Source organism: Rhinolophus sinicus, chromosome 1, assembly GCF_057876585.1.
Source record: "Rhinolophus sinicus isolate RSI-liver-muscle chromosome 1, RSI-T2T, whole genome shotgun sequence".
In the NCBI taxonomy this organism is placed as follows: Eukaryota; Metazoa; Chordata; class Mammalia; order Chiroptera; family Rhinolophidae; genus Rhinolophus; species Rhinolophus sinicus.
This window is the reverse complement of record NC_142501.1, coordinates 164,994,556-165,271,715: the sequence shown is the minus strand read 5'-3', so window position 1 is coordinate 165,271,715 and position 277,160 is coordinate 164,994,556. Positions and strand designations below refer to the sequence as shown.

Genomic DNA, 277,160 nt, shown 5'->3' with positions numbered 1-277,160 from the left:
ATCAAAGACCTTAAAAAAGAGATACCATGTTCATGGATTGGAACATTCAATATCATTGAGATGTCATTGCTTCCCATATTAACCCATAGATTCAACATAATTCGTCAAAATCCCAGTAGGGAGTTTTGTAAGATTGAACAAGCTGATGATAAATTTATAAAATTCAACAAACTGATTACAAAATTTACATGGAAAGGTACAATTGAAATAGCCAAACATTACTGTGGTATTGGTGAAAGTTACACTCCTGGATCAATGGAACTGAATAGAGCCTAGAAATAGACCCATATATATGTGGTCAATTTTTGACAAGCGTTCAAAGATCAATGGAGAAAAAATGGTCTTTTTAACAAATGGTGCTGGAATATCCACATGTAAACATATGAACAATTTATATACCACACACCAAAATTAACTGAAAATGGATCTAAATGCAAAACCTAAAACTAAAAAGTATCTAGAAGAGAAAACAGGAAGAAAAAAATCTCTGATGTTGAGTTAGGCAAAGATTTCTTAGATATGAAACCAAGAAGTATATGATCTGTTAAAAAAAATCAAATTGGACTTATCAAAATTAATAATGTCTGCTCTTCAAGAAATAAAAGCCACAGAATAGGAGGAAATATTTGCAAAATGCATCTGATAATGCACTTATGTCCAGAATATATAACTAATAATAAAAAACGAACCTTCCCAAATATGGACAAACAACTTGAACAGATATTACACCTAAGATCATGTGGATGGCAAATAGGCTACGAAAAGATGTTCGTCATCACTAGCTATTAGTAAAATGAAAATGAAAGCCACAATGAAATACCACTGCACATCTATCAGAATGGCTAATTCAATACAAAACCCTGACAATACCAAGTACTGGAGAGGAGCGACTGGAACTTTCACATATTCCTGGTTGAAATGCAGAGTGGTACAGTCACTTGTCAAAAGCAGTTCTGGCAGTTTGTAAAACATGCTTACCACATGACCCATTGTATGGATACAGCACATTTTTATTTATCTCTTCATCAGTTGGACATTTAAACATTTTCACTTTTTAGCTATTATAATGCCACTATAAAATTTCTGTACAAGTTTTTATGTGGACATACTTCATTTCTCTTGGGTATATATGCCTGTGACTAGAATTACTGGATCATATGGTAACTGTTTTACTTACCTTATGAAGTGTCAGGCTGTTTTCCAACGTGTCTTCCTTCCCACTAACAGGTTATGAGGGTTCCAATTTCTCTACATTCTTGTCAACACTTGTTATTATCTTTTTTATTAGAGCCATCCTAGTGTGAAGTGCCATCTCATTGTAGTTTTGATTTGCATTTCCCAGAGGGCTAATGATGTTGAATACTATATTCATGTGTTTATAGGCCCTTTATATACCTCCTTTTAAGAATGTCTACTCACAGTCTTTACCCATATTTCAAACTGGGTTTATTATTGAGTTATAGAATTTCTTTGTATAGTCTAGATACAACTCCTTTATCAGATAATATGATTTATAAAAATTTTCTCCCGTTCTGTGGGTTGTCTTACTTTCTTGATGGTGTCCTTTGAAGCACAGGTTTTTAACTTTGATGACATCCAGTTTATTTTTTGTTGCGTGTGCTTTTGGTGTCACAGCTAAGAAACTATCACCTAATCTAAGTCTCAAAGATTTACTCTCTTCTAAAAGTTTTATACTTTTATTTAGGGTTTTGACGCATTAAAATTAATACTTTTGCATGTGGCTATCCAGTTTTTCCAGCACTATTTGTTGAAAAGTAAGAAGGACAAATTTCTGATGGGAATGTTAATTTTCTTAAAAAAAAAAAAAAAAAAAGGGACAAAGGCGCTGAATAGAATCTATAAACTAAATTACCCTAATCAAATAATATAAAAAAATTTTCACTGTAAAGCATATCATATCAAGTAAACCTGGTATCAGACTTGGAACACTTTCACTAGGGCAAGAACAATTAACTGTGCTGAAGGCAGTGATGCAAACATTATTTTCAATATTTGTCCAAATCATCCAGCACTTAAATAATTCAAAACACTAATTTCTTAAAATATAGAATATATTAGTATATGAGTCAAATGTAACAACAGAAAATAAGACACTACAGATATGAACCCAGTTTTAAGTAAAGATCAGGTACAAAACTTGGGTTTATATAAGCAATAAGCTAAAAGTGGTGATTTACAAACAGGCTTCCTTTAAATAAGATTTATCTTGGTGCATCTAAAATCCTACTACAAACAAAACAAAAACCACAATATTCAGACGTCTCAGCAATCGCTCTTGTGTAAAATACAGTACAACTCTGGTTACATTTCAAAACTTCAGCCTTTGAGGTAGAATAGAAATGTATAAAAATAGACTAAGGTGAATTTCAATTCATGAAACAACTTTTATGTAGTCATTAATCTTTAACAATTTTCAGTTTTCATATTAAGATTATACTTTGTGAATATTCACTCAATGGCAAAAAGAGATGCTTGACACACTTGGGTGAATAATGTGCTTGTTTCTTTTATCCATTAAAATACTCCCATTTGTAAAAGTACATGTACCTATGATTTTTTATTTATCTTTTCAAATCCGGGTGTGAGAATGGAGAAAATTGCCCGTATTGTTTCCACCTTTAGATTATTTAAGCTCCTAAATTTCTGAAAAACTCTACATTAAGACCAGTTTTTTCATAACTATTGTCTCAATTGACCACCTTTTTCCAATTTATTACTCAAATACTATGAAATTCGTTTATTCATTCAACATATGAAATATGTTTCATTATTTTAGCCACCCTGCAAACACAAGTAGACTTCAGAAGAAGTTGGAATAAAGGCTTCTCATTCGCTGATGAGCACTGGACTCTTCGAATAGGAGTCAAGTAAGTGTGCATTCCATTATTCAAAAGTAGTATTTTGGTCTAGAGACAATGGATTGTGAAAATGATGTCACCTGTGTACTTCCTAGACTACATTCCCCAGTTTGGTTGCAGCACAAGGAACCATTTCATGGCTCATGTGTTTACCTTCTGCCTGATAAAGCATGGTGTTTCTATTTTAGGGCACTGTAAGCAAAGGGATTTTTGTGGTATTTGATATCTTAATTTAGCTTTAATTTTCAAACCACACCTTAACTTCCAACTAAAAATTATATTCAAGGTTTTATAGGTATTCTGTCCACATTCTTAAGAGCTGTAAACCAAAGAGCTCTTTTAGGGAATGTAGTCTGTCTATAAGAGCAGTCGATGTTTTGGTGACTCCTACCTGTTGTAGTTCTCTTGTTTTTAAAGTAGACTGAACAAGTTAAAAGTACGTCCAGTCACATTATTCAGTCTTAGTAAATTGAAAGACAGCACCTCTTAGCTAGTCTGCTTGGGTAACTGAAATGCTGCGAGCCATACCGAAGTTCGAACAGACTATATGATACGCCAGTGACAAATTCTAGTAAGTCAGAAATGCCAACTGGTCCATTGAGCAGAATGGTCAATTTATAAAATATGGTAAGTTGACTTTAAAATAAGTGTTGACCAATTAGTCTTAAAGTAAGTTTTAATATGTTTTGATCCCTCATTTGAATGGATATCCATCATTACTTAGCAGATGCCTGAATTTATTGGTATTAGCAAAACCTGGATATCTGTAATCCTGTAAAGGTAGCCAGTGTTTCCTTGACAAAGTTTTCATTTCAGTTCTTTCTGAATGGTGTTTTAAAGGGAAATGAGCTACATCTTTAGCTCTGAACTTTAAGAAAACAGACTATTATATCCTTTCGTAACTTTACAAAGTGATTGACGGCACACACTTCTCCATCAAAGAGATGCTCATCTAACTCTACAAAAAGATAAATATGCCCAGAAAGCTCACATAGTATTTTCTGTTGAAGATAAAATTCCCTCCATTTAGGAAGTCGTTCATTAACTGGCATTCTTGAAGGGTTCTTACAACTTGCTCACAAATATTTATGACTCGACATAAACTTTCTGAAGGGATATGCAAACCATTCTTCTTTTTAACACACAACAGTGACCCAATTTTAGAAGCTTTAAGATCTGTTGCATACAGTGCGCTGATGCAGTCCTCACAAGTTAAAAGAGCTGATAATTTATCGGTACTATAACCAGCACAATAGGTGAGATTCCACCTGTGATCTGACAGGTCTAGTAATGCCTCACTTAGCAAACAATTAGACCAGTCTTGGCAAGTATCCTCCTTGTGAAAAAGAGTCTTTATAACGCTGACACCATACTGATGTTGAACTGTCCAAAGGGCCAAGTCTGTCCGTCGAGCAATTGAAATGTCAAGGATGCTTGGTTCATTTTGAAACACTTCACCTTGTACTCTATATGTGGTCTCCAATTTATGGTAAGCTTTCTGGAATGCCATGCAGGTAGGGTTAGAACTGGTTGCTAATAACTGTCTAAGCATCTTCAGAAATAATTCCAGATGGTCTTGACTGAATTTGTAAGTCAGAAGATATGGAAAAGGCATCGCCTTTGGGAAAACATAATTTTGGTAGAGCCATTTTAAGCTCTCAGCATTGAGTAACAATTCTAGGAATCCTAGTTTTCGCTTACCTTTAATTATTTGATTATTGTTAGTGTCAGCTAATGTAACAAAAATAGTCTTGGCTTCAATTAACATGTGATTAATTTTATTAAAAGTTTCTGGCATTAGAGGTCCTTTATGTCCCTTTCCATAATAGTTCCTACTATTAAAAATGTCAGATATTGTTAAGTAAGCATATAAAATGGATGGTGCCAGTACAGTTTTGAAAAGGAGGCAGGCCTAATGACAGCAAGCATTCCAACGCGCTGGCCACGCCTTCACTGAAGAGTTGGGCAGCACAATTCATTTTCAGTACATGGTTTTTCAAATTTGCAAGTTTTCTTGGGATTCTTTTCATGTTTGATAATTCCTGTTCCTCTAGTGCTACAAACTCCATAAGGTGTTGCCAATGTGCTGTGCCATTAACAAACCGAATGCTTTGAAAATTCTGAAATGCACTTCTTAATCTAAGCAAGTGGCAAGAATCAAAGAAGTAGGCAATCTCTTTTTTTTTTTTTTAATTGGGGAAGGGAAACAGGACTTTATTGGGGAACACTGTGTATTTCCAGGCCTTTTTTTTCCAAGTCAAGTTGTTGTCCTTTTAATCTCAGTTGTGGAGGGTGCTGTTCAGCTTCAAGTTGTTGTTCTTTCAGTCTTAGTTGTGGAGGGCACAGCTCAGCTCCAGGTCCAGTTGCCGTTGCTAGTTGCAGGGGGCACAGCCCACCATCCCTTGCGGGAGTCGAACCGGCAACCTTGTGGTTGAGAGGATGCGCTCCAACCAACTGAGCCATCTGGGAGCTCAGCGGCAGCTCAGCTCAAGGTGCCGTGTTCAACCTTAGTTGCAGGGGGCAGAGCCCACCATCCCTTGCGGGACTCGAGGAGTTGAACTGGCAACCTTGTGGTTGAGAGCCCACTGGCCCATGTGGGAATCGAACCGGCAGCCTTCGGCATTAGGAGCATGGAGCTCTAACCGCCTGAGCCACCGGGCCGGCCCCAGAAGTAGGCAATCTTGACCAGAAGATGAAGGATGCTGAAATGTACACTTCATATCGTCTCCATCAATATGTATCCCCAATGCTTTTGCCATCTGAACACTTAGAGCTGTAGCAGCAGACGTAACAGCCACAACTGTGATCCCTATGTCACGCAGTTTGCCAACAGTCAGATGAAGCAGCTGAGCTTGCAAATATCCAGACACTCTGTTTACAAAAAAATAACCAACAGGTGTTTTCCAATGACCAGAAATACCCATTGCCATTAACAAAATAGTTTCTGAGGCGAGCGGCATTTCATCAGCGTCAAGTTTGCCAAGACCAAAGTCCATAAACCCTTGCAATTGGTGACTGGTGGGGTCCCACTGAAGCTGTTGCTTGAGAGATACATATTTTATGATCAGCGAACAATACTGATATAGCTGGTCTCCATGCTCTACTCTTTGTTTAAGAAAAGAAAAAATGTTGCTGTTGAAACCTGGACTGGATTTGCATTTGGATAACCATCTAGAAAATGTAAAAAAATGAAGAAAAAAACTCAAATGAAGAAATGTGAGAAAGGGGAAATGCCTTAAATGGTACTAAAGTAGTCTCAAATCCCTGTGGAAATAAAGCCAAGTATAAATAGCCAAGTTCTACAGACATTTTCAAGTAAATATTCCGAGTTAACTTAATATAGTAAGATAATAGGAAACTTAGAAACACAGAGTAGTATTCTAAGATGCAAGCATAACACAAAATAAATTTTCATTTCTCCTTCACTTCTTTAAAAAATATACAAATCAATTACCCAGTTTGTTCTAATTGATGTGTTTATAATTTAGATAAGAAACCAGTCTCACCTGTAAATTCACTGAAATGAGAAAATTGACGAATGGGAAGGGCACTGTGAACATCTAGTACACCTACCTCACTGTACAGTTAGGAAGCGGGTACAGAGGGGGAGGCTAAGCCCCTTGGCCAGTTCTGTGCTGCTAATTCTGCACAGACGTGAAATCCAGCTGTGCTGCTGCCCTGACCAGAGCTTTTCTCACTGCTCCTCAGGGCCTGAAAAGGGTGTCTGCCTCTGTTTGCTCCTACACAAAGTACCTGCACACTGTCTCAGGAGTTCTTGTAGAGTATCCCTGACCTTCCCAGACTGCTGATTTTTTCCTGTTGCTACTGGTGTGTATCTTCGGACTCCTCCTCACTCAGTGAATTTGTTCTTTCTAGTTTACTGTAGATCAGGAAAGGAAACAGTGAGATTTAATAATTGCCTAAAATAAGACTAAATGGATTCTGAGGTAGAGACTGAGGTGCTCATCTTAACTGAAATTTACTTTTGTAATTCAAATGACTTGGGGATTAAATTTCTGATTTGGGGGCTGTATTCTAGGTTTCCTGGACAGCTGACTTCTACTTAATTGAGATTTTAATGTACTTCCCCCTAAGTATTTCAGGACAGGGCTTTCCAACTATTTTGCTGTAACCAGTTAGATGTTTCATAAACTGAATTTACCCTTACTACCTGCCATGCGTGCACACACATACACACATGAAATTTAATGCTGATTATGGCCCACTAAATTGATTTTAAGATGCACTAATGGGTTTGGAAAACACAGTTGTAAGATGCAAAAGACATAATTTGACTAAGTAGCTTACAATCTACTTAAGAGACGAAAGTATTAATCGGTTGTTATAGTTTAAAATAGGGCAAAAGAGTAAGACAATGAGAAAATAGTACAGTGGCTCTCCAACAGGGTGCTATAGCCACTAGTATGTTGAAAACCTTTTCAAGTGTGTCAACAAAATTTTAATTGCTTAGAATTTATCCTTTTGCATTAGGATTCTCAAATGAACACCAAAGATGTTAACTGTGTTGCAATATGCAGTGAGTATGTGATAAAGCCACGTAATGCCTCTATGTAAAACTTTTCTTTTAAATAGGTTAAAAAAAAAAAAAAAGCTTATGTTCTGGTGAGCTTGATTTTTAAATGAAAATGTAAATGGTATCTTAATGTCCATAGCTACTGGAATGATGTTCTGACTATCAGGCAAAAAGGGATGTGTACTTGTTGATTTGCTTATAAAAGTTTTTATAATTGAGAGTAGAAATACCCAAATCATATTTGTGAGTTAGAACTGTAGGGAAGCGACTGATGACCCTCTGAAATCTTTTCCCTCGCCTCAAAATGAAAAAAAAAAATTCTGGGGGGAAAAAAATTCTGATTGAAAAAAAGAATTGTCAATTTTTACAAAATGAAACAATATAGAAAGGTACAAAAATGAAAGTAAAAATTACCATTGATATTTCAGGAACATTCTTTTTGTACACATACCTAAATATAATTTGTAAAAATCATACTGAATCTATTTTTCTTTACTAATAGTAATGTTATACAAAAATTTTACATATCCTTAACTGTTGACCTACAACAGCTTAAATGTGTACACAGTATACCACAGTATAGTTAAAACATAAATAATTTCACCAACCTGTATTGAAGGACATTTAGGCTGTTTCTATTTTTTAGACAATATAAACAGCACCACAGTGTGTTTGTGTACACACATACACATATACATATTTATGTCATTTATGCAGTTCCTAGGAGTAGGATGCAGAGGTAAATTTACTTACACATGTATTGGAATAAATGGACTTCACTTATATAAGAAATTAAAAATAAATTTTGGACCTCAGGTGCACTTAATTGGGTGGGTCAATTGAAAATTAATTCACATTCCTAAACTGTCCTTCAGAAAGTTTATACCAATCATAATTTGCATTCTCATCAACATGATTTTTAAATTGAACAACAGCTTAATTACGGAATGATTATAGGGAGTCATTTGGGTGGCTTAAAACTATCTGTGAAAAATATAGTGCTAAAGAGCCATAACACTGAGCTTAGTGGTTTTGTTTAATATTAGAAAAAGATTAGACTATTAGCTCCTCCCACTGTTCTGTTCACTTTTCAAGTAAAAAGTAGGAAGCTATACCTCATCTATAGAGGGGAAGCTAATTTACTAAATTGCAATGAATAAAAAAAATTGAAAATTAGAAACAGAAAATCTAAGATCATGCAAAATATCAGTATTATAATAAGGAAGACTGACGATGTTAATGACATCATTTCAAAGGATTTGTGAAAACAAACTACCTTAAAGACCGAAAGTACTGTAATTACAAGAAGCACAGCTCTGGGAAAAGTGCGGACATAAGGAATTCAAGGGAGAACTGAAAAAGTAACGTCACTACAGATTAGAGAGATGACAGTAGCCAAGAATTAGAGAAAGATAGTATAACAATTAGAGATTAGTGAGTGAGTGAGGTACCTGGCTAACTAAACCAAGGGTTTTTTAAAATGTTGTCTGTCATCACCTAATTGTTTGCCATGTAATTGTTTCTCCATCATCACAGAGGGAAAAAACAACAACTATTCACATTTTCTCCTTTCTCCCCAAACTTCTAATGCCCCTGCCCCAACTCTCAGCTGTTAACTTCATGTCTCTGAGAAAATAGAAGCAATCAGATAGAAACTCATTTTCTTACCACCAAATCTGTTAACCTTTTGAATGTGTATCTGCCTTTTTCCTGTTTCAATGCATGAATTTCCCCTGCTAATTAAGGCCCGAGCTCCCTCCACAATGGTGTTGGATGTTATCCTCCTGCAGTTATCCTTTCTCTGTATATCACCAATTTTCTTCTGTGCACTAGATCATTCCAATGTGTACATACACATAGTGAAATCATATCTGCCATCTCAGCAAACACCCTCCCCTCCATCTATGTTCCCTTCTACCTACAAGTGCATTTTTCTGCTCCCGTCACAGCAAAACTCCTTGAAAGACTCCATAATCACTGTCTCTTCTCATTCCACTTCAGCCATACTTACCTCTCTACCACTCTCCTGCAACTACTTTTGTCACGGTCATCAGTGACCTCCATCTTGCAAAATCCAGTGGTCAATTCTCTGTCTTCATCTTACTTGATGTCCTAGCAGCATTTGATATAGTGGACTACTATCTCCTTGAAATATTTTCTACCCTTGGTTTCCAGGCCATCACAATCTCCTGGTTTTATTCCTGCCTCACTGGCTACTCCTGATCAATAAATATTCACTGAATAAATGAATATTAAATATAATGATTATAAAGAACTAATACTTAAGCAGATATGTATTAAAATAGATACAGCTTTTTAAATGGGAAAATGAATGGAAATGTAATCAAATATGAACATGTTTGACAGGTCAGATTTTTAAGGATAAAAATCTAGGTACTTCTAATATATTGGAATAAGAGATGGCCATTAAAACAAAATTGTATTGATAGATAAATGTGTTTTTAAAAAGTATGAGGGAATATATACCAAACTGCTAACAGTGGTTATCTTGTAGGATTAGGAGAATGGAAGTAGTATAAGTGTTTTTCACTTTCTGGTATTTATATAGTCACATATTGTTTGAATGTTTTATAACAAACGTGTATTACTATCACATTAAATAAGGTACCTTAGTTTCAGACAAAGTACTCAAAGAAATCAGCAACATTTTAAGTACTAAAATTATAAATCTAAATAGATAATGTCAGAGCAAAGGTTACAAAATGCAAATGACATGAAAAGAAAAAAGATCAGTGTGCGCTGGAATTACCAGAAAAGATTTAATCCAAGAGTTGATGCAAAACTATAGGAAATAAAGAAAATCATGAAGGAAAAAAAAAAGATAGATCACATGGAATATCTCGCATAAACCATAGCGTAAAACCAGTACAGAGGACTTGACTAAAAAGACGTAGGAGAAGGAGTTATCAACATAGTGTCTATAAAAAAGGCTCTTGCACTTGGAAGTCCACACTGTTCCCCAATAAACTCCTGTACCCCTTCCCCAATAAAATCTTAAAAAAAAAAAAAAAATGGCTCTTGCTTAGCAGAAAGTAGACATTTATAAATAAGTATAATATCTAGCCTAAATGGTAAAATCATACACAAATGTTCATCTCAATATAAGAAACAGCAATTACAACCAAGAAATGGAAGCAATGTAAGTGTCCAATAGTTGGAGAATGCCCAAGTTAATAGGTACGACTACCTGATATTATGCAAGTATTAAAGATCAAAAGTATATTAAAAAATGAGTAAATCTAACCACAGGAAAAAAAAGCCTGGAAGAAAATTTCCTAAATGTTAATAATAATTGTTTATATATGGAGGAACAATTAATAAATTTTCATTCCTTTTCTCTCATTTTTAAAATTTTTATTAGTAGTAGTATTTTAATAGTGTGTGTATGGGAAAATTTGCGTTCATTTTTTTAAAAGGGAATGTAATGTACAGCAGGGTGGCTATAGTTAATAATACTGTATTGTATATTTGAAAGTTGCTGAAAGAATACCTTAAAAGATCTCATCACAAGAAAAAAAAACAAAACAAAAAACTGTGATGGATATTAACTATACTTATTGTGATCATTTTACTATATATAAATATTGATTAAATGTACACCTAAAATTAATATTATATGTCAATTACATCTCAATTTAAAAAAATGTTTTCCCTAAAGTGGAAAAAAAATGTCATAATTAAGGTCCTTCCTTCTACCAGGCCTCAATTTCTCCCTTCTTTAAAATGAGGGGGTTGGACTACATGATTTCTAAGAGTTTTTCCAGCTCAGAGCCCCTGTGAGTCTGTTTCAAAGTTACAGCAATAAGAAACTAAGATGCACCTTCCAGGAGAGGTGGCTCCTGCCATTCCTGGCTGGTGTCTGCCCCAACTACAGTGAATGAAATGGAGTGCTACTTTTTAGACAGCAACTTGAGGTCTACCACATTTCCTCCTTATATCTGTTCAAAATCTTAAATGATCATCCAGGCATTATTTCAATTCCACAGATATTTATCAAGGGACCATTGTGTACCAGGCACCACTCGGTCAGGGTGTGTGTATATAACAAAGACCCAGACTCAGGCCTCATACTTGGGCAGCTCACAGTCTCGTGAGGAAGATAGTAAGCACTAAGATTCAAGTTCCATTTAGTATGTGCACAATGGGTGCCTAACCCAGAATTGGTGGAAGAATGGCAGGTCAGGCTTCTCAAAGGATGTGATATCTAATCTGAGCCTGAAGGGAGAAGACTAATCACCAGGACTAACAGGTAGAATGGGCAGTTTTAAGCAGATGGAAGGGTAAGTCCCTAAAGCAAAAACAGCAAGAAATGCCTTACAACCGGAGCATGGAATGCAGGAGGGCAGGGAGGGAGGCGAGAGATAAGCTGCAGAGCCCATATCATGGGAAGCAGTAAGCCACAGGAAGGAGTTGGCTTTTAGTCGGTGGGTAATGGGAGGCTTATGTAACAGGAAAGTGACTTGTATGGGTTGAATTGTGTCCCTCAAAAAAGATATGTCCTAGTCCTAATCCCCAGTACCTCAGAATGTGACCTCAAGTTAAAATGAGATCACTAGGGGGAATCCTAATCCCACATGACTGGTGTCCTCATAAAAGAGAGGAAATCTGGACACAGAAACACTCATGCATAACGTAAGACGATGTGAAGAGACACAGGGAGAAGATGACCATGTATAAGCCAAGGAGTCCTGAAACATGATTTTGGACTTCTAGTCTCCAGAAAGTGAGACAGTAAATTTTTGTTGTTTAAGCCAAACAAACAAAAAGTGAGTAAAAAGGAATCTGTAAAACCAGTGATAAAAAACAGTAAAAACTGAGTATTAAATTTATGACATTACTATGCATATTACTCAGCCATAAAAAAAGATGAAATCTTGCCATCTTGGACAACATGGATGGACCTAAAGGGTATTGTGCTGAGTGTAATAAGCCAGGCAGAGAAAGACAAATGTCATATATTTCACTTATAAGTGGACTCTAAAGAACAAAATAAACAAACGTAATAAAAACAAACTCGGATACATTTGTTTCATGGAAACAAACTCAGAGAACATTTTGATGGTTTCCAGATGGGAGGGGGTTTGGGAGTGGATAAAAAATGGGAAGGGATTAAAAATACAAATTGCTGGGCTGGCCGGTGGCTCAGGCGGTTAGAGCTCCATGCTCCTAACTCCGAAGGCTGCCGGTTCGATTCCCACATGTCAATTCAATTTACAGTGGGCTCTCAACCACAAGGTTGTCAGTTCAATTCTTCGACTCCCACAAGGGATGGTGGGCAGCGCCCCCTGCAACTAAAATTGAACATGGCACCTTGAGCTGAGCTGCCGCTGAGCTCCCAGATGGCTCAGTTGGTTGGAGCCTGTCCTCTCAACCACAAGGTTGACGGTTCGACTCCCGCAAGGGATGGTGTGCTGCGCCCCCTGCAACTAGCAACGGGCAACTGGACCTGGAGCTGAGCTGCGCCCTCCACAACTAAGACTGAAAGGACAATAACTTGACTTGGAAAAAAGTCCTGGAAGTACACACTGTTCGCCAATAAAGTCCTGTTCCCTTCCCCAATAAAAAAATCTAAAGAAAAAAAAATACAAATTGCTTGTTACACAGTAGTCAAGGATGTATAAGGAATTTAGTCAATAATATTACAATAACTATGTATGGTGTCAGATGGGTACTAGATTGATGGGAGGGGGGTTGGGGGAAGGGTGAAAAAGGTGAAGGGATTAAGAAATACAAATTGATATTTACAAAATAGTCATGGGGATGTAAAGTAAAGCATAGGGAATATAGTCAATGATATGGTAATAGCTATGTATAGTGCCAGGTGAATACTAGACCAATCAGGGGGGTCACTTCTTAAATTATATAAATGTTTAACCACTGTGCTATACATCTGAAATTAATATAAAATAATACTGAATGTAAAGGGGGGCAAAAGGAAAAGAAAATACTGATTTTGATAATATGCAAATACCACCTAGAAGTTTTTAAAGAGAAAATTGACTAATAGAATACAACTACTAATATCCTTAATGTCTAAAACGCAATAAAAGAACAAAATATTTGTTTTATTTAGCACTAAAAAGTAATTCACTTACGTTCTGAGGATGGAAGAATGAGGCAGCGTAAGAACCTTTCTTGCATAATCATAGACTCTGCTACCGCACAATACAGTGTCCATGCAAATTGCTTCATTTCTATGGAGTACTCAGATGTTTCTGTCCAGTCATACAATTCCCACTTAAAATCTGTTAAAATAAATTTATTTAATCTTTTCGATGAAAAAATGTGTACAGTAACATTTTCAGGTATAGATCATAACCACACTGGTCACCAAAATTCAAATACATTCGCATTTTAACTGAATTTGTTCAGAGATTAATATCCAGTCTTTGAGGCCGTTGACCAATTTATTGTGTTCACCTTGGTTCATATCACTAAAAAAAAAGGGAGAAAAGAGTTTCAACTTGAATTATTATGTTTTACTATTCAATGGCAGCCTGAGTGGAGATTTTTAGAGGAACAGAAAAGAAAATGAAATAATTGGATAAAATTAAGTCTCTTGGTTATGAGCACATTTATTTATTTTGTTTCCTGGTTACCATTTCATTTATCTGACAGTAAAAAATTAGACATGAAAAACATTTCTAGGGATAGGTCACTATTCAGAGTGAACAGACAGAGTGACTCTTGCCTACTACTGAGAGTAAAAAAATCCTGTGTTCCTGGTGGTGGGGACCCCTGTTTATCACCTCTATTCCCCTGTTGGAAAAACAAAATATCTCCTCCTTTGGAGATACCTACTTTTTCTAGAAATAGGACATGCTTTTTATCGACCAGAGTGTAAATCCAAATATCTCTGCTTCTTTCATCAAAGAGTAAGTTGGCAATTCTCATTCTGCCCCTCTTCAAACATCCTGGTTCACAAAGAAGACTCGGTTGTTTTTCAATGGATATACTGGGGGTGCCAAAAAAATGGATACAAGTTGACACTTTGGTCAACGTTGCTCAAACAGTAGTTCCCGTAATTAGAAGTGTCTGGACGCTGATGGTAACCACTTTGAGTACCTCTTATAATTGCAGAAGTCAAACATGACTTGTGTTCATCTTTTGTTATCAGTATATATTGAGTATTATAATACAATTTTAATAGTTTTCCTTTCTTAAAATGTGTATACATTTTCTTGGCACCCTCTGAATGTATGTGTGTGTGTGTGTATATATATATATATATATATATATATATATATATATATACACACTATATATATTACATATATAAATACAATATGTATACATTATATAATATATAATATAGATAGTAATATATATAATATGTATGCATATAATATATAACATAATATGTAATATATATAATATATGGTATATTACATATTATATATATGAAAATTATTAGAAAAAATTTGGAGACTTATAGTTTTGAAGCGCAGAAGGATTTTGCAAATTATCTAGTTCAATTACACTGCAAAAGGCCTTTAGTGATAAATTATGTAGCAGTTAAGATTGTTTATAAAGAATTTACAGTAACATGGGTAACTGCTATTATAAAAAGTAAAAAGTACAGTGTATGGTATAAACCATATTTTCTTATCTCTGGGTAGTAGGATTATGTTTTATAATGATCATTTATATATTTCTTTGCTTTTCCTATAATAAACATATTACTTTCAAATTGCAAAACCATAAAAAAGATTTTGGCAATTACTCTTCATTCTTCTTGTTTACGCTACTGAGACTTTTCACTTCTCAGCCATAAGCATGTTTTCATAGGCAATAGCAAAGTAAGTATTTAATGATATTTCAGAAAAATTATAGAGCTATTTTGTAAATATTACAGGTCATGGGAACATACATGAAAATTGTGCTCATAGCAGACACTCTGTTTCTTCAGAAAGTAGTTTCTCTTCCACCAGAGTATCAATTAATTGTAAGCCCTCTCTCTTCTTGATCGTCCTGTTGTTTCTGACAGCCACAGGTCTTGGTTTGGACACTGGTAGCATCTCTTTCTTGCACCTCAGCCAGTTTCTCTATACTTACTGTTAAAGGTCTCCTTAAACTGTAATTATGGTCCTCAATAGCGACCTCTTCAGAATGATCAGGAAGTGGCTCTTTTAGGATTTTAAGTCTTGCTTAACCTTTAAGGTGTACACCTTGGAGAACCTATGACAGAAGTAGAAAAGTAAGGTTATTTTAGAAATTATCACAGAAGAGTATCTATAAAAATACCACTGAATGCAAAATACTCCCCTGGTTGCTGTGTAGAGTTAGTTATGAAAGAAAGGTAATAATCTCTGGTTTTTTAGTATGTGGATAGTCTAAAGGACAATGTAAACAGGGTTGTTTTTTGTTTTGTTTTGTTTTTGAACCTATATAGAAATAGTAATGTGATGCTGGAAGTTTCTGAAATGATTAAAGTAACTAGAGAAAGGTGGTAATTTGGGAAGGTTTCATAGTTATAAGTTTTGAGTAGTTCTTTGAAGGAGCGATAGCATGCGTTAGTAGAGGGGATAGGGAAGTTACTTGTGCAAAATGGAAGGCATAGTGGACGTAGTTGAGCTTTTGGGATTAAGACCCACCTGGATTTGAATTCCAGCTCCTTCACTTGTTAGCTGTCACTTAACCTCTACAATTCTTTATCTTCTGATTTGTTTTGAGGATACAAGATAATTTATGTAAATCTCTTGGTACAATGCCTGAACCATTGTAGGTCTCAATAAATAGTACTATTGTTGATTTTACAAAAAAGCATGAATGCAAGTCAATTTACTACATATGCAGTTAAGATAGAGAGGTCAGACAATTAAGTTCGGGAACTTATCCTAGAAAAATGTGCTACATACCTCATTGCTGAATATCACTATTGTCACCTTGGAAGTACTCCCCTTGGGAAGCTATGCACCCACTCCAGTGCCTAGTCCACCCTTCAAAGCAATTTTGGAACTCTTTTTCTGGAATGGCCATCAGAGCAGTCGTCATATTACTCTTGATGTCCTGAATGTCATCAAAATGTCTTCCTTTCAATATTTCCTTTATCTTCGGGTAAAGAAAGAAGTCACTGGGGGCCAGATCAGGTGAATAGGGAGGGTGTTCCAATACGGTGATTTGTTTACTGGCTCAAAACTCCCTCACAGACAGGGCCATGTGAGCTGGTGCATTGTTGTGATGCAAGAGCCATGAATTGTTGGTGAAAAGTTCAGGTCATCTAACTGATCCACACAGCTTTTTCAGCACTTCCAAATAGTAGTAAACTTGGTTAACTGTTTTTCCAGTTGGTACAGATTCATAACAAATAATCCCTCTGGTATCAAAAAAAAAAAAAAAAAAAAAAAAAAAAAAAGGTTAGCAACAGCATTGCAACAAGTTTGCGAAGTTAATTGTCAGACCTCCTATGTGGTTTGAAAAGATAGTTCAAAGCAGTTAGAAATGCACACATCAGTTAAATAGGAAGCTCTTGGAATTTGAGATTGGATTTGACACTGAGTATATTCTTCTGACTAGGGGAATAAGATAAAGCAATACCAAAAGAAGGAGACTCCACTGAACACGAGGCAGGCAGGTCAGGGTAGTGGCGGGATAGAACAGTGGGATGACTATTGCAGACGGCAGATAGTGACTCAGCCATGTACAGGAGTGTGGCCAAGGGGCAAAGGATAAAATACAAACAATCAGAAGAAAGATAAGAATGTTAACACCAATACTGGTGACTGACTCATAGAAAGCCTTCTATTTCTGTATACGTCTCTCTGTATCAATGCTAATAATTAGGTACCTTTTGGGTCAAGATCAGTAACATTATTGGGAAGAAACAAAAAAGGGGTAAGTAATTTCAAAGTATTTTGAAAACTGTCTCATACTTAAAAGCCTGAGTTCTTAGTCCACTTATATCCAGTTGATTTTATGATCAATTTAGTAACCTTTATGTATAGGTAGACCTATGATTTGCATTTATATATCTTATTTTTTTAAAAAAAGCTCCAAAGCAGAATTACTGTTACATTATAGATTTAGAACTAAACAAATTTTCTAAGCATTTAAAATCTATTATTGCACTTATTTTAGGACCTAGGTGTTTTTTTTTTAATCTCTGCAAATTCTAGCTATAATGTGAACTATCTTGATTTTAAATGGCTCTGTAAAATTTACTTTTGTTTACACCTAGATGTAAGTACCTTGTATAGAGAAACAGAAGGCACAGCTCCTTTTTTCAGCTTTCTTCTTATGCCGTATGACTCTTTCTTGAAAATGTTTAGAACCTATCAAAGCACTTGGTCCTGGGATCCAAATCTTTTTGGTCCTGGGGTCCACACGAGTAACAGCCCTGATCCATTTTGAGTGCTGTATGCTATCAGTTGGAAATCTATAGCAATCATATTAAAGTTCCATTAACATGAAAATATTATAATAATGCTCCAGTAGACATAAACCCATTTATTATTTAAATGCTTTATATAAACATTAAGTACAGTTAACATTTAATTTACTTAATGATTTCATTTTTCGAATGTCAACTAATTTTTTTAAATCCAAAAGTTCAATATCTAAGTGATCTTTTCTATTTCAATTTGTATGGGGGCAATTCTTATATTAAATATCCTACTGCATTTTGTCTTTACTGCTTACACTTAACAGAATCTGATCAAATTTAATATGTGTGTCTTCTCCTTTCCTGTGGCGATTTTAAACTGTTCACAAATTTTTTGGTATTCCTCCTTCCAAGGGGTGGAGACTAACTCCTCTCCCGTGAATGTGAGCTGTAGTTAGTGATTCGCTACTAAGGAATAGAAAAAAAGCAGAAGTGACAGTGGGCGATGACACTAGATCATAAAAGACACTGAGGCTTCCCCCTTATTCTATTAAGGTTTTTTTCTGGGGGAAGTTATCTGCCACATCATAAGCAGCCCTATGGAGAGGTCCAGTTGGCAGACTCTGAGGCTTCTAGCCAAAGGACATGTGTCTGATTCTGTTTGAAAGAAGATCTGCCGCCATCAGTCAAGCCTTCAGATGATTGCAGTCTTGGCTAACATTTTGACTGAAATCTTATGAGACTCCCTGTAATGCCCAGTTAATCCACTTCTGAATCCCTGATCCTTAGAGATCATGTAAGATAATGTTTCCACTGAATTTTGAGCAAATTTGTTACATAGCAGTAGAAAACAAGTATATTACCTATACTCAATTTTCCTATTTTGTTTTGAAAGGCACCACTTTTTCTTAGCCTTGAATATAAAAATTATTGTGCATTTCTGTATTTTTCAATCCCAAATTATGTTTAGAAATGGTGAGGAAAAAAATTCATGAAATTCATATAATGAAATCATAAAACTACTCTTTCTGCACCCTCTTCGATTTATCTCAGAGATAGATCTCGGGTAATTGTATGACTTTTGTATATTTTAATTTAGGCTTTAAAGCATATAGTTGCTAGGAACTGAAACTAGTGAAAATTTTCATTTCCTCAGCTAACTGTTAGGGAAATATATAGATAGCCGTATGGGAAAACATAATTCTGAGCTACTCTCTCAATCACCTTGGGAAAAAACACTGAATTAGGAAACCTGTATATAAGCCTCAATTACCTTTTACCCAACCATATGGTATTAGATACATCTCTCAATCCTCGAGTCTCCTCATAGGGCTGCAAATGCGTTCAAAAGCACTTTGTAAATTGCAGTAAAGTACTATCCAAAGTCTGTTCTTTCCTACGAATAACTAATTCCACTTTTGGGACTTTCTTTTGATAGTTCCAGGAAGATGATGTTACTTGATCAGGAGAGTATATACAGGGAGTTGTTTTTCCAATAAAGGAGAGGCAAACCTATCCCTTTTTAACTAGGTTCTTTTTAACTAATGGCATGTGTTTGTGAGGCAGCTTTTCCACAGATTGAGTGTAGTCTCTAACCATGCATGGGACCATCAAAAGTTGGCTAGTCCACCAAGTTACATTATTAGCTTGATACTCTGATGCAAAGCTTCCCAACTGGCATGCCTGGTGACCACAGCTATCAACTTCCCTAGCCATGAGGTAGCCTGGGCCACCTGGTGCCCTTGAAAAGTAGTTACATCAAGCCAGTCCCAAACAGCTTTGTTGGTTTGCCCCAAAGTATTGACCAAATATTTCCTATGTGTAAAACGACATGAAAAGGTTTAGGAAATACTGTAGTCTAACCAGCATGACTAATTTGAATTCCGGACAAAATTATGTTGGCAATAATAATTGCTATTACTTTTAAAGCATTTTCCTTGTACTATATATGTATTTTAAAAACTTAGTTTTAGTCTTGCATAAACTCTGCAATACAGGTTTTTATCCTTTTACAGAAGATGAAAACAACACCAGAGCCAAGTATAGCCACTAGTAAATAGTTGCCATTGGAATTCACGTCTCCCTAGTCTGAAGTCACCTGTGGCAGATGAAAAATCCCAAACCAATCATCATCTCATACGTACAATAACGAACTGGTTTACACTGTAATACAGAATCCATTTTATTTCTCCTGTTGACTGTGTCTTCTTTACACTGTTGGCAGGAGTTTACAATTGGCTCCCTGCACATCAAGTCTTTTCCAGAAAAGTGGCTAACAAAACCCCTTCTACAGTGGTTATTTCTGCGGAGGGAGCAAAAGGGTTGAGGGTTAGGCTTTAACTACACCTATAACCTGATTATCTTCTAAAGAAAAATCTTAAACTCGGTAAAATGTTAATACTTGCTTAATCCTAGTGATGGGTACATACATGTTTGTTATATATTATTTTTTGTTTGCTATTGTATTTGAAATGTTTCATTAACTGAAAGTTTAAAAACAGAATTGCAATTCACGCAAAAACTCTTACAAATTACCAGACACATACTTCTTTGGTTATAAGTTAAATTTCTTAATCTCTTTCCACCAAGAAAAAGAGAATGAATCAAAGGATCACTTTAATTTTCAACCTGCCAGTCCCACTTCACATTTAGCTACGTATGCGTATGACAGAGCACCAATATTCTTAGAGTAAGTTTCCACACCTTTGAGTCATTTTGATTCATGCTTTTCAACCAGAGCCTTTTGCCTATGTCCTTGCAACCTCTTTCACAACTGTGGTGATGGTGTTGGGGCATGTTGGGAGAGGCTTCAGAGGAGAGAATATTGGAGCTAGGGCTGAAGTGTCAGTAGGAGTTTACCAGGAAGATAGTGGCCACTCAACGCAGATGCAAAAACATAGAAATATGAACTACTGTGTTTCCCTGAAAATAAGACCTAACCGGAAAATAAGCCCTAGCATGATTTTTCAGGATGACATCCCCTGAACATAAGCCCTAATGCATCTTTTGGAGCAAACCTTAATATAAGACCTGGTCTTATTTTCGGGGAAACACGGTACTTGGCTCTGATTGGCTGAGAAAACATTAACAAATAAGTTAATTTGGAGGCTTGAGAGTATAGGTAGCTGGGAGTGGTTCCAGATGGGGTGGAGAGGTATCTAGAGGCCAGATCACACAGGGTCTTGTATGCTAATAAGTTTTGGATCCATCCTTCAGGTCAGTGGTCACCATAGGAGTCTGTACTCATCTACTAAGATTTGAAGAAAATATCAGAATTTAATTTTTTTGCCATCCTTTAGTTTTTGTTTCATAATATATATTAGTATATCACTTCATATATGTAATTTATAAATCACTATGCATGTATCAGGAGTATGTACTGAAATTTTTTATGTAGAGAACTCCATGATCAAAAAATGTGACGATGGCAGCTTTAGGCAATGGCAAGTAGACTAATTCTCTCCTTCCCATAGTCGCTTTTTGTTGAGCCCTAAATTCAGACTGATACTACCTTGTTGCTGCTAGGACTAACACCATAGTACTTAGTACTCTCACTCCTTTCCCATCTCTGTTCTCTCCTGCCTTTCTTACAACTTCCTAATGGCAGGAAGACACGATGATTCCTTTCCATTTATACACAGACATGTGTTTGTTTAATTCAGCAGACATGTACAATAAGAGAAATAATGTAATTCAGGTTGGAAGAGAAGTGTATGAGGAAAGGCTTCACAGAGTAGCTTGGATTCTATTAGATGTTGAAGAGTGCAAGGGATTAAAATCCTTCCTTGGGGCTCTTTTCATCCTTGGCTGCTTCAGGGTCGGCTGCCATCATGAACAACACAGTAACTATCCAGACCAGGAAGTTCATGGCCAATAGACTACTTCAGCAGAAACAAATGGTCACCGATGTCGTTCAAGTGGGGAAGGCAACAGTACCTAAGACAGAAATTTGGGAAAAACTAGCCAAAATATACAAGACCACACCAGATGTCATCTTTGTATTTGGATCCAGAACCCATTTTGGTGGTGGCAAGACAACTGGCAATAGCATGATTTATGATCCCTTGGATTACGCAATGAAAAATGAACCCAAACATAGACCTGCAAGACATGGCCTGTATAAGAAGAAAAAACCCTCAAGAAAAGAGTGAAAGGAACGCAAGAATAGAATGAAGAAAGTCAAGGGGACGGCAAAGTCAGTTGGTACTGGAAAAAATAAGTTGTAAAGATTTGTCAGTGACTTTATCTGTGGTGATTGCGCACATTTATCATGAGAGGATTAATAAACTAAGAACTTTTATGTGGCAAATCCTTCCTTTGGGGAATCAGCATGATAAAATTTGCAGTTGTAGAAAATATATTGCCAGGAATCTGGAAAATGGAATGAATGGGTAAGAAATCAGGCTGGAAGAATCACAGCAGACTATTGTAATAATAATTATTGTAATGATACATCACTTTTTTATTTTTTTAAATAAGCAGGTCTTACTGTGGTCCTCAATGTAACAAATAAAAGCAATGAATGAGTTCTTCCCTATTTAAGGAACCTAAGAAGAAGGCACAGGAAAAGCAGGGCAGCAAAAAATTGAGGAAGAAATTAAAGAAAAGGAAGAGAACTAGGGACACTATGTCAATAAAGCCAAGGGCAGTGAGAGTTTCAAGTAGTATGATTTAAAGTTAAAAAGTGGTCAAGAGGGCCGGCCGTTGGCTCAGGCGGTTAGAGCTCCGTGCTCCTAACTCCGAAGGCTGCCGGTTTGATTCCCACATGGATCAGTGGGCTCTCAACCACAAGGTTGCCGGTTGGACTCCCACAGGGGATGTTGGGCTGTGCCCCCTGCAACTAGCAACGGCAACTGGACCTGGAGCTGAGCTACGCCCTCCACAGCTAAGACTGAAAGGACAACAACTTGAAGCTGAACGGCACCCTCCACAACTAAGATTGAAAGGACAACTTGACTTGGAAAAAAGTCCTGGGAAGTACACACTGCTCCCCAATAAAATCCTGTTCCCCTTCCCCAATAAAATCTTTAAAAATAAATTTTAAAAAAAGTGGTCAAGAGAAGGACTTAGAAGTGCTAAGATTTGGCAAGATTACCAGGGACCCTCTGTCATTAGAGCAGTGGTCATAGGTATCTGGCTCCAGTAGGTTGAAAAGTCAATGGGACTCGATTGCGCCTGTTTTGAGGAGACTGGTAGGGTAGAGGAGTACATAGGCTCAACAGTTTGTGTCTGTATTTAAAAATTCAGTACAGGTATCCCCCACATTCTGAAAGCTCAATTAAGCCACTTTATTTTATGAAAGACCTCAGTACAGTAAGGGCTTCTTTTCATAAAAGTGAAAATCCTCTGGATTTCTTTCGGTTAGTGAGAACAGGTAGTAACGTAGCTCTTTCGTAAAAATGACGTGGTGTAACGCCAACTTTCTGAAAGCAGGGCATACTGTTCACTATCTGCCATTTCAGCACATGAAACATTTCATAGGCATGCTCTACTTTCACATGAGGGGGAGGCTGTAATGTAAACACGCTCAGTGACTTTAGGCAAGTAATCTGTAGAGAGAGCGGTTTAAAATAGAAAAAGAACAGAAACTGATGAAAAAAGAAATCCCAGAGGAAAATGGAAAGGATATAATTATAGCAGCTTAGGTGGAGGAATCAGTCCTATTTAAAAAAATAATGACTACAAAAGGCCTACCCTACACAGTTGAAAGTCCTTAACCTGACATTCTGATTTTTCAAAAAAAATGTTTCCAAGCACTTTTTCCACTTCTGTACATGTATCTGCACTTACCATCCCTTTATATTTTTCCATGCTATTCCTATTTAACTGCTGTCCTCCTCCCTTTCCCACCCCCCAATCTAGGTAAGGTTCAAGGTCTAATTCAAATACCACCTATCCCATAAAGCTTTTTGATCGTCTCATAAAAGCACTTTGTCAATGGTTTAACTCTCTACATCTCATATTACCTTCATAGGCTACCCCGTTGTGAAGCACATTTTTTTTTTTTTGTCTTTGCGGATGTTTTACCCACGTTTCAATTCCCCACTGTGCCTTGAACACTGATTTGAATGAGCTAAGTACCAGTCTAAGCCAGATATGGATTCAAATTAGATCGGTCTGAAGATCTGCCCCCGTCTTGGGCCCAAAGAACCTTCCTTGCCATGACGAGTTCCCGCCAGAATAGGACCCTCCTTGCAGAGCTCGGCTAATGCTACTCAACAACCTGCCGTGGCAGGCAGTCCTGGTGAAAACTGATCTGCACTCATGCCCGCGAGCAACCTACACACACTAATGGGGGCGCACGCCTTCAACAGTCTCTCAAACTTCCCTCCCTTCCTGTTTCCTCACGTTAAATAAGACGACAGAAAGGAAGCAGAACTCCTTTTGAGTAACTGTCGCTAACGCCATTAGGCCTGCGACAGGCAAGAAGAACTAGTAATTTGGAGGTAAACTCTCAGCGGGAAACACAGAACGACATACGTCCTCAGAAGTTCCCCAGGTTCCTAACGCCGTCCCACGTTACGCACGTCAAGCACGTCACGTCGACGGCGCGACACACTGCCCGGTCCCGCCCCACCCTGGCCTACTGCCCGCCTGGCTGGGCGGGGCTTGACAGCTTGGAGGCTGCGCACACGCACTGGTGGGAAGCGTAGCCGCGCTTGCGGCTCTGCGCGGTGTCCCGGGTGCTGCAGTCCACTGCCGAGCAACTTCGGGTCATCGTCGTGCTACGTGGGGATCCACCTTCGGAGCTCCAGTGAACACATGAATCACGACAAATTTAGCTCCGCCCGCTCGGCGTCTGCGACCTTTATTTGTCGGGAAGGTGAGCTCTTAGGGCGCAGTGCACCCACTCTTCCTCTCGGTGCTTGACGCCGTGACCAGTCACAGGGCACGTTGTGTCGCAGCAGCCAATCGGAAAGGCCAGGGGCATTAAGACGAGCACTTGGTTGCTCCTCCCTTTCTTTTCATGGGTGGCTGGGGGATTTTTCTGTAATGTGGTCGTATTCCTGTTTTCACCCGGTCTGGTTAAATCCGGTGCCATCGTCCTATTGTGAGGCCGAGACTGGAAATACGACGCGGAGAAGTAGGACCAAGATTGAGACGAGTCCGGAGGTGTGCCGATGGGACTTCGGGTGCGAGCTCTGAAAGTGAATGGAGGATATATTGGGAAGGAGGCGGATAAACGCAAGGCCCTAGAAATATTGATGACAAAATTGGGCCAAAAGCACATTAGTTGCTGAGAGGCATGTCATTTACTAGACTTATATTTGGTAGTTCCCTGATGCGGAGATAATGTAGGAGTCGCTGGTGTGGTTGGCGATAGGTACCTTACCCCAGAGGACCTTGAATGAGTCTAATGTGAGAATACGTGGACTCCTAATTCAACGAGCCGTTTTCTGCAAGATCGTTTGCCATAATGTGGGGAATTAAGATGGAAAAAAGGATCTTGGGGCTCTTGGGAAAGAACCTAGTGGGGACTTGTCAACAGTACTAGGAAGTGCAAGAGACAAGGGGAAATAAGATGGTTTTGTTTAAGGTATGGGCCAGCTTTCAGGAATGAGATCTTAGGACAATGTCTGTATTTATGATATGAGATTTCAGTTTTCATAGAAAAAACAATGCCGCCAACGTAGGGCATAGTTTCTATTTTGTGTCTTTGAAGAGATCCTTAACATTTTAAGTGGCTTCTTTCCTAAACGTTGGAGGCCCATTATAAAAAACAGAAGTGTTTGTAACTTTTTCATTTCCCTTTCTAGCTTGCAGGAATGATTACATTTTCAAGCAAGATTGCTTCTTTCCCCCCATTTTGTTACTTTGTCCAGATTCCAGCCAAGAAGATTCAGCACAAGGTATTACTTACTCCTACTTTAAATTGTAATGTGCTTGTGCTTACATCTTATTTGAATGAAATTAACAGAGCTTTTGCTTATGTAGCTTTCTTAAAAGTCACATGGCCTAAGAATAGTCCACAAATTTGGGGAAAATTGGTCCATGGGGGATGTACTATCTTGGCTGTAAGATGTGCAAAGGGTAAGACCTGGATTTAAATCACTGTCAGTTGACTAGACTATTAGAAACTTTTCTAGTACTCAACCGGTTAAGACCTACCTGCATGAAGCTAAATAGGCATAAATAACAGTTTTCAATTATTTTTGAGGAAAAAAATTGTTTGCCTTATTTTTTGTTAACGGTTTTATGGAGATGTGATTCATATAAATACAAATTAACCCATTTAAAGTATACAATTCAGTGGTGTTTAGTATATCCATGAATGTGCAACCATCACCAGTCTTAGAACATTTTCGTCATCCCTATCCCCAAAAAACCCCATTCTCGTTTGCAGTCACTCCTTGTATCTTCCCTACCCTGAGCCCCTGGTGCCCACTAATCTTTTTGTCTGTGTAGATTTGCTTGTTGTGGACACTTCATATACTTGTAAATGGAATCAGAAACTAATATATGGTCTTTGTGACTGGCTTCTTTCACTTAGAATGCTCTTAAGGTAAATCTGTGTTGTAACATGTATAGGTACTGCTTTTTTTTTTTTTTTTAAACTGCCAAAAGATATTCTGTTGTATGGATATGCCACATTTTTTTTTTTATCCATTCATCAGTTCATGGACATTCAGGTTGTTTCTATTTTGGGGGGTAATTATGAATAATGCTGCTATGAATGTTAGTTGTACAAGTTGTGTGTGAACCTATGTTTTCTTTTCAGTATATACCTAAGGATGGAATTGCTGGGTCACATGCTAATTCTAAGGCTGCACCATCTTACATTGTCACTAGCAATGGATGAGGGTTCCAATTTCTCCACATTCTCATAGGTATGAAGTTGTATCTTGTAGTGTGTGGTTGTGCTATTTTTAAGGACTCAAAGTTTGTAAGGAACCTGCTGGAAGATGCTCTTTGAGTGCAGAGACAATGCCTGAGGTAAATTTGTCTTTTCCAGTCCCCGGCACACAAATAGGAATGTGTATTCCTACTCTAATGTCATGTGTCCCTGGGAAAAAACCTCATGTTCACCAAAGTTGCATTTGAAAGAAGCATGGCTTGTGGGGAAAAATAGGGTTGACTACTCAAAACCAGTGCAATTTGATAATCTCAAAAATAAGCAGTGATTTGTGAGAGGAAGTAAGTACTTTTATGCCCTCCCACCCCATTAAAGGTCACTTTAAATGGAAACTCCCATGGGATGTATTAAAGGAGCGAGTCTGGTGGGTGCTAGACTTTACAGATGGAAGTGGAGGTCTGGGTGAATGGGCTGTGGTTAAAATGGGTTCAGAAGTAGTAGAAAACCTAGGGGGAGGTGGGTGGGGCAGGGCTCCCCAGCTACAGGCACTCATTCTTCATATTCTTAAGATAGAGTTTATGCCAATTCAGCATCAGAGAAAAAGAGTGCTCTTTTTTTCTTTTCTGCTTAATTGGATTCTAGATATTGTGGTTCTACGAAAGATGAAACACTGTGGCTCTCACATTCTGACACATTCTTCTAATTATTAATTACAAATGAGTTACTGAAAACTGCTATGCTGTAGAACAGTTTTACTTAAATGTTGTGGACTGCTTAAATGAAAATAACCAACTTACTTTACAGAAGCCACAGGGCTCACTGCCCTAGGTGTTAGTGTACTTTTGGATAGGAAAGTATGCACTCCCTTATAAATGGAATTATTTTCTTTTGAGTTGTATTTATGTATGTATCTTTACCTTTGTTTATAACTTTTACATGCTTTTCTGTTGCTATTTTTTACTGTTTTACTGGTGACATTAAGGTTCTTATTTTGATCATTATATCTTTGCTTCCTCTAGTAACTTCATATCCAGTGATTAAACCTTTTCACTGCTGTTCACATAATGAACCATTGTGATTATTGACATGTTTATGAGGATATGTAAGCTGCACTAAAGATGTTATTTGCAAAAGGTGTTGACTGTTACATAACATAATTTAAAAGAAATATATCTCTTTTCAGGAATTACATTCTTGGAGATGCTGGAAAAAGATTCCTGGGTCTTAGAAGATGACTCGAAATATGCAAGGGAGGTAGTATATCTTTCTGTCTTAAATGTATTGGGTATTTATGGATCAGTAGCAGTGAGTTGGAAATGGAGGATTGTCCAAGTAAAAAAATGGATTTGTAAAGGCTTTGGTGAAATCAAATGGCCTGTTTTATGGCATAGAATCTCATTAATTGGTCACTTGGGGAAAAACTAACAGCTAATGCTTAGTGTATGGTTATACGCCAGGCATTGTGCTAAGCACTTTGTACACACACACACACACAGTTGGGTTTTTGTTTTGTTTTTTTAAACAATATTTATTTCGCACAACAACCCTATAAAAGAAAATAGACTTTTTGCTTTTGCTTTCTGGGACTGTTAGCTTCCTTGTTGAACACCTACCTTTTTGTTAGATTCTTAGCTAGTGCCACTAGAACCTTTATTTTGTTGTCCTGGTATAATAAAATCAATTTCTAGTACTGGTTTATATTCTTGGAGAATTTTTTATCCTTTTAGTTGTCTGGGGTTTTATTTTGGTTTTTTGCTTCAGAAAGCCTTGGGGTTTGAAACTATTGGTGACCAAATATAAAGATAATTCTGAATCTGATCCTGTCCCAAACATTTCAGACCTTTTCAACTAATTTACAAGTTGTACATTTTACTTTTTAGATACAGATTATGACCCTCTGTGTTACATGTTTATTGCTGTGTAACAAATTACCCAAAACTCAGTAGTTTAAAACAACAAACAGTGGGAGGACAGGGGAGACATCGGCTTCCAAACTTTCCACTTGGCATTCCTCAGTTTTTTGATGGCTGTTGTCCATATACAGCAGGGCATAGCCAGTTTTGGAGTGTATTAAGGTATCGTTACCCTTTCTATATTTGGCCTGAGGGTGAGAAGAAGACACCTGCAAATTAGCATAGGGTAATCTATGCAAAGTAGATAAACGATATACTTGAAATTGTCTTTGTTAAGGATTTTTTGGCAGTCTTAGTAAAGTTGCAGATCTTATCTGTTCTACATGAGAGAATTGACATGTATAGAAATATGCATATATGATGTGTTTTTTTAAAAGGACTAGGCTATGAAAACCTTATGACTCGAGCGTAAGTTGAAAATTAGAAGAAAATATAACTGTCCAATGATTAAACTTTTTCCACTGCTGTTCACATCATGATTTGTTGTGATTAATGTATGTGGATGAGGACATAATGGAAAAAAAATCGTGAGGCTTATAGATACTAGTTTTTGTACATTGATTTACCTGTAAATTTTTTTCCTTGTAGGAATAAAGCTGAAGGATATTTTTCTTAGAAAACATTTGTCTCATTTATCTGATCAAGAATTCAAAGATGTATGTAATAAGGTAAGAGGTTTATAAATTTACTAGCTTTGACAAAATACAAAAAAAAAATCTGAACAAAAAATTGACATTTGAGGATAATTTGGATATTGTACTTAAATTTTTTCCTTATTCTTTTAGCTTTCAAAGATAACATAAACATGATTTCAAAGAGTATAATTTTATGAATCAATAGATTAGATTAAGAAAAGGCAATTTATTGAGTGGGGTACAAGACTTTTAATTTTAATAGTCATCTTTTGTTAAAAATAATGACATAATCTTTTCAGTCCCTGAAATTCTTAGAGGTCATATGTTCTGGTGTTTAAATTTGCTGACATATTGGATATTCTATAAATATTCTTCGATATGCCAGTGGGTGACCATCCTATAATTTAATCTTTTTTTAAGAACAGTAGATAGGCAGGTGGTTGGAAGCTGGAAATCTCGATTCTAATACCAGGTTAATATGTCATTAATAAGTAGGCGTGTTGTCTTGGGGTGTTCTCCAATTTGAGGGAGTATAAAGGGAACACATTCTTGTGACTGCTCAACGTTGATTTAATTTTCTGTTTCTTAAATTTCTACACTTGATCTTAGCCAAAAGGCTGAGAAGTGATGTATTTCTTATCTTAAATTTCTACAAACACAAAAGTTCGTATAAACTTTAAGTCCCTTAATGAAAAGATTTACAAAATAAATGCATTCATAAACAAAACTAAAACATTAATGGGATGGATGCTACTGTTTTATAGCAGTAAACAGGGTCCTAGTTGTAAACACATATGGTCTTGTGACTTGTGATGACTGTGAAGTTGAACAATCTGGAAAACGGTAAAGTCCAGAACTTTTTTGCAGACATCAAGATTATTTAAATAAGGAGAGGGGGCCTAAGGTCTAAAAAGAATGACTTTAGACTGTCAGCATATCCTAATTTGAAGAATTCTGTATTATCTCCAAACATTCTTCTACCTCCAGTGAGTAATTCAGTCTTGGAATTAGCATTCCTTTGAAAAAAGTTTCAGTTATTATTTAATCTAGGATTAATCTTGGCTGATTGTTAACTGAATTGGATTAAAAATGGACTATTTATGAACTAATACAAGCTTTTCTTTTTAGATACAGGTAGTCCTTATTTTGTATCATTCCAACATGCTTGAATATCAGTTTTCACAGTTTAAATAACACCAGCTCAACAATATGGTTGAAATTTCAGTTACCACAGTATTAACTGAATTGTTGCATAAACTTTGTTGCTAGCTCTTTATTACACAAATCATTACGCAAATAAAAAATGTGCATCATCAATAACCAGTTACGTCACTTCTTTCAAAGTCTGTTGGTGATTGGCGGTCACTGAACATCTATTCACACACAGAAAGTAAAGAATAGTTTTGTTGCCTTCTTTTCTCCCAATAAGAAACCTATGCAACATTTACAAAAATGGATAATCAAAACAGAATTGGTCAACAAAGATGACAGCAGCAAAGAAACAAAATGTGATAACCGTGGAAGTGAATTGGACATGTTTAGATTTGAAAATGGTGACAGCAAAGAAAAGATACGACGAGACGTAGGCCTACATGAAGCTATGAGCCATATTTTAAAAACCTGATGAATATAAAATACAATGTAAAGTTGCTTCAACATCTTTTATATTAAGTTGCACTAGGAACAGAAAGCCGCTTAGGGTTGAAGTGGAGCATTTCTACTTTAGGTTGAGGGATATAATCAAAAACAAATCCCCGTCAGTTGGGCTAGCATTCAGGCCAAAGCGTTCAAGTTAGTTGCTGCATTGAAGGAAAGGGTAATTACAAGGTGACTGAAAAAAAGACTGCCAGTAAAGGCTGGTTTCATCGTTTCAGAAGTCTGCATGAATTGATTAATGTTAAGCCATCTCATGAAGCTGCAAACTCAGATAAGGATGCTATTGTGAAATTTGCACCCTGATTCCAAGAATTACAGGCAGTCCTGGCTTTGCACAATAGTGCAAGACTAAGACTGTCCTGTGCAAAACACTGCAGGATTTGGCTGGAATATAAATGAAGTTGTAAAAGATGTAGATGACCATGGGAATGTTGACACTGCCTCCATTCAAGAATTAGTTCTAGATATGCAGCCAGAGGAACTTAGTGAAGGCAAACATTTATAAGTGAGGACAGTGGTTGTGTTGTAAAGGATGAACACAACTCGGAAGAAGTGATACAGATGAAAAACTTCACATTAAAGGAACTCTCAGATATTTCACACCATTGAGAGCACAAAGGATAAAATTTCAGAAGCTGATCCAAATTTAGGAGTATGATGATTTGCCAAGGCATAGAAAAGTTGTTCACTCCATGTGATAAATTATATAATGAGAAGAAACCAAGCACTGTTCAAACTACTGTTAATACATTTTTATAAAGAAATAGAACACTATAATGTTCAGTGTTTCTAATGTTTTAAATATTTCACTATTTACGTTTATAACCAACATTAAGAGAATTTTTAACATTTTGACATTTTAAGGTCACAGAATAATCATAGATGGTTAACCCCATAAATTAAGATTGCTTTGCTATTTTAGCGTGCATAGTCAAAGTGAGAACTGCCTGCATTTAAAACAAGTTTGGGAGTCTTTATATTTTACCAAATATAAATCAAGTCTAGATAGAAATGGCTATATTTGGGCCTTGCAATAACCAGTAATAGTTTACATTTTCATATTGTCTTTTGCTACCATATCAAGGCTTTGAAATAATTTGTAATTTGAATGTCTTGTATTTTGACTTCTTGTAGTAATCCATTTGTAGGCTAAATCCTGTCTAATAGAACAGGGTTTGGCAAACTTCCTGTAAAGGGCCATATAGTAAATTCTTAAGGTTTTGCAGGCCGTATGGTCTGTCGTAACTACTCAAGTTTGCACTTCTAGCACAAAAACAGCCATAGACAATAAACCATTGAGTGTGGCTATGTTCTATTGATATTAAAGAGCCAAATGTTTCTCCAGCAAAAGGTTTATTTGGGAACAACAAAGAATTGCAGTTTGGGACATTTGGTTTAATGGCAAACCATACACAAGACCGGAAAGCACAGGAGGAATGTAGAGGAAGTCGGGGGTGGGTTGGGGGGGGCGGTGAGTGAGTTCAGAGGAGCTGTTGTAAACAAGAGTATTGGAAGGAAATGGAACTCGCAGTGTAGTGGCTTTTTTTTGGAGGAGGAGATCCTATTACCTGCTGGAGCAGTAGAGTAAAACATCTTCCTGTGGAAGATGGGAAGTACCTCTTACTGTTTGGGGTGATTGAGGATGAGTGGTAGGGAGAGAGCTCCCCCTATAGGCCCTCAACTCCAATATAAATGAAATTTATTAATCACCGTTAAAACTGGACACTGAAATTTGAATTTCATAATTTTCTCATGAAATATTTTTCCTTTGTTCACAAAATATTTTTTATTCACAAAATATTGTACTTAGTTCACAGGGCCTTATAAAAATGGGAGTGGGAGGTTTGTAGTTTGACTTATGCATAGGTAAATGTAGTTGTATTATGTAATTGTTTTTCCACTGCAAAGGCATCTACTTTAATAGGATTACCTTAGAACAAGGAAGAAAGATTACATTTTAAAAGTACAAAGTTCAGCTCCCTTGCCAGTTCTATTATCAGATAGTGGTTTTGATGATACAAAATAGTAAACTGGGATCACAGGAATCATACTTCTAAGAACTACTGTATTTTCCCGAACATAAGACCAGGTCTTATATTAATTTTTGCTCCAAAAGATGCATTAGGCGTATTTTCAGGGGCTGTCTTGTTTTTTCATGTTCAACAATCTACATTCATTCATGTACAAAAATCTACATTTATTCAAATACAGTCATATCATCATCTTGTGGAACATTGTCATAACTCTCCAAACCCCGAATTCCAGCTTGAATTTCTTGTGACTCCATTTCCTGTAGAATGATTGGCCCCAATCTCATGTCCAGCAATAGAGCTCTCCTGAAATGAACACTTCTTGTCCATGTAGCCTGCTCGTATTGCACTGGCAACATAGCTGTCAGTGAGTTTGTCCTATGAATTCTTCACCCAAGTCACGACATCTTGCAGGCTAGGGTTCACAAATTTCTCTCCATTCTATTTTCAATGTAGTCATTGATTTCCATGCACAAATGGTCCTTGAATGGCTTGTTTATTGCAATATCAAGAGGCTGGAAATAGGCAGTCATTCCTGCAGGAATCATTATTTGATCTATTCTCTCTGGGTATCTATTCTCTGCTTGGTATTTACAAATAGTTAATTATAATTTATATTATTTGTATTAGTGTCAATATTTATACTTAATATTTTTCAATACGTCCGTCGTGTGTTTCAACAGATGTACTAAATGTGTCAGTCTGGCTGATCTTATGATCTTCACTGGGGTTTATTTTTGGGGTAGGGCTTATATAATAGCATCCTGAAAAATCATGTTAGGCCTTATTTTCCAGTTAGGTCTTATTTTCGGGGAAATACAGTAACATTTGAAGGGCACTGACTTCCAATCACTTCGGAGCACTTAGGAGGCATTACTTTAGTCTGCCCTCACAAACCTACTGTCCCTAATTTGCAAACCTCAAAGGAGACTCCATTCACTCAAGGACCAAGAAGAGATGGAGAATGGGAGCAGCAAGCCTCCCAAATCCTAGGTCAGGGTGCGTCTCACCACCTGCCCTGACATACGGTTCTAAAGTGATGGCCTGAATGCCTTTGGCTAACTGCTGGTGGCAGAATGAGCCAGTGGTTACAAGTGTGGGCTTTGGATCTGGACCGTGTTGCTTCCCAGCCCTGCTCTTCCATTACTACCCTGATTTTCCTCCAGCTCCTTAACTCTGCTGGTTTCCTCACTTGTAGAATCATAACAGTAATAACTGCTAACTTACAGATGCAGTCTGTGTGTGGAACATGGTTCTAAAACTTCCTCCTGTAGGAACTTATCTAATGGGGACACCAGAATCTCCCTCACATGGAAATACCTGTACAGTGCCCAAAGCCCCGCCTGGCACAGTGCTCAGTAAATGCCAGCTTTGATTGAAAATCCAGTCAGGCTCTGCGAGTGCTGGGGTCCCTCATCTTGGCTCACTGCTAGGTATTCACAGCGCTGGCACGTGGAACGCTGTCACCCTCAGTTCAGCATGGTCACCCAAGTTCAGACTATAGATGCCCTTGGTGCCCTGGGGAAAGAGCTGGTGGATGGATCATAAGCAGGCTCCAGAGGGTGCTTCTGAGTCTTGACAGGCTCGGAGCTGCTACCACACTCATTCCCGATTTGGAGGGCCTGGGTCTGCTGATGATCCTTGATGAGGTCCGCCACCAAGTTCAGCCACCAGTCCTAGCATCCTTCTTCCCCTTGGTGTGCTTCCAGACTCAGCGACTCCTGCACCAGTTCTGCCATCTTACAGGATACTTCACCGCCATGGCAACGCTCTTGGTGGCAAGAGGCTAAGTCGAGCCAGTCTTCTCCAGTCCTTCCCCACGTGATAACGTACGTCTAATGCTGCATTCAGGTCGGGCTCCTATGGCGTGCGACCCAGCCGGCTGCTTCTGCCTGGAAGGCTGCTTCTGCCTGGAAGTCGTCCAGAAGCCACAGCAGGTCTTGGGGCTGGAGGGAGCAAGCAGTTCCCGCAGCAGCTCACTGTGCTCAGGATCCAGCTCCTTCAGCTCGAGCAGCGCAGAGAAGAGGTGGAGGCCACGCTGCAGGTGCTCCAGCTTCCTCTTGCCCACCTGCACAGGAGCTTGAGCTCCGTCACTTCGGCGCTCGACAGGCCTAAGGATACAGTGCAGCAGCACCAGGTTAGAGTCCATGGAGGTGGGCGACAGCGGCCTGTGGGCAGGCGAGGCGAGGCCAGACCCAGTCCTCCATTAGTCTCTGCTGCCCTGGCCCGCCACCCCTGATCTCAGCCCACCGCCTGCTTCCCACCCATCTCCCTTTTCATATACCCCACGCCCCAGCCTCCCCATAAGAAGTCAGCCTCCCAGGATTGTATTAAGTGATAATAAACGTAACTACTGCTTGAATCTTTGAGTTTTGGGAAAGTTGTTCTAATTAACCTTTTTTTTCTTACCAGTGCACACTTCCAGGTCGTAGGGAGTTCAGTGTTTTCTGTTGGCTCAAATGGCCCCACTTTTAAGTCCGGGGTTATTATTGGCACCTATCTAGGTAAACTAGTCCTTGCAGTTATTAAAAATGGAAGGCTTTTTAGAACACTGGAAATTAGCTATTGTAGCCTAAGTTATGCACATGATATGGTCTATTTCAATCCCACAGAAATAAACTTGCATTTTAAGTTGCACCACAAGCATAAGACACTAAACGGGTGTTGGAGAGTGCAATGAGAGTACAAAACTGTGCCTACTCTAGTTTAAAACCAAACTTAAATAGGGTTTGGTTTTAAAGAAGTTCTTAAAACAATATTGTAGAACCAAGTAATTTTAAGAACCAAGTCACAAATTACTGTTATTGCAGTAAGTCCCTCGCAGCCCTATTTTCACGTGGTTTGTCCGGCATTGGCAGTGTCCCGGGGGCTACTGACGTCTGAGGACTAGTGCTACGTGGCGTTCCTGCGAGCCACAGCCGTTCTTCGGCCGGACAGCTGCACCCAGCAGGACTTTTTCGCGTAGTCGTGGACACTGCACCGATGCCCTACGCGCCGCCCCTCAGAGCTGGTCCCTAACTTCACAAACGCTGGGGACGCCGGAGTTTAGCGCCCCGCCAGCCGCCCCAGGCTCCGCCCCGGACTGCCACCACTCCCGGAAGTGCCGCGGAGGGTCGCAAGCTGGATGGGCGGGGCGAAGCATCGCTCCCGGAAGCTGGCTGGTCGGCTGGGCGGGCCTGCGGCTGCCACGTTGAAGCGGAACGTGGAGGTGGCCCTGGACCGGGAGGAGGGGCGGCGGCGAATGCTGGAAGACTGACGGACGCCGGGCTAACGCAGGAACCGGTCGCCGACGGTCTCCGCCAGGTGTGTCCACCCTTTTCCCTCCTGTCTTCTTCGCCGGCGCGCAGGCCTTGAGATAGAGCACGGGCCAAAACTGTGACCCCAGCCTCGGTCTCCGCTGGTCCCCGTCTGCCTGCGGCCCGGTCTCCGGTAGCGGCGCGCCCCTGCTCTTGGTTTTGGGCCCAGCGGGACAACGCCTGGCGTCACGACTGCATTGGGGACCGCGCCGGTTCACTTCCGCCGTCGTTTCCACTGCTGAGCAGGACAGGGTGTCTTGCCAGGGTCGGTAACTGGGGTCTGAGGTTACGAGACCTTCACATCTTGTGCACAAAGAGGTGCCCCGTCCCCAAGGGCGAGGGAAGGAAACAAACCTCAGGATTACTTTGGCTGACTCTAGTTGGGTTAGGATTTTTGTATTTTAACTGTTGCCAGATTGAAAGGTTCGTAGGTTTTAACTGAAGGCTACTATCATTTAACCAGGATTGGATTATTTTAAAGACAGTTGTCGCCAATCGTAGCCTATACCTGGAAGGAAGTCTCATTAAGTGTTGTGTTTTTGCTAATTATAAGATGAATTATGGGGCAGGTGTAAAATAAAAGATTGCCTGGGCTTGTGGGCATTATAAACTTTTCTGTTTGCTCAAGAAACTTACTTTGCATCGCTCTCTGAAATTGCAGTGATGGTCTGTGGTAAAATTTTTCCTCCTAAACTGCCTTGTCTAAGTTTAGAAAACTGAAGTTTGATTGTCTTTGTTGGCAACTGTAATTGTGTTTAATCGATAATTAGAGCCTCATCCTTGTATCATGATATCGTACGTTTTCTGTACATACTAGTTCTAGAGTTGGTTAAACTTTACTCACCCTTTATTAGTAGTTCTTCTGTGCTACGTTGTCTCTTAATTACAGCTCTGGGAAAGGTTTGTAGACTATAAACAACGTGAGATTTGGAATGGATTTAGAATTATACTGCTTAATTTTATAGAAGCAGGGTCTTTTCTGAAACTAATAACCTAAAAATAGAAAGGAATTTGTAAGCTGTAAAGAGCATTGATTCTTAACCTTTTGGGTTTCCACTCCTTTTTGAAGATCTGATGAAAGCACTGGATCATCTTCCTAGAAAAATGCATATATAGGGTTTTCTATATAATTTATGAGGTTTACCAACCCTAAGTTAAAAACTCTTATAAGGTGATGCCATTAAATTTATTTTTACATTGTTTTTAGAAATGTTGTCATTCTTAGGTTAATTTCAGCTCAGAAAGTTTTATTTATTAGGTTCCAGATAAGTATGACACCATTTAGCCCAGTAACCAGTGTACAGTTGCTTCTTTGATTTGGTTTTGGTTTAGTGAGATGAGCCTAGAACATTGATGACACTAAATAAATCCTGTAGAACAAATGTGCCCATCTATTATGAGATACTTGGTACACACAAGATGGATTTTTTTTTTTTTTTTTACTAAAGGCAGTGCTAGCTGCCTTTATATTGTATTCCTGGTTCAGGAGTCAAAGTTTCCAATTCTGTTATCGCCTTCACTTTTTACTTTCTGAGGTATGGGTCAGCTCTATATGTAGCGTTGTAAGGTTTGCATTTGTTTAGAGTACTGCTGGGTTTTAGTATTGTTTCACAAAATTATTTAAAAAGTGAGCAGAAAGAAAAAAGTTTCCACTTAACTACACGCGGTTGTTGTGGAGAAAAAAGTTGGAAAAAATAAGAGTTCTAGTCTGGAACATAAATTTTCTTCAGTTAGATGTATTCTTGAGGCTTCACTGGGATAAACATTTTAAATTGTTACTTTTGTAATAGCTCACATTTATGAACATTGATTTACTACCTGCCAGGTACTATTCTCAGCACTCTGTATAATATTAATGCCTCATTTAATTTTCTCAACAACCCTATGGTATCCATGCTTTTATTATATTTAATTTACCAAGTGGGAGTCAAGACACACATTGGTAAAGTTACATGCCTAAGTCACAGGTAGGACATGGGGGAGCTGGGATTTAAACTGAGGCTATTGGCTCTAGACTCTTAACCACTGTGCTAGATATTATCTTGCAGATGGCATATGTGAACAAACCACTGTCCGTACAACTTTCTTTTCATATTTTCAGAATGATTAGGTTCTGTGTAAAATAGCCTTAAATGAAACAAGTCTGCATAGTGTGATTTCTAATCACATATAATACTGAAAAAAAATCACACAAAGCCTTTAAAGCAAGTCTCACTTGGGAAGTACACATGTTTTAATCTAAGCCTTTATATTTTCAAGAATATTAATTACAGCTAATGAACTACCATTTCTAACAGAAGGAAATACATATGCTTCCAGATGAAGCTGTATTTCTAAAGCATTCTTAGTAATTTTGAGAATGATTACAGTAGGTAGATTATGGTTCTCTTGTTTAATTAGATTCAGACCACGTAATGTAGTTACAGGCCATTGTTGTAGTATAGTGTTTTTTTATCCCCCTTAACGGATTATATTGAAGCCTTGTGTTCAGTTCAGGTTAATAAATGGAACTGCTTCTGGGGGAAGTACTAAGACAAAAAATAGACTTTTATAAATGCTTTGAATTCCCACTTAACTATTTTATGTTCTTGTGAGTTTATCTCTTTCTCTTTCAGTAAATGTTACACATTAACTAAATATTCATGAATTAGGTAGCCCTTGTACCTTTGCTCTTAGAGATACTGTAATTCTATTCAGTTTGGTTTAAATATATATATAGATACACATATATATGTATGTGTATCTATATATATATATATATATATATATATATATATATATATATAAATAGCTACTTTGTTTTCACTTTTAGAAATTATTCTTAAAGCATTTTATAAAACCTTTTTTCTCCCAAAAGTACTTTCACTCTTTTTTTTTTTTTTTTTTTTTTTTTTTTTTTTTAAGGAGGGTACAGCTTACAGTGGCCCATGAGGGGATCGAACCTGCAACCTTGCTGTTATTAGCACCACGCTCTAACCAACTGAGCTAACTGGCCACCCCTCCCCTATTTTTTAAATAAGATCTTTTAAACAGTTAAGAATTTAAAAATTAAATGTTTACCTGAAAATGGCCTTTCTAGCTCATCAATTTGAATTCCCCTAAATATAAATATTCAGAATCAATCAAACAAAATTTTTGTGTACCTCACCCTGTGCTAAGCAATTGTGTGTCTGAAAAGAGTAAAAGTTTAAAAACTTGATTGAAAAAAGACATTATTTGTCTAGTTTGTGAGACAAGATGACATATAAAACTATTGGTAAAAAGGCAGTGGGAAAATATGTAAACAATTTGTACTATAGAATGTTATAAAGTTTTGTTAAGATTAAATAAGACTTTATTATAAAATATGTAAAGTGTGGTGCAGACAGATAGAAACGGTTAAGAGTTTATTTATTATAAGTCAGTGTGGATTGGATCATTAGGGCAGTTTTCATGAAGGAGCTGGGACTTGAACTTGATAATTGGCTGAGAGGAAGAAAAGGGCATTTTATATAAAGAAAATAGGCTTCTTTTTCACTTCTTAGACAGTGGGGAATATATTTTTTTTTTTTTCAGAATAATCTTAGGAAACTAGATGTGTAGTTTTCTTGATTAATCTCATGATAGTAATAATTTTAAAAAGTAGTTAGCATATTAAAACACTTACTAACCTATGTGCTGGGTACTGTTTGGCCCCCTATAAAATACATTATCTCATTTAAACCTCACAGTATCCCATGAGGTAGTCACACTTATCCCCATTTTACAAATATAGAAACGGGGGCTCAGATAGGTTAAATAATGTGTCCAAATTATCATAAGTAACAGCCGATATTCAAATCAAGTATTGAATTTAGAGGCCCTGCTTTTAATCACATCAGTCATTCAATCTCCTAATCCACTTTTGCTTAACCTAGCATAGTTTCTAAAACATATTTCTTATTCTCTTAATCTTATAATGAATCACAGTTGCTTTGTCATTAATTATTTCTTCTAAATGTTAGTATTTCTTCTATGATTAAAATTGAATATCTGAACTTGTTGAAATAACAAAAGTTTGGACTCTGGAGCTAAACTTCTGAGTTCAAATCTTGGCTCTGCCTCTTGCTAGTATGTACAAATTATTTAATCTTTCTGCGCCTTAATTTTATCTTCAGTAAAATGTTCTTTAAGTATAAACATTTTGAACCTGTGTGTCTCAGGGTATATTGTTACTCTAAGGTTCTCTTAAGGAAACTAATAGAAGATGAACTTTATCCTTTAGAGATAAGTAAGAAAACTGGCAAAAGTACTGTCGATTATATTTAACTATAGACCTGAGACTAAAAAGTGGGAATAAAGAAGAATAAAATGTACATGTTAAAAGTATGACAATGTAGGAATTAGTTTTAAAACTTTAAAAAATTAAGAAAACTGGGAAGTAGGAAGAAAATTGGAGGTAGAATGAGTTTGTGGATTGCCTCATCTATAATGGCTGGAAGTCAAAGGACATCATTTAAAGCTGACAAATCAGTTAGTAGAAGTATAGGCATACTTAACAGTACAAAGGTAAACACTGAGAAAGATAATTCCTGTGACTATAACTAGTGCAAGAGGAGCAGTAACATTCTACAACCTAATTTCTTTAGTGCTCATACTTAACTGTGTAAAGAAATAGAAAGTTAATGGTATTAAACAAATTATTTAAAATTATGGTCATAAAGATACAAGCAGAAACACATATTAGAAAAAAATACAAATTATCCTAATTATCAGAAAAACTATAAAGACACAAACAGAAAATAGACAACAGTGAAAATATTTTTTAATTATAAAACCAAACAGCAAAGTAAGGTAAACTAACAGCAACTATTTGTCATATCAGTAAATTTTATTTTATTTTTGTTTGTTTTCTCTTTTCATATCGATAAATTTTAAATGACCGTATTAGTGAGTCTATTGAAAAGATTTTCATATTGGATTACCAAGCAAAGTCTGATTTTTGTTTGCTGTATTCAAGGTAGCCTGTGAAAACTAAATAGTTCAAAAGTTGAAAAGGGCAAAAGTATACACATAAAAACAAATAAAAAGAAAACTACCGTGTTTCCCCAAAAATAATAGCTAGCTGGACAATCGGCTCTAATGCGTTTTTTGGAGCAAAAATTAATATAAGACCCAGTCTTATTATATTATACTGTATTATATTATTATTATACCGGGTCTTACTGTAAAATAAGACCAGGTCTTATATTTTTTGCTCCAAAAGATGCATTAGACCTGATTTGCCAACTAGGTCTTATTTTTGGGGAAACATGATAGGCTGTTGATCGTTCTATGAGACAAAGGAGAATTCAGGCCCAAAGGCATTATTTAAGACTAAGAAAAATTTTTCGTAAAGCTAAAAGGTGTATTTTACAGTGAACATTTAATATTATGAATATCTGTCTACCAAATAATTATGTATTAAATAACAAAGTAACTTTCATAAAGCAAGTTTCAGGTGATACCAGGAGAAATAAACACATATACATTAGTGGTAGACTTATAACTTCCTGTTCCTGGTCAAAACAGATCAAATGGGAAAAAAAAAACAGGGATATGGAAGACCTACTAAAATAGGTAACAGAATAGATTTGCTTAATGTATATTGAACTCAACCCTGAAAACAGAGTACCTCTTTGTTTAAGTCTCATGGAACATTCACAGAAACACCTATGTATATATGCCTCAAAAAAAACTTAAATAAATTTCATAAAGGAGAAATAGTATAGGAAAATCACAATGCAGTAAAAATAAAGGCTCCTCCACTTGGATATTAAATTCAACAATTCTTGAATCAATGGAGAATACAAATGGAGATTGTATAATGTATAGATGACCATAGTAATGAAAACACTAGGAAATTATAACTTACCAAAAATTACCTTGAATAAAGAAAATTCAAATAGATCAATTTCCATAGAAGAAACGGGGAAAATTACTTAAGGACCCCCAAAAGTATAAGAACATAGAAAAACAAGGAAAACTCCCACACTTTTTGTGAAACAAGTAAAACATTGATATCAAAATCTGACGCACAAAAGAAGAAAACACAAAAGATATAAAAAAACTCATATAAGTCAACACCAAAAAAACAAACCATTCAATTGAAAAATGGGCAGACGACCTGAATAGACATTTCTCCAAAGAGGACATAAAGATGGCCAACAGACATATGAAAAGATGGTCAATGTCACTAATCATCAGAGAAATGCAAATTAAAACCACAATGAGATATCACCTCACACCTTCAGAATGGCTATCATCAAGAAATGAACAAACAACAAATGTTGGTGAGGATGTGGAGAAGAGGGAACCCTCCTGAACTGTTGGTGGGAATGCAAATTGGTGCGGCCACTGTGGAAAACAGTATGGAGGTTCCTCAAAAAATTAAAAATAGAGCTATCTTATGACCCAGCAATTCCACTCCTGGGTATTTATCCAAAGAAATCCAAAAACACTAATTTGAAAAGATACGTGCACCTCTATGTTTACTGCAGCATTAGTCACAATAGCGAAGATACGGAAACAATTGAAATGCCCATCAATAGACACTTGGATAAAGAAATTGTGGTACATTTATACAATAGAATATTCCTGTGCCAAAAAAGGAATGTAATCTTACCATTTGCAACAACATGGATGGACCTAGAGGGTATTATGCTAAGTGAAATAAGTCAGAGTGAGAAAGACAACCATAAGATCTTACTTATATGTGGAATCTAAATAACAGAATAAATGAACAAACAAAAACAGACTCATAGATACAGAGAACAAACTGATGGTTGCTGGATGGGAGTGGGGTTGGAGGGCTGGGTGAGGAAGGTGAAAGGATTAGGAAGTACAAATTGGTAATACAAAATAGTAATGGGAATGGGAAGTACATACAGTATGGGGAATATAGTCAATATTGTAAAAACTATAGTGTCAGATGGGTACTAAACTTATCAGATGGATTACTTCTGATATGGATTACTTCATAAATTATATAAATGCCTAACTACTATGCTGTACATCTGAAACTAATATAAAGTAATATAAATGTCAACTATAATTTTAAAAAACTATATATATATATTACAATATCATTGACTACATTCCCTATGCTGTACTTTACATCCCTTGACCGTGGATAGCTATGTCCAGTGTCAGATGGGTAGTAGACTTGTTGGGGTTATCACTTTTTGAGGGGTGTGAGTGTCTAATTACTGTGTTGTTTTGTGCACCTGAAACTAATAGAAAAAAAGCACACAAAAGAATAAATTTCAGTATGACCGTAGAAGCAAAACTCTTAAATAAATAGAATCTAGCAGCCCATTATAATAATATACCATGATCAAGAGAGGTTTATTCAGAATATGGGAAGATGGTTCATAATTAGTATAATTTGTTTTTATTGATAGGCCTAAGGTGAAAAATCATATGATCATCTCCAATTACCTAATGAAAAGCACTTGACAGAATTCAACACGCAATCTTTATAAATAGCAGTCAATAAAACAGTAATCAATGGCTATTTCTTCACATTGTATACACATATTTATATGTATGTATGTATATCTCAAATCCCCAAATCATGCTCAGTGGTGATACAGTATTCTTTTTCACTAAAGAAAGAAACAAGACAAGACATCATTGCTATCACTACTTTTTAATATGGTATTACAAATACTAGCCAACTCAGGCAAGAAAAAGAAATTTAGAGGTATAACACTTTGAAACAAAGAGGTGAGGTAACTGTTACTATAGACACATGATATGGGTGTATATATGGAAAACCCAACAGATTCTACTGAAAAACTACTCCAAAAAGAGAATTCAATAAGAGAACAGAATACAAAATTAATATTAAGAAATCATTTGCCTTCCTACAACAATAACAAGAAGATAGGCAATATATGAGAAGGAAAAAAAGCCACATTTACGAACAATCCAAAAGACAAGATATTTAGGAATACGCAAGCCCACTATGTCAAAAATTTTTTTTAAATACTGAAAGATAGAAAAAGACAAAAGACACCATGTTCTCAATAGGAAGATTCAACATTGTGTTAATTCTCCGTATGCAGATTCAATAAAAATACATTGATACATTTGATGCAGATTCAATAAAAATACATTGCCTTTTTTCTGCAATTGATAAAAACTATTCTAAAGTTTACGTAGTAAAATACACAGTAGTAAGACGGAAAACAAGGTAAGGGTTAAAGCAGTAGATAGAGGTTATTGGAATCATACTCATATAAAGTCTCAGTATTTAAAACAGTGGAGTGCTTAGCATGCAAGTAAACAAATGGACATAAAGGAATGGAAATCCAGAAATAAACCTAAGTATATATAGGAATGTAAACCGTAAGCTACATCCAATATCTACAGGAATATAAACCTAAATAGTAAATCTAGAATTAAACCTAAATACAGGAATTTAGTACACGATAAATGTGATATCTGAAATTAGTAGGAAAAAAACTTTTCAATAAATGGCTTTGGAGCAATAAGGGAAAAAAACACTTTGAATATACATTGTATACCAGGATATAGTCCATGTAAGTCAAAATTTAAATGTAAAGAATAAGCCATAGTTTTTACTCTAGTATTTATTCAGTAGCTAATACATATAGGTCAGAGTAAGCACAGTATGTTATGTTGATGTGTAAAACATAGTTTTGCATGTTACTGGAAAGATATTTAACAACACATTTTTTTCTAATTTCTATTTATTGTCACTTAATTTCTGGCTACTAATGATACACATAATACAGTGTTATCCAGGGTTATTGTGCTTATTTCTAGTTGATGATGAAGTGGCTGAAAACTTCCAGCTTTTTCTTGATGTTTTATTATATTCCTGGTAATACTTTTGGTCCTTCATTAATAATTCATTTAGTATTCATTGTGATAATACTGATCATAATAAATTTATTTCAAATTCATATAGATGTCATATTTCACTGCTATAGGATTTTCATTGTAATTTGGAACTAATTAACATACCATTAAAGTGTTACCCACATTTTTCATTTTAAATATAAAAAAAGGAGTAAGCCATAAATGAATTTGTTAGAAGAAAAATATAGGTGAATTTCTTCATAATCTTGGCATGCAGAAGGCCTTTCTAACAAATCAAAATTTAGAAAACATTTTTAAAAATGTTTTCTAAATTTTGATTAGATAGTAAAAATTAAAAAGTGATAATTTTGACTGTAAAAAAATAAAAATTATGGTACATCCATACAATGGATTATTTTTCAGTGCTAAAAAGAAAGAACCTATCAAATCACAAAAGACATGGAGGAATCTTAAATGCCTATTGCTAAGTGAAAGAAGCCAATTTGGAAAGGTTACATATGGTATGATTATAACTGACATTTTGGAAAAGGCAAAACTATAGAGACAGTAAAAAACCAGTGGTTGCCGGGAGGAAAGGAGAAAAGACAGAGGAAGAGAGGAATGAATAAGTAGGCGGAGCATAGAGAATTTTTAGGATGGAAACTTCTGAATGATACTGAAACTTCTGGTGGATACGTGTCATCATTATACATTTGTCAAAACCCATAGAATATACAACACAGAGTGAACCCCAATGTAAAATATGGATTTTGGAGGATAATGATGTGTCAGTGTTGATTCATCAGTCGTAACAAATATACCACTGTGGTGCGGGATTTTGATGGTAGGAGAGGCTGTGTTTGGAGGGGAAGTATGTGGGAATTTTATATACTTTTCACTCAGTTGTTCTGTGAACGTAAAACTATTCTAATAAATAAAATCTATTTTTTATAAAAACAAAAATCTTGTGAAAGGTACAAATATATATATAAGCAAAATTAAAAGATAGTCTGATGACCTAATAGAGAAATAGACAATTGATGTGGACAAAAATAGAAAAGGTGACAGAAGGAAATATGGAAGATTCAAAACCATATACGAAAGATGCTCAACATTTATATTATGTGAAATGCAAAGTATAACTATACAGAGCTAACATTTTTCACTTATCAATCATGTTGGTAAAATATCTTTAAGTTTTAGCAAAAAAACCCTTATTCTGGTAAGGCTATAGGGCAGCAGCTACTCATATATTGCTCTTGGAAATGTGAAAAGGTACAGTTGACATGAAGGGCAACGTGGCAATATCCATCAAAGTTAAAATTGCATTTGACCTTTAACCCAGCATTTTTGCCTCTGTAAAATTTATAGCTGTCCTTGCCCCTGAATTAAAGAATATGTACATATGGCCGTTTATTTCAGCATTGTTTGCAAAAGTAGCAAAAGATTAAACAACTCAGATGTTTCATAGTAGCAGACCAAGTAATTAAATTATGGAATGTCTTATAGTGGAATATTGTGCCATGTGAATACATTTATGTAAAATAACAAAGATTTTTTAAAAAGCTATAGCACAGTACTTCCTGAATTTTTCTACTCAAAGTAACTTTAACAGAAAGAATATATAAACTAGTGGTATGGGGGATTGTAGCTCGAAGTGACCAGTTTTTAAAAAATTCTGCTTTATATTTAAAAATCTGTGTGCTTACTATGTTCTTATTAGTTGTCTGTGTAATTTAAAACTAATTTTAAAAACTCTTATCATTGAGTGATCCTGCTGCAGGAAAATGCACCTTGTTGCTTATGTGCTTTCTCTTACCCCCATACACCGCCAGCCATCCTTGTCTGAGAAGGATGAAGGATATAGTGTAGCAGATTTTTTTCCAGACTGATTTTTCAGGACTATCATCTGTAAACAATTAAAATAGCCCTATATTTGTCTCAAAATAATTTACTAAGTTTCTCTTTCTAAGATTGAACATTCCCAGCACGTGATACCTAATTTAATTTATTGGCATTCAAACATTACTAATGATATAGTGGTTTGTCCAGTATATTTATGTTACATGTTCAGTGTATTTCTATCTCTTTAGCAGGATGAAGTTAAAGGAAATAGATCGTACAGCCATGCAGGCATGGAGCCCTGCCCAGAATCATCCCATTTACCTAGCTACAGGTAAGTTCAACAGACAGAAAATAGTATGAGTCACCAAATTTCTTGTCTTCCACATCTGACTTTATTTATACCTGTTCTTTAAGATTCTGTTTAAGCTTCATTTCTAGACAGCCTCTCCTTCCCAAATGAGATACCTCCCTCCTTCCTGTCATCTGAGTTCAGTGACCTTCCTCTGTGTTCCTGTGGCACCTTGTACATTATAGCATTAATCATGATACATTATATTTATAGTATCTTCCCCATTTCATAAATTTTATCTTTATTCCTCCAGTATTAAGCACAATAGGTAATGTAAAAAATAGTTAATAAATATCAATTTGAATGAACAGTTTTGATGCTAACATCTTTATATAGGAAGAGTTGGAATTTATGTAATTTGTGACTATAAGCAGATATAGTAAATCATGGGACTGTCTTTACAAATGGCTTTTAAAATATCTATAGGCTTAAAAAATTATCTGTACTACACACTCTTAACAAATATCATCTCTGAGCCCTATGTTAGGATCTCATGGCCGTAGTAATTTAAGCATCTGTCCAAAGGCATATGTGCTGAGATTTCAGCCACTAGTGTAGCACTCAGGAGTGAGATACTGAAAAACTTGCATTTAATTTCTGTTTTGTATGGTTTTCTCTGAGTCTTTTATTTTGCATGCATAGTTACTGTAAATGTATTTTCTATAGGAACATCTGCTCAACAATTGGATGCAACATTTAGTACCAATGCTTCCCTGGAGATATTTGAATTAGACCTATCTGATCCATCCTTGGATATGAAATCTTGTGCCATCTTCTCTTCTTCTCACAGGTATGAGATTCAAACTTAAATTCTCATAATGATATTTAATTATATGATGTGATTGATGCCTAGTTTGTCTATAAACATGCCATTTTTCGAAACTGCAAGAATACCAGCAATGATATGAAATATTTTGTGAAAAAAATATATGAGTGAATTTCTATGGAAGTAAAGGAGAGTCTGTGTCTAATGATTTTTTTTTTTATTGCTGACTGTGATGTGTAGGATAGGAAGGAAAGGATCTAGTTTCTACTGTTTTTTTCCTTATGATATATGACATAGTAGTATTGCTTTCTTTTATCTCCTTTATCTCACCTGTTTACAAAAAGGTAGGTATAACTAGAAAAAAGTAGTTCAGTGAATATTAAGATGTTAGTAGTGATTATTTTGGAATGATAGGTTATTTTAATTTTTTTCCTTGTACTTATCTACGAGGGTACCAAAAAAATGAATACACATTTTAAGAAAGGAAAACTGTATTAAAATTGTAATACTCAGTATATACCAGTAACAGAAAATGAATACAAGTCACGTTTGACTTCTGCAATTACAAGAGGTGCTCGGAGTGATTACCATCAGCGTCCAAACACTCCTGTTTATGGCAAACTACTTACTGCTTGAGCAACATTGACCAAAGTGTCTACTTGTATACATTTTTTTGGCTTTTTTGGCACCCCCAGTATATGTGAAAATGTAGTTCACAGAGAAGTTTATTCACATGATTTCTGATACAGTAGGTATTTGGATCACCTTTCCAAGTACTTACTCCTTGTTAAAATGCAGAGAAAGTACACTTTCATTTGAGTAGAAAAATTGCTTTATTGTCTCAATAGCTTGGCAGATTTTGGTGAAGAGATTGTACCTTAGCTAACAGAATCATGGAGTCTTAACGGGACCTCTCATATTCTTCAGAGACCTCCCACTGTGATGGGAGCCCCCAATGCTTTTTGTCTAGCACTTTTTCTTCTCACCACCAGCTCAGTTGTCTCATCGTATACCCCTCTGCCACCATCATATTTTATCTCCATGCCAAACCATAATCTTTTATTCTTCACCAGTAGGGTACTTGTCATAATAGACATAACTTTGATGTCACTTTTCTACTATCAGAATACATTATTTTTCTTTAAAAATTTCAGATGATTCCCTTAACACCTTACTGTTTAACAGATCACTTGTTGGTGAGTACCTCTGTGGTCAAATAGAATCAAGGCAAATGGTTGATTAGCTCTATTTTTCAGATGAACCAAAAGCAACTTGGAAAACTTAAGTAACTTGCCCAGGGTCTTATAGTTTCTAAATGGTAAAATCATTTGTAAGCCCATATCTTTTGACACACAAATTAAGTATACGTTTTCATACTATATTACCTCTACGAAAGAGTTTTATTACTCTTTAAGATTATAAAATCAAATATTCACATATGAATATAAATTAAAACTAAGATGCCATTTCACCAAGTCATGCATAGTTACCAGGAATAGAGGAGAAGCAGTGTTTCTGGAGTATTTATGAAGACATAAAGAATTAAATATATAATTTCAGATTCTTTTCTACATTTATTTGACTTCAAAAATGAGTTATTTTACTCATTTTCTCTTAAAGGTACCACAAGTTGATTTGGGGGCCTCATAAGATGGATTCCAAAGGAAATGTCTCTGGAGTTCTGATTGCTGGTGGTGAAAATGGAAATATTATTCTTTATGATCCTTCTAAAATTATAGCTGGAGACAAGGAAGTTGTGATTGCCCAGAATGACAAACATACTGGCCCAGTGAGAGCCTTGGATGTGAACATTTTCCAGGTTAGACTTTTGATATTTATTCATAATTCTTGAGATATGTGCTGTTACTTGAAATAAATATATGAATCTATTATGCCTCGGTCTTGGAATCAAAAGCCAAAAATGTGTGCCGGTGCAGGTTGATGAGTAAGGCTATTTGAAGAGTGGAGGATTCAGAGTTGGGTTCAGGGTACTAACTCCATGAAGGGAATACTAACTTTATGGAGGGGATCCGATTCGACTGATGGGTTTAATTCGGAGAAGTTTGGAGGTGTCGTACCATCTGATTGGACATTTTTTTAAACATTAGGGCCTCCAAAGTTTGGAAACCTTGCCTTTTAAAACTTTTTGCTAGTTCAGCATTAGGTTGGTGCTGTGGTGTCTGGGTTAATCTACTGATTTAGAAATTGAGAAATTTAGTCTTTATGTTGGAGATTACTCTATCAAATATTTAGAAGTATACACAAATATGGTGTGAATTTAATTAATAGACAATTAAAGAGTCTACTGTTGCCATCATAAACATTACTGAATATTAGTTATAAATGTGTAGGTTAATAAAGATCTTGCATTAATAGGATATTAGAGTATAACAACTAATAAATGAATGTTGTCTTTTTTTTTTTCCCCTTCTTCTACTCCCCCCCCAACTCCAGTTCAAGCCATTGTTTCTCAGTCTAGTCATGTAGGACACAGCTCCCTGGCCCATGCTGGTATTATGAGCCTTGCGCTGCCCCAGCCGAGGCAGTCGGTCAGCTGCTCACAGCAGCTCACTGCAGCTCTCGCCGGCTGCCGGCTGCTCATGATGGCTGCTGGCCACTGGCCGATCCTGGCAGCACATGGTAGCCCATGGCAGCATACAGCAGTCCACGTCAGCACACAGCAACCCATGGCAGCCCACAGCAACTCATGCCGACCTCTGGCTGCTCACGGCAGCCCAGCTCCAGGGAGAGCTGTTACTCACAATCTTAGCTGTAGAGGGCGCAGCTCACTGGCCCATGTGGGAATAGAACCAGTGATCTCGGCATTAGGAGCATGGCACTCCAACCACCTGAGCCACCAGGCTGGCCCAATGAATATTATCTTAAAGTTTAAATTCATTATTTTTTGTATTATAAATAGATACTTAGCGTATAGAAATGTAAAACCCAAACTTCTTCATTTCTACAGTGGCGTCCCCTCTTTAGATTAGAAAGATGTTTTTGTTGTTGTTGTTAATTGGATTAAATAGCTGCTAATTTTTGGTTAGTATCTCGTATTATAGATTATTGGGGCCTATTACCATAGAATTCCTCTATTTTCATTGTTATATGTCTGTTGATCAAAGAAGATTTTTTTATTTTATTTTATTAAATTTATTGGGGTGACAATTGTTAGTAAAATTACATAGATTTCAGGTGTACAATTCTTTTTTTTTTTTTTAATTTATTGGGGTGACAATTGTTAGTAAAATTACATAGATTTCAGGTGTACAATTCTGTATTACATCATCTATAAATCCCATTGTGTGTTCATCACCCGGAGTCAGTTCTCCTTCCATCACCATATATTTGATCCCCCTTACCCTCATCTCCCAACCCCCACCCCCAAAGAAGAATTTTTGAGTGAACAATAAAGGATGAAGAAGGTTAATGCACAAAGCTCATCATCTTGCTGTCCTTCATATCATAGTTTTAGGGTCTTTTTGACTAAAGGTGTACAATAGAGATAACCTAGAAATATAGCCACTTGAAACAAGGTTGAATGTAAATGAAGTAGAATTACATAAGGGTTTAAGATGGGAGATGTTACTAGCTCTGTCTTGGTCTGGCCAAGATAGGGCTAGTAAAATCCGAGATAAACGCCATTATTTTAGGATTCAGTTATTTATCTGAAAGCAATAATTGGTGACCTGTTTTTGTCTCCCACTATCAGATCCCCTTCCAGAGATGCAAAACCATAAATGATAATCCCTATATCGTTGCTTTATTATTTAAGAATTTATCTATGTGATTACTTTTTTAATGTCTTGTATTAAAATGTCAGTACACATAATATCTTTTTAAGTTAAATGGAATTTTGTAATGTTTCTCTAAAAAGCTACTTAAATTTTAGATTGTTATGCATAGTATTTAGGAATTCATGTTTTCTTTTTTAATTAAATAGAAAAATTGTATGCCCTAAAACTGATGGATCTTTTATAAGTGCTGTTTAATTATTAATTGTTTCTTACTGCAGACTAATCTGGTAGCCTCTGGTGCTAATGAATCTGAAATCTACATTTGGGATCTAAACAATTTTGCAACTCCAATGACACCAGGAGCCAAAACACAGGTAATTACATTGATTTTGATATAATCAAAAGAACCAAAATCAGTTCTTCAACATTTACTTATTTCAGGGTTTTTTTTCTCACACGAAATATATTTGTTTAAAATCAATGCTTAGAAGTCATTGATTTTCCTTCTGTGTAGTAAAGTATTAATAAATATGTTTTTTCAAAGTATCAGTAAGTCCATCAGCAAATATTTATTCATTGCGTGCCATCTGCCAGAGACTGTTTGATGTACAGTAGACATACAGCAGTGAATAAAATAAACAAATCCTTAATAATTTTCTTAGATATGGCATTTTACATAGTATACTTTTTATATCATACAGTATTTTAACAATATCCAATCTTAGAATAAAAATCATAGACTAGAAAGAAAACTTAGTTAAAAAAATAACTCAAGCCCTTTCCTATGTATTTTCAATAAGTTGAGAAAGAGCAGCCCTCTCGGGGCTTCTTTGAGTTTCTTTATGTTGCCTAGACCACTCAATTTGAGTAGCCATTATAATGGGCCCTAACATTTTGGCAATCTGCGAGGTAGCATAATGATAGCACATGGTCTACCGTTTATAAAGACATTTTTCTAATCGTGTAGGCTGTAATGTTTTGCTCTGCCTAGTTGTCTGTCATATTGACCCACGTCTACTTTGTGGTACGTCATCTACCTCATGGCACTTGCAAAATAAAGAAACAGTGCTTGATTTATAACAGGATCTTAATAAATGCCTGGTGAATGAGACAGTATGAAACAAGGTAAAATGCTTGAATTGGCATACGCATATACCTAAGCTTTAAACTGTACTGTATAAGTTGAGAATGTGAAGCAAATTTCTAGAATGAATTGATCAGATTTTTAAGTAATCTGTTTCTAAAAAAGAAGGATCAGATTTTGTAGTTAACTTTGATTATAATTGAGACATGGTTTTTAATAGTTTATTCCTTTTAGCCCCCAGAGGATATCAGCTGCATTGCGTGGAACAGACAAGTTCAGCATATTTTAGCATCAGCCAGTCCCAGTGGCCGGGCCACTGTATGGGATCTTAGGAAAAATGAGCCTATAATCAAAGTCAGTGATCATAGTAACAGGGTAAGTATATGCTTGATTTCGAATGAACGTGTTGTATTTCTGCTGTAGGTATTCCTATATTTGTCAGAGTTGGCAGCAAATCAAATTTCCACAAAGTCAGATTCTGTCTTTTCATGGACCAATCATGTTGGAATGAGAGGATTTTTCCTTGGGGAAAATAATAAAATTCCCAATAAACCATATTGGATAGTACTGATAATGAAGAGGGATCGGTTAGTCAAGGAGCTTATTCCATGATATACCGGTTGTTTTGCTTTGCTAGCTGTTTCAAAGCATTTACAGCAACTTTTGAATTCATCTTTAGCTTTCTCTAGACTACAGATTTTTCCTGCTAGTAATTTTATGACTGTGAACTTGTAGTTTCCAAACTGCTGGCTTCATCGCTTCTGATTCAGTACTGCTAAAGTGAGGTAATATTCTTCTCTCAGTTGCCCGTGGACACTAAATTTCGACCTTACGAATTCCATAATATTGTTTCATCATTTGCTGTAAGATAATTTAGACACAGTTAAGGCCTTGATTTGTTAGTTTGTTTTTAATTACATTGTATAGTTTGACATTTTCAAAAACAAGTTTGCCTAAATCAGAGAATACATATATAATTTTTAAATAACAACAATAAAAACAAAAAACTAGTTAGAAGAATATTTGTTCAGGGTATTGTTTTTCAATGAATTCATATTTTAAAATAAGTTTCAGTGGAATAAAGCATATAATAAGCATTTCAGTCATCTTCTGGAATACTTAATGGGATCTGAACTTCCAGGTAATTCTTTATAATGTTAATTTATCCCCACGTGAAAATTTAAATGGTAGTTGTTGCTTTAGACATTCTATCTTGATTTTTTCTGATAAACTGGAAGACAGGTGCGGATTTTCTTTGTTATTAAAATCTTTTCTCTTAATTTTCATTTTTCTCAAAGTATTAAATTTTAAATTTATGTAAAACTTCCCCCCTGAGTTACAATTTTGGCAGGAAAGCACATTTTTGGTATAGAATTATTCTGGCCCAGTATGGTTTTATGTATCAGATAGCTGGATGAATTAAAAACATTTAAGCTTTTTACTTTTAAAACTACTGTTTAAGACTGTTTAATAAAATTTAATAGTTTTAGGCTTTTGGTTTTTTAAAAATAAATTAAGCCTGCACTGATGTTTTTTACTGTTTGTTTCAACAAAGGCCCATTCCTCAAATTCATTTTGGCTTTTCATAAAGTAATACGATTGATAAAATGTGAGCCTTAACTATCTGCAGATGCATTGCTCTGGGTTGGCGTGGCATCCTGACGTTGCTACTCAGATGGTCCTTGCATCTGAAGATGATAGGTTACCAGTGGTCCAGATGTGGGATCTTCGCTTTGCCTCCTCTCCACTCCGTGTCCTGGAAAACCATGCCAGGTATCCTGCTACTCTTCCAAAGAACTTAGTTTATCTTTAAAAACATATGTACTTACTACTTTGAATTATCAGATACTTTTTATTAAGTTAGGAAATCTACTTTGTCTCTGTTTTGTAAAAGTTACTGTAAATGGTTTGTTTTTATTTAAAGCAGTAGTCTGATTTTCTATACCCCAAAATGGTAGCCAAATCATAGCATAACAACATGAAAATATGTAGAGGATTTTCCACTACTTATTTCAAGTCATAATTAATAGATCAAAATTTCAGTTTATCACAGCACTTCAGGGCAACTCTTGACATTATACAGTTTGCTGTTTATTAGGGTCATCATACTTTTGAAGAGGCTTCCATAACATTCAATGTCAAGCAACAATTGAAAAGTTTGTTTTATTTCTAAGTTTTTTTTTTAATTTAAAAGGAAACATTTTTGAGAAATTAGATGGTTCATTCTGCTTTCAATTTTAATAAATGTGAGGATGCTGTAAAAAGTTAGGAGAATTTTCTCATGTTAGTTTTAGTAGCATTAAATTTAAATGGTAATTTAACAAATTTCCCATCATTGTTATTTTGATACCCAGGGAGTTTATGCATATGTGTTCACTGATTTTAAACAAGAAACAAATCTCTCTTAATGCTATAGTATTTTGGACTTTTTTTCTTCTTTCCTGTTTAGGAATATAAGAACTAAAACTTGAAATCCCTTTTCCCCTGTGTAATGGATTTGTACAGTAAGATGTTTTACAGTTTATGACTTCTCCTTGAGCTTCTTATAAAGGAGAAAAGAGTCCAGTCAAAATGCAATCCTATTTAGATGTTATGCTTCATCAGCGTTTTAGTAAAGAAGTGATGATTCTGGGAAGTTTTGATATTTTTCTCATGTTAGATAAGGTTTTATTTTATTCATTCAACACATACTTATTGAACACTACACTGTACCAAGTACTATACTAGGATTTAGTTATAAAATAGACAAAAATCCATGCCCTGGGGGAGCTTACATTGTAATGGGAGGATGACTAACTCTTATATAACCTGTAAAGTGTGCACACACTTTAAATGTTAGCTTGATTAATCCTTGTAACAAACTTATGGTGTAGATACTATTATCCCCTTTTACAGATTGGAAATTGAAGCTCAGCAAGGTTAAACTTGGCCTGGGTCACATAACTAGTCAACTGCTGATCCAGACTTTCTGATTTCAGAGTCCATGCTTTTAACACTACATTCCACTGCCAGTTTTTAGGAATGGTTGTATCTTAGAAAGACAGAAAGCCATACTGGGTGCCAGGAGCAAATCAACCTATTTCTCAATTTTCTCCCTCTGATAAGTACAAGAGTTGGATTATATAATCTTTAAGGTCTCTTCCAGTTCTACAATTCCATGATTATTTTTTTAATACTTAGAACCTAAATGGTTTTAAAAATGTAATATTAAATATGATACGGATTTCTTTAAAAGGCATTCTTGACATGCTTTGAAATTCATGATATGCATGATTGGATTCTAAAGGGAAGAGGCAGTTATAAAGTACATTATTGTTGCAGTTGGAGGAAATTTGAATGTGGACTATGTATCTTAAAGTATTGCATATAAAAAGTATTTTCAGTATGTAATTGTATTGTGGTCATATAGGAGAACATTCTCATCCCCTGAGATGTGTGTAAGGATAATGTGTCATGATATGGGCAATTAACTTTCAAATGGTCAGTACTTCTGTGGGGTGGGGGGAGTAAATGTGGCCAAATAGGTGAATCTAGGTGGGTGGTATAAGGGTTTACATCATACTGTCCTTACAATTTTTATAAAGATTTTATCCTTTTAAAAATAAACTGTTGGAAACAGAAGTCATTCTTAAACAATTTGGGTCCTTTTCCTATACCACCACAATTTCCTGATTCTGAGATGACTGAGATTGTAAGAAATACCAAATTAAAACCAGCTTTTGGGAGAAAGAAAAACACCGTTAAATATACACATTGATAACGAGGTTTATATTTATTTTGGAAATTAAAAAAACTGTATCTTAGAACTACTGTAATGTTTTCAGAAGAATTGAGGGATATTCATTTGTTTTTGTTTTAAGAAATAGGCAAACATAATTCCAGTTTCTAGTATTCTTCTAGTATCTGTTATTTTCTAGTAGTATTTTTAATATTTCCCAGTAGAATTTCTAGTATTTTCTAGTAGCTGGTATTTAAATTCTAGTTTCTAGTATTTTTCTTCATGATATGGTAGTGTTAACTTGCCTTCTTCCATCTCTAAACAACAAAGGCATGAATATAGAAAAGACAAACTATTAATAGCGTGTGTTTTTTCTGGGTGGTAGGATACAGGCGATTTTTTTTTTCTTTATCCTAATGTGAATTTTCAGATTTACGAAAAATGTTATTTAAATTATACTTAGGATAAGAAAATCAAAAGTTATTAAAACACAAAAAAAAGCTATAAAATCAGATCTTTGCTATTTATATCTGCAATACTTCTTTATGATACATTTTAAATTTTTTCTTTTAATTAAAAATACTTTATATGCTAGGAGAACTTCTCTGATAACAAAAGCTGGAAAATGTAAATAAAAAGTGGAAAATATGATATAGTTACGCTTCCTACTCATCCATCAGTAAAACATTTTATTGTGCATGTCTTAATTTATATATACATAGCTCCATGTATGCAAACATTTAGTGTAATTATATATTTTTATACAAATTTATGTGCATAGTTGACCTTTTTTCCTCAATTGTGAACACCATATAATGAGAAATAGATTTCTACAACATGTTTTTTAAATTAAATTAAGTTTATTGGTATAATATTGGTTAATACATTAAGTTTCAAGTGTACAGTTTGGTAACACATCCTGTATATTGCATTGTGTGCTCACCTCCCAAGTCTAGTCTCCTTCCCTCACATGTATTTGGTCCCTTTTGCCCTCGTCATTCTCCCCGCATCCCCTTCCCTCTGGTAACCACCATCCTGTTGTCTGTGTGTGTGATTTTGTTTGTTTTTCTTGTTTGTTGGCAACATAATTTTAAACTATATATTTTCTCATTAAAAGATGATCTGTAATTTATTATTACATAGTCCATGTTGTTGGCCATTTGTTTTTAGTGTTTGTGATCATACACTGCATATTATACTGAGTAGCTTTGTAATGATCAAAGAGCATACACATTACTAAATTGCTTTCCAGAACGATTATATGAAATTATACTTCTGTTAGCAGTGTGTGTCTTTAAAGCTTAGACAGAAATAATTGGACATTTGGTTTTTTCAGGATTAAAAATTTCTTCATCTCTGTGTTTTTTATAAGGGGGATTTTGGCAATTGCTTGGAGCATGGCAGATCCTGAATTGTTGCTGAGCTGTGGAAAAGATGCTAAGATTCTCTGCTCCAACCCAAACACAGCAGAGGTATGAGATGGAAATGTTTCTCAAACTTACAGCTCTCATAATATTTTATCTCTAGCAGAATAAGAAATATTCCATATGGATTCTTTAGTGCATTATTACAATTAAGGACATATGAAAGTAGATGGAGGTATGTGTGAAATGTTAATCTAGCAAAGACTTTTATCAGGAACGTTATCTAAGCTAAGCTGTTTCATCCAGGAAAATCAACTTTTGAAATAGTATATTTGAAACTAGTAATCATCGCCCATATTTTATTTCTAATAAAAGGTGTTTACCAGGACTCAGAAATACAGAGGGTGCCAAAAAAATGTATTCACATTTTAAGAAAGGAAGAAACTGTATTAAAATTATGCTGATGGTAACCACTTTGAGCACCTCTTGTAATTGCAGAAGTCAAATGTAACTTGTATTCATCTTTTGTTATTGGTATATATTGAGTATTACAATTTTAATACAGTTTTCCTTTCTTAAAAGTGTATACATTTTTTGGCACCCTCTGTAGTTGGTTTGATTTATTTAACGTGGTTTCTGGAAATCAGTGCCTTCAAAATAGGAGTATTCAGGATTTGGATCTTTTTCCAGCTTTACCATTCCTGAAAATCCTTTTTTACTTTTGGTAATCAGTAAATACAGGTTTTTAATCTCTCTTCTGAACTATACAGCAAGAATATAATACTTTACAATATATTTATATGTTCTACACACACAAATTTGAATGTAGGAAATTTTATGTTACTACATATAAATGTTATATAAGCATAATTTTATTTGCTTTGATTTGTAGACAAAAATTTTCTTTTAAATACTGCTTCTATTATTCTTAATAGTTGAAATGGTTTTTCTCTCTTTCAGTGTTGGGCAAGAGACCACAGATTTTAATTATAGCTTTTAAACTTTTACCTTTTCTAAATTAAGACAGATTATTGCAAATGCTTTGCTAGTTACAATGATGGAATGCTAGTAAAAGTAAGAGTTATCTTCAGTAGGTTTTAATTTATAATATTAAAATAAAAACAAGCACTTTTGTTATTTAATTTGTGGTTTAAAGTCTTCAGATGCAGTGATGTCTATAAGAATGTAGAAACATTAAAGTTAGGGGAGACGAGGCAAAAAATACAATAATAATTTTTGCCTTATGTGATTTTTAGACCAAATAATAAAAATCTTGTGGTTTATTCTGTGCCTTCCCAGGTGGTTCAAAATTCATGGAAATTACTGTTCTAATTTTCTCAGTTATGTAATTGGATAGAAAAAATTTTTGCATATGATTAGTTTTGTGTGCTTGGACTTTGAAGTAGCAAACTTTTAGTGCCTGCTGCAACTAAAAACTTACTACATTTTTTATTCAAATGCAAATTAGGAATACACAAATGATTCAGATATTATGAAGCTTTGAATCGTACCAATCAAGCATCAAAGACAAGCAGGCTAAATAACTTTTCATTCAATTCTATTTTCTCATGAAATGAAACATTATTTTAAATGTCACATGAAACCAAAGTTAAGCTAATTTGGCTTATTTCTTGTTTTTAAATAGCTTTATTGAGGGATGATTCATATACTACAATTTAACTATCTAACATGTACAATTCAATGATTTTTAGTATATTCATAGATATATGCAGCCATTACCACAATTTTATTTGATTTATTTTTAACCATTTTTAATTTTTCAATTACAGTTGACATTTAATATTATTTTATTTAAGTTTCAGGTGTACAGCATAGTGATTAGACATTTGTATAATTTATAGAGTGATTCCCCAACATAATTTGACTTATTTCTTAAAGCCACAAAACCTATGCTCCTATGAGCATCAGTTACCATCACACTAACTTTGAATTAGCAATAATTATTACCTTGTAAAGGTTTTATATCAGCCATTTTTTATAGCTTTTTCATATTTTCCTTCTAAAGAAAACTGTTTTGCCAAATTCTGTTTCAGTTCTACAGTAATAAGAATGATGTGTACCTGTTTTCTTGCTTGACTAAAAGCCAGAGTTCTCCGTGAATTTTTCCTTCTCAAGATTATGTTTTTAAGTTTGGTCTTCAAATAATCTAAATATAGGTGTTTGGATTTTGGGAAGCAAAAACAGTTGGACAAGACACTATTGGTCTTTTATTAGAGTTTAATAAATTAACTCTAATAGCACATTCTAGTCTTTCAGCTGTGTCCATTAATACCATTTCAATAAAAACAGAAAATCCTCAGTTTTTAAGATGTGCTTATTCCAAATCTGATTGAAATTTTGAGTAGCATTTTTTTTAGTCATAATAGACCATCATAATGGACTTTTCTTGTACTTGCAAAAAAATTTTATAATTGTTTTTCCTGGTTAAAGACACTTTTTAATAATGGTTAATTAAACTGTGACTTGTTGGTCATACTAATTCAGGTGTTTTGGCTATAAAGTGGCTATATCATTTTCTGACTTTTTGTTTGTTTTTGTCTTAGGTGTTATATGAACTTCCCACCAACACACAGTGGTGCTTTGATATTCAGTGGTGTCCCAGAAATCCTGCTGTCCTGTCAGCTGCTTCCTTTGATGGGCGTATCAGTGTTTATTCTATCATGGGAGGGAATGCAGATGGTTTAAGGCAGAAACAAGTTGACAAGGTAATAGCAAATGTTAGTTTTTAATTATAACAACTGAAAAAACACCTTACTGTGTAATTATTTTGAAAGTAATGTTACTAATCAATAATACTGTGATTAATTGGATAATTGTGATAAAAAATTTATTGGATTTGACTTGAACACATGTAGTATATAGTCTGGTATAAGTTAGAAATCCTCACGTTATTTATTTATTTATTTTTTAGCTTTCATCATCTTTTGGGAATCTTGATCCTTTTGGCACAGGACAGCCCCTTCCTCCATTACAAATTCCTCAGCAGACTGCTCAGCATAGTATAGTGTTGCCTCTCAAGAAGCCACCGAAATGGATCCGAAGGCCTGTTGGTGCTTCCTTTTCAGTAGGTGCATTGTTTTTGTGGTCCATAATTGCAAAGGATTTACCACAGGAAAGTGTTATTATAGGATCACTCTGATGGAAGAAGATTGAGTTTGAGATGTGTCTGTGGCTTGTTCGTCATTTAAAATGGTTTCTCAAGAAAAGTAGGACGTACTCCCTTTTTTCTTTTTAATTGTCGCAAAATATACATAACATAAAATTTCCTGTTTTGACCATTTTAAAACATACAATTCAGTGGCATTAAGTACTTTCACATTGTGCAACCTTTACCCCCTTATCCCCCCCACTATCCTCCCAATCTTGTTAAACTCATCTTCTTTCTCCGTTTCTCCTTCCTTTGTTCCTTTTCTTTTTTGGAGATGGTTGTGTCCTTCCTTCTTTTCTTCCCTTCTAGTTTTTTTTAAATTGCCAATTTCTTTGCTTTTTTTATGGTAAAAACATGTAGCATGAAATTTACCATCTTAACCATTTTTAAGTGTACAGTATGTTAACTATATGCGTATTGTTGTACAACAAATCCCAAACTTTTAAATCTTGTAAAACTGAAACTCAATATCTATTGAAAAACTGCCTATTTCCCCTCCCCTAGTCCCTGGTAATCACATTCTGCCTTCTGTTTCAATGACTTTGACTATTTAAGGTAACTCATAGATGGAATCATAGAGTATTTATCTTTTTGTGATTGCCTTATTTCACTTAGCATAATGTCCATAATATAGTCCATCCACAATGGAATACATACAATTTTCTTTATCACATTTTCTTTATCCATTCCTCTATCAGTGCACTTTTAGGTTGCTTCTATCTCTTTGCTACTATGTATAATGCTGCAGTGAACATTTGTGTCCAATAATCTTGTAAAACTCAGTTTAGGTCTTTCTTGTGAGTTCAGTTTTCCCAAACTTCCCTAGAACTTGGAGAAACCCAGTGGTTTTGCCCTTCTGTGAAGTTCCATACCATGTGTGGTATTATCTGCACTTCATTTGGCACTTTCCTGTGTGTGTTGTATCCAGTCTTGTGTTCATGTTAACTTTCTTAAGGATAGTAGTTTTGTTTTCTTATGTCTCGGTATTTCTATAATACATGACATAACAAATGTTTTGAATGTATTAAACATTTAATAAGTTTATGCAAAGACTATAATAATACAAAATTACTGAGTAGAAAGAACCAAATTTGGTACTGTTTTTTTTTTTTTTTACCTATATTGATTTTTATGAATATATTAATCAGACATTAACTGTCTGCTTGCTATTAGAAGGCAGATATTGCATACTGTAGGAGATACAAGAATAAAGTACATGCAGAGCTTTCCTAAATGAAGGGGGTCAGAACTTTGCATCTATCCTCCTACTAAAGTTTCTGGCTGGGCCTGAGAGTTAAATTGACATAAGGCAGATTAACAGGAGAAAAGCCTTCAGATATTTACATGTGTGTGAGAGAGGGGCCCCATAAGAAAGTGAAAACCCAAAGAAGTGGCAAATCCTAAGTGTTTATATACTAGGTTGAACAAATGACAATTGTAGAAAAATAACTAAAATATATAGAAAAACTAAAGGGAGAAAATTGTTATTTAACCAGTTCTGTTTGCATAGAGTTCTCTCAGCCTTTACTCCCATCTCTGGTGATAAGAATGTTTCTTTCCTCCTGGTATAGGGAGAGCAGCTTTCACATGGGAGTTTCATCTCCTGCTTTCAGGAAGAAAAGAGATTAGCGTACCTTTCTTGCTCCTGCTCATTTTCAGGTAGTCTTTAAAAGCTCAAAATAGTCATTATGCCAAATGGAATATTTTGAAAGAGTGGCATATTCTGCCACCCTTTAAAACTTAGAAGGCGAAGCAAATACATGTAGCTAATAGTTGAATTGAAAGAGATATATTATGCACTGAGAGCATCTGGGATGGAAGAGGTGACATTTGCCTAGGACTTGTAGAGAAGTAGCATTGAGTGTGTGGAAGTTAGTAAAATCAAGGAGGTGAGAAATTGTGGGGCACAGTGAGTAGTACATTTTATCTAGAAGGTGGGTGGTGTGAAGAGGAATAATAATTGAAGGCTGCAGTCAAATTCGGGAGTATGGGAGGGTGTGTCAGCTAATTTTATCCAAAGTGATATATATTTAGGCCAGTTTTTACCATTAGCCGTTTACAATAAGCAGATTCTCTGACCACGTCTTTGTGATTCAAACTGATTTTTTAATTTGTTCTTTTATAGTTTGGAGGCAAACTGGTTACCTTTGAGTATGTCAAAATGCAGTCTCAGCAGGGAGCTGAACAGCAGCAGCAGCAGCCCCAGCACGTGTTCATCAGTCAGGTTGTAACAGAAAAGGAATTCCTCAGCCGATCGGACCAACTTCAGCAGGTCGTGCAGTCACAGGGATTTGTCAGTTATTGTCAGAAAAAAATTGATGCTTCTCAGACGGAGTTTGAAAAAAATGTGTGGTCCTTTTTGAAGGTAAAGTTGGTATTAAAACAATTCTATTTCATTATCTGCAAATTTAACTTCCCATTATATCCTAAATTTCTAAATTTGTCTTCCTATTGAAGAAACAATTGGAAGAATGTGATTTCAGGAACCTCAGGATGAAATTAAAGAAAACTTATGAAGAACACATGACCTAACTTTTTATGTCTGCTTTGAAAAGCCTTTTTTAATAAGTAAAAAACAATATAATGTATTTAAATGAGAGAGATATAATATTCACCAGGCTTATTTTAAAATTAAACATAGAGCTTAGTGTAATAAAAATGTAAGTATAATAAAAAATGCAATATTTGATTTCTGTAGTCGATCCAGTTACAGAAAATGAGGAAAGATGGAAGAGGTATAGGGGAGAGAGGTTGGAGCCATTTCTCATCCTTTTTACTGAGTTGTATTTATGACAGTAGAATAACAAATAGAATTTTCTGGTTGGCTTCCACTGGAATGTCTGTTTCTTGATACTGAATTTTCCAAAGAAAAGAGATCTTGAATACAATAAGGTTAAATTCTAAAATTATGGAGTTTATTTTTCTATTTTGTAATTAAGTATTAATTTTGGAAAAGAGTTTTAAGACTGAATGTTCCACATAGTGTGAGTTTTGCATTCATATAATCTTTGGACATGAGTTAGTTTATATTTACAAAAATTATAGTTTAAAAATAAGCTTTATTCAACCACGATAATTACTAGTATACTTACTATTAAAAAAATGACTTATTTTAAAAAAGTGTTCTTTGGATTCTTTCTTACAGTGAACCTTCTAGTTTTTACTTAACATTCTAGTTGACATGGTAGACTTTAGAAATTTTTAATAATTCTACTTGAAATTTGATCAATTATTTAAAAATTAGGCTTTATATGCAGGTCTTTGTTTCAAGAATGTGTCTTTTTTAAAGGTAAACTTTGAGGATGACTCTCGTGGAAAATACCTTGAACTTCTAGGATACAGAAAAGAAGACCTAGGAAAGAAGGTAAAGTTTTGGAAAAGTTAAAAGATTGTGCTTATTTATACAAGTAAGATATTTATATTGTATAGGTATTTTTTAAAAAATAAAGTTTTATACAGATTATATCAAATTAGTCAATAAACATTTAGTAAGAATTTGTGTTTGGTTGCCAAAGTTTTTTGTTTTTTTGTTTTTTTTAAATAAATTTTATTGGGGAATATTGGGGGACAGTGTGTTTCTCCAAGCAGTTGTCCTTCAATCTAGTTGTGGAGTGTGCAGTACAGCTCCAAGTCCAGTTGCCATTTTCAATCGTTAGTTGCAGGGGGCGCAGCCCACCATCTCAGGTGGGAATTGAATCGGCAACCTTGTTGAGAGCTCGCGCTCTAACCAACGGAGCCATCCGGCTGCCCCTCCGGAAGCACAGCTGCAGCTCATATCTTCAATCTAGTTGTGGAGGGCGCAGCTCACTGGCCCATGTGGGAATCGAACCAGCCACCCTATTGTTCAGAGCTTGCGCTCTAACCAGCTGAGCCATCCAGCCACCCATATTTCCAAAGTTTTGTATACATATTGTAAAATGTGAAATTCCATGTTATACCTAGATTTAGAAGCTGCCAGAACCACCTTCAATTCAAACTTAATTTAAAGAGCTGTGTCAGGGAGAATTGGGCCTTGGAAGATGAGAGGCGGTGAATCTCAAACACTGGAAACAAAGATTTTAAGGGTGTGTAACCGATGGCCCTGGGGGAAGAGAGAGAGGGGAACTATTAGAGATCATCCCAAGTTCATTACTTAAGTGATGAAAAAAAGGGTACTATTTGAAGTTATCACATTTTCCACCCTGGGTGTTTATGCCTTTAGACTACAGTTCCCAAGCTGTGTATTGAGTTGGTTCAGCTAACAAATAACTATAGTAAATATTTTGGAACAAAGGCGATTTATTGCACTGAACCTGAATAAAAATTCCAGTTGAATTGAAAAAGTCCAAGTGATTTACTTAACATTTTAACTTAAAGAAAAAAAGATTCCTTTTTAAAAAGAGGAAGTTGTATTCCAGTTTTATAGTTTTCTTCTCAAAGAGTATCTTAATTATTCCAGTGTTGACATGAACAGCAGTAAAAATAGTCTGACTTTGGAGACCTTGAAGGAAATATTATAGATTCGTTGTGTAATTTACATTAGCCCTTGTTATTCTTTGAAAATGACTAAAGTTTTCTGTAGCATTGCAGGGTTACTGCAAACGTGGTACAGGTTGGACACTGCACACTCTGTCAGGCCAAGCACGTGGAAGATTAGTGCCCCTGTGATGTCAGACAGACTTGAGGTCACATCATAGCCCCGGTGTTTACTGGCTATGTGTCTTTTTCACTCCTTTAGAATTTTATATTGAACTTTATTCTTAGTCTAAACTTCTTGATGCTATAACTTTTTTAGGTTTGTAAGAGATTAATATGAAAGTTTTACTGCATACCAAATAACAAAAAAATGAGGAAATAGAATTTGATTGTCAAAATACCTCCGCAGTTCTTTCCATAGTGAGTACCTGAAGAAATATTTAAAAATTAATTCTAGTTGTTTTATTTAAAACAAAATAGAAGGAAACTAGATTGTTTTGAGATTAATTTTGTGATTAACAGTGAGATGACAGGTGAGCAGTGCAATTCCATGTAATTGAAACTAGAACCATTGAGAATTCTGCACAGATTTTGTTTTTTTCTTAAATATACTATCCCTGATCTGAAATTTTGTGGATTTTTGCCAATGAGAATGGAGTAAGAAGTGAACATTTGCTATATACCTTGAACTAGAATTCCATTTAGTAGGTGAGTTGTTGTTTTTATTGCAGATTGCTTTGGCCTTGAACAAAGTGGATGGACCAGATATGGTAAGAAGGCCTTTAAAAATAGCTACTTTCTGAAATTTTGGTTTAGGTGATAACAAAGAAGGAAATATCATTTAAAAAAATTTGTCTGTTTTATTGCTTTGTGGTATAAAATAAGTGCTGATTGTAGATATTTTAATAAGATATAAATAATAATTTATATCATTTAAAAATGGCATAAATTTAGCTGTTAGAGCATTCCTTTCTCTTGTCGGAATTTGAATTTCCCAAAGGGGGAAAAATAAAATTAATGACTGCTCAGATATTTCAAGTTAAGATCTTTGTTGCTGAGGGACATTTGGTAGGAAAGAAAGAGAAGGTTTCAGCAGTAATGGCTCTTTGCTTTTCTTCTAATGGTGTTTCTCATATAAATTTATTTGGTGTTGCTTCTTATGATTAAACTAGCTCTGAATGTTGTTTATTGGGTCTTTTGTCTTCCTTGTTCACTAATAACCTGTTAATGCTAAATTCTTCGACTTCCTCTGTAATTGTTTTGTGTACCAAAGGCTCTTAAAGACTCTGACCAAGTAGCACAGAGTGATGGGGAGGAGAGCCCTGCTGCTGAAGAGCAGCTCTTGGGAGAGGTACTTATTTTTTTCATTTTTAATTTCATTGGAAATTATGTGATAATTGTTGATCTCACACTGAAATATGGAAAATTTTCTTGATTACTTGTTCCAAAATAAAGTTGGAGTATGTTTTCTTAGAGATGTTTAGGGCAGGAGTCTGTTTACTAGTTTGACAGAAGTGTCATCTCTGAAATCTTTAGTTTTCTGACCTAGGTTCTGGATTACATGGTTTAAAATTAACAGTTGATGTGAGATTGACTTAGTTTGGTCAGATGGATATCATGTCAATCTGAAAAGAAAATTTATTCAGAAATCTGTATTGTATTGCATCTAAAGCTAATGTCTTTTTCTTGGCACATTAATATTCAGGGCCCACTATCAGTAGCGTAGGCTTCTGAATAAGTCTCTTGAACTTTGAATCCAAGTAAAGAATACTTCACTACATAAACAGATTGTCATGATTTACTATAAATGTGTTCTGAATCTTAGTTGACAGTTTTTATAACTAGTTTAACGTTTTCTCTGCGACATTCGTCTATAATCGAATGATGTTTCCATGCTGCTGAGCGTGGCATTCAACTTTACGCCATGAGCTCAGTGTTCCAGAAAGGAAGTTTAGGAAAGCAGATGTACATTTTTCTATATGTTTGTGTTTTTCAAGAATGAATAACAATAGGACATTTTTATACTTTAAAGTAATCATTTATTTTAATAAAATGTAGCCCCTTCACTTTACTTAAAAACATAAATACTGTAATTGCTTTCTGTGGATTTTTGACACAGTTTGGAGAACAAACTTGAAATCAATTAACACAGTGAAAAGGTTAAGTTAAGAGTCTTTGAACACGGAGTTCAAAGACTTTAATTTTTTTCCTTTTAATTTTCTGGGGGTTTTTAACAACTACTAATAAATAATTATGGAAATACTTTTCTTACTTTCTAATTATATTTCATCTTGGAAAATTAATCCACAGGTTGTTTCTCATCTCATCTTTGACTTTTTAACTGTTCTTTGTGACATGGAGATATCGAACTATGGAATGTTTCTTGCAGCCTTTTACTAAGTTATACACATAATTCATCAATAAATTTAGACTATTAGAAGATGATTATATAAAAAACATTTTTCTTAGAAGTGGGTCTTCTAGCATTTATTCAACTTGAGAATAAAGGATATGAGTAAAATCTTACAAAAATTTGAACTACCATATTTTGCCGTGAATAATGCACACTTTTTTGCCCCAATTTGTGTGGGAAAATAAAGGTGCATATTATACATGGGTAGTACCAATTCTGTATTTATATAAATGTTTTTAATTCTTTTATTTATGCTTATGAGTTAAAAGTGTAACTCTAGAAATCAATAAGAATATCCATATGTAAAACAATACCCTGGAACACGATAATCGGTGTTGTAGAACTTACGACAAACTTGCAATGACGAAGAGTTCCTGGGCTTCTATGATGCGTAATTATCGTACGTTTGTTACCAGTACATACAATTTTATTTTTAAAGATTTTATTGGGGAAGGGGAACAGGACTTTTTTTACTGGGGAACATGTGTACTTCCAGGACTTTTTCCAAGTCAAGTTGTTGTCCTTTCAGTCTTAGTTGTGGAGGGCGTAGCTCAGCTCCAAGCCCAGTTGCCATTGTTAGTTGCAGGGGATGCAGCCCAACATCCCTTGTGGGAGTCGAACCAGCAACCTTGTGGTTGAGAGGTCACGCTCCAACCAACTGTGCCATCCGGGAGCTCAGTGGCAGCTCAGCTCAAGGTGCCATGTTCAATTTTAGTTGCAGGGGGCGCTGCCCACCTTCCCTTGTGGGACTCGAGGAATTGAACTGGCAACCTTGTGGTTGAGAGCCCACTGGCCCATGTGGGAATCGAACCGGCAGCCTTCGGAGTTAGGAGCACGGAGCTCCAACCGCCTGAATCACTGGGGCGGCCCCTACATAAAATTTCTTGTACTTTGTATCTGTTTTTGTGTTTTGTAATTGTCTTGTACCATAATATGTTAAAAAAATAAATGCTGCAATACAAAAAACAAGTACCTAAATGTAAACAAGTAAAAATTTGAATGAAAAAAATTAAAACAAAAGATTTTTTCCCTGAAAGTTTGGGCCCAAAACATGGGTGTACATTATACACTGGAGCACATTATACACGGCAAAAGACGGTAATTTTGGGACTACCTAGACAAAATTATAGGATACATTAAAGAAATGTACTTTCACTTATGTACAACCACATTAACTATATATTATTAAATAGATGACCATTTGGAAATACACTCATGAATTAATAGATAAAAACAATATGTATTTAAACAGTAGTTATCAATGGATACTTTCAGAGTATTTGAAAAAATTTTGTTTGAGGGGGATAAAATCTTCCCCTTTATCTTGCTGAAGCTATATGTTTATTAAAATAGTAGATTATATGTTAAAGATACTCAACACGTAATAAATTGTGCATTTTTTGGCTTTATGTCTACTTTAGAAGTCCGTAAGTAAAGGTTTATTGTTTTTATAAAGCAAATTTGAAAAACTGAGTTAAAAGAAAGGGTTTTTTGGTAAGTTTGTTAGTGAATAATCAGGTCACTGTCTGATTTATTCTTTAAAGTGAATAACTTAAGTTCTGAATTTTTTTTTTGTTAGAGTTTTAAATTCTAAAATGCTTCTCTTTAGTTGGGGAAAGAATTAAGGTTATAGTTATTCTTCTGTAATAGTCAATATTAACTAATTAAGCATTTACATACGATGGTATGCTGTGCTTTACACTAAAATTACCCAATCCAAAAATGCCCCTGACTTTGAATACTAGGCGCTTTTACATTCAGATGTGTAGGTAGCACAAGTGCAGAAGATAGGTATTTTGCCTCATGCAAGACAGCTATGTTTTTCTTTAAAATTTTCTCAGTAATCTTTTTTACTTTTTGTCTTTTTGAATTTCTAGGTGTAGAAGAGAAGGCATTTAAAGTATTTGTCAGCAATATGCCTCCATTATATTTCCTTTTTTCTAACGAAAGAAAATACTGAATTTATTTATACTCAGTCTTGCAAGTTGTCTCAGAAATTTATAGCAGAACTGTATATATTTATACCAGGCTAATCTGCTGTTCCGGGTTTGACTAACTGAAGAGAACTCAAAATCTTTAATAGTAGTATATTCATAAACAATCCGTTTATATTGCATTTATGTTAGGCACCAAGTGATTTTTTATTTCATGACTAATCCAATCAAATCAAACAACCCTTAAACCTAGGGGACAGAAATTTTTAGATGTGTAGAAGCAGAGTTGTTTTAATATCTAAGGATAGTATAATTAAAAACATTTTGCATATTTCTTTTCAAGCTATTCTTAGTTGAGGTATCTGAGAAAACAGATTCTTCAGCTTCAAAACTTCTGAGCTACCAGTAATAGATATGTACACTTAAGTTTGTTTAATGTTATTCCTGATGATCTTGGATTTTATTTATGATTGTATAATAGGAGTTAATTCTTTGGAAGATTATAGATCTATGTGTAAACTTGGATCTGAGAACTTTTCTGGAATAACTTTGCATGTCATCTAGTCAGTAGGTGAATAATCATATTTAAATTTTGTTTTGCCAGTAAATTATTCCAGTTTCATTCTGGCTAAATTGTTGCCCTTTCCGTCTCTTTAGCGCATTAAAGAGGAAAAACAAGAATCTGAATTTCTACCGTCAGTGGGAGGAACATTTAACCTCTCCATCAGTGGGGGTAAGTACCTGTTGGTTTTGATTTCTAATTTTTTTTTAACCATTTGAAAGCAAATAGTCCCTATGTTTAAGTTAGAAATGTTTTTGTCACAGGTGGTAGAGGGTTGAAAAGAAGAACACAGTCATCATTTAGTATATGTAATTAGTATCTTGAAAATGGTGGAATGTTTTGACACCTATGTGATAGAAACTGTATAATGATCTTTGTTATTCTAGTTTAAGCAGTCTGGAAAATGTGTTGTCTTACTTGATTTTACTTGTATATGCATCTCAGTATATTTCCATGTATCTGAGAAGTTTGTGTTAGAAATTAATCACCACTGACATACAGAAATTAGACTTTTTTTCCTTTTTATGTACCTGTAAAAATTGATGTGTGTAGTATTTTTTCTTGTAACAAAAAGCTTTATTTAACTTGGGTATATTATTTCCTTATTGCAGATATTGATGGTTTAATTACTCAGGCTTTGCTGACGGGTAACTTTGAGAGTGCTGTTGACCTTTGTTTACATGATAACCGTATGGCTGATGCCATTATATTGGCCATAGCAGGTGGACAAGAACTTTTGGCTTCAACCCAGAAAAAATACTTTGCAAAATCCCAAAGCAAAATTACCAGGGTATGTTACTTTAAACAAACAATAACATTTATCTGATTGTAAAAGCAGTATACTCTTATTCTACATAATTGAAATGCAGAAACAGTAAAGAACAAAAAGACTCACCGTAATTCCTTGACCCTGAAATAGTTATTGTTGATAATTTGGTGTGATTATTCCAGTTTTTGTTTTTTGCATATATAATTTTTAAAATGAAAAATGTTTTTCATATTTTTTTGCAGAAAAGTTAGAACATAGAAAATTTTAAAGGTAAAAGTTTAATATCCCTTAGTTCTTCCATCAGATTGGTACCTCTCAATCTCAGATTGGTTCCATTCTATCATACCTCTTTCTGTATATTTGTAGAACTTTAAAAAACAGTATCAAGATCATATATGTGTGGTTTTGCTGATAGATATTTTCACTTAATGTTGCATAGATTTTCCCATATCATTCAAATTTCTTACAAAAAATTTTAATTGCTCTATAATATATAGCAAGGATATATTCTTTTATTTTGGGGTATTTAAGTAGTTTCTAACACATTTCTAATATAGATGTTGATGATAAACATTCTTGTGCCTAAAGATTTTTTTCAAATTTCTAATTGTCTAATGAGGTTATAGTCCTAGGAAAGGAATTTCTGGTGCAGAGAATCTGAACATTTTTAAGTCCCTGCTTGATGTTACTAAGTTCTTACCTTAAAAGTCGTCCCAGTGTTCAGTCTTTCCAGCATTGGTTGCTGTCAGTCTCCCCAACCTTGTCTCATGTCACTTCCTCCCCTGTTACGTGTTAGTCACATTAGCTGCCTTTTAGTTCCTCACACACTCCATGTATTTTGCACCTAGTGTTCCCTTGCCTGGAATATTTTTTTTCCTTCTTAATGATGAAGTTAATCTGACTTCATATCTCAAGTGTCTGTATGCTCAGAAAGTTTTCCCTAGTCCATCAGATCTGTTAAATGTTTTGATAACACTCTGTATTTTTCCTTCTCAGCATTTTATAAAATATTAATATATTTGTGTAATTTTTTTTTCCCTTTCTTCCACCACCCCCCCCCCCCCAATCTCCGGCTCAAGCCGTTGTTTCTCAGTCTAGTTGTGTAGGACACAGCTCCCTGGCTCATGCTGGTATTATGACTCTTACACTCCCCCCAGCTCAGGCAGTTGGTCGCCAGTTGTCGGTCGGCCGCTCACAGCAGCTCAGGGCAGCTCTCGCCAGCTGCCAGCCGCTTATGATGGCTGCAAGCCACTCACGCTGGCCACCGGCCACTCATGGCGGCACACAGTAGCCCACGGCAGCTCACAGTAGCCCGCAGCAGCAGACGCCAACCTCCGGCTGCTCACAGCAGCCCAGCTCCAGGGAGAGCCGTTCACAGTCTTAGCTGTAGAGGGCACAGCTCACTGGCCCCCATGTGGGTGTTAGGAGCACGGTACTCCAACCATCTGAGCCACCAGGTCGGTCCTGTAATTTTTTTTTTAGAGAATTTTTATAAGAGTTAATTTGAGCCTGTGTGATTTTTTTTTTTTTTTTTTAGGAAAAATAATAACCATCTTCTATGTACGTCTGTTGGTTCAAGAAAATACTTCATTTTGCTGCTGCTTTATTCTGCATGAAATACTGTGAATAGTAATAGTTTTGAAAGATATGATTTAGCCAGAGTTAATTTTTATTAACATACCAAAGGCTTTTAATTCTCTCTTTGTTTTCCTTTCTCAAGCTAATTACTGCAGTGGTGATGAAGAACTGGAAAGAAATTGTTGAGTCTTGTGACCTTAAAAATTGGAGAGAGGCTTTAGCTGCAGTATTGACTTACGCTAAACTTGATGAGTTTTCAGCCCTTTGTGGTAAGAAAACGAGGGTTATGGCATGGCGCATTGTAAATAAAATTGACAGATATTATTAGAAATTTTTGTAAACCTACCAATCACAAATAAGAAAAAGGAGTTCTCGTAACAAGTATGTATAGTGCCAGGTGGGTACTAGACTAATTGTGGAATCACTTTGTAAATTATGTAAATGTCTAACCACTATGCTGTACACCTGAAAGTAATATAAAATACTATTGAATGTCAACTTTAATTGAAAAATAAAATAATTTTAAAAAGAAAGAAAAAAATTCTCATTTGCATGCTTCTCTCAGAATTATTAACTACATCACTTCTCCACACCTAGTCATTATTTTTAATAATACTGTTTAATGATTTTTGTTTCAGACAGACCAAACTTGGAATCTTGCCTCTGCCAATTACTAGCTGTATGATCTAGTGAAAAACTGCTTTCTAAGCCTTAGTCTATTCATAGTAAAATGGCACATAATGAGCTCTCAATGTTATCTTGATAAAATTAATAATTATAACATTTGAGTAGAAATTACCGTTAAAGGTCATGACTAAACTGATGGCTAAGGAATAATATTTATTATTTGCAAGAACAAAAGCTTTAAACTGCTAGTATAAGAACCAAAAACAGTTTATTACCTTGAAAGAATTATAAGAATATGAAACTTACCAGATTAATTTTGTTATTATAAATAGTTTATAGTAATCCTAGCTACCATTGACGTTTATTCACAATGTGCCATATTTTAGACCACTGCTTACAAAAGCATCTGATATAATGAAATGGAGTTAAATTCTTTCTGTAAGGATTCCTGTACAAATATTGTTTCCATTTATTGTTTTTTTCCAATATAATTAATGAAAATCCATTCTGTAGCCAGGAATAGAATTTTGTGAAGTTATTATATACAGTTTGTCACACGCTTTCATTCATTTAACAAATAAATATTTACTGAGCATTTACATGACAGTAATTTTGTTTCTACCTACTACTCATTGGTTGTGAATTTTAATCCATACTTCTGAAAATATTATTGGGCTGCTCACGACCTCATATACAGATTACAGTGAGAATAATCTTACTTTGTTTTCCTCTTTATCTGTAGATCTCTTGGGAACCAGGCTTGAAAGTGAAGGTGATAGCCTCTTGCAGACTCAGGCATGTCTCTGCTATATTTGTGCAGGGAATGTAGAGAAACTAGTTGCCTGTTGGACTAAAGCTCAAGATGGAAGCAACCCTTTGTCTCTTCAGGTTAGTATCTTTGAAATAAAGGGGGCTTCCTTTTTAGTGTTGTTGTCTTTCTCCCTACTCATAGTCTAGGAATTGATTTGTTCCAGAAGTTCATTGGAACACTTATTTACATTTTAGAAGTTCTTTTGCTAGATAATTATGTGTATTTATAGCTGTATTTGGAGGGACAAAATTAGAGATGGTGGGATAGTTAAATGGGGTTGTAACTGTGAGATCAAGGTTGTGATTTGGTAGTTGACTGGGGGAAGTAGGTGGCCAGAGTATGCAAATAACCCTTGGCCTTGCCTCTTTATCCTTATTTCCTCTCCTTGCCTCCAGTGACCCTGTCTGCCTTGGTCAAAGAAAGAAGCAATGGGTTAGGAATGGGGCCAGCCCCAGTACCAGTAGAGAATCTCATGGGTAAGGGAAAATGAAAGTAAGAGGTCAGTGGAATCCCATAAAGCACCAATACACAGGCAAGAGAGGAAGCAAAAAAAATGTGGGGACAATTCTCAGGCACTGAGAACTTATGTATTTAGATGTTTTTTCCCTGAGCATTTAATCAGAGTCTAATGATATTTCAGTCTAATATTTATTTTTCTCTCTGGAAAGAGGTTTTCTCATTAGAGTTGTTGTTTTAAAGATCACTCTGTTGAAACTGAAAATCTGGGAGGAAATGAAGGTTTTTCCTTTTAAGTGCTTTGAGAGAAAACACAGTTGGTTCACACTTCTGGATTTGTGTATTTATGAAAGGTAGATAAGTAGGATATTCTTGTGCTTTATACCTGAAGCATAGTTCCCCATTGTTGAAAGAATTGGTATTGAAGAGCAACATAAGAAACTTTGGGTTGAAACAGTAAGCCCGTTTGGAGGTCACATCATAGGAGTAATATTTTTATAATACAGATAGTATGATGTTTTCACTCCTAGTTTCTCCTATACCTGCTGGATCCCAAGTTTCTGCCTTTGGACATCTGCTTATCACTTTCTCTCTGGATATATGCCTTTTGTAGCTCAGAAGTGTCTGTCAGTTTAAAGACGTTTAGGAGGAGGTGGTAACCTATGCCATACGCATGAGGAGGAGACCTTCTTCCTCCTCACTGTTTTCAGTTACCTAAATGGTAGTCAGCTATGCCAGACCTTTCTAAGAGACTGTACTTTTAGTAGGTTTTGGAAATCCTAATAACTGTCTTTTCCTGCTTCCTGTCATACACATCTTGGTATCTTTGTCTGTTTTGCCTTTACTCTCCCTTCTTTTTCTCATTTAGGATCTGATTGAGAAAGTTGTCATCCTGCGCAAAGCTGTACAACTTACCCAAGCCATGGACACTAATACTGTAGGAGTTCTTTTGGCTGAGAAGATGAGTCAATATGCCAATTTGTTGGCAGCCCAGGGCAGTATTGCTGCAGCCTTGGCTTTTCTTCCTGAAAACACCAACCAGGTAATTACAATTGGTTATTTTTCTTCATTTAATGTATGAGAAAGGTGAGTCCAGTAGATAGCACTCAGTATTAAACATAAACTACTAGTAGGTGGAATGTTTTGGAACAGTTCTTCAAGGATCATTTTAGGTGTATCTAGGCTGTGTCAAAGAGATAGGATGCTGTTGTATGATAGATCCCTTTGTACAGAGGGGCATGGTTTTTGAGGAAAATAAATGGGAAAATTTGTTTCTTAAGCCAAATGCTAAATTTGTGTACAAGGTCCTTTGTAGGAATCATCTATGTTGAAAAGCTATAAATGTTAATACTTAATCAAACTAGTGGGTCATAATTTTAAAATTCTCGTAAGTTCCCAGATATTAACAAAGAAGATCATTCTGTATGCCATTTCACTCTGATACTGTCTGTGGGCGAGCATATTTTTAAAGTATTCAAGGCAGAGGGAACTACATTACATTCTTAATGCAGTCCTTATTTGGTGTGCAGTAAAACTCAGGCTTTTTCATATATTGGTTTCAATTCAATTCAATAAGTGACTGAGTATACAGTGATGAACAAGATTGCCAAGATCCTTTCCCCAAGGGAGTTTCCAAGCTCAAAATGACTACAGGCGAGTAAATATGGGATTCCAAAAGTGCAGAGTACTATGATGGAGGTAGGACGCTGTGGGAGCACAGAAGATGGAAACCTAAAACCCATAATGAAGCATGCATGGGTGGACGTCGGGGTCGGGTTTGAGGAAAGTTTTCCACAAGTAGGGTATTTATATCTGCACTGTGTGTTTCACAGAGCTTAATTTTGAGCCTTGAAAATATTTTATTTCTGTACTTTTTATTTTAAACTTTATTCTGTTTTTGATGGATTTTTTTTTTTTTTTTTTTTTTTAGTTAAAATTGTTTTCAGTATTTTGTCTGTTCTAGGGAATTATCAGTAAATTTCATTGAATAATAATACTTACATCTGTGTACCAGCACTATGGAGGAATGACTCTCCAGTTGGTTTTGTATACACTTACATGTAGAATCCAGCTCATATCTTTCCAAATTGTTAATGAAAATAATAAGTAGAATAGAAACTTAGTCTTCATGATGACTTTGGTATAAGAGTTTTATATGATTTTACTTCTTGGTCTCATTTTTATATTGAGATGTAAGACCCTTTATTTTAAAGCCAACTTAATCTAAGTTCTTTAGATCTTCTAGCCTTAGAATTAAACTCTTTTCAATACCACTTATTAACCACATACATTTTCTATACATTATTCTTCACGCTTTTCTTTGAACCTTTAAAGGACATTCTTTATGCAAATATCATAATTTTGATGTTACTTCCTTCTATATATCTCATTATACCCTTAGTATTTTCTGGGGAATATGTCCTGAGACTTTGTGATATCATTATAGTATATAAATCTCCTCCATAAAAGACAATAAAGTATAGCTAAAAAGTCTATAAAAGATATCTTTAAACCTTTAATGAATTTATAGAAATACATAATTTTTACAGATATTAAAAGGAATTCTTGCTGAAACATTTCAACATTGCTTTTTTGTTGTTAATACTTAGGGCATGTATGTGGTCAACTCATACTGTAGATCTATATAATTGTCTGTATAAGCGTCTTTGAGTTTGACATCTTATCTTACTTCAAACATTTTTTAAAATTATTTTTTATCTCTTAGATCATCATTTTCTTCCGTCACCATCTGTAGCAGTTGATTCTTTTTTGGTGCCTTTTTTTCCCTACAAAGAAACAGTTATATATTTTTAAATTACTTTTGTGATTTGTGAGCATTACTCAACTACAAGAAAGCAACAGAAGAGTAGTGATGAGAAGGGACATTGATCTTGCATGCTACCATGTGGGCATAATTCAAATCCTTGCCTCAGTTAAATTATAAGTTACACTATGTATCGTTGATCGTTGGTGTCAAACCCTAATGTGCCAAGGTCTGTTGTATATGAACAAATATCATGAATAATCAAGAAAATCAACATGCTGTCATATATTTAGGTGACCTCTCACAGGTTGCTTTGTTTTCTTCCATTGCTTCTCATAGCCAAATATTGTGCAGCTTCGTGACAGACTTTATAGAGCACAAGGAGAGCCTGTACCAGGGCAGGAATCGCCTAAAGTTCCCTATGAGAGGCAACAGCTGCCCAAGGGCAGGCCTGGACCAATTGCTGGCCACACACAGATGCCAAGAGTTTCAACTCAGCAATATTATCCCCATGTGAGTGATATGGTACAGACTGAGTAAGAACATTCATGTATTTCTATTCAAATTGGTGGTTTTACTTTGTTGGTAAGAGACCATGTCTGCTATGATAAAGCTAGACAACGTACTGTTTTAGTAGTTATACTCTTTATATTCTTCAAAGTGGTACTTAAGATCTGTTTTTCAAAGTCATCCCTTTAATCTGGTCAAATAGATTATATTTTAGATATAAATTAATTTAAGCTCTCAAGGGAGATTTCTCCATCATTCACACTTCCTTTACACGTGTACACCTATCTGTTCTTGAAACTTCTACCATTTGATTCATGTAACAAACTGTAAGTATAAGCAAAACGGCGGGAACAATTTTGTGGGTGATTTGGTTAATTTTGTAAGATACTTTTAGAAATTAATGTTTTTGATTTTTTTTTTTAGTATTCTTTTCTGAATTATTAGTGTAGGTTTACTGTGTCTACTGTATCTGCACGATAAAGAGTATTGAGAATACAAACTTTTTGGGGGGACAACTTGGATATTAGAGGAAAGTGAATGAGCAAAGGTTTATGAAGTTGTAGGTCACAGGAAATGTGAAGATGATTAAATAATTTTTATTAATTTATGTATTAAAATTACCAAACATTTAGTGGCATAAAATGTGGCCCTTACTGTTTTTTACTGTTTCACATAGAAACGTATATTTCTAGACCAGCAGATAACCCTCATGTTCTTAAAGGAAAAGTATATTTTTATAAGTAACAAATGGTCTTGATTGAAAACAAAGTTAGCAGGTACTCTGCCCATTATAAAATAGAACAAATTGCTGATAGAATTGACAGGGTCTTTCTTACATTTCATTGTAGCAAAGTAAATATAAACCCATGAATAACTGGAAAAAAAAATTAAATCATGCTTTTTTTGTCTATTATACTTTTGGTTAGTCCTTAATCAGGATAGATTACATTTGAACATAACTATCTAGAGTACTCTCTGTTTTGTTTTGTTTTTTCATTCCTTTGGCAAATATTTATTGAGAGCCTATTGTAAGTGCCTGTCTTGATTCTACCTTTTTGGGGCATATTGGTAAACAAAACAGTAAATTCTCCACTCTTGTAGACATTAAACTAGACTTGGAACGTCTAAGACATAGGTAGGTAGGGCAGATCGGGATGGCTGGGAAAACAGAGGTGGAGTGATCAAGCAGCCAACCAGAGTTTGAAGGCAGAGAACTTGAAGTGTTCAGCCTTGTGTGGCTGGCTAATCGTCAGTGTGGGACTAGAACTCCCAAGCACCTTGAGTTGGACCACACTGTCTCTCAGGGAACTGAAGGAGTAAGGCGTTCTCTGCGCTGGGAGAGGAGACTATTTACTTTTCATGTCCTTGGGTTTATCTGTCTTTCTGGGAAAACATGAAACAACAGAAGACTTGAGTTTTACTTTGACTTAGCAGTCTCATACTTTAAAACAAGAAAAACAAATTCAACCGTAAATTAAGTAGTGATTTTCTTGATGAAAGCTTATGCTGTGCTGAATGAGAATGACTTGCGGTTTTGAAGGAATGTTTGCAGGCAGGACTAAAGAGGCAAAAGGGAGGCTGGATTCGCAGGAGTTCCACTTTTACTTTGACGAGCACATCTTTGCTGTTGTTTATGTATTAGAGTTTCTACAAAGATTTACTTCACAAAAAAGATTTTAATGGCTTTAAAAAAAAAATTGAAAACCTCTGGACTCCAGGGTTAGCAACATGGTGGAGTGTAGCAGACGCTGGCGTGGGAAGCAGGAGACCTGGAATCAATCCTAGCTCTTTTACCAGTGAGTTGGAGGGACCTCAGGAAACCCCTTCATTCCTCTGGGCCTTGGGTTTCTCAGTGGTCAAGAGTGGGGATGAGACTGGATGTTCTTTAATATTCTTTGTATGACTCTAAGCCTTATATGGGATTAATTTGATTTTTGTGGCTCTAATGAAATCCAGAAAAGGAAACTTATAGCAATGTGTTCACAGATCTAATACTAGCATGAATACTATTAATGCTTCAAAATCACTTTTTTACTCAATTACCTTTTTTTCTCAGAATGTCTTCTTTCCTTCCCTACTTACAGGACCTAGCTTTCCCCCCTTATTCTTGACACTTGAATGGCATTGTTCTTTGTGCTTTGATTCAGGTTTTCATATTGATTTTTCTGTTGCCTCCCTTCTCCTGTTTTGTTGTGAATGTGTGTTTTTCTTTTGGAATCCCAGCTACCTTGAAAGCTATTGCCTGACTATGCTGTCTTGCTGCTCTTACTTTTTGCTTTGCGTATGTATGGCTGTTATTGCCTTTGGGGTTTTTTTTCTTCTTTTAACATTTTCATTTTTTATTTTCTGTGATTGGTGTTTCTTTGTTCAATTCAGGTTAGAATTGCCCCTACTGTCACTACCTGGAGTAACAAAACTCCTACCGCCCTTCCCAGCCATCCACCTGCAGCCTGTCCCTCTGACACACAGGTATATCCTTCATTATTCCTCTTTGAGCAGAACTCTGCTCACCTAAATATATATAGTTATATATTCTCTACCCCGCCTTTGTCAAGTTCCCCACCCCCATCTGTCTGCCTCCTTATTGCATTTGAATGCTTTCAGGATGCAAGAAGCAGTTTTTAGCACAGTTAATTTATTTTCTTATCCCTCTCTCCTCCTTTGCTGTTCTACATTGACTAGGAGAACATCAGCCAAGGTTCTAACAATGGTTTAAATCTGATTTCACTGAAGATTTTCTTTTTCTTTCTTTCCTTTTTTTTTTTTCCCCTGAGCATTGCAGAAATTGAAGAGAAGCAAACTTCCCTTATGGCATTTATACTTACATTTCCCAAGTGTGGAGTAGTGGATGGAATTAGTAGAGATGGAAAACCCTGGTGACTTAACTATAAATATCATTGACACTACTTTATGAGGCTATTAGCATTTGTTGCCATTCATTGCAGTTATTACTTTGAACTTGTCTGATCTTTGATAAATCACTCAGAATGTGTTGCTCAGAAAATGTGCTTTGAAGAAGACAGAATGTGCAAAATGCAATGTTTCTTACATAATAAGGATTTTTTGTTGTTTTTAAATAGAATTCCATGTCGGAGATTATAAATCCATTGGGTAAGATTCTTGGTTCCAAATATAATCCTCCTTTTACCATATTCTCATTTCCTAGGGAGAAAATCCTCCACCTCCAGGTTTCTTAATGCATGGAAATGTTAACCCAAATGTTGCTGCAGCTCAGCTTCCCCCTGCTCCAGGTCATATGCACTCCCAGGTGCCACCTTATCCACAGCCACAGCGTAAGTAGTGTAACCCTGAAGTCCTTTCACAGCAGCATGTCTCATCTAATGTAGCAACTATTTACCCTGAAGCTCCAAAGTCATGATCAAATCAGTTTTAACAAATAAGGAACAAACCACTATGTGCAGGGCTCGAGTCCTTGCTATAGAGAAACATGGTTTCCCTAGGAAGCATCCTGAATCAACATGCTAGCAAACAGCTCCTGTGTCAGAACACTTGGCTCTTGTTCCTGAGCCTTTACTAAGACCTATTAAAGAGAGTCAGTTGTCCCATGATTTGGTATAAAAGATAGAATTTTAGAAATTATTTGGTACGTAACTCTTTTTCTTCAGGCAAAACGGCATAAACCATTTTTGGAAAAAATGGTTCCAAGGGACATTTGTTGTTGTTTTCCATTTATTTTATTTTTTTAAGAAATAGGCTTTATTTTTTTAGAGCCGTTTAAGGTTTATATAGCAAAATTGAGTGGAAAGTACAGGAAGTTCCAATATACCTGCACCCCATGTCAACTTCCTCCACTGTCAGCATCCTGTACTACCGTGGTCACAAGTCAGTGAGCCTACAGTGACGCATCAGCATCATCCAAAGTCCACACTTTACTCTAGCGCTCTCTTAGTGGTGTACCTTCTGTGAGTTTTGACAAATGTATAATAATGACATAGATCCACCATTGGCTTTTGTTTTCTTCAGAAAATATTTGCACTTGGAAAGTGAAATGTCACCACTATTTTAAAATTTAAATGGAGAGCAAAAAAATAAAAATCTCAAATGGGAAGATACGACTAAACAACTATGACAAAAACAAGAGGCTACTACCTAGTAAAAACTAATCTTAATGAGCATGTTCTGTGCTAAAATGGATGTTCTTACTTAACACGAATACAAATTTGGTACAACTTTTCACTCAGTTGCTCAGTGTGAAAGTACTGTCTTTGAGTAGAACAAGTAAAATTCTACTAGATTTAGGTTCACTCTGTAGAAGTTCATGCCTACCCCAGTCACACAAAATGTGATGGTATTAAGATTGCTAATCTGAGTTCAGGTCTTTGCATTAAAATATTAGTTGGCTGCCTGATTGCTTAACTAACCAACTATGTACAATATACGAAATATTATATAGTAATTGTTTTGTCAGGAATCTTAGAGTTGACCATTAATTTGGAACTGTACTCATACTCAGAATTTGGGTAGCTGATGATTTTACTAGACATTAGAGAAGATATTTGATCCATAAAAATAGTGCTCACTCTGCACTCCTGATGGTGGGGGAGATCCTGTGTTGCCACCAAATTCCCTGTAATTCTTACGGTAAAGGATGTGGAATTCCTTCATGGTTCCATCCGGTGGTTAGTCTGTGTCACTGCAGTCTTTTCACAGGAACAGAAAGTCTCAGAAAAGGGTCAGTCTTTTTTAAAACATTTTGTTAATTTTTTTAACTTTTCAATTACAGTAGACATATAATATTATATTAGTTTCAGGTATACAACAGAGTGATTAGACATTTATATATATAGACTTTCTGCCCTGGAAAGTCTAATACAGAAAAGGGTCAGTCTTGCAATTTTTAGGTCTGATGATTGAAAGATTTTCATAGCCCACAGCAATCTGGAGATGGCAGATTTCAAATATGGGATCCAATGACTTTTAGTATACTTAGGCCATCTGAGATATCAAAAGGATAGCATATTACACCTGAAACTAAAAAACAAAAAAACAAAGAGAACAGTTTCTGGAGTCGTATAGATCTTGGCTTGAAACCCAGATCTTTCTCCTTCCAATTATGTGACTTTGAGGAATTTACACCTTTGAGCCTCCAAAGTTGCCCTCAGTGATCTCTGTTTCCTGGTTTTTATACCCTTGTGTCCCCTCCCCTGATGGATATTGGTCTGTCTGACCAACAGAATGTGTCAGATGTGATGGCATGTAACATTCAAGATTAAATTATAAAGGACTGCAAAAAAAAAAAAGCATAGCGTATTATAAATGGTCATGTTTGGTAATTTACTGTTAAATGAAGAATTATAAAAACAATTTCCATAGACTGAGATAATTTGGTTTTCTGTTGCTGTCTAAATAAACTTGTAACTAATTAAAATTTCTGTTTCTTCTTCTTGGTGTAGCTTATCAACCAACCCAGCAGTATGTCTTCGGAACAGGGGGGTCATCAACATATCAACCTCCGCAGCCTGTTGCTCCTTCTGCTTCAAACGCTTACCCTAACACCCCTTACATATCTTCTGCTCCTTCCTATTCTGGGCAGTCTCAGCTTTACACAGCACAGCACCAGGTCTCTCCACCTACCTCCAGCCCTACTGCTTCTTTTCCCCCTCCCCCTTCCTCTGGAGCATCCTTCCAGCATGGCGGACCGGGAGCTCCACCATCTTCAGCTTATGCACTGACTCCTGGAACAACAGGTACACTGCCTGCTGCCAGTGAGCTGCCTGCGTCCCAAAGAACAGGTCTGAGCTTGAAAGGGATTTGGTTTGGCTCCCTCCTTTATTTTTTTCATGAACACATGGGTGGATGGAGGGGAATTATTTCTAACTGGGTATTATGAGGTATTGATTGAATTTTCATAACAAATTCTAAAACTATTTTTAAAAGTGTGATTCTCCCATAATGAACTTTAGTTGCTAAATGAGGAAATCTGTAGAGCTAAAAAGAGTAAGAGTGTATAATCTGCAATGAAGTTCAAGTAAGTGCTAAGAAATTAATTGGCAAGCTAAGTGGTGATTGGAACCAGATTTAATTGACACCAGTTTCTTTACTAGAGCAAAACTATGCTCTATGTTTTTACTGAGAAGTTTTCAATTTTTAAAATTATTTGTGCCTTAAACTTATTCATGGAGATTAAACAGTACAGGGTCTTAGTGAGGTTTTACAAATTTTATAATTATATTTATTGTAAAAGTGAAGAGGGATCTTGATATGCTTATCTAAGGGAAAAAAGTGAAAGAACACAACTGACAGACTCCCTAATAAGGTAGAAAGTCAGTGTAGTGCACTATACTGGTTCTCCATTAGAGCAGTACCATCCTCTCAGACATTTTATTTCTAGGTGGTTTTTTTTTTGGGGGGGGGGCGGAAGGGGGTCTGGTAGTGTAGTTGTGCCTGAAATTTTCTAATTAATGTAATTGAAAATTTTTGTAGAGAAATACACGTTTTATAAATTTTTTATTTCTCATGTTACAATTAGAACATTATATTAACTTTTTATGGTTAGGTTATATTATCTGATTTTCATTTTGGGATAATAAAAGGGGCCTCAAAAACGTGTTATAGAAAGGGATCAATGAATCAGGGTGAACCACTAGCATAGTGGTTAAGAATGCAGGCTTTGAATTAGCTTCCTGGGTTTGTATCCCAGCTTCACTACTTTCTAGTTATGTAACTTTAAGTAAGTTTCTTAACTTCTTTAAGCCTCGGTTTCCTCAAAATAATAATAGCACCTACTCATACGCTTATGAAGAGGATTGAATGCATTAATACATTAAAAGCATTTAGGGATAATGACTGCAAAATTAGCTGTGATTACACAAAACCTCACTTAAAATTAGAGTTCTATGCATTTTGGTATTTGAAAATATTTTCACTTTTGGATTATAAGTGATGTCTTTGAACTAGACAGACAAAAGGATGAGTGATTCTTGCTTTGCTCCTAATACTGAAGTTGCTCCTGGGGAGCCCAGTATATATTTTTCTCCTTTTATGTGCTAAGCAATAGCTTTAATTGCTAAAAACACTTACTAAAAAATAGGATCTATTTAAAAAATATTCTTTTCTAATAAAGTCTTATGGATCCAGAAGTATACACATATCTCCTCCTCTCTTTGATATGTAATATTAAAGTCTAAAGTACCAAAAATCATACACACACACACACGCACATGTGTCATCCTTTACTGCACAAATAAAATTTCTGCCATTTTCAATACAGATATTTTAATAGGTTGATATTTTAGAAAGGAGTGCTAATTAAATTATAGAGTTAAAAAAATTACCTTTTAAAACCTGGGTGAAGACATCTCAACATTATTTCAGTGAATAGTTGGGTACTAGAGTTTGTGACTGAAAGATAGTCGAGTAAATCCCCACTTAAAAGGTAGTACAGTGAAGTAGGGAAGTGAATTATCATTTATTGGACGTGTACCAGCACTTGATAAATATTTTTTCTATAATTCTCACAACCATGAGAAATAAAAATAATTATTTTTTAAAAAATTGACGTGAGGAAACTTGAATTTCCCAGGAGTTGTATTATGTTCTCATGATTGCACTGTGATAGTCTCCAAAACCCTGTGTTCATTCTTTACCATACAGTATAGCCCTGGTGTGATAGAAATAGCTGTCAGTGTTGGAATTAGAAAAATCATTTAGCAACACTGTTTTAGGCATTTGTTACTTCATCATCCAAGTTAAATAGTTGCATGGATATCTTTTTTCTTAAGCAAAAGTGCATTTGGCTATGAGATAAAGTCTTTGCTTATATACAAAGTAACAGAATGTTCTAACCTGGCTGAGAAACAGAGTGACTAATAGGAAGAAGAAGCCAAACAAACTTTTTCAATAGTCAGCATGCACTAAGCTAGCTGCTTTGTTACCTCTTGCATGTTAATAGTTTCCTATATTTTAATTAACAGTTACAGCTTTATCATATTTTATTTTTTTGATTTCCTGAAAATTTTGCTTAGGTTATACAAGTAACTGACTGAAAATATTATCTTTGTTTTAATGTATCTTAGATCCTATCATGGTTCCCTAATAGAATTTGGAAATTCTGCTTGTCCAGTGAGTGATTCTTGACAGACACTAGGATTTTCAAGCCCTCTGACTATTGGGGAACCACAAAATTGTGTGCCCACGCTCAGAGAAACTAATGTTATAATCATTAAAACATTCATTCAGTAATTTTTTTTTAAAATTCAGTAAATTCTTAATGAGTATCTACCTATTCAGTCTATAATCACAATTATTCCAGGCAGAGGTAGGGAGGCAGAAAAGACAGTACATTTCTAGTAAACAGCACATAGTTTTGTTATAAGTTAGAACATAAATTTTGTAGTTGGGTCAAATTTTGGAAAGCCTTAAATGCCAAGGCAAGAATTTTATACTTCATACGGTAAGCAGAAAAGTTCTAGTGAAGGGATTTGGATGCTCAGAGGCATGGTTGCATTGGTACTTGAGGGAGGTTAGTCGGGGAGTGGTCCTACAAAACAAGACTGGGTAGCATGGCTGAATCAGAGATAAGGAAAGCAGGCTCTCTCCCAGTTCTGGGTGTACTGTGTTAACAGCCTGAGTTAGGATAGTGAAATATTGGTTCACTGGTGGCAGCACAGAAAGTAAGTTTTCCTTGTTCTGTCTAGAATAAGTAGGATACTGATAGTTTTTTCTGTCTTTGTGTCCCTGGTTTAATGTGTGCTTGTTACTAAGGGTAAGCACTTTCAAATAGAATTTTACTCAAAAAAAATTGTTTTCTGATAAAATGACCTTCAAGCTGTCATGAAGCTATCTTTGAGTGAACATTACTGATTTTGTTAAACAATGGAAAATTTAATTTAGGTATATAGTCTTGTACTTCTTTGCAAAGAAGAGTCTTTAAGGGGCATAATGTTGTATATTTTCATAAAACAGTATTCTGAAAAAATTTAATTTTCATAAATATTTCTTAGTCAAATTATAAAGGCCTGGTTTTAACCTTTTAAATGAAAGAAAGGAGCATGATAGCCTTCCTTACTTTTTGGGGGAAAGTTCTGGTTTATGTCAGTGGAGATAACCTTAAAGATGCGAGTCTTTATAAATTTTAATTTTGTCACCTTTTCTTTTTTAAAGGTGACATGCTAGGCGTTTAGGGGGAAGGAGATGTATATTGTTGACAAGGATGCTCTATTCGCTTCATCTTAAATTATCTTCTAGCCAAAAGTCTCTATATCATCAGTGCTAATATTTTGTGAGTCCACTGAAAAGTATCTTAGCCAATACATAGATACTATCATTGTGTTCCTGCAAGAATAGCTAAGAAGTTTCCCAGTGAGAATTGGGATTCAAGTAAGGATGGTATGCGGTTCCACTTGTGTGTGTATGACTGAGCTGTTCCCTCTTTCTTCCCCAAAGAACTGTGAAAGACTAATCTCTACATTAACTTGAATAGGGGTCTCCATATCCAGCAACATGCCATATTCAGTTTTTAAATTAATTTTCCCTTGATTTTTATTAATTTCTCCCTATAGGATTTTGTAAGACTCCAAATAGTATAAAATAAGAATAAAATTATAATTCTACCACCCAAATATAACCACTAATAATTTAGGTTTATTTATTTCCTTCATAAACATACATGCATACTTATATGTATGTTTTATGTGTGCATGTAATAAAACTTTTAAATATGGTTAAAATATACATAACATGCAATTCACCATTTTAATAATTTTTAAGGGTATAGTTTGGTAACAGTAAGTACATTCACGTTGTACAGTCATCACTGCTATCTGTCTCCAGAACTTTTTCATCGTCCTACAGTGAAACTATAACTGCCCCCTCCCCCGGCCTCTGGTAACCACTTTCTGTCTCCATGTATCTGACTACTCCAGGTACCTTATATAAATAGACTCATACAATATTTGTCCTTTTGTAATTGGCTGTTTTCACTGTCTTCAAGATTCATCCATATTGTAGCACATATCAGAATGTCTTTCCTTTTTAAGGCTGAATAATATTTCATTGTATGTGTATACAGCATTTTGTTTATCCATTCATCTGTATATGAGCATTTTGGCTATTGTGAATAATGTTGGTATGAACATGGATATACAAATATATGTTCAAGTTGCTGCTTTCAGTTTTGGGGGGCATAAAACCAGAAGTGGAATTGCTGGATCAAATTGTAATTCAATGTTTCAGTTTTTGAGGAACCACCATACTGTTTTCCCACAATGGCTGCACCGATTTATGTTGCCACCAGCAGTGCACAGGAGTTCCAGTTTCTCCACATTCACACCAACACTGTTGTTTTCTTTTTTTCTTTTAATTCTGTCCATGTGTGAAGTAGTATGTGTTTCCCCAAAAATAAGACCTAGCAGAACCATCAGCTCTAATGCGACTTTTGGAGCAAAAATTAATATAAGAACCAGTATTATATTATATTATATTATATTATATTATATTATATTATATTATATTATTATATTGGTCTTATATAAGACCTGGTCTTATTTTAATATAAAGGTCTTATATAATATAAGACCGTGTCTTATATTAATTTTTGCCCCAAAAGACGCATTAGAGCTGATGGTCCAGCTAGGTCTTATTTTCGAGGAAGCACGGTAGTTTGTGAAATCAGGGAACCCTTTCAGACGTAAGTCACCATGAGAGGTTAGAGGAAAAACTGCTCTCATCTTCTGATTTTGCCTCTCATGGGGCAGGGATAGAGGACATATTGTTGGGACTACTTCTTAAAAAAGAGAGTCAAGGCCAAACTATTTTCAGTACCTTTTGGTTTGCAATATATCCACCCCTCTGCCCAGAAGCTGAAGTCTGGTGCTAAAGAATACATTAGTAGCTGCCAATCAGGTCAGTCCTCTGTTGTAATGCACACATGACTCCCAGAGTTTTTTTAACTACAGTGCTATGAGGTCATGTCTTGCAGGGGGAGTTAGGTTGTAAAGTCTTCATTTAAGGCAAAAATAGGAAATCACTTATAGTCAATTGTCTTTTCAGCACTCCTTTCTTCAGTTAAGTCCTTGATGGAGAAGTTGGTTTATATTTTGGAGCCATATTGGACAGAAAAGCATCTATTCATAAACTCCATACAGTGAGATTTCAAGCTATGAGATTACCTCTCCCACCTCACAGATTTCTCTGAGGCACATGCTTATTGAGTAGAGCTCAAATTGAACCGAACTCACTGATATAATTGCTCTATTGTCTTGGTTCCTCTCTCCCCAAATGAAGATAGTTAAATTCCTAAGTTATATCTGTGTGCACGCAATATATCTTCATGCACGCTTTTGATTTGAAGTTGGGCCTGGCCTGACCTGAATATCTGACAATTTTGGAATTGCTGTATTAGTTTTCAGCCTTCTCGCCTCTTGTCCACTGCCACAAACCAGTTCTGTTAAGAGAAGTAGTGATGGCGGGAAGACTTGTGCCAAACAGTCTGCAGGTCCATATAGTCTTACAGAAAAGACTATAAGAAGTGGTTACATATTTACTGGGCCAGTTCTCGTGTATAATCATATTCATGAGGTGACCCCAGAAATTACAATTTCTCCAGAATGCACACATTTGGGGCCTCCCAAATCCAGCAGTGGAGTGGCACCATCTTAAGATTGTCTGACATGTTGATCTTTAACAAGTGCAGTACTGAAGTCTGCAGGCCAGTGTAGAAAGCCTCCCATTTCACTTTAAATCCCTGCTACTAAAAAGGGTTTTGACCAGCAGCATTGGCATTACCCGGGAGCAGGCCCCACACTATATGAATGAGAATCCGAATTTTAACAAAATCTTCAGCTGATTTAGATTCACAGCTTTAAATAACACTAAAATGGACACATTAGTTATAACATGTTAGGAAGTGCTCTCCCGCCAGAGATATTTCTGAGCTTCATTGATCAATTAGAAAAAAAATCCATGCAAACAATTGGGGAAAAATTATTTTAAATAGGAAAGAACAAAATTTTAAAAGAGGCAGCTAGCACAGTAAGAAAAAAGGTGACGTTTAACAGTAATTGAAACTGATACAACTTAAATTAATTTGCTTTACCCCCAAACTGAATACTTTCTTTATTAGATAAGACATTTCATGTGACTTGATTAAACAGTAAGTTTTATTCCCTTATAAAATTAGTTCTTTCTAGGAGTTGATAGAGGGAGAAGAAACAATTATAAAATGAAAAGTAGACTTTACAGTGTCTTTTATAATACTGTTGAAGTGACTTTTATATTTTGTCTACAGAAAATGAGCCTATACAAGACCAGGCACCTATATTGGAAGGTGAATTGGTTATAAAATATACCTGTGGAAATCTCTGAATCATTGAATGCAATTAATGATTGGATATTCACAATAATGCATGTAAACTTCAAAGCTGATAATATCCTAAATCTGATCAGTATCAATTTTTTATTTGGCTTCTTAATGAATCAGATATTAGAACTGATTGAATTAATATGGTGACACAAATAGCTTTAAATCATAAAAGTCGGCTATTTCATACAGACATAAAGACAACGACTATACCAAGATTGTCTTAGATATGAATAAGATTAGAAGGTGATGGGAGAGATTTGAATGATTAATCAATGTATGGCTAGAACTTTAAGAATTTGCTAAGCAGAGAGCAGCATGTGGCTTAATATTTTGTGATTAGTTTTTGAGTGTTTTGAGGTTCATTTGGCATTCTGTCTTCTAGTAAACTTATAGAAAATTAATTCCATCTTTAAAATCAAGGTAAATCGTACATGCTGGTTAGGAGAAGATCTTGTTTAAAAAAAAATTCTGTGACATTATGTATGAATCACAGGTTCTTTGGTTTGCTCAGCAATTTTGTGATTTAATGTGGATATCAATGAAACAAAAGGTGAAATGCTGAAAGGATATTTAATTGAAAGAGGAGTGATTTTTTTGTCTTTACATATACAATACACAAAACTCAATGAATTCTAACATGCTTATATTGTGATTTAAAAATTATCCTATCTTATTTCTGGCATGTTTTATTCCTTTTTTCTTTAAAGATACCGGCATGAGAGTACTAAATGAGTTCTGCTACTTATGTTCATTTCTCACTTTGAGATGACGGTGTTTTTTTAGAGGAAATTTACTAAAGTTGATAGTAGTTTAATTTTACATTTGCTGCCATCCTGGAATTTGTTTTGTAGCATTAAAAAATCTTATCATCAATATTTGAATTCCCTTTTCTACTGTGTAAGTAATTCCTAAGGTTTACATGTCAGTAATTCCTAAAGATGATGAAAATTACTGGTGTTGTGTACTTGGGCTCTGCTTTCTTTAACTTTGTTTCTACCATGTGGATGATTTGCTTATGTTGAATTTCCCTCTTGGGAAATAGATGATTACTTTTATTCTTTTTTGTATGTTGTCTGTCAGAAGCCTTTTTAAAAGTAGACTCAAGTGATTTATTCTTTCATTATTAGGGGAGAACTATTTATAGATCTTGAAGGCTAGATACCAATATAGACAGAAAGACTTCATCACTATCCTTAAAGTTAGCACAGCTCTTTCACTTTAATATCAAGGTATCTTGCCTACTAAGCCAAGGCCTTGTGATTATTAGAGGTAATGAGTGAGAATCCAGGGCTACATAGTGGTCACCCACACCTCAGCTGGTAAAACTTTTGTTATCTCAGGGCTAAGACAGAATTTGAAGGTATTCTGTGATGGATACAATTTAGTTTTAGTCTTTTCAGGATTCTAAAGGACAATGCCCTCTGTTATCTGTTATAGGTCCTCAGAATGGTTGGAATGATCCTCCAGCTTTGAACAGAGTACCCAAGAAGAAGAAGGTATTAGAAAAAGATGTCCATCCAGTTGTCTACAAATGTTCTGTTAATCATGTAGCCACTTGGAACATACCACACTGCACTTTTAAAGGCAAAGCTTACTGACTGATATATTTAAAGTGTATTTCAACTTAACATCAAATTCCCAACAGATATCTTTCAAAGAGTAGGAAACTCAAAGAGTAGGCTTCTCAAATGAATTTTTCTTTAGGAGTTACTTTGGTTTTGGGGTTCCAACAGTAATCATGAATTTGGTAATTATATTTTGGACTATTTTTGTCGATCACATATAATATGAATGAAGAAATAGTCTTGTAGCTAAATATTGTTTATATGTCAGTAACTATTGAGAGCTGTTAGAGGACAAGATAAGATTCTTCTTTCCTTTTTTCTCCCCAAGCCATTTTGTACATTTTTTTTTTAATCCTAGTGCTTTCCTTCCCCCAAATATAGTAATGAGAGGCTGTAACCTAAAATTGGGAGACACTAAATGAGCAAGAAAACCCCAAATTTAAGTTAATAATAATCAGAAACTTAATCTACTACTTTAAGTGTGATTAACAGGTAGTATCTACTTAGTGATCTAGCTAGGAAAAGGGTATTACATCATGACCATATTGAACACACAAACGCACATTTGGCATGTCTGATTTTAGTCTTGCTAGATATAATTCTCCAGACTTTGACATCCTCTTTCAAAAACACCATGGTGTTGCCTCCTCATTATGGGAGTATGTGGAAGAAAAACGGGAAACTGACAAGTCTGGGTTTGAGCTCTCCACCCCTTAGCCAGATTAGCTCTAGTTTTATGTTTTACTCTAGAATTCTGCATAACATTTCATTTGAAAAGTATTCTACCAGTATTAAAAAAAATAAAATTTGTAACCATGGAGTAGTCTAACTTCCTTACTTAAGCTGAGGAAATGTTGCTATCGTTTTTTTTTCTAACTCTTGTTCCCTTTTATTACCATCTTTGAAAAGATGCCTGAAAACTTTATGCCTCCTGTTCCTATCACATCGCCAATCATGAACCCCTTGGGTGACCCCCAGTCACAGATGCTGCAGCAACAACCTTCAGCTCCAGTACCACTGCCAAGCCAAGCGTCATTCCCACAGCCACATCTTCCAGGTGGCCAGCCCTCCTTCCATGGCATACAGCAACCCCTTGGTCAACCAGGCATGCCATCATCTTTCTCAAAGCCCAATATCGAGGGTGCCCCAGGGGCTCCTATTGGAAATACCATCCAGGTAACCATAAATCTGTGGACGTGCAATGGAGAGATGGCTCTGTTTCAGTAAATTCTTTTAAATGTATTAACTTCTTTGGTTACACCTTAATTAACGAACATCTAGATTTGGTTTTGATTTAGACAAACTGAATAAAAAGTAGTAACCCTTTTTTAAAGATTGATCATGTATGCATATTATTTTTCAATAATATTACATGGCCATATACAAACTTCCTAGAAGGGGCTTATGTATTGGCTACTGTATATTTACTATAGCTTGGCAACTGCAGTATTTCATTTGACCTAATCAGTGGCCACAATTTAAGATCAGTTGAATCCCGTATTTGCTTCCAAGGTTGCTAAGCAGAAGCTGTTTCCAAAGGCTTTTGCCTTTAAACTGTAAAATAAAAATGTGATGTGTTATGTCTTTTCTTGTGTGCCTATAAGGGCTAATAATATAGAGCCTTATCTTCAGATGGAGATACAAATTTGTACTTGCTTTTTACATGCAGACTGTTAGTTGGCAGGGTTCTAGATGATGAAAAGTCTGTTACATTTCCGTGTAACTGACTTAGATACACAAAGATAAACATTTTTATCTATTCGTGAAAAATAAAGAGCTTGGTACAAAGTTTAACATAAGATGAAACAAATTCCTGCCCATGTATAAAACTAATTCTTCTGATTTTGTTTTTGACTCGTTGAACTCAAATTTGTAACAGTTGTATATCTATCACAAGAGTATGCTTTGTTCTTAAGAGATAGTTCTGCCTAAAAAACGTCTAAATACTAAGTTGCATTATAAAAACCAGTATTTTGATGGAGGTGGGAGGACTTGCTTCTTTCCATAAGAATATAAATTATAAAGATGTATTGTTATTTTTTTTTTTTTATGATTACAAGTCTATGTTAGTTGGGGAAGCAACCCAGCCATTCACTTTTGTTAAAACCTGGGTGCTCATGCCATACTCCTCTAGACCAGAACCTCAGTTACCAGTGAAAGAGAGCTGTATAGATGTATGTGTTCTGCCAGGCCATAATATTCAGCTGCCTGCCTACTTGGATGTCTCTAAGGCACCTCACACTCAACATGTCCAAACCTAATTCATAGCCTTCCTCCCAAACCTAGTCAGTCTTCTTTTAGTGTTTCCTGTTTCAGTGAATGGCACCTATTCAATCCAACCAAAAATCTGGGGACATCTTTATACTTTTTCCTTTAACTTCTTTTTCAAATCTATCCCCAAATCTTGTTGCTATTACTTTAAAATCTCTCTCAAATCCCTTCTTCTCTGTGTTTCCAGTCTGGTCCATGCTCCGTTCATCTCCAGTCTACAGCAGTGCAGGAGCCTCTAATTGGTCTGCCAGCATCTACTTTGACCCATCTGTAATGTGGGCTTGTCTCCTCTTTACTTAAAACATTACAGCTTCCCACTGTTCTCAGGAAAACACCAGAATATTTCACATTGTCTGGAAGGCCTCAGCTCACACTCCCCTGGTCTCTGTCTGCTCCAGTCACACTGGCCTCCTTTTAGTCTTCTTGTATCATGATCTTTCCTTTGTATGTGTTCTTCCTCCATCTGGAATGCTTTTCCTTCTCATTTTAACTGGTGAAGTCCTACTTACCCTTCCAATATAATTTCCTGAAGGCAGTCTTTCCCTCAGTTGCATTGTCTTTCGGTTCCACTGATGTTAACTTGCCACAGTTGCTATTTTACATACATTTATGCCATTTTTAAACTTTCTTTCCATTAGCCTGTAAAGTCCTTGAGGGCAGAGATAATTTCAGTATTGGCAGACCAGTACATACCAGTGCCTGGCCCATAATTGCGTAATATTTTTTGAATGAATGAACTAATAAATCAAAACTTTAAAAATATAAACATTCCTTCTTTGTTTTTCCATCTTTACACTCAGTAACATTATGGTTTCTTCTATCCTAACCTTTGATGTAATCTTGCAGTTTGATAATAGCCCAGTTAACAATTTCCAAGAGTAAAGAATAGAAGAACGCCAGGAGAGACAAAAATGAGCCGACAAGCAGAACACGCAGGCATTCTGACAGCCTATGTTATAAATGTCTTGTTCTTTTTATTTCCTAGTGGCACAGGTCTACTTTCCATCAGTTATATACAGTAGTGATCGACATATGTTCCATAACTAATTAAATACTTTATATCTAGTCCTGTTATTGAGAATCAAAGCTGCAGGAGGAGTACCTGTACCTTTTACTGGATATCTGATTTTCATTTTTACTTAAGTGATTTAACATGTTTATTTTACATTTGGTTTTGAATAGCCTGTCTACAAGGTCAGTGGTTTCTCTCTATCACAGAGTTTCAGGGCTTAGTGTATTAGGTAGCTTCTCGTCATTTCTGCTCATTTTGTGGTATTGTTTCTTCCAGCATGTGCAATCTTTGCCAACAGAAAAAATCACCAAGAAACCTATTCCAGACGAGCACCTCATTCTAAAGACCACATTTGAGGACCTTATCCAGCGCTGTTTCTCTTCAGCCACAGATCCTGTATGTATCTGTTCTCGTATTTTGCTTAATTAAAATAGTGCTTTATGAAGTTCTATAATTATTGCTTGAAGTCCTACAAGATGTATTTTAAAGTTTGTACAAAAGTAATCAAGCTAGTACTTAATATAGTTTGCTTTACATATAAAAATGTAATTACTTTTTATATATAAATTTATTTAATCCTCACAACAATCCCCATGGTAGGTAGATTTGTCATCTTTATTTCACAGATGAGGAAATTACTGCAAAGTAGTTAAGTAACACCCAAGGTCAGAGGCAGCATTCAAACCCAGTCTGGCTCCAGAATTCATGCTCTCAACCACTGTGTGCACTTCTCATCAGCAAACCTCGTGTTTGGCACATTAACCAGAACAGAATGGTGGCATGCAAAACAACCCGACTCTGGGTTTTTTTCTGAACTCACATCGAAATTATTAACAGATAATCTTATACGTAACTTTGCAAAGATCTTAAAAATAGTTAAATGTTTTAGATATTGGTTGGAGTCATAGTTAAAGCAACTGATTTTACTTAGTTTACTTAGAGGATGTCTGTGTATTGGCAACGACAAAAACGCCACAAGGTCAGTTTTGTTTTAGATGAAATTTCAGTTTCTGCCAGCAAATGTTGAATAGACTTATTTAGCCACTGGCCACTTGTCTGCTTGAAAAACAGCTTCTGGAATTTGTTGTTTTATCAACATTGAGTATTAGTATGTTCAGCCTTCTGCTGTTCTTTTGGAAAGCAATTCCCTGTACTAAAAGTATCCTGAAAGCAGAGAGGCAGGAAAAGGTTAACATAAAGCTTAGCGCCTGACATTCTGGGAGTGATGGAAAGACCAAGCTATTATAGGACAGAGCAGAGGAAGCTGATAGCCAGGTAAACACATCCCGTATGCGCAGTCTTTAAATAGATAGGCCACAGTCATTCAAAAATAGAGGAGTTCCAATAAAAATGGGGGGAAACTCCAGTCCTCCTTCACGCATGAGGCAGTATGGAGAGCTTGGGAGGACACAGAACTCATTGCCCAGCTCAGTAAATTTTTGTTGAGCTTAACCTCCTCTAGGTCACTGTGCTGTCTTTCTTCTGGGTCCACAGGAGCCCTGGGCAGCAGAGAGCCCCAAAAGACAAACTGTTCCTCTAATTCCTGTACCTAGTTGCGAGGGAAGTTATTATATTCTCTCTTGCTTGCTCAGCTGCCCCTGCCCCCTTGGGGTAGGGCTCCTGTGGGTAGCTTTGAACAGGGACTGTAAAGATTCCCTTCCACGTAAGTCCATTTTAATCAATAGTTGGAATCATTTTTATAGTATTCCTATTTTCACTTTAATTATGTCTAAACGACACAAGGTAATTTGCAGCACAAATTAGTTTGTAATGGTATCCTTGATGGCTTTCTCTCTTCCTCGCTCCTCTTACGACACACTGGCGTTCCTTCCTCAGACGTGCCAAGAGCACGTCAGCATCAGGGGCTTGCCCTTGCTGCCCCTTCTGCCTGGCACTCTTCCCAACATAACTGCATTGCTCACTCCTCACTGGTTCCAGGCTCCTGCTTACATGTCCCATTAGCCATCAGGCCTGTCCTTACCGCCCACCACTCCCAACACCTTTAGTCCCTTACCCTGTTAACTTTCCTTCCTGGCACTCATCACCATCTGACATAGAGCGTATTGTTGTTTGCTGTCTTTTTCCTACCCAGTGGAATATGAGCTCTGTGAGACACAAGACTGTGTCCCCAGCGTGGCACTTAGTAGGCACTCAGCAAATAGTGAAGAACATTGGCACTTCTACAGCTGTTGCATCATGTAGATCATCACGTTAATCACATTGTGATTTTAATCCTTTAGTTTTGGTTTTAGAATAGTTTTCTCTCACTCTACGTGTAATACTAGGATGGGGCTGGGGAGGACATCCTTGATTTAAGAACTCATTTTACTTCTTCCCTGTTAGTAGTCTTGAGTCACCAGAAGATAGTTTTCTTTTTTTCTGGGTGTTTTAAAGGCTCAGAAAAAAGCAGGATTAAACACACTAAATGACTAAGTGTGTAAGTAATATTTTTGAAAGGATTCAAGGTTAAAAAGGATTCCAGTTCACCTACACGTTTGCCTTCCAGCACCCATAACGTATCATGACTGTACTTAGGCATTCCTTCCTGTAGCACCCTGACCCCTTGCTGCCAGACGGCCCTGCCTGTGGCCTGTGGATGTAGTGCGCCTGTACACGCTCACACCTTGTCACGTGAGTTGGCAGTCCACGTGAAGTCCCACCAGTACTGCATTTGCACACCAGAAGAAAGAGTCTTATCTTCTTGCCTTCCCCACATTGATAGATTCCTGATCTCTGTCCTAATAATCTGTTCAAGTTTCTTGGCCATAGTTGCCTCCATTTCTTTATACGGTGAAGCTGTTCAACATCATGAGTGTAAGGTCAGTGAAAGGAGGTAAGGCAGATTCTTTGGATAAAAGTTCATGTTCGCATGTAACTTACCTGTTTTCCCTCTCCTGCAGCAAACCAAGAGGAAGCTAGATGATGCCAGCAAACGCTTGGAGTTTCTGTATGATAAACTTAGGGAACAGACAGTAAGTTTGTGGGGTAAAAAAAAAAAGGTTTTATGATAAACATTTGTTCCTAGTTTTTAGTGAAATAAGCATTTCATCAGCACTCGAGTATACTGAGCTTGGGGTCAGAACTCTCATGACAGTGATAGAATGGTCTTTGCTTTAACTGAATCTTAAATTTCATTCATTCGGGAAAAAAATATTCATTCGGGATGAAGGAACAGTGCAGAGCATGAGAGAGAGAAATTTTAACAGAAATTTTAACCCTTTTTGTAACAGAATAGAAATACAAATTGGCTTCTGTTGGCCCTAAGGTAACTGGCCTTCTGTTTATATGTCCCTTGAATTAAGAAATCAAAGTGGGAAGACATTTTGTTTTCCAGAGACCAAACCTATAATCTTTATCACAGTCTAAGATATCTGACCCTTTTCTTGTAGCACAGCTATTACACAAAGGCAAAGCCAAATATAGCCACAAGATAAGCAGATTAATGTGCTGTAACTGAGGATAGGCAGCAGTAGGAGTAGATCCACCGGCTTCTGTTCCTTTGTCCCCACCTCTCCATTCCTTTCTAGAATAGTTTTGCTTTGTTAATGAAACTAGGATAGGAGAGAAAAAAATAACTGGGACTTATTTATATTTTTGCATTTCAGCATTCCTCTTCCTCATTCCCCACCTCAATCCCATCAGATAAAAACAGCCATTTACCTCATGAGAACCAAAATAAAAAATGTTGATATAACAGTGGAAGTGGTGTAGTCCATGGACTGATCCAAAATAAAGTCTTCCATCTAAAGTATGGACATGTAAGCCATGTAATGACATGGAAAACAACTATAGGTTTTATGGTTTTAAGAGATGACAGGGTTATTAAAAAACAGACAAATTTGAGTACATGATGAGGGCTGTTGCCCTACTAATGGAAGTAGACCAAAAGTTCAGGATCTCTATTATAGACAAATTCTAAATAAATTGGATCCTTATTTTAAGGTGTCATAATTAAGAATCTTTAAGCTCCTTCACGTGCATAGGAAAATTTTTAAAAGTTATGAGGCTATAGCTAAAATAATTGAAGAATTGAAGCTCTTAAGTGGAGAGAGATGTTAGCATTTCAGTGTCGGGGAGGAAATCTGGCTTTTTTCCTATAAGAAAATACCTGGCTTGTCATACATGTTTAATTCATAAATAAACATAGCATAATTTCTAGAAATGCTAAATAAGTTATACATTTTTTATAGTATTTCTTTCATGCTCCTTTTAAATATTTGAGGTTTAATGTTTATAGAGGGTATCATGGGGAATTCTCCATAATTTAATTCTTTCTCTTGGTTCCACCTTTATTTCAGCTTTCACCCACCATCATCAACGGTTTACACAACATTGCAAGGAGCATCGAAATGCGGAACTACTCAGAAGGACTGACCATCCATACCCACATAGTGAGCACCAGCAACTTCAGCGAGACCTCCGCTTTCATGCCCGTTCTCAAAGTTGTTCTCACCCAGGCCAATAAGCTGGGTGTCTAAAAGGGCAGCGTCACTGTCAGCCACACTGACATGTTCCCAAAGAAACACATTTAAAAAAATGATGTGATATGGACCAGTCCTCATTAGCATGTTTCCATAGCAGCCAGTCAAGAGCATTTGCACTATTTCTGCACATATACTCGTCTTAGAACTGCTCCAAACCCTGGTGCTTTCTTTTGTTTTAATCTTTTATTGCCAGTGATGATTTTCCTATTCTGCAAATAGTGTATTTCCTGGATTACACAGAGTATGTTTTTCTGAAGTATTCTGATAAAATGTGGTTTTTAAAACCTTGGTGTACTTTTTGGAAAAGGAGCATCTGGTTATGCTTAAAGCCGAGCTAAAACTAAGTTTTTTCCATGTCCTCCCTTCTTCTTCCACGTCAATCAGATTAAAGTGTGTAATCCTGTTTTAAGTGTATGTAGTCTTTTCTTTAAACAGCTGCTCACAGTTTAGTTTAGTCTCTTTTTGTGTGTGTGTCTTTGGCTTCACTCTGGTCCCGAACAAATAATTAAATCCAGAGGCTGCTATATAGATTTAGCAAATATTAATGAAAAGTGGGATCATTAGCTTTAAGTATCTATAGGAAAAGATAGCATTTTCATTCTGTAGAGTGCATTGAACTTTATTAATAAATGTTTTTAATATTCTGTTTGAATTAAAGATTGAATTGTCTCCATTTTATAAAAATTCATTTATCCATTTTCAAAAAGTTATCTATAGCTCTGAGGTTTAAGTTCAGAAAGAAAACTTTAATTTCTGTCAGCCTCCTGAATCAAAGCCAGATATTTTTTCAGCCAGTTTTTCTGTCGAGTGACTTTATTATAATGTCTTAAGAACTGTGTGGTAAATAAAAGATAATGGTCCCCCGAGAATCTTGAGGAAAATCAGATGCTAATAATTTTTCATTGTCTATTCAATTTTACCTAAGTGGGTTGCAAAACTAGAAAATAAATCCTGTGATTATTGTGGAGATAGAGGTGCTGTTTCTAGGAATAACAGGAGTCTGTCAGGTTTTTCGGTATCCTGAGGGGAACAGTTTGCAAGAACCGCTCAATTTCCTTTGTTGGGATTCCCACCAAATAAAACCCCTCTTTTAAAAATTAACCAACTCAGTTTTTAGGTCAGAATAGTTTTATAACTGAAAAAAGGAAGACCTTGATAGTAGCATGTATGAGCATTGGAGCCTTAGGAATGGGTGATGTGTCAGCACCCTGCCCTTCAGTCTCCTGGAAGTTTGTGAGTCTGAGTCGCTTCTGTGACTCATTCAAGTGGCGACTTGACCTGGACCTCACCCTCAAGTGTGTTGTCAGCCCAAGACCCCATCTGAACAGCTGGCTTTCATTTATTGCCCCTATAGCTAGGATTCGTGTTATGGCTTCATGCTTACCGTTCCGTGACAGTGGCATAACCGGCAGCATTTTACAAAAAGACAAATTCCCAAAAGATGAAAAACAAGAGTAGGTGGCAGTGGAGCCCTGGCCACTCCCGAAGATTTTACAAGTATGAGTGTAAAAAACTATTTGTTGCTGACATCTGAGTAGCTGTTATCTCTCCTTTTTCAATACAGCACTGTGAGTTTTTTCCACTGTGGAGACATTTATCCACATGGCTTATAACCTTGGAGGCGTTTCATTTAAGTGGATGGAGGTAAGAAGAGCTGAACCCAAAATACTGTTTTGTCTCTGAAGTATGAAGATAATAGATTATGGAAAGAGAGTAGTTTGTTTCCCTGGAGAAAAGTAAAACAACTTTCAAAAAGTTTTCTTTTTGACAAGTAGAGAAAGAATTCCAACTTGATTTTGTAGATGAATCTGTTGTTAATGTTTTCATCTCTGAAAGCATTACAGTGTATGGCTGCACAATTCAGGTACCTCTGTGTAAGGCTGTTCTCACGTGAAGATCTGGTGGCTGATGCCACTAATGGCTGTTTAGTTTGGGAAAGTTACAGCTGTACCCTTGCCATTACTTCATGTCGTTATTCTTTCTAAATCCCAAGTCTATTCAGATATACTTCCATGTTTTGTGCTTTTCACTTTTTTAACCTACTTAATTTTAAAACAAGGAAAGGGCTGGGTGGGAAACTGGTCGGTGGGGTGGGTGTTGGCCAGGAGACTCACCACCTCTCTGGTGGTGGTGCTTTTTTTTTTATTGCACCTGCTCCTCTCTTCCATTCTTCATGCGACCCTTTGGGCTAGGCGGGATGGGTGCACCCATAGGCCCCATTGGAGAATCTTTCTGTGTAATGGGATATATAGCTGATGGAGGTATTCATACCGTGTTTCCCCGAAAATAAGACCTAGCCAGACAATCAGCTCTAATGCATCTTTCGGGGCAAAAATTAATATAAGATCCTATATTATACCTAGTCATATAAGACCCGGTATTAATATTATATTTATTGTATTGTATTATATAAGACCCGGTCTTATTTTGTTATAAGACCGGGTCTTATATTAATTTTTGCTCCAAAAGACACATTAGAGCTGATGGTCCAGCTAGGTCTTATTTTCGGGGAAACACGGTAGTTCCTTTGACTAGTGTGGCATCAGGATGAAGTTGAAAATAACTGGTCTGCCCCTAACTGTCGAGAGTCCAGTGAGCCTATATATTCCTTTGGATTCAGAAAATTCCCATGTATCCTGGGGGACAGAACGATGCAGTGAGATTCCTGACAACGAGATGTACCCTGCCTGGAAGATAAAGAGAGGGATGGTGACTGGTCAACACTTTTCTGATAACCTGTTGTCTCCTGGACCAGAATGGGGTTTGCTTAAGAAGGCCTGCAAGGCCATCCCTCTGCCATAGTGGAGGCTTCCTTTGGAATGGTCATGAAGATTCAGCAGATAGTGTACCCCCAACTGTGTGTGCACACAAACGTGTATGCATGCTCCCCTCTTTAGTTTGTTCACTGCTGTGGTGGCAGCATTCCCAAATTTCACCCCTGACAAATCTGTAGGGGTGTTCATCAAATGCTGACGATGTCACAGGTAGTGAGTGATAGGGACTGTCCATGCACAGAATATCTTAAGTATTTGATCTTCGGGATATACGAACCAAATCTTTCAACCAAACTAGAAAAAGCAACCATGTTTACAAAGAAAATAAGACCAGGTCTTATATTAAGTTTTGCTCCAAAAGATGCATTAGGGCTTATGTTCATGGGATGTCATCCTAAAAAATCACGCTAGGACTTATTTTCTGGTTAGGTCTTATTTTCGGGGAAACATGGAATGAAATCAGCTTTATACTTACACTTTTTCTGGTATACTATTTGTTTTACCAACATTTCTGTAGGATCTCCTGCTGAGTGCTTTGGTAACCATACAAGTCTTAGGCTCAGGTTGCGTGGTGTGCATGTAAGCCTGATTGGGGTCAAACTGTACCATTCTCTAATTTCCAGCTGTTTGCCTTTTCCCCCCCTTTGGGAGGTGTGGGATGTGCGGGTTTTAAGTGGTTAGAGCACATCTTGACAAAGTGAATAAAAGCAAACAAAAGGGAATAGACTTTGATTTAACTGTGGTGTATGTTTTTTGCACTCTGGATTTATGTTTCCAGAGATCTGGCGTATTTATTTAACAAACATGTTCATTTTCCTTCTGAAACACCTAGAATGACTGTGTACAAACCTCATTACTCGTAATGTCTGCACTCTTCAATGGATTTGCACTCCTTGTTGAATTTGAATTTGAGTTTTGGCTGATATTCCATAGGCCTACAAGCCTATATTGTTCATCAGGTTAGGCGTGTCTCTGCTTTTGTCACTGGTGCCTTATCTCCCAATCCGTGACCTTTCTAAAACCTTTGTGTATCAGTGGGTTCGTACCTTGCAAATGGGAGTGGGGAGTGGCTTCAGAAGCCTTGTGAAATAGAAATCTTTTTGTTTCAAAAAGATAGGAAAGCTTGTTGGCTTGTTAGTTCTTCCATGTGCAGTTAAACCTCACAAAATCTGGGTCTCAGACATATCTACCATTATCTCTTTTACACCTTTAAAGGCTATAACTAACATTCCCCAGCTCTAGAGAGTAGTATCCTAGAGTTGTTACTGACTTGATTTCTTTACCTCAGTAAATATAAAGTTCTGTGTGCAGTTCAGTAGAAGCTTTATGTCCAAACAGATGTGCTTCCAGGTAGGCAACATAAAATGAACCAGTAGGGAGCCTACCACAGGAGACTGGATTCAAATTTGATTAGAAGAGGAAAGTTTCAGACTTTTTTTCCTTAATAGTAAAACAGCAGTGAATATAGTACATGATTTAAGGGAAGCATTAAAGATGCCCAGTAAGTATAATTTGGTTAATGATGGAAAATCGTTTCATTTGTACTTTGTCCAGTAAAGGAACTTCCCATGCTAGGAGGGCTAGAATGTGCTATCGAATTGAATATAACATTTCAGTAGTAAAAAAGGAAAGCAACCATCTCCTACAAGTGACCTTAAAGTAATTTCCTTTCCTTCTGGATATATCTCCAAATAACAGATGACCTGCTCTGACCACCTCTTTTGCCTTAAGGAGTCTTTGGGAAAGAACACATCAGTTGTAACAGGCTGAAGTCAAGTTCACCAAGAGGAACTGCTTAGACACGGTGAAGGGATCTAACATTTCCTTGAGCTGGGCACTGAGCTGGGTACTAGCTGGCTCTCAGTCAGTCCTCACATCCACCCAGGGAGCTAAGCTGTTAATTCCAGTTGCCTGGCGCAGCTGGTGAGCAGTAGAATCTGGATTCAAATCCATGTGTCAGCCTAGTGAGCACATCTTTTTTTCCCCACAAAACCATATTTTTCCCAAAGTAAGGATAACTGCAACAAAAAAACTACTGCAACAAAAACCTGAGTTTTGCTTTCTTCCCCCACTCCTAATAGCCTGCAGAGATCTGGCATTTCCCCACAAAAAAGGGATGTGTTTATTATAAATGATACAGAGCATTGTGTGTTGGCTTCTTTTCAGGCAGATTCTCTTTAAAGGGTGGGAAAGGTAGCCCTTGGCAGCCCAAAGCCTCCATCTCCACTGCTGATACACAAAGGGAAGAGAACCTTTCACAATAGCCAAATACTGCTCACAGACAACTCCAGTTGCCTGTTTGGGTCTCACGCTCACTACCTGATCGAGTTCTGGGCCCAGAGGTAGGGTAGCCAAACTGACTGGCCCAGCCAGTGTGCCCACCTGCCTGGTGCCAGCGCAGTGATTCTAATCCTCACCAGAACCATGTGGAGTGGTTCCCCAAAGGAAAGAGTGCCATTTAGAGAAGGGGAGAAAAGAGGGGGCCAAAACAACCCAATACCGCCTGCCAGGCAGTTACAGGCGCAGGGTTCCAGACTGGAGGGCAGCCCTGGGTGGTAACAGTAAAATGTTATGGTGCCCACTTTGTTCCAGTTGCGATAAATTGTGTCTTTATGAGGGACAGTGTAGAAGAACACCTATGTGAGCCTCAAGGAGCTGCGTTTTAGTGTCTTCTTTGCCACTTACTGTCAGTCAAGTCAGGTCACCTCTTTCTGCCTCCATTTCCCCACCTGTAAAATGAGGGGGTAAGACTGGATGATCTCTAATTCCAGTTCCAGCTCTGGAAGTCTGTGCTCCATCTGTCTTTCCCACAGTGTCTTTGTATATTGCGTACAAGTCTTGAGAAGGAATTGAAAACAAATTTGGATAAGCACAAAGCTTTGAAGAAAGATGACAAAAACAAGTCAGGTCTATTTATATTTGGATACTTTTTTCCTCTTGTAGAGTTAATTTCATTTCTAATCTGGAGAAAAATCAATGCAGCACTTTTCTTGATTGAAAATGAGTCGACTGGTATTAAAGAAGTAGTTTGTAATGTGAGGATTTAGGACAAACACATTTGCTTGGCCTTGTGAGGTCCCTAAGTAGTGAGTCCCCTCAGTACTGATACATATTTCTGTGAAATTAACCTTCCTACACACCTGTTCCCCACATCAAGAATAGGCTACATTTGATTACATAGGGTACTCAAATGAACTAGTTTTTCCTCTGATGCTGCAGATCTAGGTCACCCTTTTGACATTCCTGAACTCTATTTACAAATGCTCCCTCCCCTTTAGAGAGCAACAGGGGCCTTTGCCTTTTAAGAGCAGCCTGCGGTAATTGACACAGCAGGAAAAGAAAGAGGTCATTGAAACAGAAACAACAACAGCAGCTAATGCTGAGAAATAAGTAAGAGCTTCACTACGTTCATCTGCCCTTGGAAACCAAAATAACTATCCTAAAAGAAATGGGGTGGGTGTTTGCGGTGGGGAGAACTGGAGAGCTGGAAGAGATGGGGGCGAAAACCTTGTCAATACGCTCTTTCTTCTGTTACAATAACAGGGATTGTTCATTTATTTCAGAGAGCTGGGAGTCGGGAGCAAGGAGAGACTGGGGAGGAGTTTAGTTTGGTTTGTGGACCTTGTTCTAGCCAGATGTTGGTCAAAGGGGGATGTGGTGTAGGTATTATTAACAAATGTTCACATGCCATGAATGGGTCCTGAAAAAGATGATAGCGATTCCTCCACAGCATTTGCTAGAGTTTGTGGTATACACTTCTTTTAGTAATTTGGTTACTCTCTACCAAGGAGTCAGATACTCCTGTGCATGGAGCTGAGCTCATGCTTGGCTTCTAGAGGAGGCTCAATAAGTAGCTATTGAATGAAAGGTTGTTAATTGATTCAAATTGAAGATAACTTGGAAAGATGCAAAGGGCAGCATATCACTGACAGGTTGGGGTTGGCTGCAGAATTTCCGTGGGGTTTTCATTAAGTAGACCCTCTTATCTAATTAGGAGATACAGGCCTGCAAATCTGGCCATCTCCTATGCCCAGTTTCCTGCTGCCAAATCGCAGCACTCTTAAGAGTGGTCAGGAAAAATGGGAAGAGTCTTAAGCAATAAGGTTGGGATTCTTGTTAAAACCCCACACTCTCTTGACACCCAAAGCAACAGAAGCATTCATTTTAGGGGAACGGGTCACCCCTTGTCCACTGCTGTAAAATCTCAATGGGAAATTTTTCCAATCCATTTCATCCAGAAAAGTGGAAGCCAACCCTCTTGTGATTGGAGGAAGCTGACAAGACTTATTTTTCTACTAAGCCATGGTGCTGCTCTACTTCAAAACCAATCTTCCTTTAATCTTGGAGACTAACTTCCCAACTTGATGCTCTCCTGAAATCATTCTACCCTGAAGCTTGTGAGAGGATTTCTCATCATAGGAGCACAAAGATTGTCTACATTTGAAATCGTTGACCTTGCAACTCGTCCAAGAGGCAGCCTCCCCTGCCTCACTCCTTAAATACCTAAGAGCTGCAAAACGCATCCCTTCCTTGTGCCAAAGGAGCTGGCTTCAGTGATTACCTCTAATCAAGCAGAGCAGGAGATTTTATTTCCCAGTTCCCTGGTACTGCTAACGTTCATTATTTCAAGATCTGACTCCCTCCAGCCTTCCCCGTTATGCTAGTTTTCCCAACCTGGGACTCCCAGATACACCCTGGCTTCCAGGCAGGTTTCATAACTACATTGAGTCCATCTCTCTGGGATGATTAAAAAACAATAAAACACCCTCATTATTCAGCAGTTGCTAGGGACGAAATGCTGTATCCTAAGCTCTGTTTCTGTGAAGTAGGCAGTATCACCTCCATTTTGTACATGAAAAACTGAAGTTTGATTATTAGGTAAATTTCACAAAGAGGATTCCCAGCATAGATCTGTATTAATTCTTAGATTACATAGGATGAAACTAAAGACCTAAGAGACGGCAGTTGTCTCCAAATTAGAGACTGGCTAAATCAGAGTGGTGGATCCACACTCAAACTCGGGTTTTCAGATGCCAAACCTGGGTCATTTCACATGTAGCTGCTGTAGCCAAAATCAGAATTTCTATAAGAAAAGCATTGACATGAGAATCACTGTAAATCTCTAATTTCAAAATGGATCTTGGTTTTCCTCTTTACTTCCTCCCTAGAGCCTACATTTTCTCCAGAAATATTTTAACAGTTTTTTAAAATCTTGGTATTCATCCTTTGAAGGACTACACTCTTAGCTAGGTACTTTTCCAGGCTCACTCCCATCTCTGAGTCTTTTCTTCCTCAATTATCCAACTGGGAGTCTCTGCCAAGTCATTCTATCTTTCAAGGCCTTGTTTGCTGCCACCTCCTCCATGAAGCCCTCCTGACCATTCCAGACCACCTGCCTCACCAAGCATCTCCCACACAGTTTTTATAGGTGGTGTGACCATTGAATACTTTGCATCTTCTGTCTTCATTCTATCCACTCTACCTGAAGCAACTTCTTCTCTAAGGTACATAAATGCTGGCCAGAATCTAGGCACCCTAGCTACGATGGTTTTCTTCTACTATTAGGTTGGTGCAAAAGTAATTACGATTTTTGCAATTTTTAACCTTTTAAACAGCAATTACTTTTGCACCAACCTAATATATCTGAGAGCAATCCTTACCTGGTAAACTTAAACACAGAGGCAAAAGACTTGTACACTGAAAACTACAAAATATCATGGAGAGAAATTAAAGAAAACACAAATAAATGGAAAGACATTTATTTGTTAAGATGTCAATACCAACCAAAGTAACCTCCAGATTGAATGCAATCACTATCAAAATCAAAGTGGCATTTTTTGCAGAATTAGAAGAATCCATCCTAAAATTCATACGGACTCTCAATGGATCCAAATGGCCAAAACAATCTTGAAAACAAAGAACAAAGTTGAAGGTTTCATAGTTCTTGATTTCAAAACTTATTACAAAGCTACAGTACCCAAAACAATGTATCACTGGCATAAAGATAGACACATAGACCAATGGAGTAGAACAGAGTCCAGTCATAAACCCTCAAGTATATGGTCACATGCTCTTCCCTTTAATAGGAAAAGGAGAGTCTTTTCAACTGATAGTGTTTGGAAAACTACATATTCACATGCAAAAAGATGAAGTTGGACCCTTACTGTACACATATATAAAAATTAACTCAAAATGGATCAAAGACCTAAACGTAATTGCTGAAACTATAAAACTCTTAGAAGAAAACATAAGGGAAAAGCTTCATAACTTTAGATTTGGCAATGATTTCTTGGATATATTTATCTATTGTTACAAAAGTAAAAATAGATAAATTGGAATATATCAAAAACTATGCATCAAGACACAATCAACAATGAAAATGCAACCTATGGAATTTGAGAAAATATTTACAAACCACATATCAAATAAGAGACTAATATCCAGAGTATATAAAGAATTCCTGTAACTCAACAAAAACAAAAACAACCTGATTAAAAAATGGGCAAAAGACTAGAACAGACATTTCTCCAAAGATGACTTACAAATGGCCAACAAGCATATGAAGATGTGCTCAACATCAGTAATCATCAGGGAAATACAAATCAAAACCACAATGAGATATCATCTCAGATCCATTACTATGGCTATAATCTAAACAAAACAAAATAAAACAAAAAACAAAATAACAAGTGTTAGGATGTGGAGAAGTTGGAACATTTGTGCACTGTTGGTGGGAATGTAAATGGTGAAGCTGCTCTGGGCAGCAGTATGGAGGTTCCAAAAAAAAAACTACCATAAACTCCAGTAATACTACTTCTGAATATATATCCAAAGAATTGAAAGCAGGGTCTCGAAGAAATAGTTGTACACCTATGTTCACAGTAGCATTATTCACAACAGCCAAAAGGTGGAAGCCACCTAGAGTCCATTGTCAGATGAACAGAAAAGCAAAATATGGTATATACATAAAATGGAATACTATTTAGCCTTGAAGAAGAAGGAAATTTTGACAGATGGATGAAACTTGAAGATATTGTGCTAAGTGAAATAAACCAGTCATACAAAAAGAAAAATACGATATGACTTCACTTATATGAGGTAACTAGAGTAGTCGTCTTCATACTAGAAACAGAAAGTACAATGGTGGTTGCCGGGGGTAGGGAGAGGCAGAAATGGGGAATTATTGTTTAATGTGTATAGAGTTTCAGTTTTTCAGAAGAAAAGTTCTGGAGATTGGTTCCACAACAATGTGAATATATTCAGCATTACTGAACTGAACACTTAAAAATGGTTAAGATGGTAAATTTTATGTAATGTGTATTTTAGCACAATTTAAAAATTTAATCAGGTTTCAAAAAAATCCTTACCTGGCTATCAACTCCCCTCCGGCCTCTCTAGTGTGAATTAACTACTCTGTCCTTTGTCCCTTCACTTTACCTTGCACATGCCACTATCAGGGCTCTTACCACATTTTTGGTAATTACTTGACAGGATAAGGGTTACTGTCTGATTTGCCCCCATCAAGAATGAGATGAACACTTATCCACTTCTGGGGTCTTGACCAGAAGCTAAGAAAATATACTAAGGTCTTTGGCAAAGACCTTAGATGAGAAAAGAGACAGTAGCCCTGATGGCATAATATGCTACAGGGAACAGTCATTATTAGCAAGAGTACATCTTATATCTGTGGAGGTTTCACTCTGAGGTGACATCTGGAAAGGTCATTTTCCTTCAATCATCCTTTTGTAGACAGGATCTGAAAGACCTACAGAGCACTTCCCCTCACCCACATACAAACATCCCCTCCCCATTCTTAGTCCAACCAGCTGAAATGACTGGCCTAACTCAGTCTGACCCATTGGAGGGACCAGAGGAACGTTTTCACTCAAGACAGATTGAAGCTACAGTAGCTTATCTAATAGATAAAGTACCCAGGGGCCATGTAAAGAACTATTTTGCTGCCTCCCCCAGACTCTATGTATTCTTGAGGCCTAATAAGAATTGTGTTTTATTTTCTGATAATGGACTGGACCTTCCTGCCCTTCCAAGGTCATAGCCAAGAGTTTACATTTGTTTGATTTGTCTTCCCTCCTAGATAGGGAGCTACTTGACAGCCAGGACTATACCTTGTTCATCTTTGTATCCCCAGTGTCCGCTAGTCCTGGCACATAGCAAGTGCCCAATAAATGCCAAACAAATGACTAGATGGTTAGAGTGAAGGTGGAGTGAGTTATAATAACCCAGCAACTAGTCCAAGCAACTAGTCCACTCCAGAGAGAAAGGACAGTCTGAACTAGAGAACCACAGGGAGCATATGGGTCTGGTGGGAGTGGGAAGCAGTAGGAGCATGAGAAAAACAAGTGGTTCATTGTAAAGGCCAGGGTGAGTAGGCTGATGAAATTTATACCTTGCAGTTTCATGTTTTATTGTCTCACTAGTCATTATGCAGTGCTGACATTTATCTGGTCCCCAGGCAAGTTTCCTTTCATTCTAAAATTTCAGCTCCATCTGAAGCACCACCACCATAACACTGGCTCAGAGGCCACGATCCCACAGCCACACACCTCGTTTCAGTTTTAAATTAGACATACCTGGCTAATTGGACTGGTTCAGGTCTGCTAACAATAAGATGCTCATGTATGGCCGTTTCATGCAATCAGTTCTTTGTAATTTTTTCCCCTTCTCCTAGAATCCTGGAAAGGATTCCTAACAATGAGGGATCCAAAAAAATCAGCTTTATTTGTCAACATAATGGTACCCCTGCAAGCTCACAGTTACAGAATTTGCATGCTGGAAGGAAGAATACAGATTAGTTTTGTTTCCCCCACCAGGAAATGTGTGCCCAGAGAGCCGAGTTGGGTCACAGTCAGTGAAAACTAGAGCTCAGAGCCGGCTTGGGACACTTCCAAACACAACCCTCTCTGCGTTTCTGTACGATTAGGGCTCCCTTTGGACAGATCTAAATGATCTGTGTTAGGAGGAGAGCAATGAGCAGACACTGCTTTTCACAGGTTAATGTTCCTTTGGACGTTCTGGCTGATTTTTTTCCTAAAGCCCCTTCTCAATGGTGCTGACTTGAAGGTACTTTTCCATCACCTGGGGCCGAGGCCGGCCGCAAGCTGGTTAGCTGAGAATTTGCATAAACAGCTGCGGGATTCATGGGCAACGTGGTGGGCAGGGCACTGTTAGTTACTAACCAGCCCCCAAATCATCTAAGAGGCACTAACTGAGCACCTACTGTGTGACTCGCTTCATCTGCCTAATTAAGAGTTGAGCAGCTGTCCCCCACCCTCCACAGGCCCAAAGAACCATATGAACCGGCAGATACAGGAACTTCTGATTCTCATCTGGCCTTAACTTGTATTGAGATTCTGGGAAAATATTTTAAATTCTTCAACACGGGTGGCCTGTGGCGTCAAGTTTTTTTCTTTTCTTTTTTTTTTTTTTTAAAGCTTTTCAAAAGCAAAACGTATTTCTTGGAACTGGATAAACACAACAGAAGTGCTGTGAGCCGCTCTGCAGGCTCCCAGTGCGGGGAGCCACATCCCACCCAACCCCGGGTCCAGGCTGCTAACCTACTGCGCAGCGGGCTCCTGAGACTGGCCCTGGGGAACTCGGGCAGCGGGGACCAAGGGGGCGCCTTTCTCTTTAAGAGCCCCACAGGCGATCGTGATTGGCTGTAGCTATGCAGGTCTTTCTGCCCGGCTCCCTCCGAGCGCTGCCTCCCCCGCCGCTTTCTCGGCTCTCCTTTCACACCCTCTCCCCTAGCGCCTCCGCGCCCCCTCCCGCCCCTCGTGCTCGCCCCCTCTTCCTTGCAGCCTAGTTCAGCCCCAGCAGCGGCATGGGTAATACGCCAGCAACAGATGCCGGGCTCCCAGATTTGCATCCTTAGGCCACGCTGAACGTCTGCGGAAGAGAGAAGCAACCAGAGGAGGGCCGGGAAGGCGGGACGGGAGGTGCAAAGATCCCCTCTAAAAGGCAGAAGCCCCCGCCCCCACCGGAGAGCTCCGCGCCGGCACAGCTCTGCCTGCTTGCTGTCGCGCCGCCAGCGCCCACCTTTCCCCAGCCATGCCAGGCCGGGCCGTTGACTGGGCGAAGGTCCCCTTCCGCAACGCCACGGAGGAAATCCGTGCGGGGGGCGAGGGCTCGCAGGGCGGCGGCGGCCAGGAGGGGCCGGGCGCGCGCTGGCAGCGGCAGAACATCGTCTGGAGGAACGTCATCCTGATGACCCTGCTCCACTCGGCTGCCGTGTACTCCTTGGTGCTCATCCCCAAAGCCAAGCCGCTCACTTTGCTCTGGGGTAAGTCCTGCCGGCGCCGGCTGAGCCCCGGGCACCGTGGCGAGGCCGCGCCGGGGCGCGCGGGGTCGCTGGTCGGCCACCGGCTGTGCGGAGCCTCGTTCGTTCTCCCCTCGCCTCACCCGACGCTCCCCGGCTCCCCTGGCCTGCAGCTCCCCGCCCTTTGGGACCGACAGGTATTTCTGTCCAGGTATTTTCAACTTCTGCCTCCCCTGCTGTCTGCCTAAGTAGGCGCATTTGCCGGCTCCCGGATGGAGAGCTGGAGGGACCCGGAGACCTGCGGCGCCACAGCTGTGTGCAGAGGTGCACTAAGGAGACGCTGTGCGAACCAGGCTTCGACGGAGGGAAGACAGGGGAGCTGATTGTGTTGCCCGTGAGGGCCCCAGGGGCTCTCCTATCTGCTGCCTTCCAGCTTCGCAGTGTCCTCTGCGGGCCACGGACCTTGGGGCCGAGTTAAGGACAAGAGAGGAGGTGCAGGGGGTGGAGGGTTCTGGCCTAGGAACAGTCTTGATTTTCGCGCACGAGGTGGGAGAAACCCGTTCCCGTCCTGGTCCCTGCAAGGCTCCTATCCCTGTACCCTCCGTGATCTTTCACGTACAGCTGCTCTTTGTGTTCCCAGAAGTTTCTTGGCAAGCACACCGAGCTCATGTTGAGAGTGCTCTGCCCCCAGCACAAAGCTCCGATTGTGGCCGTGCAGAGCCCCCTCCAGGCTCTGTCCCCCTCTGGCCAGTGCGGGTCTGTCACCTCACCTGTGGCTCTCCAGCTACGCTCCTTCCTAGCACCTGCACCCCATCTGGCAGGGGCAGTAGCGCAGGAGTCGACCACCTGCCAATCCCTCCCACTGCCCAGGCCCCGGGGGCGCTGCATGACCTCTGAACCACCTGGAAGACCCTCTGGCCCCAGTCACTGGTTTTGGCCTCGGTCACTAGAGCGGCAGGAGCCAGGACAAAAGGTGCAGGTATTGATATCCCTGGGCTGAGAATCTGACGAGGTAATCCAAGAAGCTGTTTCAGCTCCTTTTCTGAGATCACCAAGAAACGGGAGCCAGAAATACCACCTACTTTTATTTCCAGAGGGGAAGAGGAAGGAAGAAAATAAGACCTCTTTCTACAAAGCTTCTTATTTGACATAGTGCCGGTCAAATGCCTAGGTTGATATTGAGGCCACTCAGGTTCCAAGCCTTTCCTTGAAATCCTGCCGTCCCTGCTCTTGGAAGCAAACCCGTGTAGACCATGGCTACCCTCTTAGGGGGATGTGGCTGAAAAATGGTGAGAGGGGCAGGGGTCTTTGGGAATCATGAAGCCTTTTAAAGTCCCCTAAAAGCTTTGGGTAACCTCCCTGCTCAGCCGTCCCCCTCAGCGCACCTCCTCTATACTGTATCCTTTTCACCATGGTCTTCCTTATGTGTTGGTTTAATTTTGCTCTGTCTTCTTATCTCCAAGTGACTATTAATAAATTGTAAGATATCCAGCCATTAATTCATGAACACACGTTTACGCTGACACCCAGAGCCCCCATTGCTCTGGAGCCCCGTGCAGCTCCGCCCCCCCCCCCCCCCCAGGGGCAGGACTGTGCCATTGGACTTCAGGGCCCACCTGCCTCTAGGGGACTGGGGCTTAGCTTTAATAGCTGCAGTGTCAGAGAGAACTCAGGGAGAAGTGAGCACTTAAAATATTGTCTTACATGTCTGGAGGTCCACAGGGCCCACAGCCACCGAGCCCCCTGCTGGCCCCCCAGGAGCCACAAGGACAAGGCCTTCTCTTCTGGTTTACCAAGCCACCTCTGCCCTATCCAGGCTGCTTTCTGTGGTGAAGACAGAATCTTTGTGCTGAAAGACCTTGGTCAGAGGACACTTCCCTCCATCCCAAACTCCCGCCGCTTCCCAGGAGAAGTCAACACACAGAAGGAATCTGGTTTCCTCTTTGTGGGTGATGTTGCCAAACCCATCCTTACACCTCCCTGCATAGTCTTTTGTTTCAGTTACTTTTCATCAGCTCCATTCTCTGAATCTTGATTCTCTCCCTGCTGGTGCTTCATTGCAGAGAGAGAGAGAGAAACAGTGGATGTTGTAGTTTCAGGGTCCAAACCTGTGAGTTAGAAACATTCCAAACAAATGAATCTTACCTGATGGGTATCTTGTGAGAGAAGAAATGAGGGACAGACATAGCTAAGATCGGCTGTGCTGTGGCTAGGATATTTAGGGCAACTAGAAGGCTAGGGGGCACCATAACTAGGGTTATTTTCAGTGAAATCTCTGGTGCCTTGACCCACAAATTCCCCCCCGCCCCCTGGATGCCCATTTCACCCCCACCCCCATCAGCTCCATCCAGCTTTAGGGCTGAGTTCATGCACCAGTGGGCTGTTACTTCACTTCAGGGACCTGAGTTGTCAAAGAAATAGGCTTAGCCCACCCACTGTTTGCTGCCCTCCACCCCAGGTGAGGTTGCCCTGGAAACAAGAGGCATCCATGCAGTACACACAGCAGAGGATGTGTTAGGTGTGTAGTGTCTGGAGAGTAATTTGCATGGTGGTAAAAATGTCACGCATGAAAGATCTATCAAGTTGTTTAGTCCAACCTCCTCCACTGCCTAACTTCCCACCTTTTCATGACTGTCCTTGGGGCCAGAACAAGTTGTTTACGCTTCTTATCCTTGCAGTGTTCCGAGTGGGCAGGCTTAGAACGGAATGCTCTTCGTGCCCACAGGTCCTGAGGGATGAGTTTATGAGTTTCAAGGATAGAATGCAAACTCCCACTGGAAGAAAAATCTTCACCTGAAGGATTGAGCTCACAAAAGTGCCTGCTTTTAGGGGTTTTGGCCCAAGGGGCAGTTAGTTCATGCCCTGAATCCCAAAATGAATAGACCAGGGGAGTAAGGAGCAGTAGTCATAAGGTCAAAGGAGAATTTCTGGGACTCCTTCCCAGGGAGCTTTGCCCCGACTGTCTCCAAGTGTTCTGGCTATTGGTTTCCAGAAATGTCAGGGACCTTTCTGGTTTTCTCTTGAAATGTCATCTGAGTCCCCTAAATGTGTCCTACGGTGAAGACATGGGTGTTTTCCCTCATGGGACAACTTCAATGGTAGTATTAGGTTGGTGCAAAGGTAATTGCGTTTTTGCAATTATTTTTTAAAAAGCCATTTAAACCGCAATTACTTTTGCACCAACCTAATACCAGGCATGCAAAGCAGTCATTTGCCCTGCTCCCTTCTTCCATCCTACCCCAGGGCAAATGTGACCATTGTTAAGCCAATACAGGATTCTCTGGTGTCCTTCTGTTTGCTGGAACATCTGTACCATTCTGAGGGGGATTGAGCCTATAGGGAGGAGGCGGAGAGGTCAGGTCGCAGGGATTAACAAGGCAGTTTGGGGGCTGGGAGGGACATTAGAGGCTGGGGTTTGGAAAGTGCTGCTCTACCAAATCCTGTCCAGTTCTGAGAGTTGCCCTGCCATGTGCTATCTTCTGTCAAGCATCGGGTAACCTCCACCCACCACTTAGGATGGTCCTGTTGTCTTTGTTGGATTTTGCTGCTTTTTCCATCAAGTCCCTAAGGTTGTTGAGGAGCCCCAAGAATGTGTGGCCTCCAGGTTTTCAAGGGGAATCAGGGCTCAAGAGAGAGACAGATCTGAATGTGAAGCCCTGCTCTCCTACTTAGCTGCATGGCCTTGGACAAATGAATGTCTATAAACCTCAATTTTCTCAACTGTAAAATGGGTATATTAATACTACTTGCTCATGAAGTTGTGAGAATTAAATTAGATAAATACATGTAAATCACCTAACACAGTGCCTAGCGCTTGGTTGGTGTTCAGTAATTGTTAGCTGCCATTGTCATTACTGGCCCTAAGACTGGCTGTTTTTCTTTAGGAGAAGGAAAGAAGTCTGCCTTGCAGCACAATAAATTCTACAAAGCTGGCACAATACTTGGTTTCATTGCCTCTCTTGCATGAAAATATTGCTTTGGCTTTGGAAACAAGGGTTCTTTCTCAAAGTCTCCAAAGAGAAATGAACACAATTCCTCTTATCCTTCCTCCCCCCATTCCCTTCTCTTGCATTTGTTTTCCTCCAAAAGACCACTATTTTGTAGATAAGAATCTTTTTGTTCAGCTGACCACTCACCTGGTCTTTAGTGTTTGCCTTTGGGGACAATTGCTGTCGACACAGAACCAAATCATTTATTTAAATCTCTTAGGCTCTCAGTTTTGATTTCCCTCATCTCCCTGTCTCCTTGAGTTATCTTTTAAAAAAAATATCTTTAATGCTCAATTAAACTACTAAAAAACTGAAAAATGTAAGTGCATCTTCCTTTTAAGCCCTGTCATTCCCATCCCACTGTTGTTGCAACGTTTGCATTTTTAATAAATGGACAAGCACTAAGAGCTTTACCGAAGGCTGGAGTGCCACAAAACCAGGAAAACAGAGTGTGCTTCGGCTGGCTCGATAGTCCTAGCATGTATAAATATAGGTTGAGGTTAACATTATTGGTTCAATTTTCTTTCTATGACTGGTCAAGGTCACTGCAGACTCCACCATGACCATGACATGAGACATAGCGCTGCACAACAGAAACCAGGGCTGGAATCCTGGCATTGCCACTTAGTTTAGCTTCACACATGTCCCTTTCCAGTTTGTCAGCCTCAGTTTCCTCGTCTGTGAAATGGGGACAATAACACTGAGCTGAAAGTTGTTTTAAGAACTAAGGCATATGATAAAGGGCCTGTCGGAGAGTAGACACTCAGTGCTGTTATTACCTCCCATGACAGAGGCTTAGGCCATGAAACCTGCACTGGCTTCATTGGCTGTGTGAGACTTAGAGCACTTTTGGCTCAAATAGAAGGCATAGCCTTTAAGCTCAAATATTTGATCATGACTTTGCTATAAAATTTTAGTTCTCACCTTACTTAGTTTTGTGTATTGTATACATTTTAATAATTGCTTGGAAAAGCCCATTGATAGATTTACAAATGAATGACACAGCCATGGTGGTTTCTTTAAGGTTTTACAAAAGACAACATTGTCTTGGGTGTCATTATTCTCCCTGAGCATTTACTTTGACATTCTGTAGTCCCTGGCGTGTAGTCTGCCTGTCCCTCTGCTGTGACATGTCCTCTTTCTTTGCAAGTGCCACAACTCTGGGATTGAGAGTATGGGCTTTGGAGTCGGGATCAGGGTTCTAAGCCCAGCCCCCTAAGTTCAGCCTCCGTCAGATCACTCCCCTTCCCTAACCCCAGTGTCCCCAACTGTATACTATGAGGACAATAACAGTACAGCCAGTTGCTGGAGGGAAATGCAACAATACAGTAAAGAACTTGGTCTGGAGGCCGGCACAGTCTTTGTTAGCCTTTCTGCCTCAGTCACACGTCCCCTCAGCGCGTCCCTTCATGCCTTCCCTTCATTGAGCTGTTCCTTTGGAGGCTGAGATTTGTTCCCACCAGCCCCCTGATTATCAGAAAGCCCCGATTGGGCTAAAGGCAGTTTGTCTCCAATTTTCTTTCTCCTGGCAGTGGATTGGTGGCCACAACAGCACGTACCTGCTGTCCTCCCTCATCAATGCCTGTTGTTTGTTCATTATGTGTGTGCATGGCCTTGACAGAGATCCTCACAACTGTGAGGCTGGTGCAGTCGCATATTCAGCCATCCACTAATTCATTCATTTCTTCCATTTAGTAACTGTCAAAAGTGGCTGCCTGTCAGATTAACTTGGGGAGCCTTTAAAATTTTCACAAGCCTCGGCCCCCACCCACCCAGACGTACCGAATTGGCTTCTCTAGGAGTGATGCCTGGCTTTTTGTTTTTGTTTTTGAAAAAGCCATTCAGGTATTTCTGATGCACAGCTGGGCTGAGAACCATGACCTAATTTCCTTATTTAATAATACTTAATACTCACCCATCACCTGATGGGCACTGCAACCATCCCTGACTTCATGGCACTTAGGCGCCTGTTGGAGAGACAGATAGGCAGTTATCACCTGGCGCACAGCTGATAACTGCCAAGGCAGCAGTAGTCACAGAGCACCAGCCCGGGGAGTTGGGGAGGCTCTCGGGGGGTGGGGGGTGGGGGTTAGCCAGACTGAGCCTGGCAGGAGGCTCGAGGCTTGCTGGCCCAGGGGTTTGGGAGAGATGGCATTGCAGCCACAGGCTACAGTGTGATCAGAGCTCCCGAGGAGGGGCGAGGGGGAGAGACAGAGCAGGCTGTTCAAGGACCTGATGATGCAGTGAGGCTGGAGGTGACCACCCAGATCCAGGGCCAGGAGTCTGTTCAGCAGGACCAGAAGGATGGGGAGGAGATCGGGCTTCTGCAGCCCAAGCAGCCTCTGCCTGACTCTCACCTCCTCTCAGCCTATCACACACACCAACAATTTCTACTATCATGGAATGGTCTGGAGCCCAGTGTCTAGACCAGTCACTTGCTAGAGGGATGGGTGAGTCTGAAGTTTTTCAGGAGACACTGGAGCTGGGCCCCTCAGGCTGGCTGGAGCTGAGGGGAGGCTAGGAATACTGGTTCTCAGCTGGCATTTGATTCACAGACTCAGAGGTATTGTCCCGGGACTGAATTACTACTAAAACATCCCCAGGATACCCAGAGTGCCCCTCCCCCTTTCTTCCTCTGTTCTCTACTCTTTCTTGTGTTTCTAAAAGGTATGTATAAGGGGGTTGTTCTCACCTCATTTCCTCCCTTGAACCCGAGTTTAAAAACCTCATTCTCACTAGCTCACATTGCAGGTGTAGTCAGCTCTGCTCCCCATTTCCACAGTTGTTGGTGTCACTACAGGGTCTGGTGCTTCTAGGAAAGGTTGGCAGGCTCTGTGGGTCCTGGCAGGCTGTGGTTCAAGGGCCAGTGGCATCAGCATCATCTGGGAGCTTGTTAGACATAAAGACTCTCGGACCCCATCCCAGACCTATTGAATCAGTACCTGAGTGTAATAAGATCTCCCCGTGATGCATCTTCATGCTCGAGTTAGGGACGCAAACTCCCCAGCCTGCCATCCAGGCACCGGCCAACAGTTCGGGGAAGCTGGACGTGAGTGGGGTTTGGCAGCTCTTCCTTTTTCCTTTTAATGGCCGCCTCACCTTTGCCTCCCCTCCTTCCCTTCTGCCTCACTGTAGCCTATATAGAACATGGCAGGATCTGCTTCTCGTGCCAAAAAAAAAAAAAAGGCTGTTGCTAAAATCTTTCAGCCAGAGCAGCAATGTTTAATTCATAGACTAGAAAATTAATTTTGTTTTCATAAATAGAGCTGGGCAAAAATAACAGGGAGGCTCTGTGCATGGCCCTTGGGAACTCCACTTGTCTATTTAACAGATGAGCTGGTAAAGGTGAGGAGACCTCAGGGGAGGCTGCCCATCACAGAATTGTGAAGCAAATTTGTGTCAGTTAGGATGCTTTTGGCCACGAGTAGCACAAAACTCAATTTCAGTTGACCTAAATGATAAAGAAGATTTCTAATGTCACTGATAAGAAATCCTGGCATTTCTGGGATGATTCAGTAAATGTCATCAAAGAGCAGGTCTCATTTCTGCCACGGTGGCCTTGCTGAATTTAGTTTTCCTCATGGTTACAAGATGGCTGCCAGAGTTCCAGGCAGCACGTGGAGTTACAACAATGTCCTACAGAAGAAGAGAGTGGTTGCCCTTGCTGTCTCATTTTATCAGAGAGAAAACTGTTTCCTGGTTGGCTCACAGCTAATGACTCCGTAACTCTCACTTTCGAGATTGTGTCCCAGGTCCCTTGTTAAACCAATCATTGGCAAAGGATTCAGCCTAATCAGGTGGGGAGGGTGGGTGAAGAGTCAAACGAAACCCAGCCCTGCTCCAAGGAAAAAAAGGGCCTGGCTGTTGGGACAGCCAATATCTCTGCTTCAGAGGCTTCCTCTGCCCCTTCCCTCTTTGGTGTCACCTTCATTCCTTACAAAGACTCTGGTTTCATATGTTAGTGTGCCCATCCCCTCTACTCCTTAGCCCCATGCTTGTCTCTGATCCTGCTGTCATTGCAGTGAGTTGTAAATGTCTGCCTTTTCCACAAACCTCTGAGCTCCTCGATGACACTTCTGCCCCCCTAGGACCTGCGACACGGCCTCTGCTCAACATATGCAGTAGTGTTGAGTGAATGAATGAAGCAATACATGAATGAATGAATGAGTTTAATCATTGTGTGGCCTTTCTTTCTAAGGAAAGTTTGCATTTTATCTCTTAAAATTGTTTTTTTTTTTCCCGTTAGAGAACTTTCCACGTGATTTTTGGGGTAAGGATTGGGGAGAGAGAAGCCTTTGTCGATGCCCCAGAAATGGGTATACCCCCCTCTGTGTCATCCTGACCTCCCCAGGGAGCTTGCAAGGCTCTCTGTTGCTCCCCTGGGTTCTCAGGGGTGAGGTGGGACCGGGGAAGGTTGCTCTGCGTGCAGGGCAAGGGAAAAGGAGTGACGTAGAATGTGTTCTTGACTAAGGTTTTCCATGATGACGTACTTTCCTCAGACGGATAAACAGTTTTCTTGGTTGGTCATTTTTTTTTCATCTTTCAGGCGACACAGAATCTCAGTGATGAAGTTATGGCCAGATTTCTGTTCTCTTACCTCAAATTTTACTTTGTGAGACATTTAAAGTCCATTTAACCTTACCCAGCAGGTACTTTTTCTTTGCACAAACAACCTAGAAAGAAGCACCTAACTATGTAATCAGGGAAACAAAACAATCGCTTTGGCTAGAGCTTGGAAAACCATATTTTAAAGTTTAGACAAGGGGAAAATGTGTGGGGCGGGACTGTAGCGTAGCCATTTGTGTAAAACCTTGGAGTGAAATACTGCACATAAAGTGACTACTTAAGGTAAGTGCTTAATTAATGTTGCTGTGGGTGGTTGTTGGGTGGCTTGTATTAGGAGCTGGTTGTTACTCTCCATAGTCAAAGGTGACTTTGATGAGGTGATCAAGGGCTTCAGGATTGTGGAAGTTTCCTGAGAGTGCCCTTTGAGCTGGGGGGAGATAAATCGAATACCAGTGGGCTTGGAAATGAAACGAGACAAGAATAGAATTTAGAACTCAGGTTTAAATTCATTTTCTTTCTTTGTCACTGTCTGTTACATGAATATCATCATACACTTGCAATTTGACTGTGCTGGTTTCAGCTCGGTTCCCTGGAGAGACAATGGTTTATAAATGCGACCTGTGACCTAAATGGGCAAGGCCATCTCCCTCCCACAGCACCCTGCTTTTCCTCATCAAAAAGCATTTATCAAGCAAGCCATTAATTCCTATGTCCTGAGCCAGGCACTGTGTAAAAAAACAAAGACCCCATCTCTACACTCCTATCTTTTGTAACTCAAAGAAACAGCTGTGATGTGCCCCCAGCTCTGTAACCAGCAGTGATCTCTCAGCATGCGTAGATAAGGGAAAATACTCTTCTCTAAAAGTTCCATGTGTGAAATCATGATATTAGAAGTGAATTTCTAAAATTTAACTGTTTCAGGGAGCAGCTTGTCAGTCCACTCCTCTAATAAATAATATGTTCCTAGGAAGCTTTTTTTTTTTTTTTTTAAGATTTTATTGGGGAAGGGGAACAGGACTTTATTGGGGAACAGTGTGTACTTCCACGCTTTTTTTCCAAGTCAAGTTGTTGTTCTTTCAGTCTTAGTTGTAGAGGGCGCAGCTCAGCTCAGGTCCAGTTGCCGTTGCTCGTTGCAGGGGGCACAGCCCAGTATACCTTGCGGGAGTCGAGCAGGCAACCTTGTGGTTGAGAACCCGCACTCCAACCAACTGAGCCATCCGGGAGGCAGCTCAGCTCAAGGTGCCATGTTCAATCTTAGTTGCAGGGGGCGGAGCCCACCATCCCTTGCGGGACTCAAGGAGTTGAACTGGCAACCTTGTGGTTGAGAGCCCGCTGGCCCATGTGGGAATTGAACCGGCAGCCTTCTGAGTTAGCATGGAACTCTAACCGCCTGAGCCACCAGGCTGGCCCCCTAAGAAGCTTTTGCAGATGGTTGCAATGAAGCTCATCTTTACTCTCAGTTTGTGACTAGAACTATGATTTGAGTGTCCCCAGTGCGTTTGGTTTGCCCTGGAGTCTGTATGTATACGCAAAAGGAGAGATTCATTAGTCAGGGTAAATAATGACACATATCTTTCCCCTTCCATCTCCCTTCCCCATACCTATTGTGTTTGACTCAGTAGCTCTTGAAAAATAGGTGAGTCATTAGCATTTTTGAGCTATACTCAAATTATTCCAGGGTCTTGACTCCATCTGGAGCTCTGGGGAAAATTAAGTCACTACCCTCTGCGTATAAATTGGATGTGAACCCAAACGTGGCATGGTTCCCCTGAGGATTGGAATAAACCACAGTTATTAAAGCTAATATTCCCTCGTGCACAGAGTTGGTATTCAATCAGTGCACACCACTGTGGTTCTATCAGTTGTTAAAATATTGAATAGCTGGTGCTGTTCCAGGTACTTCTGGAATTCCCAACAATCCAGGAGCTAAAGGGTCATTCAGCTGCAGGGTTTAAAGCTACATCTGTTTGATTGGTTGGTAGCCTGTGGGTTGTGAAATATTTTTAATATCACCTCTGCATTTGCATCATCCTCTTATCATCTGATCCATATAATCTTTGGCTTCTCTTTCACAATTTTATTCTAATTGAATGAGAACTTTAAAAAAAAATCATTCTGGCTTAAATTTGTATCCCCCAAATCATGTAAGGAAATATATTACAGCCTAATTTAAATTCTGGGGTTTTGGGTAACTCACCTGTCTTCAGAAAACCTCCTTTTGTGATAGAGGCCATGTATGTCTGAAAGGTGATTTTTATTTTCTGGCTTATAATTGCCTTTATAGAAGATTTTCCCCTTGAAAGAATTGATATTAATTTTATCGTCAGAAAAAAAATAATATTGTGAAAATAAGATTGTGAAGTTATTTCCTTTTGGTGTTAGGAGCCGGGAGGACACGGCGTGGAGGCCGCACCGCAGATTCAGGCAGAACTCACTACCACTGCCTGACCCCTGATGGAAGTGGTGCGAGGCTCTGCGCTAGCCCGGCGCCAGTGCCACCCAAACCACAGGGAATTGTTTCAATGGTAGAAAATTTCAAACATACGCAAGTGAAGAGAATGGAGCCTCTCGTCCCCCACGCCCTCCACTCATCTGGGATTTTTTTCTTTGTGGCTTTTTACTTTGATGTATAATTTCAGACGCATAGGACAGTTGTAAGCATAATATAGGGAACTCCCATGTAATCTCGTCAGACTCAACAATTGACATCTTGTCCCATTCGCTTTATTATATTCTCTATGTGTATGTATACACATATGTGTATTATTTTTTCTGAGCCCATTGAGAATAAGACACCCAATGGCCTTTCATCTCTAAATACTTCAGTATGTATTACCTAAGCATAAGAATATAATATATACTATACTATACTATACTATACTATACTATACTATACTATACTATACTATACTATAATATAAGAAGAACCACAGTCGAGTTACCCAAATCAGGAATTTAACCTTGGTAGTATCTACCCCACATTGTATAGTCAAATGTCATCAGGTATCCTCGTAATGTCCTTTGTAGCTTTCCACCCCCCCTTTCAGATTAGGTTGAAGCAAATTCCAGACATTTGCATCTGTAAATACCTAAGTATTAAGTATCAGTTGGGGTAATTCTGGCTACATCCTCCACATGGAAAATCCTCCAGCTCTTTGAGGAAAATAACTTTTGAGAGACTGTTTTCTTTTTTTTTTTTTTGAGAGACTGTTTTCGAAAGAGGAAAGCGGTCAAAACCGAGAGCAGGAAGAGGTGATGAGCAAGTCGGTACCTCGGTGTGGTCTGCGCACTGTCTGCATTGGGTCGTCTGAGTTGTTTCTTGAGCCTGCAGAGTCTGCTGATTTAGAGCCCTAACCAGATCTACAGACTGAGAACCCCTGTGAGTGGGACCCAGGAATCTGCATTCAACAGGTGCCACAGGTGGCTCCTATATATACCCTGTGGGTTGGAGGCGCTACGTGGTGGTGTGAGGGAGGTGGCCTTGGAGTGAGGCTGTGTCCCTAGTAGCATAACCTCGTGTCCCCTGCCAGCATCTCAGATTTGTTGTACGACTGTCACATTACCTGAAATTCCACTAGCCTGAGATTCCTTGGGGTTGATGAAGGCAGCATTTTCTGCATGTGAATAGCTGCAGGGGGCTCCCCTTAATAGGAGTCCACACATTTGTGTGAATTGCTTTTAGCACACATTTTCTTCTAACACAGGCTGTTACCTGAGGGAGTGGGGTTTCCACTGGAGGGAGGAGAGTAAAAAGGAAGGAGAAGCAGTGACATTGGACTTGGAATGCTTTGAGGGGGTGGAACGAGCTTGTTTCCTGGGGGCGTGGGTGGGGGTGGGGAGTGGTGCTTGTATCACCCCTAAGATGCCTGGATGAAAAGCTGTTCAGAAGAGGTGAAGAAAAGCCTCTGGAGAAAGCCTCAAATAGCTCTAGGCACAAACCTTCACCTGCCTGGCAGAGGGCTCTGACACTGTCTTTCCTAGAACTGGTGTGAGGACTGAATCAGGTGCAGCAGCTGCCCGCCCAGCGCCCCACACCCCCCAACCCCCACCAGAAGGATAGCCTGACACTAGGAGTGGCCTGGCAGCATCACCATGTCACTCCCAGAAGCAGACATGTCCTCCTTGGTGCTGTAAATCCGCTGTATAGAGAGCTCAGCGATGTCTGGGTCCAGTAGATTTGTTCATTCTAAGCGGAGGTTGATGGAATCCTGCTCTAAGGCCCCTTTGAAATCAGGGTCAGTGGCTTTCCAACCATCTTCATTAGCTGAAAAGCAGACACTGCCATCAATCATGCCCCAGCTTCTCGAGCAGGTGGAAACCTAGTGCAGCTCTGCTTGGGACAAGACACATCTTAGAAGGCAGCCTGGATCGGGCTCCTTTGCCATGTGAGATACAAGGGCCCTTTGTAAATGTTTTTGAGCCACTAACAGTGATAACGTGTGGGAAGACACCAGCTTCTAGATGGTAACTGTGCATCTGAGAGGTGGCTGAGGGGCTAAGCTAACCGGCACCCCGTTAACGCATCCAGCCAGCATAGGAGGTCGTCCTGGCCCCAGCGGGGAGAGGGCCTTGTGACCACCCTCACCTAGGACAGCCCTCCAAGTCCATATTTCACTTCCTCTTCCTCTTGAATCTTCCCCCTCTGTTCATTGGAAAGGAGACACCCTTTCCAAGTCATTTTTTTCTTGTAGCCCAGTGGTTGTCAAGCCTTTTCTGGTAGTGTGTTTAGATCTCCAGGCTCATTCAGTCTCCTCAGGGGAGTCCTGCTGGGCTTCTCTCGTTCAGCGATGGGAGAGTGCAGCGAGGAAAGGGCAGGGCAGAGAGCCTTCCAAACCTGGCCAGGCTGGAAGTCCTCAAAGGGAAGAAGAAATGCAAAGCACTAAAAGCACAGCTTCCCTTGGCCCTGTGCCCAGACTGTCCCTGATGTGTGGGAGCAGCCCCTGGAGAAGCAGAGGTCCAAGCTGACCTGCCAGCGTGCCCTGGGGCTGCCAGGTGCTTCTTTAACCGAGAGGCTGAAGGGAAGAGTTTGGTCTCAGATACATTTTTGCTGATACCTAAACTGCTAATCTCCCAAGTCTCCCCCTGGCCAGCACCATTCCTGGTGGATATTAACTGGGTTTATGAAAAAAAAAGAAAGTATTTTCAAGTGCAAACAAGGTTCTCCAGGCACCATTGGGATGGCGTTGAATAGGCAAATTGGGGTTTTGCTCTGCTCAGGCTCAGGAGCAGTGAGGGAGGACCTCTGGCTGCGCTTCTGCCGCCCTCTTGGCGTCCGGTTGGCTGAGAGATTTAGAAGTCTAGTTAAATTCTGATTTCCACACGACTGGGGACATGCGCCTAGTGTGGGCCAGCTGCTGGCCATACACAAGTGAACAAGCTGTCATTCCTACCCACAAGGGGCTCGCACTCTGGAAGGGGAGACGGACCTAGGCCAGGTATAGTTCAGTGTGATGAATGACCGGACAGAAGAAGGCATGAGGGGCAGGGTGGCTAGAGGAGGGGGCCTTGTAATACTTTTAATGTACACAACAGTAACCTGTGAAATCGTTACAGGGCCACATGTCCTTAACTGCAGTTCTGAACAACAAAAACTTGGAAAACAAAATTATTTCATAACTAATTTAGAGGGAGGACTGGCTCTAATGAATTCATTTGGTGCCCGAATCTGACCTAAGCTATTTCCCCTACTTAGTCTGAATATTCATACGGATATATTTGATGACAGACCCACTATAGGCCTTACTACAGGGCATAGGCACTCCGTTACCTTCCTAAAATCTGAGAAATTCTGAATTTTGAAGCACATCTGACTAAGATTTTGGTAAGGGATTGAGGACATGTCCCTGTGTCATCTGCATTTTGCATTGTGGAAGCCAAGTGCAGGGAGGACTCGCTGGCCCCACGATTCAGGGTTTGCATGAAAGTCCTTCTGATGGGCATCCTCAGGTGACACCATCTTGAGAGCCACTGACTCTCTACGCAGCAGTGATTTGGGCACGAGACACGTGGGCAGCTCTGGAGTAGGGATGGGTTGGGATAACACTGCCCATGGATGCACCCCTGTTGGCCAAGACCCACTCACTTGATGGATAGTAACAGGGACATGGGGTCGATCTCTTCTCTTGGCCCGGGCTCGGCCACCCTCAGTCTGGCGGTAGTCAGGTTCTGTTTAACAGGAAATGATGATTGTATGCCTCTCTATCTACACGATCTATTTCCTTGTCAAAAAGCCACTTACTGGATTATCTTTCACTGCTCCTTTTCCCGATTCTTTATTCTTCTCAGATCTTATTCTCATCACTGACTGCTGGTCTGTAACCCCTAAGTTCTCCTAAACCAGTGGGAAAGATGTACTTATAAATAATTCTGGAGTTTTTCAGGTTGAAGCAGGGTTAGCCTATGTGTAGGCAGGAAATAAGTAGCCAACAGGAAGAAGTGATTTTAAGGACACAAACCTGAAACAGCTCTCAAATTACCTTCTTCATTTGTCCTAGCATTCACAGCAGGGGCTCTGGGCAGGAATGGATGCTTCAGGGGTTCATGAGCCCCCCTGAAATAGAATTCGTGTGTAGTGGTATTTTTCTTCTATCGGATTCTCAGTTGGGACTGTGTCTTTAAAAAGGTTAAGTGCTGCTGGTCTGGAAGAGGCCACATTAAAGATGCCAGCATTTCCTAAAAGGATAAACAGTAAATGAGTATTCATTTGTGTAGTACTATTCATTATCCACGAGTGTATCTAGTCAGTATAGTCACTTTCAGGCTTTATTTAACAGATAGGAGATAAGCTTTGATAGGATGAAGGGAAAACTTTGGAGCTTCTGGATTCAGTAGGTTTTTATGGAGAAGCTCTTCATGGAGCCCCCCAAATGAAGGATCCCGTTGGATTATGGGACAGCCCAAGTACAACAAACAAAGGGTATTTTTCATCTTTTTACTTAATTCACCATCTTTTCATGGTCTCCTTACCACGAGGGCAGCGTTGGTGGTGCTGATGGCACTTCTGAGGGCTTTTCCCTGCCTCTGCTTAGCTCTGCTTGTTAAAAACCTGGTGGTAAGAATCCTAAGGACGCAGTGTATCCGTTTTCTATTGCTGCTGTAACAAATTATCACAGAGTTAGTGACTTACAGCAACACAAACTTATCATATTACAGTTCTACAGATTAGAAGTCTGTCATGGGTCTCACTGGGCTACAATCAAAGTGTCGACAAGGCTTCATTCCCTTCAGGAGGAGACTCTATTTCTTGGCCTTTTCCAGCTTCTAGAGGCTGCCTGCGTTCCTTGGCTCATGGCCCCATCCTTCAACTTCAAAGCCAGCAACAACTACTTGAGTCCTTTTCACATAGCATCACACTGACCCCCTCTTCTGCTTCTCTTCCACTTTTAAGGACCCCTGTGATTACATTGGGCCCACTTGGATAATCAGAGATAATTCCATCTGCAACCTTCGTTCCCATTTGTCCTGTAATGTAACATATTCACAGGGCCCAGGGACCAGGATGTAGACATCTTTGGGAGGCCACTTCTCTGCCTAGCATACCAACACCCCAAAGAAAACTAATCTGCATTAATCCCTCTTGTTACTGTAGGTACCACTCGGATGGAAATGCTCAGTTATGTATAACCCTCCTTTGAAGAGAACTTATCCTTTGCATGGGCATATCAAAGGATCATCCAAGTTGAAAGTTCTCTGACCTCATTGTCTCCTCCATGGCGCATGGTCGGGCCATCTCACATGTTGTGACTCACTTGCCAGGAACAGCCAAGCTCCTGGGGACCTCTCAGAGGACATTTGCTGATGCTAATGTTTGACCACCCACCTCCGGCCAGTCCCTGAGTGACGTATGTTAAGCAAAAAATGGCTGGAGGCAGCTTAGCATCTTGAAACCATCAGCTAAGCATTTTATTTGGGATGAGGGGGAGGAGAGATCCTTAGCTTGCCTAGAGTATCCCTTATGAATGTGTGTGTGCAGCATGTGAGCGATGATGAAACAACAAGAGATAGGAAAACAGAACACCCAACATTGACAATAGCAACAGAAACAGGTGCAAATTTATGCAAGAAAGTACAGAGGGGAAAAGAGCCCCTGTTTATGTGACTTGTGAGTCACATAAAAATGACAGTATGACCTTGTGGGGGGCGGTTAGGGCCTTGTGGGGGAAAATGGGTCTCCAGGGGGCAGCATCAGCTTTTGAAGGAGGAGACTTTATTGGCTAATTGTATGGATTTAATGCTTTTGTTGGTTTCAGTCACTGGTTGGGAAAGCACCCCTTCCTGGGACTTGTGTGGAGTCAAGGCCCTGAGACGGGGGAGGGGAAGGTAGGGAGAAGGTGACCAGGAAACTTTCCCAGAAGCAGGACCAGCTACGTCATTTACAGCGCCCCGTGCAGAATGAAAATATGGGGCTCTTGTGGAACAATTATGAAGAATTTCAAGATGGTCATAGCAGAGTGTTTAACCAGGCATGGCACCCTTCTAAGTGCGAAGCCTTGTGTTCTTGCACCAGTTCTGCACCCCTGAAGCTGCCCCTGCCCGAGTAATGTGCCCGGTGTGTGTCCTGGGCTCCTCTGATATCATGAATGATGATATTTGAGGTGTGTCCCAGGGAATTGTCAAGACTGTGGACTTTGGTCCGAAGCACCCCTTCCTGGGACTTGTGTGGAGTCATGGCTCTGAGACGGGGGAGGGGAAGGTAGGGAGAAGGTGACCAGGAAACATCATCTGCCCTCAGCACTCGCACACCCACACCCACACCTATACCTATGGAGGTGCTTCCTTCTGCAGGTCCCCAGAGCCACTGAGCCAGAGACCTGAGCTTCCATGTGGCCAGCCTACCCGGAACCCATCCCATCAGGCAGCTCCCAGCCAAGCCTGAGGGAGAGAAGGAATGGAGGTGTGTGGGGGTAGGAAAAGTAGACCGTTGTGGCCCAGTGAGTTCTGGGGATGGCCACAAACTCATCCTGATCAGTGTTTGCCATTGCTTTCCCAGCAGTCAGTTCACTGGCACTGCTAGCAAGTGGCAGAAGTAATGGCTTTGTGTTCCCTCTCTTCTGCCCACCTGCCCTGGCTGAGCCCTAGGTACTGATTAGCAGTGAAGTGACAAGTTGTGTGAGGGAGGGAGGGGGCCAAGGGTCCAGACTCCTTGGCCTAGAGAATTTGGAATGTGCCAGAGGAGAGAGCAGCTGCTGCAGAGAGGGGCCTAAGAAGAGCCCAGGGCAGTCGGGCCTGGCCAGGAGTTTAGGGATGGCTCCAGCCCCACCCCGGTGCCACCTCTAAAGCGTTGCTGATGATTGAACAGCAAATTCTTCCCTTCTCAGAGCCCATCCTGGCTTTTAGTTGGAATCCAGGGAAGACAGGGTGAGTGGAGAAGTGGGCAGAGTGGGAGAGAAACAGAATCAGAAGACTTTGGGTCTAGTTAACAATTTTACTCCGGAAATAAATTCCTTTTACCTCCTGGCATGAGCAAAGGGTGGAGGGAGCCTCTGAGACCTGGGGCTGCTCTCTTCTTCCTGAAGAATTTTATTTTACGTCTTATAAATTAAGTAATCAGTGTTCACTGTAGACGGCCTAGAAAATATAACCACGCAAAGGAAAAAAAATTTCTTGGATCCCCCCATTTAAGAGATACCTACTGTTAACATTTTGGACGATATCCTCCTAGACTTTTTTCTCTATGTAGTAACTATAGTCTCACTCGCTGTAATTAGAGTACAATACTATTTTGTTGTCAGCTTTTTTCACTTATTAGTATATCATAAACATCTTTGCATGCCCATAACTGTGCTCCTGGATTGTTTTTTAATGGTAGCATAGTATCCAAAATTTGGACATACTTTGCCCCCTGTTGTTGGAAATATAGGTGGTTCTTTGTTGCAGTTGTCACTCTTCTCAACAGTGCTCCAGCCTACGGGCTTCATCTTCATGCGCACCCTTAATTGTTTCTTCAGAACAAATTTCTCAATGCATTTCCATAGGATTCATTTCCATATGTACTTTAAAGGCTTTAGGCCAGTGGTTCTCAACACGGGGTGACCCCTCTCAGCAAGGAGCATTGGAACTGTCTGGAGACATTTTGGGATGTCGCAGCCAGAGGAGAGGTTGCTACTAGTATCTAGTGGGTAGAAACCAGGGTACTACTAAACATTCTACAATTACAGCACTGCCTCCCACATCAGAGAATTATCAAGTCCAAAATGTTAATTGGTGCCCAGCTTAAGAAACTCTGCTTAGACGCATAGATTTTTTTTCTCCCCTCAGCTTTATTGAGATGTAATTGACACATAACATATATTTCTGTGTTGCAGAATGATTATTACCATAGCATTAGCTAATTACCATGTCGTTTTTGTTGTGGTGAGAACATTTAAGATCTACTCTCTTAGCAACTTTCAAGTATATGTTAAAATATTAACTATAATCACCGTGCTGTACATTAGATCCCCAGAACTTGTTAATCTTACAACTGGAAGTTCGTACCTTTGACCAACATCTCATTTCCCCCACACTCTAGCCCCTGGTAACCACCATTTTGTTCTTCGTTTTCCTAACATTTTTAGATTCCACATATAAGTGATGTCATACAGTATTTGTCTTTTTCTGTCTGACTTAGCAAAATGCCCTCAAGTTTCATCCAAGTTGTCACAAACCGCAGGATTTCCTTCTTTCTCGTGGCTAGATAATATTCCATCTCACTCCAACACACACATGCACACACACACATACAGTAGCTTTGTTCTTAGTAACACTTGTGATGCTGGAGCTTCTAAGCCTGAGGAAAGTGAGGTCGAAGTATTCAGTTTAATTGGCGATCAACCAAAACCAACCCACTCCCATCCTGTCTTCTACTCGCAGAAGGACTCGAGTGCCCACAGTGTTTAGAATAGGGAAATGGCTAATGTGAGCCATTGGGAGCCTGTCTTTGCATCCAGGAGAGAAAGAAGGGCAGGATGCCCTGGGAGGAGGTGCTGAAGAGAGAAGAGAGGCTCAGGGAGAGAAGGAATGGATGGGGAGGGGAGCAGTGCAGGATTGCTGGACAATGCAATCCTTGTTGCAATGAAAAGAGGATTGTATGTATTCCTTAGGGACCTGAAGGCCCCCTTCCGAGCACTGAGGACCCAGGCAGGGAGCACACAGGCCTTTGCAGAGTGCGGGAGGAGGGAGCAGACCAGAAAGCCTCTATTGTCTCCCCTGAAGCTGGCATGGGGAGTGTGAAGTCCTATGTCCTGGGGTGCTGGCCACGGCCTCCCCATCAGGAATAAAAACATCAGTGCTCCCCACGCCATGCATTACAATGCTGTGAGCTCCAAAATGTTGCCCTATCCATGAAGTGTCTTCCTCAGGTAAACCTATGACACTCATTGAAACTGGCTACTTCATTTATTCATCTTTGGGAGGTGCTGTAGCCATCTATTCACAACACAAATATTTACCAAGCACCTACTAATGCCAGGCACCTACTAATGAGAGGCAGTGAATGAAATAGACCCAGTTCCTGCCCTCATGGAGCACAGAATCTCCAACAACGTGTCATGCAGTGTAAACACTATGAAGAGGAACACACTGGGTGCTGTGGAGCACAAAGTGGGAGCACTCACCTGACGGGGCGGGGGGAAGGGCTTGGTGTCAGGGATGCTTCTCATAAGAAGGGATGTCTAAGTCAAGAACTAAAGGACCGGTTGGAATTTGCCCAAAGCAGAGGAAGATAGGCTTTTCTCTGGAAGTCTTTGAAAATACAAAAGGTTCGGGTCTCCCCAAGGCCATTACAATGTGGCCCTCTATGAAGAAATGCAGTTGGACCACATATGCCTTTAAAAATTGAGGTCCTTTCATTCATCTTTCTATCATTATGAATATTTCCATCACATAGAAAGGTGAATGGAATAATACAGCAAACACCTTCACTGCTGCCACCCTGGTCCAAGGCACCCTGAATGATTCTCCTCCTGCAAAGTCTTCCGGCTGCTGCCCTTGCCCTGGTAGTCCATCCTCAGTGCTACATCCTGAGTGGTCCTGTTCAAAGGTAGCTCTGAGCACGTCTCCTCTTCTGTGCTCAGAATCCTCCAACGCTGCGTCTCCCTCAGTCTTTGTGCTAGTTCTCTATGAAGCCTCTCTCTGCCCCGGGACCTCTCTGAGCTCATTTTGGCTCCATCCTGCTGGCCTCCTTGCCGTTTCACATGCACATCAGACACAGTCCCCTTAGAGGCTGTTCTTCCTGGGATCCTCTCCTCCCAGGTAGCTGCATGACTTGCTTCATTCCGCAGTTTGTGGTCTTGACTCACCTGTCACCTTCTCAGTGATGTCTTTCTGGAAGACCATGGTGGTCAGCAGAAAAAGGGTCCCTCCAAAATGTCCACATCCTAATCCCCAGAACCTTGAATATGTTCCCTTATATAGCAAAAGGGACTTTGCAGATGTGATTGACTTGAGGACCTTGAAATGGTTTGTGTGGGATTGTGCAGGTGGGCGCAGTGTGATCGCACAGGTCCTTATAAGTGAAGGAGAGACAAGAGAGCCAAGAGTCATAGAGATTTGATGTGAGAAGGGTTCGACCCACTGGCGCTGGCTTTGAATATGGAGGTAGGGGGCCACAGACAAGGAATATGGGCAGCCTCTAGGACCTGGAAGAGGCAAGGACACAGTCTCCTCTATAACCTCCAGGAGAAACATACCGTGTTTCCCCAAAAATAAGACCTAGCTGGACAATCAGCTCTAATGCGTCTTTTGGAGCAAAAATTAATACAAGACCCAGTCTTATAATACCCGGTATTATATTATATTATACCCAGTATTATATTGTATTATATTATACCTGGTGTTATGTTATGTTATGTTATGTTATGTTATATCTGGTCTTATAGTAAAATAAGACCGGGTCTTACATTAATTTTTGCTCCAAAAGACGAATTAGAGCTGATTGTCTGGCTAGGTCTTATTTTTGGGGAAACACAGTAGTCCTGTCAGCACACTGGTTTTAGCTCAGTGAGACCATGTTGGACTTCTAACCTACAGAAATGTAAGATAAGCCACTAAGTTTATTTTAAACCACGAAGTTTGTGGCAGCAGTAGGAAACTCATGTAACCACTGTATTTAAAAGTGTAGCCCAATCTGCACCCTGGTACTCCCTACCCTTCGCCTTTGCTTTATTTTTCTCTGTAGTACTTATCATCAGTGAACATATATTTACTTATTTTGTTTACTGTCTCCTATTCCCTCCACCCTCAAGAATGTGAGCTCCATGAGGGCAAGGATTTCTCTCTTTTGTTCACTGTCGAGTTCTAGAAGAGTGCCTAGCACACAGTTACTGCTCAGTAAATATTCTCTGAATGAATGAATTCTTATACCCAACACCCAGCTTTGTCATCCACTCATTTCTTCATTCAGCCAACTTTGTCCATACTAGGATCTGGGAACTTAGGTCCTTGACCTTGCGGCGTTAACTATCTGGGGAGAAAGATAGACACACAAATATCTGTAATAAAAGGTAGTAAATACTATCGTTGAGTGACCTACTAAGTCTGTAGAAACCCTAAGGAGGGAATTAATGATACACTCATGGGTGGTGTTATCCAAGAATGCATTCAGCAGGTACTTATTGAGCATCCACTTTGGGCCAGATCCTGTGCTAAGTCTTGAGGATAAGCTGTGAGCAAGATAGACGTGGGCAGTCTCTAGGAGGACGTTCAACACATCATTACCACGGTGATGGGAACAGTGAAGGAGAGGCAAAGGGAGCCCCTGAAGGATGAGCTTATGAAGGACAGACTAGCATCCCAGGCGTGTGTGTGAGCACATGCGTGGAGGAGGGAAGGCTTTGTGTGTTTAAGCAGTGGTGAATATTTGTTTTGGTTCCAGGGAGAGGGTGTAGGGTAAAGTGAAACCAGAAAAAAAGGCAGGGGCCAGACCACAAAGAGCATATCATGCTAAAGAGCTTGGATCTGATCCTCAGGATGGGATCATTGAAGCCATGAAGAATGGGAGCCATTGAAGAAGTTTAAGCAGTAGAACCATAGGATCAGATTTACAAGGATAGATACGGTGGTAACGTGGAAGATAGAATGTAGGGGATAAAAAGTGGGAGAAGGAAGACTAGTTAGGAGTCGTGTCGGGTATCTTCTGTTTGTCCCTCTAGATCCATTCTCCATCACGAACCCATCCTGCTTTAAGCCCTAGAGACCGACTTGGATGGACTACAGCAATGGCTCCCTTGCCCTTAGGCTTCTGGTGAAATGACAAAGCCCCAAGAAGAAAGAGAGAGAGGTCAGAGTATGTAGTCCCATGACTCCCTCTCTGCTGGACTGCAGTATGGCCAAAGCCATGTCCTTCCAGGTAAGGCCACAGCCCATTAGGCAGCTCCTCTCCGAGGCGATGGTAGCCCATGCCCCTCGTGATTAGGGTGCAGTGGCTAACCCTCCTGATACTTGAGCACCCCTTGTTGGTTCTCTTGGCCCTGCCCACACCTTTGTCTTCTTAGTCACCCCTTTTAAGTGTACGATCTGTTTCCTGCTAGGACCCTGATTGATAACAAGTCTGATTCAATAATCCAAGAAGGAAATCAATAGGACCAGACGAAACACAGTTGTAATGAGAGTGGAGAAGAGCGAAATGATTCCACAACAACTTCCTTTCGTTGAACATTTACCATGTACAGGGTACTGTTGTAAGTGCTTTACATAGTAACTCTAACCATTACAAAATGCCTCTGATGTTAGTTACCATTTTATAGGTCAGGAAATTGAGACAAGAGAGGTTGAATCAGTTGCCCAGGGTTAAACATGGCAGATTGGCTCCTGCACTCTTCATCTCTCTGCTGATTACTATTTAGTCTTGTTAGTCCTACGTGTGCAGGAATGATAAAAGAAAAGAGGATGTGTCTGAGGTTCTTAATTTAGGCAGTTGGAGGATGGTCATGCCAAGGACCGAGAAGAGAAATACTGGAGAAGGAAGAGCGTTGGTCCGGAGGGTTGGGGTCTGGAGTATGAAGATGATGAGAGTTTCAGCCTAAGTGGAAAGTGACTTTGAGACATCCTGCCGTGAGGGGGTGGTTTTGATTCTGCTGGCAGCATTGATCCAACCTCACAAAGGAGACCCAGCAAATTCCCTTTAGAGCAGAGAATTTGGGATAGGTGACCTTTGTGCCCTTGTCATCACCCTCTTACTGTTTGCTCCCAAACCAGAAAGTATGCCTTAATCCACAGGCTATGTGACAGAGGCTGGGCCACCCTCAGAGCAGGACTTGTGCCCAACGTTACTGGTCTCCTATAACCCCAGAGTGACTTTCCTAGGCAGGGCTGCCTTGCATGGTATGGAGTTTACCATCAAGGAGGAGGAGAGATTAGCCATCTGGCCCCTCACATGCCCTGTTCCATCTATGAGCTGTGGGAACATTCAACTTGACAGTCTGAAACCAAATCTGTAAAGCGCTCTTTATCAAGGCTGCGTCTAGACCTCCTATCCACCGTCTCTGGGCCTCACGTGACAAATGCTGAGAGGAATTCCACGAGCCCTGAGATGGTGTCATGAAGGACCTGTCTATGAGAAACAGCCTGACAGAGGGAGGGCTGGGGACCGCACCTCCTTTCATAAGGAAATGAAGGAAGGTGGTTGAATAACTCTCTTTCCATGTTGAGTAACAGAAACTAAAACAAACCAATTTTAGCAGAAAAGTATGTGTCAGATCAAGTAGCTGGTGAGGTCTCACAGAGATGGAAGAGCTTCAGGAACCGAGATTTCTGACTCTGATACTCAGTCTTGAGGCCACCAGAGCTCCCTAACATCTCAGCTTCAGTTTTTCCAGCTTGATTTCATCCTCCTGGCAGGTACTCTGTGTGTAGTGGGGAGCTAGCCCCTGGTGGCCGCAATTCACATCTTCTCAGCTTAGCAACCCAAGCAGAAAGAGAAATCATTCTCCCAGAATTTGTTTTATTCCCAGAGAAGGGCTCTGACTGCCCTTTTAGGGTCATGTGGTAGAATGAAAAAATTGTCCACAACATGTGGCACTTGTCCCATTGAGAGATAGTGTCTATTTTTCTATCTCTTGAATCTCGGCATAGCCACATGACTTGCTTTGGCCAATTAATAATATGACACAAGTAGAAGTTTGAAAGATGCTTGTTCATTCAAATTATGCTTTTGCTGCTGGGAACCTTTCTGTCTCCATGTGTGGAGGCCCAGGCTAGCCTGTAGGAGGATGAGAGGTCACATGGAGAGAGGCCGGGCCTTCCCAGCTGGGCACGGGCCATCCCAGACATGAGCGACACCATCGTAGATCATCCTAGACCAGAATACCCATTCAGACAACCCACAGAATTGTGAGAAATGATAAATCGCTTTATGCCACTGAGTTTTGAGGACGATGGTTTGTTAAGCAGTCCAAGTTAATGAATACAGGTGATAAACCTGCTCAAGCATTATTGACAGAGGTGTGGGGTGGTACAGTTAGTCAGGCTTGGATTAAGAGCCCACCCCTATGGCCAAGAGACTGTGCTCTGTAACCCAAGAAGGAGTGTTGGGAAAGCTTACCTGGCAGACCCAAAGGATACCTGCCACCATCCTCTCTAGAGATGCATGAATAGACATGACCCAGCATCTTCCAATATGTTCTTTCTCCTGTATTCTCAATTGTGGTTAAGGGTTCTACCTTCCATCCAGGCACTCGAGCCAAAAGCCTGAGTATCATCCTAGACTCCTTTTCTCCCTTCAGTTCCCACCTTTAGTTACTGCTTCTGCTGATTTTATCATCAGAATATCTTTGTCTATGGGAAACAGCCTTACGTCTTCTTTCATCCTTCCAGACTCAGCCTCAATTTTACCTTCGCAGGAACCTTTCCCGAAACCCCTCATTGGGCTAAATAACCTTGCTGAGTGCACATTGGTGCTTTATATCTTAACTCCTCATGTGATTGATTATGGGTGTGTCTCCCTCTCTCGACTGGAAGCCCCCTGAGGGTAGGGACTGTGTCCTGATCAGAGGATGTGGTAGTGGTCATGCAACACCTGTGTGTGGAACTGAACCAAACTGCTGATGCAGTTTCATTTTTTGTTTTAATTTTACTTATTTATTGACAGACTCCAGAAAGAAGGAATTCAAAGCCTTTTGTCTCTGAGGGACTTGGGGCACAGTTGGTCAGTAGTGGCCTGCCAAGATTAATGAAAAGATTCAGGAAGCATGTTGCCGGGGCAGGCGGCGCGGAGCCTTACCGTCCGATGGATGTAGGTTTGAGTGCTAGTTCTTCCCAAGCATCCCCAATTTGTGATCTTGAGCAAAATGTTTACTTCTCTGAGCCACTGGTCCCCTGTTTGCAAAAATAGGGTAATTCCATCTTTCTTGTGGGATTGTTGTTAAAGTCGAACAAGATAACATAGATACAGCATCCAACACAAAGTTATACCTATGTTATATGTTAGTGAAACTTAGTTTCTTTTCTTTCCTTCTTGACATGCCTCCTGTCTTGCAGTAGGTTCCTCCAGAAGCAGATCCTGAGAGAAAGATTTGCATGTAAATAGTTTATCTGGGACATGATCCCAGGAAAGAGAGAGAAGTGAGATAGGGATGAGAAAGATGTCATCCCAGGGTCTGTTAGATCTGTCACCACTGTGGGCAGCTGGGGCTCAGTCTCTCTGGGGACATCTGGGAGAGTGTGTAGATTAGAACATGCCTTAGTGGGTGAGGAAGTAGGGGGTGTTTACCCACCAAACTCTGTCCATCATTGGCTGAGGGATGTTCTCAGGGGCATTAACACCCAGCACGTCTGTTCTGCCTCCTACATGTGGAAAATCTCTGCGGAAACTCAGAGCAGTTTGGTGTAGGAAGCCATTGGCACACATGTGAGTGGGAAGAGCCAAGGGGACATGTGCAGATCACTGATGGTGTAGGCTCTGCTGCCTTTTCACTGAAAGAATATTCTGAATTCCCATATTTATTCTCATAGTTGCTTATATTTAGCAACTATTTTACTGAATGAGGAGGATTGGGGATAAAATGCAAGTGGACTGCATCCTGTGAACACTGTGGGTGGGTGAGATCTCTAGAAATTCAATAGCTTTCTCACTATACTCTGGGAGTACAGTAAGAGCAGCCCAAGAGCAGTGAATAGTGGTTAAGTAGACTCTTAGCTGCCGTTCTTCAACCCTTAGGGCTTTCAGTCACTCCTGCTCCGACCGACAGGGTTAGCAAGGGGAAAAGGGGACAGGGAAAGAGAAAATTAAACGGAGGAAAATGTCACATACATTGTCTTTTATATTTTGATATAACAGGAAGTTTATAATAAGGGTATAGGAGGGAAATGAACATATTCATTTCAGTTAGGTGTTTTTCTGAGCATATTTTTGTTTTGTAGCTTTTTGTTTTGTTATAATTTCAAACTTATAGAAAAGTTGCAAGAATAGTACAAGGACTTCCCATATACCCTTTACCCAGATTAACCATATGTTTACATTTTGCCTCCTTCCCTTCTCTCCCTCTATAATACATATGTATAAATACATATTTTTAAACTAGTCAAGAATAAGCTGGAGACATTGGCCCCTTCACCATTAAATGCTTTCATGTGTATTTCCTAAGAACAAGGATGTTCTCTTATATAACCATAGTCAATTATTTCTGAGCATTAAAAAAAAAATTTCTTTTTTGCAGTATTTTTAAGCAACTTCTACCACAAGAAACCCTTTGCCAAAAAACATGCACCGAATGGGTTGAATTGGTGCACTTGTCAAGTTTTACCCAGTGGGATACTGAAATGCAGGTTAAGGCTCACAGACCTTCCAAATTCTACTGATTGTAGTTCAGTCTAAAAAAAAAAAGAACAAAAAATCCAATCCTCTATAAAGTGATGAAACATTTATGGGCCTTGGAAAACACTGCCTACTTGGCTAATATCCTTTTCCCTTAATAGTCTGCTCAGTGTGATGGCATTTTACTAATTTATTAACTATCAGATTCCTATTAAGAGACAGTGTTATAGCTGGAAAGGATCTTAGAGATTCTTCTATCCCCACTTTACAGTTAAGCAAACTGGGGACTAGAAAGGCATTGCCATGTCAGTTTCTGGGCAGTGGTTGGAATTGAAGCACAAAGATGATAACTGTAGAACAGGAAGGCCCTTCAGAGAGAATCAGTCAAGTGTGTGTAAATTTAGGGAGCTCCTGGGGCCCTTTGGGACCCACCAGGATCCAGAGGGGTGTGGTGAGTGGGGAAAGTGAGAACCCAGCTTCCAACCTCCAGCCCCCAACAGACAGCCCTGTTTTCTCCTCTGTTTTTGTATTGAGCTTCTGCATAAGATTTTAAGGGCCTTTCTACTTAAAAATAAATTAGGCCTAGAGAGGTTTAAAGATGGACTCAGTACTACCCCGCAAGTTGATATCAGAGCTGGAGTCGGGACCTGAGCCTTCTACCTCGGTCTAATACATGTCTAGTTCCACCTCCTCACCACACAACCTCCTGTCATTAATCTCACTTTACCTCTTCTTTTCAAAGGAAAAATCATTGCCCCTGAGGAGTGAGAAGCAAAACTCGTTTAGAAAAAAAAATTAATCTTAACAAAGGATGACTTCATTTTTCCAAAGCCTTCTCTCTACCATTCATTCTTCTTCCACATGGACCTTCACTCTTACATGTACCAGGACTCCCATGACATGTTTCTCAAGATAGGACGCTAATCGTTCCCCCACCCCACACACACACATTATCAGTGTTTTTATACTAATACATTTCATTACAAATAATTCACGTAAGTACTGCCCTGATTCATAACAACAGATCCATCAATCGTTGGAAGACTTACCTGCACCTTTCACTAACTAGTTTTATAAAAGATGACATATTACTTTTTTAGTATCTTACTCTTCCTATTTATTGGTCAGACTTTTCATTTTTACCTAATAGAGAACATTGTTCTTTATTTGAATTGTTACCTTAATAGTTATTTTAGCTGATGTTATTTTTCCTTAGTCAGGCAATAGTGTCTCCAACTTGCCAGACCACTCCCATATACAGTGGGTTTTAGTGTCAAACAGACTTAGGGGCCCAGCTCTGCCATAAACTAGCACATGTCCGTTGGCAAGCCTTAACTTTTAGTTTTCTCATCTATAAATGGAATGATATACTATTTATTTAATTGCTGTATTATATTACAATTCATAAAAAGTACTTAGAAGAATATCTGGTATGTAATGAGTATTCACTAGTTATTATTTTTATATAGGAGCAATTTTGGGTTAATCTCAGTTAGTCAAATAAATGAGAAAGATTTAATCTTTGAAATCCAGGACTTTTTTTTTCTTATAAGTTTGTCACTTGAATCGTATGATATAATTATTTTTCCCTTCAAAAAGTAGACATATGGGAGAATGTTTATGCAGCAATGCTGTGAGTAACCTGATAAAACCAGAGGGTCCTCTGTAGCTGTGCATATGGGCTTGACAGCCTGATCATTGCTGCTAACAGTCTTTCTGGTAAATTCCATCATTATCTTGTGATGTGAGTTTTTAGATTGACACCCCCTTCCATGTATCTTTAGTTTTTAGTACCCATCAAAGAATAAAGAGGAAAAGATAATGTATTAAAGACTATTTTTGTAAGAATAAGGAGAGGTAAGGGAAAAAGAGAGAAAGTCAGACATGTGACAAAAACATGTAGAAACACTCTATCCAGCAAATGTTCTGGAGAGCACGTAGTAAGACTTCTGCTTCCAGCCAAGATAGAGTTACAGGAACTGTATTTTCCCTTCTGACTGAAACAACTGAAAAACCAGACAAAATACATGAAAGGGCAATTTTCAGAGATTGCACATCAGGCAGCACAGGACAGAGATACCTGAGGAAAGATACACAAATGAGATGAGCCCTGCAATTGCTGTGGTATACTGCTTAGAGAGAATTTTCAGGCTGCAGAGCACGGAGAGGAAATGCAGGTGAAGCCTAACCATCTCCTTGAGTTGAGAATATGAAGCTAGGAATTCAGGGAGGTCAATGTGGCTAGAGTTTGTAGAGAAAAGTACCAGAAAGAAGACATTTGCATAGAGGGAGAGTGAGCTCTGGGGATGTGCAGAGAGTCCTCCCAAAGTATTCTACCTAAGTACTGATCATTGCATGCGTGTGAGAAAACTACCTGAGGTCAGAGAAAGAACCACCTAAAAGGAGCAGAAGGAAACAGTTCCCAGAGCTTACACAGGGCTGGGAATCGTTTGTGTTCTCATCAACCATGATGGGAAACCACACAATTCATGGAGCATGGGGTAGAGTACTTAGAGGGCTATTGCCTCATTAGTGCAGTAAAATTAGCCCTAGTGTAAAGGCTGCTCTAGTCCCACCTAACAAAGCTTTAAAAATGTAAGTCTTGAGGTATAGAGTTTCAGTTTCACAAAATGAAAAGAGTTCTGGAGATTGGTTGCACAGCACTGTGAATGTTCTTAACACTATTGCACTGTAATTAAGATGGTTGATTTTATGTGTATTTCACCAAAATGAAAAATAAAATAAAATAGCCTACAAAAATAAAGCCTCAAAAAGACCAAACTATTTCCAAATAACTCAAGAATATTTATAAGAACACAGAAATATCTAGCACCCAACAAGGCAATATTCACAATGTCTGACATCCATTCAGAAATTACAATGCATGCAAGAAGAAGGAAGCCATAATGAGGAGAAAAATCAACCAAAAGAAACAGACCCAAAAATGACACTTATGATAGAATTTAACAAGAACACTAAAACTATATCCCATATTCAAGAAGGAAAAGGAAAGATTCAGCATGACAAGTAGAGACATGGGAGATTAAAAAAAAAAAAAAAAGACCTAAGTCGAACTTTTAGAGATGGAAAATACAACACCTGAGACAAAAAATACAATAGGTGGGATTTATGGCAGATAAGGCACTGCAGAAGAAAAGTTTAGTGAATTTGAAGACATAGTAATAGAAATTATTCAAAATAAAACACACCAAAGGAAAAAACTGAAGGAAAAAAAAAAAAAACAGCATTAGTGAGCTGTGAGACAATTTTAAGTGGCATAATGTAAGTGTAATCAGAGTCCAAAAAGTAGGGATAAGAAAGAAAAAGACACTTGAAGAAATACTGGCCAAAATTTTTCAAATTTGATCAAAATGAAAATCCACTGATTCAAAAAGCTCAACACAGCCCAAACTCAAGAAATATGAAAAAACAACAACAAACAAATGCTCCACAAACATCAAAATGAAATTTCTTAAAACCAGTAATAATGAGAAAATCTTAAAAGCATCCAAGGAAGAAAAGCACATATTCCCTGCAGAGAAACAGACAAAGACGGTGGTGGCAAACTTCTTGTTGGAAACAAAGCAGGACCAAAGACAGTGGGGCAACATCTTTAAAGCACTGAAAGAAAAAAATACATATCAATTGAGAATTCTATATCATCAAAAATATCTTTCAAAATGAAGATAAAATACTTTTTTCTGACAAACAAAAACTAAGTGAATTCACTGCCAGCAGACCTGCACCACAGTACATGTGAAAGGAAGTTCTGCACTTAAATGGAAAATCTACCAGCTGGAAGTCTTGATCAACGTGAAGGAATAAACAACATCAGAAATGATAAATACAAAAAGCTTTTTTCTTATTTTAAGATATCTTTAAAAGATAATAGTTGTTTAAAGCAAAAATAATAACACTTTATTTTGAGGTTTAAAACATATGTAGAAGTAAAATATATGAAAAGCATTGCACAAAGCCTAGGAAGGGGAAATAAAATGACCATTCTAAGATTCGTATATGATATGTGAAGTGGTTTTATCATATTACTTGAAGGTAGATAATAAGTTAAAGATGTATACTATGAACACTAAAATAACCAATAAACAGCAAAATAGTTATCACTAATAAGCCAACAAAGGCGATAAAATGGAATGAGAGAAAATGTTCAATTAATTCAAAGCAGGCAGAAAAAGATTAAAAAGAGAACAAAGAACATTTGGAGAAATAGAAATTAAATAGCAAAATGGTAGATTTAACCAGCCGAGTTAATAATACGACCAAATGTAAATGGTCCAATAGAATTTTCTGTGATGATGGCAGTGTTCTATTTTTGTGCTAATACCTAGTCATACATGGCTATGGAGCACTTGAAATGTAGCTCATGAACTGAATTTTACATTTTATTAAATTTTGATTAATTTAAATTAAAATAGCCACATGTGGTTATTGGCCTATTGGACAACACAATTCTAAATACCTCAGTTAAAAGGCAGAGATTGTCAGACAAGCTAAAATGCAAGGCCCAACTACATGTTGGCAAAATAAACTATTAAACGTGAAGAGTTTAAGACAAATAGATTAAAAGTAAGGGAATGGAAAAATATATATCATGCAAACATTAATGAATAAAGACTGATATATTAATATCAAAGTAGATATCAAGAGGACATAACTCCTCTGAAGACAAACATTTTTATTGGTCATCTTTGGTATGAGGTTGTTGCTGGTGGGGCGGCTAAGGAAAGAGGGGCAGTGCCTTAGTTTGCTAGGGCTGCTGTCACAATATACCACCAGTGGGTGACTTAAATGACAGACACTTATTTTCTCAAAGTTCTGGAGGCTGGAAGTCCAAGATGAAGGTGCCATCAGGGTTGGTTGCTCTTGAGACCTCGTTCCCTGGCTTGCGGATGGCTGCCGCTGCCTCTTTACATGATCGTCCCTCTATGCACATGCACTTTTGGTGTCTCTCTGTGTGTCCACATTTCCTCTTCTTTTAAGGATACCAGTCAGATTATATGAGAACCCACTGTAACAGCCTCATTTAACTTCATCACCACTTTAATGGCCCCATCTCCAAATACAGTCATATTCTGAGGCACTGGGGGTTAGAGCTTCAACATATGAATTTGGGTGGGGGGTACAGCCAGGGAAATTATTTATCACAGCTGTCCTCCCAAGAACAGTATTTCTGGGCTTCCACAGTACTAATTGTTTAGAGCAGACAGTGCCCTCCCTGGCCTTATGATGGCTGAGAGGCGGAACGTAGGCTGTGGGGCTATGGTTCATCTCTCAAAAGAGTAGTATTGTTTCTGTTGAACCTTCTGACAACACATTGTTCCTCTTGACATATCTCTTTTGTTAATTCAAGTATCACTATATATTTTTTCCATGTTTGAATTAATGAAAGGAAAGCTTCAAGTCAAAAACGTTGTTTCTTCTGACGTCCAGGAGAACAATGAATTGAAAATGCTGACCCTTCCTGAAGCCTACCAACTCTTCCCCACCCACAGCAAGCTGCCTTTTGTAGCCATGGTAACACTGGTTTTCAGCTAATGTGGAGGTGCTAGTTCTGGCTTCACTTTGTTGAATGTTAGGAGACTGGAACCAGTTCATCAATTTAGTCCCTAAGGTGCAAGATTTCTAGGTGAGGTTTGAAATTTGGAAGAGAGGAAAGAGAAGGAGGCTGAAGAAGGGTCCTGTGGGAGTGCAGGTTTCAGGGCTCTGAACTACCTGATCTGTAAAAGAAGTTAAATCAAGTCTATAGAGCTATTTAAAAACAGATGGATTTCCTGAAATCACCATTGTGTCTCCATGGCAACACCTCAGCTGATTGTCATTTGGTATAAAGTGTTCTCCCTTGTGTGTGGACAGAATCTTGGTGTCAGCTAGAGGGAGAGGACCCAGGGCAGAATAAATCGGACTAACCTAGAAAGGAGAAGACAAAATTAGGCATAGTTATTAGGGCCTTAGGAAGACTCTCCTGAATGAGGCCTCATGTCATCAGGGGAGATGTCAGATGTTACCTGTCTAAAGATTCTTATGGGAATAGTGGAATTAGTTCTTTGGTTGGAATGGCTGTGGTACGGTCCTTCTTGCCTCTAGGCTTTGATTGATAACCAGAGGACATTTGCCAACCTGTAATTCATTCATTTGATAAAATATTTATAGAGGACCTAGCACTGAATGCTGCCAAAAGCGTCCGTCATGCTGGTGAAATGCATGTCTGTCACAATGAATATCGATTGCTTACATTTCCTGTGGTAGATCTGCAGCAATAGAGGCTAATGTTCCAAATCCTCCAAATGGCCAGTTGCTTCTCTTCACCCACACTCTTGTGTGTGTGCTGTGTTTAGGGTACTGTGTTAGGTGTTGAGGTTACGAAAAGGAATGAAACCAGACACAGGTCCTGCCCTCGGGAGGCTTACAGTCTAGGTGGGATGATAAGCATTGGCATGGCAAGAATAAATGATAATACAAGGTGATATGTGGTCCAAATTAATGGTGTAGACAATAAGCTCCATAGGAATTCAAAAGAGCAGCCTTTCTTCCAGGGCTGGGGTGATCAGGGAGAGAATCATAGAGAGAGTGGGACTTGACCTGGGCTTGAATGAAGGTCAGGACTTGGGTAACAGGGAGGATTTTGAAAGCAAATAAGCGGAGAGAGTGGCAGAAGTATTGAAGCAGGAGTGAGTGTGGCGGGTTGTTCAGGGAAAAGGAGGAGACTTATTTGAGAAAAAGGGCTCATGACATGAAGAGTGGAAAATAAAATTGGCAAGGAAGATTTGGGGGCCCAGGTTATCAGGATTCTGAAGGGCATGGCAGGGAGTTTAGACTTTGTCATGTAGGCAGTGAAGGATAGTCAAAAGTTTTAGAGCAAGGGAGCTGGGTTTTTTTGTTTGCTTGTTTTTTGCAAAGTAATGCTGTAGGATTCTTAATCTGGCAGCCCTGTACAGGATGTTTTGAAGGTGGGAAAAAAGAGCCAAAAAAATTGAATGGGGTTAAGATGGATGTTGAAGGAATGGAAAGAAAGGGATGAGTGGATGCATGGAAGGGAAGGATGGATGGCTGGCTGGCTGGACACACCCCAGAGATACTGAGAAGGAATAGACTGTGATGGATTGGATCTAGCAAGGGAGGCAAGGGAGAGTCTAAGTGTCAATAGGAAAGGAGTTTATTCCTTTAAAAGAAATTATGCCTACGAAGTCCTGTGTTAATCAAAAAGAAAAGAGGAAAATCTGTGCCCTGAAGTAGCTCATAGCCTCATAGGAGAAGACAAGTGAGATTATAGATGCTAGGATAGAAGTGTGTACTTGTACAGAATACAATGAGGGGCTCACAGGAAGGAGTGGTCAATTCTGGGGAGGGAGAAGAAGGAGGTCGTCTTTGTAGGAGACGATCTTGAGCTGAATGGTGAGAAGGGACTTGCTTGAGAAGAAATATGATAAATTAAGGGTTATATTTGACTTCAGAGTTTAGTTTGAGGTGAAGCAGAACATCAGAGTAGGAAGCATCCATTTATTTGATTGATTTTTATGGGGGATTTCTATATGAGGCTGCTGGGGGCAGGATTCTAAAGAGGAATAAGGCTTACCCCCGACCTCAAGGAACTGCCCGTCCACTGGGGGGAAAAGACAGCGCTCATTCCAGCGTTCAGAGGTATGTGTTGAGACCCTCCTACTTACCAGGTGCTACTCTGGGTGCTGGGAATGCAGGAGTGAAGAGAATGGACTAAATTCACTGCTAGAATGGAAGTCACCTTCTTGTTAAGAACTTAAATAGGCAGAATCAGGCTAAGTAGAGAAGACAGGTTCGAGAAAAGGAGCTGTGAGTTCTGACTAGACCACACCTGGGAGGCCTGTGCTGTCAGGAAGTGTGAGGTGACTGACTGACTAACTGGCAGTCTCATTAAACAGCAGTTGGAGATGTCAGTCGGGAGCTGGGACAAAGGGTCTGGTCAGACTGTGGAACGAGTCCAAACGTCTGTGTGCGCCTCATGATTGTGAGGTGATGTGCTTGTGTTTCACCAGGGAGGCATCTTTGCAGCGGTGACAGCTAAAGCCAGGCATGCACGACCTGTGCTCGCCAGGACTCCCTCTCAGTGGAGCCAGTCTGTCAGCCTTCTTGTCTGGGCTCTGCATGTGCTAGTTCTCTCACTGTTTACTCAAAAGCTGATGGAGCCACCATGGTCCAACAGGCAGTGCATTCACAGAGCTTGTGTCCTGTCACCCAAATCCTGTCACCCTGATCCAAGGCTTAGTTGCTGGTGTTACGGAGTGGTCTCTGGATGGAGAGTGGGTGTTATGGGTTGAATCGTGTCCCCCACAAATTCATATATTGAAGTCCTAACCCCCAGTACCTCAGAATGTGACTGTATTTGAAGCAGGGTCTTTTACAAGGTAATCAAATTAAGATGAAATCAGTAGCGTGGATGCTAATCAAGCATAACAGGTGTCCTTATCAAAGGAGGACATTTAGATAGAGACACACACACAGAGAGCACGCCATGTGAGGATGAAGGCAGAGATTGGGAGTGATGCTTCTATGAGCTAAAGAATGGCAGAGTTTGCCAGCAAACCAGAAGCTAGGACAGAGGCCTGGAGCAGAGTCTCCTTGGAGCCCTCAGCAGGAACCAACACTGCCAACACCTTCATTCCGGGCTTCAAACCTCCACAACTGAGACAATACACTTCTGTTGTGTAAGCCACCCAGTCTGTGGCACTTTGTTATGGCAGCACAAGTGAGCTAATACAGTGGGTCAGTAACTCTGAAGTCTTTCAAACCAGGAGCCTGTGGGGCTGTTCCCCTGTGGCCCTGGGCCACACTGTCCTAGGCTGACCCCTTCCCCGAAGCTGTTGAAATCAGTGTGTTTGGTACATGTTCTGAGAGTCTCAGTCAGAAGTTTAATTGTGGCTGACTGGCTCCAGCTCCTTCAGAGAAGCAGACAACATATGTGTATGTCCATCTTTCCCATCTCATTTATTTTTCTGAGGATTCTCGTTACTAAAAGTAGTGGAGCCTCTGGATGTGCCTGCTGTGAGGAGGTCAGTTAAAGAAGAAAAATTCAACATGTGTTTGTGGTGGCGTTTGGCAGCATTTACAAGGTTATATAGCATTTTAATGAGCCAAGAGGGTTTTCACTCAAATTCCTGGCGTGAAGGACAGAGAATTTCCAATTAGCATTGCCAGCAGCTAATTCTGCTGGGGCTGAGGGGCAAGGAAGTCATGGAAACAGGGATTAGTTCAGCAGGTCCTCTGGGCAAAGTGTGGATCAGTACCCTGCCGTCAGAAAGAGTTTTGGCGAAGCTTAGCTGTGGGGAGTTGATCTCCTGTAGAAACTGGCAGGATGATCAAGGGTTCTGTTGGCCCCACTCTTCCTCCGCTCCTTGGCTTCTGAAGGAGAGTGAACAGCTTGTTCTGGATTCACTGTCATCCTCCAGAATCCTCCAGAATGTCTCCACTGGCTCCTTATAGGGCTGCTCTTACTAACCCAGTCTCTTAGGAATGGGGCACAATTACTAGCTGATTCAACTATTTTGTTTACTTTTTTGAAATATCAGCCACAGCCACATGAGCAACATATCCAAGTTGATCTTGGCGTATCCATTAATGAGTTCTGCCCACAAACGTGTTTGAAGCTCGCGCCCATACGTTTTAGAAAATTTCCATCCTGTTGGTACTTTCCATATGTCGGGATTTTCCTCCCCTTAAGTACATATAATGTGCTTAAGATGTGCCAGACACCAAGCTAAAGACGCTATGTTGATTTTGTTCCTTCTTCATAATACCTCTATGATGGAGATACTGCGATCCTCCCCACTTTACAGATGAGTCTCTCCAAGGTCAGTGACTTGATGAAGGCCTTAGAGCCAGTAGATGCAGGAGCCAGGATGTGCCCAGCACCCTGGAGCCTCTGCTCTTCACCACTGTACCACACAATCATCGATTTGGGGTTGAGTGCCCGTGCTGGGGCTATAAAGGTGTTTGGGATGAGTCCTGCCCTCAAGCTCCTGAGAATTGCAGTGTGACTTAGTGGGTGTGGAACAGGAGAAATGCACAGGGCTTTGGGAACCCAGCATGAGGAGTTTGCCCAGGTTTGGGTTCTGGGAAGGCTGTCTGAAGAAAGTGATGACCAAATTGGGACCTATAGCACTTTTCCATGGTGGAATCACACAGATAAATGCATGGAGGCTTGAGATAGCAAGCTGGAGGATGAACAGTCACGCGGTGTAACTGGAGTGGAAGGAAAGGAGATAGGAGAGGAGTGGCTGAAAATGAAGGAGAGGAAGTGGGGGAGGGGCAGGATGGGGAGGGCGCCTTATGTGACACACGAAGTTTGGATGGTCCCTCTGTGAAGGGTGAGGTGCCATTGAAGGGTTTTGAGAGGGAAAAGTTTGGTTTCATGTTTTAGTTGGATCCATGTGGTTTCTGTAGAGGATGGATTGGGGTGGCAGGGAGGGTGGTGCGACAAGAATACAAACAAATACAGACAAGGAGACCAGGAGGACGATATTAGTCCAGGTGAGAGATGGTGAGGGCTACAAACGCGTACGAAAGATAGTGGGGTTGGAGAGGATTTTGAATTTGACAGGTCCTGTGACTAAGTGGACGTGCGATTGAGGACCAGGAAGTCTTAGCCAACACTGAGCCCTGGATATGCGCTAGGTAGGGTTCCACGTTATGATGTATTTTAACTGATTTGCTTTCACAAGCACCCTTAAGAGGTTTTACAGATGAAGAAATGGAGGCACAGAGAGGGTAAGTGACTTGGCCCAAAGGGCACTTATAGTTAGCAAGTGACAAACTGGGATTCATGTCAGGTGGTCTGTTGCCTCCTGGTTCTGTTGCCTCCTCTCTTCGTCACCATGCTGCACCTCTCCTGAGTGAGCTTGGGGGGCAGAGGAAGAATCTAATGACCCCCCACCCCACCCCCAGTCACTGCCTCTACTGCCAGATGGCCAAGTAGAAGGTGGTGCCACTGGCCATGGATTCTGGAAGGGAGCAGAGAGAGACTGGGCTCTGCATTATAGTGTTTAGTGTGAGGTGCTTGTGGAACACCCCGTGGAGGAATCCACCTGAGGCCTATGCCCTTCCTCCTGGAGCCTCCCGTCACTGAGCCAGCGGCTCCCGCACCTACACTCTGTCGTTGGACTGCTTTACCTTCAGATGACAGACTGAAAAAAAAGCTGGTGGTGCAGGGTCTAAAATCTCTCATAGTCTGAAGTGATTCCTCTCTGTTTCCAGTCCACTGACTAGATGGCAGATTAAAATGTGATTTCTTGACAGAAAAAAAAAAAATAATAATAACGTAGCGGTGCCAACCTTCAGTGTCTCAGGCATAAAATTAATTTTAACATTGTATTACACATTTGAAGACTTGTCATCATAAGGTTGGCCAGGCAAATATGATTTAGAGGGTTAGGTTTTGAGAAATGAGTAGGAGAAATAAAATACGGAATAAAGTAACAGTAGAGATGACACATTTTTAATAAACATATATGATGGTGTGAAGCAGTTCCATTTGATCACATTGTTTAATACCACCTCCGTGTTTGCCTACGAGTATTTGACCGAGGGATTCTGATGTGTTGGACATGTCCTCCTACTGAAATCTGGGAGATCAACACCCACTTTCTCCATTCCTGGGCTTTTAATCTGCCATCTTCCACCCATTTTTTTCTTGTCAGCTGCATGGTTCAGGCTGGCTATGGATTAACTTCTGAGCTCTGAAGGTAAAGCTAAGATCAGATTCTCCCCTCGAATGGAGTACACCCTTACTCAGACACTCCAGCACCTTCTGTTTTAGTCACTGTCTCTGTCCCGGGTGGGGACTCAGGGTCTTACTGCGACTGCTCCTCTGCCTTCAAAGGCACCGGCTCAATTCTGTGTCCTGGCCTTCGAGGCTTGTCATTTCTGTCAATATAAGAATGAAATACAGGTCAGCCTTACAGATCCCAGTGTTAAAAATAAAACTTCCTCCCCCGGCTCTGCAGGTTTGTAGATTGACATGGGTTCTCCCTTCTACAAACCCCACTTCTAAATTGCTTCTTGGAGCTTAGTTGATGCCACTCTCCATAGAGGAGGGAGCCTGAAAATAGAAGATGAGCTGAAATTATCTCTGTCGGCAGACTCCATTCCAAAATGTAACGATTCCCTGAATGGAAATTGTACATAGAAGCACTGAGCAGATTCCCTTCCAGTTGTGGGGTGAAAAGTGCTGGCTGCTGGTTAAGGGGAATAGGAAGTTTAGCCCATTTTCTAGAAGAGTGGGTCTGGAATGGTGCCTGGAAGGAGCTCCTCTCCCTTTGTGGACCGCCCAGCATGCCTGTCCTGCAGCAGCCAAGGGACCAGGCAGTGCAATGTCTCAACATGTGATGAAAGGCCCTCCAACCTCCCCTTTCTCATTCCTAATCCTTGCGTTTGAGCTATCGCAGACGATTCAGCCCTGCTTCTGTGATATTAAAATTTAGGAAGCAAAGAAGCAGAGCCTTTTAATTGACTTTTAATAACCATACATTTCTCTCCTCCTGCACTCTCCTTCTTATTTCCCCTCTTCCTTCTCTTTCTCCTTCTATTTCCCCATTTATGTCCTTTTGCCTTCATTCCATTTTGCCCTTTTTACTCCTGCAAAACTAGGAGATAAGTAATCCTTCACATAAAAGCCATGGGCCTCTGGGAATTCGAGTCTTTGAATAGATTCCTTACCCCCACCCCCGTTCTCAGGTCTCATTTTTCAGGCTGATTTATACTTGACAGGAACTGCATTATCTGTGAGGAGACCCTAAGGAGCAAGGAGAATTTGACATTTGGGCTTTTTATAAACCATATCTGCAATGCCCGGGCAAATCTCAAAACCAATTTTGCCTTCTTTCCACAGCTGGTAGCAATGTTGCTTTTTCTGTAGAAGTTGGTCAGCCTCCCATGTAAACATTTTCCAAGGGTTCAAGGAAAAGGAATGAACCCTGCCTTGTTTTTTAATCCTCCTGAGTTGGATTTTTCTCAGACACTTCCGTCTGAGTGGTGTGTACTGGCTGCTTTTCCTCTAAACAGGAGTGGGGGGTGGGGGGAGGAGGAAGACAGCTGAGAGGAGGGCAGGCAAATATGAACGCATCTAACACATTTGGTGGGTCAAACAGAAATGTTATGGTTGCACAATTTTCTAAGCTGTACTCCAGGCCAACTTAAATGATTTCTTTGAGGGTAGAGTCGGGCTCAGAAAAGAGTGAGATGGGTGACCCTCTAGGAACATAGCCTTCTCCACCCGTCAATCAGCCCAAGAAGAGCTAGACTATTGAGGGCACAGGAAACCCACCCTGCCACTCTTGGAGTCCATCCTCTTGAGGAACCCTAGGGCACATTTGTGACCTTGGGCAAGTCACTTGGCCTCACTGCAATTACATTTCTTCATCTGTGAAATTGGAGAGTTGGGCAGGAGCAGTGCTACTCAACTCTGGCTGCAGAGTCACTGGGGAGCGTTTAAGTGTCCAGAGGTTTCTGATTAATTGGCCCTCAGGTGAGCAAGGCCTGGCTTGGGTAGCTGTTAAAGCTTTCTAGATGATTCTCTTATACAACCAGGGCTGAGAAGTGCTGCCTAGACACTCTCAAATTGGAGTGTGCACGTGAATCATGTGGAATCTTGTTATAATTCAAATCTAATCCTGCAGGTCCCGTGGGCGTGGGAGGTTCTATTCTAGCAGGCTCCTGGCGAGGCTGGTGGTGCTGGTCCTTCGACCTCGCTCTGAGTGGCGAAGGCCGGATAGTCTTCAGTTTCTTTGCAGTTCTGATATTATAGGGTTATTTATTTATTTTTGGCAGGGAGAGGGCAGGGAACAAGTGAAAGAGACATATTTTGATGATAGTGGTGATAAGCTCCTTTTCATCATTTGGGAAAATGTGATTCAGTATTTGGTAGGTAGGGTTCAATTTGTTTCTGTTTTCAACACTGAAGTAGGTTTATTTAGGAGGAAAAGGAAGACGGATGTAGCTGAGAGAGAAAGAGAGAGAGAGAGAGAGAGAGAGAGAGAGAGAGAGAGAGAGAGAATATGAGGGGAGAGAACGGGGTAGAATATGTGAATGTATGAATGCTCACAGGATGAGTATTCTGTATTAAATGAATCTTAGGGTTGGGAAGATCAAAGGGCAACAAATGTTTAGGCTTCTCCAGGTCCAGGTATGGTAAGGAGATGAGAAGAGTGGGTAGATTTTTTTACTCAGCTGGGATTTAAGGTAAAGATCTTGCTTCCCAGAGCAACTCAAAGGCTGGAAGATTCCATCTCCTCAGCCCTATTGTTTCCCTGTGCTAAGCAGCCATTTGCTGCAATTATTCTTGAATTATAGTGACAGTTTTGGTTTATGCAGGGCTCCAAATCATCTGAACTTAGGAGCAGAAGTAAAATTATGCCTTTCTTGGTCAGAACATTTCAGCCAGTTACTTTTAAAAGGTTCTCTCCTTCCCACCTCTTTTCCATCTCCCCCTACCCCCAAACTTGGTGAGAGCCACAGACACCATTTTGGAGTTATCAAGAATCTGCCTGATTTCCACACAATTACATATGTATTTTAAAGTCAAAGTCAGCCTTAGAGAGATGTTGCCTGCATTTTGCCTTCTGTTTTTTCTAATCTTTATAGCGTGACAAATTCCCATACATAAACAAATTCTCCTGATTTAAAACTATGTTTAATTAAGGTTCAATACTTCAGGCCTTATGGTAGTGATTCTCCTGTACACATAATTATGGGGATTTATTTTGCTTTAGAACTTTGTTAGAGAACAAAGCAGTATTTCTTGCTAAAATCCCAAATCCATGATTTTGTCACTGTCCTATTTTGAGGGATTCCTCCAACTTGTGGTTAAGGGGAGAAGGGTGTTTTTCTAATAATTTTCCAATCTAGAGAAAAGGTATTTTTCTCTCTCCATAGTTTTGTTTTAATCCTCCTCCTCTCCATAAAGAAGGATTCTTCATAGCCTCAATGGACTCACCTGTGTAATGGGAATATGAATTCTGCCTCACCTGTTGTGAGGGTCAGGTGAAGAACGAGTTCTGAAACTGATGCTAAAGCATGAAACATTATTCACATGTCTTCTCCTGCTTCTCCTTCCCTTCCTCTAATTCTTGTTTCTTTGTCTTCCTCAAATACATTAACTCCTGCCTTCCTTGGCCCTTGAATCAGTCATTAGGTCATTCAAGAAACATTTTCTGAGCACTTGTGAGGCTGGCCTTGTGCTAGGCACTGAGAATGGAGTTGAAAGACCATCTTTGTCCCCCAGGAGGATGTATGGGGAGGTGGTCAGGAAATTAAATATAGTAGCAAGTGAGACAGTAGAGGAGGGGGGCCTAACTTGGCCTGGGCATGGATGGAGGAGGTGGGGTATGGATTGCAGGGCAGACAGGGGAGATTACAGAGATGAGTGATGAGTGGTAATTAGCCAGACAGAGGAAACACAGGAGTGAACAGACACGTGATCTCAGCAAACCGAAAATAGCTTAGTTGGTTCTTGTGGGAACCAAGCAATCAATAATGAGATTCCTTGCAGGTAGTACTGGGTTTGTCTTTCATATGATATGAGTAATTTTCTGACCCATTGTGGCAGGATGGTTATTCTGAATTATTCTTTATGCAAGAGGAAGAGATTTGCCTCCTAGCCCATAGCCAAGGATGTGTCCCCAGGAGATGGCTGCTTCGAGTTAGGCATTCACTGATGGCTCAGAACATCAGAGCTAATGGGCCTTGGTGGGAATGGAGCCTCTGACCGTAGTTCCATTAGCCCCTCACTCTGTCCAACTGAGAAAGCTAACACAGCCTCCTCCTGTTGTTTGCCATGACTTTAGAATTTGGAGTTTGCATCTGTATAGCATGATCTTTCAAATTGCAGTTCACAACCCATATTTTGTATAGGTTATAAAATCAATACATTGCAAATAGCATTTTAAAAAGTGAAATAGAATAGAAAATCAAAACACATCACTCAAATAAGGATCCGTATTATTTAGTGAAACCTTGTGTGTGTACTCGATGCCAGTGCCATTTTCTACTATGGATCATGGAAAGAGAATTTGAAAGACTTGAAAGCGTATATTCCCAGGCCCAGGAGGCAAAGATATTTCATCAGATATTCTGACTTTGATTGATTTGTAGTGGCTGGCAGGGGTACTATATTGAAAACAACTCAGAGGTAGTGTCTAGACTCAGAAAGAAAGTGCAATCGTGGGTTAGCAATGTTTAACATGGACTTACAGCAGGGGCTGCCATCCCAGGGTCTATGTATTTGTCATCCGTGTGGAAAGAAGGCACTATGCAAGCAATAAAAGTAGCTGCCAGCAGGTGAATTGTGGAGTCCGGTTATAACTAAATGAGCTAACAGGCAAGGCTTTCCCGACTGTGACTAACCCCAGGAGATAGGAGGTGTGTGTGTGTGTGTACATGTACACACACATACACCACACACACATAGACACACACACATACTTTATGATGGTTTTTTTATTAACAAGGGATCTCATTATAATAAAAAGCATAAATAGCTATTATTATTTGCCCATGGGATCGTTTAAAACATTTTAGCCTATGGAATGGTTTGTGAGAGACACTTTTTAGGCTGACCTAGTTGATTTCCTTTTGGAAGGTACAAGATTCAAAAGATTTACTTGGTTAACCCTTGTGCTCTGAGAATGATGTTTATAACTGAAAATTGCATTATAGGGAAAGTACCTGCCTGACTGGTGTTCATAGGGTCTGGCTTTCCTCAGTCCAATGAAAGAAAATATTTAAAGCAATACCAATAATCAGACCCAGTGTAAACGTCCCCATGAAATGCAGAATGCAAGTATTCGGTCCTCACCTTCCTATTCTCTCACATACATTTGTTCATGTGCTTGTGCGTTTATCCCACACATTTATTGTGGGCTTCCTATGTGCTTTATGCTGTGCTTACACAGTCCTTTGCTAAGCACTTAAGATACAATGGAAAACAGAAACAGTCCTGGCCCTTGTTCTGATGAAATGTGAAGACTGGTAAGGGACACAAATAGTGATAAAGACAAATATGTAAGTGCAATGGGAGGCGGGAATGCAGATCTAAGAGCATAGAACAAAGACCCCCACCCAGAGTGGAGCCTGCCCTCTGGGAATGTCTTACTACAGTCAGAACCTGTAGGGAAGACACATTCTCGGTGTTTGCTACAGAAATTTAGAGGCACTTTGTACCCCAGAGCCCTTGGCACACTCGCACAAAAGAGTAACACTGTGTGTAAAATGGGCCTTTGAACCCTTCGTCCCTGTCCACCCCAGACCTTTTATCATAGTTTCCTCTTTTTCACCTGCAATACTTTCTCTTAAAACAGACATAATTAACTTCCTTTTGATCCCACTTTTTTTTTGCTACAAGCAGCCCTCGGACACTGGGTAGAAATACAGCTGTATTCTTGAAACTCAAAAGGCTCCTCACAACTTCCCTGGATCTTTAAAAATGTTTTTCTGGAAGTAATTTTATTAGCATCGATGAACACTTGCACCCATTGTTCCCATCACATTCTTAATCTGCATCAAGTGTGCTTATTTGCTTCTAATTTCAAATTTCTTCTTATCACCTGTTGTGCGTGTAAACCAGTAATTTTTAAGTAGACATATTGGACATATTTCCTCATATGTTGCTCCCTCAGACTATTAGGTGCCTCTTCCTTGTCCCTAGTCTGTCCACTCACCTGCCATTAAACACAGAGAATGGGGAGGTGGGTCTTAAATGCACCTGTGTGGGAGACGGTGTTTGTGCAGTGCCCGGGCCCTTCCGACAGCCATCTCACACCGACTCAAGCTCTCTACCACCTTAGTGATAATAGCAATGAAAGCAAACATTTTTGAACTGCGTACTTTATGCACCGTTTTATGTAATCCTCACTATGATTATATGCGGCAAGTCCTATTATTATTCCCACTCTCAGATGAGGAGTTAAGTAACTTGCCACTGTTATACAGTTAATATGTGTAGAACTGGCATTTGAACCTAGAAGTCTGATTCCAGAGTCCTTACTCTCAAACACTATATTTATATTGCCTTCCTAAATAAATATAAATATGCTTAGGAGTATAAAGCCTAAAGTCATTTCAGATGAATAACTCCCAAATCGGCATGAGGTTAAAAACGGACAATTTCAAACAGCACACAACGCAGTTCATTAATGACTTCTAGAACAGTAATTTCTCATATCGTAATATCACAGCTATCCTTTAATTGTTGGATGATTTAGAGTGAATTTGTATGATGTTAGCATTTGGGGCTATTTCTCTCAGTCTAGCATCATGGTGTGGCTTCTGTCCAGCAAGATGGATATAGGTTTTTGTAATATGAAGACACTCAGCAGTTTCTAACAATGAAACATTGCCCATTTGGCACATCTTGTATTGTTTACTTTTCTGTTTATGTGCATGTTTTGTTTCCTTAAATAGACTGTAAGCTTCTTGAGAACAATGTCCTTCAATGACTCACACGTTATAGAGAATAACACTGAGGACAGCGGTGATAAAGACAGAAGCAACTGCTGTCTCCTCCCTCTGACCTTTTCCACTGAAAAGTGTTATTCACCGAATATGTGACCAGCTGCCCACTAACTCAGCCCAGGTCTGCAGCCTAATGATAAATTTAGCACATTGCGTTCTCTTTTCGTTTCTTCACATTTAGTTTTCTTCGTCTACTAACCTCTGTAAATTCACTTGCACTGTTTCTTGGGTCTCAGAGTTGGGACCTTCTATATATAACAGGATCCGTACTATATACTATACCCAACCATCTGCAGATTAAATAACATATTTTTAAATTCCACATTGCTGGAATAATAAAGATGCTTTATAACATTTTTGCCTATGTACCTCAGGGATTGCGGCAGATGTGTTAATTCTCAGCACAACAGGTGTTAAAAATAAATGTCATTGCCTCTTGATTATTTAAACTTAAAACCTTGGCATCCTTGGCCTGGCAAAGTAGAAATAAACATAGCGGAATTTGATGTTCTCATCTAGCTGATAAAAAACAAAAACAAAAACAAAAACCCCACAAAACAAAATACAAAACAAGGGTGGAAATAACAAAGGTTCATTTTTGTGTCCTCTCCCCCCACTCCCCCCAGCTTGCCCTGTGCTTGCTGAGTCAAAGTTGCCCTTAAATCTGAGCCTGGGCAATTCTTCTGTGGGCAGGTGTTTTCTTTCTGGTTTCTGCACGGTGGATGGCTCCTCCTCCTCATCTTTCCCCTTAGTTCGACTCTGTTTAAATTCTGGCTCATTTAAGACTTGGAAATGAAGTCCTTTTCTTTTAGGTTAAAATGGGCTGGAGAAACTGATTAAATTCTTCTCAGCCCTAAATCTGTTGCTCTTTTGTGGGAGTACTTCTTCACACAGTACATGAGCAACAACTTCCACTCCAATCTCCAAGTAATTCATTTTCTCCCCAGCAGTAATCTTCCCGCCTTCCATAATGTACTGAATTTGTCCTTTATGAGACTAGCTCAACTGCTGTCTCAAACATCAGCTCTTCCTCTCTTCCTGATTCCACAGGCCTGCACTGAAACCTCTCAGGTGCATGCAGTTTCCTTATTTTACTCTGCTACTGCACACTTTTGCCCTCACTGGTGTCTTGTTTTCTTCTTGTGCCAAGGGCAGGAATGTGGTGCCATGGGAAATGCCTTTATAGAGAAAGGAGGTCCAAAGACAGTTGGCCAAGTGGCACATTGTTGTCTGGCCTGGTCCACTGATTATCCATATGTAGTGTTTACAGTTCTAGACAGACTTGCAGAGACTGGCATAACAATAATGGTAGTCGGCATCTATTTCAACATTTTGCTACATATGAGCCAGCCACAATGTTAAATCCTTGAATAAACATCTCATTTAATTTTCACAAAATCCTGTGGGGAAGCTACTGTTGTCACCCCCATTTTATGTAAGAGGAAATTAAGTGAGGTTTCGAGAAGTTAAATAGATGGTAAGTGACACAGCTGGAATTTAGGCCTAGGGGGTCTGGTTCTAAAACCCTTGTAGCAGTATGTAAGGGAAAGTCAGGGAGTCCAAGTTTGAGTGCTGGCTCTAACACTTACTAGCAGTGAGTCTCAGGCAGGCTTTTACCTTTTCAAGGGCCAGTTTCCTAACTTATAGTTGTAAATAATACCATCTACTTTTCAAAGGCATTCTGAAAAGTATGATTGATGGTTATGAAGTTCTTAGAACTGTGACTGGCACATAGTAGGTACTCAGTCTATGGTCAATATTATAATGATTCTTACTTCTGCTTGAATATTATTGACTCTCCCCCATTTGCTCTCATATCTTCTCCAAAGATATATCTACTTGAAAATATATTTTAGTCTTTGCCTTTACCTTATCAGTCACCTTCTGTTTGTCCAGACTTGTGTGGAACATGGAAAAATCTATGAAAGAAGGACTTTGTGGTATGGGGTGGAATAATCGATTGCTATGGCTGATACTCTTAAAAATTGAGATGAAAACCTGACTGATCTGAAGAGAGGAAATTCAAGTTCAAGTTTAAATTTAAATTTGATCATCCATTCTAGTGGATCAAAATATGTCATCATGGTCTCAGATAAAAGTCAAAAAGAAAGAAAAAAGCCAAAATGCACATCAGAGAATGAGAATTCTCTCCAGACAAGAGATATTTACGGCATCTCCTCTCAACAAAAGTACTTTCATCTTAATTCACTAAAAAGCGCTCCTCATCTTAAGAGAGCTCTAGCCTGGTCATCTGAGATGTCCTTTTGAATAATTTCCTCTGATTCTCATTTTCCTGCAATGGTGTTGCTTCCATAATTTTCTAATTCAAATGCAGTGGAAACCACTTAGTCCCCTGATTTCTCTCATGTCCTGCTCAGCATGTCTGACTCCAGTTGTCATAGGAACTCCATTCTTTTATCTTGTGTTGTGAGCAATAGTTTCACAAAGCAATTCTTATTAATAAAGAAAGCTCATGTAGCATTTATTATAGCCAAGTGTGGTTCTTCCCCCTTTATAGATATTAAGCCATTTAATTTTCACAACAACCTAGGAGGTAGGTTGCAAACAAAGAAACGGAAGCATAGATTCAGTAACTTGCCCAGGGTTATATGGCTGTTGTTTGATCCTACGGAAACTGCATTTAGTGTCTGTTCTCTTATTCCCTACTGCCTCTTACCTACCTCAGCTGCATGCAGTACTCTCTGATGCTTTCTATTCGTCTCTGTATTTTATTATTTTAAAATGGTGACTGAGTGTGACTTGCGAAATGATTCCATAACTCTAATGGCTACAGACACAAAGTTCGAAGACCACTGGCTAGCCCCTCTCTGTTGTGAGATGGACACCTCAGGCTACCTTAGCCTGCTGCCTGAAACATTCTTTCCCATCTCCCCTTGTGATGTCTGCTCACCCAGCGACCCAGTGCTTAGGGCCCCCCCACAGAGGTGTGCCTGCTGCGAAAGAATGCATTGGTATGAGGATTGCGAGTATCCCTGTGAATTAGAAGCTATCTCTCGGGTTTAGGCTGGGAAACTGGATCATATGAATCTGCCTCTTGAGAAATGGAGTCACTGGATCAGACTTCAGTGCCAGCAAGGCTGAGGGCCATGCCCTGGTCCTTGATAAAATCTCCCAAGTTTCACCCTGCGACGTCTTTGCAGGGCAGCCCGCAAGATGTCTTCCTGAGGTGGTGATTCCAACGCTGAGGAGTGACTGTGAGAGCGTGATTTAAATCCATGGCACTGAGCATCATTTAAATGCTCCACAGTCAGAAACAGAGCTCAGCACCCTTCTTCTTCATCTAGTGTAAAGCTTCATTGTCTCACACATCTTTCTGCAGAGAAGACACTAACGCTACTTGCCTGCTTCATCTTTATTACACTACATGAATAAATGCAATGCGTCACCTGCAAATAATTGATTGAAATGTAATGCCTTTCCCTCTCACTCCAGCCAGTCTCTGTCTTAAGATGGTATCCAGTGGGGCCATGTCTTCATGCATTATGCATCTCTATGATTATGCGTTAAATTCTTGAGAACTGGCTAATGATACCCCAATTCTTCAAGCATGATTGGTTATGCTAAATAATAGATTGCATCTTTTATTTATAAAAATTTACTTGCTGGAAGTTCAGACATAGGTTCTGCCAACCCACCTTCTCTATTAGATTTTTAACTTCCCAGCATGACGTACGAAGACTCACCTACAGGTTTCAGTCTCTGAAAGCTCTTAGGCAGGTGTGCAGATGAAGTCCTGCACTCCAGACAAGTGACGCTGGCCTTAAGCCGGGACAGCTATACTGACCTCCCACAGTCATGGGGATAAAGCTTGCCAAGGCCTTAAGCACCTGAGGAAACCTGTTTCCAAGTTTATTGCCCACGTCCTAAATGATGACCAGCTACGGACTTTCTGGACCTGGATAAATATAATCATGTGACAAGTTATAAACCAACCTAGTTTGTATGACTGGGAGGATTATGTGAGCAAAGAGAAATATGAGTAACTGGGGAAAAAGACTGCACAAAGAGAACTGTTTTTGTCTTTTGAAAAGTGTACTCCTGAGAAATGATGAATAGATAAGAAAAAATGTAACCAGGGGGTGGCTGGATGGCTCAGTTGGTTAGAGTGTGCACTCTGCACAGCAGGGTTGCCAGCTCGATTCCGACATGGGCCAGAGAGCTGCGCCCTCCACAACTAGGTTGAAGAACAATGACTTGGAGCTGATGGGCCCTGGAGAAACACACTGTTCCCCACTATAGTCCCCAGTAAAATTTAAAAAACAAACAAACAAAAAACCACAAACAACAAATGTAACTAGCATGTCCAGCAAACACAATTAATTAGTGATATAATCAAAACACTACATTTTTTTTTCCCCTGTCGCCCTTTTAAATTTTATTTAATAGGGGAAGGTTGATGTAAAACCTCAGCCTGTGACTGTTTTCAACTCATGTTCAAACCCTGTGACTTTTCAACTCCTTAGGAAAGTCATTTCATTGTCATGTCATGTCATTCTCAGTTGCACTGTGTCTCAATTCAGAAATTAGAATGTGCAGCCCAAGATGAGAATCAAACTTTGACCGCGATTGAATGTTGCCCCTCCTGCCCTTCCTGATCTCAAGCCTGCACCAGGCTGGGAGTCTGCCCTGGGAAAGGTTGGTGGGTAGATAGCGGCTTCTCTGGGGTATCTACCTTATGCTGTTTTCTTGCCTGCACTTCTCAGTTTGTTGGCTAGTTTCTGAACCTCCAAGATTGGAAGGCAGGTAGGAAGTTAGAGACAGCGGAAGTAGAAAGGTCTCTCAGCCGGGCTAGTGTTTGATGTGGGAAGGACTCTGTCCCTTACAGGGAATTGTGGTGGGTTCTTCAGAAACTCCCACTGTCGACCATCTCTCTCCTACAGTTCTCTGGGCATAAGGAGATACATCTTTATTTTAGGAGGTCCCTTTGATTTCTTCCTAAGACCCTAGCAATCCAGTGTCCACCTCTAGCTTCTTGCTGCTAGGGTCTCTCTGCTCTTCTAGGTGTCCTATGAGACAGGACTCAAACTAATCCCACACCAGCTGTCTCTTCTGAGTGACCACATTTGGTCCACTTCACCCACAAGAGCAGACCAGTCCCCACATCCCATTGTCACAGCCCACTCTGAGTGTCGAGGCCTGAATCTGTACCCATTTGGTCTGCTATTTCCTGGCTGTATTTCAGAATTCTCCAAATGATCGGCCCACATAAGCCTACTTCACTGGGGTGAGGTGAAGGAGCTACAGCTCTAGCCCCTCTTTTCTTGGGGGTGTTAAGGGGACACTCACAGCTCATTAACAGCTTTCCAAAAACAAAAACAAAAATGTTCTACCTATCTTCCCTCCTCACACCCTCTGACCACCCTCTGACTCCTTTCATATCCTTGATCTGGATGAGGCATCCAAGAGTGATGGAACCAGGTCTTGATAATTTCCTTTGTGAATTCTCTGTAAGGGGGTTTGCTTCCTATTCATCTGGGGATCTGATATCTATCATATTGGTGCCTCAGTTGAAATAGAGGCAGAAAAAAGTTCCATTCTAGTATCTTATTCCATAAACAACAGAGATAAAGGTAAGAAGTATGCCTTTCAGTTATCTATTGCTGCCTAACCCCCCCCAAGGCTGAGTGGCCTAAACCAACACTGGCATATCGTTTCTCATGGTTCTGTGTGCTGGCTGGCCTGCTCCTCTGCTGGTTTCACCTGGGTTCGCTCCTGCAGCTGCACTCAGCCATCCCTCCCAAGGCTGGCAGTGAGTCCTGACTGTTGGCTGGGCGCCTCAGCTCTCATTTTCACGGTTTTCATTCTCTGGGAGGCTAAACAGTTTCCTTTCATGGTGATTTGGGCAACATTTCAAGAGACCAAAGCAGAAGCTATAAGGCCCCTGGAGGCCTAAACTCTGGAAATCCCTCAGCATCGTTTTCCTACATGTTGTTGGTTAAAGCAGAATGGCAAGACCAACCTGGATTCAAGAGGTAGGAAAAAAGGACTCCATCTTTAGCATTTACAGTCTTGGCTTTCCCCAGTTCACTATGGAGAGTTCTGCCTGGGCCAGCTCTGGTGCTGGACTCTTTCTGAGCAGATTTGGAGTAAAGGATTAGGAGAGAAATTAAAATGAGTCTATATTGGTTTGATTGGCTTACGTTTGGAAGGTGAGAGGAGGGGGCAGAAAAAGCAAAGCCCTCTGGGCCTTTGGAAAAGCATCCTGGGAATATGGACTACAGGTTGGGAACTAGGAGCCCTTGGTTTACAGAACAGGCCAGGCTGGTTCTTCCATTCATGAAGGTATGAGCAGGTCAATATTTTTGTGTGAATTGGGGGGAGCTTTGGGAGCTTATTGTGAAAATGGACTTCACCATAAATTGGATTCCTCTTGGGACCTGGCTTAAGTGGGCGGTGGGGTACTGACTCCTTAATGCCCAAGCCCGGCACTGATGACCTTCCTCCCCTTGCCCCACCCACCTCCAACTTCCAGTCTTCCTCTCCCCTGACTTTGTGCCCACAGGGAAGGTGAGTGATGCCCTCTCGGGGCAGAGTACTGGCCAAACAACCCCAACTTCAGGTGTGAGGTTTCAGGAAGAGGTGAGTGGGAGAAGCAAGGGAATCAAGGCAATTATTAGCTCCATGGCTTTTTTCTGCTGTGAGCTGCAGATTCAAGGTTCAGGGGTTTTCATTTTTAAACCATTTCTAAAACCTTTAGAAATGGTTTTAAATGGGTGTTGTTGTTTTTTAAAGTGAGGATGCTTTATGTGTGTTTATCTAGAGTCTAAATGGAAAGGGCCTGTTTTTCCCATCAAATGCCCCTCGGGGGGAAGGGAGTGGAGGCTGGTGACATTGAAAGGACAGGTCAGTGCTGGAAAATGAAGTGCCAGGGGCTTGTATTCAGCTGGCAGGTGAATACAAAGGTGAGCAGGCTCAAACAGCAGGTTGTTGCAGCTGAGAAGCACCCTTGGGGGGAAGCTCAGAACATTTACTTGGCCTCATATGTTAAATGAATGTACAAAAGCTATAGATTTTATTTTTCACTTTCAGAGAATAGGTATATGCCTGTCTTTATGAGAATATTCCATGCTAAAGAAAAAAAGAAAAAGAAAAAGAAAGCACATTTTAAAAACTGGCTTTTCATTATCAACAAAGCTAAGCACACGCATTTACGGACTGCCTCACCATCTGACTCCCTCCTAAATTATTCTATAATCCTGTGTCCTCTTTAAAACCTTTGTCCATCTGAATCCTAAGCACCTTTCTTTCAGCAAACACACGGCAATATATACTGTAGAGGAGGGGTGAGCTGAGCTTGGAGCATGCCTGGAACCACTCCGCCTTTCCCATAGTCCCCACAGCTGGGCCATCTCCGCCGCAGGACCAGCAGGCGGGAGTGCTGAGCTAGTGACCGTGACCTCACTGCCGAGAGACTGCCGGTAGGGGGCGCTGTGTGTACACCTCCGGGCGCCAGCATGATGACACTATCAGGCTTCATAAATTGTTAGACATTTTAAACTGGAGGGGATGTTAGAACCCATGTCATCCACTGGTTTCCTTTTGCCCATGAAGAACCAGTGGTCCAGAGAGAGAAGTTAGTGGCGGAAGCGGGGCTAAAACACAGGCCTCCTGACTTCCAGGCTGAGATCCCCACTGTCCCATCCTCCTCCTCTTCCGCACACCCCCACCCCCAGCCTCAAATATCTTACCACTGTTGAGAGGAAGATGACTTTCATGTGGAACAGAAAAGAACAGAAGATGGTAAGGTATTTACTGCTATTTGCCTGGGAAATCACAGTTTGGGACTTTTTGCATTTGGCCTCATAGGAAGTCAACTCCTAACTAGTAGGGATGAGATTAAAATGTATATTTTTTAATTACTATAGTAAAAAAATAACACACTTGTGGGAAAAGTTACAATTTATTACAAGCCACCAGAAAGTTACAACAATGAGAGGCAATATGTTATATTGTCAGTGCTCAGTTCTGTTATTACCAGCAGGGTGATCTTAGCCAAGTTTGTAATCTTCACTTTGCCTCATCTATAAAATGAAGTAATAGTGTTAGTGAAGATTAAATGAGATGAGGCATGTAAAGTGCTTATTTTAGGTGAAGGGCATATTCTAAAGTGCTCAATTAAGTGGCAACAACAATAAAGACAATAGCACTATTTGACATCTATAACTTGGAACTGCAGTGTAGTTGTGTCTAGTACTGTGGAGAAATACCCCTTCTCACCCATTGGATATGTAGCTCTTTGGAGAAGCTTCTCTATACCATCTTCCAGTAGCCTCGCCAGAGACCAAGTTGTGGCCAGGAATTAACTAGGATTAGATAATGTGGACTGGCTGTGGAGGGTTGGAAGGGATCATTGAGTGGCTATATAGTCTAAGCTTGTGAGTAAGAAAGAATTGAGTGAGGGAGGGAGCATGTTGGGATGCATGCTTCCCCAACTGGGGATTCTTCTTATGGCAAAAAGTAAAATTAAAATAAATGCAAAGAAATGGACAATAACTTTTTAAAGAAAAGAAAAATTTGGGCCATTTTTTAATCAAGGAATTTTGTAATGTTTAGCATTTCTTGTACAGTTTTTTTAAAGGTATTTATTGGGGAAGGGGGAACAGGAGTTTATTGGGGAACAGTGTGTATTTCCAGGACTTTATTGGGGAACAGTGTGTTTTTCCCAGGACCCATCAGCTCCAAGTCAAGTTGTCCTTTCAATCTTAGTTGTGGAGGGCGCAGCTCAGCTCCAAGTCCAGTTGCCGTTGTTCAATCTTAGTTGCAAGGGGCACAGTCCACCATTCCTTGGACGAACCAGCAGCCTTGTGGTTGAGAGCACGCGCTCCAACCAACTGAGCCATCTGGCCTCCTGGGAGCTCAGTGGCAGCTCAGCGGCAGCTCGTTGTCTTCATTGTATTTGCAGAGGGCACAGCACGCTGGCCCATGTGGGAATTGAACCGGCAACCCTGTTGCCCAGAGCTCACGCTCTAACCAACTGAGCCACCCGTCTGCCTCTCTTGTACAGTTCTTAGTTTTTGTTGTTCTTGTTTTACATTTTTGGGTGATGCCTGCAAAAGGGAGATATATTTCTAGGTGGTGGGTATTCTTTGAGTTAGTTAAACTGACCTTATGTCTTTTCTGTAACCTGGTTCAAATACTTGTTTTTTATTGAGATATAATTGACATATAACATTGTATTAGTTTTAGGTACACAACATAATGATTTAATATATGTCTATATTGCTAAATGATCACCACAGTAAGTCTAGTTAACATTCATCACCACACATAATTATGTTTTTTTTCTTGTGCTGAGAACTTTTAAGATCTACTCTCTTAGCAACTTGCAAATATACAATTCAGTATTGTTAACCATAACTAACAACTCTCAAATACTTTTTTTTCCAGTTTGTTTAATTTTTCTTGTCTAGTCTCCATTATTTTCCTATCCAGCTTTCCTACCCCACTATGCCATTGAAAACATCTTGACTTTGATACCTTTCTCTCTTTTCAGAGTCTGATCCAGTAGTTGTAGAATGCTTTGAGATCATAACATGTAAATAGTGCCTTAGCAGAAAGTCACAATATACATCAAAGAAGGCCAGGAAGGCAAGCAGGAAAATAGTGCCCCCGATTTTTTTTCCGTAGTACATGATACAACATTGAATAATTGCTGGGCACATTTGACAAATCGGGCATAGAGTTCATTAGGGAGCTGGGGAACTTAAAAATCAGGCTGCCTCCAGGAAAATTGATGAGGGGATTACTGTGTGCAGCCAACAGTAAATAGGGCTCCAGAAACCTGGGCTGAATTGATGATCTTCTTCCTAAGGGGGACCTGTGTCGACTGAACAAAACTTTCTTGAGTCAAAGTGGCTTAGGAGGGAAATTGTTTGTGATAAACAGAATGGATGAAAGAAATGAACATCTAGAATCTCTAGGGAATGGAACCCAATCCACAAGGGCAATACTATTTCTGCATTCATGGTCAAAAAAATCTGAACACATTCACACAAGAGGCCACGCAAACAGAAAACAAACCGTTGAAAAAGGATTCAACCTCCCTAGTAATTGTAAGAATTTAAAACACAAAAATCGGGGCGGTCAAATGGCTCAGTAGGTTGGAGTACAAACTCTGAACAACAGGGTTGCCGGTTCAATTCCCACATGGGCTAGTGAGCTGCGCCCTCCACAACTAGATTGAAGGACAACGACTTGGAGCTGATGTGCCCTGAAGAAACACACTGTTCCCCAATATTCTCCAATAAAATTTAAAAACAAACAAACAAAGACCCACAAAACCACGAAATGCTGCTTAAACTGGTAAAAGTAAATTATAATTACAAAATCAAAATCTGGCAAGGCTTTTGAGAAAGGTGTATTCTCATAGTGACATAATTTATTACAATAGTCTGGAAAGCAACATGGCCAAGTACAATGAGCCATGATATATCACATCCTTTGGACTTCAAAACATGTTTGAGATCAATTCCTGGAGAAATAAAAGAAGAAAATTAGGGGGGAAAGAAAAACAAGAAAAAGGAAAAAATATGGAAAAAATATCTAAAGTAATAAAACATACTATGGGTGTAAAATGAAATATAATACTGCTATTAAGAATGATAAATGTGTGTTTTATGAAAACAAATAGAAATGTTGATAAATAATGCTAAGTGAAAAATAGCTGAGCTCAAATTTTGTGAGTATTAACTATAGGTATGTTAAAAAAAAAAAAAAAGCCTAAGCAACAATAAAGCTAAGAAGAGATTATTCAGTTTTGTTACATGACAGGGTAAGAAGTGAATTTGATTTTTCTGTTGCTTTGATATTTGTGTTCATCTCACAATACAAAATTTGTTAAAAACACAAATTTAAAGGCTGTACTCTATATTGTAATTTAGCAAGGACAGAAAAGAGGTAAATCCTACACCTCTGACAACTACACAAATCTTAAACGTGAGCTGGAACAGCATAGGAACAAAATCTCAGAGCTGCGCAAATTCTCTCCTGATGATACAGGGAGGGACTGTGTGATTACCAAGAGCCTTGAGTGGTTGTAGGAGAAAATCATGTCGGGTTAGCTATCTTGTTGGCTCATCTGATGCCAGAGCTTTACATACTTGGATCTGGTGCTAGGATTGTTTCCGTTTTTTTGGAAAGGAGAGAGGCCAGTATGGGAGAGGGGATGCCGGCAAAATGTTGGCCCTTTCTCCGCTTGTAAGAATTCCCCGTGCCCCCTCCCGCCCCCTCCCCCCCCCCATAATTAAGCCAGTACCACATTTCAGCATCATAGGCCTCCTTTTCCTGAGGGTCTGCTCCTTCTTGCTACACAGGTTGGCATCTTCTCATGGTTATTTTTGCTATTTTATCTGCCTCTAACAGCAACAATAATCTTAATAAAATATAATCACACATTTCCTCTAAGTAGCTAGATGTTCTTAAGGGTTTAGACAAAGACTTCATTTTATTTAATAGTGGCCATTTTTCTTTTTGCCCTTGCACCTGTGTAAGCAGGGCACTAAATTCTGTACATCCCACGCTTATTTGCTTCTTTGCAGCAGCAAAGACACAGAATTCTGCTTACATCAGGTGGTTCTCAAAGTCAGAGGGTCGTGGGCCTGGGTCAACACCAACCACTTTCATGAGAAGATTAAATATGTGCCTGAGACCCAGAATGGAGAGTTACATTTCCACCCTCAGGTGTGCACAAAATGCTTCATTAGCGTTTGCTTCCCAGCAGAGGAGAGAATGGGCAGGGACCTTCCTGAGTTGTTCCAGGGAGGTTGTTACAGAATGCTCAGCCTGGGGTTTCCAAATTCCTTCTTCCCTCTCTTCTCTTTCCCATGTTTTTCTTTCTCTTCCTTTTTTTTCTCCACAAATTAGAGGCCTTCAAGACAATAAGGTAACATTTCTTGAGCATGTGCTATGCATCAGGCATGCTTACATATATTAACCTATTTAATCTTTACAATCACACTATCAGGTAGGTGGGTACAGTTATTATCCCCACTTGACAGTTGAGGAAACAGGCAAAAGGGCCTAAGTAGCTTGTCCAAGTTCACACACAACACAGTAGAACCAAGCTGCAGACCCAAGCCTTTGGCCCCAAGTATAGGCTCTTGGCCACTGAGCTGTACTCCCTCACGACAAGGAACCAGGTTTAGTTTGCCCATACTCTGAGAAGTCAAGATCAAAGCCAGAGTGAGGAGTGAGGTGAAGGGGTGTGTGTGTGTGTGTGTGTAGAGCTTGGCCTGTTGTTCTGTCATTTACTCTGTGATTACACCAATTTGGTTACCTTCTCTGTTTTTCAGTTTTCTCATTTGTAAAATTGCAAGAATATTCACAGTACGTAACTCCTTAGAGGGTTGTTGTGATGATTAAATGTGTTCAAAAAAGGTCCTTAGAACAGTGGCTGGTGCATAGCTATTATTATGCACCAGCCATTATCATCATCATCATTCATGCCAACATTTGGGAGCCACTGCTCCACCTCTTTTTCCTAGGCTGGTAAGATAAAAATAGCGTTTATAACAAGTTTTCAGGAGCCACGGCTGCTTCTAGTCTGGGAAGCACACTTTGAGAACCACTGAGGAGAGGACCCGGAAGCTCTCATTTCCTAACAGCCCAAGTTTCAGTTCTTTCCCTGAGCTCTGTCCCGGAGTGTTTGCACTTCCTGTCCTTACCTAGCGAGGTGACCCAGGGACTGCACCCCAGCTTGCAGGGCTATCAATAATCAGTGGAAAATGCCATCTCAGAACCTGGTCAGGCGCCTGGGTTTCAGCAGGATCTGACAGTGGAGTTTCAGCCAGAGGGAGACTGACTGAAGCCAGTGAGAAGACTGGGGCGAGCAAATGCTGGACACAGATAGGCACAGAAACCCACCTGGCTGAGTGGCTCCGTGAATAAAAACAGCAGGTGATTTTGTAAGTAAGAGGAGGGGAGAGAAAAGAATCTTCTCTAGAAGAAAATGTCCTTTGAGCATGGAGGTGATGAAGGAGAGTGAGGAGAAGTTGGAATTGTGGGGTTTGTAAGAAGCAAAAGCTGGAGGCGGTACATTGGTTTGATCCAGGGAGATGGCAACTTATCTTTCCCAAAGTAAATGGTGACGCTGTGTAACTAAGAAGTGAGAATTGCAGTCATTTTTCTACCTTTGGGGAAGGAAGAGAGTGAGGAGTAAATTGGGCTGTTTGGGGTCCTTATATTTGTGTGGCTGTGAGGTCTGAATTCTCTCCAGCTCACTCTCTGTCTTAGTACGCGGAGTGTGACAGGCCTCACGTCCAGGGCTCCAAGCCCTACACTCCTCTCTCATCAGAACTGCACTGCCTCCTATCAACTAGACCGGCTCCCTGAGGGATACAGATAAGCTTTGAAAGTAAGGGTTCCACTTTTAGGCTGTAAGGGGTGGGCAGAGCTGGGCTGGGACTCCAGGTCCGGGGCCTTTACTCCCTGACTCGGTCAATGCTCTCAGTTGCTGCAACTGCTGGTGGCTGTTTCCGGGGCTCTCACAGCCGCAAGCCCTGACCTGGAGCAGCTCCCAGCAAGTCTCAACTGCACTGAAGGAAGGTTGCCAGGAAGTTACCTCTGGAATGGGGAGAGGGAGAAGGAGGGAGCTGCTGCTCTCTGCTGGTGGCATGCTCTGCCTTCACAGGCCCTGCAGGCTCTCAAAGCCAGGCCCAGCAACTGCTTTCTGCACCTTGGATTCCTGACAAGGCAAAATAATTGCTGCTTCCAGCTACAACCAGCTAGGTACTGGGAGGAGTCACGGGGAGAATTCTGCTGTGTCCTCCACCCCCCTCCTCTGCAGCCTTCTGCTCTCAGGAATGGCAGACTTGATTGGTTCTCTGCCTATAAGTCACAGAAAATGATAATGAAATGAAAGGAACTGGAAAGTGGCAAAACATCCTAATGGGGTGGAGCGTCCCAGTCTGGTAGCTGATGGAGCTGTCGGCCTCCTTGTAACCTAAGCAGCAAGGTTAGACTTGCTTTAAGGAACCTTCCCTAGAAGAAACAGTATTTCAAGTGAATAAGCTCTTTATGTTCAAGAAGATGGTGGTGTGTTTAAAATTCTTTCTCTTAAACATACCCCTTCCACCCTTCCACCTTCCATTAATTCCAAGAATGTTTCCTCTTCCATTGACAAATTTTTCTTTACTCAGACCTGCTGCATGCAGAGTTGTGTGCTGGTGCTCTTGGAGGTGGGGTGGAATCTAGAGCTGGTTGCTGCCTTCAGGGAGCTTACAATTGAGCTTATCAGATGAAGTATAAATTCAAGAAAAGGTAACGAACTGGGGTCCCCTGTAATCCTAACCTGGTGCTCAACAAGCCACCTGCTCAACTAGCTCTGGCCCAGCCTCCATGCTCCCCCAAATGGCCCTCTTGGCTCTCTTCCGGGAAATCCTATCTCACCCTTCCAACTCCAAATGAATCTGTCTGCCTTCTAGATAACAACCTACTCATCTTCACAGACTTGGCAATTCATCACAGACCTTTGGGATGGATACCTCTTGGCTGCTTGGGTTCTTTAATTTCAGTGGTGCAGTTTCAGCTTTGGGAGGCTCAAAGATGGTTTCTTCGCTTATGAGATGGACGGGTGTGATTTGGATGAAAAGAGCTGTCCGTGGCTACCTTGGCCACACAGAAGTTCCAGGCCTTCTCCAAGCACTTTCATGCATTTCTCCCTCCCCTCTGTCTGGAAAATTCCCATTCTTTCTCAAAAACTGAGGTCAGAAACCACATCCTCTTTGCATCCTGCCCTGTTCCTCCAGAGAGACGCAGTCACATAGTTCTTCACTTCACTTTTGGTTTGGCGTCTTGATCCTGGATCCCCGAGCATCTCACCATCAGAGACAAAATCCCCTCAGTATTTCTTCCCAGAGTCAGAGCTTTTAGCAGTAGCACGCAAGTCAGGTCCCTGCTGATATCCTCATACTTGTGTTGTGCTGGGGAATACCTGGCTTTATTTTGATTTAAAAGACTCTTTCTAAGAGATGCAAGTCTTGGCTTGACGTGTGACCTTTGCAAGCGATCCTCCTGGACAATGGGGATGGGTATAGTCTCCACTCTGGAAGTTGGAGGGTCTGCTCTCCTACTGATTAGAGAAGTGTCTTAAACATGGAAAGGTGCTGTAAATGGGAAAAATAAACAGCGGTTCTCAAGCTTCCTACAGTTTGTAATCACCCGGAGAGCTTTAAAAATACCAATGGCTGGGCCCCACTCCAGAGGTCCTGACTTGACTGGTCTGGATTGCAGCTGGGGCTCCAGACTGTCGAAAGCTCCCTGGTGATTCTAATGTGCCCCCAGGCTGAGAACACTATCTACAGGAAGGAGGAGACACTGAATTGGTAACTCCGGGGACACTCAATGCCAAGGAAGAATTGTGAGAACTCAAATATGTTTATTAAACGGGGGCAAAAAGGACAGGTAGGCAAAAACCTGCACAAGTAAATTCAGGATAATGCTTCTTAATGGCTTAACCTACTGGACTAGCTGGGGACAGGAAAAAGATGCAGAGGAGACAAGAGAAAGACTCTTACACATTGAAAAGCTCAAGTCCAAAGAGGAGAGGCCGAGAGAAGCTGGATCTTCCCACACCCAGGGAAACACCAGTTGGTAAGGGATTTACCTGTGAAGTCAGAACACTTTTGACTGTTGGTGGGGCTGTCCAAGGGGAAGGCAGGAAAGACCATTACTTCTCAAAAGAACCAAAAGGGAACCAGAGCCTGGAGCAGCCCGGTCCCTGCGAGATAAAAGGAAGAATGTTCACATGGGGGTGCAGGGGTGGGCCATAACTCCTGATCTGGGGCGACCACAGCCCAGGGGTGCGGCCCGCACACTCAAAGAGGATGAGGACAGGTGCCTCTCTGAGCTTTTGAAGTACATTCACCTCCGTGGTGGGTGGCCCGGTGCACAAGTCCAAGGGCACCACTCTCACTGTGCTCTGTGTGGATGGCCTCCCTTCGGGGACTATTCCAGGGAGAATGCAGGTTGCGCCCTTTGCAGTTGAGCGGTGCCAGTCTTGTCCATGGCATATCACTGTTGCACACAAATCCCCAAGCTCCATAGTCAAGTTCGGGTTTTACTTGAATCCAAGGACGAGGAGTTCAGAATCTAATGGGTCTGTGTGATGGGGAAATCTCTCCTCACTTGGATGTGAGGAAAGCCTCAAGATGTGAGATGGGGTGCCCTAACATACCCTATTTTACCCTGTGATGATTGTAAAGATAAATAGACCCCACTCCATTAGAGGTGGGGCAGCTTCCACTCCGTGGGACCAACCTAGCAGCGATGATGGGTGCCCTGCAGAACTTTGACAATGTGGAGGAAAAAGAAAAACTGCCCCTTTTTTTTTGGCCCAGTCAAGATTGATTTGTGGCAGCTCTTGGGGAAAAAAAACAAGATGAGGAGGGTTATGTATGTGATGGGAATGGGCCCAAAAGCAAAGGCTTCCTCCAGCCCAGTGCGTTTCAAACTGCACATTGTAACCTATTAGTGGGTGAGCAGAACTTTAGTTTGGATTGTGACCAACATGTAAAAATAATAATAAAATAGAACAGAAAATATCAGTGCTTTGCAGATAGTAAGGATTAAGGATTTTTTTAAATGAAAATTCTATTATATGTGTGTGTTCTAGGTTGCAGTGTCTAATACATTTTACTGCAAGTCTCTATTTAAAAAAATAAACAGCTGCCTCCTTAACGAGCAGGGTAAAAACAATTTGTCTTTTCAATCTTCAGGTCCAGGTAACTTGTTTGCCCAGTTAGGAAAATCTTATTAGCCTCAGTATAAAAATTCAAGGTTATGGGCCAGCCTGGTGGCTCAGGCGGTTAGAGCTCCATGCTCCTAACTTCGAAGGCTGCAGGTTCAATCCCCACGTGGGCCAGTGGGCTCTCAACCACAAGGTTGCCAGTTCAATTTCTCAAGTCCCGCAAGGGATGGTGGGCAGCGCCCCCTGCAACTAAGATTGAACACAGCACCTTGAGCTGAGCTGCTGCTGAGCTCCGGGATGGCTCAGTTGGTTGGAGTGCGTCCTCTCAACCACAAGGTTGTCGGTTCGACTCCCTCAAGGGATGCTGGACAGCGCCCCCTGCAACTAGAAAAACGGCAACTGTACCTGGAACTGAGCTGCGCCCTCCACAACTAAGATTGAAAGGACAACAACTTGACTTGGAAAAAAAGGCCTGGAAGTACACACTGTTCCCCAATAAAGTCCTGTTCCCCTCACCCCCCCAAAAAAAAGTTCAAGGTTATTTTTTAGTAATAAACATACGGGTAGCAGAAAGTAGCTGCACATGCCTGTTGAAGAGCCTTCGGGAAGGCTCAACTGATGCAGGGTGTCCAGGGATTCAGAAGCTCAGAGACCCTCCAGGTGGCTCTTTCCTCACTTCTTTTCTGTGATTCATCTTGTCACTAGAATTGCTACTCTCCTTAGGTATGGGACAAAATCAAATGCTTCTTTTCAGGGCTTTATTTTCATACAGTATCATGTCTTAGAGTTTTCATGGATGAGCTAAAGCATCATAAAAACAAATGGAAAAAAACAAAACAAAAAAAACCCCATGCAAGCCAAAGCTGTCATTTTTGTTTGTTTGGCGAGACAAAATGGTGCTGTTGAGGTACTGTGCATGCTTGATGGTGAACTGAAAATGAAACTCAGGTATGGGTTTTACCTTTAGCAAGTTCATGTTGACTGACAAGAGCAATAGCTTTCTTGGGGTTTGAATTGAATTCAAGGTTTTATTCTAAACATCAAAAGCCTTTGCTCTTGAGCCCCTTCATCTCAGAGGAAAGCCTAACATCATCTACATTGCATGTGAAATGGAAAGATTTATTTATTTCTAAAGCTCAAGGAAGTTATTTTTTTTTAAGCCATGAAATATTCCAAGGCCTTGACATAGATTACAGGAAAAACTTGGCCTCCTATTGTGGAACTATTCGGACTTGGTTTTTCTTTTTCCTTTTCTTAGGCCTTCAAGAAACCCCTCTTGAATTCTTCCTGACTATTATCCTAAATGCGAGTATACAATCTGAAATGTAAACAAAATGTGTCCACTGATTTCTTTGTATGGGAGAGGGTGAAAATTCTCTTTAGTTATCATTTCTCTGCTCATTAGAAAAGAAATGCCACAGATGGTTTCCCTCCGAGGCAGAGGCAGTACTGCTGAGTGCAGCCTGGAGGACAGGCTCTGGGTCCAGAATGTCTGGGTTCTTATCTTCTTGCTGCCACTGGCTACTCCCACCACCCATAGTCACAATACAGCCTTGAGAAGGGTATGTATCATCTGTCTACTGCCTGTCAGGCCCTTGACATTGCTTATCTTTAATCCTAAAAACAGTCCTTCCGGATTTGTTTTGTTCTCCCCATTTTACAGATAAGGAAACTGAGACTCAGAAAGGATCAGAGAAGAGCTAAACATAGCCACATGCATATCTTTTTATGTTATTTTTGTCCAACCTTGTCTTTCCCACTTGTTTCAGGGCCAATTTATTGGTAGGCAGGAAGGAAATGTGTACATGTATTTAACTTTAATCACTTTAGTGCCATAAAGCCAGCACAAAGCAGGGTTTAACCCATATTTTCCCATACTGGCCCTCTGCATTCTGATTCTGAAGTTTGGTTGGTGTGTTCTTATGTGATGCAAAAGAAGAAAGATGAAATTTACTATTTGTGTATTGCCTCTCAGTGACATGTATTTTCCCCATACTTTTAATATGAACATTTTTAAACACAGAGGATTTTAAACAATAATATTCTAACACCTGTGTATCTACTACACAGTTACTAACATTTTACCGTTTTGCTTTATCTATCTATGATTTTTTTTCTTAATCTTTCAAAAGTAAATTGCAAATGTTATGGCCCTTTATCCCTAAATAATTCCACATACAAAATTCCCCTAAAAATAAGGACATTCTTATGACTAAATAATAATCTAATATCTAGTTCATATTCAAAATTTCTCCAGTTGTCCTCAAAATGTCTTTTATATATACATATATATTTTTTTGGAACCAGGATTTAATCAAGCTTATTGCATTGCATTCGATTGTTATTTGTTCTCACTGTCTTTAGAACAGAGCTTTACCTTTGACATTGACTGTTTGAAGAGACCAGGCCAGTTTTCTATAGAGTGTTCTACATTTTGGATTGTCTGATTGTTTTCCTTTTCCCTCTATTTGCTGTAAACTGGGAGCTAGGTCTAAAAGTATATTCAGATTAAAGTTAAGCATATGTGACAAGAATGCTTCATGAGTGATGCTATGTGCTTCATATTTATCACCAAAAGGCAACTAATATCAGGTTCTTCTACTCACTATTACTGATGCTAAGTTTCATCTTTTGGTTAAGTGCTGGATTCCTCCATTGTTAAATTTTATTTTCCCCTTCACAATTAGTAAGCAATCGGGGGCGAGGGGAGGGTGCTGCTTCGACAACATGGGGATATCCTGCTTTCCAACCATCCTTTGACCTAATGATTTTAGCATGTGTATTAGTTTGCTTGGGCTGTAGTAACAGGGAGACTGGGAGGCTTCGGCAACAGAAATTTATTGCCTCATAGTTCTGGAGGCTAGAAGCCCAAAATCAAGGTGTTGGCAGGGTTGGTTCTTGCCGAGGGCTGACAGGGAAGGATCTGTCCCAGGACTCTCCTTGGCTTGCGGATGGCTGTTTTCTTGTGTCACTTCATATCGTCTCCCCTCTGTGTGTACATGTGTCCAAATTCCCTCTACGTATAAGGACACCAGTCATACTAGATTAGAGCCCACTCTAATGACCTCCTTTTAACTTCATTCCTTCTATAAAGACCCTATCTTTACATAAGGTGACATTGTGCAGCACTGGCGGTTAGGACTTCAACATGTGGATTTTTACAAGACAAAACTCAACCCATAACAGCATCCACTGATGATTCTTGCCAGAATGTCTTATTTATTGGGGTCTTAGATTGGGTACGCTGGGAAGCAGATCCTGAGGTACAGATTTGTGTGCTGGTTTGTCAGGGACTGTGCTTGGTAACACCTGTGAGAGACTAAGAGAAGCAGGACTGGGCAGAGAGAAGTTGAATCACAATGCAGTTGTAACAGAGACCTTGGCCTACGATGCAGGCAGCTCTGGAACTGGATGGTTCTTCAGAGATGCTGCAAATTGAGGCAAAGGCCCAGGCCTTTGTACCCCTTTATCAAATAACCATTGGATAGAAGAATCCCCTGGAGAGGGGACAAAACCTTGGGCTGGACAGCTTCCTTCCATGGAGCACAATACCTAGGGAGAGACTCAGATGTAAGCTGTTAGGCACCAACAGTGCCAGCAGTTGGAGGAGAGAATGCCTGGGTCCTAAAGGGAGGGTTGGGGAAGGCACCACAGCATCAGAACACCTGGGCATTGCAGAAGGGTTATTGCCCCCAAATCTACATTCGTTAGCTGGCACTCTTCCAAAAAGAAAAGCTTTCCCTCCTCAACTGGGAACGAGTTATAGTTTTTTCTAAAAAGACAAGTTAAATTCTTAAATCTTTTCCCTCCACCAATTTTCCAAGTAAGAAGTTGATGTAATTCAGCTATACTCAGGGTCGCGTTGACTTCTGACATCATGGCCCCTTCCAAAAAAAAAATTAGAAATGATCTTTTACAACTGTGTTGGTATAAAGATAAATGTATCTAGGCTGGATTCATTATTATATATTTATTATCATATTCATTTGTTTTCCTTCTGAAGAAAACGTACTGTGGGCTTTCGGCACTGTGTCTGCTGTGCCTAATGGAGAAGTCAGCCCCAGGTATGCTCCAGGTCAGGGGCCGGGCAGGTTATAAACAAAAAGGTTGATTTTTTTGTTGCACGAATACATAAAAGTGTATATAGGTGCAGGGGGTGAGGGGGGTGACAGTCTAAAGGGAGGGGGCATTTAGCTCTAGTAGAAAGTTAATCGTGCAGAAAAGGGAAGTGGCCTGCTGTTGCCACATGTTTCCGTTTTTTTGGGAGAAGCCAGACAAAGATTTTAAAATTTGAAATCCTCTGTTTTTAATTGTTGCCTCAATTTTTAAAAAGTCTGTGGGCTGATTATAGCCTGACGGCTACTGGTTTGAGGAGCTGGAGGCTGTGCAGCTCCCTGGGGAGGATTGTTGACCATTCCTATATTTAGTACCTGGCAGAAAACCTGGCATTTGCAAGATACTCACACGTTTCCCGAGGAACGAACGAATGAATAATTACATTTTGCTAAGGCAAGTTACTAAAATTAGGTTTGATTTTATGCATCAAAACCAGTGAAGATTAGAAAACTAGGCGCTAGATTGTGCTGGAAAAAAAAACCTGCCTTGGGTTATTCACAACAACTTACAGAGACTTGGCAGGAATAAAAATGTGTGAAGAATACTCTTAAAACCAAAGTTTGTGGATTAGGTCAGGCTACCTCAGTGATGCTGTCACTAATCAGAGAATCGAAGGGGATTTTGTGGTATCTTGATTGAATTCAGTAGTATTGTATTTTCGACTTATTTTTCCTGTTTAAGGCAGAAACATCGTGTTAAGAAATAACCTTGCAAAGACTATGTTTTGTCATTGATTTTCCCTCGGGGGAAGCAAGTACACCTCACTGCCGAACGTTTTTTATCTCTGTCCTTGGCCTTTGGTTGCTAGATGGAAGAAATTTGGTCAGAAGGCACTGAGTTCATGCCAAGCCCCTTCTCAGGGAGGACCTTCTCTGGTCAGAAGAGAGGGTGAGGAGAATGAGGAGATCCTTGAGGAGACATGGGGACCGAGAGAAAGCAGTGCTTCTCTTGAATTTTTACGATAATTCCCAGCTCTTTTGTCTCAAACATAAAAGCAGCAGTGGTCCCTTGGGTTTCTCTTGTCAGAACTTTTCTTCAAGATGCCCCTTTAGGGCTCAACGCTCAGCCCTCTGAGGATCTGGGTATCCAGGTCGTCCTGCTTCACTGATGATCGGGTTCCTGCTAACTCCCGCTTAAATGCTGGGTCCGGGCTCGACCACTAGCTGCCTTAATTGTATTGGACAAATTGCTTGTGTGTGTGTGTGTGTGTGTGTGTGTGTGTGTGTGTGTGTGTGTGTGAGAGAGAGAGAGAGAGAGAGAGAGAGAGAGAGAGAGAGAGAAAGAGAGAGAGAGAGCAGTGATGACCCATAATTACCCAAATAACTCAGATGATGAGGGCAGAAATTATTCTTTTTCCCCCCTTCCCCCAAATTGACCAGTTTGGGTGCCATTTTTAATCTTAGTCTTTCTTCAGAGGGACCAACATTTTTGGTATTACAGTTTCCCTTTTATGGTCAGAGACATTAATGAGCTTGTACATAACTATAGCAATATAAAATGTACGTGCACATGCATCTCTATCTCTTTCACACACACACACACACACACACACACACACACACACTCTTACTGCCCAAGAGAAAATCAAAATGGAATAAGTGATAAAAAACGAGATTTAGTGTACCCATAGTGCAGTGAATTATTCACTTTGTACTCTGTTATCTCTAATTCTAATTTTGATAGTTGTGTTTTGATTTTGATTATTTGAGAGAGAGAGGGATGAATGATGGAAGGTATCCTGAATCATGAACTCTGTTTGTGCTGACTCTTCCCAAATTGACCTACGAGAACCTGGCAGAGCTGAGGATCAGAGTAAGAAAAAGTCACTGAAAGGAGACCTGAGGCATCCTTTCCCCTGAAGGCACTGCTTCCTGGTCACCCATTCTAAGCCTGGCACTGGTTGACTGGTGCCTAGTGAGAAGAGTAATTGTGTTTTCGGTAATGTTTATTGAGATCCTGCTATTTGCTAAATACCTTATATACATTTTCATTTGTCTCACCACAACTATTTGAGCTAGTCTTTTGTTTGTTTCACAGATAGGAGAACTGAGACTAAGAAAGAGTAACATGGTAACCACCCCCACCACCCCAGCTGGGAAACAGCAAGTGGGCAATTCACAGGTAGCCTGTGCACCCCGCACCTCTTTGTGTAAGGAGCCTGTGTTCTCCATGAGTTGTTCCAGCGAGCTCTGATTCCCGCGCCTAATACATGATTTCTCCCCCTCCCCCAAGAGAAGCTTTGTGTTACTTGAGGGAGAGGAAGAGTCTTTGAAGAAGAAAATAAGAAAACCTAGAGGGAACAGGGAGCCACAATAGAAAGATTTCAGTCTGAACTAGGTTATGGTCTTTAACAGTTATCTCTCAAGGATTTGCTTTGATGTTGTCCTGAATAAATATTGATGGATAATAAAATATCTTTGATATTTTTTTGTATTTTTAGTAAAAAGTTAAGCAGTTGGCTTCTCTAAATATAGCTCTTCTTACACGTGTGGCCACTCCTACCAGATGCCAAATATTTGCAAAGGTGAGCTGGAAGCAGAACAGTGTTAGTCTAAAGAAAACAACTCTTCTCCTCCCTACCCCCAAGCATTCAGTTTGGTCAACTTGTACATCTTTTCCTTTAGGACAAAGGCTGTCAACACCATTCTGTGATTATTAAGAGCTCTCAACAGTTCTGTTGAACAAATTCTGTTCCAGGCAAGGGATCTTTTTCCACCAAGGCTTGAAGGTGCTGCTGCCACGCATAGATGCTCTTCAGCCTTGGATCTTTTGGTAGTTCCTGCGTTTTTATGTTATGGAATTGTTTTTGCCATGCTTGGAAGAAAGTCCTTGTCTCATCTTCTAAATTTTAAAATCTACATGAAATGAACCTTTTCACTTTGTACCTGAAGAAAGAAAGCAGGAAAGGAAGGAAGGCAGGAAAGGCAAGCACAGGGCTTTTTGTAGGGAGACGAGACTGCCATCCAGGGCTCTGTCACTAAATATCTTTTTGCCTTCATCACAAACCAAGAGGAAAAGCTAGGTTTCCTTGGTCCTAATGAGTCCCACTGCCTTGCAACTCCAATTGTGGTCTGTGGGACAGCAGCAGGGTCATTACTTGGGAGCTTGTTGGCAATCCAGAACCTCTGGCCCCGCCCAGACCTACTGGATTAGTGTCGGCAGTTTCCCAGCATTCCCAGGTGATTTGTGGATACATTCGTTTAATAGGCACTGTGCTTGTCCATCACTTGCATAGCAGGCTGAGTACCTAATGAGTCATCCAGGGTCCCAGAGTTTTTTTAATTTTGAGAGAGGTTTTTTAATTTTGTTTTTTAACAGAGAGAAATGACACTGTGGTTGTAGGCCGTGGGAATAGTATGGAGGGAGGTGATTGATGATGCGTCGAGGAAGGGAAAATGGCAGAGCTAGTGAGTAGGACGGAGTAGATGAGATGCGCAAGGAAGGGCCAGCCTTAAAGGGGGTGTGACCTGGCCATCTGTGTTCCTGGAGAAATAGTAGTGTACACAGGCTCGGATGCTGGAGGGTGGGGAGAGGTAGAGGAGCCTGAGGAGGTTCTGTTGTTCTCAATGAGATCAGAAGCAGCGTTATCACATGAGGGGGGCGATGGAGATGTTGGGGGCGATGTGATTGGAGCAGGTATGAAATAGATGTCTAGGAGAAAGGGGGTGCGTAGGACCAGGGAAATGTAATATGATTGCTGGGTAATATTAAAACCCCACTGAAGTTAGTGGTCAAGAATTTGAAAGTGAGACCAGTCAGCATGGCTGCGTATTTTTCTCTAGCTTAGTTAGTTGCAGGATACCAGTAGAGAATACCTGGAAAGACAGACGTGATCCCTGATCTCCCGGAGATTATGTTTTAGAAGGGAAGATGGCATCAGACCAATAATTCCTTATTTAAATACAATGTGGTGATTGCCATCTTGGAAACCACAAAGGGCCAGCAAGCATTTAACAGGGATGCCTGGTCTAGTGTGAGCGCTTGAAGTGAGTCCTGTATACATGGAATGAAGTTCTGGAAAGGACCTGAATTCTTCCCTTCTTTTTTGTTTGAATTGCAAGAAATGTGATGCAATAGCAGAGTAGTAGCACATTATGTATAATTTTGTGTTTCTTAGTGATCTGCTCTGACTCACTCTGATTCTCATATAAGCTGTAAATCAACCAGGAGAAATAGCATCTGCCCGGGATTTTAGAGCCATCTAAGTGGACCTAACTGGAAGCAGGAAAGATGGTTGAGGCAGATAGGCAGTACATGTAAAATGCATGAAATATATCTTCTCTCTCTTGTTCCATTTCTTTTCTGCTGACTCTTCTTAGAAGATGTGGGCAGTCGCTTAAACATTCATACCATGTATGTGATGGACACTTGTCTCATTAGGGAGACCACCTCAGGGATGATGTAGATGCCTGATCACTGCACTGTACACCTGAAGCTGAAGCGGAACAATAATGAATGTCAACAACAGTTTTATATATATGTATAGTTACAAAAAGTGGAGTACAGCATTAGGAATAGAGACAGTGGAAATGTAATGGCTGTGTGTTATGTCAGAGGGATAGTGGATGGGGGAGGGGAGTTGTCACTGTGTGAGGGATATAAATGATAAATGTATAACTATTACATTGTTTTGTGCACCTGAAACTAATAATAAAAAAAACAAAAACGTTTTTTTAAAGAAAGGATTCATCCCATGGGAGGAGAGAACATGTCTTCTTGCAGCCTATGTGCAGCACAATAGAAGGTGGCTTAGTGGAAGGAGGTGCTGTTGCAAAAAGGGGCTGCTGGTTATTGTAAATATAATAGAATTCAGAAGATTTCAATAGTAAAGAGAAACCCTGTGCTTCTCAGCCTGTCATCTCCAAGACCCTGTGAAAATGTTCTACTTTCGAGAGAATTGTTGAAAAGTTACGCAGGAGGAAATTGCCTCAGAATCTCGAACCTGGCAAAGCCAAACCTTTAAAGGGAAGATGTAAGGTCTAATTGAAACTCTTTGAAACACTGTTTCCTGAGGTGTGTGGCCATAGAGGGCCTGGCCTTGTCACTAGCAGTCCTTTATCGGGCCCTCTTTCTCTCAAATGTGGCCAGTCAGCTTAATACTCTGGGCCCCTGGCCCAGCAGCAGCAGCAGCAGCAGCACCGCCTGTGAATTTGTTAGAAACAAGAGTGATGGGTCCCTCCTGAGACCCAGTGAATTGAGACACACTGAAACAGGATCTCTGGGAGTGGGGCCAGCATCTGCATTTAAACAAGATCCCCTGGTGATCTGTGTGGCAAGTTAAAGTTCAAGAGTCAGTGACCTAAAATACTATTGATCTGTCATCCTAGTCCTTTGTATTAGGCTTGCTATTAAGTAATTTCCGAGATAAATTACTCCTACAACTCCCCATGAAACCAGAGAGATGTGAAGAAGCAAGGACAGGGGTAGTTACACCAGAGCATGGACAGGAAAGGTTTCTAGAACTTTCCTAAGAAATTAAAGCAGGATTCTGTCTCAGCACTATTGACGTTTCCGTAGTGCTCATCCTTTGTTGCAGGGAGCATCTGGGCATTGGAAGATGCTTAGCAGCATCCCGGCCTTCACCTACTAGATGCCAGTAGCACCCTTCAAGTTTTGGTTTGTGACAACTAATAATGTCTAAAGACTTTGCTACATGTCCCTGGGAGATGGGCAAAAGGCAAAATCCCTCACCCCTTGGAGAACCACAGGCATAGAGTGATGCAAGTGTGGGTGTCTTCAGAGGGTGTTATTTATCAGGGGAGGGATGTTTTATAGAGGCAGTGGGGTGGCATTCATAACCCGGGCAATAATATGTGTCAGTGCTCACTCCTCACCAGGCATGGCTTGCGTTTTGCATACCCCGTTTAATCTTTATAACAAATTCATGCTTGTTGTAAAGCAGGTACCTATCTTCCCCATTTTATGGGTGAAGAAACCAAAACTTAGAAATTAAGTCACATTGATACGTGATATACTGGGGGTGCAATCCCAGGTCCATTTAACCAATCATATGTATGTATAGATATATGTATCTCTATCTGTGTCTGTCCATCTATGGATCTGTTGGCCTGTCCCTATCTATCTTCTGAATCTGGGAAGGAGTGGAGAGGAGAAACAGTCATTTCTTGGCCAGAGCCCAAAAGTGACTTTCAAAACACTTGAGCTCCCATGGAAAGCAGGTTTGCAAGCACGGTGTCTTCTCCCACTGCAGTGCCCACTCCTTCACTCCCCCACCCCCACACACATCCTTGTTGCCCTGTGCCCAGGAGCCTTCAGCCTCTGCTTGCTTCCCCCACCTCTCCCCTTCCCTTGGTGGAAGACAGTCGGGGTGTGCTTGTCGTGTTGAGGTTTAGCGGCCTGAGCCCCACTGTACACCCGCCCCCCCGTGGGGGCGTGAATACCAAAAGCTTCGCTGTGCAGGGCCTAGAGGGCAGCTGGCATCATCAAAGGGAGCTGCTGAGAGGGGAGCGTGAACAGGACCCAGACTTCACATGAAAGGGCAGCCTGGTCTTTTCTGACCCCGAGCCCCGAGGGAGCGAGGGCGCCACAGAGGGTCTGTGTATGGCTGGGTTGGAGGGAGCGCAGTGCTCTCTGGATCTCAGTTTCTCCATTTGTAAAACTGAGGGGATGGAACAAGATGGTCTCTAAAAGAGGGCATACCTTATAGAGCAGCAGTTTCTTGGGCCTGTAGCAACCTTGGAGAGAGCTGTGCAGCAGAATCACCAGTGGAGAGAGTTGTCTGCTCTCCCAGCCCTCATCTTTGATTCACTCCACTCTGGGCCCCAGCCTCTGTTTAAGATTCCTGGTGATTGCCAGGTGTATGGCCATGACTGAGAACCACTGTACCAGGGAAAACGGTCTGGGGATGGACTGGTCTGGCGTTTGGGCCCGAGCTTAGTCATTGTGAGATCCCAAGGCATTTAGTTAAGGATTCTGGGTCTCGGTTGTACACATCTGTAAAATGGGGATTATAATATCTACCTCATAGTGGCAAAACAATAAAATTAGGTACACTGGTGAAGTGACAGTCCATGGGAGGCATTCAGCGAGAGTAGACTCCCTTCTCCAGCCTCCCTTCTGACACTCTGTTAGGCAGTGCTGGTGCATTTTTTGTAAAGAGAAAATTATTGTGCATTGGTTTAAGAAATCAAGGGAACCAACTTCCTTTTGCACTTTGTTCATAAATATTGATATTTTCATCGTATCACTCCCATAATAGGAGTTGTAATGATCTTATGTGTGCAAAGTATTTGAAGGTGGATAAAGGAAGATTGTTTTAACAAGTATCAGAAGGAGTTATAGCAAAATATTAACAGGGATTGATTTGGGGTGGTGACTGTTTTCCCCCCTCTTCTTTCCATGAATTTTCTAGATACTTCCATGCTTAAAGTCCTTTAATGGATTCTCATGGCTCTCAGCACAGCACCCGGTCCCCTCAGTGTGGCTCCCAAGAGCTGCTTCACCAGCCCTACATGTAAGCCCCTTGAACCTTTTTTTGGAACCCCTCCCCCTCTTACCCTGGGCTTCATACACAGGCTTTTGTTTTTAAAAAAATTGTGATAAAATGTACATAACATAAAATTTATTATTTTTAAGTGTGCAGCTCAGTGGCATCACGTACATTCATGATGTTGTGCTACCATCACCACCATCCATCCACAGAACTCTTCCATCATCCCAAACAAAAACTCTGTACCCACCGAACAACTCCCATTTCCCCTTCTGCTTTCCCCGGTACTTCCCCTTTCTACTTTCTGTCCCTCTGAATTTGCCTATTCTAGGTACCTCATGTAAGTGGTATTATATAATATTTGCCTTTTTTTTTATTAGCTTCAGGTGTAAAAAACAATGTAATAGTTAGACATTTACACCCCTTACAAAGTGATAACCCCCCGCCCCCAATCTACTATCCCTCTGACATCACACACAGCCATTACATTTCCACTACCTCTATTCCTTATGCTGTCTTCTTGTGTGTGTATATATATATATATATGTATATGTATATGTATATGTATATGTATAAATTATAGATGTCATTCATTATTATTCAGCTTCAGCTTCAGGTGTATACTGTAGTGATCAGGCATCTACACCATCCCTGAAGTGGTCTCCCTAGTAAGACAAGTGTCCATCAGATACCCTACAAAATCTTTACAACATTATTGATTATATTCCACAAACTGTCTTTCTTATCCCCGTGGCAATATTGTGGTTACTGATTGTACTTTCTAATCCCCTTATCTTGTCTTTTTGTGTCTGGTTGATTTCACTTAGGATAATGTTCTCAAGGTCCGTCCATGTTCTGTATCGTGTATCAGAATTCCATTCCACTTGATGGTCATAATGTTCTGTTGTATATTTATACCAGATTTTGTTTATCCATTCATCTGCTGATGGGCAGTTGGGTTGGCTTCACCCTTTGGCTATTTTGAACGATTCTGCTATGAACATGGGTAAACAGGAGTCTCTGCCTTCAATTCTTTGGGGTCGTCTGGGAGGAAACATTTTCTTTCTACCCTTTTAGGTTCTTTGGCTGGTCTAATAATCAAATTACCATAAGACAGATTAACAGGAGAAAAAAAATTAATTTTATAAGTACAGAGGTTCCATAAAAATTTGAAGGCCTCTAGGCAGTCAGGCAATTGGGGCTTATGTGCCATTCTGAACTAAAAAGAAGGGGCAGGAGTCTGGGACTTCAAAGGAGAGAAAGGCTTTCACATGGAGATGGAAAAACCAGTGTTTGCCATGCCAGGCAGAGACACTGGAACACAGAGAGGACTTTGGTCTCCAGACCTTGCCACGTCTCCTTACCACACGTAACCCATACTCTGTAGGTATCTCTGAGGGTAGTGCTCTTTCCGGACCAGGCTCTTTATTCTTTTAGGAAGTTAAGAGGGAGGCAAAAAGCTCTTCCTGAGTCTTTGGGGCCTCAGTTATCTTTACCTCAAAATAATCTGCACGCCACATTCTGGGGAGACTCTGAACCCCTACACAGTATATACCTAGAAGTGGAATTGATAGATCAAATGATGATCCTATATTTAACTTTTTGAGGAACCACCAAACTTTTCCATGGTGGTTGCATCATTTTACATTCCCACTAGCAGTGCAGAAGCGTTCCAATTTCTCCACATCCTCACCTACACTTGTTATTTCCTGTTTGCTCTTGTTTTGTTATAGTAGCTGTCTTAGTGGGTATGAGGTAGTCAGACACAGGCTTTTTAGCAGATCTTTCTCTCCAGCCTAGGGCTTTCCATCTGTTGGTCCCTCCGCCTGAATCTTCCCTCCTCCTCATCCTTTAGGGGTTAGCTTAATTCTCACTTCCCCTGCAAAGTCTTCTCTGGTCCTGCAAACTAAATTATCCCCCATTTAATCTCTTTAACCTTTCATATTATTCTGTTCATTTCCTCTATAGCACTTACCATACTTTGTAATTATATAGTAAGAAATTCTCTTTCCAAACTCCTGTTTGAAAACCCCTGTTTTCTAACATGGAGGGAAAGGGCCATGTTTGTGTGGTCACCTTATGAACCTAGTTCTGAGCTCAGTGTCTGGTCCACAGCAGGAGCTCAGTAAACTGTCTCATAAAGCCTTAGCTTGCCTGGTGCTCACATTTATGACAAGCTGAGGCTGAACTGGATGCAGGATGATGGCGAAGGTGTTCCTATAAGCAAACTTGCCAGTTGGTAAAGGCAAAAATACAAAATAAGGGTTTTGACCTTCAGCTTGGGTTTTGAGCTGACTAAAAGGACATGATTCATTCACACTCTTCCCGTCAGAATTAAGGCAGCCTCCAGCTGGTGCAGCAGCCAGGAGGGGTGTTCCAAGTATGGGCTCTCCCTACCTTACATCATATCCTGGCTGTCTCACTTTCTGTCTAGTTTTCTTCATCTGTAAACTGGAGATCATATTATTACCTACCCGCTAGCCTTGAGGTGAGTATTCAGTAAGTTACTACATATAAAGTGCTTAGAACAGCCTGGCACATAGAAAGTTCAGTCAATAGTAGCTATTATCATTATTATTATTATTAGTTATTGGATATCACTGTGATGCTAGGGAGACACAGGTAATAAGCAAGGGTTAAAGAGCTCTGCCAATTGCTTCCTCTGTCTAGTGCTCAGGGATAGGGCTTGAAGGGGGCTGTCCATCTCTCTCTCTCTGATCAGATCCGGAATGAAGGGAGTTTTAAGTTTGGGTTCTTAGCATTTCTCCAGGACTGTTCTCTGGTTGTGTGGTCCAGAGGGGGTCACCACAATCATTCTCCAAACATCGCCCCAGTAGGGCACTCAGGATAGATGGGAGGCTCTGCCTTCCTGTGGAAGCCGAAGGAGGAGTGGATTCTCCCTCTTCTGTTGCTGGCCGCTAGAGCTTGGACTTGTGATCCAAGCATGGGCAATTAGGTGTTTCTACCTTGGAGTCTTGGGTCTTCAGAGATTAAGACATAGGTGTAGGGTCAAATACAGACTCTTCCTGGCAGCTGTGGAAGATTTAAAGGTCCAGGGTATGACATGAGTGTCCAGTGATGCCAAATGTCCAGGGATGATGAGGTCTATGGTGGCATCCGAGGCAAATGGTTGATTTTTGTTTGATTTGTTTCTTTTTGTTTTGTGACATGTCTATTTTATTTTTACATAGAGAAAATATACATAGTAACAAAATCTAATAGGAATTCAGTAATTTTTCAATAACTGCTTTATTAAGCTATAACTCATACCATACAATTAATCTATTTAAAGTGTGCAATTCATTGTTTTTTGTATATTCACAGCCTTTTGCAACCATTACCAAAATCAATTCTAGAACTTTTTGTTACCTTTTACCTTCCAAACCCTATACACGGTTAGCAGTTGGTCCTCTCTCCCTCCACCCTGCCTGCCCCAGCCCCAGCGATATGAAGCTACTTTCTGTCCTTATAGATGGCAAACTGTTATTAAACCAGGATTTAAGCCATGTCTTCCTTCCCTTAGGGGAAGGTTTCTCCTTTAGGCTTGCGTTAGTTACCTATTGCTGCAGAACAAATTACCCCAACATTTAGGAGCTTAATACATTTATTTTCTCATAGTTTTTTTTATGGAGCAGGAACCCATGTACTGCTGAGCTGGGTTCTCTGCTTCAGGATCTCTCATGAGGCAGCAATGTGGTGGCCAGGCCTGTGGTCTTACCTGAAGGCTCAACCGGGAAAGGATCTACCTTCAAGCTCACTTAATGCTGTTGCTGGCAGGACTCGGTTTCTTGAGGACGGTTGGACTGAGCACCTCATTTTCTTCCCGACTGTTGTCTGGAGGCCACCCTCAGTTCCTTGTCCCATGGGCCTTCCCAACGTGCAGCCTACTTCATCAAAGCCAACGTGAGAATCTACTAGCAAAACAGAAGTAGTAATCTTTTCTAATCTAATCATGGAAATGACATCCTCAATATTGCTACATCCTTTTGGTTAGAAGCAAGTTACTGAACGGGAGGAGACCTCACAAGGCCATGGATACAAGAGGCAGGGAGCACTGGACCCATCTTGGAGGCTGTGTACCAAAACTGTTCTGCAACCCTCCCATGAGTTCTGTAGGCTACTCAATATCTTTGTAATACATTTCTGTTTGGCTTGAGCTAACCAGACTTGGTGACTGTTATTTGCATTCAGACCAATATACAAATAAATGCTCATAGCCTTAACGATGGGGTTAATCCATCCTGATGAATCCATCATAAGTGGAACATGTCATAAGTTGAAAATGCACTTTATACACCTAACCCACCAAACATCATAGCTTAGTCTAGCCTAACTTAAACGTGTTGGGAGCACTTACATTAGCCTACAGTTTCATCTCAAGAGTAATTGCCTTCCTCTTCTAATCACCAGAAGTAGCAGACACAGATAGGCATTTTGTAGACATGATGAAATGCAAAGACACACGCAAAAAATATCCAAAAACCACTGGCAACACAGTATACTGTACTGATTGTTTATCCTTGTGATCACGTGATTGGGAGCTGTGTCCTGAGAGACGGTCTTACTGCATATCACTAGCCTGGTGAAAAAAATCAAAATTCAAAATTTGAAGTAGAGTTCCTACTGAATACATACCACTTTTGCACCATCATAATGTCTAAAAATCATAAGCTGAACTATTGTCAGCCCAAGTAAATTTGGTTTATATTGATCTAGCTCCTTTCTCTGTGAGTTATTAATACTGCTAGTTACTCCTTTTTCTTCTTCGTTTTTTTCAAAGTTATCACTTCTGTGTCTGAATACTTTACTACCTCACAGCCAGTCAGCCAGCATCCATCAAAAATTAGTTTAGATATTAATCTCCACAAAGATGATAGAAGAGCGGTTAAGAACCTTTCAAATTAGCCTTGTCAAAATAGGGAAACTGAGTTCTGTTAATGGAACAGCCTGTAAATCCTCATATCCTGCCCAGGGTTTTTGCAGTTTATCCTCATTTGGGCTATGACAAGAAGGTTGCTTTCTTTCCTAGAGGTTCTATCAGAAACCCAGTGCAAACTAGCTTAAGCAAGAAAAGGAAATTGGTTGTTTCACATGACTAGGAGGAGAAATACCGGGGAGGCTCACGGGATCCAATGAGGAAGAATGGAGCTCGAGGGCCTGCAAACAGTGGCTCAGGGCAGGCAGCTCTCTCAAGCTCTCGTTCACATCTCCATCATCTCCCTGTCTCCCTTTCTTAGCCTCGCTCTTTACTATTGCAATCGTGCCTTGGTATGTGACCTTTAGTCTTTCAGCCAGAGGGAGAAAAGGATTGGGTCATATCTTTATTCCCAATGCCAGGAAGACAAGGATACTAGGCTAAGCCAGGCCTGGGCCAGTACAGGCTCTGACTCGAGCCCATTGTCAGGGCCCCTTCCCTCCAGGCATGGACAGATCAACCATGTAAGTGACCCCTGAAGTATTTGAGATCCCACAAAGTATAAGACAGTGCCATAGTCTGTGTTAAGGCCCTGCCTGGGAACTGTGGATCAGCCAATGTTTTTCATGGAGTCTTAGAATTCATGTCATTGCACCCAAGGTCCAGTGTCTTAGTCCACTAGCAAAATAGGGTTATACTGAATTTTTCCGGTATAGATTTCACTTGTTCCCTAACTACCTGACAGTTGGGAAAAATATTACAGAGACGTGAAGGCCAGGGATGACTTGGGAAATACTGTCCATTTCATGGACTTATGACCAGAGTTAAATTACATTAACAAAAGAGGCCTGAACTTTTTATTTACTGCCACTTTCTGTGATTTATGGGCAGATTTTAATTTTTTTTTAGCCTTTCAAGTAAGGAATGATTTGTCAAGTTCATGAAAATCACATGTATTCAAAGACTCATTAGTCTTAGTGCCAAGGGTGAGTCTTGTTTTTAGACCCATGGGATCTTGATCTTGGATTGAGCTCAAGATTAGTCCGACTTGGTTCTTGGAAGATGTAATATTATGCTTCCTTTAAATATGGATATTGTCACTGAAGTTACTCTAGTAAATTTCCCAAGGAATTATTACAGGAAGCATTAAGAACTCCTCCTGGTCTGGGACCATTCACAATTGTGCAGGGACGTACTCACAGTTGATCACATGTTCTTTATGGAGGCCCTGCAGGTGCTGAGTGCTAGAAGCAATTGTGTAGGGTAATCTGCCTGATCCTACCTATTTGTAGCCTGGTTTAGGGCTCTACCCCCAATTAAGGAAGCTGCTCACTTTTTAAAAAAAATTTAGATTGGGGCCGGCCCGGTGGCTCAGGTGGTTAGAGCTCCATGCTCCTAACTCCGAAGGCTGCCGGTTCGATTCCCACATGGGCCAGTGGGCTCTCAACCACAAGGTTGCCAGTTCAATTCCTCGACTCCCGCAAGGGATGGTGGGCTCCGCCCCCTGCAACTAAAATTGAACACGGGACCTCGGGCTGAGCTGCCACTGAGCTCCCGGATGGCTCAGTTGTTTGGAGCGTGTCCTCTCAACCACAAGGTGGCCGGTTTGATTCCTGCAAGGGATGGTGGGCTGTGCCCCCTGCAACTAGAAAAAACGGCAACTGGACCTGGAGCTGAGCTGCACCCTCCACAACTAAGAGTGAAAGGACAACAACTTGACTTGGAAAAAAGGCCTGAAAGTACACACTGTTCCCCCAATAAAGTCCTGTTCCCCTTCCCCAATAAAATCTTTAAAAAAAAAATTTAGATTGGATCCATTGTTAAGGATGACAGTGGGGTGTAGAGAAGTGAAGATAAAACTTACCTGATGTTCCCAGAAGCAAAGGGGCACGTAGAGGGCGAGAACTCGTTTCTTGGTTCAGACAGACTTGGGTTTGACTCTTAAAGACACCTCCAAGCTTGTGATGCTGAGAAATAGTTCACTTCTTTAAGCCTCTGTTTTCTCATTTGTAAAATGGGGCTAATAATAATACAAACCCAAAGGGACTGTTTGATGTGTTGTAATAAGATAATCCAATATATTTAGCATTATGTGTGTACATTGCTTTAAAACCACTATGTCGTAGTTGTAATAATCTCTGGAATCATGATTTTTTTGTTCCCTGTGTGTCCCCTTTTCACCGTGCACTTATAACGTCTCCCAAGTCTCCACACACAGAGCAAACCACCGCTGCCACCTGGGGGTGGCATGTGGCCTCCTGCAAGACTTTAGAACCAGGCCGACTTGGGTTTAAGTGCAGGATTCAGCTCTCAGAGATCCAGTTCCTCAATTGTAAAATGAGACAGTAACACATGTGTGAGGGTTAGAGATAACATGTTTAAATGTGGCAGATAATAAGCTCCACTGTAGGTTGGCTTTTAAAAAATTCCTCATCGGACCATCTTTGCCAGCCCAGCTCGTAGTGACGGTATAAGTGAAGATCTCTAGAAGACAAATCATAGTTGTCCCTGATTCTGTTTTACTGGTCCTGTGTCAGACTTCATTGCCTTTAGGTCTGGCCTGACTTCCTTCAAACCAAGGTCTATGGAGCCATGATAATGGGCACTGCCACTTAGAAATCTGCTCTTCACGTAACTCATCCTGACACAGGTGTCAATTAAGAGGCAACATAGAGATCAATCTTAGCTCCACCGAGAGTGGACGTGTAAGACCAAATTATAAATGTACACTAATATGGTTGTGACTTTGCATCAAGACTGGCAAGAAGCACTAGCAAATAAAAGATTTGTTTGATATAGAAAAAAAATTATGTTCAAAGGTCAAAGTTTCTTGAGGAAAGTTTTCTCCACTTCGCCTGGTACTGGAAAGCTACAAGCTAATAAAAACATTGTATTTTCCCAAGTTACTGATTCTTCACATTGCAGATTCTTCCCCTGACACCATTTCACATGGGTCCCTATTCAGGAGAGAAAAAAAGCATGGGGAATGTTTAAAAGCTCGGTGACATCTACTGACGTTCTCCCTGCTTCTGTCTTGCAGCCTACTTCTGCTTCCTCCTGACTGCGCTGGGTGTGACCGCCGGTGCCCATCGCTTGTGGAGCCACAGGTCATACAAGGCCAAGCTGCCTCTGAGGATATTTCTGGCTGCTGCCAACTCCATGGCTTTCCAGGTGGGGATGGATGGTCGTCTCTGCGTTAGGCGGCTCTGTGGGAGGAGGCACAGACAAGCTCCCTGTGGAGTGGACATTCCTCTATAGCCATTCTAGGCTCAGTGCTCAGGCCCCAAGCACTCCCTGCCTGTCCCAAGTTTTATCTCCTTGTCGCTTTTCATGCTGTAAAATGTCACCTGGGGCCTTTGTGGTTCAAGGCATGCTGACCTACCGAGGAGGAAAGGAGATTCCTCCCCACCGGAGTACATGCCCTCAACGTGCCCTGAAACCCTCAACATTCTTCTGGCTCTGATGACGGCCAAGTTCTGTGCTGAGCACGCTATATGCATATTGCATTTGATCCTCACCATTATCCCATGTGCTGTGTGTTATGGTGTCCCATTTTACAGATGAGGAAATTAAGGCTTAATGAAGTTAAAGAACTTACCCAAATTATATGACTAAAAAATGGAACATCTAAGGCAGGCAAATGCAGGTCTGATACGAGGCCATTGCTCCTACAAAGCATATTCCTAAGGATTTAGGAATATATCCTATAAGTCATCCTATAAGTTTATAGTGGAAAGTCTATTCACTATGGAATTGGAAGACACAGGATTTGAGTCTTACTCTGATGGTTACTAGCTGTGAATCACTTGCTCATTTCCAATTTCTTCATCAATAAAAATAGGAATGTAATTTCACTCCCAGAATTGTTATGAAATCATTGCAAATTGCAAGAAGCTATAAAAATACAAGCCAGAGTCATCACTACACTAGGATTGGGCCATATCTTTTAGGACTGTGTTTAGATCATTTCCCAACATCCAGTGTGCTTTCTGAGCTGCCAGAATTTTGGTTTGCTCATGGATCTCTTGTTTTCCCAATTCCTCATCTGATCCAGCAGGGTAAGTGCAACCAACTTGTTTTCAAAGTTTCCGCCCATATATGAATGCAGGTGATTCCAGACCCTGTGTATTTTCACCCCTTGGGAAGAAATGGCGATTCCTAAAACTGCTTTAGGGTCCAGGGAAACAAGTGACCCAGGAGCCTCTCAGTGACCCCCAGACGTGCAGGTCATGTGGCCACCTCTGCAATGGGTCTCCTATCCCTACAAAACAGCCAGACCCTAAGCATTTCTCTAAATTGCTCTTGTGTCTTAAGAATTCAAATTTCTATTTCAGGCTTCCTTCCTACAGTCTGAACATTTATAAAGCAAATAGGATCTAACACAATAGATCTTTTTGGGAACACAGCTCGTATTCTGAATACCTACTGGTTATGATTCAAACACAGTCAGGAATGAGTGCCAGGGCCTCGGCAAGAAGCTGTGCTCAGAGCAGCAGTGGGCAGCTTCTCGGTTTCATGGTTTGTTCACCGCTGGCAAAGTGAGCTATGCTGCACTTTATTTGACTTCAACCATCCTTGTTCAGTGTTGTGCTTTGTTTATCATAGCGATCAGTTTTGATAATGATAATTTAGAAACTCATTGACTTGGGTCTTAGATGCTATTTAAGACTTAACTCGGTAATTTCCATTTGTTTTGTTCAAGCAGTTTATTATTTTTAGCCTCCGCTTACACACTCATGTGGTTTTAAAGCACCTCTATTGTTGGAATTTTTTTCTAATGTAAATAACTTGGGATTGAGAGCCTAAACCTCTTTTCCCAGTGAAACTATTTGTTTATAACTCAATTTTTGAGGACCTAAGTTTCCTTAACAAAATATCACAAAACAGACGATCACACTGTGATTTTAAATTTACTTTGGGGAGAAAGTACAGTGTAGACTCAAATCCTGGAGTAAATTCTGGGCTTTGCCATTCACTAGATGTGGGACTTTGTGCAAGTCTCTTGTTTCTTTCATCTGCAAAGGAGGGCAAGTAGTTAATACTTAACTCACAGAGTTGTTGGGATGACGAAATAATGAATAAGAAGTGCTAAGTTTATAGTAAATTCCATCCTCCCTCTTTATGAGAATTGGCACACCATCTCATTCATGTCTGAATTGTGGTGCCTATTATGTAGAAAGCACTCAGTGATTGTTAAATGAATTAATAGTTTTAAAAAGTATTTTAGAAATCATCAAATTTGAACTGTGCACCTTTCTTCCAGGCCCACATTTGTGGTGGATATTTTTTTTTATTCATCCAACACATATTTATTGAGTACCTACTATGAGGTAGGCACTGAGCTAAGCACAGTGGTTTTAATGACAAGCAAACACACTCATGATCCTTGCTTCATGGAGCCTTCTATTTGTGAGATTTTAGAATTCCCACAATTTCCCATTGGAAATACCAGTGCTTCATGGGTCTGGGGTTTTATAACAATGTCATCTGGACCTAGGTGAGTGAAAGCTTCCATACAATGCATAACTGTGTCAGAGGGAAAGAATGCAGTCGATCCAAACCACTGAAACCTAGGAAGAGAACCACCTGGGAAAGTAAAAACTGTGCTGTGATCTGCCAGTCTAGGGTATTGACAGCCCTGACTTAATACAGAGTCATTGATTTAGTTTCCCTTCGATGTCCGCCTGGGTTTTTTAAGATATCATGTTTCCCCGAAAATAAGACCTCGCTGGACAATCAGCTCTAATACGTCTTTTGGAGCAAAAATTAATATAAGACCCAGTCTTATTTTACTATAATATAAGACCCGGTCTTATATAATCAATATAATATAATATAATATAATTAATATAATATAATATAATATAATATAATATAATATAATATAATTAATATAATATAATATAATTAATATAATATAATATAGACTGGGTCTTATATTAATTTTTGCTCCAAAAGATGCATTAGAGCTGATTGTCCGGTTAGGTGTTATTTTCGGGGAAACACTGTAATTTCAAGGGTTCTCTTTTGCTCTATTCCATCAGAACGGTCATGCCTTTGGCCAAAATGGACAAGTCATGCCCTGTTATCTTTGTTTGAGGATCAGCAGGACTTTTGCCAGATGCTGCAAACAAGATCTTGATCATCAAAAACAATCTTCTTAAAATTGGGGCTTAAACATTTGAAACTCCCTTTCTCTTTCTTCTGCGGAGGATGTATGTATGTACTGGGCAGGGGGCGATAGTGGGAGAGGTGGAGGTGCTTTTAGTCTGAAAAGATGTCTCTCTGCTCTTGTCTTTGGGTTTTCCCAGAGACCTCTTTTAAGTAGGGTTTAAGGCTTTCAGTTCTTTCAGTTGAAATCTGCTGTTATTACACAGGAGCCCTCTTGACATGGAGGTAAAGGGAGAGCGTTCTCTGGTCCTATGGTTAGGGGTCAGTCTTTTGGGGAACCTGAGCTGAGTGTTTCCCTCCCCCTTAGGTCAACCAGGCTTTGGTAAAACCTAGTTGATTAGGCTCTGGTAAAGCAGTTTCTCTTGAGGACAGGTCTTGCTAAGGAGCACAGAGAGCTTTGCAATTACCTCTCTCCTTTTCCTCTGGAAGAACAAGGGGATTTTTCTCAGCTGTTCATGGCGAGACCCTGGTAGGGCTCTTGGAGGTAAAATTCTTGAAAGTGTGGAGCCCCCTAGGACTGGGCCCTCTAGGGGTTTTTAATTTTCAGGCTTGTCCACACTAAGCCTCCAGCAACTCAACACTGACAGCTTCAAGTGTTCCTACCCTCCTGGCGCCAGCTGCAGGCTCTGGCTCCTGGGCCTCTGTGTCCAGTAGGCTGTGATTCTCTGTAACTGCCTGTTAGTCTCTCTGCTTTTCAGGGCAGCAGTTTGCCTGTGACCTCAATTCTCTGATGGATCTAAGAAGAGTTGTTGACTTTCAGTTTGTTCGGCTTTTTTTGTCTTGTTGAGTGGATAGGAGTTGACTACTTCCAAGCTCGTTACATGTCAGACCAGGAAGTAGAAGTTACAGTGTGATTTGTAAATAGCACATGGTAATGGGCCATGAGCTTTGGCAGGTAAAGAACAACAAAAACAACAATGTTTGAGTGCTAACCATGTACCAGCACTTCATTAAGTACGTTGCCATCTGATAATACCCCTATAAAGTAGACACTGTTATTTTCCTCAATTGATAGGTGAGAAAATGAAAAGAAAGAGGCTACATAACCTGACCAAGGGTGTACAGATTTAAGTGACAGAAGGGGGATTCAAGCACAGGCGGCTTCACTCCAGCAGTCACCCTCTCACTGATGCTCTAATGCCTCTCCCAGGGTCAAAGTGTATATTTATCCTTTCATTTTGCAAATACCTGTGCTAAGCATTGTTCCCAGCGCTGGAGAACAAGACAGGCTAGGTCCCTGTCCTCATAACATATATATTACAGTGAGAGAAAGCAAGTAAGTAAACAAAAGAATGTGAAGAATTTAAGCACAGCGATGTGATAAAGGGTGGCAGGGAGGTGGCTTCTGTAGATACGATGGTCAGAGAAGACCTTGCCGAGGGGGTGACATGATTGCTGAGACCTGAGGGAGAGAACAGGTGGGGAAGAGCATTCCATGCAGAAGGAGGAGCCAAAACAAAGGGGAGCAAGTATGGTGTGTTCAAGGAAGAGAAGGATGGGTGGTCAGTGGGGCTGGTCCACGTGAGTGTGGGAGACGGTTGTGGAAGAGGCCAGAGACCTCTGGTGGGGACAGGGGCCGCACCAGTGCAGGGTGGTCAGACATAGCAAGGAGTTTGGGTATTTTCCTAAAAGCCATGGGAAGGCATTGTAAGGTTGTCAGCAAGGGAGCGACGTGGCTTCATACATTTCAATGGCACAAGGAAACCTCAGACCACAGTCATGAGACCCTAGAGATTCTGTGCCAGATTCAGGGTCATGGAGCAATCGCCAAGCCTGGGTTTCTGTGGATGTGCCCATTGAAGAGGGAGGCTGGGACATTAGGCAGTGCTCTCGAGGATGACGCTGGGTGTCAGCAGCAGCATGTGGTGGCCCTGGGTTAGAAGGAGAACCAAACACTGGCACACTACTGCAGGCTCGAGAATCCTGAACCTCACATGGCTCTTGTGCAGGTTCTAACTTTCACTGCAGACATCCTGTTTCAGTGTTGGCCGCCTCTCGTAACCACAGGCCTAAGCTTCAGATGTCCGACCTTTCTTCTGCATGTCAGAAACAGGTTTGCCTTCCTCTTTTTAGGATGGGTGGATGTGGTTGGTTTCCTCCTCCTGGGTAAACAGGCAGCAGCAGAAGTGGTCCTGACCCTGAGGCCCCGAGAAGCCTTCCCTGTGTGGTTCTGGAAGAGAGTTTGCACGCCATGCCTCACAGTGTCTCCTTCCACAGCATTTGGCCCTCCTGGCACAATTAGAAATCGAGTGGAAAGGACAAAGACTTGGCTGTCTTTGAGCAACTTCTCTGCTCATGATGATGTGACTTACGGATTCATTAAAGCATTATTGTTATATACGTACAACTTTGTAACTCCAATATTGGCAGTATTGGCAGGATACTTTGACAGATGACAGGACGGAGGTTGTTAGTATGTGGTGTGTGTGTGTGTGTGTGTGTGTGTGTGTGTGTGTGAGAGAGAGAGAGAGAGAGAGAGAGAGAGAGAGAGAGAGAGAGAGAGAGAAAGAGAGAGAAGAGAAACTCTCCCGAGCCTGCTATATTTTCCATATGTACTTACCTGGCAGGAATACATTTTCTACCAATAAAAATGTACCTTTTAAAGTAGAGATTTAAATGGCTCCACCACCCCCTGCCCCACCGCCCCCAAGATGCCTCACTTCCTTCTTTGTTGTGGATCTAGGTAAGTGAAAGCAGGTGAGGTGAGTGAAATCACTTGAAAGGAATGAAAGGTGATAGCCTGAGGTAGTCTGAGAAAAGACAGTAGTAATTCTATATAGATGGACACACCAACCATTAGGGCTAGTCTGTCTCGCATGCTACCCTCCACAAATATAGCAGAAACATGCAGATGTTTTACTCTTTGTGCAACAGATGTGTTCCTTAGCTTTTCAAAGTGATTAAATTTTTATAAAGAAAAAAATACATACTGTAAAGTCACAGAGAGTTTTTATTTAAAGAAATACTTGTTAGAGTAGAGGGTTTTTCTATAAACAGATAACTACTAGATTTTATATGTTAATTTGGCTCCACATTTATATTGAAAAAAAAAAGATGCCCTTGTTTAAGATGAATTCCACATGCAGTCCTGTCAATTTGGAAGCTATTCGGCAACATATTTTCAAGGTAAATGTTTCATTCTGCCTCTTTTCATAAATCTTTAGAAGTGCTCAGACAGGGCACGTCGTTAACCCTGCTCTCTCCCTTGCCAATATCTTCCTTTCCTAGAACCACAGAAGGTTAGAGCTGGAGGACCTTAGAAGCCAAGTCTCATTACTTTTCTAACAACTGAAGAAGCTAAGGCCTGAACTTATGTCTGTTTATTTTTCCACATTGTCTCCAAAAATGTTCATGGGTGTTGAAGGACACTGTTACGATGCAATTCCTTGACAAGCTATTTCTTCCTGAACCTGCCACCAACGATTTACACTGAGATAGCACATTGTCACTGCTTATTCTTTATTCCATTGCTCTCCTGCCAGACAGTCTTATGTTGCTGCTTTCTAGGTTTCCCAACCCACTGATTCTTTTACATTTTGGGTGATTTCTCTCCCAGCTGCTTTCATTTGCATTTTTCTTAAATGAGACCACATTGTGATAATTTCTATTCATATTTCTAACCTTTTTAGATGCATCTGTGTTATTTCTCTGTTCTCAAAGATGTCTGCAGCACCTCTTAATTTGGTGCCAACCAACAATGTTATTAACAAAATGTCTGTGCCTTGTTCCCAGGCATTAATGAAGACGCTAAATAAAACTACTAGATCTAACAGATACATTGGGGCCTTCCATTAGCTGCCTTCCCCCGCCCCCGCCCCCTCATTAGCTATTGAGCTGTTTTTCATCTCTGGTCCTTGCTTATCAAAGTTCAGGCTTTTCATTCATCCTGTCCTAGTTCCTATTAGCGCCAACTATAGGTCTTGTCACAGGAATATTTCAGGGATGCTATTTTATATGCTTTATTAAGCTCCAACGATACAATAGCTACAGGAGTCATAGAGTCAACAATTTTAATTAATGGTCAGATTTACAGAGTTTCATATGCCAGAGGAAGTTTCTAGCCTTGCTTTTAGAAATTCTATTAGAAGGCAGACACGTTTTATTATCTTCATCTTCTCCTATTGATTCTTCTACAGCCTTTTGTATAAATCTGCTAGTCAATTCCTTTTGAATGTTAGGTGCATAAACTACTACATGCTCATGAGGAACACAGACATGTGTAGGAAATGACCCTTGTCATGAAGAGCTTACGATCTGATGGAGCTGGCCAGACTTATGGGCAATAAAGAGGGACTCTTATGAGACAATGTGGAGTTAAATTACTCCAAAGCTCCGTACTGCCTCTTAGGGCTACAGAAATATGAATATGGGCTAGGGTATTAGGATAAAGCCTAATGCAGAAGGGCAGTTTTGAGCTGAACTTTGAAAGGTGAACAAGGTTCGCGTGGGCAAGGAAGAAGGGGAGAAGATAGGGGAAACACTTGAGCAAAGATAAGAGAGGGGAATGATCATGACATACTGTATGGGGTCCCTGCATGATAGAGTCAGTCTGATTGAAAAAGGATACTGATGGCGTGTAGTGCATTGCAAATCCAGGTACCTGTGTGACATCTCTCACTGGATGGCTCTTATGCATCTCAAAATCATTGTGCCCCAAACCAAAGCTGTGACTCTACCGTCTCTCCCCAAACTGTTTCTCTCCTAGTTTTCCCCACCAAAAATCTGGGAGTCACCCACGGTTTCTCTGTTTCCCTAATCATTTAGGGAATGATTCTCCATTTCCTGTCCCTCAGGAAATTTCAATGCTTTGAAGTTCGGTGCCAGGAAACACTAGGGACAAAGACCATATATATTATTTATTATGTCATGATACCTCTCAGACTTCATCTGGCACCACTCTTGCCCTAGCTCCATGCACCCAACACACTGGACTTCTCTTAGTACCTGGACTGCACCAAATCCATCTGTCTACTGAGACAATTCCCTCTTTCTCCCTCACGCCCACCCGACTCTTTTTAACCTAAAGATTACCTGATGAGAAAGTCTTTGCCTTGCTCAATGCCCCCCCCCGTTTTCCCACATACTTATTTGCTTCATACCACTAATACCAGCCTGAAATGATGTTGACTTCATTTACTTTATGTTTGTCTCCTCCATAAAATATAAATTCCTTGAGGATATAACCACTTAACTGTCCTGTTTCTTCTTTATCTCCTAGCACATACCGACCGTCAGTAAATATTTGTCAAATTGAAAAACAAAGTGGGAAAGATAAGAATGATTAGGCCAGTTGAAGCTCTTCGATTGCCAAGAAGAAGTGTTTAGACTTGATGAGAAAAGTAACATGGAAAACTTGTCAGATAATAAGCAAGGGAATGATAGGTATTTGAGGGTGGGGGTATGAATATGGGAAGTATGGTCTCAGTATCCCAAAAGTATTGCAGAGGGGCAAGGACTAGAGGCAGGAGGCTTTAGAAGGCTGTTACAGGAATCCAGGTCAACTGATGAAATCCTGAACAAGGATAGTGGGGTAAAAATGGAGTGGAAGGGGAAAATCAGATTTTTAAAGAACGATGCCCTTGACTTTTTTCCTTTTCGTTTTTTTTTTTTTTAAGATTTTATTGGGGAAGGGGAACAGGACTTTATTGGGGAACAGTGTGTATTTCCAGGCCTTTTTTTCCAAGTCAAGTTGTTATCCTTTTAATCTTAGTTGTGGAGGGTGCCGTTCAGCTTCAAGTTGTTGTCCTTTCAGTCTTAGTTGTGGAGGGCGCAGCTCAGCTCCAGGTCCAGTTGCCATTGCTAGTTGCAGGGGGCGCAGCCCACCATCCCTTGGGGGAGTCGAGGAATCGAACTGGCAACCTTGTGGTTGAGAGGACGCGCTCCAACCACTGAGCCATCTGGGAGGCGGCTAAGCTCAAGGTGCCGTGTTCAATCTTAGTTGCAGCGGGCAGAGCCCACCATCCCTTGCGGGACTCGAGGAGTTGAACTGACAACCTTGTGGTTAAGAGCCCACTGACCCATGTGGGAATTGAACCAGCAGCATTCGGGGTTAGGAGCACAGAGCTCTAACCGCCTGAGCCACTGGGCCGGCCCCTTTTTAGTTTTAACTTTTTATTTTTAAATAATTTTAAACTTACAAAAATACCATGAAGAACTGTATACCTTTACCCAGATTCACTAGTTATTAACATATTGCTTCATTTCCTTTATTATTCTTTTTCTCTCCATATGTGTGTATATACATTTTTCTGTTATTTTTTTCTGAATCATTTAATGGTAAGTTATAAACATTATGCCTTTTTATCCCTAAATACTTCAGCGTGTATTTCCTAATAAAGACCTTTCATATGAACACAGTACATATGTACCAAAATCAGAAAAATTAATTTTAATACAATACTACATCCACGATCCTAGTCCAGGAACCAATTCAGGATCCTGCACTGCAATGAGCTGTAATATCTCTTTAGTCTCTTTTCATCTGGAATAGTTCCTCAGTCTTTCTTTGATTTTATGATGTTGACATTTTTGAAATGTACAGACCAATCAGTTGTTTTGTAGAATGCTCCTCATTTTTAGTTTGCTCACATTTCCTCATAACTATACCCAGATTGTGCATTTTTGGCAGGAATTAATGATCTTGTGTCCTGAGAATCAAACAAGAGGCACAGGATAGCGCTTTGTCATATTGGTGGTATGAACTTTGGTCACTTGGTTCAGGTGGTGTCTACCCTGGTTTCCTCACTGTAAGATTACTATTTTTCCTTTTTTAATAATTAAGGAGTAATTTATGCTGAGATACTATGAGCTGTGAAAATTTGTTTCATCAATCTTTTACATAGTAGTTTTTGCAGAGATATTGGTGATTCTTGCTTGAATCAGTTATTGCCATGACATCCACAAAAATGATGATTTTCTAACTCCATAATTTCTTCTACATTTGTTGGTTGGCTTGCTTGCTTATTTATTTATTTATTTATTTAATTTTTTATTTATTATGGGCTCATGGAATCTTATTTTATTAAATGGATTTTAGTCCATTGCTGTTAGTATTCATCTTAATGCCCCAAATTATTAATCAAATTACCCCATTTTGTACACTGGAAAGCAATACAAATGGACTCTTATATCCTTTTTGACATGTTGCCATCATTTTAAGAGCAATCCCTTACTTTCTGGCACAACAAAATATACCAAGTTCCTCATGTGTTTTTCTTCTGCCCTAGTTCTGGCATCAGTCTTTTCACCAAAGAGTGCTGACTCCTTTTAGGGGGAAATGGTACTTAAAAACCAAGATCTGGGAGTGAGGTGGGTCCATTGCTTCTGGGCTGTCATTGTTTTCTAGGCCCTTTCTTCCCTGAAATGTTGATTCGTTGAGTGAAGGAGATGTAGCTAAGGAGACAACAATGATCACATCACTGGCCAAAAAACCCTCCAAAACCCAAACTGGGAAGATTCACAGAAGGCTAGCTTGTCTACCAAAAGGACTATCCAAGCCATTTTCAAAATGTGTGTTAAAAATGTGTTTTATAAAAATATAAGTCTTATTCAAATACATTCTCATTGTAAGAGATTTACACAATTGAGTAATAAAAGAAAATATGAAACACCCCTTTCCTTCCTTGCAATTTTTAAATGTTGTCAAACACTTTTTAAACCACTAAAGTTGGATTTTCAATTCTTGCACAGCTTCTAAAACCTCCTAAGGCCAAGGGCCACGTGAAGGATAGACAGCAGGTGGGGACATGTTCTCCTGAAATTTCAGTTTGCCAGGTAGTATAGACTATTGCCAGGCCTTTTCTGGGGACTTTCTGGGCTCTTCTGACAGATTGCCAGTGTTATCTGGGGGGAAATCAGTGCTGACCCAGTACCAACAATGGGGAAAGCACCGAATGTTCTTTACTGTTTAAAGAGTGCAATGTTGGCATCTGAACTGGAGTAGATTATATTCAGGCTCCAGAGACTGAAAGAAAGTCTATTTCAAATGAGCCTCATGGTCCCTACAGACTGGAGTCAGCAGTGTCATTCCCTCGTTGACCCCCTTGGTGCAATGACTCTTGTCCCAGACCAGATGCCATTCACTCACAAGACACACACATTCTAGTGTAAAACCTACCTGTTCAAGCTGACATGTCATTCCTGCTCCTAGTTTCTTTTTCACTATTGACTGGAAACAAAGATGTATTATGAATACAAGTGGAATTCCCTTTGGCTATGTTTTGAGGCCATCTGGTAAATTTCCCCTTTTGGAATCTTTAGCAGCCACACAACTGAGAGGGGAGAGAACAAGCACATTGGTGTCTGGTCAGAAACAAGCATGTGTTTGTAGCTAGGCTGGAAGAAAGCCCATCAATGGTTCTGGTCTCACCTCTGTTGACTGGGATGAGCTAATGCTGTTTACATTTCGCTTTTACTTTGCTAACTAATGGGAATTGTGTGGGCCTTAATAGACAGTTTCCCCTATGGCCATTTAGAGGACTAGACTCGAATTTTCTGAACAGAAAAGGAAGGGAAAATTACTGATGGAGTGGGTGGTTTCATAATCTGCTTCAGTGGAGTTTTTGAGATTGATTACCTTTGCTCAAGTCCCAGATAATACTCAAAGGCTGTACTTATGGACAAAAATCACCACATGATCAATTTCAATTTCTACAGTCTCAGCAGGGACCCTGTGTAGGACATTATCTATCATAGAGAGTGAAGTAATAAAGGTACAAGACACAGGATGGGTTTAAGCAAGGGCACTGTCACACAGGTTGAACTGTGCTTGACTAGTGCTAATAAGAACAAAGATGGAAGAAGGGGGACGTAAACATATATAACTGACTGGATTACTAGATGAATCTTACTATTTCACAGAGATTTTCCTAATGTGGGGCTGATGGCAGAAGCTAGGTTGTTTTGATTCAGGAGCATAGAAACATAAAAAAATTTTTGTTTCCCCATATTACAAAAGAAAAACTTGTTTATTATAAAAAATTTTTAAATACAAACTAAAAGAAAAAATTTTAAAAATCACCCACCATCTCACTTCCTAGAGAAAACCACTATAAACAGGTTGACATATAATTCCTTTATTTTCCCTATGCCCAAAAACATATTTTTTTTAAAAAATGGATTCATACTTTACCTATATTTCGAAAACTACTTTTTACTTAACTACTTTCCCGCTCCTCTCTCCGTGTCAATACTGCAATATCTTTTTTGTTAATTAGCCTTTTGCATACAAAACCAACAGATGTTCTTGTTGAAAATTTCAGAGTATAAGATAAAATGTAAAAGTATTTCTCTGCATCTCCTACCTCCCAGTCTCACTCCCCTGAGGTAACCCTAAGAGTTTTTTTTCTTAATATTTTTCTCCAGAAGATGTTTATACTCATACACACACACACACACACACACACACACACACACACACACACACACACACAGAGTATTGAATTAATATATCACACAGTACTCAATCAAATCCTGTAATGTGAAAATTCAGGGGTTTTCCACATTTTCACTGCAGTGACTAGCCTTATGGTTAAAATTTTACACACAGCTGTTTTTATTTCCTTAAGATAAATTCATTTTGCCTTAAGATAAATTTCCTTAAGATAAAGACAATGAATTGTTAGATTTTAGATATGCAGAATTTTAACCCTTTTGATATGTGCAGTCCATATTTGCCCTTCACATGGTTTGTGCCAATTTCATACTCTCACTGGTAAGCAACATTGAAATTTAAAAAATTTTTAAAAGTATAACACACATATAAAAAAATGTCCAAGCCATGAGTTAGACCTGCACTATCCAATATGGTGGCCACTAACTACATGTGGCTACTGAGCACTTGAAATGTGGCTAGTCCAATTGAGGTGTGCTAGAAATGTAAAATACACACCCAATTTCAAAGAATTGGTACAGAAAAAAATAATGTAAAATATTGCATCAATAATTTATACTAATAATATATTGAAATGATATTCTGGATATGTTAAGTAAAATATATTATTAAAACTAATTTTACTTGTTTCTTTTTACTTTTTTAATGTGGCTACTAGAAAAATATTTTTAAAGAATTTTATTAAAATATAGCTAACATAAAATATTATATTAGTTTCAGGTGTCCACTATAGTTACTCAGCATTTATATACCTAAAGAAGTGATCACCATGATAAGTTCAGCAACCATTTGACACTGTACCATGCTATCACAATATTAACTGTATTCCCTATGTAATGCTGTACATTACATCCCCATGACTTATTTATTTTATATCTGGAAATTTAAATCTCTTATTCCCCTTCACCTTCCCCCCACCTTTTTAATTTCCAATTGCAGTTGACATTCAATATTATTTTATATTAATTTCAGGTGTTTAGCATAATGGTTAGACATTTACATAATTTAAGAAATGATGCCCCTGACTTGTCTAGTATCCACCTGGCACCATACATAGTTATTACCATATTTTTTACTATATTCCCTATGCTTTACTTTACATCCCCATGACTATTTTGTAACTATCAATTTACCTCTTAATCCCTTCATGTTTTTCACCCTGTCCCCCAAACCCTTTTCCATCTATCAGCCCAATAAATCTAGTACCTATCTGACACCATACGTAGTTATTACAGTATAATTAATGGTATTCTTTATGCTATACCCTACGTCCCCATGACTATTTCGTAACAACCTATTTCTATTTCTTAATCCCTTACCCTTTTCACTCACCCCCATCTCCCCTCCCATGCGGCAATCATCAAAATGTTTTCTGTATCTATGAGTTTGTTTCTGTTTTATTTATTTGTTTGTTTTGTTCTTTAGAATCCACATGTAAGTGAAATCACATTGCATCTGTCTTTCTCTGTCTGACATACTTCACTCAGCATAATACCCTTCAGGTCCATCCATGCCACCACAGATGGCAAGAACCCATTCCCTTACATGGCCGAGCTATATTTCATTGTATATGTGTATCACCTACTCTTTATACAGTCATCCATCCACGGACACCCAGGCTGCCTCCACATTTTGGCCATTGTAAACAATGCTGCAATGAACATATGGATGCACACATCCCCTCAAAGTAGCATTTTGGGTTTCATCAGATAAATACCCAGAAGTGGGATTACTGGGTAGTTCTTTGTCTCTTATTATAGCCTTTGTTTTAAAGTCTGTTTTGTCTGGTGTTGCTATGCCAGCTTTTTAATTTTTTTTCCCATTCTTATGAAATATCTTTTCCCATCCTTTTACTTTCAGTCTGTGTGTGTCTTTTGATCTGAAGTGAGTCTCTTGTAGGCAGCATATGTAAGGGTCTTGTTGTCTTATGCATTCAGCCACCCTTTCTTTTGCTTGGAGCATTTAATCCATTTATATTTAAAGTAATTGCTGATTGATATGTAGTTGTTGCCATTTTATTATTCATATTTTAAATTTTTTTTTTATCTTAAAATGTTCCTCTAAGATTCCTTGCAATATTGGTTTGGGAAGTTCTTTATCTCTCCTTCGATTCTAAATGATAGCTTTGCTGGATAGAATAATTTTAGTTATAAATATTGGCTTTTCATTACTTTGAATATTTCATGGCAATTCTTTCTGGCCTGCAAAGTTTCTGTTGAGAAATCAGCTGACCGTCTTATGGGAGCTCCCTTGTAGGTAACTAACTGCTTTTCTTTTGCTGCTTTTGAGATTCTTGCTTTGTCTTTAACCTTTGGCATTTTAATTATGATGTGTCTGGGTGTGGGCCTCTTTGGGTTAATCTTGTTTGGGACTTCCTGTACTTCCTGGGCTTGTGTTTCTATTTCCTTCGCCAGGTTAGGGAAGTTTTTTGTCATTATTTCTTCAAATAAGTTTTCAATTCCTTTCTCCCTCTCTTCTCTTTCTGGTACCCCAGAAAGATGCAAATGTTGGTGTACTTGATGTTCTCCCACAGTTCCCTTAAACTGTCCTCATTTTTTTGGATTCTTTTTGTTTTTGCTGTTCTGATTGGGTGTTCTACTACCTTTATTTCTAAATTGCTGATTCGAACCTCTGCGTCATCTACTGTATTGTTGATTGCCTCTAATGTATTCTCCATTTCTTTTATTGTATTCTTTATTTATGCCTGGTTCTTTTTTGTTTTCTGTCGCCACTTTTATGTTTCCTATCTCTTTGTCGAAGTTCTCCTTGAGATCACTGAACGTTCTTGAACGTTCTTATAACCACTGGAACTCTGCATCTGGTAGATTGCTTGTTTCCATTTTGTTTAGTTCTTTTTCTGGAGCTTTGTTCTGTTCTTTTTGGGGGGACATGTATCTTTGTCTTCCCATTTTCGCTGCTTCCCTCTGTTTCTATGTATTAGATAGGGCTGCTATGTCTCCCAGTCTTAGTAGAGTAGCTTTATGTAGTAGGTGTGCTGTGGGGCCCAGTGGTACAGTCTCCCTGGTCAATTGAACCAGGTGCTCTGGGTGTGTCCCTTGTGTGGGTTGTGTGTGCCCTCCTGTTGTAGTTGAGCCTTGGTTGCTATTTGCATGTCGGTGGGAGGGATTGACCCTTGGGCTGATTGGTTGTGAGGACTGGCCGTGACTACAGTGGAGAAGCTGTTTTTCAAGGTCTGACCCTATAGAGCAGGACTTGCTTTAGCAGGGCTCTGTTGCCTGCCCAGTCTGCCCTTTGGGTGTGTCATACTGGAGGCAGTCAGGTGATGCTCTGGCTTGGTCCAAAGCTGGCCACCTGGCATGCTGGCCCCGGAGCCTCCTGGGAGGGACCCCACCACAGGCCACATTCAGCTGCAGTCTGTGCCCTGCCCAGGGCTACCTGGCATGAACCACAAGGCAATCCACAGATGACTGCCTGGGCTTGGATGTGCCTTGAGAGTCCAAGCCATCAACTGAGGCTGGCTGCCACTAGTGCCAAGCTTGGGGCTACTCAGCAAGATGTACAGGACATGCTGAAGCCAGATGCTGTTTGATTTAGTTTTGTGAACCTTTGAGAGATTTTAGGAAAGTCCACAGCATGAGCCAAGACAGGCCATTCATATGAAAAAGCCACTGGAAGCAGTTGGGTGGGGTGGAGTCTAAGGGAATCATCAGGGCCTGGTGAACGAATGGGTGTTAGCCAGGTTGATGGAGACTGAGATATGGTGGTCAATTGCATCTTCATGCCTGGCAGGCGGGAGGGCTTAGCAAAAAAACAGTAGTTTCTGCCAGCACTTTTGTCTGGGAGGAAGCTGCCCCTCCAGCTCTTGCCCTGAAACCAGACAATTCAGTTCCCCTCGGTATGTCCCTGGCAGCTTTCAAGCTGCTGCCTCAGTGCTGGAGCTCAGAGTGAGTGAGTACGTCAGTGAGTAAGTGGGAGCACAGTTCCTTTAAGAGGATCACCTGGGCCTCTAGTCACCCTCCGTCTCAACCACAGTCTCTGCTGGTTCCCACAGCCAGAAGTTATGAGGACTTTTCACCTTGGAATTCTGAGCTGGGGAGCTGGGTGTGGGGCTGGGCCCCCTTGCTCCTCTGGGGGGTACCTCTGCAGCTGATACATTTCTCCTGATTTTTAATGGTCACACGTGGTATGGGAGAAGCCCGTTCCACATCTCCACCATTCTTATCAGTCTTGGGGTGGCTTCTTCTGTATGTCATTAGTGGTAGGATTTCAGTTCAGCTAGACTTGGGTGATTCTCAATGATAGTTGTTTTGTAGTTTAATTGTATTTTTGATGTGGTCATGAGAGAAAGGAAGCACAGTGTTTACCTACTCTACCATTTTGACTGGAAATTCCTAGAAAAATTTAATTACATATGAGGCTTGTATTATATTTCTCTTGGAGATCACAAAGTAGGACTTGGTATGACTCCTCAGATAATAAAACCTACCACCTGAACTATACTCCTGATCTGCTCTCTTCTTCTCTTCCTCCACCTGAATGATCGATAAACATGTGAGTATCTACTTATGAAGGTAATGGGGTTGTATATTAAGACTATGATCTTACCAGAACCAACTGTTAAGTATAAACTCTAAGTTGCAAATTGAATGATTTGTTATTGATTTATTAGAATGTGTAAGTCGTTAAGCTTCAGGAGTTGCTGCTGAGTTCAACATCATGGCCACTATCAAAACATGCACACAGGATATGAACAGATGGAGTATACGTATTTGAGAGTCAGCTCATTGTTGGAAGTTCACCATCTCTCTGTGCATCTTTTTTTTTTTTCCATTTCCTTGAAGCGAGGATGATGGAGTGCTGCAAATAGTTTCAGACAAGAGTAAACAGCACTATGTACACACAGGGAGGAGGAGAGATTACCAGTATATTGCCAGGGCTATGGCAGTGGCTACAGGATGTTTCCTCTCACTCCCCACCTCTGCAGAGAGGTTTGCTTAGCCATCTCTCCCTCCTCATCAGCCCTCAGCTTTCCTTTTCATACATGTTGACTGTACCAAACACACCCTAGGTACCCACAGCTATTCATCAAATACAAATGTTATTCACAGATTGGCTCCCACTCTCAATCACTCTAGGATAGAAGCAAAATGCAGATAAATAGAAAGAAAAAGACCCCTGGGTGAGCCTATGAATCTTGTTCCCTTTCTGCCCTGTTGTTGACTTACATCTTGTTCTTTGAGTCACTTTTTCACTGGACTCAGCTTTAGAGTTAAAAACAAAACAATAACAAAGGATTAAAAGAAATACATCTTCAAGTATTTTTGGCTCGATTGTGTGCTCAATCATTTGGAATGTGGCCAAAACCCTTGCTTCATTCCACTGTCGCAGTCAAAGTGGCTTTTGTCGGCAAGGTATCCAGGTAAGAGGAATTAAAATAAATAAATATCTCTGTTCCAACTTGTCTTCATCATCATTCTTTTGTTGTTGTGTTACGCTTAATTTTGTGAGAATAATGTTTCTAGTCCTTTGGAATTCTCTACTTAGAGTTTTTATAAAATTGTACTGTGATAAATTAAGGAATCGATCTTTTAACGAGAAAAATGAGAGTTCTTTATATAAGAACCCCCCTCCCCTCCCCCCAAAAATGGAGAATAAGGTAACTCTCTCACTGAAAAGAGTGTGGACTAAGAACCAAAGTTGAGCCATCTTTGTTCCATTATTGTTTTGACTTAGATGAACTTGAGTAAATGTCTTCTAAGCCTTAATTTTCCTTCTGTGAACTGGGGAAAGAGGCTTCCCCTTTCTTTGTATGTTCAGATGGGCATTGCAATAAAAGCAGTAAACTAATGCAAAAGGAATAAATTATTCTAGCCGGCAATGGTCTTGTCTGACATTTGAAATTTCTTCCCAACTCCAGATTCTGTGATTACAAATAATAAATGCTTTCACTTTTTCCAACTACTGTGTTTAAATACACTGGTAAAATCTAAAGACCTCTTTCTTATGGTAAGCCAAGCTATAATGTTTGCCTTACACAGACTGCTAAGCACCTCTTTTCTCTCTTTACATTCAAGCTGAGCATATACTTCTTAGGGTCTTCCTACCTCCCGCCTCTCTGTCCCATTAACCAGGGGTAAAGCAAATTTTGAAAAGTTTTCAGTGGTGCTATAGATGAACAAGGTTGTGTAGCCTTTCAGTAGCATGTGGTGAGCGAGAGAAACCAAAACCTCTATGAACCCTTTTTTGATTAAAAGAACTATTAGAATTTTGATAATAAAAGTCTCCTCTCTTCTCATCAGCAGGATGAAGCCAATATATGTGAAATGGCAGATTCCTAATAAAAACATGACTAAGTACTGAATAGTATGGTATGAAAAACTATCGCCATATTTTTTAAAGAAATGGGCTTATATACTATATAAATTTATTTTTATTTTCAGGTTAATTTTCTTATCACAGACATTACTTCAAGCCTGATTTGTCTTCTCAGTGTTTTAAAAATATTATCAAATAGAAAACAGCATAAATTGAAAGTTTATGGATATCACTGGCCCATGGGTATAGATAAGGTTTAATTAATAATAGCCTAAATGCCATTGGTTCTTGCCCTCTGATAGCTCACCCAGGACCTCCAGCCCCCTGACACCCTCCCATGTCTCCCATCATGAGAGGGTCAACAGGATGTGTTCCCCATGTGTGCCTGAGCCCTACCCTTTCTATGGGTTTCGCAGAATCTGCTGGACTCTGATGCTTCTCCTTCCTTGGGCAGGAGAGTCTCTTGATATCCAACAAGTACTGCCTGCCATTCAGGCATTGCTGCTTCTTCACATGGTGGTTATAGCCAAATATGTCAGTTTGCCCAAGAAGCCAAAGTTTCCTCCACTCCCTTTCTGTGACACTATTAGAGCAGTCCGCAAGTAGTATTATTTGTGTCTTGGTATTTTGCAGAGGTTTGATGAAATAGCTGTGTAGGTTTTTACTTACTGGCTTCCTGATCTCCACAAGTTGGACATGAAGGCCATTGGACAGGGGGAGGAAGGGCAGAGAGGTCCAGGCCAAAAACCAACCCCCTTTTATACTCAAGGTTGCCCCTCTTCTCTGACAACCAAGACTTGTCCTGAGACTGAATCTCTCTTTTCTTGACATTAATGATTGCCCTGGAGACTTTAATAGCTTCCACCAGAACTAACTTTCAGGTTTCCCCTCCAGTTCAATCAATAAGCCTGAACTTCCTGCAGTGGTCATATCCCAAACACATGCTAAGATCCCTACTAAGTGACGATTTACTCTTGTTTAGTTGCAGATCACCCCAGACCAACCCCAAGGATTAAGTTGGAGGTTGAGAGGTTGTGGGTTGAGGACGGGAGCAAAGTGGAAGGCAGTGGTCAGGATGGGGGTTGGGAGCAGGGGAAGGCTGAGAAGCTTTCAAGAAGGTGCCAGGGTGCTTTGTCTCTTCACTCAGGGTCTGCATTCCCTCTACAGAACGACATCTTCGAGTGGGCCAGGGACCACCGCGTCCACCACAAGTACTCGGAGACTGACGCTGACCCCCACAATGCCCGTCGGGGCTTCTTCTTTTCCCACATCGGGTGGCTGTTTGTTCGCAAGCATCAAGATGTCATTGAGAAGGGGAGAAAGCTTGACTTCACTGATCTGCTGGATGACCCTGTGGTCCGGTTTCAGAGAAAGTAAGTGGAGGGACACCACAGAGTTGTCCCTCAGGGGACAGGACCAAGAGACAGAGAGCGCATGGGATACAGTAATATCCCCAAGTAGTTCTCCTCACAGCACTTATCCTGATGATTTTGTCTTCTTATTAGGATTTCTCTCTGTTTATTCATTTCCTTATCCTCATTAAGTTTTCCCTGTTCACACATTTGGTTTTAATTTTAATTTGAAGTGGATTTCCTTTCAGCCCAATGTCATTCCCTTCAGACCAATCCGCACAGCTAATTTCATGAAATCTGTTTCTGTAGTTCCTCACTCCCCCTTTGTGTTTCACTGGGGTGGTGAGGAGGGCAGGAAGGATTGGCTGTATTTTAGCGGTACACCTGACTCCAGCAGGACTGAATTCTCTCCAGGTATCGGGCTCTGTTCTCCTGGAATTCTCTTGTAGTGAAGTCTACCCTCCCTTCACTCCCAGAGGTATTACACCAGTAGGTTTCTGTGCAGAGAAAATGTGACCATGTAACAGAGAGCCTCAAAGTGCTTGTGCACTAATGGTGTCAGCAGGGCATATTCAGTCATTTGCAGGGTGAATCTACTTTCAATAAGCACATGGCGAAAGGTTGCCTATAATTGTGCTGGGAAGTAGACAGCAACCAGTGTTCACCTTTTAACTAAGCATTAAGCAGACATACACTGTATCCATGTTGGTCTAGGTCTGCAAAGTTGGCCACTATAAGAGCATTTATAAATGAGCCTGTTGCTCCAAAGCAATGGATTTATGTTTTATAGTCAAAACTCAGCATGGTGTCCCAAAGAGGGACAATTTATGGGTGACCCTCTGGCTAGAGTCTTGAGATAATATGGTGAACAAGTGGTTACTGGGGACCATTTCCACTGGCAAGCAGGACTCATTTGAGGACTTATCCAAATAGAATCTCCTAAAAATGGAAATGGAGGCTGTGCCTTGTCTGGCATAAGAGATCCTTGCATGAAACAATGTATGGCTTAGAAATATGCTCATTTTCCTCTCTGCCTTTCCTTTTACATTGGAGTGGGCAGTATGGCATAGTGAGAAAACAGTGGACCATGGATACAGGCTGACCAGGATCAAACTCTGTGGCTCCTCCACGTACCAGCAAAATGGGAGTAATAGTAGTACCTATCTCCTGCAGTTTTTGTGAGGACATAATGAAAAAATGCCTAGCACGTAGTAAGAGCTTAGATCAGTGATTATTATTATTACATATGCAGTTGCTACTCCAGAGCTGTCCATGTTTTTCCATCCCCCGCTTCTACTGATTGTACCACAGGGTCTTCTCTCTGGTCCTCAATACAGATCTTGCAGGTGGACACACCCAGTATCAATAGCCAAAAGTTTTATAGCAAAAAATAATAAGATGTTTTCGATGAACAATTAAATGATTTATTTATTTTGACTTTTCACCACGAGAATTAAATATTAAAGGTCATTAAAGAAAATCTGTAAAATTCAGAAACATAGAAAGAAAATCACTCACACACTCCTAACACGTAAGCACAGCCACTACTAATATCCTGTAGTATATATTTCTACAGTATATGCATATATTTGATGTATTTTACATGATGACAGTCATACTGCATGTGTAATTTATGTCTCACCTTTTGACTTCAGATTATATTGTAGGCACATTGTCCAAAGCTGCATCTGTTTATCGGTTGAGTGTCATAGTTTATTTATCCATCACTTTGTGATTGGATATGTATGTCATTTCCAACTTTGTGATATAAATAATGTTGCTATACAATTAATAATGCTTTGGGACCGTCAGACCTTATATTAATTTGAAGAGCTCAGATGAGAAGGCCAAGGATCTTCTATTTTATTAATGAGAACTCAGCTGAGTACAATAGTCTGGGTTTCTCTGACCTTAAAACTGGAAGTTCTTTTCATCTTTCAGGTCTTGGCTTAGAAGTCAGCTCCTTCCATAGGACTTCTCTCCCCCTCCCCAGCCTACAGTGTCGGCTAGGAGACCCCTGTCTGGACTACCCTATTATAGCACTCCTTTTACTAGGGTATAATTATCTGTAAATTAATTTGTGGGTTCCCTGTTAGGCTGCAAATTCTGGGGGGACAGAGACCAATCTTTAAGGTTGTATCCTCCGCATTGATTCCTTGCAGGAGCTCAGTGATATATATGAAATAATAATATGAGTGGATGGTTTCTGGTAGTTACAACCCCTTTTGGTCACTGGATTGGTGATGAAAGATGTTCTCAGGGAACATGCTGAAATAGTCTTTGTTCTTCTGCCTGCATTTAGAAATAGTTTTTGGACATATGTACCATGAGCACACACCTAAGGAATCAGATTACCACATTTTTTAAGAGAAAGGTGAAAAAACTTCCAGTTTTAAGGTCAGAGAAACCCAGACTATTATACTCAGCTGAGTTCTCATTAATAAAATAGAAGATCTTTGGCCTCCTTACAAAACGTGGTAACACTGCAGGATAGGGAGAGTGAGAGAAGGCCTATGGAAGGAGGTAACTTCTAAGCCAAGACCGGAAAGATGAGAAGAAGTTAGATGAGGGTCGGGGAAAAGATATTTAAGATATCTCTCATTTCATAGTATTACATAGAGCTATTGAACTTTAGAGCTAGGAGAGACCTTATAAATCTTTTAGCCCATGCCTTCCATTTTTTCCTATAAGAAACGAATAAAAAAATGTAGATAGAAAGTTGGGAATAGAAGTACTTTCTTACTCTGTTTGGGCTGCTGTAACAAAAATACCATTGACTGGGCGGCTTACACAACAAATATTTATTTCTCATAGTTTTAGAGGCTGGACGTCCAAGATCAAAACACCAGTAAATTTGGTGTCTGGTGATGGCTCTCTTCCTGGTTCATAGACCATCCTCTTGCTGTGTCCTCACATGGCAGAAGGAGCAAGGAAGCTCTCTGGGGTCTCTTTTGTAGGTCACTAATCCCATTCATGAGGCCTCTACCCTCAGACCTAATCCCCCCACAAAGGCCCCACCTCCTAACACCATTGCACTGGGGATTCGGTTTCAACAGAGGAATTTGGGGCGGGGGATGGTATATGAATATTCAGTCTGTATCAAGTACCTATTAATTCATTATCTGATCAATTTCTTTTGATTATGCCTTGTAGTTTGAAAGGGGCTACACTAGTTCTCTGAAGTGGGGTGAACAGTCACGTCCTTTGGTAATTATCCGGCCTAGAGAACATAGAGATCCTTAATCCAAAATAAGGCTTAAAATCACTGAACTAAAGGAAAAGAGCTTCCAAGATACACAGAGAAGGTGCAACAGTTTGGGTATTTTCACATCCGTGAAGCCAGCTTTATCGGTCTTTCCAGGCAGACCATGTAGAGGAAACAGGTTCCTCAAGGAATGAATCTTTGGAGGGTGGGTCTGTCATCAGTGGCATTGCCACATCACGTCTCAGTCCTTGCTACCTCAGGCTTCCAGGGTAACAGACAAAGGTACCCAGCTTGTTTGGGACCCAGTCCTGTGTCATCTCAGTGGCACATCTTCTAGAGTTCCTCTCTTGGGCAGAATTCCCACCTGCTCCCCTAGATTCTCTGAGGGCAACACTCCCTGTTTGAGTTTTGGTGGCTGGGGTGTGCCACTTCCTCCCAGGGTGCACTGTTTTTATAAACAGTTCCAGCTAAGTGTCAGGTGGAGAGTTTCCTCAAAGAGGCAAATGTGTAAATGATGGAGATCAAGGATGTAGAGTCTCCTCCTTCATTCAGTACACTAACACTAACATTAATATTGCAGTGGATTGATACACTTGCTTAGCCATCCCAATGACAGTTCACCGAAAGAAAAGCTTGCCAGAGAGCCAGACTTGATCAATTTTTCATTATACAGTCTCACAAAGAGAGAAGATAGTGTCATTAAGATAACAGGAAAACAGCACAGTTCAAGTTGTAGTCCCAGGCTTTTCCTCTAAGAGCTAATCTTACCAAGGCTGTTTTAACAATAGTTAACTGGACTACTTTAAGTTTTGCTCTACCGTCAGGTTGCGAATTAAAAAAGAGAAGGATTAGGAAGTGAGGGGGAGAGAAGCTAGTGGTATTACATTTAGAACCTGGCAACTTGGGCCCCTGCCCTAGGTCCTGTACCATCAAAGGCCATGCTTCTCCCAGCAGGGAGACCACAGGGCAAAGGAACATGCCACCTGGAACCTGCCCCCACTTCTAGACCATGACTTGGAGTCCTAGGATCCTGGAATTTTCTGCCCAGATGGCTCTGAGCCCATCTTCAGAGCTTACATCAGCCTGTCTGGGGCTCTGTGCTCCTGGTGGAAACTGTGTACCCTAGTCCTGAAGAGTGGATAAGGAACAATGTTAGCCTGTGGATGAGCTTAGAAGTGTGAGCTGAGATGTCCACACAAAGCAGACAGAGCTAGGGGTGGGAAGAGAAGGGGCCAAGCGGGCCGCAGGGTAGGTGCCTCCACCTCTGCCCTTGGCTGTGCCCTGCCAATGTTGGGGTGAGCCTAAAAGGGAGCTACTCAGGTTGACAGTGGGTCTATCAATTACAATTGTGTTTGGCTTAAACAAGATGAAAGTTTATTTCTCACTAATGTAAAATAATTGTGGAGGTCCGGAGTATGGTGGCAACACACAGTCAATAGAAAACAGTATTCTTTTATCTTTCTGCTCCACCATCCTTAGCTTGAGGCTGTCATTCTTTCACTTTATTGTTCAAGGTGACCACTAGTGCTCTAACCAGAAGGAAGTTGGGAATGAGGATGGCATGACACCACTCAGTTGAGTCAGTCACCTCCAGGAAGCTTTCCCAGAAGACACACATACCCTATCCACTTACCTCTCCATTGACCATATCTGCACTCAAGGGAAACTGGGAAGTGTAGTCTTCTTGGTTAATATATTCACCCTTGAGTAAAAGCCTGGTTTTATTTCTATTGAGGGAAGGGTGAATAGATATGGGGTAAGCAATTAGCAGTCTCTGCCATAGTTCCTTAATTGTTCTGCCTTGAGCAAAATGATTGGCTGTCACGTTACTCAGTCTTAGAACATTTTTGTGAAGCAAGTGAGTAGCCTCTCTGCCTCCCTTTAGTGAACAGAAACTAGAATCTCAAATCCTTTTTCTGAGATGACAGAATGAGAATCAGATCCAGAGGCTGTTTCTCCTAATGCTTTGCTTATCCCATTGATTCCTATCTTAGATAAGAAATTCCTTTAGAAGAAGTATGCATTTTTGAAGTAGTTGAGGAGGATGCTAGTCTAGTGCAGAAACATGAACACAAGGTCCTGGCCTCATCACCATGGTGATGGGATAAACTATGAGAAAATGGATGGAAAGATTCAGAAGAGTGAAGTGTTTCTGTTTTGGTGCCCTGGGAAGAGATGAAAATGTATAAATCTTGTCACTCCAGGAAGACACTTGAATCTTTCTGAAGCCTGTTGTATCTCAATCTGTTATCATTAGTCTTATTTTTTTTAAATGAGCATGACATCTCTCAGTGATACCCTCACTTTTATGACTTTGTGTCATTCTTTTCTGTCTAAGCCCCAGGTGACCACTATTTCTCTGTTGGTGACCACCACATAGCCAGAGCTGAGCAGTCAGATAATTGACTCATCTTCATTTCTCTACACACCACCCCCAGCTTCATCTTCCACTTGGGGGATCCCCTAGGGAGTGGGATGAATCATCTGGAGATCCACAGTCAGCCTGACTCCATGTCCCTTGACCCAATCTCTTGGATCAGTCTTCTATGTTGGTCTCTTGGGGTGTCTCTCTGTGATGAGTCCATTTTCCCTGGGGCTTTCCCAATTGTTCTGTTAACAGAACAATTCTTGTCTAGATATTAGTGACTTTGAATGTCTGAGCTCATGACAGGCCTTGATGGGTTAGTTGTAGTTTGTGGAAAATTCTATAGAAACAATCCCCAAAGGAGAGGCCCTAGATGATGAGACATTCAAACATCTAAACATGTGGGTGAGATTTGGAGACAGACATGGAGGCAGAGCCTTTTAAGCATGGCTACCCTCTGCCACTCCTTTGCTCATCAGTTGCTATTTGTCTGACCACTGCCTGTTTCACTTGGATCCTCGATGGTCCTGCAACAGCAAACCCTAACTGGCCCCAAGGTGAGCATCGCACAGCCGTGCTGTAAGCAGAGCCCAACTCTCTGGTATCCTCTCTGCCAACTCATACCTGAATAATGGAAGCCACGAGGCACATGGCATTTCTTAGGGGACTCAGCTTCCTAATCTTTTTTGCACGTATCACTTTTCATACAACCCCTGTGTTTTGAGCACCCACTATATACCAGACATTGTTCTCGGTGCTGGGGATTGGACATTGAATAAGAGAACCAGATTCTGGAGGTATTGTTCTTTCTTTCTGGAGTTCCAGTTTGGGTTTGGGAATGTGAGGAAGGGAGCCCTACCACACATCTGTCCCCTGCCTGCTGCGGCCTCTCTCCACAGACACCTTTGCTGCTCCCCATTCTGTCTCTCCTGTTACTCAGTCCCTGCCTCACAAATCTGATTTTGGTTCACTCTCTCTTGCCTATTTGCCTCTTTCTGTCCCCACACTCTGGTCTCCTGCCAAAGGGCTTTGTTCCTCCCTTTGTGTCCTTCTCTGCACGGGGACATTTTCCCTCATCTGTCACACCATGTTCTCAATGCCATGATATTCTTCCTCTCACCCAGCTTTATTAGAGAATGAGAGCCATTTAGCTAGTGCTCAGGCAGACTCTTTATTTATGAATTTATGTATTTATGTATGTATGTATGTATATGTATGTAGACGGGGAGATGAGGGTTGTTTTGTATTGTATTCTCTTCTCACTTCATTGTCTTGCTCTGATTTGCCTTTTTATAAGTTCCCAGTGTGTGTAAATATTCCCTCTCTTTGAATCTTATCTTCCATTTTTGAGGGGCAGTCTACCTTTGGCTAACAGCTTTAGCCCTGGAATCTTCTCTTCCATTCTGCCCTCACCACAAACTGTTGCATTTTATCCTGGTTCCATAAAAATTTTGAGAATGAAATACTTTTTAAAAAAAAAGTTTCCCCTGCATCCAATTGCAATTGTCAAAAATTAAAATTGTGAATTTCTAAGTTCCAAGGACATGATAAAACTCAACTAAAGAAGTGTGAGCTATGTTTAAAGATCTCTTTTGTTAAAAGTCAATGGAAGAGGTAAAACATCCTTTAACTACTCATATTAAACCTTTGGCCTTTCTAAAGAGACTCTGATTGCTATAGCCAAACAACTGAATTATACTCTGGAGTACAGTACAGAGATGATTCAATATTGAGGTTGCAGCATCAACACCCAAATTTCCCTACATTCGTGGTTTAAAATGTAGGGCAGGGGAGAAACCAGTGTGGGATAAAATTCAACAGCTTATTTTGACTTTTTAAAAATTCCCAAGTCAAAATGTCATTTTTTTTTTGCCTTTGTATGTGGTACTTTTCCTAGCAGAACTTTGGAAGAACCTGCCTCTCTCTCTCTCTCCCTCTCCCTCTCCCTCTCCCTCTCCCTCTCCCTCTCCAGTCTCTCTCTGTAAAAGTAAGATACACCAGCTGCATTAGCAGTAATTTTCTTTCCCCACATTGACCATCCCTTTGTATGTATGAAATTCCCCTGGCAGGATGAAGAGACAGTTTCTCAAATGTCTGGAACTTGAATACTTCACTCGTTGGCATATTAGACATATTAATCAACAGGTCAATGGATGCTGGAACTGCTGTTTGTAAAGTGTTGTCTTAGCTTCATTGTTGATGGCAATAAAGGCATCTTCATGCATCTCTGATACACTCCAGTAGCCAATAATAGCTGCCATTTATTAACTGCCTGCTATGTATTTACATTATGTCTTTACACACATTATCTCTGATCCTTTCAATAACTCTGTCATGTAGATGGTGGACCTGGATTCTAGACTTCAATCTAAATATTTTGGCTCCGCATGACCTCGATTAACCATTTCAAAAAAGAACAGCATATGTTTGTACTAAATTATTCTTTCTCTAGTAAGATATTACTTTATTACCAAAGCTGAGATAAAATCTTAGCTGGTTTTAATGTAAAGTTTAAATAATGTATAGATGTCAAAGTGAGATTAGATTTTATAAAAGACATTTTGGTACAAGTAGATATCATTATCACTGATATTTAGATATTGTCAATTCCTGGCTCTCTTTCTAGACCATGTAGAGCTTCTAATATTTTCTTTGAATAAACAGTTCTTCAAGACATGTATATGGCTCTAGCTCCAAGGCTTCAACCAGTAGTGAGAACATCAACAACACTTATAAGAGGCTTCTGTTTAATCCTTATTTATTCTCAAAGAAGTTGCCATTGGCTTATGCATCAGAGAAAGGGCACTTACTTTTCATCTTTCCATTGTCTCTTCTTTATCACATAGTAGGGCAAAAAAAAACAGAGAAAACTTTTCATAATAGAAAATTAATTTTCTGTTATTACTTCTTCCAATAATTACCTTATAAAATTTCTCTAACCTCAGAGCTCTTGAAATCTGTACATCATCTTTTAAAAGTATTTAAGCAGAGTATAAGAATAAAATTCTATTTTTACTACAAAGTATAATAAATGCAGGAAATTTAGAAAATGCAAATAAACTTTATAAAGATTAAAGTAAAATAATTTATAATCCTTCCACTTAGAAAAAAAATCAGTTAAAATTTCACTGATTCCCTCTAAGGGCTTTTTTAGTAAATCATGTTATGCTTTCTTTTTACAAAAAAAAATTACTTATATGCTATACATTATTTAAAAGTAATTAAAATAAGAAATATATATTTAATTCATAATTTTATTTCCAGCTTCTTCATTTTGTGTGTGTATCCTAATTTCCATTTGATATCGTCCTTCTGCCTGAAGAAATTTTATTAACATTTCTTGTAGCACAGGTCTATTGCCAATAAATTCTCAGTTTTGTATGTCTAAAGGTCTTTATTTTTCCTTCATTTTTGAAAGTTTATTTTTAGAATTATAAAATTCTAGTTTGGTAGGTATTTTTCTTTCAGTATTATAAAATGTCAATTCTTTGTCTTATGTCTTGTATAGTTTCTAAGAAGTCTGCTTTGGGTCTTATCTCTGCATGTTTCTTTTTTCTCACTGCCTTCAGTAGTTTTTCTTCATCTTTGGTTTTCTGCAGTTTGACTCTGGTGTGTCTAGGTTTGTTTTTTTGATGGGTGGGACTTATCCTGCTTGAGATTCTTTGGGGTTCTTGGATCTGTGACTTGTCTTTCCTTAATTTTGAAAAATTCTTGGTCATTAGACTTCAAATTATTTTTGGCCTATTTTTTTCTCTCTCTTCTTTTTCTGGGATTCTAATGACATATATATCATGCCATTTAATATTGTTCCACAACTCTTGGAGGTGCTGTTCCGTTTAATTCATTCCTTTTTATCTTTATATTTCAGTTTGAATAATTTCTATTGACATCTTTTCAAGTTTACTAATTCTCAGCTATGTCTAGTCTGTCAGTGAGCCCATCAAAGGAATTTTTCATCTCTGATACTGTTTTTTATGTATGTCATTTGCGTTTGACACTTTTAATACTTTCTCACTCTCTCCCGAAAGCTCCCATCTGTCATGCATGTTGTTGATCTTTCCTTTTAACATGTTAATTATAAAGTCCCTGATAGTTGCAATATCTGGGTCATCCTTGAGTCTGGTTCTATTAACTACTTTATCCCTTGACAATTTTTTTCTTGAATTTTTGTGTGATTCATAATTTTGCATTATGTGCTGAACATGTCTAGAAGAACAGAGAACTTAAGGCAAATACCATTTATGCTTGAGAATGGGCACATCTATTCCTCTTTCAGGCCATCAGTGTGTGTGAGTGAATGGCAGAGGGTAGAGGTTAAGTCAGTGAATCAGGAGTTGAGGTGGGTTTTGGTTTTGTTGTTGCTGTGGTTACCTTTAGTGCACCATAGACCTCAGTGGATGGCTGCTGTTACCATGTGCTTAGAGTGGAGCCTGGGGTGCCAAAGGGAATATCTAAGTATTAATGTTTTACCCTCAGTTTTCACCTGTCCCTGCACACCTGCACCATAGAATAGACCTTTTGCTATGCTCACATGGTGGGGTGGGGCTGGGGCTTCTATTGCTTGTTGGAAGGGTTTGGGTTTTTTTGTTGTTGTTGTCCTGGTCCTGTATCCATCTCAGGCAAGCCCTATGTACCTGAGCCTTGGAATTAAGGCTTTCTGAGTATTCCCACCTCTCCGTAAGAGATAGGGAGACCACTGCTTTGGAGCACTGCAGGATCCTGAGCACAAGCCATGGGGGAGAAGGTTTTTGCTTCCACCATTTCCTCAGCATCAATGGCTCTTTACCTGTGTCTAGAAGTAAGAATTCTCTACCCCTCCTTCAGAGACAAGTAGGTTTTACTTCTAGTCTTCTCCCAGAAGCAATGGACTTTTGCCTGGTTTTAGAGGGAAAAGTTGTTTTTTGCTTTCCCCTAGCAGCTTAAGACTTTTGCTTTGCAAGAAAAGGCTCTGGGGAAGAAGGCAAGGCATTTTGCTTATCTCCCAGCAGTAGCTGGTTACCTCCTGCATGTCTATGCCGTGAGAGGGGAATCTCTTTAGTCTCTTACTTTGCCCCTAACCTTTCCTGTGAATACCCAGTGCAGATCTATAAAAAAGGATGCGTGCAAACTCCCTTGTGTCTGAGGCTCTTAGCTATTCCATATTTACACACTAGCCCATATTTGGCCTTTAAGGATTTGTTCAGTTTCTTCTTATCTACTTTTATGGTGACCACCTCTTTCTCTTGTGCTTTGCCAAAAGTTCACAGATAAACTTATCAGTCTTTAGAATTCAATTTACTTAGTTGCTTTGTGACCTCAACTCTCTGATGAGTTCAAGAAAAGTTATTTTGTATATTGTCCAGCTTTATCTCATCGTTCAGATGAGAACAACATTCTTTTTTGACTTTCTACATCCCAAGTAGAAGCAGAATATTTTATCATATTTTATAATCTGCCATTTTCACTTAACAGAGTACTGTGAAATCTTTCCAGTTTTAATGCATGCTTAATATTTCATTGTGAGGCTGTATCATAATTATTTCTGATGAACATGGGAGGATTTTCACCCCTTTTAAAAAAAACCATTATAACAATGCTGTGATGAACAACTTTGTACATAAATCTTCGATCATAGACATGATACTTTCCTTTGGCAAAAGTCAGAATTGCTGAGTCAATATGTAAAACTCTCAGCTTTTGATACTCATTGTAATAATGAATTTGCAGCTCTTTGGTTCCTAGCAAGGCTAAACATGTATCATTATGTTTTGGGCCTTTTAAAGGAAGCGTACAGTTATTGTCCTTCACAACTCCAAATCTCCCACTGGACGAGGACACAGATATCATCTCTTCATTTCCTCTTCCTTTTTGATTGAAGAGAAAGATCTGACAAAGTGAGATGACAAAGCCTACTTTCCTGCTCAGAATCCTCCTGGTCCTCATGGAACAAAAGTGTAGAACAGTGACAAATGAATCAGATATATACACAGGCAAATTAAGACATGATGCATGTTACGTATTTCTTGTTCTTACTCTCCCCAGTGCTTTGACCTGGGATATATCACTCCCTAGGTAATAATGGTCATTTCAGTGCTGGTTTGCTTCACTCACCAGCTACTACTCCAGCGACCCTCTAAATTTTTCCAGCTACTACTAAACTAGAAGGAGATTAATATAGGAGAAATTGTTTAAATAAGAGGCATCTGAAGCCACAAATGCATATATTTAAAATAAGAAGTAGACTGGTTGACTGGAAACAGATCCATTATTTACTATCCAACATATAGTTCTTGCCGTGAATGATTTGCGAGGTTAATGTCCCTATGACAGGTGACAGTAAAAATTTGGAATGAGGCTGTGTCCCTTTTCAAAATGGAAAGATTGTGATTCATACACATTTGTGAAATTCAAGTATATTTTCTCTTTTACTGATGCAAACTGCTGATGGCAATGTATTATGGAGACCCCTTGTCAGTTGACAGCTGAAGTGAAAATATTGTCTTAACTAATGAATTTCTTGATAGCTGTTCCATTACGCAAAATAAATATTTAGATTAGTCATATGCAGGCTGTCGTGTGGGCGCTACCAGGAGCTTTTCCTTTGACTTAATTTATTCAAATTCCTCAGTCTGCACCTCACCATGTTATATCCTATTGAATGCATCATGGAATGATTAGGGTGAGAGATGCGAGGTTTTGTTGTTGGCACAATTTACACATGAGTGCTAAAGAAATTAAACCCTTGCTGAGCTGACCTGGGTAGAATTCTCAGCCATTTTCTCTATTCTTTATCAGTAGAAAGGACATCCAGAGACAAGGAATGACCCTTAACCATGAGGCTGCACTACAAGAATTTTGTAACTTGCATCAAGGATGCATATTGAAAAGTAACCCTTCTTGGAGCATGCTGTTTGGCTTTGTTATGAACGCACTGAAACCACCCCACAAAGTGCTTCTTGATGCCCCATGCCCCTTCTATGTTCCTGGAGGTATTTTGAAAGTCAGAAAAGACACACAACAGCGGGATGCAACATTGGTGGCTATATATATATATATATATATATATATATATATATATATATATATATATATATATGTGTGTGTGTGTGTGTGTGTGTGTGTGTGTGTGTGTGTGTGTGTGTATATATATATATATATATATATATATATTACAGTAGTTCCCCAATTATCCACTGTTTCACTTTCTGTGGTTTCAGTTACCCATAGTCAATCCTGGTATGGAAATATTAAAATGAAAATTCCAGAAATAAATGATTCATAGGTTTTAAATTGTGCACGGTTCTGAGTAGTGTGATCTCTCCCCATCCTGCTCTGTCGGCCTGGGAGTTTTCCCTTTGCCCAGTGTCTCCACACTGCATATGCTCCCTGCCCTGACTCTTAGTCACTTAGCAGCTGTCCGAGTTATTAGACTGACTATCACAGTGTCGCAGTGCTTATGTTCAAGTAGCCCTTCTTTTATTGTTTTAATTATCCTATTCTATTATTAGATATTGCTGTTAATCTCTTACTGTGCCTAATTTATAAATTAAACTTCATTATAAGTATGTATACATAGGAAAAAACATAGTATATATATAGGTTTGGTACTATCTGCTGTTTCAAGCACCCATGTCTTGGAACCCATCCCACACGAATAAGTGGGGGACCGCTGTATACATCATACGCTCTGATGACATTATATAAAGTAACAGATGTGCATTCAGAAATGAAGCCACTTTTTTAACTGTGTGAAGCTTAGGCAGCATTATAATCTATGCTGGCGTTGGGTTATTTATTTATTCATTCAGTCAACACAACGAGGCAGCTATGGAGAGGTATAATAAAATGCAGTCTTGAAATTAAAAGATCCTGCCTTTGTTATTCTCTGAGATTCTGTTTCTAAAGTGGTGATATTTACCTTACCAAATTATTGTGTGAAAAGATTAATTTATGTGAAAGTGTCCATCACAGAGGAGATATGCAATAAATATTTGTGTAATTAACCTCACATACAGCATGATAAGAAAGCCACTCCATTTATGAAGACCTTAGGTTCTAAAAACCTGTTCATATGTCCATGTTTTTTAAGTCCAAAGTGGCTAAGAGAGGTTTAGCTATCAGTCTCCAGATGCATCTCCATAAATTAAAATATAAGTGGGGTCCTCAAAGCTTTAAAACCAGCAGTACTCTTTCTTACATTCTATTGAACATTTTCCCCCAAACGTGCACCTCTTATGTCTATAATACTCTCATTTGCCACCTCTCTAGCCATATGATGTTTTGCTGATTTGGATGGGCCCTGAACCCAGAAACTTTGAGCTTATGGAGTCTCACTTGCCTACCACAGACACATCAATAGCTCTTCACCAGGCTAGGCGTATGTTTGCTCATAAACTCCTGGCCTTTACCAAAATTAACGAAGTTTAGGCCAAGGGACATTGTTCATTGCTACTAACATTTAGCCATAATCTCAAAAAGTTGCATTTTTCATTTCACTAATTCCTGTTCCTTCCTTTTTGATCATTATTTGGTATTTGGCCTTTAAAGAATTCTTCCTACGGTGCCATAAGCTCCCTCCAACCTTTGGCATTCTCTCACCACTTTCAGTTTTGAAAAATTGTTTCTACTTTCATTTCCATCATAATTGAATCTTTCGTTGGCAGCATTTTAAAGGTACTCGCTACTTTTACACTTTTCAAACTGATGATGTTACTGATGTTCATAAAATACCTTAGAACTGAGTGCAAATCCACCTCACACCCCCCTAACTCAGGAACAGTATGTGGCAGAATGATTGCTTTCAGCTGCTAATACCATCGGCTGCTGGTGGACACAGCTGATGCCCTTTGCCACTCTGCTTTGATCATACCTACCAACTTCCTTAAATGGAAATTTGTAAGTAGAGGCATTTCTATACCAAAGGGAAGAAAAGAGGTTGTCCCTGCGTTTATTAATCTTATTGGGAAGGAAAGACACATACTTATAAAATAGCCAGAGACCTCCAAGTTCATATATGAAAGCAACACTGCCATAAATGATTCTATTAAGAGTTGAGGGAATTTACAATAAAGGAGAGGAGGGTAGAATGAGGTCCTTGAAGTCTGTATGGAAGTGATGGCTCTTTATTGATGGCAGGACAAGGGCCTTCTCTTACTGTCATTCACCTAGAACAGAGTCTATCCCTTTATTACCACTTCTTTTACACCCTTCAGTAAATGTTTACAGTTTTCTAAATATAGATCTTACATGTTTCTTATTCAGTTTATTCCTAGACATTTTATGTGTTGTTACTGTTAATAGGAATTGCGGAATTTTTCTCCCAGTGAGAAGGACAGGGAGTGGATGCCCAGACACTGTATCTTACCTGCCTAGATATCCCAGGTGAACAGCAGGATCTGTCAAGTTGCCCAGACTTTTCACAGAATGCCACTGGGAACCACACCTGGAGAAGCTGTCACGGAGGTTGTTGCCCAAAAGCACGCTGACAGGAGGCAGAGGGCTCTCAACCCAGAACTACCATGGAGATCGCTGATTTAATCAGCTTTAGAAATTAAAAAGTCACCTTCCTCCTTCCTTGCTTTTTTAAAGAAATGCTTTCATGGATTTAGAAAACATTTTAAATGAATAAGTGAGAGCATAGGCTAATGCTCACTTCCTGGGGATAGGGCCTTATTGCAAAGAGTGCTCTAAGAGTCAAATCCTCAGCCTAAAATACTGAAATTACACAGATTAAAAGGAATGGATTCCTAGTGAAAGGCCAAAGAAATCACTGTTAGCCACCGGTTAAGGAAATCCTTGTCAGAAATCGGCTTTGAAATGTCTCCCTGTCCAAGTCACTTACTTCCCACTGCCTATTTTCATATAAAACAATAACAAAGCTGTCACACAGATGCAAAGAATCTTAGTGCTGAAATGATGTGATTTGTCACAACATGCTCATTGACTCAACTGAAGCATACTGTTTCTTCTGACATTGGCTTTCTCTTATAAACCTACTCTTATCTTGTCTTTCATTTTAAAGTAGAGAAAAACAATTACTCAGATGTCCTAACTATCAAGAGATTTAGAGACCCATATATATATACTCGTATATTCTTTTTTCAAGATAGATAAACAGGCTTTCAAATTCTGCCCAACTAAGAACCTGGATTTTTAGGATAATGAAAACTTTCATTTACGAACATCAGAGAGCCAGTATTTGTTCTAGTGGATTGAGGAAGCAGCACATCGTATGTGACTGTAATTACCAACACTTCAGGCAAGAATGAGATATTACAAGTCTTGGAATCCCAGGTGGTGGTGAGGGGATTTCTTGATCCTGAAGGCTAAGTGTTTCCAGAGAAAAAGAGGAAGAGAAATTAGACAAAGACCGTCTAATGCAGGTGTTCCAGCAGATCTCTCTTAAAACTGTGATGGTTCAATTTAATATGTAAATATAACCCCCCCTCCCCCGTGCTCTTTGTGCTTTTGCTCATTATTACCTGTGTTTACTTCCAGGTAAAGAAAGGGGGATTGGGAAACAGGAAGCCATTCAAATTTTGTATTGAAATTTTGGATCCAAGTTCTCTTGGAAGAAAGGATGATTAACATGAGGCCCCAGGTCCTTCTATTTGTCGTCAGCATCTAACACATTCCTCCTCTTCCATTGCTGTGGACAAATACGAGCTGACATTGCCTAGCATGTAAATGGGCAGCTTTTACTTTTAGGGGATTCCCCTCAGGTGCTCGTTCAGAATCTTTTTTATCTTGAATATACAAAATTGTAATAAGCTCAGTTATCTTGTTTCAAGCCTACATCTACTCTTAGAATAACAATAATAGCTTCCAGTTGTTATTTTTTATTATGCCTAGAACATTCTCCCGTATTGATTTGCATATACTGAGTACCTACTGTGCACCACACTTGTTCTCTGTGCATATAATTCATCTCTCATATCTTTTCATATGATGGAAGCTGAGGCTCTGAGAAGTTGACTCAGTGATAATTTGTAAATGGCAGAGCTGGAATTTAAGCAAACTCTGTCCAAACTCAAAGCACCTGCTCTTTCGACTTAGCTACTTTGTAATAATATTCATAGAGAATATTCTCTTTCTTCTTGTCCCATGTCATCCTATTGCCCACTTACTTTGCTTGTATGTTTTCTATTTATAGCCATTCTGAACTATTCAAAATAAGAAGTTTTGCCCACCTGTGAGCCAGAGTTGTCTCCTGTTTAACACTTTTCCATGACTTCTCCTGGGGAAAAGTTACAACTGTTCTCCCCATGACCTGGCATGCTTACCTTATCTCCTGGTACTTCTGTCTTTTACTTCACTCTCTAGTCATGCCGTTCCCCTCACGCTTCAGGCTGTTCTGTGGCACTGTGCTTTTGTTCCTGCTAGTTCTCTGGCCTAGATCCTTGCGACTCAAAATGTGTACTGGAACCAGCAGCAGGAGTATCACCTACCGTGTTTCCTCGAAAATAAGACCTGGTCTTATAGCAGGACTTGTTAGAAATGCAGGATTCAAGCCTCACCCCAGGTCCCAAGCAATTCCGTTTTACAGTGATTATTTGAGATGCATTGACCTAGAATGTTCTTGTCATGTTTGTCTCCTTACCTTAATACCTCTTATTTTTTCTTCAAAACTCACCTACAGGAGACTAAGGTCAGCAGTTCAAAGACCCTCTGGGTAGTGGAAGGGAAGTGTCCCCAAGCATATAAGCTTTCTGTGTAGTATAAATAGCATATAGCTTTTGCCTTTTGGGGGCGTCTGTGAGGTCCTCCCTTTTCCAACTGCGAAAAGCAAATTTTCTGTGAAGCAAATTTTCTTCATAGACTTTAGCCCAAACAATATATATTGCAACAGAATGGCTGCAGAAATAGATGTGTCAATACAGCTGCTTCTAGTAAGCCAGACATTAGAGATTTGCAATTACATAAAATGATACCATTCTTCACAGAAAAATGTTTTCTGTTCTGGAAAATATAGTTATTTTTTATAAAAGTATGTTATTTATGTTAACATGTAATAGGTTTATTATTATTTTAATGAATCAATGTATTTAATATTTATTTTATAGTATTAAATACATTTTATAATATAATTTTATATAATTAACATATATTAACATTTAATGAATTAATAAAGCATTTGTCAGTTTTAATTTCCCTTACAGTAAATATTGATGGATATAAACCACATAATCAAAAGCTCTTTGGAGTTCTCAATAATACTTTTAAAAATGTAAAAGTGTCCTGAGACCAGAGTGTGAGATCCATTGTCCTAGGGTAAGCTACGTGCCTCTCCACAGCAGGTCTATTGAATCATGGGCATATCTCGCTTATACGCTTACTGTGTTATGGAAAATGATCCATTTGTATTTCTTTCTCACTTGACTATAAGCTCCTTGAAAACTGTGCCTATGTCCTATTCATCTTTGTCTTTATTGAGACTAATGAAACACCCAGCACCTCCCCAAATATTTTTGGAGCTAAGGAGTACGTTTACTCTTCAGTTTATAGAGAGCACTAGACAACCTACACCTGAGAACCAGCTTCAGGGGTGATGATTTGTGTATGATACTCTAACCCTCAGTTGCTGAAATAAGTAGCAGATAGACACCACCACCAGCACTAGTGGAATTCCACTCACTCAGAGCCTGAGTATGTTTCAGCAGCCTGGAGGCCCACCTCTCGGGGTGAGGTGGGGGAAGCTCCATTAACGCTCTGCAGTCGCATCCCATCAACAGTCGTCTTCTCCAGGACTCACGGTGCCTCTGAGCCTCAAAGCTATGGTGAGAGGATGACAAAAACAGACATGGTGCAACAAAAGACCCATTTGGCCATGGTTGTTGGTAACTGACCTTGGCCAGCTCCAGTGTGAGAGGAGGGGGAAGGTGATGCGTGTTCCATACAACAGAATCCCACGTCAGACCAAATTCTACCACAATTAATAATTAGGGCCAAAAACAGCCATGTGGCACATCTGTAAACTTGGTTCAGCCCTGCCTCCTGCCCTGTGGGGACACCCCAACAAGCCTCTTGCACGGAAGGCAGGCATGTCACCTTCTTGTCAGAATCCACAGCAGACTTGTGTCCGGGGTTGGGCACAGGAGGGAGCGAAGCCCAGGTGATGCCGCTCTGAGGGAGCCCTGCTGTGGGACGGACCTGCACAGATCTCGAGCCAATCTACGTATTTCAACCACTTATTTTACTGGTGAAGACTCCCTTATTCGAATTACAAATTCTTTAGTGCTGGTTAGAGATAAAAATAGCTGAAGCCTGTAAGAGACCTCTGGTTTATGAACTATTTAGAGCAGGGGTGTCCAAACTGTGGCCCACGGGTCAACTGTGGCCCATGATCCATGTTAATTGGCCGGCAGCAAATTCCAAAAATATATTTAGTTTACTTAAATAAGCCAGGTAAGGCAATATGCACGTCACCTCGAGTGAGTGGCCCAGCTGTTTGTGTATTTTACTGCATATGGCCCTTGGTGAAAAACGTTGGAAAAAGTTTGGACACCCCTGATTTAGAGGTTGTCAAGTGCTAACTAAGCAAGCCTGAGTGTGGTTCCTGATTAGGGTACTTCCAATGTGAATGAACTGCCCCTAGGGTGAAGAAACACACACACACACACACACACACACACACACACACACACACTCTCACACTGTTTATGCTGAAATAGCTTCAAGCAAATGACAGGTAGTATAACAATATCATTAGGTTCAAATACATGCAGTGTAGTGAAAGCTAAATATAGTAGTGTCTCATCTATTTGAAACTCAGCTCTCCAGTAATTTCTTTTCACTGGAATAAAGCCAGGAAACTGTAAATAGACAGAGAATCATTATAGTAGATGCTCAGCGCCAGATTCATATTATTTCATGGAATCCACTAAACTCCAAAGTGCAGGTTCCACCCTCTAGCACCACAGAGAGAGAGTTTTGAGTCAATGTCACAATCCTAAGAATTTTTTTTTCAGCCTTAGCACAGACGAGCCCTATCAGCTCTCACCCAAAGCCAATGTGTTCTTCATTTGCACACAGATTGAACAAGTTTAGCTCTCTGGTTTCCAATGCCTTTGAAGATTAAGCGAAACAGTTTAGAGGGGGACAGAGAAGCTACTGCAGGTGGGAACCCTGACAAATAGAAGTGACAGCTTAGCAGCATACCTGAAAACAAGGGAGGGATCAACAAGATTTAATTAGTAAATATGGGGGTGATCACTTTGTAGTGTATACAAATGTCAAATTATAATGTACACCTGAAACTTATATAATGATGTATATTACTTTTACCTCAATTTTAGAAAGTAAAAAAATTCTTATAATGACTGAGTCATGTCATGACTCGGTTAGTCAAGACCAAGAGCTCATCATACCTCAGCAGACACTGGGCAAAACTCAGAGCAGCCACTGATGTGTCTAAACTCGCTGTCATTGTATCAGACACCAGTGGGGTACCACTGCAGACTGTCTGGACCTCCTCTGTCCTGGGACTTTTGGCCACTTGTTCTGTGCAGTTCTCTGTGCACCCCAGCACCTTGTGCTACTGAAAGCACCTTCCTCACACCTGCACTCTGTGTTGGGGCGTCTTGGAGCCTGTGACACCTCTCAACACGTATAATCACAATACAGAAGTTTTTTTTGGGGGGTGACAATGAAGGGGGAAGCTGGCAGATACATTCTTCCCCTGTTCTCCTCCCAGAGGGAATGTTCCAAAGCTCAGTTGTTCATACGGCCTCTTTGAATATGGTCCCACTAGGTTGCGATATCAAGCAGTGGCCAGCTCAGTAGCACACTCTCCTATTGGCCCCCACCCCTTAAATGCCTCCCGCATTCTCTTTCTCTGGACTGAGCTCCCTTTAGAAAGTAGTAGCTTATAAGCTTTTGCCTTAAGCCCTGCCTTCTGTGAAACCCAGACTAAGATACCCATCACTATCAAAGTTGATCAAGTTTTTTCCATGCACTCTGTTTAAGAAGACAGAAAAATGAGTAATGATTGCCCCATACAATTTTTTTTTAAAGTTGGGGTAATTGAACATGTATACCCCTCAGCTAGCAGGAAAACTCAGCTATCCAAAATGATTCTCCTCTTGAGTCTTTACTGCACAGTTGTCCTGAAGGGATGTTGAATAATGCAATAACCACAGTTGAGAGGAGACTTACAGGGTAGGCTTTCTGGAGGAAATCGATACTGAGCTGAGTTTTGGAGGCCTGAGGGTGCGGGGTGGATGCTTTGGAAGGGTGGTGAGCTTGAATTTAGGAATGGAATCCCTCGGCTAGAAAGCATATGTTGTACACAAGGGTCATGCCTTTTACATGTGAAATGAAGAAACCATATTGTATCAGCCTGTTCGTTTTGCCCTCAACAAGAAAAATGGCCAGGCCACCTAATCAATTCAGCTGCAGCAGTTGATATTAATCATGAAGATGGTTGAAACGACTCCATTGGCTCCTTTCCTGCACAGATTGGCTCCCAGTGAGTAGTTTATCATCGATGCTTTTGGAATTAAACTTGCTCCCTGTGAGGGTAGAGGGTTGTACTCTGGATGATGTCCTTTAAGCACAAGATCCACATATATGTAAGCTGGAATGATCAAGGGAGTGAACACACACACACACACACACACACCCCTCGAATGTCACTGTAATTCCTTTAAAACTTTTATTGCTAAATAATGGTAAGGCAGACAATCTTATTTTTTAAAGGAGCACTCTTTAAATTAAGTTAAATTTTCATACTGAAATGTTAGGTCATATCCTAAAATAAACAGAGAAAATCAAAGTTAAACAACATCATCAAAGAAAAAGTAATTACCTACAAATGTAGTGGGCTTTGATTCCTTTGGGAACTGCATAGCTCTTTGAGAGTCTGATGAAAGCTATGGACTTTGTACCCCAGAAAAATGGAACACACAAGAGTTTGCATACAATTTCATGGAGCTCCAACTGAGAAAAATGGTTTTGTTTTCTCCTGCAGTGTTCAGTTTATCTCAGATAGCAAGGGTGACAGTGGGATGCAGTTTTAAGGGTGAAAGTGGAAATACAGCAACTTTGTTTTAAAAATTATTTTGTAAATGATTTTAATTGCTCATTTTCCTCATGCTAGTCTATATACCATCAGGAGTCAGCCTGTTCCCATAATTTATTGAGAACACTTGTTAACTAGTCAGGAAGGGAGGGAGAAGAGTGGGAGAGAGGAAGGACAGAGACAAAGACAGACAATCCTAGAGCAACATCAGTCTAACCAACTTTAATTTCTTTTTGTTTTTATAATTTATTTTTTAAATTTATTGGGGTGACAATTGTTAGTAAAATTACATAGATTTCAGGTGTACAATTCTGTATTACATCATCTATAAATCCCATTGTGTGTTCACCACCCAGAGGCAGTTCTCCTTCCATCACCATATATTTGATCCCCAACTTTAATTTCTATCAAGAGGACTAGAGAAGTTCCAAGTATCAAATAGTTATGAGTGTTAACTCATCTAATTGCTTTTGCCAAAGACAGATGGATCTTCACCCTCCATTCCTTCTAGTGCACGTCAATAATTCAGCTGCCTGCTGGACGCCTATTTTGCTAACCAGCATTTTGCGTGCAGGGAACTGCGAGTGGTGTGAATTGTATCAAGACAAATCCTGCCCTCAAAAATCTTGCCCTCCACTTACTCTGATAGAATCAAAGCTTTGAAAAAGGAAAAAGGCCTTTTAAACCTTCCTTACAAAGTCTTAGCCATCAGCATGCCTAGGTATTTTCTTTAAGCACTTCATTGTTAATGAGGTAGAAATAATGCTCTTTGTGTTGAAATTCTGAAATGATTGTGTTTATCTGTTGAACTGCTTCTTATTGAATCAATGCAAACTGTTTGCATTGACAAATTAAATTCAACTGGATAGATGCAACTAACTTCTACACTCAGACCTCAAAAACAAGTAAAGCTGAAATCAGAGAAAACTAAAACGTCTTTTTGCCACTGCATTGCAAGCTTCCGAAGAAGGCACTTTCGTGGAGCAGGTTTTGCTGTCTGCTTCCTTTGTGGGGGAGGAAAAACATCCACAAGAGAAGGATTATGCATTCTAGATGGTCCAATTAAAAGATTTTCTTCTACAGGAATCCTTATCATGAAGTAACACAGGGGAAGTGATGTCAAGACTAATGGAGGGTCAAAGACAAATCTGGAGTGATTGAGTTTCAGAGAATACTTCAAATGCAGCATTCATGCACTCTTTCACTTAAAGACACTGCAACACCAGAGGGGAAAAACCGAGAGCACAGCAGCAAAAGGCCATTTTCAACTTAAACAATTCAAAGAGTCTGGAAGATTTTCTGAGAGCTGGAAGCCATCAATGAATGGGCTTCCATCTTACATCTGCATCCAAATGAATCACATATTCTACCTTCTATGGTCAGTACCAGAGGGGACAAAAGAAAGGGGAGAGAATGTTCCATGCATTTACAGACTACACCTGTTCTCTAAATAAATGTTTTCGGTGAGCTTCCAGATGATTTTGCCTAGTCCCTTACAAGATGCAAAAAATGTAGGGAAAATAATTTCTGGCTAGGCGTTAAATGAAGTCACAAAACCAACCATGTTTAATTGGGGCTGTAATTTCTCTCTCACCCGTTGTGGTGTTTGTTTCTTTTCACATTTCTTCAGGCTGCTCCCCCGTTGGAAGTTGGCAGCCCCCCTTGGAAGTCAGCAGGTCATCTTCCCTTCCTTCCTGCTTTAATAGATTTCACTCTCAGTATCTCACACACCACCAGCTCTGAACTGCTGTGCGTATGGTTAGTCAAGCAACAGAAAGTGCTTGCAGACAGAGAACAACAATTTCTTTTTCATTTGAAGAAAAATGAGTTTTAAGATGCTTACCACACTCAAATTTTTGTTAAAAAAAAAAAAAGTAATAAATAAATATATATATATATATATATATATATATATATATATATATATATATATATGAAATTCCACATCCTTTCTTCTTGGTAGAACAAATTTTTGGCCTCAAGGCTATTTTTAATGTTTCAGTTCTTTTTATTGTGATCCAGTTTATAGGAATGAGGATATTCTTCAGATCATTGAAGACGTTGAAAGGTTAGGGCGCATGTCTATATTGGTGTCCTATGTCTGAAGCTACTTGGATCGGGGCATTGTGGTATGTGATGGCATTTGATTGTATGAAAATGGACTCCTTATCTTTAGCTAAATGCTGGGAAGCCAATTGTGGCATTGGTATAATGAGGAATTGTGAGGTGGTGAGTGTGGAAAGGTTTTCCAACATCCATTGTGGACATGTAAACTGTTACCTTAAACTACAGAATGCTGCTCCCAAGTTACCAGTAAAGTGAGCTTGAGTGCTTTGGCTTTTGTGTTTTTGGCTTAACGCGCATCTCTGGTTTCACATCTGTAGAGGAGAGCTACTCTTCCTTGGGTCGTTCTTGGATTCAAACCACCCCCTCTCTCTAGCCCTTACTCTTTCCTTTTTCTCCCTGGATGATTTTAGGAGTCTTCTCCATTCCCAGAGTCTGAGAGTTCACAGAAAGACAGAGAGGAAACCTCGCACATTCCAAAACAAGACCAAACCTGTTAGAGCGGCTGTTAATCTTAAATACTGCCAACATTTTAACCGTGTGTGGCAGGTCAGAGAGTGACCTGGAAGCTCATGTTCAGAAATCATTCATTTAAATTAGAGGTAGGAAACCTTACAGGATTGGGTCCGGATGAGCAAGAATGGCTTTAGTCAAGTTGTTGGCTTTATAGCCACAATCCTGCCAATTCAAGAGATAAGTAGCCAATGAAGACCCCAAAAGGAGGCTGCACACTTATTGTGCGGTTTGTATGTTTTGAAAACCTTGGCATTTTTTCTCTCATATTCTTTGCTCTACTGAAGTCTTTGCAGTGTTTTTATTTTCCTGAGAAGCTGAGAACTCGCAATTTTTTAACCAACGTACCATTCATTCAATCATTCCACAAATACGTAGGAATGCTGCTATGTGTGAGTCTCTGTGAGATGCTGGAGAGTCGGGCTCTCTGCTGACTCAGCTGACCCAGCAATACATCCATGTGCCAGGTCAGGTTACCCCAGAAGCTGGTTCTGAGACTGATATTACATTGTAGGAAGTTTACTAGGGAGGGTTGCTGGGGTCGACACCTGTGGAAGAAGGGCCAGAAACAGGATTGGGCAAGAGAAGAATATGCACTTTGATCCATTTCAGTGAAGGCCTCAGCCAACCCTACGGTGAATGCTGAAGCTGGGATGACTCCAGAATCAGCGAGAGTTGGAGCAATGGGATTAGTCTTGGGCCATGGCCAATTCCCCTTGATTGGTCAGACACTGGATGCAGTCGTTAGGAGAAGGCATGCCCTAGGGCAAGGCAGCTGCCCCTAGCAGAGACAGCACTGCCAGCGACTGGGAGATTTAGTCCTCTCTCTGCTCTGTCAACCTTAAGGGGTTGGCTGTGTTTCTCAGCCTTCTTCCAATCACAGTTACAAGATGACTATCACAGGTCTGGGTGTCACTGTGAAAAAGCCGACGCTATCTCTGCCTGTGTGCTCTTTCTGTTGTTGAGGAAAATATTCCCTCACTTCTCTCTTTTTTTTAAATTATGGTAGAATGTATACAACATAATATTTATCATTTTAACCATTCATAAGTATTCACAATTCCATGGCATTAAGTACTTATTACCATTATCGACTATATTCCCTATGCTTTGCTTTACTTATCCATGAAACAATAACATCCCTTTCCCTCTAGTTCCTAGCAACCTCTATTCTACGTTCTGTCTCTGTGAATTTGTCTATTATAAGTACCTCATATAAGTGGATTCATAACAATATTTGTCCTTCTTGTGTCTGGTTTATTTCACTAAGCATATTTCCACGGTCCATCTATGTTGTAGCATATATCAAAATTTCATTCCTTTGTATGGCTGAATAATATTCCATTGTATGTTTATACAACATTTTGTTTATCCATTCATGGATTGATGGACACTTGGGTTGTTTCCACCTTTTGGCTATTGTGAATAATGTTTCTATGGACATTGGTGTACAAATATCTGTTCAAGTCCCTGCTTTCCGTTTGTTTTTTTAAAAGATTTTATTGGGAAAGGGGAACAGGACTTTATTGGGGAACAGTGTGTACTTGCAGGACTTTTCCAAGTCAAGTTGTTGTCCTTTCAGTCTTAGTTGTGGAGGGCGCAGCTCAGCTCCAGATCCAGTTGCCCTTGTTAGTTGCAGGGGGCGCAGCCCACCATGTCTTGCGTGAGTTGAACCGGCAATCTTGTGGTTGAGAGCCCACACTCTAACCAACTGAGATATCTGGCCACCTGGGAGCTGAGCGGTAGCTCATTGACTTCATTCTAGTTGCAGAGGGCGTAGCTTGCTGGCCCATGTGGGAATCAAACCGGCAGCCCCGTTGCCCAGAGCTCACGCTCTAACCAACTGAGCCACCCGTCCACCCCCCTGCTTTCCATACTTTTGAATACACACCTAGCAATGGAATTGCTGGATCATTTGTAAGTTGATGTTTAACCTTTTGAGAAACTGCCAAACTGTTTTCTGCAGTAGTTGCACCATTTTTCATTTCCACCAGCAATGCACAAAGGACCTAATTTCTCTACACCTACACCAACATTTAGTTCCTGTTTTAAAAATTATAGCCATTCTTTCCCTCATATCTATTGGCTACTGTTGGCCATTTTCTAACTTAATTACTGGCAAAATGAATGAGATCATCATGATTGCCTCAAACCACTCAGGACCCATGCCCTGGGTAGAGTCCATTTCCCTGAGGAACATGGCTGCAAAGAGGACAGACAGATGGATAGCTGAACAAAATCAGGGCATTCCAGCAAGAAAGAAAGTGTGGGAGTGAGTTATAGAGAGGCTACCATCAATGTTTGCAATGGAGAAGCTTTAAAACATCAGTGCCCAGACCAGAAATTCTCATTCAATTGGATTCAATTGGTGTGCAGTGGGTTCCCAACACCAGTCATTTTTAAATGTTTGCCTAGTTGATTCTAATGTGCAGCCTGGGATGAGACCACTGGTCTAGCAGGTGAGAAGGCCCACTAAGTCAGCAAGTACGAATACTAAGCTTTGAGAAGTACAGCATGCTACAGGAACACTACTGGGGCACCTTGCCTGGAAGAGGGTAAAGGAAATCCTCCAAGAAAACGTGATGTTTAGACTGATATTTGGAAAAGTCAGGTCAACCAGGCTGGGAAGACTGTCACAGACACAGGGACTCCTGCCTCAAGGTCTTTGTACTTGTGGTTTCCTTTGCCTGGAATCCTCTGCCCCATTTAACCATGTGACTAACTTCTCACTTCCTTCAAGTCTTTCCTTAAAAGCTTTGTGTCAGGAAGGCCTTCCCTCGGCAGCCTACCTTTACTTCATATTCTCCTTCTCTGCTTTATTTTTTTTCTTAGTATTTACCACTAACATGCTCCATATATTAATTTATACTGTTTATTAGCTATCTTTCCTACCAGAAAAAAAAAAGTATATATATATATATATATATATATATATATATATATATATATAACCTCCCTACAAGAATACCCCTGCTCCCAAAGATGGGATTTTTGTCTGTTTTGTTCATTTTATATCTCCAGTGCTAGGTCGGTACACGGCGCATAGTAGGCACTCAATAAATTTGTTAGTACTGTGTTTTACAGAAGAGAAACCTGAGTCTCAGTGCAATTAAATAATTTACAACATCACGTAGCTAGGAGGAAGTAGAAGAGTTGGGTAGTTAAATATTCGATGATGCTTTACAATGTAAAAAACCCATTTAACAAAAAGACAGTACAATATCAATGGCCCCTCTCCAGCCTCCCTCCCTCCCACCAGTTGAAGAAAAGAAATCTTTTTTTTTTTTTTTTAGTGTTTTTTTTTTGGGGGGGGGAATATTGGGGAACAGTGTGTTTCTCCAGGTCCCATCAGCTCCAAGTAGTTGTCCTTCAATCTAGTTGTAGGGGGTGCAGCCCACCATCCCATGCTGGGATTGAACCGGCAACCTTGTTGAGAACTCACACTCCAACCAACTGAGCCATCTGGCCACCCCTCTGGAAGCTCAGTGGCAGCTCGTTGTCTTCAATCTAATTGTGGAGGGCGCAGCTCACTGGCCCATGTGGGAATTGAACCAGCAACCCTATTGTTCAGAGCTTGCACTCTAACCAACTGAGCCATCTGGCTGCCCCGAAAAGAAATCTTTTAAATGAGGAAGGATTGGGTGCTGGAAACTTTCTGGCATTGCTCTGTGGACCATTGAATAGGGCATTCAGATTTGAGTGTTTTAAGCAAGGAGGGTAGGAAGCCATCTCAGCACTTGTTCTGTGGCAAGAAGGCCAGAGACTGTAATTAAATGCATACCAGCTGCTCAATGACAGTGGCGGGCAGGAGGAGGGAAGGGGTATGCACTACTTGGGAAGATAGGCTGTTTGTTTGAAATGGTTGGGGAGAATTTTCACACAGTTATCAGCATCAGGACCCATCTCACTGTCAATCCCACCCAGATTTGCCGTGACTCCTAAAAATTCCTTCCTCTTTCATCCATTACGTTGAACACACAAAGAGGAATCCTAGCAGAATACAAGAAGAGCAATCAGAGAACAACCCTATAATTAGATCTGCTAAAGCTCTCTCTTAGAATGAGAGCAATGATTTTCATTTATTTATTTATTTTTAGTAATTGTTTTATTTTTCAATTACAGTTGACATACATTACATTAGTTTCAGGTGTACAACATAGTGATTAGATTTTTATATAACTTAGGATGTGGTCACCCTGATAAATCTAGTACCCATCTGACATCATACATAGTTATTACGATATTATTGACTCTATTCTTTATGCTGTACCCTACATCCCCGTGAGTACTTTGTAACAACAAATTTGTACTTCTTAGTCCCTTTCCCCAACCACCCTCCCAGCTGGCAACTATCAAAATGTTCTCTGTGCCTGAGTTTATTTCTGCTTTGTTTGTTTGTTTATTTTGTTGTTTAGAATCCAAATGTAAATGAAATCATATGGCATTTGTCTTTTTCTGTCTGACTTACTCCACTCAGCACAGTACCTTCCAGGTCCATCCATGTCTCCACAGATGGCAAGATTTCATTCTTTCTTATGGCTCAGTAATATTCCACTGTGTATATGAACCACCTCTTCTTTATCCATTCATCCACTATTGGACACTTAGGTTGCTTCCATATTTTGGCTAGTGTAAATAATGTGCAATGAACATATGAATGTACATGTCCCTTCAAAGTAGCATTTTGGGTTTCTTTGGTTAAATACCTAGAAGTGGGTTTCCTGGGTCCTTCTTTGTCTCCTGTTATAGCCTTTGTCTTAAAGTCTATTTTGTTTTATTTGCTACTTGAGTTTTACTTTTTTTTTCCTTTCGTTTCCTTTTTTTTTTTTTTTTTTTTTGAAGCCACTGCTTTGATTCATGCTTAAGTACCCGCAGTATTAATCACCATGCCTTTTGTACCATCAGTGCAAATGTCATTTCCATTTTTATGAAATATCTGTTCCCCATTCCTTTACTTTCAGGCTGTCTGTGTCTTTCAATCTGAAGTGAGTCTCTTGTAGGCAGCATATATAAAGGTTTTGTTTTCTTATCCATTCAGCCACCCTATCTTTTGATTGGAGCATTTAATCCATTTACATTAAAAGTAGTAGTTGATAAGTATGTAGATGTTGCCATTTTATTACTCATATTTTTTATCTTCTTCTTCTTAAAGAAGTCCCTCTAACATTTCTTGTAATACTGGTTTGGTGTTGATGAACTCACTTAGCTTTTCAATGTCTGGGAAGATTTTTATCTGTCCTTTGATTCTAAATGATAGCTTTTTTGGGTAGAGTAATCTTGGTGATAGATACTTACTTTTTGTCACTTTGAATATTTTATGCCAATCCCCCCTGGCCTGCAAAGTTTCTGTTGAGAAATGAGCTGACAGTCTTATAAGAGCACCCTTTTAGGTAACTAACTGCTTTTCTCTTGCTGCTTTTAAGATTCTGTCTTTGTCTTTAACCTTTGGCATTTTAATTATGATGTGTCTTAGTGTGGGCTCCTTTGGGTTCATCTTGTTTGGGACTCTGCACTCCTGGGCTTATATGTCTATTTTGTTTGCCAGGTTAAGGAAGTTTTCTGTTATTTCTTGAAATAAGTTTTCAATTCCTTGCTCTCTCTCTTCTCCTTCTGGTAACCTTATGATGTGAATGTTGGTATGTTTGATGTTGTCCCACAGGCCCTTTAAACTGTTCTCATTTTTTTGGATTCTTTTTTCTTTTCACTGCTCTGATAGGGAATTTTCTGCTACCTTATCTTCTAAATTGCTGATTCAATCCTGTGCTTCATCTAATCTACTCTTGATCTCTCTAATGTATTCTTTATTTCAGTTATTGTATTCTTCACTTCTGACTGGTTATTTTTTATGTTTTCTATCTCCATTTTTATGTTCCCTATATCTTTGTTAAAGTTCTCACTGAGTTCATCTACTCCTCCCCTAAGTTCATTGAGAATCCTTATAACCAGTGTTTTGTACTCTGCATCTGGTAGATTGTTTGTTTCCAATTTATTTAGTGTTTTTTTCTGGAGCTTTGTTCTGTTCTTTCATTTGGGACATGTTTCTTTGTCTCCCCATTTTGGCTGCCTCCCTGTGTTTGTTTCTATGTATTAGGTAGGGCTGCTATGTCTCCCGGTCTTAGTAGTGTGGCCTTATGTAGTAGGTGTGCTGTGGGGCCCAGTGGCTCAGTCTCCCTGATCACCTGAGCTGGGTGCTCCAGGTGTGTCCCTTGTGTGATTGGGTTGGGTATGCCCTCCTGTTGTAGTTCAGCCTTGATTGCTGTTTGCATGTCAATGGGAGGCACTGACCTTCAGGCTGACTGGTTGTGAGGATTGGCCATGACTACAATGGAGGAGCTGTTGGGCAGGAACTGACCCTACAGAGCAGGATTTGCTTTAGCAGAGCTCTGGTGCTTGGCCCTTTAGGTGTGTTGCCCGCGGAGGTAGCTGGGTGGTATTCCGGGTTAGTCTGAAGCCGGCCACTAGGTGTACCATCCCCAGAGCCTACTGGGAGGTGCTCTACCACAGACCAAGTTCAGCTGCAGTCTGTGCCCTGCCCCAGGCCACCTGGCATGAGCCACAAAGCAATCTGCTGATGGCACCCATCTGCGCTGGGCTTGCAGGTGCGTGGGATAAGACAAGCTACAAACTGAGGCTGGCTCCCACTAGTGCCCAGCATGGGGCTACTCACGACAACGTATGGGGCACACTGAGGCCAGGTGCTTCTTGTTTCAGTTTGTGAAACTTTGAGAGATTTTAGGAAAGAATAGCATGAGCCAAGACAGGTCATTTGTATGGAGAAGCCACTGAAAGCAGCTTGGCTGGGTCTGTGAGTTGGGTGGGGCAGCATCTTAGGGAATCACCAGGGTAGGGCAAGATAACCAGGTTGACAGAGACTCAGATATGGTGGTCACATGTGTCTGCATGTTGGGACCATGGAGGACTCAACAAAAAAACAATGGATTCTACCAGCACTTGTGTCTGGGAGAAAATTGCCCCTCCAGCCCTTGCCCTGAAGCCAGACAATTCAGTTTCTCTCCATATGTCCCTGGCGCCTTTTGAGCTGTTGCCCCAGTGCTGGAGCTCAGAGTGAATGAGTACATCAGTGAGTAAGTCCATGCTTGGACTCTTAGGAGGAACTCTAGCCTCCCTCCATCTCACTCAGCCATAATCTCTTCTGGTTGTCACACCCAGTATTTGTAAGGACTTCTCTTTCTGGCACTGGAAACCTGGGCTGGGGATTCTGGTGTGGGGCTGGGACCCCACACTGCTCAGCAGGGACCTGTGCAGCCGAGCTATCACTCCCTATTTTTAACCACCGCACATGGGTGTGGGGCTAGCACTTTCCACATCTCCACCTGGTCTCAAGGTAGCTGCTTCTGTACGTCCTTAGTTGTAGGACTTCTGTTCAGCTAGACTTCAGGTGAGTCTCAATGATGGTTGCTTTGTAGTTTAGTTGTAATTTTGATGTGGTTGTGAGAGGAGGCAAGCACAGTGCTTACCTACTCTGCCATCTTGACCAGAAATTGCAGGCAATGATTTTTTAAAAGCATGTTTTGTTTTGTTTTTTTGAGGAAGAGGAAATTTAGCTGGACAGTGGTTGTGCCAGGAGGTGAAGCCCAGGCCTTTTTCTCCTCACACTCCTCGCCACATTGCTGGTGCCATCCCTCCACAGGAACCCAGCCTTCTGGGGGAGTGCAATTTCTGGAACAAGAGTCCAGGCAGGCAGGTGGCTTTTCTAAACAGTTCAAAGGGAGGAAGCAAGGGCAGGGCATAAGTGGAAGCTGAGTTCTGCGGGCTGGTCAAATGGAGAAGGTGGGTTCCATACGGCTAAGCAGAACAAAGGCCTCACACCTCTCTAAGCCGAAGGGTCCCCATTGGCAGAGTGTGTCCCTCCCGAGTCTACTATGAGGAGTAATTGAGAGAAGACCTCTGATATGCTTAGCCTGGTACCCAACACAGAGGAAGTTCTCAATACATGAATTTTCTTTCTCCTTGTTTTCAGAAGCAAAATGAGGGCCCCAGACAACGGCTCAGAACAGGAATAGGAGAGGCTTTTTTCAAAGGTCCTGAAATATAACCCAGAGACTCTTAAGTTGCAAAATGCCTTCTCTTGGCAATGTTCAGCTGCTTGTTTTTCTCCTCAGAGGTGCAAACAAGGAGCAGCAGCAGTCTTGGGCTCTGGGCATGTCTTCCATTTTCCCTTCAGAGCACCCTTCCTCTTCACATGCTAGTGTGAAGGGCACTGCATGCTTTACCCAAATTCCCTCTTCAGCTGCTACTCCTACCCTCCAGCTGTTGTCCTTTGTGGGCATTGTCTTTGCCCACATAGAATTCTGGGACTTGCCCTTGCCCACATGGAATTTTGGGAAATGCCCATGCCCACCTGGAACTTCCTTGCCCAAGGGTTCACCCCTCCCAGAGGGCACCCTGAGGCCAATGGCCGCATGATGGGACAACTGTAAAGTGTCACCCAGCCCCAGAGTTCCCCATTGGATCTGCTGAAATGCATTGTGTGTGAGCTTCTCCCTTGGCCCAATCCTGCCTTCCTTCCTCACAGGTATCCCTCAAGAGCACTCCCCAAATGTCTTCTGCCCCTGACTCTGGGGATCCCACTCTAAGACCAGCAGTCCCTTTGTTGTCTGTTGTCTTTGCCTCTCCAACCACACCCACTCATTTGATTTCCCAGGAACCTTGTTTCTACTAAAATGCAGCCATCTTGTAGCCCAATGACAGGAAAACAAGAGCTGGTGAGTTAATATGTTGCCCAATAAAGACAGTTATCATTATGGGAACTGATACTTATGTGCAGCTAGCAATCTACAAAGCACAATTGCATACATGATTTCATTTGCAAAGCAGAATAGCACGATGGTCTCCAAAGAGATTCTGCCTGGATTTGAATCTTGGTCCTATTACTTATTAGTCTGGTGACCTTGGGCCAGCTACATAACCTTTTTGTTGCTCAACTACCATCTGTAAAATGGGGATAGAAATCGTCCTTTCCTCCTAGAGTTAGAATGAAATAAGTCAGTACACATAAAGGTCTCAGAATAGTCATGACACACAGTAAGCACATAGTACATGTTAGCTATTAGTAGCTGTTAGTATTTGATCTTCACAAGAAACCCATGAAGTGTTATGATTACTAGGTTGGACATCTGTCTTGCTCTGCCTCATACTCTGGCCCACCTTTTCTCTCCAGCTGTTGCTGCAGCCACCTGCTGGCAGAGGGGTAATCCAACAGCATGTTGCTCAGCTGTACTGCTTATTTCTTACTTCCTGCCCGGCTTCTTTGCCACCTCTGACTGAGATGCCTGTGGAGTGCACTTAGCCATTCTGACCCAAGCAAACATGGAAGGGTGAGGGAGCTAATGTCCCATGTGGCAACCCTGCAGTCCCTTTTTTTATTCCTTGAGAGAATAATTCTGAGGTAGAATCTGTCCCCTCAAGGTCCAACTTCAGTTGCGCATAGCAGCGGGCACCCCTGGCTTGCTTTCCCTCCTTCCCTGCTTCATTCTTCCCAGTCACTTACTCCTGTAGTATGAGCTCACTTCCCAAAATATAAAACCTGCACACAAACCCTTGCCTCATGCTCTGTTTTTTGGGAAATCATCTAACTGTGCACAAGAGGAGCATGAAAGAATAAAAAGAGGCCAGTTCAACATCCAGAATCAGATCTGGACTCAAATCAAAGCCTTCCATCTGCCGAATCTCATGCTCTCACACTGTGCCACCTCCAAGTTGATAAATATGCCTCTTAACAGAGGCCTGGAAACTTGATTAGATGATGGGAGGCTAGGGAGGAAATCACTACCAACAGATAGCTTTGGACACTTTCATGTCACAGCCCCTCTCCTGTCCCCGTATAAAGCTGACCCTACATGGTCAGAGGATGGTGAACAGTGGCTCCACTTGACTGAAGCCTGGGGCAAGGAGTGTGTCAAATTTGCCTTTGTATCACGAGCGCTTAGGGACTGGCATGCAGTAGGTGCTCAGTAAATTTTTGCTGGATGCCCAGGTCTAGAAATCAAACTATTGATAGCTTGTTTTTAAATGATTACCTTTTATATGACTATGCCTGTTCCTGTACTTAGTGTTTATTTTTTATGCTGGTTTGGAATGTAATCTTTAATGGACTGAGAACATTTTAGGTAGTGGATTATTTTCCTTTTTTACCAAGCTAAATTAGCATAGAATCATGTGCCTGAAAATTGATGAGGCAAAAGAAGAGTTAATAAAAAGGAGCCCGAGGGGGACTGCCCAGGCTTGCATCCCCTAGAGATAAATTAAGCTGTCCAAACACCCTTAAGAAAGAGGAGATAAGACCAGAATAATCTGGTTTTAACGCCTACACAAACTGCTGGTGCCTGCCCATTGTTTGAACTCCAGCCTCATTATAATACAATTAAAGTGAAATATACATTATGGCTTGGCCCCTGTGGGTGTATGGGTTTGTGACCCCCCCACACACTCACAGAGTGACACACAACACTTTTTATGCAAAGTGTTGAAGTTGCTGACCAGCATAATGTCTGACTTTTCCTGCCCTGTCCCCTATTCCTCAGCCTGTCCCTGCCACCATCAGCAGGTGCCCAATGATAGCATCATATCCTGCCTTCCAGGTACTATAAGATCACCGTGGTGCTCATGTGCTTCGTGCTTCCCACGCTGGTACCCTGGTGCATCTGGGGGGAGAGTCTGTGGAATGCCTACTTCTTGGCCTCTATCCTCCGCTATACCATCTCACTCAACGTCACCTGGCTGGTCAACAGCGCCGCCCACATGTATGGAAACCGACCCTATGACAAGCACATCAACCCTCGGCAGAACCCACTGGTCACTCTGGGTGCCATTGGTGAGTAAGGGTGTGAGAGCCAATGGAGAGAATGGCAGCTCAATTTTCTTGGCTTCTCATGGTTTTGTGGAATCTGTAAAATGAAGCAGTGGAGTGAAGTGGAATGAACTTGGGCTTCGGTGTTAGAATCTTGGCTCTTGGACAAGTCCCTTAATCTCTAATTTACAGTCTTCTTGTCTATGAAATGAGAAGAGCAATGCCTGCTTCATAGAGATGTTGTGAGGATTAAGTAAGATACTAGTATATGTAAATTGCTTGGAACAGTACCTAACACATGGTAGGTGCTCAATAATTAGTCGCTATTATTTTTGTCAAGGAAATTTATCTAAAGGAGAGTAGCAGTAGGTTTTTCTCTCCAACTTCCCTGAACACTCTAGCCTCAGCTGTCCAATCATTTGGCTGATCATAAGAAAATAGGCCTTCAAACAAAGAGATGGGAAAAAATGAGACTGTGGCATCTCGTGGTACCACAACATGGGTTTGGTAGAGCCCTGGTTCCTTCACATACACTCTGGGTGAGTTATCTGGCTCCTCCACTCTGTGTCCTCATCTGTAAAGTGGGGATAATAGTAGCATTTACCTCCTCCGGGGGTCTTTGGAGGGTTAGATGAGTTAACATATAGCGTTTGCAGCAGTGCTTAGCACAAAATAAGCCTTCAGTGATGTTTTTATTACTAGCCATATGGTCTTAGGCAAGTTACTTGTCCCTTCTGTGCATTTACATCCTCATTTTAAAATGTGGATAATCATAGCTCAGAGGTGTGAGAATTACAGGTGCTCATACTCATTAAAACGCTTAGCACTGTGGCTAACACACACTAAGTGATTAATAAATATTATTTGTGGCTTTATAGAAGCAAATCGGGCTTCTTGGTAAGCTGAGCCTTGACCAAAGAGACCAAACCCAGGAAGAGAAGTTCCTACTGTTAAGTAGAAATGGTCTCCACATCACTTAACAATGAGTTTCTACCACCACTCTGTTAAGGTTTTCCATTTATTAAGACCCTAGGGATCTTTCATTGACAAGAGCAATGTAAGGTGGAATAAACACCAATTTTAGCTATGGGATAACGAGATAAGCAGAGAGAAAAGTGCCTTGGAAAACAGGAAGAAGAGTTTTCTGGCCCTCCTATTGCTTTCTCCTCCTCTTTCCCTTCATCTTCTAGAAAGAGTCTAAAGAGGGGAGCCACATCTAGTGTTGACTCTGAGAGCAGACTGCAGTGGAGACAAGATGTACTGTTACCGTCTTATATAGAGATGGTGGTCCAGGAACACCCAAGGAATATGGCCACAGCATAGTCCCTGAAGAACTGGGTATTGGTTTTAAGTCTACCCAGGTCAACACTGGACCCCCAGTCAATTTTCTTCGTAAAGGTCCTGGAAGGCTCTTGTTATACCCACCCAACTGTACAGTAGGTGAACACATACAGAGTTCTTAAAACAGTGCCTGTTTATGAAAATAAGGGGAAAACTTCTCTATACTGTACCCTAGTCCAGGAAAACTAAATATGATGAGGATGGAGGGGCAGAGTAGAGAAGACCTAAATTAAGAAAATCACAGACCAAAGATCATTCCATCTGATATACTCATTGTAGAACAGAATCCTTCAAATGTGGTCAATAGAAGAACTATATGACTTTTAGCCACTTAAAATAGTAATGGAAGAAACTGGCTTTTCTTCAAATGGTTAAAAATAGTTACTACGTATACGCATATGATCCAGCAACTCTACTCCTAGATTTATACCCAAGAGAAATGAAAACGTATGTCCACACAAAAACTTGTATGTGAATGCTTATATCAACATTATTCATAATGACTAAAAAATGAAAATAATCCAAATGTCAATCATTTGTTGAATAAATACAATTGTATAAATACAATGGCACGATAAATGGTGGTATATCCATCTAATGAAATACAATTCAGTAATAAAAAGAAATGAAATACTGATACCTGCTCCACCTTGGAAACATTATGCTAGGTGAAAGAAACCAGTCACATAAGACTATATATTGTATGATTTCATTTATATGAAATATTCAAAAGAGGTAAATCTATAGAGATTGTATTAGTCAGGGTTCTCCAGAGAAACAGAACCTGTGTGTGTGTGTGTGTGTGTGTGTGTGTGTGTGTGTGTGTGTGTGCGCGCGTGTGTATCAGTATATATACTGTTATATGTATTACATATATTCCTCATAATAAATTTCCATATATATAGAAACAGTAGAATACTTATATAAACATAGATATATTCCATTGTTTCTGTAGATAGAGTGTGCGTGTATGTGTGAGAGAGAGAGAGACAGAGACAGAGACAGAGACAGAGAGACAGAGACAGAGAGACAGAGAGAGAGAGCGAGAGAGAGAGAGACTGATTGATTTATTGTGAGGAATTGGCTCATGCTATTATGGAGGCTGAGAAGTCCCATGATCTGTTGTGTGCGAGCTGGAGACTCAGGAAAGCCAGTGGTATAATTATGTCCAGCCTGAGAACCAAGGGAGCCAATGGTGTAAATCCTAGTCCAAGGGCAGGAGAAGATGACAGATGTCTCAGTTCAATAAGTGAGTCAGGAAGAAAAATTCCTCCGTCCTCTACCATTTGTTCTATTCAGGCCTTTGATGGATTGGATGAAACCCACCCACGCTGGGGAGCGATATCTACTTTACTGAATCCACTGATTCAAATGCTAATCTCATCCAGCAACATCTTCACAGACATATCCAGAATAATGTTTAATGGGCACCCCTTGGCCAGTCAGGTTGACACAGAATTAAAAATCACAGAGACAGAAAGTAGGGCTGGGAGGGATAGGAGATGGTTGGGGGATGACAGCTAAGGGGTGTGGGCTTTCCTTTTAGATAATGAAAATATTATAATTCATTGTGGTGATGGATGCACAACTCTGAATCTTCTAAAGGCCACTAAATCATACACTTTAAATGGGTGAATTGTATGGTATGTGAGTTATATTCCAATAAAGCTGTTTAAGAAATCAAATGAAAGAAGCCCTGAGATCCTCACCCGCCTCCTGAAAACACCTTTAAAAAAAGTAAAGGAGGAAAATCTATTCACTGGGAGGGATAGAATAAAATATAGGCAAATTTTGGATATTGAAAGATCCAATTCCTTACTTACATATCTAAACGATTCTCATTTATCTCTTCCAAGCTCTCCCCAGAAGTCTTGCTCTAATTACTCCAGTCCACAGGGGCTATTTTCCTTTTATGAACATGCATCAAAATGATGATCTGTTACCAGCTATTCAGCATTTTACTTAGAAAGTACAGCTCTGAAGTCATGGTAGCATGTCTCCAATTCATACAGGAAAGTTTTGTGATTTTATGCTGTTATCTTTATTGTTATTTTCTGTTCACATTTAGTTTTTCTAGCCAATTAAGTAAACGCTTCCTAAGGCCAGGAACCAAATCCTATGCTCTCCAAAGAGCCTGCCTGACACAGTGTCTTGCATATGGTAGACCCGCAATAAATGAGTGCTTAAAAAATCTATGCAGAGAGGAGGTGAGTGGTTTATTTCAATGCTTATTTTGTCTTCCAGGTGAAGGCTTTCACAATTACCATCATACCTTTCCCTATGACTACTCTGCGAGCGAATTTGGCTTAAATTTCAACCCAACCACCTGGTTCATTGACGTCATGTGCTGGCTGGGGCTGGCCACTGACCGCAAACGGGCAACCAAGCCAATGGTCGAGGCCCGGAAAGCCAAGACTGGAGATGGCAGCACTTGATCCTGGAGCTTCCATCAAATATGTCCGCTGTTGACACTTTGGTTCATGCCTTCTATTACTATAGTTCTTTTGTCCATTGGATCGGGGGAGGGTGTAGAGGGTGGGAGGGAATGGAATCTATGTGGCTTGGGAATTTTTTGTTTGTCTCAAAGTCAAGACATAATTATCAATGAAAAAAAATTTTTAAGTTAATGTAACTCTGATTTAACATTAAAGCGTGTACATGTGATTAAATTGCTGTAGGTACAATAAGTCAACAATACATTGTCATGTGCTTGTACATAATGTTAACCCTGATAGGATGAATGAATTTAATATTCTTTCAGTACGATTCAGGAAAGCATTTGTTTTCTTTCCCATCAGCTAACCCAGAATTATTTTTAAACACACTATCTGAAGGAGCAGAGAGGCAGGGTAGAAGACAAAAGAGGGGAGTCCTAGTAGTAACTAAAGAATGTTTCTGTTTTGTAATTATTGTGTGTGTTTCTATTGTTTTTTAAGTTAGAGAATTGAACACTTCTTAAAATGAGATACAGAAAATGTCTTTTTTTGGCCCTGTTTACAACTTGTTAATGCCTCACTGTCTTTGCTTCAAAAGAGATCTGTTTACTGCCCAGCTAGTTTTGTGCCCAGCCGACCCTATAAATCAATGCCTGGTTAGGTGTTTGATTTTTTTCTGTTTGTTATTGTCATTTTAAAAGTATATAACTCAGATGTGCCAGACATCAAGTTAAGCTCAAATTAAGATCTCATTTCAATGTTTAGATACCTAATTTATATTCTAATTGATCCCAGCCACTGATGCATGTACTTTAGCTGCTTCTGCAAAATAAGCATATTAATTTTCCATACCAGGCCATCAGATCTTAATAACCAACAATTGTCTAGAACTCAGTGTCTAGTAATATTTCACTTGCATGCGGCCTTCATTGATTTTGCAGCAAAGTATAAAGTGATCATTCTGTAGCTTCTAGATTAAAAATTTGTGTGTGTGTGTTAAGTTGCCTTGTAAAGAGCATGTTGAATTGATGGGACAGTGAGCCCTTTGTGTTAGATGTTAGAGCAAAAGAAAGGCTTATAGTGTTGGCATTGGAGCCCTTCGAAAATAGATCTTTTTAGGAAAGATGTAGAATTTAAAATTAAAATTTTAAATTTTTGAAAAAGAAGTGACGCCAATAGAAAATTGTCATAATGAAGTTCTTCATCCAGCAGGTGTTTAACAGTGTTCTTTTGCCATTAATAATGTGTAAATTATGAGTGATTTACAATAAATGATTATGAATTTGTTGGTGTTCTTGACCAGATGTTAAGTGTTGTTTAAAGAATGTCCTCTCAAGGGTGCCTGATGCTTCATGATGACCATCTGAGTCACATTTGACTTGGGCTCTAGACTAACAAGTGCCCCTAAGACCAGGTCTCTCGTATCTCATCTGCCATGGGCATAACCAGAGGGAAAATCAGCAAGTTTCATTTGAATGCAGAACCCCCAGTGATGCCATTCCCTATTTCTCACTCACCAACACTGTCACTTGTACTACATCTAGCCGATAAGTGGGAACCTCTACTCCTAAGAGTATGAAGGCACATTGTCTGCCTAGACCCCATCAGCCCCAGTGGTGACCAGAGGTGGGGGACATGAATTCAACTCTCACTCCAGTCCTGCCTCTCTCAGCCTTACCCCTCTGCTGCCTCAGACTCTGCCTTTCTTTTGCCCAGAAGCAACTGTGCCCGTGCCATTAGATAGCAACTACTTAGCCTGCCTGCAGTTGAGTGGGATTCCAACTGTTAATACCTGACCAGATCTCATCTTGCAAGGACCCTCTGGATATAATCGCGGCATTTTTTTTCAGCAGTTTCATATTCCAGGCACATATTCCTAAGATCTTGTATGTAGTGTTGGTAGAGTACAGTTGTATTCTAGCATTCGTTTGTATCAGCATGACCTAAAATGGCCCTGATTGGGAATGTTTCTGTGAACCTTTGATCCCGAAAGTACTACATTTACTTACTTGTCCAATAATAGAAAAAGATTACCTTTGGAACAGTTATTTAGAATCTTCTCGCCAAAGGAGGGTATTTCCCAGCGAGTCCAAATAAATCCAGAAGCTCGCTCCTCTGAACCTGGGCGCCAGGTGTTTATCTGCAACAGTACCATGAATGAGATACAGGTTGGGATGATCTGGATGAAGGAGTGAATAAAGGTTAGATCACTCTAGAGTTTCCATCTTGACGTTCTCAGCAGCACTGAAGGGAAGAAGCAACAGCCCTGGGAGGAGACTCCCAAGCCTATGCAAGGTGGCCCTAGAGAGGTTGGTACATTTTTTGAAAAGTTCAGTTTCAAGTAAGGAAATATCCTGTCTTTAATCTCTTGGGTCCTACAAGACTCATTTCGGCAGCATTCACCCCTGCATTTAGGTGAGTGGAGCCAAAGAGAAGCTGCCCCCACAGCGCTCACACAGAGCGAGCCTGGAGTGCCAGAGCTAGCTCACGTGCACTTCCAGCTGTGCTACTGGCATGGCCTTGAGAAAAATCAGTCTTTCTGGATCCAGTTTTCTCATCTGCAAAGAGTGGATGAAACCAGACTCTTGATCTAAACCGCTGAGCTACCTAGGCCGTGTTTTCAGGCTGAACCACGTGAAAGTACCATTGACTAAGCTGTGAACCTCTCTGAACATCAGCGTCTTCATCCGCACAACAGGACGGTCACAGCTGTGTGCATCCCGTGAGTCTGGAGGACTTGCGCCCAGGGCCTGGTGTGTAGCTCCACAGGAGACGTCAGCTGAGGGTGAGGACGTGCCCCAAACACAAGATGGAAACTGAGATGTAGTCAAATACTGCAGCATGGAGGAAGGAGGACCGACTTCTAGCTCTCATTTTGTTACTAACTCGCAGGATGGTGAAGGGTAGCAGAAGCTGCCCCAAATATGCCACTTTGACAAGGATTACTTTGCATTCAGGCACTGGAAAAACAGTACACGCCAAGAAGGGGATTCTGACTTCTCCTTTTCTTCCTAAAAGCAGGAGATGAAACTCCCATGTGCACTGACAGATGTTTTCTCTGTAGGAGGAGGAAAGAAACATTCCTATCACCAGAGAAGACCAAAAGGGGCTGGGAGAAATCTTCACAAATAAACCTTGTCAGTAGCCCTTATCTTCCTGTAGCCTCCCCACGTATTTTTCTAACTTTTTCACAATGACTACTTTTTGTTCATCCTAATATATAAGCATTTCGGTCCAACTGCTTTTTGGGGTCTTCATTTTTCCATGGAGGCGCTCATGTACATGAAATAATAAGATTTGTATGCTTTTCTGTTCATCTGTCTTAGGTCAAGTGCATTCTCAGGCCCAGCCAGACTTGAAAAGGGTGGAGGAAAGTCTTGCCTCCCACACAATGGCCCTAACCTCTTAGAGCTTCAGCGTCCCCTTCTGTGAGGAACCTGACTGGCTTAGGTTATCGTGCCCAGCTCTGCCATTTTAGGAGTCTCCCCCCATGGTGTGAAGAAGCCCCCGCACGCAGGCAGAGCCTGTGCAGCAGCGTGCCTCTGTCTGGTCACTTGTGTGCCCTTCTGAGCCCTTGGCTTCCTTCCTGTGTTTTCACACCTTCGTCAGAGGACAAGTCTGGCCTACAAGGTCATTTATGTTTCAGTCAGCTCATTTTTCTCCTCATCGGGAGCCAGGATAGGTTTGTGGAAGGAAGAGGTTGAAGCCTAATGGATAAGAATGAGCTGCGGGGATTATCTGTGCGGTTCATTTATCCATTTCAATCCTGTCCCCAATTACAGAGGAGACTGAGAGCCAGTTATGTTCTCAGTGGCTGCTCATGTGAAAAACAAGGAAGGAAAGAAATACTCTAACCTTTATAATCCTTTTTTAAATTTCCCCATTTTTAGTTCAGGGCATTAGTCTAAATACTCTTCTTCCCTTTCCTCGACGTCAAGGAAGTGCTATAAATGACCTGGAAACTGCTCTCCTTGTTTTCCTTGTGGGCTGTAGGGTTCATAACCACCCTCCCCACCCCAGGAATGTTCCTGACTTCTAAATTTGCTCCATCAGAAGCAGGAGGAAGAAAATTTCTGGCCGCAAAGTACCTGTAATGCAACAAGCCTGTGTCTGAGCAGCTACTGTGGGCTCAGTGACAGCCTTTTTCTCTTCCTCTGCCTCTTACCCTCCCGTGATGCCTCTGACTCCACATCCAGAAGACCAGTCAACCACATCCTACTGCGATTTCTCACAGGATCTAAAAGGAAAAGACCCGCAGACAGCACCCGAGCTGGCTAGGGCTGTGAAGGCTTTGCCCTGAGAAGGTACCCTCCCCTATAATACTGAGAAAGTACCTTTCTTACAATACTGAGAAAGAACCCTTCCCTACAGCACTTACTGAGAAAATACCTTTCCTGACCTACAGTTATTATGGAAAAAAGGTTACTTTGCCTTGGACCATTTATCCAAATCCCTACAACTGAGGGTTTACTAAATCAATGTCCCACCCCCACTCCTTTCCAATCTTCTACAAAGGCTACGTTTCATGTCATTGCAATCTGCAAGGTTGCTTTTCTGAAGGATGCACAAACTGCTGGGCAGAGCCACTGTCCCCCAGGCTGTTGGTGGACAAAGTAACTGGGCCCCACTGGGATGTTGGTATGGTTGTATTTTCATTATCGTGTTTCACGTAAGCCTGAGCTCACAGTGTGTGGATCACAGACGCAGGAGCTGCAGGTAGTGGCTGCTCCTTATTCTGGACTGTATGACAGCACCGTGTGAGGGGTGGGGTGGGAGGTGGGGACACTCTACCAGGTATATGTGGTCACTGGCGGAGGATGGATGAACTGGGCTGCCAACTGGGATAGCCAGTGTCTCAAAGCGAGAGTGATTGATCAGCGTAGGTGATGATTTTCCAGTTCAGGCAAACAGCCTTCTCACACTTGAGGTGGATGGATAGGGAAGACCCACTTCAGTTCCTTCTTGGCCCTGAAATTCCTGCCCATGAATACAAGAATAGCTCTGTGAGAGCCCACTGGGCTCCCTCAACTCCCTTCTCTGAACGAAAAGGCACTTAAGCACAGGGCATTATAAAGAGATTGTTCCAGATGTGCCAACCCATGACCACATCTATTTGCACTGTTCTCTACAGCTCTTGCTAGACTGAGCTATTTGTACCAGACAAGACCCAAATGCCTAGAGTCAGCTTGTTAGAATGTGTACATAGTTGCTACATAGTCAACCAAGGCACAAAAAAATGAAAAAAAAAAGATCTCTAAGTAGATACTTTGGTCTGGATGGTTTCAAACACTATTTAAAAGTGAAGACCTTGATTTTGCCTCAATATGGAAAATTTTAAGCAATGATATATTGGCCCCTTTACAACCACGTTTATAGTCACTTTGAAGCCAGGGGACTAGATCAGTTTTAAGACACTGAAATTGATAGGCCATTTGATGTGGTTTTGTTTAAACATTACTTGACTCCCTGGCCCATATCTATACACTCCAGGGATGTTTAGATTGTTACTTTGTTGGAAGACAAACAGCATAAGGAAAAATATGCAAAACCTCTGCTTCTTCATCTATAATATATAAGAGGTAGAACAAATAATTGCTTAGGTCCCTTCTTACATCAAAAACTACAGGAATCAATAGTAAGCAAGCTTAGAAAATGCTCGATTCTGCTCTACCCAAGCAAAAGATGTGTATCCTTCTAAAAGAAAAAAAAAGAAGAGGCTCAAGGCCAGTAAACAGACCCTCTGTTGACATCTATGTGAACAACTAGGGGACATAGACCAGGGAGGCTGGGCTGTCACGAAGGCTAGAGATTTCTAAACAATCTCGTTTTTTTGTTTTTGTTTTGCTTTGTATTGTTTTTTGTTTGTTCTTGTTTTTGGTTTTTTTGGTTTTTTTTTTTATTTTTTATTTAAGTTTCCAGTTAAGAGATGTCCTTACAATGAGCATTGCTGTGTCCAGGAAATTGCAGCATTATAATACTTGGAAACAATAGCATGCTTCAAAATAAAGTCACTAACCATCAGATGCCATATGATTTGGCTGCCAAAATTCCACACACCATGTGAGAGCAAGGCTGAATGTGCACAAAGCTTGGAGAAGTCATTTAAACTAACTTCCCAACAAACTTGTCTTGCTTAATTTGATTGATACGATGTCTTTCAATTACAACATTCAGTCTGTTGCTTTTCCATTTGTTTTAAATTCAGCACTGACACATGAATGAGAAAGATAAAATAGAAAACAACTTGAAAAGGTATAAAAATGTAACTACTCTTGAAAGTATGCATATTTACTTTTTGTTTGTTTGTTTGTTTGTTTTTTACTACCTCATTTCACTTCTGTTTGCAGCTGTAACAAGAGGAATGATCCTTGCTCGTGGATATAGAGCACTTATGGGATAGTTCTAATTGAGAAGAATATCCTTTTTATTATTCCAAGGCTACTGATTGCAGTGCACTTTTTTTTCAATTTTATTTTGCATCAAAAAGGAGATCAAATGAAAGTACGTCAGGCTTGAAAGACCACTGGTGGCACCACAGAAACTTGGCAAACCAGTCTAAAAAATGACACTTCAAATCACAAAGTTTGCTCAGCACACCACCTTTAGTAAAAACAATGACCAAAAAGAGAAGAAGAAAAAAATCATTAGAAAGCTATTTTCCCAAACTCCACGTAGTTTTCAGTGCATTTGGCTCAATTGTCTGAATCTATTACAACCACAGCTATAAAATAATAGGCAAAGAAATCACAACTCCCATCTAAGAGCCAGGCAGACCGTGCTTATCTGAGTCACCAGTATTTTCCCAGCCCCACAGAACATTGATAAATGTTACTGGATGGATGAATAGATGATGGATGGATGGATGGATGGATGGATGGATGGATGGATGGATGGATGGATGCAACGTACTCCAATGCAGAACATAACTCTGTATAGCACTACTGTATCTCATCTTCGTAACTCTTCCCTTCGTTTGCCCTGTTACATGTGAAACCCCATCAGACAGACCCACCTCTGCCTTGTGCACAGTTCTCTTAAGCTCCCAGCAGAGAGCTTACCATGTAGCAGTGCCTTGAAAATTTTTGGCGAGCTGTTGTAGTCACTGTTTATGAATACAAGTAGGTCCTACTTTCAGAAACAGTTGACCCAGAAATCCAAACTTAACAAAAGTAAATAAATTAGAAGATGACTCTTAATTTTACAGAATTGTTTATTACAGGTTTGCTTTCATCAACAGGCCTTGAAAACATGCCTCAACCTATAGAAGTCTTCATCAGGGGCGGCTGAATGGCTCAGTTGGTTAGAGCATGAGCTCTTAACAACAGGGTTGCTGGTTCGATTCTCACATGGGCCTGTGAGCTGCGCCCTCCACAACTAAACTGAAGACAACGAGCTGCCGCTGAGCTGCCAGTGGGCGGCCTGGATGGCTCAGTTGGTTAGAGCGCGAGCTCTGAACACCAAGGTTACCCGTTCAATTCCTGCATGGGATGGTGGGCTGCACCCCCTACAACTAAGATTGAAAAAAAGGGTGGCTGGACTTGGAGCTGAGCTGCACCCTCCACAACTAGATTGAAGGACGGCTACTTGACTTGAAGCTGATGGGCCCTGGAGAAACACACTGTTTCCCAATATTCCCCAATTTAAAAAAAAAAAAAAAAGTCTTCAACTTTTAAAAAGCACATGTGGTGGGGGCCACAAGATACACCTAAATGTATGATAACTGTCCAGTTGCAGAGCCACTTTGAGATGGTCAGTGTTAGAAAGCTGCACTTCCCCTCTGAGAAGTCACCCACTGCGCCGTAAGAATAAGACCGAGCTAAGAAGGGAAACAGGCAAAGACTGTTATGGGCTGGTTTTGTCCTCTCAAATTCATTGAAGTCCTAACCCCCATGTGGGGACAGAATCCCAGAGAGCAGTTTCCAGGCTCTCGGCCTCACGCGGAAAGGTGCTGGTTTGGGTAGTAGATGGCCATCAGCTGTGACTGGTTGGCCACCAGCTATAACCAGTTAGCCATTAGCCACTGATATAACTGCCGTGACTGCACTGGTTGGTTGTCAGGCAGAGAAGAACACGGCGGATTGCGGATCGTATGGCTCCTGCTTCCTGTGCCTCCAACCCAGCCACCAGCAAGAATATAGTGGTATGACTCCCCTATCTATGGCTCCATGGGTGTTCCTTTTTGACCTCACCATGTCCTGCGTTCTTATGTGGGGAGCAGGACCAGAGACCTCGCATGACACCCCACATGACACCCTAGTACCTCAGAATGTGACTGTATTTGGAGACAGGGTCTTTAAATAGGTAATTAATTAAGTGGCTCATTTTCACCTGGGCTTTTCTCTGCGTTTCACTCTGTTCACTGTCTGCAATGGGAAGCAGTAATTCTAAGGGAGGGTGCCTTTCTGAGCCAACATCATATCAACTTCCAGAGAAGAGCACTAGGAAATGTTTTGCCTTTCTTTTTAACAATCAATAGGAATTAACTTTGCTCACACTGCGGGCAAGTCAGGACTAACTTAGCGAGGAGATAGGTGGACCTGTTTCTGACTCTTGAGAAGGATACAAATTCACCTGGAAGGGAAAGAATCAAATCTGCCCCATCTCCCGTTCCATTGTCCAAATATGATCACATCATGTGGACATTTTTCACACTTTTCTAAAAGTTGTAGAAAAATAAGTGACTAAGTAAGCCCCGAGTCTTTTCGGTTAAGAATTTGGCTGAGGATATATTAAGTACGAGGTGGGAGAGGTGGGTGTTCATTGTTACACAAAAAAAGGGTTAGGTTCTTTCACCTAGAATAGGCCAAGCATCATCAAACAATTAAATACATTAATTCCCTGTAACAGAAGCTCAAATCAAATGTCTCACTCAATCAAACTAAGTTAGGAGAGAAACCATCTGTCAGCTTCGGGTTTGGCTCTAGCAGGCCTGTTTTGTACATCATTGGCTGAGGCCTGTTTGTATCATTAAAAAAATTAACTGCTCACTGCCAAAAGTAATTTGCCTAGCATTGTCCACTCCTCGGAAGCAGAACCAGTGTTTCCTGCGGCTGGGCTGTGAACGTCTGTGAAATAGCATCACAACATAAATGCCTCGAGGCAGCTGCAGACAGTGAGTCAATAATGGAGAGGAGCCCTCTGTAGGAAGTGATAAGAAAGATCTAAGGGGCCAAGTGTACAGATGGTCACAGGCCAGTCTGCCAAGCAGAACTTCAAAAGATGGAGAGATCTGGGGGATTTGGACTGTGTGGACAGGTTTATAAGCAATCTAGGGAGTGTCAGTGACTTCAGAATCTAGTCCCCTCATTGCCTCTCATGCACAGACATAAGATCTAGGAAAGGAGAACAGGGTGCATGTGCATGTGTGGTGTGTGTGTGTGTGTGAGAGTGAGTACTCTCAATCTCTCTTTTCCTCTTCTCATCCCTCCTCTCCCCACCCTCCCCTTCCTCTCCCCTCCTCTCCTTTCCTCTCTTCCTCCTCCTCTCTATCTCTATCTTGAGCTCTCTCCCTTCCTCCACCTCCAAGAAATAACTCTATGTCACTTCTTAAGGCCCTTGTTTTGGCAAGTGGAGCTGCTGAGGGGTTGGAGACCAGTTGTCTAGAAGCTGGCCAGTGACGCTGGGATGCAGGCAGCTGGGGAGAAGCGCAGGAGGCAACGTCTTGCCCTGACTCATGCCTTCTCCAAGGCTGGCTTATCTCTCCCTCTATTGGAGACTTTGTTTCTCCTCTGTGGTGGCCCTTACATGCTGGCCGTATTTTGTTTGCCCCTCCACCCTGATCTCTGCTCACGGGAGGCTGACAGGCAGGCATGATATCAGAGAGCTGGTTGGGAATAGAGAACAGGGAGCAGCAGCAGGACGGAGGGAGGAGAGTAAGGTCCAGGCACTTATTCCCTGAGTCCCTCCCTGTGGGGTGGCTGTAGGCTGGCTGCTCCTTCAACTGACATTCCCAAATCTGTCTGTCAGTCCTTGGAGCCTAAGGGGTAATGGTGTCCCTCTCTCACTAGCTCTGCTCCATTGCTGTGGCTGCTCAACACCAGCTTTTGTCAGCAGCTCATATAACAGCCATGGACGTGTGCCTCTCAGATCTTCCTTCAAGAAAGAACTCGCCCTTCAGCTGCAAGCCTGCAGTCAACTGACTGCTTTCATGCTTCAATATCTGTTGTGGTAGCTGCTGCTGTTTTGCTACACTCTTCCTGAACAGACCCAGCACATGTCCGAGCTTGGTGGGTACCAGGGCCTGTTCCTTTCTGCCCAACAAGAAGGCCTCCACTCACCGGGGTCTTTGTCCCAGTCCCCGCTGGGGCAGCTGAGACTGTCAGACCTGAATCTGGCTCTCAGGTTCCCCTGTGGAGTCTGCTTCCTCCTCTGTGTTCTTTCATATGTATCAGGTCTGCATCAAAGAGCGAAGGTTTTCGTTATTCGAATATTCCTGCTTCCTCCCCCTCTTATCTTCTACAGGCATTATCCCCCACTAAACCAGTCACACCCCTAACTCCACCCAGCATCTGGTCTTGGAGAATCCAACTAACACCTGCCTTTTTATAACTCTCCCCCAAGGGACCTATTTGATTGTACCTCTCTTCCCTACCAACCCCCTGGCGAGACAGCTTGATGTTCATTGAATGATTTTCTACATGGGTTCACATACTAACTTGGGAAGGAGAAGCCTCTGAGCTTGGCTGCTCTGCCCATGACTGTGGACAAAGAGAGCTGAAACTCTGAGACCCCAATTCCTGTCACCCCCCAGCTTCCCCACCAGCGTATCTTCATCACTCACATCCATGCTCCCACCCTGGTGCATCCAGGCCTGTGCATGGGGTCCTAAGATAACAGGGAACGGAAGCTGGAGAGAAGAGGAGAGCCTGCTGGGCTGTGGGTAACAAGCACTGAAAATAAGAAATGCAGGTCTCTGGCTTTCAAAATAGAAACTTAGAAAAGCACAGTTAATCCTAATCAGTTGGGAAAAAAACGTCCACAGTCATTGAAGCAGTGAGACAAAAATGGCATCAGCAAGGTCCAAAGTCTATTCATTAACCCTGGAACTCAAACTTGTTACTAACTGGGAGCTGGGCTCATTGGCCTTTCTGGGCCTGATCTACTCTCTATAAAAGGTTAAGAAATAGCGGTTCTCTGCAGGCAGGATGATTCTGCATGGTTTAGGTTAGGCTATGGGATGCCTAATGCACTTTTTGAAAAATATCTAGGTTAACAACTCCGAGTCCTATTCTGGCAACACTCCACATATTTTTTAATTCTCTCAAGATGGGATGAGTGCCACAAAATTCTAAAAAAAAAATTAATTTAGTTATAAAAAAGTGAGTATGTCATAAAGAGCCTGCATATACAGCCTACGTTTTCTAGGGCAGTTCTAATTTCAAGGATTCTGGTTGCTAACAAAAATACATTTATGATCAGACCATATACAAGTATCTTCAATGGGGTTCAGAAGTTTTGATCCTATTGTTCATGCAGCATTTTTAGAAGCGGGAAAGAAATGGAGGAAGGTGAAGTATGGCTGTAATATTCTTGAACTTCAAAAATGGTAAGATTGGTTCCTGTCACATTAGTTATTGGTTCTTTCATGTAATAAATGAAGCCCAATTGTTCTTCATTAATGTCTCCCGCCCTCCAAATCCTTAGATTTGTGATTATTTCTTGATTTTCTTTTTTGGGAAGTGTGAGCTAGAGAGATGCCAAGTGAGGGAGAAAAATTGCCAGTGCCAGACAGCAGAGCACAAACCCTAATTACCAGGCATTTTAGCCACAGGCAGCTTTCCAATTCCCAGCTTCTTCACCTGGGAGCGTGCTTCCACCTTTGGACTGAGCTGTCACATGTACTTGCTTTCCGGTAAACAGTTGTGACCAGAACTCATTCTTACTGCCTTGCACAAATTTGTCCCTGAACAACAGGAAAAATTTAGGATCTCTTCAGGTTCCAGGTTTGGCCCAAATGGCCCTGCTGCTCTCCCTCCCCACTCCCCTCCCTTAGGTCCTGGGCCGGACGCCATAGGAGAGTCTCTCAGTGGTTGAAACACTGGTGCAAGCCATTCTCTCCATCTCTCCAAAGGCAACCATCCACTCTCTCTTCATCCTCTCCTATCTCCTCAGTATTTTTTTGTGATTTATTTCCTCTAACTCTTCCCTTCACATGGTGGAACTCCCCTGTCCATTTCAATTATTTTCCAAAACTCCCATTGGAAATAGACTCTTCCATTTCGGTCTTCTAGTGTAGAAGCAGCTCCTCTCCATCACCCCACAATCATGGGGCCACGGCAGGAGGTAAAGATTCTCCCACAGATATTTCCGATCCCTCACTTCTCCACTCTCATTCAAAAGCCTCTCCTCTTTTCATCCTCCTCCTGTAACATGCACACACATTCACATAACCACTGCCTCCCGCTTGTTCCAATCTTCTGTAGCCTCCAAATCATTCCCCCTATGTATGAAGTACTTTGCCACCTTGCTTGCGTACTTTCTTTCTCTCTACCCCAACTTCCAGAAGTTACTGTTATGTCTGTGTGAACAACTTGTGTATATTCATTAGAATTGGATTAGCTGTTCATAAGATACCCAGATAAGTGGCTTAAATAATACAGAGGTCTCTCACATAAAACAAGGGTAGAAGCTAGGTGAATCAGAGCAGGAATGGTGAGTGAGTCCATGTTATTGTGGATACTTTCTGTCTTTCTGTTCCACCATCTTAGCCTTGGTTTTCATCCTTAAAATGAACTCATGGTCCAAACTGGCTGAAAGGCTGAAAGAAGGAAAGAAATGGTAAATGGGTGCATCCTCCAGGTGATTGCTTTCTTCAAAATTTCCCCCACCCCCACCAAATAACTTCTACTTACAGATATTCTTGGTCACACCAATTGCAAGGAAAGCCAAGAATTGTAGCCTTTTAGCTGGTTCTGTCACTGTCCTGAGTATAACCAAGATTCTATTAGTATTGGATAGACAACTAACATTCTTGCCTTGTGGATCCTGTCCAATATCATTGACCTTCATTTCTGTTCCACCTCAGCTGCCTATTCCCTGGGCCATTCTCAGTGTTGTGCTCTAGTAAAACAAGTGGTTCCTGTGTAGTTCCTCAAACACACTGAGCTATTTCATGTCTCCATTCTTTTCACATACTCAGCTGTCTGTCTACAGCGTCCCAATCTTCCGTACAGACCCAAAACACTCCTATTCTTTCTTAAAATCCTGCCACTGTCAGATTCTCTCTGAAGCCTTTCTTGTACTTTCGCTTACTTTGCCTTGTATTATAATTCTTCCCAACTAGTGTGCACGCCATGAAGGCAAGGATCATGAGCATTTTGTTTCTAACATTATATCTCCGGGACTTAAAATAATTCTTGGTACATAATAAATGCTCAATAAGTATTTATTGCGTGAGTAAATACCTGTTTTTTCTCTTCTGGTAGACTGTAAGATTTTTTACACTGGCCCATGCAGGGATCGAACCAGCAACCTTGGTGTTATCAGCACCATGCTCTAACCAACTGAGCTAACCGGCTACCCGCTAGGCTATAAGATTTTTGAGGACAGGAACTGTGTCATGTTTATCTCTGTATTCTCCCTAATAACTTGCAGGTAGTAGTATGAAGTTGCTGAGCTACGAAAGTTGATCTACTAATTTCTTACTGTATTGGAAACAAAATTAATTTTCCAAATTCCTCATTTCATTTAATGCCTTAGTATGGAATCTGTCATACAATAAATGTTTAATAAATGTATTTAATTAATTGAGAATGAACCTTTCACTCTGTGGGTAGCACACGCATATTAATGGCAAAGGGAAATGGAAAGGGGGAAGTGATGATTTATCTACCAAAACTACTTCTCTGCCTCTGATAGGTCCACCCTTGGATACCTCATGGGCTAGCACCAAAGTTATCTATGCTATAAATACATTGTGCTGCTCTCAGGACCAACCGTAATCAACAGGATATTAGAGGTGCATTCTATCAGATCGTAGTGTCTCTCTCTTTCTTCAGTTGATTTTCAGAGTCCAGGGCTTTGGACACCAGTGAAAAGAAGTTGCAGGAATTGGTACTGATCCAGGCTATGGACAAAGACTTAGACCTTTGCGGAGGCAAAAATGCAAAGCATTATATAGAAAACCATCAAGACTTCAGGGGTGAGCAGTAAACAGGGGCCACACAGTCAGGTGTCCTCCCTTTCTGAAATTAGAAATAAAGAACACTTTTAAGAATAAAATCATAGAAATGCATCCCATAAGGGTAGAACTGAGAGTTTTTTTCCATCAAAATATTACGGTATCAACTTGGGTAAAATCAGGCTGGATTTATGTGTGCAGTTGCTATAGACACTCTGCAAGGCAGTAGTGTATCTAAAGAGAAAAAAAAGGGGTGTTCATCAAAGAGATGGTGGACAACATAAACCATAGGGTCTGCCATGAGGATTCTGTCTTGCCTGCACCAATTGTGGGTATCCTGGCCCATAGTTAACCTGTGCAGTCCCAGGGGCCAGCATATCTCTACAAGAGACAAGAGTGGTCACACTGTCAGAGCCCGATGCCGTACGGCTTCTAAGTCCCGTGGCTCTGATTCATGCTCAGCACATGCTCTTCTAATTCTAATGTGATTTCTCCTATACGATGAGAACCTATTGAGTATTACAATCTCATTGTAATTATAACCCTGGCCTTTTGATTTACTCCTCAGTTTCTTGTGAGTTAGGCTACAGTGAGTATTTCCTCAAGGATTACTGACAGAGTCATCTTTCTGAGCCTACAGAGCTGAGGGCAAGACCTGAGAATGGTAATGTCAAAATGCCAATCACAGGCCTCTCGGTGGACAAGCACTCAGCCAGCCTTTCCTTATGACATTCTGCTGTCTCAGTAAAGGTCCTTTCAAGCTGTTATCACAGGCCAGCTGTGTGTGTGGATGGCTGAGTAAATATCCACTGACCAAGGGTGCAAGAATAGGAAATTGTGTGTGAGTGCATGAGTGTGTGTCCACATGAGCAGCTATCCAGAGAAATGTAACTTTTTCACAAGGCTGGGTGGTCAATCTGCTATACCATATGGTCTTTCGTTAGTTACACGCTTTGTTACAGAGTCTTCCTCAAAGTCAATGTGGGATGGATAGACAAATGAATAAACAAGTGAATAAACATTAGCTATCTAATTTTGACTTTGACCTTAATAGCTCAGAGGCATTAGTACAAAGTTACTGAGCTAGTGCAATGGTTTGAATTTTGTGTTACCCCAAAATTCATATCTGAAATCCTGACACACACCTCCACCCCAAAGATGATGGTATTAGGTGGGGCCTTTTGGGAGGTGCTTAATGTCATGAAGGTGGAGCCCTCATGAATGGGATCCCTCTCCCCTTCGACCATGTGAGGACACAGAGAGAAAGCATGGCTATGAACCAGGAAGAGGGCCATCACCCAACCGTGGTGTTCTGATCTTGGACTTCCAGCCTTCAGAACTGTGGGAAATCAATTTCTGTTGTTTATAAGCTACCCAGTGGGTGGTATTTTGTAATACCGCGTTTCCCCGAAATTAAGACCTAACTGGAAAATAAGCCCTACCATGATTTTTCAGGATGACACCCCCTGAACATAAGCCCTAATGTGTCTTTTGGAGCAAAAATTAATATAAGACCTGGTCTTATTTTCAGGGAAACACGGTAGAAGCCCAAATGGACTAAACTAGGAAATATGATCTGCTAATTTCTTACTGTATTGGAAACAAAATTATTTTTCTAAGTTTCTCATTTCATTTAAAAGACGACTTTAGGGAATAGCTAAATTCAGAATAGAGCCAAATTATAAAGTATTATGGATTTTCCTTAAATAAAACAAAGCGAAATTATCTGTTAAAAACCCTTACATTAGAAGACAATGGCTTAAGCAAAGGAAACTGAAAGCTGGCCTGAAAGAAATATTTAAAGATTCATACTGAGAGGGTGGAGGTTATCTTAATCCATGAGTTTTATCTTGATATCAGCAGGGAAATTAAGACTATGAATAATATGTAGACCACAATTTTCATTTTTGCAGAATTGAAAATCTGGGTAGTTTTCATGACTCATACTTTTTATTATGACAGCATTTTAAATCCATATATGAAAGTCTTTGGGGTGGTGAATTTTGCACAATATTAATGAATTGTTGGATGGCCTATCAATTAAAATCCAGCCGGTGAACAAAATGATGGTATCATTTTTGCAAATGTCTCATCACAAGATGTGAAAAATTTCCCTGAGTCACCAAGTGATTATTCATATTAATCGAGATAAAAGTATAATAAGCTGCAGACAAAAGCCCAACCGCACACCCGTTCTCCCAGAGTTGGGATGGCAGAATCCACTCGGAGAAGAGCCTCCCGGGCCAGGTTTCCTTGACAACCGCTCCCATAAGAACCAGTGTTCAAAGATAGGCTCTAGCAAAGTACCCAGGAAAACTAATTGATGATCAGGCTCTCGTCTCTGAGATGGCATCGAGACTTGATGCTACCGTGTGAACTATTTCTGAATTTAAATGGAAATGTGGGTGGGTGTGTGTTTTAAATCTCACTTCTCTTCTTTCACTGTTTTGTGTGTGTGTGTGTGTGTGTGTGTGTGTGTGTGTGTGTGTGTGTGGAATTCCCCCGTTTTTCTTTCTCAGTTCCAAAATAAGAAATTCCTTTATAAAAAGGATCACAACCACAGTTAAATTGCTACCTTGGAAAAATTCAACCTAGAAAATAATTATTTCTCATTTAAAACCAACAGTCCCACCTAAGGGACAGCAGGTAAGCAGGGCAACGGGGAGTGGCAAATGGGAGGTAGTTCTGAGGGCTGCACCATCACTCTGTAAAAATAACCTTGTGGGGGGGGGTATGATGGATGGCGCAGCAGTTCTGGTGGACTGCCAAACACCAGGAAATTAATTCATAGCCCAAACTGTCACAAAAATGCAAGAGCATTCTGAGGAAGAGAAGGCGACAGTTCTCCTGTGTCAGCCTCTTTCCCATTTGCTTGCAGAGACATCTCAGCAAGTAATTCCAAGTGCAGAGAGAAATCTGTGTGTAAACAGTAGAAACTTTGGGAAGAGGTGGGGACAGAGATGCCATGAATGACAATGAGGATAAATAACACAAAGAAACTCAATACGTTGGAACAAAATAAATATTTGAGGTGGTATAATAGCATTTAAGCTAATTCTGGTCACCCACATAAGAGAAACCAGAAATGCAATTACTCCATCCAAGGAGTAAATATATAAAATAAGAAGCCAGAGGGAAAACAAACTAGAATAAAGACCTAAATTAACAGAAGCACCCTAAGTAATCGACTTTCTCTTTTCTTGTTTTCTCGGTGATATTTTAGATGCCTTTCCCCAAATGGGCAATTATCTCAGCAGAGTGAAGTAAGAAATGAAATTGCGGTGACACACATTACAATGGAGGAGGGCAGACACAGAAATTGAGGGCTGAAGGACAGTTGCTAGGTGCAAGCTTTCAGTCACCCGTGTGGCCTGTCATGCAGAAAATTCAATAGGTCCTTCAAACACTGAGCCTGAGAAAAGCACTTTGAGTTATTTCATCTTAAAGAAAACAACTTTTCCTCAACAACAGTAAATCCACAAGAAGTTACAGTCCTTTCCTTGCAGGAAGGCAAAGTGGAAATGTCCTGATGGTGAGCCACTTAAGTTGTCTGATTTGACCTTGTCAGTTACCTAATGTGGTTTGAAAGGCTAGAGATGTGTCTGCATGCAATAACAAAGGTCAGCCTGGCTGTGTAGCCATCCTGTCATCTCCATCTCAGCCAGAGCACTTACTGACCATCTGAATATGAGGACGGTTTATAGAAATAGAGTACAGCTCACAACCCTTGACTTCTAAGAGAGAGATTCTTGACTTTCAGGCATTCCTTGTATAATAGTTTGGTCATGTCAGGAAATGACTGAGTCTCTCCAAAGAAAAGTAATTTGAATTAACTTTAGCTTTAAAATTTTTCAGCTACACATTAATACATTATTGGTGCCGGTATGGAGAATTGGCAGCTGCCTAAATTGTCAGTGGGAAGTGTTAATTGATACAAGCTTTCTGGAAGAAAATCTGGTCATGCGTATCAGCATTTAAAAGGAAGTAATCAAACAAAATATATCTATAATCTGACCATTTCTCATCACCCACTGCTACCTCCCTGGTCCAGACCACCATCATCTCTTGCCTGCTTTTCCGCAGAAGTCTCCAGTTTGACCACTATGCTTTCACCCTGACCTTTCAGTCTGTACTCACCAAGCAGTACGATCATATCAGACCCCTTGTCACACCCTCCAATCACTTCCCATCTCGTCAGAATAAAAGCCTTACAACAGCCTCACAAGGCCCCCTCCTCCCATTTCCTACCCCAAGTCTGTCAGATTCCATTTATAGCTTCCCTCCTCTTTGCTGGCTCCACTCCAGCCAGATTCCCCTCGGAGCTGTTCCTGATCTCACCAGGCATGTTTCTGTCTCTGTGCCTTTCTACTTGCTGTTCCCGTATCCTGGAAAGCTTGCACCCTCTCTCCTACCTCCACCCCTCCTTCACCAACTTCAAGTCTTTTCTCAAAAGCCAGCTTCTCAGTGAGACTTTCTTTGTCCTCTCTATTTAATACTGCAATGTTCCCTCACTTCTGTCCCTCTTTCCCGTTGAACTTTTCTCCATAGCTTTTCTAGACCTATATATTAGGTCTAGATACCTTATATATATGATACCTTAGATATTAGTTAATGACTTATATATCATGTAAAAGAGTGATCTCCGTAACTCTGGAACACCTGAGGAGTACAAAGGCAACTGATCTCTGAGTTATATAAACTAATAAAAGAATTCATAAATGTCATTAAAAAATCAAATTTCTTGCTTTTTACTTACCTCTTCCTCTATAAATAGCTATAATTGATATTTATATATGTCATGACTAATATCTCCAAAAGGGAAAAACAATTAGCCACTATGAACGATAGCCATTTGTTAGTTCAAGATCTTCTAATGTCTTACTGATGGGAATCAGATCTTAGTGTCAGATGGATGCTGGATCTCTCTGGACAAGGTGAGATGTAAGAAATGTAATTCTCATGTTATTCATTAATTTAAGACAGGCAAGACAGCTTCTCAAAGTCCTATTGAATGAATTTAACCATCGCCTTTCCTGGATAACTAAATAGTACAGCCTCAGCCACAGTGTCAACTCCATTCTGTTAATTCTGCAATAGTGTCATTTCTGTATTCTTGTTTACGGCTTTCATTAATTGTAAACTTCCCAAGCCGGAAGCTTCTGTGTTTGTGGAGGGGCGTGAATCTTCTATTTTTCTCGGTCTGTGTGGCAGTCAGGAATTCAGTCCACAAGTATTTCCAGATGCCTCCCTGTGTGTCAATGCCGAGGATGCAGCCCTGGGCAAACAGAATAAGGGCCTCTAACATAACAGAGAAGACAGAGGTTGGACTGGAGCTGTGAGTGTTACGAAAGAGCGAAACCATGGCGTGGGACTGAGGGACCTAACCTCACAGAGAGTCCCTGGGGTGGGGGCGAGGGTCAAGAAACAGCTCTCTGAGAAGTGAGGCTACACTCAGTTTTCTTGGCAAAGTGATAAAGGAGAATTCTTCAGACAGAGGGAACAACGTGTACAGAGAAAGACCCTGAAGTGTCACAAAGGATGAAATGTTCCAGAAACACAAAGAAAACTCATAAGACTGGAAAGGAGGACACAGTCTTGCAGCCTGGGTGAGGACTGTCAGACTTGATCCTAAGGGCGAAGGAAGGCAGTGAAGGATTTTAAGTCAGGCATCACTTTGATCTGTGCCCTGTGGTCAGTCAGTCCCCACAGACTTTTGATTTCCTGACCATATCCTTGCCTAATTGCTGTGCTGTTATGTAATAACCGTTCCAGACTCATTTCCCAGGACTTCTAAGGGAACTCATTAAATCTGTTTTACTCTCTAGCGTGCTTATTTGGAGGATATAAAATAGATTTTAAATTACACCTAAAGAACCTAATCAATAATTACTTAGGAAATAAAAAAGGTTATATGTCACTTGTAGTATCTATACTCTTCCATATTTTCCCACCAGACTCAGTGCAAACAGTATCATATAGAAGAGCATGGATGCTGGAGCTTGGGTTCAAATCCCACCTCTGTCACTTAATTTCCATGTGTGAACTTGAGCAGGTTACTTAATTTCACTATGCCTTGGTTTCCTCACTTATAAAGTGGGGGATAATTATAGGACCTCATAGGCAGGGTGACCACATAATTAATCATCCAAACTGGACATTTTGGAGACAAAGGGGGTATACTAGCCTAAGTCAATGTGTATAAAGCACTTAGAATAGTAACTGGCGATAATAAGTCTGGTTATTAACTTATTGAGATGCTTTTATTTATTCCTAAGAAGACTAGGAACCACCAACTGATTTTAAATGTCAATGTGGTTGAAAGGGAGAATTGAAAAATATTTAAAACCCCATGGTGCTATGGCAGACTCGAAAGTATTGTAGCTTGAAGAGGATTATCTTCTGACAGAAAACTAAGCAAAGAAATAAAAAACTAAATAAAATCAAACCATAGTTGTGCTTAGAAAGACAAATCCTTTTGATGGGCAATTCTGTTTAAATACAATATAAATACTTTTTAAAATGGGATTTAAAACAATCTGATTTACAGACTTCGGCGTTAACCTGTCAGAAGCGTTAATTAGATGAGAACTCCCTTTAGTTCTGATTATTAAAGTAACAACTGCTGGTTACAGAAAAATTGAAGATGAAAAAAGAAGGAAATGAAAGTCATTCATACTCAAACTGTTAGGGACAGCCGGAGGAATGAGTCTCAGGAGACCAAAACTGGTCTATTAGAATTTATTTGGTGTGTTTGAGTTGCGGGAGGTCGGACTAGAAAAGACCATAACCTCTCCAAGCAGAGAGGGGTATGGAGTTTCATAGGAGGGGGTAAATGAGGCTGTTCCCTCTTCAATGACAAGGGGTTTCAGGGCATGGCCAAGCCCTCCAGCTCCACAACCTGGCCCCAGGTCACCATCCTTCCAGACAGCCCAGGCCAGCTGATCACAGGCCCCTAGGAGATAAAGCAAGACAGGAGCAAGACAAGATGGCTTTTAAGGTAAGATTTCTGCTCCTGGCCTAGATATGGCTTAACACAAACAATTAAAAATAACAAAGATTTTGCTACATGTTCTTGTATGCAGTATCCCACTATCTGTATGCTTTCCCCTGTGTATACACATATCTATCTATCTATCTATCTATCTATCTATCTATCTATCATCTATCTATCTTTTCAAAATTAAAATCATTCTACAAATGCATGTGTATTAGTTTCCTATGGCTGCCATAACAAAGTACCAGTAACTGGGTGTCTTAAACCAACAGATCTTTATTCTCTCACTGTTCTGGAGGCTAGAAGCCTGAGCTCCAGATACTGGCAGGGCCATGCTCCCTCTGAAGACACTAGAAGAGGACACTTCCTTGCCTCTTCTAGCTTCTGGTCATTGCCAGCATTCCTGGTGTTCCTTGGCTTGGGGAAGCATCATTCCAATCTCTGCCTCTGTCGTCTTCACGTGGCCTTTTACTCTGCGTGTTTGTGTTTCTGTATGTTCATGTGGCTTTCTTATAAGAACACCAGTCACTTGATTTAGGGCCCAAACTAGTCCAGTAAGACCCCATCTTAACTAATTACATCTGCAAATACCGTATTTCCAAATAAAGTCACATTCTGAGGTTTCAGGTAAATATGAATATTTGGTGGACACCATTCAACCCAGTACAGCATGTAATGAAAATATGTGACTTTACATTGTAATATACAATGCTATTCTTCCCTCCCATGCTATCCCAAAGTGAAACACTTGAATCTCCTCTTACCAAGATTCACAGGCAATCTGGCTTCCTTTCATACCTCCCCCCTGGGAATGTCTGCTTACTTACTGGGGCAGGGGGTGGAGTGCTTCTGACATCATACAGGATGCAGAAAGGATAATCCAATCTCCCTAGCATCATGGAAACTATGGTCTGGATTTAGCCATTTCACAGTGTTAAGCTTGGCCTAAGTGTTAGCCACCAGACTGACCATTCTGTAAGGTCCACATTCACCAGCCATGTCCCAGGGCACACGGCTGCCTCCTAACGTCCTGCCTGAGCATAGACTCACGTTTTTCATGTTCATGGGCTTAGAATGATTGCTGACACTTGTTGCCTCAGGATACAACAAATTACTAGTCCTATCTCTTTCTAACCTCAAAGTAATTTTATGACAAAAGACCCTTTGGCTTATCCTGACCATGAGCCTTAGGGCCTTCCCAATCTACGTGGAAAGCACTGGCTACTTTGAGTTTCAGGGAAAAATTATTGGAGTCTGGGTCACTTTCCCCTCGGAAGGCCCCTGGGCTCCTTATGCAAATGAGAGTAATTTGTCCCTGGAATGACACTCACTAAGAAGTGCTAGGAGAGGTAGCATGACTCAGCCACAGAAAATACACTGTCCTTCCCTCAAGCAATAGGTGCCTAACTGCCTTCTCACATTTCAGGACAAGTTAACGACTGTTAAGTAATTCTTGCCATAAAAAGGTAAGTGTGTGTCAGGAGGCCGGTGCTCTCCTCCTACAGACCTAGAGGTCACTGGCATCACTTTAAAGTTCCCCCGTACTGTGCTGCTTTTGAAACAGCACTGCATCAACATTTTCATACTGTCCTATGGCATGGCTACTAAAACTTAATTAACTGTTCCCATATTTCGGTACATTTAGGTGGTTTCCCATCATGAATTAACTAGGATTAAAAATCCCCATTCACTTAACAAACATTTATTATGTATGTAGGAGGTGCCAGTCAATGTTTTAGGCCCATTGGGTCTGAAGATCTTATTCTCAAAGAGCTTACATTTTAGTGACAGAGAAGGAGGACAGCAAACAATCAAATGTAAAATGTAATGCCTTCATAATTACAATTAAGAAAAAGAAAGCAGAGCAAAGTAATAGAATAACAGGGGTTGCTATTCTAGATAGATGAGTGGGAGGGGCCTTACCGAAAAATTGGGCTTGATATAACCTGTCCAATCTGATAAACTGGAGAAGGTTCTTTATAAAACATAGGAACACTCACATGAAGTTTTGTATTTTTTTTTTGTTGTTTGTTCACTAATTTTATCACTTATGAATATAAATAAAATGGAACTCTCTCCGTGAAGTGAAATGATCACTTAAATCAGCATAAGTGCAATTTGAACAAGCAGATGATGAATAAACTGGATTTAAAAATCAGTGGCTCGTTATGGAAGGCAGTGTGGAGGTTCCTCAAAAAATTACGAATAGAATTACCATATAACCCAGCAATCCCTCTCCTGGGTATCTACCAAAAAAATCTGAAAACATTTATACATAAAGACACGTGTTCATTGCAGCTTTGTTTACGGTGGCCAAGACATGGAAACAACCAAAATGTCCTTCGATAGATGAATGGATAAAGAAGTTGTGGTGTATATACACAATGGAATACTATTCAGCAGTAAGAAAAGATGATATAGGAACATTTGTGACAACATGGATGGATTTTTTTTTAATTAAATTTATTGGGGTGACAATTGTTAGTAAAATTACATAGATTTCAGGTGTACAATTCTGTATTACATCATCTATAAATCCCATTGTGTGTTCATCACCCAGAGTCAGTTCTCCTTCCATCACCATATATTTGATCCCCCTTACCTTCATCTCCCACCCCACCACCCCCAACCCCCTTACTCTCTG

General features: G+C 40.3%; 4 protein-coding genes and 1 pseudogene across 30 annotated transcripts; 4 read left to right on the top strand and 1 right to left on the bottom strand.

Annotated features, from left to right (window-relative positions):
* Nucleotides 1-1,124: 1,124 nt before the first annotated feature.
* Nucleotides 1,125-24,473, bottom strand: THAP9 (THAP domain containing 9). The gene is given in 12 exon segments (XM_088791712.1): nucleotides 1,125-3,744; nucleotides 3,746-3,939; nucleotides 3,942-4,729; nucleotides 4,731-5,055; nucleotides 5,566-6,050; nucleotides 13,530-13,599; nucleotides 13,602-13,679; nucleotides 15,305-15,458; nucleotides 15,460-15,612; nucleotides 17,622-17,685; nucleotides 17,687-17,809; nucleotides 24,394-24,473. Coding segments are annotated over 12 exon segments (2,685 nt in total). The 3' UTR covers nucleotides 1,125-3,573.
* Nucleotides 21,348-21,981, top strand: LOC109447219 (small ribosomal subunit protein eS24 pseudogene; annotated as a pseudogene).
* LOC141569750 (uncharacterized) lies at nucleotides 24,363-35,145 on the top strand. 7 transcript variants are annotated; one of them, XM_088791700.1, is made up of 6 exons: nucleotides 24,363-24,578; nucleotides 25,513-25,605; nucleotides 26,475-26,583; nucleotides 27,733-27,803; nucleotides 29,051-29,130; nucleotides 34,635-35,145. In XM_088791700.1, the coding sequence occupies exons 5-6, from the start codon at nucleotides 29,117-29,119 to the stop codon at nucleotides 35,020-35,022; spliced, it is 402 nt and encodes a 133-aa protein (XP_088647826.1). In that variant the 5' UTR covers nucleotides 24,363-24,578; nucleotides 25,513-25,605; nucleotides 26,475-26,583; nucleotides 27,733-27,803; nucleotides 29,051-29,116; the 3' UTR covers nucleotides 35,023-35,145. The 7 variants fall into 7 exon arrangements, 5 of the variants coding, with proteins under 5 accessions (XP_088647826.1, XP_088647835.1, XP_088647825.1 ...); XM_088791709.1 differs by lacking the exon at nucleotides 24,363-24,578 and adding an exon at nucleotides 24,714-24,868 and having other exon boundaries at nucleotides 27,733-27,800; nucleotides 29,052-29,130; XM_088791699.1 differs by lacking the exon at nucleotides 24,363-24,578 and adding an exon at nucleotides 24,714-24,868.
* Nucleotides 35,146-35,928: 783 nt separating this feature from the next.
* SEC31A (SEC31 homolog A, COPII component) lies at nucleotides 35,929-99,873 on the top strand. Of its 20 annotated transcripts, none has more exons than XM_019731339.3 (29): nucleotides 35,929-36,086; nucleotides 46,999-47,081; nucleotides 47,766-47,889; nucleotides 49,486-49,684; nucleotides 51,881-51,976; nucleotides 52,921-53,061; nucleotides 54,317-54,459; nucleotides 57,777-57,876; nucleotides 60,333-60,494; nucleotides 60,701-60,853; nucleotides 63,063-63,302; nucleotides 64,227-64,301; nucleotides 66,124-66,162; nucleotides 66,666-66,743; nucleotides 70,397-70,472; nucleotides 70,913-71,091; nucleotides 72,791-72,917; nucleotides 74,018-74,163; nucleotides 75,411-75,584; nucleotides 77,646-77,819; nucleotides 80,193-80,285; nucleotides 80,983-81,109; nucleotides 83,231-83,524; nucleotides 90,064-90,102; nucleotides 91,576-91,634; nucleotides 92,613-92,879; nucleotides 95,263-95,382; nucleotides 97,887-97,958; nucleotides 99,285-99,873. In XM_019731339.3, exons 2-29 carry the CDS (start codon nucleotides 47,003-47,005, stop codon nucleotides 99,462-99,464), a joined length of 3,756 nt encoding a protein of 1,251 aa, XP_019586898.2. In that variant the 5' UTR covers nucleotides 35,929-36,086; nucleotides 46,999-47,002; the 3' UTR covers nucleotides 99,465-99,873. The 20 variants fall into 20 exon arrangements, with proteins under 20 accessions (XP_019586898.2, XP_019586893.2, XP_019586899.2 ...); XM_019731334.3 differs by having other exon boundaries at nucleotides 83,231-83,569; XM_019731335.3 differs by having other exon boundaries at nucleotides 35,934-36,086; nucleotides 47,002-47,081; nucleotides 83,231-83,569.
* Nucleotides 99,874-111,941: 12,068 nt separating this feature from the next.
* SCD5 (stearoyl-CoA desaturase 5) lies at nucleotides 111,942-254,702 on the top strand. Of its 2 annotated transcripts, none has more exons than XM_019731353.3 (5): nucleotides 111,942-112,544; nucleotides 194,524-194,654; nucleotides 214,489-214,694; nucleotides 249,419-249,651; nucleotides 253,213-254,702. In XM_019731353.3, the coding sequence occupies exons 1-5, from the start codon at nucleotides 112,313-112,315 to the stop codon at nucleotides 253,401-253,403; spliced, it is 993 nt and encodes a 330-aa protein (XP_019586912.2). In that variant the 5' UTR covers nucleotides 111,942-112,312; the 3' UTR covers nucleotides 253,404-254,702. The 2 variants fall into 2 exon arrangements, with proteins under 2 accessions (XP_019586912.2, XP_074180383.2); XM_074324282.2 differs by lacking the exon at nucleotides 111,942-112,544 and adding an exon at nucleotides 164,229-164,290 and having other exon boundaries at nucleotides 214,469-214,694.
* Nucleotides 254,703-277,160: the final 22,458 nt, after the last annotated feature.

Bases quoted from the DNA above. Each gene is read 5' to 3' on its own strand.
- SEC31A (XM_019731334.3), top strand. From the start codon at position 47,003: ATGAAGTTAAAGGAAATAGATCGTACAGCCATGCAGGCATGGAGCCCT. The intron at 47,082-47,765 runs GTAAGTTCAACA...TATTTTCTATAG, and splicing joins TCCCATTTACCTAGCTACAG to GAACATCTGCTCAACAATTG. The intron at 97,959-99,284 runs GTAAGTTTGTGG...CCTTTATTTCAG, and splicing joins ATAAACTTAGGGAACAGACA to CTTTCACCCACCATCATCAA.
- SCD5 (XM_019731353.3), top strand. From the start codon at position 112,313: ATGCCAGGCCGGGCCGTTGACTGGGCGAAGGTCCCCTTCCGCAACGCC. The intron at 194,655-214,488 runs GTGGGGATGGAT...TTCCCTCTACAG, and splicing joins CCAACTCCATGGCTTTCCAG to AACGACATCTTCGAGTGGGC. The intron at 249,652-253,212 runs GTGAGTAAGGGT...TTTGTCTTCCAG, and splicing joins GGTCACTCTGGGTGCCATTG to GTGAAGGCTTTCACAATTAC.